Source organism: Equus przewalskii, chromosome 1 (genome assembly GCF_037783145.1).
Source record: "Equus przewalskii isolate Varuska chromosome 1, EquPr2, whole genome shotgun sequence".
NCBI classification, from domain to species: Eukaryota; Metazoa; Chordata; class Mammalia; order Perissodactyla; family Equidae; genus Equus; species Equus przewalskii.
In genome coordinates, this window is record NC_091831.1 from 15,782,468 (window position 1) to 16,026,260 (window position 243,793).

General features: G+C 43.4%; 1 protein-coding gene and 1 long non-coding RNA gene across 7 annotated transcripts; one reads left to right on the forward strand and one right to left on the reverse strand.

The window, feature by feature from the left end:
• Window positions 1–647: 647 nt before the first annotated feature.
• On the reverse strand, window positions 648–16,023 carry LOC139082599 (uncharacterized). The gene is made up of 3 exons (XR_011538920.1): window positions 15,229–16,023; window positions 5,750–5,896; window positions 648–866 (listed from the first exon to the last, which is right to left on the reverse strand). It is a non-coding gene; the product is annotated as an uncharacterized lncRNA (long non-coding RNA).
• Window positions 16,024–22,472: 6,449 nt separating this feature from the next.
• GFRA1 (GDNF family receptor alpha 1) lies at window positions 22,473–242,834 on the forward strand. 6 transcript variants are annotated; one of them, XM_008514539.2, is made up of 11 exons: window positions 22,489–23,041; window positions 23,897–24,190; window positions 25,026–25,319; window positions 26,526–26,609; window positions 83,694–83,708; window positions 174,772–175,108; window positions 203,167–203,276; window positions 205,909–206,043; window positions 209,815–209,996; window positions 233,748–233,801; window positions 234,965–237,158. In XM_008514539.2, exons 2-11 carry the CDS (start codon window positions 24,151–24,153, stop codon window positions 235,118–235,120), a joined length of 1,407 nt encoding a protein of 468 aa, XP_008512761.2. In that variant the 5' UTR covers window positions 22,489–23,041; window positions 23,897–24,150; the 3' UTR covers window positions 235,121–237,158. The 6 variants fall into 6 exon arrangements, with proteins under 6 accessions (XP_070450824.1, XP_008512761.2, XP_070450764.1 ...); XM_070594723.1 differs by lacking the exon at window positions 83,694–83,708 and having other exon boundaries at window positions 22,473–23,041; window positions 234,965–242,834; XM_070594663.1 differs by lacking the exon at window positions 83,694–83,708 and having other exon boundaries at window positions 22,526–22,940; window positions 234,965–242,834.
• The last annotated feature ends 959 nt before the right edge of the window (window positions 242,835–243,793 follow it).

Sequence of the window (243,793 nt, forward strand, 5' to 3'; positions counted from 1 at the left end):
GCTGCCTGAAAAAGTATTGTTTGATGTCTGTAAGCGCAGTCAGCAATCAATAATTTGAAATTTGTACCATTTGTACCTTTAAGTCCTGGCACATCATTTTTTTATTTCATTCAAACTGCTTACTGTTGAAGAAAAAGGATTTTGAACCACTGCCACAGAGCACATTTATGTGTGAAACAGGGTTCATTTATATGGTGGGAAGTACATCATTTTGACGTTTATTTGCAATATTAATTGTATATATTGATTCCATTTTTTCAGAAATTGTAAATTTATTATAAATATTACCACTGATGACCTTATTTTGGTGAGAATATTCTTCTGCAGAACTTGAAAACATTTTGGAGTCAAGTCATGGATTTTTAAATTCAGAAAGACAACATATGCTGTAATATTAAATTAAAATTCTATACTCAGTTGTTAGTTCAAGGACAAACTCGAGCAGGAAATGCATTTTTTTTTAAAAAAAGTTTTCTCTTAGCTGTTGGATTAAGAACGAATGACCTTTCACGATCAGCTCTTCTTTACTCATTTCTCATGTTTGATCTTAGCCCAAATATAAATGTAGTGTGGAAAGTTATCTTTAGCCATTTCTAAGTGTCACTGGTGTTTTCTGTTAGTAATCATAAGAATAACCTGTCTCAAAACCTTTTGCTGCCCTCCCCATCTATACCACCCTACACGCAAACACACAGGGGTAGGTGTGGGGTTTGAAATAACTGCATAATGACCCTTACAGAGATCACCCGAGTTCAGCAGGCCTGGGAAGAAGAGAAGTCAAAGAGCTGCCGCCCGAGAATCCCGGGAACGTCTTCAGAAAGAGAAGGAAGACTTCAGACTTTCACAAGGGATGAGATGCTCTTGACCTGTTAAAAGGGATACAGGATTTAGGCTGGGCAGGTAAGCTTATCCCTGGAGGATTGCCGCTGACAAGGGAGGAATCCTCTTCAGAGAGGATAACTACACTCTGGGAGAGAGAGTGATAATCTGGATTCTGTCCTTTCACTCACTCAAAAGTATAGGTCAGTTACTTTATTTTGTGGACATGATGATTAAAAATATTACGTCAAGCAATTTAGTGCTTGCATTCTTATCCAGCACCTCCTATGGGATGATGTGATAGGTCCTATGGAGGGGATGCGGGTGGGGGAGATGAAAGATGTGACCCTTGCAGCTAAGAGGCCTCTACCATGGTGGAATAAAAAGTAAATGCATAGAACTCTAAGACATTTGAGTTGAATCTTGAAGGGTGGGTAAAGGGAGATGGAGGGGAGAACATTAAGCAAAGGGAATCACATAAGCAAAAGGCAGGAAGATATATAGTTATAAATATATAACAACATTCAGGAAATGTTGTCCAATATATGCGGCATGTAAAATATAGAGAGTAGAGAAGTAGAAGACTAAAAAATGCAGATTGGAGCCAAACCGTGGCAGGGCAGGTCTCAAAGGACAAAAACAGAATTTGGACTTTCCTCTGCAGACACTGGGAGGCCACTAAATGTTCTAGGGTAGAAGAGCCAGATGCTCGTTAGAGTCTAGGAAGGTCATCCCAGCGTCATTCTTCTTGTGCATGAGGATTGGGACAGACTAGAGGAAGGTGTCCAGGAGGAAGGCAGAGAGGAGCTGATAGGGGTCAGGGCACTTGGAGTGGAGAGAAGAAGAGTAATAAAGGAGGCATGGCGGAGGTAACACTGTCAGTCTCAGCAACTGCCGAGCAAGAGACAGGGGAGGGTTGAGCCTGGGTAAGGAGAGGATGATGGGAGGTGATGAATTCAATTCCAGACGTGTTGACTTCAAGTTTCCCGTGTGAGATTTAGGAAAAGAGTCCAGCAGACAGCTGGAAATGTGGTCGGGAGAGAGGATGCAGCTAAGATAAAGATTTGGGAGTCAGCCACAGAGAGGTGAGAGTTGAAGTCCTGAGAATGGATGAGATCACCAAGAAAAAACCATATGGAGGGAGGACCAGGATGAGCACAAAGGAAACTGAAAATGAGAGGAAAAACAAAGTACTTTGGAAGACTGGCAAGAGCCAGGGAAATGCGATATAGTAATGAGGATGCATAGAATAAAAGGCTATTATCTGGAGCTGAAAGAGACCTTAGAGATCAGTCGAGCCAATCTTTTCATTTGACAGGAAGCAGAGGCTCAAAAAGGTTAAATTACAGCTGGCCAACAACTGTATTCTGGGCTCTACTTAGTCCAAATGGAGAAGTAGGTAGAGCTTGTCTCCCGTCCCCCCACCTCCCTTTCTCAGACTGTCCTTTCTTTCTTTATTATTTATAATAACATTCATAGTAGCAACAATTGTTAAGCTCTTTCTTGGGGACATGGTAGAGAGTCACGGTTACGGACTTTGGAGCAAGACTCCCTGGATTCCAAACTCGGCCCCTCTGCTTCCTAGTTGTGTGACTTTTAAACCAGCTACTTAAACTTTCCGAGCCTTGGTGTCCTCGGCTGTAATGGGGTAATAATAGTATCTGCCTTGCAGTTGATCCATGTAGAATACTTAGAACAGTACTTGACATCTAGGAATCACTAAGTGAGCATTAGCCGTTATTTTATGAAGTACTGTAAGTTGGGGCCACCATATAATTTATTGTTTGAGGTGGGATGCTTTTGAGCAGTGCCTTGCAGAGCCATAAGGGAGCCTGAGGGAAAAGGAAAAAAATCAGTAAGACTGATCCTTCTTTCATTTAAAATTTTGGTAATTTGTTAATCCAAAATTTGAATTTGTTTGGATTTTTTGCATTAATTTAGATTTTTGAAAATACTGCCTTAAGATATGATTTATCTTGATTACTGAGTTTTTGGGTGCCCCTTAACTTTTGCACCCTTGGCAAGGACTTCACTGACTTCATCTCCCTCCTTCTGGCTCTGCTGTTGAGGGTGATATGGGAAACTTAAAAATTACGACAGTGGGTCCTGCCTGGCAGCGCAATGGTTAAGTTCATGCACTTCACTTTGGCGGCCCAGGGTTTGCAGGTTTGGATCCTGGGCATGGACCTACACGCCACTTATCAAGCCATGCTGTGGCAGGCATCCCACGTATAAGGTAGGGGAAGATAGGCACAGATGTTAGCTCAGGGCCAATCTTCCTCAGCAAAAAGAGGAGGATTGGCGGTGGATGCTAACTCAGGGCTAATCTTCCTCAAGAAAAAAAAAATGTATGTCAGGACAGCAGGCATAAATCAGTATCAGGTACGATGGGACACGCAGTCCCCCTAGCTTTCAGTGCACCATCTGTAGAGCTCCTATTTCTAAGTGTGTGTGTGTGTGTGTGTGTGTGTGTGTGTGTGACTTGTTTCCCACCAGTGTATGTGCTGCTTTCCCAGGGCATAGCTCTGACCTCAGGACCAATTGGGAACCATATATGAAATCCAGGTGTGCTCGATGAAAGATCACCTGGAATTGGATCCTGGGCCCCAAGCGCCGGGCTCACTGCAGTTGTTTCCCTCTAGGGTTGTGGCCTCAACCTTCAATCCATATGGCCCTGCAAATATGCCACGAGGCCCGATGATAGGCTAATCTCACGAGGTGAAAGTAAGACAGCTTAATGTCTTACTATTTCTTGGAGTATTTACATAATTTAAGGGATAACATTAGAACTTACCTCATAAGATTAAGTGAAATAACGTATATAAACTACTTAGCAAAGTATATGTGGACATGGTAGGTGCTCAATAGGTGGTAGGAGCTGTTATTGCTATTTAATGACAAATAATTATACAGTACCTAAGTAGGTAGGTGTTGTTAATATAATTGAACTGTATGAAATTGTTGGTAGTCAACAACGTTTGACCTACAAAGTAGCAATCTCACGTGGTTCAACCTATTACTGCTGCTATTATGATAATTAGGTGGGACCATATGAACTGCCACTTGGGAGATCAAAGTGGTCAAGTGTTTGCAATTTCACGTGGCTCAACCTAATAAAAACAGTATATGCTTGGCAACATTGAATTAATCCAAAGGGCTGGGTGATTAACAGTTGTTATATTGGGTAATCACTCCACATGGGCAACTGCTTGCTTTATGAATTAGAAAGCTCTTCCTAATTATATGACGTATCATTACCTGCATAGTATCATTGCATACATTCCACAAACATTTATGGAGCTTCGACAACATGCCAAGTATTGAGAGATGACTAAAAGGACTGGATGCCAGCCACAGTGTAGATTTTTTCCAGAGCACAGTGTTCTGGAGACCGAGGTTGTATCTCAGATTGTGTCCTTTTAGAAGCTAGAAGTTACTGGGAGGAATTGTTGCACGTGGTCATTTTTCTATGTTGATAATTCCCAAATTTTCAAAAAAATTCACTTCTTTTTAGCAGAGCCAGTGAAGTTATCAGGAATAATATATGAGATGGTGTCAGATGGTGGAGGGAAGTTGTTGCATTTCCGGCTTTATTCCCAGTTCCCTAAGATACAGCCCAGAACAAGCAGAAAGGCAGCCTACACACTTGATTTTGATTTGCTGACGTACACTGTGGATGCCTCTGCCCAGACCCTAAGTCATCCCTATGAGAAGGCAGGATTTAAAAATGTATAAGCATTATACTCTCCGGAAACAACGTGGTTTAAGTTACAGAATGTCAGCCAGCATGACCTTTTCATTTTTGCATTTGGAGAGAACTGGAGAGATTTGCAAACTCTTCCCTCTGTCTTTCCAAGTCCTCTCTCTTGACTTCTTACATTCTGCCCCCAGTGTGCTAATTCAGCCTCCTCTCGCTCACGAAGAATTTGGCGTCAACTGAAGTTTATCTAAAAGTAACCGTTGTGGTTAAATGTGGGTAAAAAAACTGGGAATCCTTGGGCAGGCCAGTAAAATGTCTAGGAAGTCAGTTACTTAGATCTATAGAAATAAACTGATTCAAGATTTTTCTTGAATTCCTATGAAAACCAGTAACTGGGACACAAATAACTCTCAGAAATAGTGGATGGTAGATAAGCAGGAATATGTGAACTTCAACATAACTTTGATTGAAAAAATTTTCCCCCCAAAATGACCAAATATAAAAACAGTTTTTAGAGAAAATTATTTCAGAAAAAGAAGATGTTTCAAAGTCACTTAAAACAATATTGCGAGGTTCCATCTTTGTTTTACTGACTTAGTTATTAGCTATAATTTATCTTTCTTTTGTGTTAAGAACACTTAAGATCTACTCTTTTAGCAAACTTCAAGTATACAATACAGTATTAATAACTAGAGTCAAATGCTGTACATTAGCTCTCCAGAACTTCTTCATTATGCATAACTGAAACTTTATACCATTCGGCCAACGTCTCCCGGCTTCTTCCACTCGTCAGCCCCTGGTAACCACTATGTGACTCTCTGCTTCTATGAGTTAGATTTTTTTAGATTCCACAAATAAGTGAGAACATGCAGTAGTTGTCTTCCTGTGCCTGGCTTATTTCACTTAGCATAATACCTTCTAGGTCTATCCATTTGGTTGCAAATTATAGGATTTCTTCCTTTTTAAAGACTGAATAATATTCCATCATACATGACCTCTTTATTTAATTCTCTTTCTTTCTCTGGATTAGAGGGGAAAGCACCTTTCAAACTGCAAGTTAAAACGTCCTCTCTTTCCTTTCCCTCCACACTCCCTGTCCTCTACTTCTTTCTCTCTCTTTACTCTTTCCCTGGATAGGAGCACTGATCATGTGTCAGTCTGAGCCCCTGGATTCTGCAATGCACAGACTACAAAATATGTCTATTTGCTCTCTCAGATTCTATAACTTACTCTGAATAGTCCTTTTCTTCTAGGCAGCATGGGGTTCTCAACTTCTCTTTGTCTGACGTTGGTCTGGTTTGCCCTTCTGGAAAGAAGTAGTCCCACTTCTGAAAAGGGCACTTTTTAGATAAGGCACAAGCTTCTTGAGGTACCTTTCTTTAAAAAAAAAAAAAAAAAAGTGAAAGTTTTATTTGCCTCCTTTTGTTTTCATAATTGTTTTGCTGCCTACCTTCTCTAACACATAAATGTGTTAATTTTAAGCAAATGGTAACCCATTTTTGCTTCTTTCCAAATAGTTGTTCTGTGAATCATGTTCAATTATTTGTTCATTCACTGAATTTTTATTGAATCTCTATTTTATTAAGGAAGCATCCAGCACCTAATACACTGTGAGTTACTCAGTGCTGATGCTGAGAACTATTCAAAGATGACTAAGAAACAGTTCCCACCATCAAGAAATTTGCAATCTGGTAAGGTAAAATCATAAATATACATGATAACCTGTAATACAAGGTAGATTATAATAAATATCATCCAAGTTAAACGATTTAAGTATTTAGAAAATCATTCTCCTGAATTTCTATGGGACTCCTGCAGCCTAAAACCTTTATCTCTGACTCAAGCATTTAACAAATCATGTCCCACCAGGCACTTTTTCATAATATCAGATCTTTTAAAAGTAATTTAGCCATGAAAGGTTTCCTCTACTTTCCCTCTCAAAGAACCACAGCTTCCTAGTCAATGTGTCAAGATAACCCTTATATAGCATTGGTGAACTCTGGTAAATGTGAAAGTCATTCTTTTTTATTTTACTTATTTATTTTTGGTGAGTAAGATGGGCCCTGAGCTAATATCTGTTGCCAATCTTCCTCTTTTTGCTTGCGGAAGACTGTTTCTGAGCTAACAGCTGTGCCAATCTTCCTCTATTTTTTGTGTTTGGGATGCCACCACAACATGGCTTTGATGAGCAGCATGTAGGGCTGTGCCCCATATCTGAACCTGTGAACTCTGGGCCGCCAAAGCAGAGTGTGGGAACCCAACCACTATGCCACTGGGCTGGTCCCAAGTCATTCTTAAATGTGGAAGCCAAGAAATCAATGTCAATATTTCATCAATAACAAAAGGATGGATTAATGATGGAAAAAAAGACTGTCTCAAAAACTCGGAAGTCATCACTAGTGATACTTCCTTCATAGCTAAGGAAAAACATTGCTAATGTTGTCAACTCAGGTGCCTATAGATAGGTATTTAAGTATTAAATAATTCTTTGACAAACCCAGGGATCAGCATGGAGGGAAATTATTAATATTGATAAGTGGTATATGTGGATTTTGTGAAGCAATTAACAAAATTACATAGACAACAATTTCCTGTGATTTCCCAGCACCTGGCACAGTGCCTGGCCCATTGTACCTGAACAGATGAAGGAGCACATCATATTTCTCGTACCTAGTAAGGTGCCTGGCATACAGAAGGCACTTAACACATATTTCTTAAAGGAATGATTCATTAATAACTCTTGTTTTAGGTACTTAACTAAGTTATGACACCCATTTACAGTTCTCAGTGCTGATGAACGTTTCTGCGGCAATTCCAACATCTCAGTATTTCAGGTGAAGGTGAGAGAGCACACTTCCAGGCAATAGGGTCACTGCTGTTACCTCCCCTTCACCTGATATCTCTCATTCATCCTTTGAGACTCAATTTGAATGTCGGTTTCTCAGAGAGGCTTTTCCTGACCCCTGGACCAGCATTTATTGAAGTCTGGCTCATGACCCACCTGTATTAGATTCCCCTGGGTTATTGGTCAAAGTGCAGATTCCTACTCAAACACACACTTGTCCACCCATGTTTATTGCAGCATTATTCACAACAGCCAAAAGGTGGAAGCAACCGGAGTGTCCACCAAAGGATGAGTGGATAAACAAAATATGCTATATATATACAGTGGACTATTATTCAGCCTCAAAAAGGAAGGAGATTCTGATACATGCTACAACATGGATGAACCCTGAAGACATTGTGTTGCTGGGAGTAGAGGGGAATGAGGAGTTATTATATAAAGTTTCAGACTGGGAAGATGAAAAAAGTTCTGGAGATGGATTGTGCTCATGGTTGCACAACAATGTGAAGGTGCTCCTTCATTGAACTGTACACTTAAAAATGTCAAATCATAAAACGATAAATATTTTGTTATCTACTTTACCACAATAAAAAAAGATCAGATTTCTGGCTTCCACTCTGGCCTATTAAATAGGAAAATTGAGAGGAGAGGATGAATGCAGCAGGAACCTGCAAGCTTTCCAGGTGACTCTGATAAAAAAAATTTGAGAACACTGATACAGACCGTATTCCATCCCCCCGCTTCATACCTCCAGAGCAATCTCCACTTTCTCTTTGTGATCATGACTGTAGTTTGACTGTAAGCTCCATGAGGGCAGGAACTATGGTTATCTTGTGCAGCACTGCATCCCAAGCATTTAGTACAATATCTGGCTCAGAGTGGTACTGATTATATATTGATTGAATTGCTTTATTTGAACATGAGTTTCACATTCCTTGTTTGTAAAATAAGTATAATAATTATCTTGAGCGCCTGATATGAAGATTTGAGATAATACTCATAAAGGACCTCCCACCATGCCTGACTCACAGTATGTGTTCAATCACCAGAAGCTGCTTTATTATTATTACCAGGAGGAAGAAGAGTATAATTATTCAGGGTTTAGACCAGGAGTTACAGACTCAGATGCCACAGGCTCCAAGCAGGTAATGTAATTGCACTCAGCATGCTGTTTTAGTATTATCCGATAGGAAGTTCTCGGAACTGTGCTGAACTGAACCTGTATATGCTGTATAAAGGAGGTTACCACTACTTAGCTTTTGCCTATTGGTGCTATATGGGTACTCAGTCCCTGAGCTACCATATCTTTTGATTTTTCAAGAGAAGATAGAAATATGGATTTTCATCTGAAATTTGCCAATTTATAAAAGTCATCTAGTTATTTAAAGGTTTCTAAAGCTCTGTGCAAAACAAACAAAACACTTTTGACCATGGACCTTGAGTTTGTATGCCCTGATTCATCCCAAGGTCCAGGGTATCCCAGGTCCCAAGGAGAGCCCCTCCTTCTACTGAAATGGAACTGGAAGCATTCATCTTGATCCGGTTCACTGTGCTTCTGGGTTTAGGAGACCATCTACTTCAAACCAATGAAAACAATAGGTGGAAAGGGGTGACAGTGTCCCTACAATCGACCTTTCAAGAAGTTCAGGGGTGCGCAGGGCCAGGATAGATGTCCAGGGATGCTCACAGCAGTGTTGACATTACTACCAACCCAAATGGTAAACAAAAGTGGAGGATCACATTGCATGCTTTCACTTAATTCTTTTCCAGTAGGTTTCTTGGTGAACTACTTACTGCCTTTGCATTTAGGTTATTTATCTACACCGAGGAGGACAGAATTATTTCCAACAGCTAGGGGGCTCTAGCAGTCCACCTTTTAGACACAAATGGATTTGCTGTAACAGTTTCAAATCTAAAAATGGTTGACTCTTCATCGTCATCTCCAAATGTCAATAGATAAATGCTATCTTAGCATTATTTAATCCATATGCAAAATTATTGATATTCTTTGTCAAACATTATTTTTTTTTCACTTTTTTCTCCTATCCATTTAAATTTTTTTTCTATATGTAATTAAGCTTCTTGATTTTATGTTGACAGAGTTCTTCAAATTATCTAAATTAGAAAATAAATTTCTACTGATGTGATAAATTATTGAAATGCCTGGTAATCATACTAAGCATTTAGGCTGGTATATTTTAACTCAATTCTTGCCTAGCACATCTAGGGAAAAACTATATATTGATACTGATAGATAAGAAAAATAAATTCTCGCTCCACAAAAATTATATAATTTGACCATTTTAGAATCAAAACAACTTTTCAGCTTTTAGGGATGCTCCACAAAAGCAGATTTAAGTGGAGCATCTGAAGTTTTATCTGCTTGTCACTCCTGCTATTTTTTCTGACATTTCCACTATCGAGACACTTAAATGTACTAATTTAGCCTTAATTCCCAGTTTCTCTTTCTTGTGCCCTCCATTCTGCTCTAAAACATGTTTTAAAAGCACTTAGAGGCACTTAATGGACAGATTTAGCCAAATCTTCATCCTGTTTCGAAAGCTCAGTTGCATACAAAAGCCTGAATAAACACTTTCCTCCTTCTGCCTTCATCCCTTAAAAATATTGATTGTGGTCAAGGGGGGATGCAGAGGGAGAGTTCTCTTGTGTGAAAGCTACACAGAAAAAAATTCTTTTTTGAATTGGTTCTTTTCAGATGCTAAATGCCCACTTCCTCTTTCTTATCAGCCACTTTAGTGTACTACTGGAAATAACAGTACTTAAACAAGTACCCATACATATTTTCAGTTTCCTGAACATCTCAAACGTCACTGTTTCCCAAATATACTGACTTCAGGAAAATAGGAAATGCATTTTATTCCAGACCCTTCTTTCCAATTTGCAAACCCAGGAGAATTTAAGGGAAATGCAATCCACATGTTTCTGGCCATTTCTACTCAAATACATTCATCTAAAGGCTTCTATTTTTTTTCTTTATGGAAGTGATTTGATGTCTATGAAGCTTTTAAAATAAATCTTGGTGCTTTTTTCCCTAAGAGAGAGTGAGTTTTCTTTTTAGATAAGATTAAATTAATATAAACCCTTTAGGATTTGACTTTGGCTTCAAATTTAAAAGTCATTTCAGTAAGCATGAGTTCTAAACTCACTTCTAAGTGATCACATAATCTGGTCCCTCATCTATTTTTATCTTTTAAAAAATTATTTTTTTTATTTTTTGCTTGAGGAAGATTGGCCCTGGGTCAACACCTGTGCCAGTCTTCCTGTATTTTTTATGTGGGATGCCATGACAGCATGGGTTGACGAGTGGTATAGGTCTGTACCTGGGATCTGAACCCATGAACCCAGACCACCAAAGCGGAGCACGCAGAACTTAACCACTATGCCACTGGGCTGTTTCCTATCATTTCCTTTATTACATTGCTTCAAATCCTTTTCATACAGTAAATCATTCATTCACCCAACTTCTATTTAGAATGTCAACTTAGGCCAGGTCCTGTGCTAGGTGCTGGGGATATGGCAAGAACACATCAGATATGCTCCCTGCCCTCATGGAGCTTAGAGTCCAGCAGAAAAGAGAGAGATTGAACAAGAGGATTGCAGATCTGAGGAGAGAACACCCGGGGATAGCAGAGAAGGCTTCCCAGAGGAAGTGTCCTATAAGGAGAACTTCAGCTAAATAAAAGAGGGGCCAAGAGCCAGGCTGAGGGAACAGCATGTGCAAAACTCTGAGGTGGAAGAAAAAGAAGGTGAGTATGACTGGAGCTTGGGAAAGTGAGCGGGAGGAGTGCAGGATGAGGCTGGGGCAGCTCACGCAGGACCCTGGTTCCCCATCTGCCTCTTCGAATTCATGGCACAGTCACCGCCACTAATAGGGATAAAACAGCATCCTCCCAGCCTGACACATCTCCCAGATCAGCTGTCTGTGAGCTTTTCACCTGAGTGCCACCAGCCAGGCAGAGCAAAGCCTCAAAGGGCGAAGGTAACTCCTCTGAAATGCTTCATATATATACGTACATATATATAAAAATAATATAAATATCTAAATAATATATACAAATATATACGAATATATACATATGTATGCTTATTGATATAAGAATATATTTATGTATTTAAATATGAACAATATATTCATATATATATCTTTATATGTATACACATATATGTAAATATGAATGTGTAAGTGTGTCTTTTATATTTTACTGCCTTTTAAGTGGAGCCCTTTTCTCTTGGCACTGTGGCTGCCTTGGTTTGGGCTTCGTTTTCATCACTCTCCAAGACTTTGAAATAACCTCTTCAGTCTCACTGCCTCCAGCCTCTCCCCTTTCCAATCTCCCAGCTGCTGCCAGGTTTAATAATGTCACTTCCCTGGTTAGAAATCACTGAGAAGTCCTCGATGAACCTCTGATAAATCTGCTTTGCCAGAGTGCGGAATCCAGAGCAGTTTCTGGCCCCAATCTGCTTAAGCAGCCTGGCCTCCTGCCATTCCACCTTCACCCACATCCTCCCCTCCTCCCCCATACCACTCCCGCCCCCAGCATCCTACTCTGTAGCCATGCAGCCACACAGACGTTCCTTTCTTCATTGAATAGAGCATCTCTCAACTTATGTCATGTAACACTGGTTCCATGGGATGTTAATAGGAGTTAGGTCCTCAAATAGTTAAATATGTTGGGAAATGATGATGAAGTTTGCTATGAGTTGTATTGCGCCCCCCTTCCAAACTCATATGTTTAAGACCTAACCCCTAGTACCTCAGAATGTGATTTTATTTGGAAATAGGGTCTTTACAGAGGTCTCGAGTTAAAATGAAGTCATTAGGGTGAGCGCTAATCCATTATGATTGGTGTCCTTATAAAAAAGGACAAATTTGGGCACAGAGACACACACACAGGGAAAATCCCATGTGAACATGAAGGCAGAGATTGGAATAATATATCTACAAGTCAAGGAATGCCAAAGATTGCCTGCCAACCATTAGAAGAAGGAGAGAGGTGTGGAATAGATTCTCCTTCACAGCCCTCAGAAGGAACCAACCCAGCTGACACCTGGATCTAGACTTCCAGCCTGCACAACCACGAGACAATAAATTTCTGTTGTTTAATCCACCAGGTTTGTGGCACTTTGTTATGGCAGCCCTAGGAAACTGATATGCAGCGAAACAGCTTATTATAGTGCAAGATTTTTCAGAGTCCTTAATATGCTAACACACACCCTAAATCTCCAAGATGTTACAGAGCATCCCAAACTTGTTTGACAACAAAACTCGCCCCCGCGACACACCCGTGCGTCTTCTAGGAATCAGTATTCTGAAGAACTCACTTTGGGAAAAGCTGACCTAGGACCCTGAACTCAGCTAAAGGTTAAGGAGGATAAAATGCAAGAAGTGAATGAGTAAACAAATTCACCCTAAATTGTGAATAACTAATAGCCATTTAACATTCCTAACATAACCCCTGTGGAAGGCTGAGTGAAAAACTGCCAGGGTGAGAAAGTAAGCATGGGCAACAAGATGTCCATTCTCTTATCTCTAAGTATCATCTTAACCCTCGACCAGTTTTGTAATTTGCAGGGCCTAATGCAAAATGAAGATGCAGGATCGCCGTTCATAAATTATTAACTTCAAAATAGCTACAGCAGAGCATTAAACCAAGCTCTGCTGCCTTCTACGCATGGGGCACTGTGTTAATGCACAAGTCTCATGCTCGCAGAGACCACCGCCTTGACCGGTCCACCGTAATCCTTTAAAATCTTATTCTGCTATCTGTTCATTGGACGAATTACATTTAAAATATTTCTATGTTGAAGGTCCCTAAGACCACGCCCAGGTTTGATGATTGCCTTGGACGACTCACAGGACCCAGCATCTGGTTGTACGGCTATAATTTATTACAGTGAAAGGAGACAAAGCAAGATCAGAAAAGGAAAAGCCATGTGGGGCAAAATCCAGAGGAAACCAGGCGCAAGCTTCCAGGAGTTCTCTTCCAGAGGAGTCACACAGGATGCGCTTAATGCCCCCAGCAAGCAGTTGTGACAACACCTGAAATGTTGGCTACCAGGGAAGCTCATTAGAGACTTGGTACCCAAGGTTTCTACTAGGGGCTGGTCATATAACAACCCTCTTCCTAGCATGAATCAAAATTCTGGACTCCAAGAAGGAAAGTGAGTGTTTAGCATAAACCATAAGCCATATTGTTTTCACAAACTGATTAGGCAGAGTGAGCCATTCTTACCAGGAAATGAGGGGGACTCTTCTCAAATCCAAGTTACCAGACACCAGCCAACAGCCAACAGCCAGCCTTGTAAGCAGGCCTTTCTAAGAATAGCAATTTCAGGCCTGCTGTGTTAACTCTTTTCTGCACAGTTCCAAGGGTGTGTTTTCTAAAAGTCATTAGATTTTGCTAATAAGTGTTTACACTAACAGAAACTAGCAAATCAGGCACAGATCAGCTTCTCCGAACGCTCTTTCCTGCCCGTGCTGGGTGGATGCACTTGTCAATGAATTCAGATTTCTCCTGCCCAGCAATTTAAGATGACTCCTCTAAGAGGCCTGTAAAAGATGGCACACAGTGAGTCTCAGCTCTGGTGGAGAAACCTTCCTTCTACCTCTGCTTCTACAACTTGCTTAGGCATGAAGCGAAAGTGAGAGTTTATTGTACCGTTTTTAGAAGCATTACATTCAAGCATTTGGGTGTTGTTAGACACGGCTGAAGTCTTCCCTTGCACACCCACTCCAAGCCTAACCAGTTTCCAGAAATTGGTCTCTTTTTGGGAGCTGAGTCTGCTGCCAATCCTCCTCTTTTTGCTGAGGAAGACTGGCCCTGAGCTAACATCCGTGCCCATCTTCCTCTACTTTATATGTGGGATGCCTGCCACAACATGGCTTGACAAGCAGTGTGTGGGTTGGCACCTGGGATCCAAACTGGTGGACCTAGGGCCGCCGAAGTGGAACGTGCAAACTTAACCGCTGCACCACCGGGGTGGCCCCTGAAATTAATTTGATAGGACAGGGAGCTGTCCTGAAGCCCCTGAATGGACATTACACTCACTGTGGAATCGGTAGCATTCAACAGAAGTCTCAGTTTGCCCATTGAAAGGCTACTCTGACTTGACATTCTTAATGATTTCTTAGTCTTCACAGTAACTACTGTGAATGAGACTAACTCAGGTTCAGTCAACTGTCCTCTAATATTTTGGAAAGGCATATAGGAGAAGGGGTCTGGGGTAACTCTCCAAATTATCCAGATTTCTATTTATCCAGATTATGTTTGGTTCTGATCAATCCATATGAGGTTACTATCTTAGTATTTCATAAATGGAGCAATCAGACAATTCACTAATCATTTTCAAAGGTAAATTAGTATTTAACACTTGTCAATTCAATGTGCTATGGGATGTAGCATATGAAAATTTATTTTTTTGTCCCTTAGAATGAATCTTGGATAGGTAGTGCGGCGTACAGGAAGGACCACCAGACTTAGAACTTGGCTCCTGGACTAAGAAGCTGGGTGGCCTTGGGCAAGTCACTAGTTAGCTCTGAGCTTCAGTTTCCTCATCTGCTCAATGGAGAAAATAACACCCATCCTTCATCACAGAGCAGGTATAAGGATCAAATAACGTAATTGAATTCATGTGGAAGTGGTTGGTAACTATAAATCAAATTGTGTGTGCGTGTGTGTGTGCGTGTGTGTGTGCAAGGGCTGAAAGAATAAGGGAAAGTGATTGCATTTAAGAAAACTCTCACGTTTAATAAATGATGGCAATAACCCCAGCCCCATTATTGGGAGCAGTTACTGTCATCGTCTGCATCACTGATGGCACAATTAACTTAATTAACACATACCTCTGTGGCGAGTCTGCTGAAATAACAGTTTTCCTTTTACATGCCCCTGCCTTGCCAGCAAGGCATCTCCAAGTCGTCCATCTTCCAAGTAGGAAGGCCAGAGTGTTAAATGGCTTTGAGTTGGTATGCAGAAGACAGAATTCCAGAATATTCACATTTTTAGCAGCTCAAATTACCTAGAGAAATAATAGAAGCGTCATCAAAATCTTGTAGAATAGGGCAAAGATCAATGCATGCTAAAGTGGAGGTGTGTCTGGTTGGGGTAGCTATGACCCCATAAGGACGTTCTCATCAAATCCAGAATGACTTCCATAGGACAACATCCTGTTCCACATGAGGTTCTAACAAAGAGCCTTTGGCCTTTGGTCTGTCATGATGGTAACGAGGGTTTTTGACAAATAAGGCTGAGTCTGTGTCTCTATGAGGAGCAGGTCTGTGGATGGGAGGCTTTGTCATATCACGGACCCCTGCTGATAGCCTTGGTTGAGTGCTAGATAGGGCTGAACTGGAAGACCCGGGATAAAAGGACATATCACTACTATTTTGGAGGTCTTGAATTTCATTCCAGTTCTTCAGAGTAGTTGAAAACCTCTCAGGAATGTGCCTCCTACTCCATTACCCTCTTTTACCCTTCTCTCAATTCCATGGATCCATTCATTTTCTACCTTTCTGCCTATATCTTCTGACTCTGTAGAGCCTTATTTTTATTTCCATTCATGGTGACATTTCATCCTACACACTTTTACAATGGGATTTGATTATTTCAGATATGCAGTTCATCAATGAGATTACATTTTCCTTCAGAGCCAACGTTCTTCTGTATTTCCCACAGCAACCTAGCAGAGGGCTGGACCATGGCAGAATCTCAGTAAATAATTGTTGAATTGAATTGACTTTCCTTTCTTTCTCTCCTTCCATTAGCAGTTGGATGTACTAGCTCCACAAGATTGGCTGTATGTATTGGAGACCCACTGTAACTGTGGCTTCAATAAGACAAGTTTATTTGTCTCTCACATCATAGTATGGGGTGGAAGGTCCTGGATGGGCAAACAGCTTTGCTCCAGGAGGCCATCCTGGGACTCAGGTCCCTTCTATCTTGTTGCTCTACCATCTCTAGTTATTCAAGCTGCCTGGTTGAACGTAGCACAATGAGCAGCAGGATGGAGGACAATCGAAAAGTTTAGAGTAAGGGCACCTCTCAGAGATTCTTCACATCATTTAGGTCACATCTTATTTATCACATCCTGACCACATGACCACAACTGGCTGTGGTGGAGGCTGGGAAGTGTAGTCTTTCCTCTCATGGCCAGATGTCCAAATACAGAGTATTATTAACATAAAGATGTGGTTTTCAAAGTTGTTAATGATGATTCATCAATATGAAATACATTCTACATGACAATCCAATACAGGCACCATACACTTATAGAAATTAAGAGTTTTTGAAACAATAATTACCCCTGGTTTGTGTAATGCATTTTCGTATTTTTATATGATATAAAATAAATGTTTGTGACTAATGAATGGAGCATGGCCTGCAGTTTGAAAGGCACTACTATAGAAGGATGAGAGAAAAATCCTAGGGGGTAATTAGAGTGCCTACCATCAGGAAGGAAGCATTCAGATCTGACTTTAGGCAAGATCATTTACCTGCATTCTTTGTAGTGTACTTCACAGTACCAGCTACTGGATAGGTATGAGAAAATAAATAAATCAACCAAAGCAATCCATCCATGAATCAAGTAGTCGACGAAATCTGAGAGAGTACAGGTGGAGTCTCTACTGACACCTGAGACAAAATGTTAAAGGCTCGAGGGCCTTTGCACCATGAGATCCTCTAGGGACTGGAAAAGAAGAAAGTCTTTTTGTCTCTTAATATGGATTGTGTGTAGATAAAACACTCACACAAACATCCATCCCATTGATCCTTCTGTATTTTAAGCTTAAGAGATAATTCAGATCAAAACGAAATTGATCTCATTTTAATTCTTCATCATGGTCTCAAACTTATGAACTATGTCAAGGGCAACCTCATATATTCGTTGTGATAGTGTATCTTCTAGACTAGCCTAATTCACTTTTGTGCTAGAGTCATCTATATAACAGATTTGTCATTCCTTCTATACTTCAAATTTGAGGAAAACCTCATATCGTGTGATGTTTTTTTCCTTGACAGTTTCAACTGACTTTTGTCAGATTTTTGACAGGGGAAAATAAAGCCAACAACTCTAAGAACATTACATTGCATTTGTTTTCAGAGCAGCAGTTTTGGATGAGTTTGAAATGACTTTTAAATGATGTCACAATAGATGCTTTAAAACAGGCCCCAAATCCTTTGTGCTACAAGCACCGTTGGCTTAATTAGTTCTGGTGGGGGCATCATCGTTAACTGCAAGCTAATCGTGTTAGTGGGCGCATACTACAGTGCTGCCAGGGGTTTTGGTTTTGGTAAACAGTGCATTTCCATGGCATTTATTGAAAGACGCCTGGGTAAGTGGCATGACAAGGACATGCTGCACGACAGAGTCTGCCATTGTTGCAGCCAGGGCCTCTGAGCGTCTCACTCCCAAGTTTTTGGGAGTCTTTGCTGCTTTCCTGCTTCATCACTGCTGAGAGGCCCATCCTACCACTTCAGGCCTAATGAGCATCAGTAGAAATCAGAAGTTTTTACTCTCTTAAAGGCTGCTAAAAGGCTTCTGAAGAAATGAGTCAGTGTTTTCAGTCTTGTTTTCATTCTGCGTCCCAAAGCTCATCCGGATCGGCATCTGTGTTTGCTGCCTCTAGAGAGAGAGAGAGGCTAATTACTGGACAAAGCTGGGGATTAAGCTTCCCTCTCGCCCTTATGAAGGAACAGTCCCTCTGGAACAGGGTTGGGCTTATTAGGAAAGTGCTGGGGAGAAAGGTGTTTCTCAGTGCAGATGTTCCCATCCTTTGTGGATAAAGAGGACTGAAATGTACAGGGCTTTTAATACAGTACCTTTGGCAATCACTAAGAAAACCTTGCAAGTCCCCCGAAGATGGGGTGTCTTTTGCCATATATCGAAGCAATAAGACATGACAGGCACTTTATTTCATCGAGGCTACACACCTTGAATGCATTTTGTGGCATAAGGCCAAAGTACAAATGACTTCAACTCTCATGAAATGCAATATTCTTTCACAAATGCATTAAAACCTTTGCATTGGCTTATTGGTACTAAGAAATGAAAATTACTTGCAAACTAAGGAGGAAGAGAGGTTTCCTAAGACAGGTTCCTAGGGGTCAGGCTCCTTGACAGCCAATAAGAAGACGCCGTTTGCAAATAATGTTCAAAAGATGTATCTTAATATAGTCAGCCTGGAAAAGGGTTTTGAAATCTGAGAGCAACTGGCTCTTCCTGTATCACCGAAGGGCAAATGCTGAAGCACAGCCTTAGAAGGTGAGATCTGTGTCAGCATTATAGACCCTCCCACCAGCTTTCTGGGTTCGAATGATGACTATTTTCTCATTTTCCTAAAACATTGCACTAGGTCTTATGTGTTTATAAAAGTTTTTAACACTTTTGGGTCAATTCTGCTTTTAAAAATTTGCCTCCAAGGATGAGGGCTTCAGTGTAGTTGTAACCTGGGCCTTCTAAATCCTTCTCTCTCAGAGAGAGGCACATTTCTAGATGATTAGAGAACTTCAGGTGGAAACGTTACTCTGCCTCTGGCTTTATGCCTTAAAATATGACCTAAGGCAAGCTATCATTTCCCAGAAATGAAATATGTCATATGTTACTATTAAAGTGAACCAGAAAAAGAGCATTCTATTACAATAATGGGTTTTGTTAAAAAAAAAAAAAAAGTAAATGTCAAATCCCCAAAGGAATAATACATATTTGATACTATTATTGGAACAGCAATACCAGTAATTGCATGAGCTGCTCATATTTAGTATTGTTCATATAGTAAAGGGATTTTATGTAAACCTTTCAGTAGAATTATTGTGTCAGAGGAAAATGAGAAACAGCATCACTCTTTATTCACGCAATCAATATAGTACATTTATTGGGATGACTGTGTGTCAGTCATCAGTCTAAATGCTGGGGATGCAAAAAACAAGAATAGAGCATCTTCCTGCCTTCAGGGAACTCACATTCCAGTGGAGGAGACAGATATAGCAACTAACTACAATGCAATGTCACAACAGCTATAATAAAGATTCCAATGGGGCCATGGGAGTATGCTACAAAGAACTATTCATTATGGCTGAAGGAGTCCTTGCTATTCTTAGTGGCCTGTTAGAGCTAAGCCAGATCTTAAAATATCGCGATGAAGCACATATTAGGCAGATGCAACAGCATGGGTGAAAGTGTAACAGTAGAAAAAAAAAACCATGGTACATATATTTAGGAGATGGTGAGTGGTTTTGTGTAGCTACAGAGGTAGGTCTGCCAAACTGTCTAATGCCAAATACTTTGATGGATTAGTTTGAGTTAAAGAAACTTGAGTGATTTTTGAGCAGCACAATTTTACAAAATGAATGTATTTTACATTATACTCTATAGGGCCAAGGCAATGAGAGTAGGAGACAAAATACTGCATGGAAAACTGTCATTCTCACCATGACTCATCTGTTAACTTGAAAATACTCTTACATCAAGAAACGCAGGAAAATTGCTCACTTCACGTGCTTATGGGTGGATTGAAACTAATTTTCTAGCATTAAAACCAATTTCCCACTGAGAAAACATGTCACAGAGGATGGCATGAACCTTTATAATTATTAATAATATTTGATATTTCAATGTCACCTTTCATCCTGAGATCAGTCCCATACACATGGGAACATAAGCTCCAAGGAAACAGAGATAATATTAATACAGTAAGTCACACTACATTTTTATCTTTCATATTCCAAGGGCTTGCTGTGTGTTTCTCTCACTTTTAGAAGGTAGAGGATATAGCTGTAAGGCAGTGATTTTTTTTTTATTAGCTCCTATTACGGGAAGGCTTAGGATAGAGTCAGGGCCACAACTTTCCATACACAGTTCTCCTCACGAGACCAACTTTTGAGGTATCTAGTCCCCTTTCCTTGGCTTCTTTGCCTGCTGATCTCATTCTGAGTGGAGGACACACCAGCAGTGGGCTGTGTCTTCATGGATTCTTCAACTTCCTCAGCAGAGTAATAAGTCATTATCATCATCATCATCATCATCACAACAGCTACTACTACTGCTGCTCCTTATAAAGTACTCGCTTGATGTCTGCATTATTCTGCTACGTGAAGAACTTTATACGTACACCACGTTAACTAATTTCACACCAACATTGTAGGGTAGAGCTGTCCAACAGAACTTTCCGTGATGATGGAAATGTTCTATATCTGTGCTGTCCAATACGGTAGCCATTAGCCACAGTGGCTATTGAGCACTTGAAATGTAGCTAGCGTTGCTGAGGAGGTGCATTTTTCTTTTATTTAATTTTAATTAATTTTCATGGAAATAGCTGCATGGCTAGTGACTATTGTACCGGACAACACAGTCATGGTGGCTGATGGCTTATTTTTTTCTAAAAAAATAAAGCTCGGTTTTCATCATCAGTAAGAACTTGAGGTGTGAGTGCATGATTCTAAAATATTCTTGAATCTATAAATATTTTTAAAAGAAGCCCCGTATTCTACATTTGGAGAACTTTTATTCCACTCTTCCCCACCCTGCTAAAATTTGATTTAAAAGATGTCTGTGGAATATCAGGGTAAGGAGAGTCATTGCTAAACAAAGAACACTTACAAAAGATGTGGATGATGTCCTTAAATGAAATATCCTTGTCATTCAACCATCCCACGTGGTCAGCAATGATAGGCACTGGTCTATCCGTTGAGAATTGGAATTCCAATAACTGATTTTCCAAAGGGAGACATTCACCTCCGCTTGTAAAACGGAATGGTGAAAGAGGGTTTTATGTTTTGAGTGTCCACGAACATTTACATTTCAGTCCTTGTCTCACTTAAACCACCTCCCCAGGGTTTCTCCGGTTTGTGTGTGAAAATACGGAAATAAACTTCTTTAAATGAAGAAACTGACTGAAAGACATTACATTTCCGCTTAGTCCACCCTGTAACTTAGACTGTTACCACTGCTTGAGAAAGAGAACTTAAGTAGCCCTTGGTTTGAACCATCTGTCGCGAAAATGTGACATATGTTTGCTTTGTTTACTCAACAACCAAGTGTAAACTGATACACTGAACAAAATAATCCGTGTATGGTGTGACTGTGTGTGTGTGCGTGTTTAGGGGAGTGCCTGATGAGTGCGTTAATTTCCTCATAGCTGCCCCGGAGGAACACGTGCCCAGGAGCGCGGAGCAGTGGGATGTCCCTGGGGCTTGGGGCGCGCATCCAGGCGCAGACACACTCCAAACAATGCGCCGCACGCATTCGTGCCGCCGCCACAGCCGAGGGGCGCGCCTGGCTGATGAGCAGTTGAATAGAGAGCTACTCACCCCTCCTCTTTCCTCCTCCTCTTCTCCCCGCCCTTACACCCGGGCCTCAAACTTCAACCAAAGCCTGTGCCCTTTTCAATTAACCCCCCTCCATCAAAACGAGCTCTTCTTTCCTCTCTTCCTCGGCCCATTGTCTAGCGAGATGGGTTTACAGATTTGACAGCTGGGCTCACTCCTACTTGATTCAAACTCGGTTTCCCTGAGAGATGAACTTGGACAACAGGAAAGATCCCAAATACACGCCCTGAGCGGCCAGACCGCCATGCATTACAGCGGGCTCTTCACTAGACCCCTCTCTGGACCTAGCGTTGACTTGAGCGTCCCGGGCGCCCCCCGGCGTTCAGGGAAGGGATCGTGCGTTTGGGGCGGGGTATGGGGGTCTGCAGCACTGCTGAGAACGAGTGGTCCCAGAGACTGGGGTGAAGGGCTGTGTATGTGTTGGACTTTTAAATTTATTATTATTTTTAAATGTACTCTTGAACCAGCCAAGATGGAGGTCAGCTTATAAATTTTCCAAAGCCTGGTCTGATGCGGTTTAAAAGGCGTGGGCCGGGGGTTCCGCTTTTGTCTCCTTGTTCAAGCTTGAGGAGAGAGGTAGAGACTGCCTGTGCATGTCTGAGTGTGAGTGTGAGTGTGCGCGCGTCGGCGTGGATGAGTGGGTGGGCGCATCCCTCGATCGCAGCTCCGAAGGACTGGGTTTGAATGTGTCTTTAACGCGCCAAGTCTTGAGTCACATCAGCGAGTGACGTGGGGAAAAACTTTGTGTTTGGAAGAAGGGTCTGGTTCGATTGCCCTACAACAGAAGAAAGAAAGAGCTCTTGTTGCATTGTGCCCTTTTGTGTCTCTGACTGTGTGTGTTTGAGAGAGAGAGAGAGAGAGAGTCAGTGTGAGTCTGGCAGCGCTCGCGGCCGGCTGCATAGCGCTGCGTGTCCTGTGCGCGCGTGCGGGGTCCAGCCCCAGGCCCCACCGCCGGCTAGTGTGTTCATCTGCAGGGTCCGCGCCGGGGAGCATCGGGGAGGCAGGGGGAGGCTGGCGGTGTGTTGCGGGGTGGCGGGAGCCGGAGCAAGCCGAGGGTCCTCTGGCAAAGAAATCTGCTCTCCGAACCTGCTTATCCTTCGCGCAGCTCCCAGTAACCACTAACATCCCTAACGGCCATCAGAGCTGGGGGCTCTCTTTGGAAATCGTGCTGGCCCAGCTCGGTTCTCCCAGCTCGCGAAGATTACCGCATCTTTCTTCCTAGCGCAGAGAAGTGAGTCTGGGAAGGGAAAGAGGGGGCGGGGACACCCCCCAACATAAACAAACAAACAAACTGGCTTTTCGCTGCGGCTGGACACGGTCGATTGAGTCCAGGTTGGTGGGATTTGGAGAGTTTTCTCGTTCCGTCGGTTTGGGAACCTATTTCCGCTCTCCCACTCCCCGCTTCGCCTTTTGAAAACGCCCCTCAACTTTGGGGCCCAGGGGCGCGCGCGGCGCGGGGCTGCACCTGCCCTGGCGCTCTGGGGCTGCCGGCCAGCGCGCTCGTCCGGGGCTTTGGCATTGATGCGCCCGAGTCCTGAGCACTGGGCTAGCGCGTGTGCGTCGCGCACGCCAGGGAGGGAGCGGAGGACGCACGGCGGGTAGGGGCTCAGGAGCTGTGTTTCGGCCTCAGCCGGGACGCCGGTTCCCCCTCCCCGGCTGCCTCTGAAAGGAGACAGATCCGGGAGGAGGGGAGACGGCGACAGGGGGCAGCGATTGGTGGTTTGGGTGGGGAGGGCCGGCGGCTGGGAAATCGAGCTGGCGCGAGGAGGGGGCGGCGAACTTCCCGGGAGAAGGGGCTCTTTCCGCGCCAGGGCTGGCGAGAGAGCTGACGCCGCCGTGTGCTTCGACTCAGGGCAGCGGCCGTCTCCGCTCGCAGCGCTCGGAAAGTAACGTTATTTATTTATTTGCTCGCGTTCAGCCTCCTGGCTTGGACCCGATAGACACCCCCTTGGACTTTGGGAGTCTGCGTCCGACCTCTTCAGCCCCCACCCTGCCCGTGCGGGTGGCTCCCGGGAATACACGCACATGCACCTCCCGCACCGCCTCCCCGCGCCCCGACCCTGGTAGGGGTGGGCCCTCACCCGGGCGCTGGAAAGTCCCTCAAGGCGGGAACAAGGGTGGGTAGAGGGGAGGGGGGGAGGATCCAGTGCTCTCGGCTCTCATTTCAAAGCGCGCTCTCCCTTCCAGGTTGGATCGGACCTGAACCCCTAAAAGCGGAACCGCCTCCCGCCCTCGCGCCAGCCGCCCGCCCGGAGCTGAGTCGCCCGCGGCGGTGGCGGCGGACAGAGTTGAGAGTTTCCTCCCGCACTGGATGGAGCTGAACTTTGGGCGGCCAGAGCAGCGCGGCAGTCCGGGGATCGCTGCATGCTGAGCTCTCTTGGCGAGACCCAGCGGCGGCTCGGGAATTTTTGGGGGGCGGGGACCAGCTGCGCGCCGGCACCATGTTCCTGGTGACCCTGTACTTCGCGCTACCGCTCCTGGGTAAGTCGAGGCTGCCGCTAGCTTTCTTAACACGCTAAGTCTTTCCGAGGGGTACTCACTGCAGCCCCCTCAAAATTGCGGCACGGGTGCTCTGGGTGTGGGAGGGTGAAGTTTCATTTTGGGGAAGGGGATCGTGAATCGTCAGCACCCCGGGCCTGGGAGGCGGTGACGGCGCGGCACTTGCCCGCAGCTTTTCGTGGTTGTTTTTTATCTTCTGTGGTTTTTAATGGCCTAGCCTGGCAGGGATTTAAGGGGTCCGAGCTCTCCACCCCCGGGCGCGGCGCCCCTTGCGAGTCCCGGGGAGCTCGCGGAGGCGCGGCGGGCAGGTGGGGTGTGGGCGAGCACTGGGCTGGGAGAGCAAACTTCGAAGGGAAAACTTTTCCCCGAATAGCGTTTCGGCGCTCCCCGCCGGGCCGGCTGCGGACAGGGCGCCGGCGCCCCGCCTGCTGTCCTCTTCCGAAAGCCCGCGGGCTTCAGCCGGGCCCGGCGGAGCGAGTGGCTGGAGCTGGGGGCGGCGGGAGGGCAGCCCTGGAGACCAGGCAGCCTTTTGCGCACGGCTGCCCCGGGCGGCGGGGCCGGTGCGCGCAGTGGGCAGCGCACACTCCGGGGCAAACCGCGAATGGCCCCTCAAGCCTCACGGGCCTGGGGGTTGGGGTATGGGGGAGACCGAGGCCGCAGGAGGTCCCCGGGCGGGAAAATGGACCCTCGGGCGTAGAGGGGCGGGTCAGCTCGCTGCGCGGCGCGCCCCTGAAGCCAGGTCAAGCACCGCTCTCCCCCGGGCAGGGGCAGCGGGCGCTGCCCAACATTACTCACGCTCCCTCCCCTCCACCCGCAGACGTGCTCCTGGCGGCCGAGGTGAGCGGGGGGGACCGCCTGGATTGCGTGAAAGCCAGCGATCAGTGCCTGAAGGAGCAGAGCTGCAGCACCAAGTACCGCACGCTGAGGCAGTGCGTGGCGGGCAAGGAGACTAACTTCAGCCTGACATCCGGCCTGGAGGCCAAGGACGAGTGCCGCAGCGCCATGGAGGCCCTCAAGCAGAAGTCGCTCTACAACTGCCGCTGCAAGCGCGGTATGAAGAAGGAGAAGAACTGCCTGCGCATCTACTGGAGCATGTACCAGAGCCTGCAGGGTACGCGCGGACCGTCCTCGCCCCCCGTCCCCCCCAACCAAGCAGGCGGGCCCCTCAGCCCCCGGTCACGCTGACCTCATCCTCTACTCGCTTCTCCCCAGCTGCAGAATGAGGACCTTTCATTGGCCCCCAGGGACAGCGGCAGCTGGTGTTTGCTGCTTCCCGAGCAGCATTGTCAGGGCCTGGTTGTTGGAAAACCCATGAGGGTGTGGGGGACACCCCCGGGACCCCGCTGAGCTCTCTGAAACCTGGTCAGAGCACCGGAGTAGGAACCCATTAAAGGCCACGCGAGGACCCTGCAACTTCTCTCCAAGGAGAGCTGGCTTCAGAGAATAATAATACAAAGAATTGCCCTGCATCTTGGCTGCAGTTTTCCCCCTTTCTTCTTCCCTTCTGTCCATTCTGACATGAGATAAAGAATTAAGTATAAAAGGTCCGGTAGAATCCGTTCTGTCTTTACCCCTTTCAAACCCCATCAAAGACAGATGTGGGAAAAACCATTTGTCGTTTTAGATTAGCTGAGGCTTGAAGCAGCTGGTATGGTTCAACCTTGGTTAACAGAGAAGTGGCTTAGCTATAAAGGTCCACTTGTCACAACCATCCGTTCCAATGGGAATTCTTTGGTCCTTGTGTGCCAGAGGTGGCTCGTGTTTGTAAATCTAACACAAACATCCAGTGCATTCATTTTCCACTGAGACTCACACCAATAATTTGTAATAGCAGATTTGACCTCTCAGCTGCCATTTTCTCCAGAACCTATTAATGAAAACCTGTTTCAGAGGCTGACTGTTTAACAGCCTGGGTACTTGCTTTCTGACCCAATGCCATGTTTTGAGAGCAAAGAAATGGGAGCCTCTTTTGGGTCACCTTTCTTTCATTGGCTCCTGGAGGCAAGCTGGGCTTGTGACGTCACTGGGTTCTTCCTCTCTGATTTCATTCCTTTGCAAAGAGTGGGAGAGTTTTCTGGCAAGATCGGGCTGGGTCGCTCTCCAATGTTTTCATGGCACTCTGGGGAGAGCAAGGACAACAAAGGCAGAGGGAATGAAAAGAAATAACCATAGCCAAATAGATGCATTTGAAATCTTTGAAAGTTTCAGCATCTTTTTGTTACACAAGCATAACATAGTTAGAATTCAGTCAGTAACAAAAACTGCGTGAAATATGTCTGTTTTCCACATCTGAGCCCAATCTTTCTGTTGTTTTTAGGAAATGATCTGCTTGAAGATTCCCCATACGAACCAGTTAACAGCAGATTGTCTGATATATTCCGGGTGGTCCCATTCATACCAGGTAAGCAGATTTATACTTCCACTCTGCTGCCTTTGCCGGCTTGAAGTCTGTTGGCTTGCATTCTCTTTGGCTCTCAAATAGTGTATAAGTAGATAGTTGAATGGCGCAGTGTTTCTGGGAAATTAGAAATAGGATGATGATAATGAAGAGGCAAAATGCCTAGAGATGATTGTATGACTTGAAAGTAATTCTAAATGAAGTAATGTGCTATGGTGGTTTGAAAGAGGGTGGAGGGAGTGACTCGGTTGGATTTTTTTTCACATTAAAATATGATTGGCCAACTCTTGCAAAGGGAGGGCCACTTCTGTCTGTAGGTGGCAATCGTATTCTCTTTTTGCTTCTACATACCTTATACAGTGCCTCCCTGTAAATGGGATCTGTTCAAATGATGCCACTTACTTAACGAGACGTTTGAAGATAATCTTGGATTGTTGAAGAATTTTGGTTGGACTCACTTGTCTGCCTGTGATTTAAAGGATTCAGCTCTACCATTTGTGAATACTTCTTTTCTTTCTAAATTTTCCTGAGCAAGTATGCACGTATATAGGAGAATGTATTGCTGTCCCAATGGCCCTTCAAAAAGTATTCTCACTTCCCATGGTTGGTTTGGTCTCTCTCTGGAATTCTACATTTGGTTTAGAAGTGAACTTAGTTTTAGAATGAAGTTTTCCATAACATCTGCATTCAGAAACCCCATAAATAATGAGCAAAGCAGGAATTTCTCTTAATGACATACAGATTCCAGACTGGTGTTGTCTTTATTTGTTTACAGTTAAGAAATTTTCTCAAGTGTATACGGCCATTACAGATTATATGTTTCTCAGTGGTTAAACGTGGTGGTTAATGTTGAATTTGATTCTGTGGGATAACGGTTTGTTACTGGTGAGAGTGTTCTGGCTTTCTAAACATTTTCCTTCAGAAAGCGGTAGAACCAGGAGAGTATATAAACTACTGATGTTGTGTGTGGGTGTATTATATATACATTCATTCATTCACAAATATCCACTGAGCACCTACTAAGTTCTAGCTATTGGGATTTTGCAAGTCGGCCAGACAAATGTTGTCCCTACCTTCATGAATCTTAGTGGCAGCCAGCAACTGACGTTTATGAAGCTCTTTTTATGTGCCAGGCACTGTATCAAGAGCTTTCCATCATTAACTTATGTAATCATCATCAAGTGCTTCTTCAGTATTATTATTTCCATTTAGAGATGAGGTGATCGAGGCAGTGTGAAGTTAGGAAACCAGCCCAAGATCACAAAGCTCCTAATGGGCGGAATCAGAATTTAAACCCAGATTTGTTCTATTCCAAGCTTTTGTAACGCCTTCCCCTTGCTACCCAGAGTGTGGTCCTCAGACCAGCAGCATGGACTCACTTGGGAGTTAGAAGTACAGAATCTCAGGCTCCGTTGCAGACCTCCTGAATCAGAATTTTCAGTTTAAGATCCCTGGGCAGGGGGCTTCACATACACATGAAGCTGGAGAGGCACTCCTCTGCATTATTCTGTCTTTTGGTTTGAAGAAAAGTGTGGATTTTGTGTGTTGTGTGTGTGTGTGTGTGTTTGTTTCTGTTTTAGGATAAGATATTAGGGGGTGTGTATATGTGCACACACACACATATATATCAAAAGCATTCATACGTTATTCTGAATAATGCTGATAATTACTACTCCAGATCCCTACTAATGCTCTCTGTTCCCTTGGTCCGGACTGGATAGTGGCTGAAACAGTGGAGGAGAGATGCGCAGACAAATGTATGTGACCCTCTAGGCCCTCATGGGAGCAGGGCTGGAGGAACTAGGATGGGGTGTGGCACATGGGGTACCAGAAGTGAACCTGGCCTTCCCAGTGCTTTGGGGGGCAGCACCTCTTGCCTGCGGCCTGCCTCATGGAAGGGTTACTCCTTCGTCTTTGTACCGACGCCTGGAAGGATATGAACCTCCCCGTGGACAGTGAGAGTGAGGAAGCAGGCAAGGAAGAAGCTTCATTTGGGTTTTAATTTCAGAACTGCTATGAGCTGTGGGACTTTAACAGACTCATTTTCCCTCTCTGGGTGTCTCTTTTCTTAATATAATGAGGCCACTGGAGTACACAATCTTCAGTCCTAACAGCCCAGGATTCTGAGGGAAGATTGAGGTCACCTCCAGAATCCCTCCACTGTGCTCTTGCATTGCAATTTCAGTTCTTGCTTTCATGCTACACTTCAAGTGGCTTGGTCATCCTCGGATACCACTGGTTTTCTGAATTTCTTTTAGGAGTATTAGAAATTCTTCTGCATGAACAAAGTCTCACTCATTCACTTTTTGAATCCCTCTCTCAGCCAGGTTTCTTTTCATAGCAAATATGATCCTGAGTTTGTGAGACCAGTCCTGCTGAGAACCAAAAAGTCATAATGAATTAATCAGAGCCAGGAAGGCCTTGTCTTGAGCTTCACTTTATATCTCAAGGGCATTTGAATTTAGGTTCCAGCACTAATGAGCTTTGACCTCTGACAGTGACTGTGTTCCTTAAGTGGGTATAAGAAAGCCAAATGGAGCCTTGAGAGGTTTTAAGTCTTTGAATAATGCATATTATCCAGTTTGGCATTTGTAGAATGAAGAAGGACAGAGAAACAAGATGATAAACGTTGCTTTTCATGGTTTGAATTTGAGTTTCTAGAACATCTCTTCTGTCTTGAAAATCTCTCAGAAGAAACCAGGACAACAGGGCCTGTGCCTTTCACAGATATGGTAGCAATCAGTTTCCATATTTGGATTTCTCTGCCCAATGTTAAGGGAATGTTTATCTACATACATTAAGTGTGAGCTGAATCCTCTCACCGAGCAAGACATGTTTGACGTTCTTGCGTTTCCATTTTCTTTGGACTCCTCAAGCCCACAGCCATCTTTGCCATTGTTTACTTATGACCAGTGAAAAGGCCTTATTGAGGTATTATCTCTTGCCTGGTGGGAAAAAGGAAGGGAACAAAAATAAGGTAGAACCTAAAAACTGTCCTGTGTGTTCTGAAGCGGGAGCTGCAGAAGGGAAATGAAGCAGGCTAGTCAGGCGAGAATTACGGTGGGAGCGTGGAGGGACTATTCTTGTGGAAACTTGATAGCGGAAGCGTTTGGCCTCGAAGGTGCTTTTAAGGGCTCGAGAGGAGGTGCCTTTTCTGTGGGTTGATGCCGGTGTGGTTTTTAGGCGTCTTGAACATCAAGAATCAGGCTGTGAGTGGGAGTACACAAAGGAGAAAGCTAGCCCGTGCAAGAGGATGTCGAGGAGAAAACACACAAAAGTGTCTTGTGAGCCAAGAGGGCAGAGCTGTGTGGGGGCGCCGGAGGCCCAGAGGACCAGCCAGCGCGTGGCGTTTCACATCTGCGTCTCTCTGCCCTGTAACCTCCGTTCCTCCCTCGCCTTTTCTTCTTCATAAAAGTTCAAGAAGCAGCAAGAAGTAAATAGTGATTTGGAAGGAAGATGAACCTGTTGGCGATGTTTTTGGACTCTCTGGAGGGGGAGAACAAAGCAGAAATTTTGAAAATACAGTGGGTGCCAAGAAAAGCCTGAGGATGGGGGATCAGAGGGAGGATATAAGAACCTCTGTAGCAGCGAGAGAAAAAGAGGGCTCCAAGGTTTAGAAGTATTGATCGGGAGGTTGGATTTTGTAGAGAAGAGTCAAGTGATGCCAGGCCTTCCTCGAATATAGTCGAAGTTGGTGGTATTGCAAACGAGAATCAAGTGGAGAGATGGTAGGGAAAGAGTGGTGTTAGGATTTGAACATGCTAAATCGGATGTGCTGAAGGACCAAGTTCTAGCTCTGGCTCTGTCATCATTTCCTGCTAAGTCCCAGGAGTTGCTTAGACCTTCCCGGGAAGCCTTAGGATCTTGAGATTGGTTCCCAAGTAGTAGTTGGAAATGGTTTGCTCCAGGATGCCCCTCAAAAATGGGGATGGCCCCTATTTCTGAATGATGCTGTGAATAACTAGCCATGTCTAGCATTTCTGTTTTAATGTACCTTCATATTTATGGCACTGTTTAAAAAAGCTTTCTTAAAAATTTTACGTGTTGAAGGAGAGCCTTCTAAGGTCATCTGCTGTCTTGTCAAATTGTGATGAGAGAAGGGCTTGTAAATACCAGCTGCTAGGGTTGTATGGTCCTTTCCTTTGCAGTCAGCTGTCTAAAACAGCTCTCTAATCACGTTGTCCCAGAATTTGAGAACGCCGGTTAGTTCCTTGCTACCTTTTCTGGCATATGGTAAACTCCTTAGCAGGCCGGCTTGGCCCTGCCCTCCTTCTCCAAGCCTCCTCCCCATTACCTCCTCTCCACTCAGACTCCCTGAGCAATCCATTCCCCAGATGTTTCATATACCTTCACTTCCTTGCGCCTTTGCACATGGCTTTGCCTCTGTTTGGGAAGTTTCTATTAGTTCTTCAAGACGAAGATCAGACTGCATCTCTGAGGGCCATGCTGGAAATCCCCCAGCCAGGCACTTCCACTCAGAACTCTCAGGCTGCATTCTGCTCTTGCCTTTATGATAGCTGTTAATCACAGCATATCGAGAGGACTTATTTATGTGTCTGCCTTTCCCACTGCAAAGTCAGAGACTCGCTTGTTGTGCTGGGTGTCTGCTCAGCATGGAGCATCCTTCCTGGTCCTGAGTAGGCGTCCCGTTAACCATGGGGGTTGAATATCAGAGAATAAGGGCCTTACAGACTTAGTCTAACCCTCTGCTTTTACAGCATTGAAGCTCAGAGAGGGGACGTGGTTTGGCCGGGGCCACACTGCTTGAGGGTGGCTTCCAGGACCTTTGCCAGAACATGGCGCTGCCTTAGGAAAGGCCAGCGTCGGCTTCTTTCTGTTCTCTGTACCCTCTGGACAAACTTCATCCATTCCTAAGACCTCAGCTACCACTTACACCAGTGCCTCAGAGCCTTGCCTCCCACTCCAGCCACTCCTGAGCTCTAAACCAGTGTTTCCAGCTGAATCCTGGACAACTCCATCTGGATGTATCTCAGTTATTTAAAACTTGGAGCATTCAAAATGGATCTCATCCTCTCTCCCCTTTTCTCCTTACACCCTTCTCTTCTGGAGTCTCCTGTCCCACATGATGGCATGATCTGCTTAAGTGATAAGCTTCGAGGTCATCTCTACCCTCTCTGCCACCCTCACTCCTTTGGCTGGATCCATCATCAAGTCCTGCTGAAATTACATTCCATCTTTTGTGCTGCTCTCCTCTCTTCATTCCCTTCGTATTCTCATCTTATCTCTCACTTCAACTTTGCATTGGCCTTCTTACTGGCCTGCCTGTGTCTAGTTTCTCCCAATCCAACGTGGCCTCCTCATTGCCAAGTCTTACCTTAGCACCTTGGTGGCTTACAGAAACCATCTGGCTTCAGTCTTCATCCACAGATTCTTCTACTAATAGCTTTTCTGTCTCGCCCCAGTTGCCCCGTGTCCAGATAAGCTGGGTTGACTAAGTGCTGTCCCACCAGAGGTCTGGGCAGCTTTGTGCCTGCACATCTTTGTACGTGCTGGTGCTGGAGAAAGAACTCATGCTCTGGAGTTCCACCGACCTGCATCCTCGCTCTGCCTCTCACTTTGTCTTGGGCAGGTCATTTGAGTTCACTGTTCCTCAGGCTCCTTAGATGTAAAATGAGATGATGACAATGCCTACCTTATAGGTTCCTGCGAATTAAAGATGCTATATTTAAAGTACCTAGCATAGTGCCCGGAACATACTTGGTCCTCAATTAATCTCAGTCATTTTTAATGCTGTGCCAAGGTTCTGTTAGCTGTTGGCTTGCTCCTGACTCTAAGACTGGGACTCCTTGTAGCAGACCATATTCCCTGATCATGGAACAATGTTTGTACATCTTGAAAAGGATAGCAATCCGGAGACTTCAGAAAGGCTGCTCATAAACTACCTTGGACAAGAAATGAAAAATCTATCCTCTGTCTAATGGGCCCTGGAGGAAAGTCTTGTCTCTTAATAACCTGGTTTGAGTCTTACCTCCCCTTTGGGGAAGGTCTCCCTTATTCCTGCTCCGAACCCCCTGTTCCTGTGGGGCCTGATCCGTATGCTCTTTGGCCGGAGGTGAGTTTGCTGCAGCTGGTGGTCACCCGGGTGGGAGCTCTTCCTGTGCTTAAGGATTCTTGTGATCAGCCTTCCCTTCTCAGCTTGACTGACTCCCATTCTTCTCACCTTTTCCCATAAATCTTCTTTCCAGCGCCCCTCGTCGCAGGAAGAATTACTGCTCCCCGAGAAGGGCATGCCTTAAAGTTGGGAGATGCTTCTGTCTCCACAGGCTGTGCTAAGTACACTTACATTTCACTTTCACACACCACTACTTTTGGTTTTTATTCTCTCCCTCTCTGGCCCCTCCGCAATCCATTTTCTTTTTTTTTTTTTTTTTGTAGAACAATAAGGAATTCCAAACAGGTAAAGAAGGAAAATGAATTTAAATCACCCATAGTCTCAGCTCCCAATTATAACTACTGTAAACGTGTTGATATGAGACTTTAGATTTTTTCCCTACATATATGAATCTGCATATATATGTGTGTATGTTGTGTGTGTGTGTGTATATATATATCTTATTTTTTTGAAAAATGGAGTCATAGTCTACACATACTTTTTTTATTACCCTCCTGATGACCTGAGGAATCTGTGTCTTTTTGTGTCACTGACCACTTCCTAAAGGCAAATTTTATTATTTAGATTAACTGTCAACCTCAAGAAGTTTCATGAATAAACCAGCAGGTCATTCCAGTATCTAGATACTTATGGCAAAGGCCTGAATGTTCCAGTGAAGGCTGTGAAAGTAGAAGACAGTCAAATATTTTGCATAGAGTCACTGTAGGTGCTGTTACCAGAAGAGGGGAGATAAAACATCAGTGAGTGACAGGTAATTGGGTGAACTGAAGATTGTTACAAGGTGCGCAATTATTTATAGCCAATGTGTCTGTCCTCATTCCTTCTCCTTAGTCCTCTGAAGTATTTCTTTCTGCCGTCTCTTAATTTTTCTGCTGTCTTAGCTTGTTCTTTCCAAAGGATGTCCTGTTTTTGTTCTTCAGGATACAGTACTGAATTCTCAAGAGAAGGTATCACATCCAGATTGTTTGGTCCAAAGAGTACTGGTCCAGGAGTCAGGAGAATGGTGTTCTGCTTCCAGCTTTACTCCTAACTTGCCGAGTGACCTTGGGCAAGTGCTTCCCCTTCCTGAGAGTGATCTAGTCCTTTTGTAAAATGAGGGCAGGGGTCTAGGGTGATCTGTAACATATTTTCCTTCCTTCTCGAAGGGCTTGCCTGTTGAATCATGTATTATTTTGAGACTTAACTGTTTTTCTTTCTAGCGTTTTCTTCTTACCAAAGAAACTTGTGAACTTGCCATATATATTTTTCATATTAATAACATTTATAAAGCATGATTTATTCAATATACTCCTTACTTTGAACCAGAATGTATTTAAAGCACCTCATTTGAGTACATGGAAGAAGATAAAACAAAATAAGAAATAAGTGTAGAAAATAGGGATGGGGAGAAAATGAAGCCAGGAGGGAGTTCAGTAGACAAAAGGCATATCATAAGATTATATTTAAACAAATTAACAACAAATTTAAACAAATTATCGGAAGTGCTATGTTTGTTTTACAGGGGGATAAATAAAATCAGTGGACTGTCGATGCAGTCAGACTTTTAGAGGTCGTTCTAGTCCAATCCCCTTATTTTACTGATAAGAAACTGAGAGTTCCATAAATTTCTAGGACAGTAGAGCATAAATTGTGTAGGACAGTGATGACAAGTAAAATTAGGTGTGTGTTTGTTTTTAAATTGATATTGGAAACTCTCCCCATCCTGGCATTTCCCCGCCCTGTTTAAATTGTCCTTCACCTGGCCGGGTCTGTGCCCGTTAGCATGCCACTCTTTGTTTTTATGCAGTCAGGGTGAGAACCACAGCTTCGGTTAATGGGGGAGTTGTCCATTGTTTCGGGATTGTTGCGAAACAAGGGTTGATTAATAGGTGTCTGGCAACAAGAACCAGTGGCCGGAAGGTTAATTTTCATATCTTTTGGCCCCATCAGAGTTGTCTGCAGGGGAAAGTGAGAAATCGTTTGTTACTTTAAGCCCTCTCAGTCCTCGGATTAAAAAAAAAAAATTCATCTTTCATCTGGAATTTTTTGTTAAAGAAGGTAACCACTTCCCGTAATTTAGAGACTCAACTAGCTGGGTCAGTGATGGAAACGAATGGGTGATTTGCATAAGGGGCTAATTTATTATGTCCCCTGGGCATTTCTTTCATCTCTCTTTCCATTCTAATTAATGTTCTAAGAGGGTCTATCACCATATCAGAAATTAGGGGTGAAAGCAGCCATTGTTAACCTTTATTCTTCTGATTTTTTGTCTTCTGTGATCTTTTAACCATTTTCTTTTCATATCCAGGGATTTGCATAGATAAGGCTGGGAGTGTATGGAGAGGAGATTGTAGGGGTGTGCTCTTTGTTGATCTTTGTTCAAACAGTAGGTTGTTGTAAAAATAAAAATGACTCAGGATAGCTCTCCCACCGCGGAGGGATTCGCAAAGCATACGGAAGGGTACAACCGGGGTGCAGAATTGCTTCTAAATTCGAGCCCTCTGAAGCATCCATCTAAACTGCATACACACGCACAGATCTAGATATATTTGTGTGTCTGCCTGCTCACGTGTGTCTATTTATAGTGTGTGTGTGTGGACGTCTATATCATTAAAAATTTTGGCCCCAAAAACGTCTTCCTTGACATGTGTTTCAGTTGGTTCTGGCTGTGACAAAGGCAGCTGTGTGTGAGAGAGTGTGACACAGCTGAGGAAAGGCACGAGAACAAGCAATTTCTTCGGAAATCAATTGCAATTTACTCCTACTAAATTGGCCCAAGGTCCGCCCCGTCGAAGCATTAGCATATGACAGACTTTTAATCATTTGGTCAAATGGCCTATTTTTGACCAAACCACAGTTCCCTCTGGGACTCTGCCCATCAGTCCCAGAACTCTGTAATCTCTAAAGCTGCGCTCTTTTTAAAGGGAAGGTGAGTGTGGGGAGAGGAGTACCTCTGGGGGACCCTTGCTGAGTGCCCTGCATGGCACAGCCTGTTCATGGGCGTTATTTCCTTTTGGTCCCCACCATCCTAAAAGCCAGGTGTTATCTCTGATTTCTGAGGAGGAAACCTGGACTCAGAGAGATTAAGCAACTTTCCCAGGGCCACACAGCTGATAAGTAGAAGAGTTCAGATTCTCATCTTGTTCCCCATCTCCAAAGCCTGTGCTCTTTCTGCTGTTACGTGATGAAATTTTAAGCACAGACCTGAGTCCTTGATTAAGGAGAAGATATGTGGTCCCTTCTCTCCCTCAATTCCCAGTTTCTTCACCTCTGTCTTCCACCTTAAAACTGTTCAACAAAGGGCCTTCAAAGTTGAAATATAAGCCAATTTCTATTACTTTAATATTTATCCCTGCATTCTGTGGGTTCTTAATTGACAACCGAAATCCAGAACACGCGTACTATTAAAACCATTCCTGCGGAACTGCAGAAATATTAACTAAAGAAGCAATTTCTGGATTGTATCTTTTTTCATTTCAGTGGGAGATGGAAGGCTTCTAAAGTAGAGCAGAGTGCCTAGGGCCATTTTTTGTCATGTTGTCATATAAATAGCATTACACAGTGGTAAAGAAAGGAATACATAGTTTAGTCCCACTTTACGGTGACCTAATATGCTATTCATTTGTCTTCGCCATGCTGGTACCACTTTCCTTTACGTCCCTCTGAAGGGTCTAAGAAGCACCATGCCGACAGTTATTTCTCTTGCCCTCTGCACATTATCGTTTTGTATACAGTTAATAATGTATGAAAATAAGTATTGACTGCATTCTCTGTAGGAATAGGCCAGCAGGTTTCTTAAAGCCCATGTTTATGAAATGTTTCATTGATCCCTGTTACTACGAGTTTCAAGTAAACTCTTGATGAAGAAGATACCAGAGGATCCGTGAATTCCGGAGTGTCCTTGAGGGAACCACTATATTCTTGTACGCTTAGGAATAGCAGGAGGCACGTGAATGGGAAAAGAAGTGGCCAGGCTGAAACTCTAAACATATTCCCAATGGGAAATGATTACCCTTTCCATGAGACCTCAAGAGAAATAAAAGTAATAATTACAACGGCTGTGAGAGGCAATGAGCTAGGTGTTTCACAGGTAATAACTTCTGTCAACCTTGTTTAATAATGGGTACTCTTAGCCCCACTTGATGGGTAAGGAAACTGAGGTTGAAGTAAGAAACTTGTCTGAGGACACACACCTGAGAACTGATAGAGCCACAGTCTCATCTGGGAAGTCTGGCTCCAGAACCAGTGCTGTAACAACCATTTGCAGGAGAGAGAGTCTGGGAGGGTTATGTGCCCAAACTGCATGAAGGAGTATTAGGCATTTCAAACTGAGGGATATATATGTGAGTGTGTAAATAATATATATTTTATATAATACATGTAGTTACTTATTTATTTATTTTTTTGGTGAGGAAGATTGGCCCTGAGCTAACATCAGTTGCCAATCTTCTTCTTTTTGCTTGAGGAAGATTGTCGCTGAGCTAACATCTGTGCCAATCTTCCTCTACCTTGTATGTGGGATGCCCCCATAACATGGCTTGATGAATGGTGTGCAGGTCTGTACCTGGGATCTGAATCCGTGAACCTCGGCCACTGAAGCAGAGTGCTCGAACCTAACCACTATGCCACCATGCCGGACCCATGTGTTTATTTATTTTTGAATGAAGAGAAGAATTGGTCAGTTTCTGTAATCTTTGTCAGTGTTCAGTATTTCAGTGTGATGGAATGATGTTTTGTCAAATCCATTCATCAGATATTTACTGAGACCTTATTATGAGCCTAGTGTGAAGCCTGAGTGATTCAGAGGTAAATAGGACCCTGCCATTGCCTTCTAAGAATTCTCTTTTTTGGGGGGATAGGTATAAACAAAACAAATTATGATGCAAAGTGGTAAGTGAATGAGTACAACTCTGTACAAGGCTCAGATATAGCCCGAACGAGGGAGTAACTGACTAGATGGAGTTGTGGGTCAGAGAAGGCTTGCTGAAGGTGACTTTGAGCTGAGTTTTGAGGAATGGATAGGAGTGTTGTAGATAGAGATGGTTGGGGAGGGCGTTCCGGGCAAAGGCGACAGCATGGGCAAAGGCATGGAGTGTCCAGGGTGCTAGTAATGAGCCACTAGCTACGGCTGGAGCACCAGGTACAAGCCGTGGTGGGAGGAGAGCTGGGCAGAGAGGCAGACTTGCCATACTCGGGGGTTTGGCCTTTGTCTCAGCAGAACTGGGGAAGGAAGATGGCTAATTCACCTCAGCATTGCTGGAACTTTCAGGTTGAATCATATGAAATTGCCGTTTTTGTAGGTCAACATGGTAGAAAAGCAGAAATTTCATATAGTTCAACTTAATATGGTTTCGTGTCGTAAAAGCCTACCCAGGGCTCTGGATGCTCCTAGACTAGAGAATGACATAGGCCTGCTGTGGGTGAGAAACCCCTCATCACAGAGGGCACCCTTTGGGGAAGTGAAAAATGAGGCCAGGAGCACCGTGCTATTTGCCTCAGCTCCTGGTGGACACAGAGCAACTGTAGGTCAAGTTCAAGCTCCTCTCTCACAGCTTTGCCTTTTCCTTGTCGGGCAAAAGGTACACAAGGCTCCAGAATGCAAAGACCATGTGCACACAGCTCCCCATTTAGGTGCCAACAGTGGGCAGAGGAGCAGGAGTCAGTGGGGCTGCCTGGGCCTCATAGGGTGGTCCTGGGAAGGTGGGTGGGACACATATAGAACAGATGACAGCAGAGCAGACAGATGCCAGCAGGAGTGAGTGCAAGAAGCAGAGTGGTCTGGAGCTACGTCGTGAAAGGTCTTAATGCTTGTGGTAGGAGAGAGGTGTTCCTGAAAATTGTTCAGTGGGGCCCCTTGGGCACTGAGTGACCTGCCTGGTGAAAGAAGTCCTCCACGGATGGGCACTGGGTATGTGGACAGTCTTGGACCCCTGAGAGGACTGGCTCCCCACCTGCCTTTCTGCACCAGTCCAGTCCCCAACCCAGCGCTGCCCTCTGTCTCAGGCTCGGGATGGGCTTCTCCTTTTTCACTTGGGGCCAGTGGCTCAGGCATGGGCGTTTGGATCCCCAGGCCAGCACTGTCCTGCGGCTGGGAGGGCTGGCCCTGGCCAGCCTCTCTGTGGACCTTTGGAATCCTGACAGGGAGCACTTATTTGGAGGACTCGACATATGGGCTTGTTTTTTCATTTGTTTTCTATATGCTGTTTTATTTTCCTGGTTCTCCGGTCCTCTGTCTCGCTTGGCTGTTTTCTGTGCCAAATTCTCAACTGGCTTCAGAACATTTCGCAAGAGTGTGTCTGAATGAAAACTCAAAGATTCTAAATGCAGGGAGTTGTCTTAATTGAAAGAGATGCCCGCTAACCCCAGGGCGCGCCGGCGAGGGAAGGACCAGGAGGGAGGGCTCGTGGGATGGCAGCCAGTAATTACCGCAGCTCACAGAGCTGGTTCCTGAGAAGTTACTGAATCTCTCCTGTGTCCTTTCTTGAGCCCAGGGTGTGTTTATGACATTGTCTTCATGGTATCCTGGGGGTGGGAGTGGGGAGAGGTGGTATTCGGCGGCAGCTGATCCCTGGGTAGGAATGCACCCAGAGCTGGGCAGCGCTTTCATACCTCAAGAACCACCAGGCCAACCATCTGCGTTCATTCCAGAGATTAAGGTGGGGCTAGGGAGGGGCAGGGGATGAGGTCCTGATGATCCTAGGAAATTATGAAATGCAGAAGAGCATTGGGAAAGAGCAAAAGTCTTGGAGTTAAGCACACCCGGATTTGAGTCCCGCATTCCTGCCTTTACTGGCTGTGGGACCAGTTACTGACTGACTTAGTTACTTACTCCCTTCTCGGTCTTGATCTTAAATGGGCATAATCATAGTATCCAATTCATAAGATTATTGGAAGTAACACTTGGAAGGGACACTCAAAAGTGCTCAGTAAATGGTTAGTGAGTGACTGCCAGTCCCTTCCTTTTGTAGGCACCCTTCTACCTCCTCTGCCAACTTATTAGCACGAAACAGAAATAGTGGATTATTTGAGTGGATGTAGATCTCTTCCGCTCTGGAAAAAAAAAAAAACCCAGAATAGATACCAATAGTTATAACTGGAATGATCATCACCAATTCAATTCAGTCCAAAATGCTTTTTATCTACTAAAAAAATAACTAATTACATTCTTTGAGAACTTTCTCTGTGCCTGGCATTGTGCTGGTTGCTGGGGATATGGTGGAAAACCCAGAAAGAAAGTACAGAGCAGAGTGAAGTGCCATGGAGGGAGGGGGAGGAGAAGGAGAGAGGAAGGGAAGCAGGATGCAGGAAAGAATGCTCTGGAAGGAGGTGGCAGAGACTGGGGTGCAGGGATGTGGGGAGTGAATTCCGGGTGAGCCAGGGCACGTTGGTGGGAGAGGAAAGAGTGTTCACCCAGCATGGAAAATTAATATTGGATATGCTCGCCCTGTGATGAGCGGATATGAGAGAGCTGAAAACCTAGTGTTTTTTTTCCCTGATTATTCTCAAGACTGTTTAAAAAATGTAATGTTTGCAAACAAAGTGGAAACAGTCGAAGCATTGTTTTCTATTAGCAGGATAAGGTTCACTGGCTATGGGTATTTTTTCATTCTTGTCTTCCAAATTGTAATTTTAAAAGATGAAGCATTTCATATTCAAGAATTTCCTTTGTCTGAAATAAATTATTCATTTCTACCCAGTTTCAGAAACAATGAACATAATACTTAATGCATCACAATTAAGCGGGTGTAGCTTCATATAAAATTATGTTCCGTGCATTTTGGTGGCAAACAGAACAGTGTATCCTATATCTTGTCGACATTTGTTCCTCATAAGCAAAACATAAAGAAGTAGAGACTCAGAAATGCGTTTTCTTTCCTCTCCTGGTGGAGGAGGGGGAACTTCAGACCCAAGCGGCCTTGTTTTTGACATTCCACAGCTGTTGGTGGCTATGTCACTGCAGAGAAAGTGAAGTTACTGCTACTATATTGTGCATGGGGTCAGGTGAGGGTCAGAATTCTTGAGCACCACCATTCATCTCAGTCCCTTTGTCTGGGTTTGAGATCCCCTAGAATCCTGTCTTAGAAGGGCTGCGCCTGGAAATGACTTCCTTTTGGGTTTGGCGGCAGCTGCTTTGTGAATGCTGGCTGGTTGGTTGTGTGTGTACCTTTCCCAAGCCTCTGGCTCTTGGAAAACTCTTCTTGTGACAAGGTTCCTCCTCAGAAAATTGTCATTGCCAGCAAGGGTCGAGATTTCCATGGAAAGCCTCTTTAGGCTTGAAGGTTTAGCTGTGATGGTTCCCGGGAACTCAAGTCCCAGCCCTGAGGTCAGAGTCAAAGCTGGCTGTGATTGCCGGAGAGCAACTGTGAAAACATTAATTGTGAAATGCCCGCTGTGTGCCCAGCAGGAGGATATGAGATGCCTTCGTAGGTTATTTCATGTAATCCTCATAAAAGCCCTGAATGCTGGCCCAAAGTTGGGCTGGAGGGCATTGTTCACATTTTATATAAGAGGAAACCAAAACCCAGAGAAGGTGAGTGATGTGCCTTAGGACACACAGCTAGTTGGTGGAAGATCCTGAATCTGGGCCATGGGTGTCCAGCTCCAAAAGGCGTAGCTCCTGGCATGCTATTCTGCTTGTTGCCTTTTTAATCGTTAGGTCAAGAACAAAAGCAACTAAATGCAAGATGGATTCGCAGCTACCTCTGGCCTAAACAATATTTTGTATTTGAACAGTAAAAAAGAAAATAATTTCTAATTTTAGGGAGGCTTAGAAAGAAGACCCTGGACTTGGCCAGAAGTTTTCCCAGATGCTTCCCTGCCCTTGACCCTGGTTTAGTTCGTTGAGTGCCTGCCCTGGCTGGCTGGACTGCCTGTAGCCCTCCAGAGATGTGGGTGCTCCTCTGGTCTCTGCTTCGACCTGTGTGCCAATGTGTCACCTTTGGAGCTTCTGCCGAGTCCTCTACTCTGACCTATATTTCCTATGTGGGGTTCAGAGGACCCCTGGCAGCTCTGCACTCTCAGTTTGAGGGGCTCTCTTTTAGAATATATCCATCCGGCTGCCTCCTGGATAGTTCCACCAAGTTATCCTGGCCACAACTCAAGCATGTTCCATTTTGAATTTGCCTTCTCTCTTCAACATGGGGGATGAGGAAGAGGCATATTAGAATCTTAGGGAAGTGTTTTTCTGTTTTGGGGGAAGCAGGACTGTAGTGGAAAGAATGTGGATTTGGAGTCAGACCTGGGTTTGCATCCTGACTTCAACAGTTCATAACTTAGGCAAGTTATTCAGCTTCTTTAAGCCTCAGTTTCCTGATTTGTCAAATGTGGGTAATATCTACTCTGCAGGGGCATTGTGAGGATTGGCTCTGAGTTGGGAGACACTGTATTTAAGTGTATAACACACTGTCTAGAGGCCTCAAAATGATCGAAGTTCTAGTTTAAAAACAAGAACTTACTCGTTGGCCTCAAGACATTTCCCTGCACGGTGGTCCATGTGCTCATCCTTCTAGCTTCTCTCAGACTTCATGGCTGCTTCTGCAGACCTCTGCATGCATTTGTAGTTGCCATCTTGAGATGCACATTCACTGATCGCCTGGTTCAGCTATAAAACAGAGCGGCCACATCACGCACTATGCACCAGCTGTATACCTCCCTTGTTATAACCTGCAGGCCTGCCTTATGGTTTCTTAATTTTCTCAGACATTCTCGCAGCCTGGCAGAGCTGATGCAGTAGCACACTGAACATAGGGTCAGTCACTGACTTTTTCCTTCACCCCTCACCCTCAATTAAGAGAAAGTACAGCATACACAGATAGACCTTCCAGAAAGGGCTTTTATGCAGATCTGGCCGGCTGCTCATGTCGTGGGTGCACGTTGGAGACTGAGGGGAGGAGAGTGCTTGTGGTTCACACGCAGGGTGAGTATCCTGAGTTGAATGTAGAATTTTCCTATTATGAGCAGAACCAAACAGCTTTTTACATAAGCACTCTGGCGTGGGCCAGAAATGCTGGGCAAATATTTACCCTAGATGTAAAATGCTCACTCAGTTAAATGTTGTTGAGAAAACTCTAAAATAGAAAAAAATTATACTCAGGGTTTTATATTTGGTAATTATAAAAAAAGGCCTGCTGTTGTTTTCCATTTCCTCTTGAGATGCCTTTTACAACAGGGATGACAAAACGGTGGCCTGCCTGGCCTGCTCATTCCTGCACCTTCCCCCTCGCTCCCTCAGCCTTCATCCGGGTCCCCCTCTCACCCACATACCTTCCCCCCATCAGAGTGACTCTGGGGTTTTTGCTCTAGAAGCCCAGCACCATCTCACCTTGCCCACTTTATGGATCTCCATGAGCTGAGTGTGCGATGCTGGCATTGGCAGATTTTCCTCCCCACCAGCTGCCAGGAGTACAGAAATTCTATTGACAGAGATGTTTAAAAGCCTAGAGGACTGGCACTGGGGACTTGAGAAATTCTTTGCATGTGTCAGACACTTGGATTTGAGTCTCTGAACGTCCTATTAAATAAGTTACTTTCCTTTGCTAGACCCTTCTCTTCCTCTCTGGCAAAGCAGAATATGTGGGCCACAGTGGCTTTCACCAGCAGCGTCATACCTTTGGTGTGGTCATTGTCCCATGGGGGAGGTGTAGGATATTCTGATAGCTTTCCCCACCTCCACCCCAGATGTCCTGTCTTGGCTGAAAATTGTGCTACAACTGGATGATTTCTCCAGGGACTTTGCAGTTCTGACCCACCATGTGCTCTTTGTTGCTTTGTCAAGGATCTTAGGATGATTTCTTCCTTCAGTTCATCAACGGATATTTACCAAGCCAACCTTTTGTGGGCTGGACACTGTGGGGACATGGGCATGGACAGGACACATGAGGCCCCTGAATGCATGAAGCTCACGGTCTAGTGGAGGAAACATAATGAGTTGAAACAAACAAGTGGTTTTCAGTGACAGTAAGTACTCTGAAGAAGACAGACCAATGTGACAGCAAAGAGAGGGGAGAGGGAAATCCCATTACACAGGGAAGTCAGGAGGTACTGCTGAGGAGGTGACTTTGCCCTGAGACCTCAATGACAAGGAAGAACTGGCCATTCTGAGCACCAGCTGAAGTGCACTGTTAGCAGAGTGCAAAGGCCCCCAGGTGGGCAGAAGGCTGGCACACTCTCAGTGAACAGGGATGCCAGTGTGGTTGGAGACTTGGGACCTTTTTGCCAGTGATGATCTCCTGTTGCTTCCCTGGGCAGGGGGCCAGCAATGGGAGCAAGGCCACCACCAGGGGTCAAGAGGAAGCTGTAGCCGGGGGTCATGGGGGCACTAGGAGGCTTCAGGGCCATGGCGCCTGCTTTTGGGGGGCTCATGTACCTTATACAAGAAAACGTCTTTGGCTGCATTTCACCACTCTAGAATTCTGAGACGTGAGCAAAACAGCTGTCTGAATAGGAGACTTTGTGTTTGAGTGTGACCAGAGTGACCAACTTTGCCCTGTTGCACTTCCGATGTATGCTTCGAAAAGGAGCTTCTTTAGTGACAGTTCTCTGTTAGGGCTGGCTTCATATTTTCCATTGATTTATTTCTTTTTTAAAAGACAAAGGAAAATAATTATAGAACAAATTGGAGTTGAAAGAGTCTTTTATGATCCCCAAGTCCTGGCCCTTGGTTGATGGATGGATGACAGAACTGGAGACTAGAATGGTTAAGGGACTTGCCGGAAGACAGACTGGTCCTGGAGCTGCGTCCTCCTGGAGCTGCGTCCCACACGCTTCCCCCTCTCCTCAGCTGGCATATGCAGTGTGTCCAATTAAGGCAGGCCTGGAAGATGAGGAGACTCGAAGGCGACAACTCTGTCCCTGCAGGCATCTGGACTATCCTCGCAAGAAGAATTCTTAAATAATCAAGTCCCTTCCCACTTCTCTGGCCTCGTCTTGTTTCATTTCCCCCGGAAGGATCATAGACTCTAAGCCACTCTGCCTTTTTCCTGCCCCTCAAACACATCAAGCTTGTTCAGTCCTGGAGCCTTTGCTCTTGCTTCCCGCATTGTCTGGAATGTTCTTCTATGTCATGTTTGCTTGGCTGGCTCCTCCTGGTCATTTTTAATCCAGAAGTCTTCCATAACCACTTACCTAAGTATTTTCCCCTCCTCCCTCATTCTTTATTACATCTCACTATTTCATTATCTCCAAGGGACTTACCGCTATCAAAATTATTTTGTTGATTTACTCGTTTGTCCATTTCTCTCACTAGAATGTTAAGTTGCATAAAAGCAAGGACCTCATCTTGCTTGTTCACTTCTCTGTCCCAAATCCTGGAAAACCACAGAGTAGGCACTTGGCAAATATTTGTTGATGAATGAGTGAATGATGAATGAACGAACATGCAGTGAGTGTGAGCTGGGTAGGCAAAAACAAATAATTAAGTGCTTATTTGACTAGAACTTAGGTGAAGTAGGACAGAAATGTACAAAACCGTGCTGGTGCTGTGAGGGATCTTACAGTCTTGTTAGGGAGCTGTAGCTGGTAGGATTCTTTCTCTCATGAATGATGGAAAACTCACCTCTAACAGCCTTGGATGATAAAGAGAATTTGTTAGATCTTGGAATTTATTACATATCCAGGGGTAGGGCAGGTTTCCAGGACTGACACCGAGAACATGACTTCTTGACTTCCGGCTCTTGGATGTGCCCTTTGTGTTGAGACGTCATCTTCAGGGTCAATAGCGCGACATCTTCCAGCAGCTCCACACTCTTCCCTCATGGCCACAGAAGGGCCTCAGCCTTTCCGTCCATCTCAGCCTTGTACATGCCATCCCTGGCTAGGTACCTGGTGATACAATGGTGAACAAAGTCACAGTAACCCTGCCCTCATGGAGCTTCTAGTCTAGCAGGGGAGAGAGACACAGATACATAGAAAATTCCAAGTGTCAAAAAGTGCTGTCAAGGAGAAGCAGGTGGGGTACATGGGGCCTGTAATGCAGGTTAGACTTGGTCTGCGTGGGAACATCATCCAGGCAAAGAAAGGGAGAGACCATGTGGTGTGAGGAAGCAGGCGAGGAAGAAGGCCAGTGTGAGTGAGTCTGGAGAAGTCGGCTCAGGCTGGCTAGGACTCGGCGGGGGAGAAGCAGGGCTGCACACTGGGCCTGTGTGCCTAAACAGCGGAATGCAGTGTCTGTGGGGCCTGCATGGTTTTCTCAGCTCATTGTCGTCATTGTCACATTTGAGAAGGACTAACTACACCCATCTGGGAAAAGGAGGCCCCAGAGCACAAGTGCTGGCATACTAGGGATTTAAGTCACTTGCTTTTCAGAGAAAACTCTCATCTCTTAGGCCAGGCCCTTCACCCTCGCAGCCTCAGTGTCCTCAGCTGTGAACTGGGTCATATTCGTACCTGCCCTGGGTACTTTACAAACTTGTTGAGTAGACTCGCATTACATGACACATGGCAGAATGCTTTGTGAACTCCACAGTTCCAAACCAAGTTGCTTTCGGGTTCTTCGATCGTCCTTCAAATGTGGGAAAAAATACGGATTCAAGACAGTTTGAAACAACGAGTCCTAGAACTTTGGGACCAGAAGGAGCTGAGGGAGCTTTTGGTTAAGCTGTGGAAGGTGAGGTGTGAATTGCTGAGGCTGTCCACTGGTTGGGGCTTTGAGGTCATCTCAAGGTCAGCTACCTCTCCTCCCCTGTGAGCAGCACATCCCCTCCGTGCCCTGTAAGGCTCCCGGGGAAGGAACAGCCCTCCTCTTCCCACCTGATTGGAGCAAGGCTGGCGTGTTGTACGTGAAGCTCAGGCCTAGAGACTGTAGGTGACTCACCCCCACCCTCACAGGGAGAGAAAGGCAGAGCCCGGCGCCCTCCCAGTCTCCAGCTCTGTGGCTGCTCCTCTGCTCTCCCTGTACCCTTGGCTGACCCAGGCCACATTCTGGAAGGAAAACAAGACCACAGGTCTGTCTGATTCACCTGTGGAACACACAACTGGCTCCCCACTTTGCCTCATGTCTTTTAAAAGGAAACTATTATAGGTGAAGTTGAAGTTTCCGTAAAGCATCATTGAGTAATTGATAAATGCTACAGGTATTTTCTGAGTGCCTTTCTGGGCCCGGTGCTGTCCTGTATATTGAGGATACAGTGGGAACAAGCCAGAGAAAGGCCCTTCCCTCAAGGAGCCTACATTCTGTCTGGGGGGAGATAGACCATAAATAAACATATAAGGAAGACAAATCGAGGAGGGCAGGGATAGAGAGTAATAGGGGTGAGCATGTTTTAGGTAGAGGAAGCCCTCTCTGGTGACATATTTGACCAACAGTCACCATAAAACCTGGTAAAGAGTCTTTGAGGTTGAGGAACCAGCCTGTGCCCAGGCCCTGTGGTGGGAACAAGGTGACAAGTGAAAGTGCCATGTGCGGAGTGAGGGCGAGAGAGACAGCAAGGGGCCTGGTCACGTGATTGCAGGACCTTAGCAGCCACAATAAGCACTTTTGGCTTTGTTGCAGGTGTGATAAGAGGCTCTTGGAGGGATTGGAAGGTTTAGAAGAGAATAATGTCATGATTTATTTATGTTTTAGAAAAATTTCTAGAATGTAGAGGGGTAAGAGGAGAAGCAGAAAGCCAGTTAGAAGACTGATGTAGCATCAACTCCAGAGCTGACGGGGGCTCACACTGGGTTAGCGATAAGAAGCAGTTAGAGTCAAGGAATGCACCCAACTCACTGATGGATAGGTAAAGCGGGTGAGAGATAACGAGAACTCAGGAATGACTTCTAGGCGGTTTTGGTGTTGTCGTTTCCTGGGTGAATGATGGTGCCATTTTGTGAGACGGGAAAGACTGAGGGTGAGTGCTATTTTTGCTTTGGGAGATGAGGATTTAGAGTTCCATTTTGGACACGTTAACTTTGAAATGGCTTTTGCTGTTCTGAGCAGATGTTTTCCTCCTTGCCTCTTCAGAATTCAGTGTTCAGCTGTGGTTTATCCTGTCCATATTTTATGCTTTTCCGCCTGTATGTTTTTCCATGAACAATATTCCACTCTAGATCGGCATTCGGGTTAGTTCCTTGTTTTTGAGATTACAAATAATGCTGCTGTAATGTTCTTACTCTGGCTTCTCTGTGCACCAATGGGGGAATTTATACTTAGAAATGGAACTCCTGGGTTATGGGCCATGCATGTTTTTTGGGGAACAGCTTTGTTGAGATAAAATTCACATAGCCTACATGGGGACACACATTTTCACCTTATTTTTAAATCTTCCAAAACTAGTTTTTGTTTTTAAGTCGTCAGTACATCTTTCAATTTACTAACACATTTAACCACTTTCTCTGCTAACCTCTGCTGATGCTTATCTTTTCATAGCTATTTCATCAGGTGTCCTTGCATAATAGTCACTGCCTTTTCTTTTTTAATTTTTCTTTTTCTAATTAGTAGACTGTATTTTTTGGAACAGTTTTAGATCTACAGAAAAATTGGGCAGATAGTAGAGAATTCCACTATACCCTCCTCCCAATCCCCCACTCCCAGTTTCTCCTACTGTTAACATCTTGCATTAGTGTGGTGCATATGTTATAATTAATGAGCCAATATGATACATTATTATTACCTACAGTTCCCATTTTACATTGCTATTCCCTCTTTCTGTTATATAGTTCTGTGGGTTTTGACAGATTTATGATGTCCCATATCCACCATTACAGTATCAAACAGAGTAGTTTCACCAAGCTAAAAATCCCTTGTGCTCCACTTGATCATCTCTTCCCTGCCCCTGAGCCTTTGGCAACCACTGGTCTTTTTAATGCCTCCATGGTTTTGCCGTTTCCAGAAGGTCATATGGTTGGAATCATATGGCCTTTCAGACTGGCTTCTTTCACTTAGCGATTGCCCTTAAAGTTCCTCCCTGTGTTTTTGTGGCTTGATAGTTCGTTTCTTTTTATCACTGAATAATATACCATTGTCTGGATGTACCACAGTTTGGTTATCCATTTCCCTATTGAAGGAAATCTTCCTTCCAGCTTTGGTTGCTTTAGTTTTTAGAGATTATGAATAAAGCTGCTATAAACATTTGTGTTTCGATTTTTTGTGTGCATGTAAGTTTCCAACTAAATTGGGTAAATTGATTTCCTAGGAGTGCAATTGATAGATTATATTTTAGGTCTGTGTTTAGCTTTGTAAAAACTGCCAGACTGTCTTCCAAAGTGGCTGTATCATTTTTCAGTCCCACCAGCAATGAATGACAGCTCCTGTTGCTCTGCACCCTTGTGAGCATTTGGTATTGTCAGGTTTTTGGATTTTAGCCTCTCCAATAGGTGTATAGAGGTATCTCATGGTGGTTTTATTTACATTTGCAATTCCCTAATGGCATATGATGTTGAATATGTTTTCATATGCTTGTTTGCCATCTGTGTATCTTTTCTGAGATGTCTGTTCAGATATTTTACTCGTTTTTAAAATAGGATTGTTCTCTTCTTGTTGAATTTTAAGAGTTCTCTGTATATTTTGGATACAAATTCTTTGTTAGATATGTGTTTTTATGTTTGAAAATGTCTCTATTTAGTCTTAATTCTTGACTAATTTAGTTGGGTAGAATATTCTAGTTTGGCAATTATTTGCTTTTAGCACTTCTGCAATATTGTTCCACTGCCAGTTGGCAACTCTTGTTGCTGATGCAAAGTCTGTTGTCAGTCTAATTGTTGTTCCTTTGAGCTATCTTTTTATTTCTCTTTCTTTCTAGTAGTTTAAGATTTCCCTCTTGTTTTTTGCTCACTGATTTCACTGATATTTAGATATGGTTTGATTTTTAATTTGTCCTGTTTGGCATTAGGTTTTTTTTTTCTATCTGAATACTTTTGTCTATTTCTGGAAAATTCAATGATTATTTCTATCTAATACTTCTCTATTCTCTCAATTCTCTTTCTTTTGAGTTCTTCAGAGCTCTGATTCTTTCCTCCATTTCTCAGAACTTTGGGTTCATATTTTCGATTGATTTCTCTGAGGTATGCTCTGGGTCAGGTCTTCAGACTTGTCTTCCTGGTCATTAATTCTCTGTTTTGTGGTTCATTGAACCCATCTATTGAGTTTTTTGTTTCAATAGGTATATATTTTCATTTTAGAATTCCTATATGTTTTTTTCAATCTTTTTCTTCTTTTTTATGAGATGTGTTTTTGTAATTTCCATTTATTCCTCTATCTCACTGAACGTTTATATTTTTAAAGCCTTCTTTCAGATTGATCTGTTCTCTCATTGTCCCATTCGTGGCTCCTGTTTATTTTGTTGTATGTTTTAATATTTCACCTATAAGAAATTCATCTTTAGTGACAATGGCTTTCCCTAGGAGTCCTATGTAAGGTCTTGAAGGCAATGTAAGAGCATAGACTAGAATCAAGTCTGAAGTTTTGAAAGCCTATTTTGAAAATTTGACTAAAAACAGAGAATATTCTTTTTAAATCCATCCCCTATAAGAAGTCACTTAAGCAGATAATGCCAATTTGTCCCCCCAAAACTAATACATATACAATAAAACATGACCTTAAAACTGCCCTACTTTGATTCTTTCATTATTTGAGGAGAGAAGGTATCCACAAAAACAAAGTTTTTAATCACAAAAAAACCCTTCAAAAATTGCCCTCCTTTTGCTTCAGAAACCATACTCAAGATGATAGGATCTTGAAATAATCTATATTTGCTTGTCTGGGCCTTACAGGTTTCATGGATTATGGGCCATGTTTAAGTGAATTCCTTGGCTTGGAATCCACACATCGTGTGGAGCATGCCCTTGGGATGGCACACTCTTACGAGATTCAGGCTTCTTTCCGTGTCCTGTCCCTCTGCCAGTGAACAGAGATATTCTGGGCCTGTTTTCAAGATATAGACCTTTGGAGCTGCTGGTTTCATGCAGGAAGGTCTTTGAGAGTTTCCTGGTCAAGGCCTGTGACTGTGGTGGCTGCGTTCTCATGTCCCTGTCACAGTGGTTCTCAAGCTGGGCTGTACCATGGAATTACCTGGGAGCTCTAGGATCCTAATGCCTGGAGCTCACCCTCAGATTTTTTTTTAAACCCCTCAAATGATTGTGAATGTGCAGCCAAGTCAAAAATTATTGCCTTATAGGCATTTGCCCAGTTCCCCAGTTTTTTCTTGCTTTCCTTTTGTGTTGTTGTTGTTATGTTACATTTAGTATTTTATCTTTCTTTTTGGGGTGCATCTCTGTATCTGCATCGGTTCAGATTACTATACTGACCAGAAATGAGAATGACTAAAATTTTAATCAGATGATAAAATGATTCAGACAGAATATTTTAAGAGGCCTCATTGGCTTATTGAATTCTTCCTGCGATTTTTAATTTCTCTGTGAAAGATAACTCTTTTGCTGGTGCCCTCCACCCTTCATTTCTTTCAGCATGTGTGCTTATCACATATCTTTAATTAAAATGAATTTACAGTTTGGGGCTGAATTTGAGTTAGTAGCATTCTCTGCTTCTCCTTTGTAATACAAATGTTTCAACGTATTTTGTAGTTGGAGAAAGTATTCCAAAATAAGCTAAATTGGGGGTCATAAATGTAGTGAGATTTTAAATGTCAATTAAGAAATGATGAAAGTTGTTTTTTTGGGGGGTAGTGGAGAGAGTAGATTGTTCAAAAATCAAGGTGAGAAAAAGTGATATATAGAAGGGAGCTGTTTTTTCTAGTTGATTTAAGAAAATGTATTTGATATAAATGTGATTTCTGAGGCAAAAAGTGGGTAATTTTTGAAGATTTTTTTTGTTATTAAAAACTGTTTTCATGGATACCGTCTCTCCTCAAATAATTAAAAGATCAAAGTAGGGCAGTTTTAAGAACGTTTTATTGTATAAGGATTGTTTTTTGGGTACAAATTGTCATTATCTGCTTAAGTAACTTTTTATAGGGAGTGGAGTTTAAAAGGAATGATCTCTGTTTATAGTCAGATTTTCAAAATAGGCTTTCAAAACTTCAGACTTAACTCTGGTCTATGCTGAGTTGCGTCTGCACATGATTGTAACCATAGACACTTGTGTCCCTAAGTATGTACATCTGCAGATAATTTAATTTCAATTGCCAATGCACAGGACGAGTTTTAAGCTATGTCTAAATAAGAACGTTGTAGAGATAAAGCCATTATCTGGATAATTAAAGCCAAAACACAAGAATCTTGAATTATGTCTTCCATTTTCTGGATATTTCAGTTGAGGGGATGTTTTGATTGAAATCATCTGGGCAATTGCCTCAGTTTTCCACTTCACTTTGTATGTGTAAACACAGCTGTTGTATGATTGACATTTTTGGGTTTTTAAAAAAACCTCCTTTTGGAATCACTGTTTCTCAAGATCAAAACTCTTACTCAAGGATGGTGTACTTGAGCCCACCTTTAATATCTAGATCCTTGGATATTAGTCACGTCCAGTGAAAATGCCTTCCAGTGAAAATGGCTGGGTAGCAAGTTAATTTTCCTTATCCCGGTGTTGAAGAAACTTCTTTCTGAATCTAGTGGTATTTCTAGCTAGCCTCTAGAGAAAACAGACAGTAGTCTAGCCAGCGCTGTGAAATCCTGCGCATAAAAAAGGTTCAGTCTTCACCTGTATCTAACAGTCACAAAAAGCATGGCGAATATTCCCATGTTTAGAAAAAGATCTAATTTGACCATCCTGTCAGCTCCAGATGGTACCTGCTTCTGATGAGCCCCTGTTTACTGCCAAAGTGGAACCTCAGCCAGTGCATTTTAATTCCATTCCCAAACTCATCTGCATCATGTGGCAATGTGTATTAATACCCATTGAGCTGCTGCTTCCATCAGCTGAGGATGCTAACGTGGAGAAGGGAAGACAATGCTGAGACACTCAGCTGGGAGGCTTCGGAGACCTTCTGAGACTCTGCATTTTTGAATCCGAATGAAGGCTGTATAAGATCTGAGAAATTCTGTGGTTGAGATTTGTTTTGACAGATTTGGTTCTCCAAGGCCTCTCTGTTTTCTCAGTCTCTTCCAGGCAATTTGAAATGCTTGCAGGATAGTTGGATGGAAGCATGGGGACCGTGAACCTCTTGGTGACAGGTTCTTGGAAATGTGTGAATTGTTTTTTTCCCCCTGTTGTTAGTTTTAAAAGTTCTTTAAGTTCTTCTGGCAGAAGACACTCTGTCACTTCTATATCCGAGAGTATTGTTTTGCAGAACCACACATGTTTTAGAAATCCAGTGTATTATGAAATTATAAATTATCCATTATGGGAAAATAGGTGCATCTTAAGTCAGGGCTTGTTTTTGAGGATTGAGAGCCAGTTTGGTAATTTGGTTGAGAGCATAAGGTCTGAAGCAGATGGTTTGGTTTCAGATCCCAACTCCACAAGTCTAAGATGAGTAATTGTAACCTCTGTACACCTTAGTTTCATCATCTGTAATATGGGATGATCTTAACTGTCCCTACTTTATAGAACTGTCTTGAAGGTTGAAAGCTTAATGTCCTCTCTGACTCAGAATAAACACTCTGTCTGTTATCTGGTATTCTTTTGTTTATTCCTTTCAGTCTGTAGACATTTGTGTGGTGGGCCAGGTTGTAGAGACGGGTAAGATTTAGTCTCTCTCCTTTAGCAAGCAGTTCAGGGCCTAATGGGTTAGAAAAGTAGGCGAAAGTTACTGTGATACTCTGTGGTGAATGAAGAGTAGATAAATGTGCCCTTTCTAGTCCTTTGCCAACGTTCTGAGGGCCTCTTTCTGCCCTGCCCAGGTGTTATATTGGGTGGCCTTGAAGGGCAAAAGTTCAAAATGAGTCATTCACTCTTTTTTGTTTTGTTTGGTGAGGAAGATTGGCCCTGAGCTAATATCCGTTGCCAATCCTCCTCTTTTTTTGCTTGAGGAAGGTTGTCACTGAGCTAATATCTGTGCCAGTCTTACTCTATTTTGTGTGTGGGCTGCCACCACAGCATGACTTGATGAGTGGTGTGTAGGACCACGCCCAGGATCAGAACCCACGAACCCCTGGCCGGCCAAAGTGGAGCACTCAAACTTAACCACTATGCCCCTGGGCTGGCCCTCATTCACTCTTGAGGTGCTTTGATTTCTGACAGATGGGAAGACTTGATTCAGGAGGAGAAATCCACCTCTAGAAAATGCCTCTTTGTAAATGTGGTTTTGTTGCTGTTTATGAGAAAGAAAATAGTTCTTGAGTGCCAAGCATTCAGTCTTAATTTTCGCTGGGTGGGGAGATGGGTGGGGCATTATCTGAGGACTGGAAGGGTGATGCAAGGATGAAGTGGAGTAAGTGAGCCTGGGGTTGGGAGGTCTCACCATCCAGCAAAAACCGAGCTGAAGAGCATTTCGGTCACAACAATGGGAGTCAAAGGCGGGTGCATGAGGTCAGCCTGAGGCTGCACAGTGGGAGCTTTGTCCTGAAGACATAAGATTATGGCAGCTGCTTCCTCAGACTCAAAGTCACTTGGATGTTCTTGGTGGCTTGATGAACCAGATACAGAATGAAATGCAATGGCTTCCCATTTTTTATAATACACCATAGAGAAATCAGACGGACACCTGCTGTCGATGTCCTTTTCCCCTCTCTGAAGTGTTGTCACGTCCCGGGTGTAGTGAAGCTGTAAGGGATACATTGTGACGTTTTCGTCTGACGACCCTTTCCTCTGATTAGGAGCCGTACTAACAGGGCTCTATTGTGCAGCACTTTCAAAACTGCTTTCATAGTTTTGCTCAAATTTAACTCTTCGAAAATTTCGATAAATCCCAGGAGACTTGACTGTCAGCTTAAGGGTTTGTTATTGTTGTTAGAGTTTTTAAAAACTCAAGTATAAATTATCTTTTAATGAAGACCAGTAACCTTCTTTTGTTGAAGATGATACTTGTCTGTCACAAGATAAAGAATCACTTTAATTATTACTATGGCACGGGAAACTACTTTTTAAAAAGACTCTCATTCTAAATGTATGACAGACTAAATTAGTATTTAGGAAGTGCTGAAAGGAATTCATTGTTAAGTTACTTTTTATCTTACATCCTATCTGGCTTTCTTTCTTTAATTGAATGTTATTATTTTGGGCCTCATAATATTTGCTGTGGGTAAAATAACAATAAGTCATTAGATTCACTGCCTCTGCATGAGATCAATAATAAAATTTCCATTATTTATTTTCCCAGAAGACCTTTAGACGCTGAACTTCCAGCATGGTATAAAGGAAAGGGATTTTATAATGATTTACTTTTAAAAGATTTTCACCTCTGATATATATCCGAGAAAGCCCCACTAGAATTGCACTGTGATAATAATAATTATAAAACAAAAATGTCAAGAAATTGTTCCTTCGTGATCTGCATTTTGACTATACATGAAACCTAAGAAATACAAGGCATGCAAAGCATAACAGTGTTTAGGCACAGGCTTTATCTGAACAAAATTTATCAACATGATGTGTTAGGGAGAACTGTAAATATAAACATTTTTAATGGAAACCCACAAATGTGGATGAACATCTTTGTTGATTGATGGCTAGGTGATTTCTCTGTCTCCCTCCCTGGGCATCTTGGTAAAATACGTATTCCTATTTGTTTCTAATGTAGCTGGACATGGCTCATGATATTTCTGCTTTGAGATTTCTATTCCATATATTCCCATTGTGAGCCCAGATGAGGAAAATGAAAAACAAACATATAAGCTTTAAAAGTTTCTCACTTTAGGGGAATTGCAAATGCTAATCCTGTAGCTGGCAAGCTAGCCTTAAACACGGGCAAAAATTATAGATTTTTGTTTCTTTAGTAGGGCAGCCTTTAAAAGGAATCGGCATTTGTTTTGCATGTCAATAGTTTAAAATTAAATGTGGAGGAAGAGATTGAAATATTCTATCTCAGAAAAATCTGTAATGTCTCATAGACTTTAGATTAAATGGATTAGATTAGAATAAGTGTAGAGGACATTATTCTTTCACTGAGCAGATTATAACCAATTAAATCGTAATTCCGAACTCTTGTTAAATAAATATCTCTTATCATCAAACAGGACAGCAAAGTGTCAGAGAAAAGACGGGTGTGTGTTTTCTGAGGCAGTCACTCGCTTTGCAGAAATTCTACATTTTTATGGAATATACACAAAGAATGTGGACAGGGAATGGTGTGTGTCACATTCTGAGTGATCGTGAGTCTGGCCCTTCCGAAGGCTGGGTTCTGTATCTCGAGGGACTGGGAGGCTGCATGCAGATGGTGAAGTTTGCGCTGTTCTAACACTCCCCAGTCAGACAAGTAAACCGTTCTGATACCTTGCGAGGTCACAGGGAGGTCACCTTTCAGGCCAGCATCCTCCAGGACCTGTGATGTTGAAAGACACAGCTCTCCTGTCGTCAAATGCTGCACCTTCCCAGCAGCTGTGCCCAAAAGAGCCCGTGAAGAAATCAGCTGTGTTTGAATGCACTTAATGTTGTATATAATTCCGGTGTTAAATTTATTGGATGGCTGAGCCTAATGTAAAACATAGTGTAAAAACGAGGCTACATGTGTCAGCTTTATGGCACATTTGGAAGGAGCTGAAGGTTTTCAGGATGTCTGCCCCGTGGAGGAAAACCGGCTGTGACCGTGGCGAGCGAGGCGTGGAAGCTGGCGGTCAGATGGCTCTGACGCTTAGAGGTGTCCGTGTGATACCCTGGGATCTGGGCACAGATGCTCTCTGCCTCCAGAACTCTCTTCCGCTGCTGGCTTGTGACCTTGTTGAGCAGACCTTTGGGGCTTTTGGCCAGCAGAGGTGACACTTGCATCCATTCCAGGATGTCCTTTATCCAGGGATGGAGGAGGATTAAATAATGTGGGGGGACCAAGACCCAGGTTTTTGTAGGACCAAAGAATAGCTAAAAACCTCTTTGTTTACTACTCTGATAATATACAGGAGTGGATGAGCGTGGATGCGGGTCACTACAGAGTGAAAAAGAAGAGCAGTGGTGGCAGTGAAGGATGGAGGAAAGAGCAGAATTACTTCTCTTGCTATTTTTAAACTTTTTCTTTCACCATTTTTTGTTGGCTCATTAATCTGTTCACCAAGTATTTATTGAATATCTGGTTTATACCAGCATTGTGGCAGGCGGTAAATACAACAAGTTGCTTAAGGGCTTGGGTTTGATTCTAACCCATTTCAGCTTGAGTCCTTGCTCTGCCACATACCAGCTGTGTGACTTTGGATAAGTCTCTTAACCTCTCTGAGCCTCCGTTTTCTCATCTGTGAAATATAATAATGGAAGCATCCATCTATTCATCAATAGAAGTGTGGTTACATAGTTTATGCTTTAAACATAGAGTGGAATACTATACAGCTTTAAAAAAGGTATGAGACAGTTTTCTATGTAAGTATCTTCAAGACAAGTAAAAATTTCAAAGTATAGGGCAACTTGTACAATATGCTACCTTTTGTATAAAATGTGAGGCTTATATATACATACATAAGCTCTGGACTGATACACAAGATACTAATAATAGTAATAGTTATGTGTGAGGGGGGTGGGAACTTGACATATGGCAGACAGAACTTGGAGCGAGACTCTTCACTGTATACCTCTTTTTATGTTTTAATACTTTTTAACCAGATGAATATATTATCTCGTATAAAATGATAATAATACAGCTTAGTAAGTTTGTTGTGAGGGTTAAATGAGATAATGCACTTAAAGTTCTTATTCCAATGCCTGGCTCAAAATAGCCCTCAAGTTATGTCTTTCCTAACATTGTTGTGGTGGTAATGTTGAAACAAAGTTGCGTAGAAGAAGTAAACTTTTCCTGTTTAGTGGAGAAGACAGATAATCACAGGATATAACCAATGTGGCAGTGAGAGAAGGTGTAAAGTGTTCTGGAAGCACAGATGAGGTTGTACCTCAGTTTTTGGGGGGACATGGGGAGCCTCGCAGAGGTGGTCTGGATAGTAACTTCATTTTCCTCCTTCAACTCCTTTCTTGATTAACTAAATGTGTTATTTAGTGTAACAGCTGCCCCATTCCTCACGTAGGATACACATAGTGTATGTTTAATTTCTATATATATTGGGGATGAATTCAGTAGTTTTCATCAGTTGCCTCCTTTTAATCATTTTTTTTTCCTGGGTCTGTTTTTTCTCAGATCACCTGCCTCCTGGAAGGCAGGGACCATATTAATTTGACTTGTTTTCTTCATAGTGACTTGTTCTTACTTGGTAATTTTTATAAATAGGAAACACTGTGCACTTTTCTCCTTTTATATCTGAGAAGGTACTGACAACCTTCTTTTGGGAATGGAGAGGAAATTTCCCACCCTAGGCCCCTTTCACTGATGAAAGGGAATTGTTGTTCCCAGTTCTGTGGCTCCTGGCAAAGGCATTGACTTCTGGCCGCACCGGAAGTGATACGGGTGAGGCATCGGAGGGAGTGCCAGCGCCACGGATGTGGGACAGACCTCCCTTGGGGATTGTGGGCTGGGGTGGTTATCCTAACAGGGCACTAGGGGGCGCCCACGTTCATGGCCTGCTGGTCTGTGCTTGTAACAAATATCAGAGCAAAGGAAGATTCTGGTCGGAAGGTGAGCTTCCTTGCTCCCTTTCCGGGATTCCTCCTCTGTCAGTGTCCTGAAAGGCAGTGACAAAACTCACAGGGATGGATGGTGTCTCAGTCAGCTTGGGCTGCCATAACAAAACACTGTAGACCGGGAGGCTTAAACAACAGAAATCTATTTCTCACACTTCTGCAGGCCGCTGGTCCACGAGCAAGGTGCCAACAAGGTAGGTTTCATTCTGAGTCCGCTCTTCTTGGTTTGTAGGCAGCTGTGTGCTCGCATGACCTCTTCTTTGTGCGTGCTCAGAGAGCGTGCGAGTGAGCGAGCTCTCTGGTGTCTCCTCTTAGAAAAGTGCTGATCCCGTGATGAGACGCCTCACCTAAACCTAACCACCTCTCGGAGGTCCCATCTCCAAATACCATCGCGTTGGGGGGTAGGGCATCGACATAATGAATTTTGGGGGGATACGGGCATTCAGTCCGTAACAAGTGGAATGGACATTTGCCAGTTTTGGGGAGGGGTGGTTGCTGGAGCCACATTATGCTGGACTCCCCTCTCCCTCACCCAGCGTGGGGTACCGGCCGGATCTGCTTCCCTGGTTTGGATTCGGGTTCCAGGTACTGGGGGTGGGTCATGATAGGGGGCTGTTTCTCGGTGCTCAGAGGTGTAGTGACCTTTTGGATGGGACTTGAGCAGGACGTTTGGATATTCAATCAGATATTGATACCATTTTCCTCATTGTTAGGGAAAGAGAGAATGTGCGCTGCGAGATTCATTTCTTGTGAAAAGAAACTTGTGGATCAGAAAAAGAAGCTTTAATTTAACAGCCTGGGAATGCTCTGGCTAACCAGTAGTTTTCAGACAAGCTGTGGTGGCCTTTTTGGCTACATATCTCTTTTGCTTGACTGGCCTTGGCCAACCACCTCCAAGGGTAGGTTTGGTTTGGTTTTCTGCTTGCTGAGAGAGGTGAAGACGACCCTCACTCAGTGGGTCTCATGCTTGAATATTGAGGTGTTCCCAGTGCTACTCTGGGTTAGTGGCGTGGGTCCTCGTCCCACCCCAGGGCTTCACGGAGCGGTCCTGAGTAATACAGTTTTTGCATGTATGTAGTATAATTTACACTATAGAATGTTTCGTATACTAGGAGGGACATTAAGAGGCCAAATGTGTTGCCCAAGGGCCCTGAGAGATCTAATGGAGGGCACAACCAGGTGTACAGGCCCATGTCTTAGCTAAACTGGACCCAAATGAACAGACCTGCCTGAGTGAGGTCTCTTTTGCTGTTTGAGTTTAATCCTAAATTTAAGCTGTACTCTGAGGATTCAGAAACACCCATCCCAAGTGAAAAAGGCTGGCTAAATTTTAGGATTCAAGCCCCTTTTTTTCAGCACCAGCTGAAGCTGGTTTCTTCTGTATGCTTGTCCCTTCATTTCACTAGATCCTGAGATGCTGTGCAGTTAAAGGTTTGACCCTGGCCAGATGAGATTGAATGGATTCCCAAAGCTAGAAGTTCTTCCTTGCATCTTAAAAGTTACATTGGAAAGAGAAAAAAGGCAACTGGTTATAGACATTTTCCTTGAAAGGTAACCTATATATATATATATATATATATATATATATATATATATATATGTGACAGTAGGATAGTCAGAGCTCTGTTCTGGTTTAACACAAAAATCCTACATTCATCAGGGTTGTAAATATGAGTCCAGTGCTCCCTTCTCCCAAAGAGTAGGGAGATTGAAAATGCTCATTCCACCCAGGCGCTGAGGAAGGAGACAAAAGGAGCCGTATCCAAAAAGGGATCTATCCACAGCTGCCGGTTCTGTCATCCACGGCATGGAACATCGATTATAGTAAATGACAGACTCTTTCCCAAAGCCATGTTCAGTGAGGTCTGAGGAAAATAATTCCTTTTCTTCCTTTTTATGTAAGATGGGCCTTTATATGTAAATTGTGTTGGGGGAAAAATGAAAAATCAAATGTGTTTGTTAAAAGAAACCAGGCAAGGTATTTCGATGGTTCAGTTTTAAAGGAGGAAGCCAGTTGGGCAGGACAGATGCCCTTGAAGGAGGAAGATGGGGATTGGGAGCCCCTGATGGGTGGTGGCTCTTGGTGAGATGGTGAGAGAGGCCAGGTGACCAAGGGGAGCAGGCAGGCTGTGCCTCTGTGGAGCTTCTGGACTAACAGGGCAGAGTGAGAAGAGTGCCATGAGAGAGGACAGGGAGCCGTGGGTGCTTAAACCAAGGGACATCTGGGCTGGACCAGACCAGGCTGCAGCAGCATCTCCCCGGGTGTCTGTGGGGGGGGGGGGGGGAGTCATTAACTGGACAGCTCTGAGATCCTGGGAATGAATCCTGGGAACTCTCTAAGGCGGGGAATTCTCGTCTTTTAATATGCTTACACACTGTCAGGAGTACTCAGAAAGCTGACTAACTCAATTAAAAATAATTTTACTTTTAAATAATAACAAGAAGGAACTAAAGAGGGCTACTTAGAATCCTGGTTTAGGCCTGAACTTAAAATAACTTGCTCTTTGATCTTAGCTAGCAAACTATATTTAATTAAAGGTCAGAGATCTCTGTAGTCCCCTGCAGCAGGAAAACACATGAAAAGTGGGCTTTCCATCAGCTGCCTCTAGACGCGCTTATCAAAGAGGGGGCCTCAGACTGGTGACAGCCCCTAGTAGGAGGCCCTGGGAAGATCTGAGCCTTTTGCGCCCTGAAATTGAGGCCGTCCCATAACCCTCCTGATTACTTTTTAACACCTTGAGGAGTTTAATGATTAAAATGTGTTCCACTTCAGAAAACTTCAGAACAAGCTGTAAAAAGTAATTTGAAATTCTCCCTTTCTCCATATCTATGCCGATGTGATGTTTAATTACTCCATAATAGCTTTTTGTGCTGGTGATTTGTTACAAAAATAGACAAGTCCTTTATCATCATTGAACACCAGGATTAGTATTTTTTTTTTTAAATTAGGAATAGTTTAACTATCTTAAAAGGGTTGAAGAAGAATGGCAGAGAACTTTTTCTTGAGATATGAAATTTTAAACACAATGCCTTGATATTTACAATAAATGGATTCATTCAAATGGTATATATTTAAAGAGAAGTCAAGGCACCAAAATACTCATCTCTTTAAATCACCCAACAGCTTTTTAAGGCAAGATCCTGGACGGCTGCCAAATTACACTCTGTAATGTATATTCCCTGGGAGGATGAAATCGCTGGTGTTTTGCTCACGTGATTTCTGAATAGTATGGAATATGTTTAGTTTTTAACCTGTTTGTCTTAACAGGTTCCAGAGTCCAAGGGCAGGTTTGGTTAGTTTGACCTAAGGGGGCAGCACTCTTACTTGAAATTCCCACCAGTTTGAATCATTGGGTATTTGTCGGTGAGAAGAGAAAGTGAGCCATTAAGGAAGAAAGAGATCAATTTGCCTTCTCCTCTCTCTCTCTCCTCCTTGGCTGTCCTCTCCATACTGGGGTCCTGATTTGATCCCAGTAATAACATCTACTTGTCCACTGTAGACACAGCCACATATTAAAGCAAATCCTTCTGAAATGGTGCTGGTTGCCGAAGGAAGGAGAGTTGATTCACAACTTGGTTGAGTTAGTTTTAAATAAGCTTGTGTGCCCAGGTCTTGATTTAGGTGTTGTGGAAATATGAAGTAATGCCTGTCACAGAGCATTAGCTTTTATATTGTAGTTAGAATTTAAATTTATGGGTATATTCCAACAGATTATTTTTCTGCACTAAGCAGGTGAGTTGGGAAAAGGTTGGCAGCTGTTTTTAGTTAAGACAAAGGTCTAGAATTTGGAAAGGGAAAAGGGGAATACTTTCTAAGGCTGGGAAAGGAAAGCATTATTTAATCAAGGCAGCTTTCAGAACAAGAAGCTTTCACCTGGATTCACCTAACATATATACACTGAAAAAAAATACTTTGTATAAATTATATCATGTGAATCCACATTGAGATCCAAATATCTTAGGACTAGTTATCACCATGCTTTATATGATACAAAGGCATATTTGCTGTGGTGGGTACAGATTTATAACTTTGAATTATAACGTTTTAGAGGTAGGTGTGGTTGTAGCTATTATTTAGTTCAACCTCATCATTTAAGACATGAGGGGACTGAGGCTCAGAAAGTTTCAGTAACTTGACTCATGTCACAGAGCCAGCTAGTGAAAAAGCTGGGACTGGAAGTTGAGGCTGTCTGTCAGATTTCACTGGCTTTTGGAATAGCCTTGAGGACGGGTTCTGTGCCTGGTTGTCACCTTCTCTGGGACCCATCTACTGTTGCCAATCCCCATAACCGCTTTAAGGAATTCCCTAAAGCGCAGCTGTGGACATTCTACTTCCCTGCTCTGAAGTCTGCATGGCTCCCCTGGAATGAATTTAAAATGTGTATGTAAGAGTATTTTAAAATAGAAAATAAAGCCCAAACTTGCCTTAGCATCATCTTCAAAGTCTTTTCCAATCTGTAATCTACTCCTGCCCTACTTTCCAGCGTCGTCTAAGAAGTCTAAGATGCTCCATTCGTCCAGAGATGTTCTGTATTTCCGCTTCCCCATGTTTTCCTCTGCTTCTGCTTGGAGTGTACCTCCTCTCTGAAGCTTCCTGAATTAATTACTGGGCTGCTGCTTATTTCTGTAATGCTCTGCTAGCTGATAGCTTTGATGAGGTACTTCTCTTTCCCATATTGTAATTGTGTGTGTGTCCATGCCTGGTTTCTTTAGGAGAGGGTAGGGGCTCCCGGCCTCCTTATGCGCATTGCCTCTGTCTAGTAGTTTCTCAATAAATATTTCTAGAGTTGAAACAGGTCCTGTTTATGTCATCAAGAACTCCTCCCTGAACTAGTTAGAGAAGCTCAATTTCAACTGAGAATCGACATAAAGCAGCCTTTTGGTGTATGTCTTCATTGTGGCACTTTTCCGGTAACTTCTGGGGAACAGATAGTTTCCATCTTGGGAGGTCATGTGGCATAATGGAAGAACTTGGACTTAGGCATGAGAGAGACCTGGTTTTGAATCTGGTTCCTTCATTTACTGTCACTGTGACCTTGAGCAATTTATCAGTCTTAGTTTCCTCATCTCTAAAGTGGAATAATAATACTTATGTGTCAGGGATGCTGGAAAGTTCAAATCAGAAAATACATGTGAAGTGCTTGGAATGGTATAGACACTCAGGAAATGGCAGTAAGAATCATCGTGATGTGTCAGGAATCCTTTTGGTTAGGAACCGTACTGTAGCTGGGTTTGTAAGTCCTCCCTTACCCTACGTGCTGTTTGAAGATGCCCTTTGGGTTGATGAGATGAAACACTGACTGAAACCTCCAGGGAGTTGTCAACTGGGAGGCTGACTCCTCCTTTCGATGGATGGTTGGGTAAAGTACAAAATGACCAAAAGAAGCTCCTTGGAAATCTCAAGTCAAAGACAGAGCCAGGGATTTGCTGCTAGATTTCCAGGGTAATTTAGGGAAACGGCAGCCTCTCAAACCGTGCCAGTGGAGATATGTAACACTGTGGAACCGCGTCCTGTCTCACACAGATAGGTGCATCAGTGAGACCTGCTTAAGATGAACTACCATCTCATCCTTAAGGAAAAAGAAGAGGGAGAAGAACACCCATCAGTCCCTCCAGCCATCCAGTTCCCCGTCATGAGCTGTGCCCCAGCAGTGTCCAGGCACTAACGTATTTGCTTAAAACGCAAATCTGTATTAGGGAGAAGGGCAGTCCTACTGCTGGTTGTCTGTACAGAAGCTTCATAGGTCTATGTTTCAAGCCAGGAGAGGAGTCACCTCCTCACCTTCATGAGTCACTCCAAGTATTTATTCTGCATGGAACACATTATGCCGTAATTAAGGAGGTTTGGGGAGGGTCGAAGTCTTAGGAACCAAACTCTGGGAATCCTACCCTTCCTTTCCCTGATCTCCTTCCACATGAGAAGAGGTCTGTCTAATAGTGTTGTTGGTGCTGAGAAAGCTCCAGATGGACAAGAACTAAGGGCTCTATAGGGCCAGCAAAAGCATACAGAATCGGGACCAGAGCATTGGCTCCTTCTCTATGGCCCAGGGCTTTGATGCAATTTGTACTTGCAGTCCCGTCCTAGACTGGATCATTCCACAGAAATACTTGAGCTTTCTTTTGGACAAAATTGAGTAGTTGGTTAGACTGGCTGTTTTGACTGTGTGATCATTCCACTGGTCACTTGGCCTCATTGCCTGACCATCCCACTGTTTGGTTGTGTATAACCAGTGAATTCGTTTTCTATTGTGCTTAACAAATTGCCCCAAGCTTAGTGGCTTAACCAGTACAAATTTATTCCCTAGTTCCAAAGATCAGAAGTCCAGTATGGATCTTTCTGGGCTAAAATCAAGGTGTCAACAGGGCCATGTTCTTTCTGGACACTCTAAGGGAGAATTCATTTTTTGCCTTTTCCAATTTCTAGAAGCCACCTGCATTTCTTGGCCCATGGCTCCCTTCCTCCATCTTCAAAGTCAGCAAGATACCATCTCTCTGACACTTTTTTTGTTCCAACATCTCTCTAGTGACAGAGTCTCTACTTTTAGAGGTTTATGTGACTAGATTGGGCCCACCCAGAAAATCCACGACAGTCGCCTCATGTCAACATCCTTAATTTAATCACATCTGCAGAGGCCTTTTTGCCATGTATGGTAACATAGTCACAGGCTCCAAGGATTAGAATATGAACATCTCTGGGGGCCATTATTCTGCTCACCATAGCCAGAGACAGAGAAGGGCTGGTGCCCTTGATCATCCATTGGAGCCATCCTGGCTTCCTAGGAGTGCCCAGCTAGGAGATGATTGAGGAACCTTTAAATCTCCTCATCAGAGGCCTCCAGATTTTGGGGGGCCTGCCATGACTTTGCCTTCATAATTCCCTTAACTTTCCGAGTCACACCACTCAGGGCTTTCTAAGGCTGCCAGTTGCTTACTGACGCCAGGCCTGGGAGATAATGGGAGTGGTGGGAGGAGAGTGGAAAATGATGCCTCTGATTACCCAGACCCTGAAACAGTCCATCTAGAAATAGCCATGTTACAGCCAGTTCTTTTGAAACTCTAAGTCAGGTACATTTTGTAACAACTGGTATAATTTGAAGACGTCTTAAGCCACTAACTGGCTCCAGAAGTGAGCTTTGTTCTTTACGGCACACTTTGCCCCAAACACAGGCCCTGTAAAATAACTTGGAAGGCCCTTACTGAGGAACATCTTAGAGAGATTGCGGTATGTTCATCTTTGTTTATGCCCAGCCCTGAGCACGATGCATGGCCTGCCCTAGGTGCTAGATCAAGTGTAGTACGTGGTGTGCTCTTCCATTTATGAGCACATAGAAGAAATGGGTCTAGTGTGACAAGATGCAGAAGTAAGTGCTGTGTTTCCCCCTTCCACCCAGTGTGGGCCCAGAAGAAATGAAGGACCCTGAGATATTTTGTCTCTGCTTCTGTAATGCACAGAATGAAGGCAATTAAGCCAATGAAACTGTCTTCTATTTCAGTTTACTGGAGATTCGGAACAAAAGCAGGTGCAGGAATTTGAGTATCTCATTTGAGGAGGCAAAATTCTAGTTGGTACATCTTTTTTAAAAGGATCACCCTGACCTTCTGTTGCCACAGCATGCAGAGAGGAGTAGTGTTTGTGGAATGAAAGGATGGCTGTAGAGCTCAGTGCTTATTAAGAGCACTAACTTTGGAATTAGACAACCCCATGTTGGGATTGTGGCTGTGTTACTTACCAGCTCTGGCCACGTGACTTCAGCTCAAAACCTCTTAACTCCAGAGAGTGGGGAATGACACTGTCAGTTGACATAGTTCTTTGGGCATCAGCTGAGTAAGGAAGAAGCAAACAGATATGTTGGTAGTGGTCTCAGCTCTGCTGCTCTGTGATAACACCTTTATCACAAGAGTCTGCCACATCTGAGGTCCATTTCTGTTTCCTCTCTTGGGGCACAGAATAACTTTAGATTTTTTATGAAGTTTCAGCAGAGCCAGGAGTTCAGAGCTTGCCTCTGCCTCACGGGCCCTGTTCTCATTGCCCTGGACGTGTGGATCAAAGAGGAACCTGGAGAAGGAGAAGCAAAAAGCTTCCTAAACAATTGAGGGCTCACAAGTGAGGGGTGAAGGGGGAAACCCTCACAGATGACATGCAAAGCCCCTGTTAGATGAAACCCCTTTGAGAAGAAATTTTCTTCCTGTGAATAGGGGTCTATCATCTCAGTCTGAACTTTAATCGTTTTCATAAGGCAGCTCTTTGATCATGAATCTTAAAGAGTTCAGATGAAATTTTCTGGGCCTGCCTTATTTGGGAAACATTTGTGCTTTGTAAAGACTCGGGCACGCCAATATTTAAAAGGCCATGCCGAGCATCTTCAACTCTAGTCCAAGGGACCAATTGGCAGAGGGCAGCAAACAAGGAACCTTTTGTGCCTCCATGATTGCAGAGCAGCAGGCATTTTGTAACTGCTGGGTGGACTTCAAAGTTAATTACCATTTAGAAGTCTGCATAAGATAATCCTCCAAAACACTGGAGATCAGGAAAGTTTCAATGATTTGTTTACACTTAAAAACCTAAGCCAGTACTACCCAATAGAAATAAGAGTGTGAGCTACGTGTGTAATGTAAAATTTCCTAGTGCCACCTTCAAAAAATAAAAAAGTGCAGGTGAAATTAATCTTAACATTTGATTTCACCCAATTTATCTGAAATATCATTTCACCATGTAATTCAATATAGACAATTATTAATGAGCTATTTTACTTTTTTTGGCTGACCGAGGCTTTGAAATCCAGTGTCTGTTTTGTACACATCTCAATTCAGATTCACCACGTTCAAGTGCTCGGTAGCCACACATGGCTGGGTGAGGACTGAAATACCAGGCGGTGATCCCTTGAGAAGGGGGGGCGTTGTCTTCCATCTGCACATAGCTTTTTCAGTGCCCAGTGTGGTACCCAGTACCTGAGTGTCGTTCTTTAGATGTGTTCATAGGATGAAGAGCTGGATGCAGTTATGAGGATGGGCTTGCCCATCTGTGGCCCAGAGAGGCAGAGGTTGACGTTGCTAGTCATTAGAAATGTAGTCACAACTGAGGACTCTATTTTTTCTTCAAACAGCTTTATTGATATGTAAGTCACATACCATACAATTCACCCATTTAAAGTGTGCACGTCAGTGGTTTTTACTATATTCACAGAGTTGTGCATCCATCAGACAATCAATTTTAGGATGTTTTCATTACCCCAGAAGGAAACCTGGCACCTCTTAGCTGTCATCACCTCCCCATCCCCTCATCCCTTCCAGACCTAGGCAACTATTAATCTGTTTTCTGTCTCTAGATGTACCTTTCTGGACATTTCATATAAATAGAACTGAACAATATGTGGTCCCTTGTAATTGGCTTCTTTCACTTAGCATAATATTTTCAAAGTTCATTCATATTGTAGCACGTATTAGTGCTTCATTTCTTTTTATTGCCAAATAAGATCCCATTGTATGGATATGCCACATTTTATTTATAAATTCACCAGTTGATGGACATTTGGATTGTTTCCACTTTTTGGCTATTATGAATAATGCTTCTGTGAACATCTGTGTACAAGTTTTTATGTGAACATGTGTTTTCCTTTCTTTTGAGTATATGCCTAGGAGTGGAATTGCTGGATCATATGGTAAACTCTATATTTAACCATTTGAGGACCTGCCAGACTGTTTTCCAAAGTGGCTACACCATTTTACATTCCCACCAGCAGTGTGTGAGGGTTCCAGTTTCTCCAGATCTTCGCCAACACTTGTTATCTGTCTTTTTGATTATAGCCATCCTGGCGGGTGTGACGTGGTATCTCATTGTGATTTTGATTTGCATTTCCCTGATCTCTAATGATGTTGAGCATCTTTCCATGTGCTTATTGGCTATTTGCATGTCTTCTTTGGAGGAATGTCTATTCAGATTCTTTGCCCATTTTTTAATTTGGTTGTTTGTTTTTTTATGTTTGAGTTGTGATAGTTCTTTATAGAGTCCAGGTTCAAGTGCCTTATCGGATATATGATTTTCACTTATTTTCTATAATTCTGTAGGTTGTCTTTTCACCTTCTTAACGGTACCCTTTGAAGCACAAAATTTTTAATTTTGATTATGTCCAGTTTATCTATTTTTTTTGTTGCTTATACTTTTGATGTCATATTTAAGAAACTATTGCCTACTCCAAAGTCACGAAGATTTATACCTTTTTTTTCCTAAGAATTTTATAGTTTTAGTTCTTTGATCCATTTTGAGTTAATTTTTGTAGGTGGTGTGAGATAAGGGTTCGATTTAATTCTTTTGCACGTAGATGTCCAGTTGTCCCAGCATCGTTAGTTGAAAGATTATTTTTTCTCTATTGAATTGTCTTGTCAAAATTCAATTGGCCATAAATGTGAGAGTTTATTTCTGGACTCTCCATTCTGTTCCATTGATCTATATGTCTATCCTTTATACCCATACCTCATTGTCTTGATTACTGTAGCTTTGTAGTAAGCTTTCAAATCAGAAAGTGTGAGTCCTCCAACTTTGTTCTTTTTCAAGGTTGTTTTAGCTATTTGGTATCCCTTGAGATTCCATACAAATTTTAGGATCAACCTGCCAGTTTTTGGGAAAGAAGTTGGAATTTTGATAGGATTGTGTTGAATCTGTAGATTGGTTTGGGGAGTGTTGCCACTTTAACAAATGAAGTGTTCCGATCCATGAACAGGACTCTGGTCCCAATTTAGTGCCTTTTCTACCCTTCCACAGAGACACATCATTGTACTTTGTGAAACTCTGTAAAAGGACCTCGATCCCTGTCATTTACCTGATAATTCGGAGAATTGTAGATTGTTAGATCTAGGGGGAAAACGAGTAGAGTAGTTAAATCACCTTTGATGAGGCAGAAGAATCAGGTATGTGGGAAATATGTTCAGGAATCGTTACTTAAAATGCACAAATTTAAAGACTCCAATGATGTATTACACACAGAGTGTTTAGTACGATGTGTATCTTTGGCTACCATATATTATTAACATCCAATTCCATGAGCTCATTTTTCCAATATTTCACTATGACAAATTTCAACACAAGTTGAAAGAACTATACATTGAACACCTAAATACCTACAAGCTGAATTTTTCAATTAATATTTTACTATATTTACTTGACCACATCTCTGTCTCTTTCTTCATCTACCTATCCCTCTATCAATTCATGTTATTTTTGATTCCCTTCAAAGTAAGTTACTGGCATTAGTACACTTTATTCCTAAACACTTCAGCATGTATATCATCAATTAGAATTCAATATTTGTTTATATAGTTTACTTACAGTGAAATATACCATTTGTGAGTTTTGACAAATACGTATACTTGTGTTACCTAAATCTTTCTGAAGATACAGAATATTGCTGTCACCCTACAGAATTCCCTTTTTTCCCTTTTTAGTTAGCTTCAACCCCTTCTTCCAACCCCCACCCCCTCCACCGAGGCAACTAATGCTCTGTTTTTTTTTTCACCAGAGATTAATTTACTTGTTCTAGAATTTCATATAAATCAAACCACACAGTATATACTCTTTTGTGTAAGGCCTCTTTCGCTCAGTATAATATTAATAAGATTCCTTTATGTTGTGTTGATGTTACTATTTCTGTTCTTCTATATTGTTGAGTAATATTCTATTGTATGAATGTACTGAAGTTTGTTTATTCATTCTCCTGTTGATGGACACCTGGGATATTTCTAACTGTTATGAACGTTCATGTACAAGTTGTTCTTGTGGATTTATGTTTTCATTTCTCTTCAGTGAATACCTAGGAGCAGAGTTGCTGGATCATGGTATGGGTGTATGTTTAGTATTATAAGAAACTGCTAGACCTTCTCCTGAAGTCATGCCATTTTACACTACCACTAACAATGAAGGAGAGTTTTAGTTGTTATTTATCCTCACCAAAACTTGGTGTTATGAGTCTTTTTAATTTTAGCCATTCTGATGACTATATAGTGATATATCACTGTAGTTTTAATTTACATTTCCCTTATGACTAATGATATTGGACACTTTTATGTGCTTACTGGTCTTTTGTGTATCTTCTTCTATGAAGTGTCTGTTCACATATTTTATCCATTCAAAAAGTTGGGTTGTTTATGTTTTTATTAGTGAGCTTAGTGAGTTAAAGGAGTTCTTTACGTGTTCTGGATACTAGACTTTTGTTATATGTAGGTTTTGTGAGTATTTACTCCTGAAAATTGTTTATAGATTCACTTTCTTTCTTTTGTTTTTTTTGGTGAGGATGATTGTCCCTGAGCTAATGTCTGTTGCCAATCTTCCTTTTATTTTTCTCCCCAAAGCCTCAGTACATAGTTGTATATCCTAGTTGTAGGTCATTCTGGTTCTTCTATGTGGGATGCTGCCACAGCACGGCTTGATGAGTGGTGTGTAGGTCCACACCCAGGATCCAAACCGGTGAACCCTGGGCTGTCAAAGTGGAGCATGTGAACTTAACCACTCACCTATGGGGCCAGCCCCCTATGGATTCATTTTCTTAATGGAATTCTTTATTGAGAAAAAGTTTTAAATTTTGATGAAATTTAACTTATTTTTTTTCTTCTATTGCTCTTAGTTTACTGGCTAAGAAATCTTTACCTGTTCCTAAGTCACCAGGATATTTTCTTATGATTTTTCTAGAAGTGCTATAGTTTGAGCATTTATCAAAACCTTTTATTTGTCTCTTTCTCTATTTATCATTTATCTATGACTTATCATGAGTTAATTTTGTGTATGGTGTGAGGTAGGGCTCCAAGTTTGTTTTTCTCTATGTGGATGTTCCATTATCATTTGTTGAAGAGACTTGCCTCTCCCCACTGGCTTGTGTTTGCTCTTTTGTCAAAAATCAATGACTGTAAGGGGCTGGCCCCATGGCCGAGTGGTTAAGTTTGTGTGCTCCGCTGCAGGCAGCCGAGTGTTTCATCTGTTCGAATCCTGGGTGCGGACATGGCACTGCTCGTCGAGCCACACGGAGGCGGCATCCCACATACCACAACTAGAGGGACCCAAAACTAAGAATATACAACTGTGTACCAGGGTGCTTTGAGGAGAAAAAGGAAAAAAAATAAAATCTTAAAAAAAAACATCAATGACTGTAAGATCACAGGTCCACTTTTGGGCTTTCTGTTCTGCTCCACTGATCTACTTTTCTGTACTTACGCCAATAATACTCTGTCTTGATCACTGTAGCTTTATTGTCTTTCTTGAAGTCAGGTAGCATCAGTCCTCCAAATTTTCTCTTCTTTTTTCAAGATTACTTTGGATATTCTAGATTCTTTTTTTATAAATTTTAGATTTGGCTTATCATTTCCTACAAAACATCTGGTGGAATTGTTATTGTGATTGTGTTCAATCTCTAGATCAACTTGGGAGAGCCAATATCTTAACAATATTGAGTCTTCCAGTCTGTGAATACAGCATATACCTCCATCTGTTTAGGTCTTCATCAGTTTCCCATGAGCTCATTTTATTTTTTCTGACTCACTTGTCCTGTTGCTCCCTTTTCTCTCGTTTCCACCTTTTGAGTCCTACAGTGCAGTGGTGACAAGGGAGTGCCCTACAGTCAGATTGCCTGTGAGATCTTGGGCAAATTACCTTATTAGTAAATTGAAGATGAGAATGATATTTACCTCATAGCGTGTGAGGGAGCATTATATGAAATATTTAGGTAAAGCCCTTAAAAATGAGGGCTCACTAAATGTTGGCTTTATTTAGGACTGCTCTTCGTGATCCAGCTCAGACTGGACGTGGTCTGTGAAGCCTGCTTAGTTTCCCATCTCTGGAATTGCTCTCTTCCTCACTGTACTGTTTTCTTCTTTAGCAATTTAGCACTATTGCCTTGAGTATGTCTGACTCTCCTCTTTACTATAAGCTTTTTGACTGTTGGGTCAGGATTTTAGCTTGCTTTGGATCCATTACTTGCTCATTATCATGCATCAGCTCCAGTGGACAGTAAAAAGTATCAGAAATGTTCAGTTTATTTTATCTGAGCGCGAGCACGTCCACTATCTTATTTTTTCCTTGAAGAAGTAGTGAAGACAGGCTTTATCCTCAATTGTAGATGAAGAAACTGAGGTGCCCCAAGAGAGACTAAGCCACTGGCCATAACCAGTTAGGGACAGAGGTAGAACTAGAACCCAGCTCTCTGGACTTGAAAAATAATAACCATGATGCTTTAAAAAATATATGTGTAAAAGCGTAAAGCATGACTAAAATTTCTCAACCTCTATAAGATGCTGGAATCCTTTTTTTCAGTGCAAGCCAGTGGCACAAATGCTTCATGAAACTGACATTTACATTTCACAACTGTATTGAGCCAGTGAATGATATCATACAGATTTGAAAGATTCTTGGACTGCCAAATGAACGTCCCCTTCTTTTCTTGAAAAGGTGCTCAGTAGGCTATGATCTGTGGTAACCACATTTACTGTTTGCTGACTCTTCTTCACAGGGATGAAAATTTGCACTGCAGAGGTTGGTTGTAAAGTGTCCTCAGCTCCCTCGGTACTCCGCCTTTTGCAAATGCCCGCTTCACTGTAGAAGAGCCCAGCCCAGTGTGTGGTCCCTGCCATACACAGCCATGACGCAGGATGATGGAGAGAGAGGAGCCGGGTTAGCTACCGAGCCTGGGAGTAGGTGACTTTTAAAAATATTCTGCCTTCCAGAAGAAAGACCTGTGCTCTGAAAGATTCACAAAGTACCTGTAGTTCACATTTAATTACTTGCTCCTAACTACCTTTGAAAAATACTAGCACTTATGTGATATAGATTGTGGAGTAATACTTCTAGGGTTTAATGTTCGTTCATGCGATAAACATTGATCCTGCTTCCAAAGGAACAAATATGACTAGGAGAGAATGAATACTCCATTGCTAGAGGTGTTCTCTCATATCTTTTCCCTGGGCTGCATCATTTCACGCTGGAGACTGGTGGGCATGGGGAGTAGACTCTGGGATATTTCACTGGACTCCTCTGATTTTTTGGTTTTAGAAGCCATGCAAGTACATTTTATTTATCATGACAAGCATAGTTGCCAGGGTGCCAAAGAACTGTGTTGATCTTAATGATATCCTGAAACTTAATTTCCCACAGGTCTCTGTCCAAATTGCCTGCTTCCATTAATTGCCTTCTTTGTGCCAGGCACTGTGTTAAGTCTTTACGAGCTTGATATCCTTTAATCCTCACAACAGCCTCTGTAACTCCAAGTGTATCAGATGGAGATGCTGAGCCTCAGAGAGGGCATCTAACTTTGCCAGTGGCTGAGCCAGGATCAAAACTCAAGCTCTCTTGACTCCAGAGCCCGCATGTGTATTGCCTGCACTGGGTTACCTCTTACCCTGGGCCTTTCCCTCCCACAGCCTCTCATACCCTCCTTTTCATGAATCCTAGTGGGATGACAGCTGGATCAAGGGCAGCTGCACGGATTTTTGTAGCTCTGTCATGTGTCCTTGTATTGTATTGTTCTCTCTTTCCTTATCCTCTTCCCGGAATGCTCATTTTTCATCCAGCTCTACAGTCTTTCCCCATGTCCTTACTTACCTTAGCTGTTGCCATGAACCTACTGAGATAGTTGCATTTTTTCAAAAAGAAAATTTGTAATATTTTTAAAAAGTAAAGGAATGTCTAGGTGCTTTCTGCATTTGGACCCAAAATCCACAGATAATATAGGTACAGAAAAAGTGTGGTTGGAGTTCTAAAAATACAGGGAGTATGATATTAAAAATATTATGGGTATGGCTTGAGTTAACTCTCTGGGGTGTTTTGGAAGGAAGGAGGCATTTTTGCTTGATTATCCTTCCACACATCCATCTACTGGGCATTCATTGAGAGACAGTGTAGCATAGTGGTAAAGAGTTTGGGCTTTGAAGCCAAACTAATTGGGCTGAATCCACGATCACTTGCTTCCCTGTGACCTTCAGCAACTTAAGTTAACCTCTCTGGGCCTCTGTCTCCTTATCTGTGAAATGAGGATAATAAGGACAGCTACCTCTTAGGCAGTCTATGTAAAGTACTCAAAATAGTGCCTGATACAGGAAAAGCTCTGAAAACATTAGTTATTATTAATATTAATATGTGCCTACTATGCTCTAATATTCTGCCCTGGACTTTGGGACTACAATGGAGAAAACATCCCTGGCATCGGGGTGCTTTCAGCTTAGCTGGAGAGAAAGAGAGAGAGAAAATGACAAGTGTATATTAGTGCAAGTAATTTGGGAGCATATAGCAGAGGGTCCTAGTGGAAGACCCTGGTCACATTCATTATAGAACTCTAGAACTGGAAGAGATTGCAGAGGTTTTTGGGTCAAACCCCCTCTGGAACCCAGAGTGCTTAAATGGTTGTTCTCTGTTTATTCAGGGGATTTATCATAGGGCCAGGCCAGATCCTGTGCTTCTGAAACTCAAGTCAGGCCAGAGTGTATCATGTGGCCAAACCTCCTCCTTGAAGACTTGGGCCAATTTGCTGAAATGTATTTACTCACAAATTGTTCCAATTAGCAATGCTTGATGTTGGGGGCAGTTTCTCCAAACTCAGATTTTAATTGTCTCTGGCTCCTGGGAGTTCTTCTGATAGAATCTGTGCCAAGCCATCAGAATAATGATGATAGCCATTGTCTTACATTTAATGTAAAGTTGTCCATCCTGGTAATGATCACCTGGCAAAGAGAGCTTCATTCTGCAGGACGTTTGTAAATATTTAGGAGACTGGGTAACCCCATCTGATTAAAACCAGGATCTCACAGACCTACCTGAGGAATCCATACGTGATAAAACTAATCAGTTGACTTGGAAATGGAGATGGAAGAGCATCTTTCAGGAAGTGCATGTTGGGGGTGGGGGCGCAGATAGAAACTGATTCAAGAAGGCACTGTAACCTTAAAGGTTTCAGATGATTTATAATTTATCTGTAATGGGAAAAACACTTTACTACCGAGACACTATCTTGGGATAAGTTTGAAATCACTAGCCGTATTATGGATGTGTTTGTGGATGTATGTGAATTGCGAGGAATGAAATTTTTTTTCTGTGAATGTAATTTAGCGTGGATAAGATGACTAATAAGCTATATGCAGTAAGAACCCATTTAATATAGTGTGTGTAACTTTAAACTTAAAACCGTCATGTTGTAGAACTGGAAGGGACCTTAGAGATCATCTAGCACAAATCAGTTTTTGGATGGAGGAACTGAGTCCCAGAGAAGGCGAGTGGCTTTGCCTGCAGTGTGAACTAGAATCCAGATATTATTGGATTATTGGATTTGGAGACTTTTTAGAACATAAGTTTTGATATCCACAGCCTTACTTTTAGTATTTTACCACTAGTGGTTTTATGTCATTGCTAACCAGAGCCATAATCTGATTTCTTCTGGAAGATGGACCAACTCTTCAGGCCTTTGCATATGTGGCTGCTTAATAAAAATACTTTCTGTGACTCCTAATTGATACTCAATTGCATAAGTTTAGGGAAATTAGAACAATATTATTTGTCAACTGCTTCTTTTGTTTGAGCTATTAATGTGGTTTCTTGTGATTTCTCAGTTAGCTGATTTAAAAGAATTCAGAGAAAGTCGTGTATGTTGTTCTTTTCAAAGAAAAGTACTGGTTTCTAGAGGGATTGAGTTTAATGTAGTTTCATATCATTGAGGTTTTAATAATGCAGTCTGAAGTATTTGTATATGAATTCATTAAGCCCAGATTAGTCTTATTATAATTACTCAAAAAGTAATTCAATTTAAGAGAAAACATTTTAAATGGATATAAAATACACTGTTAGCTGGGAAGCCATACTGTTCTACTTTATCAGCTCCATAAAGTACTAGCAGATTTGAACATAACTTTCACAGTATACAGAATGCAATCATAAAAAGTATTATTCCTAAATCTATTTTTTTTATGTTCTTTCAGTAGTTAAGAGCTTTATCCCTCTGTGCTAGGAATGAGATATGCTAGGGATAGAATGTCATAAAAATGTTAGGGACTTACTAGCTTGTGTCCATTGCACTGCCTTCCCAAGTCACTGTAGGGTAATGGGTTACAAGCACGTGGCTAAGATTGATGTTGATAGCACATGCCATAGAAAATGTAGCAGGAAGATACTTCAGGGCTTTAAAAAAATTTTTTCTTACTCACAAATAAAAGACATTTACGTGTGCCTTCAGAGATACAACAATGACAGGCAAAGTGTTGGTCTTCATTTCGAACATGATAAAAGGTGAGAGGAGGCCAGGAGCAAGGAAAATGATAAAACTTTCCACAGTCCGCATAAAAAATGAAACAAAAGGAAAAGGAGCGAGAGATACAAGGCCTACGCACATTAAAGAGCGGGTTAGTTTTTGGCATCAAGGGCTAGAGTTTGAGTGAGGCCTTCCGGTTCGTCCTTAATAACCAAGACTCACCAGGGTCTGTTCAGTTTGAGCTGCCTGAATGTGCCTGGGAGAAGCAGGAGGGGCATGGATATTGGCTGTGTGGCCACATGGCTGCCCGAGCTGTCTGGCTTTGGAGACACAGAAAACTAATCATAGCCCCTATGTGGTGCCATTGAGGCCAAGCAGTGGCTCTGGAGGAGCCCTTGACTCTGGCTGTGCTCCAGGAGAGCACAGACCCACACCTGGACAGGAAGGGGCTCCACTTAAATGGTTTGTTGTGTTCCAACTTTAACAGATTTATTTAATAAAGCAGCAGAACCTTTTTCTCAGGCAAATTCTTCACAGAACCCCAGTGTACTGAGCAGAGTGGTTCTCAATTCACTTGTCCCCATGCACTCTCTCTCTCTCTTTTGAACCCTTGGCCTCCAGGGAGCATGGCTTGAAACACTGATCAAAGCCAATGGCAGGGCTGGGTGAGCCCCTTCCTTGGTAACCTTGAGAAATAATGATGGATCCAAAGGGGAGAGGCTGTGTCAGAGGGGCGAGTGGTGCTGAAAATAAAGGACAGGCCCTGGGTTTCTGGAACTTTTGGGTTCTAATCACAACTCCTTGGATCATTGGTGTTTGAAGATAGGATGTCATTGGACCTCTGATCTCAAAGATTAAAAATAATTCATTCATAAGGTCATATTTGAGAATTGCTTTGGAGTTTCTTAATGGCACATAGCTACATGATGACAAGAAGGAATTAAAACGATCATTTTATTTTAATGGATTTTCCTCTTGTGATACTTTTACAGTCCTATAAAAGTCACAAAGCTTTGTCAAATAGTAGGCAATCAGTAAAATGTTTGTTGACTAATCATGTTACAATTTATAGAAGTCTTTCTGAGTACCACTCCTTTTGCACCCTTATATGTATTACTTCATTTAACCTCCATAGCAATTTATAAGGTAACACAATAATTGGCAATTATTATCATCTGCATGTTGCTGCTGAGAAAAACAAGGCTTGGGGAGGTTGAGTAATGTGACCAAGATCACACAGCCAGAGACGTGGGACCAGCTCTGACTTCAAGACCTGAGCTCTTTGCTGCCCTGTTCTATTGCTTACTATCCTAATAACATTAACTTTTGCTTGTTGAACATGTACTCTAAACAAGCTACCATGTGCTAAGGATTTTACATACATGATCTGAGCTGTCTTCATGAATTCTGAAACATGTTTTATTTTCCCCCTTTACAAATGAAGAAACTGAGACTCTGAGGGGCTAAATAGCTAGCCCAATATGGCTATGGCTAGGATGGTGGTTTAACAAGGCTTTGAACCTGGTGTTATTTGACTCGAAAGTCCATGTGCTCTATGCTGATTAAATTCTCCGACTTGATCCTCGTGATATCCCTGTGATATGGAAAAGCTTCTTTCTACCATCCCCTTTTTATGGATGAGAACATAGGCTACAAGAGGTTGAGTGACCACTCCTGGTTTCCACCTGGTGAGGGCCTGGGACCCAATCCTAGGTCATTGGGATCCAGTGGCCACAATCGTGGTGACACGGCAGTGAAACATATTTGGGAGAGAAGGAGTTAACCCTGCCCTCCTTGGGAAGCCCACCTGCCATTTTTGGACCTATGCTTTGTCAATTTGAAGCTGAACTAGTCTGGAGTGCTGGTATTCCTTGAGAGGGGAGGCATTTGTGGGCCCCACTTTTCAACACAAAAAAGAAAGATTTACTTCATTCACAGAGATTTGGAGAAGTACACAGACTGAATTCAAGTTACTCTTCATATTCATACATAGAGCTTGCTGGTTTTTGAAATTTGGTGTGGGGGCAGCTCTGCTGATCATGAAATTGACTTCAGTTAATGGTGAACCTGACCCCATTCAAGGAAGCAGCGTTCATTGCATCTGTTCCCTCCATCCCTTCCTTTGCCCCTGGTTAGTTGGGTCCCAGTAAAATTTCCAGTCCTTTGCTGTAAAAGCACTTGTACTTGAAAGGAGAATTTTCTTTCTGTAGCTCAAACCACAGGAGGACTCACAAGACAGCTGTCTCCCCAGGTGTCACTTCTTAAATGGAGTTAAGTGCATGCATTTTCAAGAAACTAAACTCCCTTCATATATAATTTAACCTAGAAAAGAAAGCAAAATTGAGAGAGTAGTGTGATTACATTGTTTGAGAACTAGTAACTTTACCTCCCCTAGTCTTATGGAAGTCATGCACACTTTCACTGTTTGGCGTATCTTTAATGCTATGGGGTGTGGACTAAGTGTGATATTGTAATAATAGTGAGAGTTTCTCTAACCATAGCTGGGGACTGTGGATTGAAATAGTAAATTATGCCCAGCAGACTGAATGAGCAATAAGACTGCCATCCAGTTCTCCTCATAAAACAAAGTAATAGATAAATAAAGGAGAGCCAACTCACTTAACCTGTGTGGCTCTGTGGGCTGCTAATTATTAACCCAGGCGCAAGAGAGGGCTTCACCCAGAATGTAGTTAAATGATTTTTAATAGAGGTAAACACTAGCCGTGTGGATGAGTAGCACTCAAGAAAGTTTTTAATCAGCAACGTTTAGCAATCACCCAGCCTAATTGCCATAACTTATTAATAATAATAAATAATCTAGTCTTTTTATGGCCCCTGTCTCTGGAGGACTCAGTGCATTAAAGATCTCTGGGGTGTGAATCTCTCAGTAGCAATGTGGGAGAAGGACAAGTATTCTTGATGCTCACTCCTAATGGAAGAAACTGGACATTGAGGCTAAGAAAGGCAAATCTGAGTTCCTTCTTTCTTATTTTCTTCTTGCCACATCTGAATCACCAACCACACATGCCGTTTCATCTATCTATAGGACCAGAATGGCTCCAGGGGGTGGGAGTGAAGCCAGAGAATAGGCTTTCTTTGTTCCTGTGAATGACTGGGGTTGAGCTTTTCTCCCTTGGGAAGTGAGTATGAGCAGAGCTTTGTCTGAAGGAGTTCATTTCCTCTGCACAAGTGTCGCTGGCGTCCTTTGGGCTCAACCTGACTGTGGCTAGGGTGGGCAGTGGAAACTCCCAAATTGTGTGATTTCCAGTTCCTGGGAGAGCAGAAAAAATGGCACTGAGTCTTACTCTCAGGGTGATTCTCCACAGCAGCTGATGGGAAAATGTTTGCGTGAATTATCAAACTTAACCTCCCCAACACCATGATGTGGGTATTAAAACATCCCCAGGTCAGCAGCGAGGCAACTCAAGCTCAGAGAGTGCATGTGGTTGACTCCCAAATAATTCTTAGTGGTTGGTTGGGCTGAAAGGAAAATATCACGCATGAATTTGAAGCCCTTTGATTCTTATAAGTAACAAGTCCCTATGGTTTGGGAGTTGGGGTGGTGGACGTGAACAGGAGAGTAGAAGATGGTAAGAGTATTTCTATGGCTAATATTCCCTGAGGTCCACAATTTTGGGGGAGTAAAATGTAGCCAGACAGCATGGAATCTACCTTTTTCTCACTTGTTTTCCATTTTTCTGTCCATAAATCATCTGAGCCTGAGCTGGAATGACTTTTTCAGTCTGGAAAAGTGAAATTTTAAAGAAAGTACCCAAGGCGTTATTATACAGAGCAAAGAGCTAAATAATGCTAAGAACAGAATTATTTATGCCATAGACTAAAAAAGACATAAATTGAGTGTAAATTACAAGATAACTCCTGTGCAAAATTGTTGCAATATTTATGCTAGTGTTTATTAAAATTTACGTTTGAATAAAAATGTGCAAAATGTAAATGAAGCTGAAGAGGCTTTAAAAAAATCTAGAGTAGCTTATACAAAAATCACGAGAGTCTTTTGGAATAGAAACTATGCATAGTACTCTATGCAGATTTGTCTGCTAAAGCGTGAAATATACATTGGAATTGGGAGGAATAAGGTCAATAATTCCCTGCCCGAATTTCGTGCCTCCCTGCTCACTGATACTTTCCAGTGATTCAAATGAGTACTGAATTTCGAAGGAAGTGCTCCCTGACAAAAGCCTTGGAGAGCAGGTTGAGGATTCTGGACGGATGTCGAGACTGGATCGGTGTTTGAAAGACTAATCTTATTTCACTGATGTTTTCAAGGTTGGAAATTTTTGTCTGTATTCATTAGAGGAGGATGATAAATCTCTAATTTGTACTTTGCTAATAATAGGGATGAGCTTTTGCGCTTCATTAAGGTTAAAGGAATCTCATGTAGTCCTTGCTCAGCCATTAAAGCCGTGTGTGACCTTGGGAAAACTCTCTTATTTCTATGGGACTCAGTTTCCTCATCTGGACAATGAGGGGGTTGGACCAGATGAGTACTGAGACAGGCAGCTCTTTTTCCCTCTCTCCTGTGTGGGAGCATACCATGCCAGACAGTCAGGACCCCCAAAGGCGGTCAGGACACATAGCACTTGTCCTTAGGAGCTCATGGTCTACGTAAATAACTAATTATAATATGAGCTATAATTGCAACGTGCACAAGTTCCTCTAGGAGCACAGAGGCAGAAACAGTGACTTCTCTCTCAGTGGAGATAGGCTCTGAGAAACTTCCCACTGGCTGTGACATTTGAAGGCTGAGGAGGAGGACTCCTCCAGGTGTGTAGGCTGGTCAGAGGGTGGGTGGTTCAGACTGTGTGTTCCAGGCAGCAAATGCATGGGAAAGTGGTATATTCAGGGAGCTGCACATGGTCCTTCTCTCAGTCTCTGGACAGTGTCTGACACTGCCGTGTCAGAATTTGTACTAAGGATGAATTACTGAGAATGGAGTTAAAGTTGTCCTGTAATGGTACCAATATGGCCCATGTACATTCCAGTTGGCTTTTATAAGTCTGAGAGAAAGGGTAGTGTTTTAGCTAACTGCCTGGGAATTGTGAGCTTGCAATCTGCCTTACCTGGGCCACCTCCACTGGCCTGGGTGTGCCCTTGGGAGCATGTGTGTATTGCATGTGAATGACATCCCTCATGGGGGTCACATGTGCGCTAGTGGGATGAACACTGCCCCCACAGGCATTCTCTCCTTGTGGTCTGTTTCACCCACCGGGTGCGTGTTTCACCCACACCATTCTTGGGCTCTCGGCTCTTTGTGACCTTCTCGGATCTGATGTTTTAGTTGATGACTGACAACAAATTTAGATGTTGATGATATAGTTCTTATTTAGTTTTTAAGATGAAAATAACTTGTCTTAAAATTCAGATTATAAAGGTAAGTCATGTTCATTTAAATTTAATAAAGAAAGGCATACATAAGTTTAAAAAAAAAGAACCCAGGTTCCATCACCTGAAGATAAACATTTTGTGACGACCATCACAGATCGCACTTCACATAGACATACGCGCACAAGCAGTGGCTCAGGATACATGTTCCATGTTGCTGTCTGATTTTTTTCATTCAAAAGTAATCAAAGTCTATAAATAACCATTTTAAATGGCTGCACCATAATCCATTTGGTTAGATTATTTTTGGTTTGATTCCCTATTGACAAACAAATAAGCAATATCCGTTTTTTTGCCATTGTAAACAATGCTGTGATGAAGACCCTTGTAGACTTCTTTTGTACCTTTACTGATTTCATTAGATTAAATTCCGGAAAGTGGTATTGTTAGGTCAAGGAATGTATATTTAACATTTCTTTACATGTTGTCAAATTGCCTTCTAGAAGTTTTGTACCTTTTAAAACCCCACCAGCAGGGCAGGAACTGGCTCATATTTGGGTATTGCTGTCTGTATTCCTGCCAGCAATATCTTCCCTCTTTAAGTTACTGAATGAGAAAGGATGAGCAGATAAGAATACTTTTGGAGCCATTGGGAGATAGTAGAAGCAGGGCGAGCCAGTGTGCACATGATGGGTGTCAAAAAGTACCTGGTTTATGCACATATGCTCACCAAAAGAGATATACAAGAATATTCATCACAATTGTTAATTGCCAAATACTGAAAAAAATCCAAATATCCAGAACATTAAAATAGAGAAATAAATTATGATGTAATCACACAGTAGAATACTATACAGCAGTGAGAATGAATGATCTACTGCATGCTACAGCATGGATGACTCCCACAATCACTGTGGAGCAAAGAAGGCAGACAGAAAACATTCAAACTGTATCAGTCCATTTATATAAAGCCCAGAAACATGCAAGACAAATGTAAGGTGTTAGAAGTCATGCTGGTGGTTCCCCTCAGGCGGGTGTTAGTGACAGCTACTTCATTTATGCTCTTTGCTATATGTGTGTTTCCCGGTACCAGACAGTGCTTGGCATACAATAACCTCTCAAATATTTGTTGAAAAAATTTTTTTTCACCTTTTAATAGACTTTGACCTGGGATTTGTTATGAAGTCATGATGTTATTAGTTGGGAGTTATGATGTGGAGAATTCATACAAATGTTTTGTTTCTGTGATTTAAATATGGCATTTTAGTCTGTTCACAGGCCTTTCCTCTGTTTTACTTCTTGTGTGTCATTGTTGCTTTTGTTGTCATTTATAAACCTGTCAGGCAACTTAGCGGTGGGTAAGAAGATGCTTTTTGAAATCAGGCAGACTTGGGTTCAATCCTGAGCCCGTTGCTAGTAATCCTTCCTCTGTGGCCTTGGATAAGTTACTTACCCTTCCAGAGCCTCAGTTTCCCTATCTACAAAGCGAGGATGATAATACAACCTACTTTATAGGGTTGTTGTAAAAGTAATATTATTAATATTGATAATAGCTACCAAATTTTGTATGTTTATTATGTGCTGGGCACTGATCTAAGCTCTTAAAGCGTAGGGAGTAATTTATTTCATCTTCCCAATACTCCTATCTGTTTATGGTTTAGGGAACTGTAAGGCACAGAATTAGTAAGTGTTGAGTCAGGATTTAAACCCAGGCAGTTCATTCCAGAGTCTGAGCTCTTTAACCACTGCCTTCTCCGGGTTAAAGGAAATATTGTATGAAGTGCTTGGCAAAGTCAGCATATGTTAGCTATGACTACCATCATTGTCATTTTCAGCATCTTTACTAATATATTTTTCTCTTCTCTCTCCCCTCCCCCTCCATTATTCCTCACTCCTGGCAGATATTTTGCAGCAAGGTAAGCTCACTGTCTGCTTCCTGCTTTTCCATTGGCTGTGCCCTTTTGGGAATAAGAGTGGGGTCAGTGTGCAGAGTTGTGGGACTTTGCATTCTCTGTGGACATGTTTTGGGGGCTTTAGGAGGCTTCATGGAGACGGTGGCCTGAGGTGGCCTGAACACCGTCATCTTCCCTGGGCCTCTGCTGTCCAGCCTCTGCTTCTTCCTCTGGACCATGTTGTGGGTAGAGTGGAGAACTGGACATTTGGGGCAGGGACACTGGGGAGGAGTTCAAGGCTAGGCCCTGTCAGGGGCAGGCATGCTGTAGGACTTGTGAGACCGGAGAGGAGCAGGTGTCTCTGGAGGGGGTCAGGTGGAAGGCCCCTGTCCCTCAGGACTCCTGCATCAGGGCCGGCTGTTGCTTGGCCAAGGCTCCATATACCAGCTCCACATGGAAATTTCTTCACCAAGCAAATGTGTCGCTGTCCTGGAAGTGTGGGCAGGGCCATGGCTGGCTGGTTGCTTTGTGCCCTTCAACCCAGGGGTGCCTCACAACCCCTCCAACTGGGTCTGTGACCGAGACAGGGCCAGGTGAGGGTGTGCAGTGTTTTATCTGTTTTGCCAGCCAAAGGCAGGTGTTCTGGAGGAGCTGGACACAGAAAGCCTACCCCTAGACTCTGTCTTTTTGCATACGTCTTAGTCCTCGCTTAGGATGCACATCCACTGTGCTGTAGGAGACTCATGGGCATGGCCTTGTTGAACCTGCGAGACACATGGTAAGGGGGAACTGCCTCTTTCCCTTTTTTATCACAGTCTCAAACTCCCGGGTGAAAGCGACAGGGCGTACATAACTGTTTGTATTCAAGCTGGGAAAATATGTTTGCAGCACACTTCTGATACATCTTTCTTGAATCCAAACCTGGCTTAGAATAAAAGAGACTGGTTTAAAAATACATCCAGGCATTCCATAAATAGCTTCCAAATAATCTTACAGGCTCCATATTTTCACACCGATTATTTCACCCCAAACAGGCTGCATGTGTTATGGAGAATGTCTGTCTGCTCTCTCTGGTAGAAGCACAGTTGCGGGTACCAATGAAGGGACTGTGTGTTGTTTTTTAAGAGTCTGGAGTCATACACCTACTTTTATAAATAATTCATAAATCCCAACAAGCTATAAGTAATAAGTTCCATTTGGCTAGAGACTAAGAGATGAGCAAAATTGAAAAGGTGCCGGGACTGTTTGTGTAATAAAAATGCTGCCGTCAGGGCCCGTTGCTGCAGTGTTTTCTTCCTTGACAAATTGGGGGTTCAGTGGGATGCTCCTGGAGAGGAATATTTTTTTTTCTGTGGGCTAGAATGCAAGCACCACCCAATGCTGAGCCACATTTCTCCTTCTGAGACATAAACGCTGGAGTTTGGAAAGTCTTCCTGGTACATGTGTGCAGAGGCCTCTGGAGAATGGGGAGAGAAAAGGCTTGTATCAGATCCGGCTTTTCTCTAGACAACTGTGAGCATTCATGTTTGTTGTAGTGGGTATAAAAAATGGCTTATCAGACTGCCTATGTCAAATTTGCCTCCTTTTTTAATCAGTCACACCATTCGATTGATGGGATTTGCCTGTCAGTAACAATGATATGTGGAGCAAAAGTTATAATCATCTGCAAATCACTGGCTATCGAGACTTAATAGCATCTTCCAGAGATGGAAGCTGCTAGCTACCCATTGTCCTATGTGATGGTGGGTGGCAGTCCTTTATAAGATATTACTAGGATTTCAAATGGAGGGAACCGAACTCGATTTTGTGAATTATTAACATGGCTCTGGCCTTATCGGACCATTTTGTATGGAGAGATATTCTCTGAAATAGTGGCAAAAAGCTCACCAGTTGATACCCCCTCCTTACCTTCGCTTCTGGCCATTCTGCCTATGAAATTAATGCTCAGTAAAATGTGGCTGTAAAAATGTGCTGCTGACAGACACATCAGACCAAGACAAAAGGTTCTTTGTCTTACAGACAGAATCTAAAACATGACTCCACAACATCTAGTGTGCTTGAAATTCTGTTCCAGAATTGTGCCATTAAGTTGAAACATGGGGGGCTATGAATTGTGCTAGAAGTAAACAATCAAAAAACCGTGTGGCTTCGGATGAACAAAAGCCACTGGGTCGTCTCTGAAGCCCATCCATACACACAGTGGTAACTCTGAGTCGCTCTGACCTCCTGACCCACCATGGGCATCTAGGCCCTGCTTGTTTTAGTTTGGCCAAAGAGTCCCAGGCAGTTGAGGGAGATGCTACTTTGCAATGTGGGCTTCTGGCAGTGAGGGAGTGAGGCCTCTTTGCCCAGAAGAGTCCCTGCATATTTGGGCTGCTGTGCACGGTGGCAGGCAGAAGAGGGAAGCGGGCTTGCAAGTTGACGACATCAGACATTCTCAGAGGAAACCAAAGTTATTTCCTCTGGATTGCATTATCTTTTATTTCGCTGCAGATCAATCTTGTTATAGTAGGTGACAGCGCAGCAACTACTGCTGGGCCTTTCTCTGCTGTATCCATGGTGTGTGCGCGTGGGAGCGTTTTTCTCCTCTGCTCCTGTGCCATTTTATAGCTTGTTCAGTTCTTTCATCTGTAAATGCCACTTGCTGTGGTGTTGGACCTCATGGCATGAGGACTGTCAAGGACCAGTGGGCCCACAGCTGGACCTTTGGTATGTATGAGTTCCAGGGCCATGGGGCCACATTTTCAAAGAGCCTTAATTGACCCACATTCTCTGTCATCCACGGAGCTCATGAGCCGTTGGATGGCTCTCAGAAATTCCAAAGTGCCATAGAATTGCTCTTCACAACATCAGATGCAATTGAAGGTGCTGTGTGTGTACACGTGTCTAGAATCTCGAGTTTTAGAGCACTTTTATACCAATCGTTTAATAATGAAGTCAGAACCACACACGCGCACGCCTCATTTGAAGTTACTGAAGCACTGTTTGAATGCTCATCCATTAGGCTCAACCTTGATTCTGAAATCGAACAGAAACCAAGCAAGCGGCTTGGAAATCAGAGCGGTGCCACTCAGCAGGGCATTTGAAAGCATAAGTGGGCACAGTATAAGATTTCACCGTTGAGTTAATTCTCTGCTCTGAGCTATGAACTGAAGTTCCTTAAAGACTCCACCTGAAGAGGCATAGCCTTTCCTCCTCCTCAATTCTCACCTGGAGCTGGGATCTTGCTGTTGGAGAGATTTTTCTTCTAGCTCAAGTTATTTTTGATACCTCTCAAAATTGTTGTCTATTTTGCAACCAGTAAATATGTGCCAGACACTTTCTAGGCCATGAGGATAAGGGAGTGGACAAGATAGCAAAGGGCCCCGTTCTCATGGAACTTACAGTCTAGCTCAGGGGACATTGGTGCCAAGCATACAAATAAATAAACAATGTAAATCCTGGGAGGGATACATGCAGTGAAGAAAGTATCACAGGATGGTGTGCTAGTGGCTAGTAGGTGGGGTGGCCAGATTATGACAAGAAGGACCAGCTATTGGAGGATGTGTGAGACAGCAGGGGCACTTGCAAGGGAGAAGCTCATTAGGCAGGAACACCTCAATGTTCCAAGAAACTGGAGTGAAGGAGAGAGTTGTGTGCCATGAACAAGGAGAGGAGGGCAGGAGTGTAGTCTGGGGGTGGGAGGAAGGAAGTAGGTAGCGGGTTTTAAGCAGAAGAGTGGCATGGCCTTATTTACATTAAAAATCACTTCACTGGGGCTGGCCCCGTGGCCGAGTGGTTAAGTTCGCGCGCTCCGCTGCAGGCGGCCCAGTGTTTCGTCGGTTCGAATCCTGGGCGCGGACATGGCACTGCTCGTCAGACCACGCTGAGGCAGCGTCCCACATGCCACAACTAGAGGAACCCACAACGAAGAATACGCAACTATGTACCGGGGGGCTTTGGGGAGAAAAAGGAAAAAATAAAAGCTTTAAAAAAAAAAAAAAATCACTTCACTGGCTGCTGTGAAAATGCACAAGAACATCGTGTGAGAAGTTAAAACCAGAACTGGGACTGAGTGTTGAGCAGGCTCAGGCCAGGCTGAGATGGGGCCCTACCCACAGGCCCTAATTGCTTCCCTTAGTGGGTCTCTGCAATCCTGGGCAGTGGGAGGGGGCGGCCCCATTCCCAGCCAGCTGGCCTCTACTGAGTGTCCAATTTTCTGCTTGGTTTGCCTCTGGGGAGTCTTGTATCTATGACTTGCATCTCCTCTCCTTAAGGTTGGCAAATTATGCTCATCAAGAGCATCATTAAAATATTCCTATATGTGTCTTTAGATTTTAAAAAACCACTTTTCTCCAATATATACATACATGTGTATCATATATTTTATATATTAATCTATATGTTATTGTGCTTAAGGGACCTCAATTTGGCTCCCAGCAGGGTACTACCTTTGTAGGGGAGCTTGGGCCGAGTGCTTTGCCCTCTAGCCTCAGTTTTTCCATCTGTAAAATGAGAGAGTTGGAGAAATTCCTGACCCAACTTGGCTTCCTGCTGATGCTCTATCTTGAGAAGTTTTAAGCGGATTTGAGTTAATGGAGTACAGAAATAGCTAATGCTACAGATTTTGACTGTTCTCTAGAGAACTTGGGTGAAAGCAGAGGCTTCTCTAGTGGCTGAGAATTACGGTTGAAGGAATTGTGGTTTTAAAAGTGTAACCTACTCGCGTGGCCATTTTGAAACATAAACTCTTTCCCACATGGATTAGTACTGGAATTCTCAATGGATGGCATTGCTTTTACTAATTTGAAGAGGACAATAAATCATGGTTTGGTTTTTGGCAGCCTGGCTAAGCCTGTTAATTGTTGGGACAGACTTGTGGTGACAGGGACCACTGCCATTTATAATGTGCTTGACTTGAGCTCTTTTGCGTGTTTCAAACTTCTTGGTCGAATTGCTGGGGCTGGATCTTGGGTTTTCCACCCACTTCAGAAAACCCATTTATTATAAAGCTCTGACCCGTTAGCCATGAATTATGGTCCCCTTGGTAATGTTATACATTATGAAATATTGTTTTCTTTATGAGTGTGGGATTTGGGTGAATAAATTAAATCTATTGTTACTGTTTCCAGATAAAAATTCCAAGTTGTTGTATGATGTTAACTAGTAACTGAGAAAAATGCATTAATGTTTTTACGGTGGAAAGTGGTTGGCTCCCTGGTCACACTTCCTATATGCTAGTATTTACTATATACGTATATCATCCCCCGTTCTATCCAAAATCAGTAGAATATTCTGAGTCATGTACGAAATGCATCTGTCTTTCCAGCACAAAGTGAACAACATTACCATTTAATTTTACATAGATTCGCTTTGTGTGTGTGTGTGTGATGTATGAGGAAAATGATAACCATATTTAAATAATCACAGTCTCTGAGATGCTTTATCATATTCTGCGTAGGCTGTGCACAGCAGCCTCTTCCCTGCCAGGTGACCTTGGGGTGGGTTTTTCGTTGTAGCAAATTTGTTATGTGCCCACTCCAATCCCAGGGTATGAGTTTGGGATGAGGTTTCAGAGCCTCTTCTCCCAGTAACTTGAGTTTCAAAATTGCCAGATCAGTAAGGGGGAAAGCTTTTAGATTCTTCTGTTGGGATGGTTGCTAATAAGAAGAGTGGTTAATCTTTTTAAAATTTTGTTTTATTTGGATGATGATAATGATGATAATAATAATAATGTCAACATTTTCGTACTTCCTTCCTATATTCTAGGCATTAGGACAGGTGCTTTACACATATTCTCTCATTGAATCTGCCCATAAATTTTATGCAGTAGGTATTATCACTAATAATCCCACTTTACAGAGGAGAAAACTGAGGCACAGAGTAGAATCGACCTAGTGATGGTTATAAACTGGTGAGTGGTCAAGCCAAGCTTTTTTTTAATTGAGAGATTTTTTTCTATAGAACAGTTTTAGATTTTTAGAAAAATTGTGAAGATAGTACAGAGAGTTCCCATATACCCCATACCCTGTTTCCCCTATTACTAACATCTTACATTAGTATGGTACATTTGTTACAATTAATGACCCAGTATTGATCCATTATTAGTAACTAAAGTCCATAGCTTATTCAGATTCCCTTAGTTTTTACCTAATGTCCCTTTTCTGTTTTGGGATCCCGTCCAGGACACCACATTAGATTTAGTTGTGATGTCTCCTTAGGCTCCTCTTGGCTGTGACAGTTTCCAAGACTTCCCTTGTTTTTGATGACCTTGACAGTTTTGAGGAGTCCTGGTATTTTGAGGACTATATTGTAGGATGACCCTCTCTTGGAATTTGTCTGATGTTTTTCTCAGGATTTGACTGAGGTTATGGGTTTTGGGAAGATCACAGAGGCAAAGCACCATTTGCATCACATCGTATCAAAGGCACCTGCTATCAGCTTGATCTACGATTGTTGATGTTGATCTTTATCGCTTGGCTGAAGTAGTGTTGGTCAAGTTTCTCCACTGCAGAGTTACTTTTTCTCCTCCTCCTTTCCATACTGTACTCCTTGGAAAGAAATCTACACATAGCCTACTCCTAAGGAGTAGGGGTGGGGGGTTATGCTCCATCTCATTGAGGGGACAGTATCTACATAAACTATTTTGAATGGGAGACTTGGCTCTTATCCCTCATTTATTAATTTGTTCAATCATTTATTTAGATCAATAGAGACTCATGGATATTCACTTTATACCTTGGGTTATAATGCAGTACAATTTTATTTATTCTCTTGCTTTGGCCCCTGGGAGTTCTTTTCCAGCTTTGTTTCACCTTAGCCATCGGAGGCTCTTTCACTTGCTCCTCATGCCCCTTTGATATATCCCTGTCAATTTATTTGAGCACTTCTGTAGTCCTTACTGAGACTACAAGATGCTCCAGGGTCACCTTGTATATTTCCCACCTCTGTCCTAGATTCAACTGTTTCTCCAAGGAGCCCTTGTTCCTTTTATTGTAGAATGATATTAGAAACCAAGATCTGGGTGCTAGGTGTGCTTGTTGCTACTGGAGTTTTGTTTCTTTTAGGCCCTCTCAGCTGACAGAGCAAAGAAATTATGTGTCTATACAACCCATGTATATATATGCATATCTATTTCTATACGTAACTAGGTCTATCTATATTAAATTAAGTTGTGAGTTTTTACTGGCATCTCTAACTCTTATCCATTAGCAGTCATTCTAGCTCCTCCCTTGCTTATTTGTACATTCCCACTGCCAAGGTGAGACACCTAAGCTGGGATTTTTGACACCAGGTAGTGTAACTTCAGGTCCTACAATATGCTCGCCTAACTCCTAGAGGAGGGTTTTTGTCTCCTCCTTGTGGGACATAGTCACAGATCTTTGATCCTTCCCAAGGCCCAACATGACTGCCCAGGTACAGAATCATAAACTGGAGGGACTCAAACAACAAGCGTTTATTTCTCGTGTTCTGGAGGCTGGAAGTCCAAGATCAAGCTACTGGAAGTCCAAGATCAAGGTGTTGGCAGATTAGGTGTCTGCTGAGGACCATCTTCCTGGTTCATAGATATCTGTCTTCTCACTGTGAAGGGGCAAGGGAACTCTTTGGGGTCCCTTTTATAGGGGTATTAATCCCATTCATGAGGCCTCTACCTTCATGACCTAATCACCTCCCAAAGGCCCCATCTCCTAATAGCGTCACATTGGGGGTTAGGAGTTCAGCGTATGAATTTGTGGAGTACACAGACATTCAGTCCATCTCAGTGCCCCTCTGCTTCCACACCGGACCCAGGCTTGTTCTCATGACTCCTCAGCCAGTTCTAGCTCTGCAAGTTTCTGAGCGGATTTGCCTTATACAGAGCAGAGGCTGATTACTTAGTGCCTTGTTTCTGAGCAAAGGCATTTGCACTTTCTCCCATAGCCTGGGCAAGCCAGAGACAAAACAAATGGTCTGTTTATAATATTCCAGCTATTGAATGCTCAAAGCCCCCTGCACCTTCCTTAGATTGATTGCTGCTCATTGGGGACCAAGATAGACCCATCCTTTAAGTTCCTGAATTTGTCCTGGGGACAGGTTGTGAGGCTGTGAGTGTTTCCAGCTTGGGCAGGAGGGTGCATGGGAGGTTGAGCATGTTTATCTGTTTGGGCTGGCACTCACCTGCCAATTTCCCCCAGCTTCGTCTCTCTGACGCCCCTCCCCAGATGCTCCTGCTGGTGCATTGTCCCCTTCAGGCAGAGGGGATGTTCTCACATGGAAGCCTGCCTGTGAGGCTGCATTCATCACCTGGCTGACAGGTGCCTGTGGAGGTAGGTGGCGCCCATTTGACAGTGCCTTCTGCTACCTCTGGTGCACTTGGTCCCCTCGAGCCCAGCAGTCAGGGAGTGGGGGCTCTTGAATCCCATGATGTCAGGGAGCTCCACTCCTGTTGTTTTTGGAGTCTGGCTTGCTGGAAGCCACAGAACATTACAAACAAGTGCAGTTGATTCACTCAATTTTTTTGTTTGTAGCTGAAGCTGTCTTTTGGGAAGCATTTTGGGAGTTGATGGACATGTGTTCTTTAGACTTGACAGTGGGTTTGATGATGTGTTCCCAGGCTGATGGCAGGATGTGAGTGCTCATGGACAAGCAGCTTCTTCTAGGGGACACCAGGCCAGACCACCTCAAGCCCACCCTTCATTTCTGACACCCGTTCCCCATCTTGCCCCGTTCATCCCCCGAAAGCTCTACCAGGTTGATCCCTATTCTTCAGTGTTCGTTCACACCTCTGTGCCTTTCGATCTACTGATTGTTCTATTTGGAATGCGTTCTCCTCTTTTCAGCACACCTTGTCGTGTTCTGCACCTCACCCTCAGGAAAGTACCCAGGTTCTGCCATCATGGTGACTGGCCCAGGGGTGGGTGTGGGTCTGCAGCCTGATGATGATGCCTCCAATGTGTGTGAGAGGTGGATGCTAATTTTCACATGGTCCTCTAATGTGTTATTATTACAATATTCACAACCATTGTGACAACAGATTGAGCTCCTAGAGAGACAAGATTGTGTCTTTTATTTTGAATCCCTAGCACAAATGCAGTGCCTAGCACATAGTAGGTACTCAATAGATGTTTCTGCTTTTTGTCTTTGTTTTGCTGAGGAAGATTTGCCCTGCGCTAACATCTGTTGTCAATCTTCCTCTTTTTTTTATGTGAGCTGCCACAGCATGGCCACTGACAGATGAGTGGTGTGGTTCTGCACCCGGGAAGTGAACCTGGGCCGCCGAAGCAGAGTGCACTGAACTTAACCACTAGGCCACTCGGGATGGCCCTCAACAGATGTTTGATGAATGAAAGTGGAAATGAAATAACAAAGCTCAGCAGAATTGACATTTTTTGCATGGCTCTGTGCATGTGTGTGTGTGCAAGCATATGCATGTACATTTGCATCTTTTGTGTTTGACAGTCTAAGTTCTTTAATAAAGTTGAGGCAGAATGCTGGCAGTGTCATAGATGGTCATGTTGACCGCCAAGCCATATCATTTCCTATCCTTGAGGGCAAACATCTTTTTCTATTCTGTTCCTTCACCACCATTCTTTTTTGGCAGGGACAGTATTTGGACCTAGAATCAATCAGCAAGTATTTACCTGCTCAGGTTTGTGCAAGGCCTGAGCAAGGTATGAACATGGGGGATTTAGGAGACAGTGCCCCTGCCTTCCAAGAGCTGACGATTTCGCCAGAGACCTAAGGCTAGTCATTCTGTGGGCCAGTGGGTACTGTTCTCATCCAGTGCTGGAGGAAGTCAGGGAGGATGGGGGCCCTGGGAAAGGGGAGGCGCTGATGAAAGGGAGGTGCTGGAGAAGGTTTTGAAGGAAGCAGAGATCTGAGTGGGCAGGATAAGGGCAGGCCTGTCGGTGGATGGGGTGGTGGGAGGGCAGTGTGAATGGAGGCAGAGACAAAGACAAGCATGGTGTTGTGTCTATGGGATGTCGAGAGGGCAGTGAACCTGACAGGCTCTGGGCTGGGATTGGCTGGCACCAGTTACGGAGCCTTCACAACCTACTGACTGCCAAAACCACTTTGTTTCTCATGGCCCCCAACATTCCCAGTATGACCGAAAAGATTTTTGTCTACCTAATGAATAGTATTGGCTATTGATTTTTCCCATTTTTTTAACCCATTTTATTACTCCTTTTGCTATTTGAGAATTACGAATCAGCCAGTGTTCCTGGTTAGCACAGTGAGTGTTATGCCCATGAGCTGATGAAATTCCAGTCCATAAAAAGCCAGCTTGATAGTTTTTTTAGTACTGTAACATTGGTTTATAACATTATATAAATTTCCAGGTGTACATCATTATATTTCGATTTCTGTGTAGGTTACATCATGTTCACCACCAAAGACTAGTTACAATCCATCACCACACACACGTGCCTAATCACCCCTTTTGACCTCCTCCCTTCCCCCTTCCTCTCTAGTAACCAACAATCCAATCTCTGTCTCTATGTGATTGTTGTTGTTTTTATCTTCTACTTATGAGTGAGATCATATGCTATTTGACTTTCTCCCTCTGAGTTATTTCGCTTAGCATAATACCCTCAAGGTCCATCCATGTTGGTACAAATGGCCAGATTTCATCGTTTCTTATGGCTGAGTAGTATTCCATATATACCACATCTTCTTTATTCATTTGTCCCTTGATGGACACCTAGGTTGCTTCCAAGTCTTGGCTATTGTGAATAATGCTGCAATGAACATAGGAGTGCACGTATCTTTATGCATTTGTGTTTTCATGTTCTTTGGATAAATACCCAGCCGTGGAATAGCTGGATCATATGGTAGATCTATTCTTAATTTTCTGAGGAATCTCCATGCTGTTTTCCATAGTGGCTGCACCAGTTTGCACTCCCACCAGCAGTGTATCAGAGTTCCCTTCTCTCCACATCCTCTCCCATACTTGTTATCCTGCCATTCTGATGGAAGTGAGGTGGTATCTCATTGTAGTTTTGATTTGCATTTCCCTGATAGTTAATGATGTTGAACATCTTTTCATGTGCCTGTTGGCCATCTGTATATTTTCTTTGGAGAAATATCTGTTCAGGTCTTTTGCCCAGTTTTTTAATTGGGTTGTTCGTTTTTCTGTTGTTGATTTGTATGAGTTCTTTGTATATTTTGACTCTTAACCCCTTATCAATATATGGTTTGCAAATATCTTCTCTCTATTGTTAGGCTGTCTTTTTGTTTTGTTGATGGTTTCCTTTGCTGTGTAGAAGCTTTTTACTTTGGTGTAGACCAATTTGTTTATTTTTTCTATTGTTTCCCTTGCCTGGTCAGACAGGGTACTTGAAAATATGCTGCTAAGACTAATGTCAAAGAGCGTACTGCCTATGTTTTCTTCTAGAAGTTTTATGGTTTCAGGTCTTACATTCAAGTCTTTAATCCATTTTGAGTTAATTTTTGTGTATGGTGTAAGATAATAGTCCACTTTCATTCTTTTGCATGTGGCTGTCCAGTTTTCCCAACACCATGTATTGAAGAGACTTTCCTTTCTCCATTGTACCTTCTTAACTCTCTTGTCAAAAATTAGCTGTCCATGTGCTGGCCCCGTAGCCAAGTGGTTAAGTTCACGCGCTCTGCTTTGCCGGCCCAAGGTTTCACTGGTTCGAATCCTGGGCGTGGACATGGCACTGCTCGTCAAGCCATGCTGAGGAGGCATCCCGCATGCCACAACTAGAAGGACCCACAACTAAAAATGCACAATTATGTACCTGGGGGGGCTTTGGGGAGAAAAAAGAAAAATAAAATCTTTAAAGAAAAATTATCTGTCCACAGATGGTGTGGTTTTATTTCTGGGTGCTCAGTTCTGTTCCACTGATCTTTGTGTCTGTTTTTGCGCCAGTACCGTGCTGTTTTGGTTTCTATAGCTTTGTAGTATATTTTGAAATCAGGGAGTGTGATACCTCCTGCTTTGTTCTTTTTCCTCAGAATTGCTTTGGGTATTCGGGGTCTTTTGTTGTTCCATATAAATTTTAGGATTCTTTGTTCTATTTCTTTGAAAAATGTTGTTGGAATTTTGATAGGGATTGCATTGAATCTGTAGATTGCTTTAGGAAGTATGGACATTTTAACTATGTGAATTCTTTCGATACATGAGTATGGAATATTTTTCCATTTCTTTGTGTCTTCCTCAATTTCTTTCAACAATGTTTTATAGTTTTCAGTGTACAGATCTTTCACCTCTTTGGTTAAGTTTATTCCTAGGTATTTTATTCTTTTTGTTGCAGTTGTAAATGGGGTTGTATTCTTAATTTCTCTTTCTGCTATTTCATTGTTAGTGTATAGAAACACAACTGACTTTTGTATGTTGATTTTTTACCCTGCAACTTTATCGTATTCATTTATTGTTTCTAAAAGTTTTTAGTGGATTCTTTAGGGTTTTCTCTATATAAAATCATGTCTTCTGCAAATAGTGACAGTTTCACTTCTTCTTTTCCAATTTGGACTCCTTTTATTTCTTTTTCTTGCCTGATTCGTCTGACTAGGACTTCCAATACTATGTTAAATAAGAGTGGTGAAAGTGGACATCCTTGTCTGGTTCCTGTTCTTGGAGGGATGGCTTTCAGTCTTTCTCCACTGAGAATGATATTAGCTATGGGTTTGTCATATATGGCTTTATTTTGTTGAGCTACTTTCCTTTTATACTCATTTTATTCAGAGTTTTTATCATAAATGGATGCTGTATCTTGTTAAATGCTTTTTCTGCATCTATTGAGATGATCATGTGATTTTTATTCTTCATTTCGTTAATGTGGTATATCATGTTGATTGATTTGCAGGTATTGAACCATCCCTGCATCCCTGGAATAAATCCCACTTGATTACGGTGTATGAAGTTTTAAATGCATTGTTGTATTCAACTTGCTAGTATTTTGTTGAAGATTTTTGCATTGATGTTCATCAGTGATATTGACCTGTAATTTTCTTTTTTGTGTGTTGTCCTTGTCTGGTTTTGTTATCAGGGTAATATTGGCTTTGTAGAATGAGTTAGGAAGCTTCCTCTCCTCTTGAATTTTTTGGAGGAGTTTGAGAAGGATAGGTATTAAGTCTTCTTTGACTGTTTGGTAGAATTCACCAACAGGCCGTCTGGTCTTGGACTTTCATTTTTTGGGAGCTTTTTGATTACTGTTTCGATCTTATTGGTGACTGGTCTATTCAAATTCTCTATTTTTTCTTCATTCAGTTTTTGAAGGTTGTATGGGTCTAAGAATTCATCCATTTCTTCTAGATTATCCAATTTGTTGGCATATAGATTTTGTAGTATTCTCTTATAATCTTTTGTATTTCTGAGGTGTCTGTTGTACTTTCTCTCTTTATTTCTGATTTTATTTGTTTGAGCATTCTCTCTTTTTTTCTTGGTGAGTCTAGCTAAAGGTTTGTCAATTTTGTTTATCTTTTCAAAGAGCCAGCTCTTGGTTTCATTGATTTTTTTCTTTTTTTTTTTAGTCTCCATTTCATTTATTTCTGCTCTGATTTTTATTATTTCCTTTCTTCTACTGATTTTGGGCTTTTGTTTGTTCTTCCTTTTCCAGTTCCTTTAGGTACACTGTTAGATTGTTTATTTGAGATTTTTCTTGTTTGTTGAGGTAGGCCTGTATTGCTATAAACTTCCCTCTTAGAACTGCTTTTGCTGTATCCCATAAATTTTGGCATGTTGTATTTTCATTTTTATTTATCTCCAGGTATTTTTTGATTTATCCTTTGATTTCTTCATTGACCCAATTATTGTTCAGTAGTATTTTGTTTAATATCCACATATTTTTCACTTTTCTGATTTTCTTCCTGTAGTTGATTTCTAGTTTCATACCATTGTGCTCAGAAAACATGGTTGCTATTACTTCAATCTTCTTAAATTTATTGAGACTTTTTTTTGTGGCCTAATATGTGATCGATCCTGGAGAATATTCCATGTGTATTCGAAAAGAATGTGTATTCTGCAGTTTTTTGATGGAATGTTCTATATATATCTACTAAGTCCATCTGGTCTAATGTGTCATTTAAGGCCAATCTTTCCTTCTTGATATGCTGTTTGGATGATTTATCCATTGGTGTAACTGGAGTGTCAAAGTCCACTACTGTTATTGTGTTACTGTCTATTTCTCCTTATATGTCTGTTAATAATTGCTTTATATATTTAGGTGCTCCTATGTTGGGTGCATAGATATTTATAAGTGTTATATCTTCTTGTTGGATTGTTCCCTTTGTCATTGTGTGGTGCCCTTCTTTGTCTCTTGCTGTAGTTTTTGTCTTAAAGTCTATTTTGTCTGATGTAAGTATTGCTTCCACAGCTTTCTTTTCATTGCCATTTGCAGGGAGTGTCTCTTTCCATCCCTTCACTTTTGGGTTGTGAGTGTCTTTTGGTGTGAAGAGTGTAGGCAGCATATATATGTGTCTTGTCTTTTTATCCAATTGGCCACCCTATGCCTTTTGATTGGAGCATTTAGTGCATTGATATTTGAAGCAGCTATTGATAAGTATGTAGTTGTTGCCATTTCATTACTTTTTTCCTGGGTGTTTTAGTATTTCTTCTCTGTTCCTTTCTTCTTCTCTTGCTCTCTTCCCTTGTGGTGTGATGGCTTTCTTTAGTATTATGTTTGGGGTCCTTTCTCTTAATTTTTTGTGTATTTGTTATAGGTTTGTGGTTTGTGATTATCATGAGGTTCATATATAATAACCTACGTATATAGCAATCTATATTAAGTTGATGGTCTCTTTAGTTTGACCTCTTACTAAAAGCTCTACTCTTTTACTCCTTTCCTTCCACATTTTATATTTTTGATATCAGATCTAACCTCTTTGTGTATGTGTGTGTGTGTTATCCATTCCCCTCGTATCGTGGGGTAGATAATTTTAGAACTTTTGTCTTTTGGCCATCATATTATCTTCATAGGTGGTTGATCTGCTACTTTTACTGTATTTTTGCCTTTACCAGTGATTTTATTGCTTTTTTTTTCTTGAAAATTTTCTTATTCCTACTTATGGTCTTCTCTTTCCCACTTAAATAAGTCTCTTTAGCATTTCTTGTAAGACCGGCTTCTTGGTGATAAACTCCTTTAGTTTTTGCTTGTCTAGGAAACTCTTTATCGCTCCTTCCATTCTGAATGATAACTTTGCTGGATAGAGTATTCTTGGCTGTAGGTATTTTCCTTTTAGCATTTTAAATATATTGTGCCACTCCCTTTTAGCCTGTAAGATTTCTGATGAGAAGTCAGCTGATAGTCTTACAGGGTTTCCTTTGGATGTAACTTTTGCCTTTCTCTTGTGACTTTCAGGATTCTCTCTTTATCTTTAATTCTTGACATTTTAATTATAATGTGTCTTGGTGTGGGCCTTTTTGGGTTTTTCTTGTTTGGTGCTCTCTGTGCTTCCTGTACCTGGATGTCTGTTTCTTTTCTTAGGTTAGGAAAGTTTTCAGCTATTATTTCTTCAAATAGATTCTCTGCCACTTTCTCTCTCTCTTCTTCTTCTGGGACACCTATAATATGAATGTTAGTGTGCCTGATGTTGTCCCAGAGGTCCCTTAGACTGTTCTTGTTCATTTTTTCTTTTATCTGTTCAGCTTGGGTGAGTTCCTCTAGTCTTTCAGCCAGCTTGCTGATCCGTTCTTCTGTGTGATTTGTTCTGCTATTGAGTCCCTCTAGTGAATTTCTCATTTCCAGCATTGTATTCTTCATTTCTGATTGGTTCTTTTTTATATTTTCCAATTCTTTGTTGAATTTCAAACTGAGTTCATCCATTTTTCTCCCAAGATCAGTGAGCATCCTTATGACTTTTTGTTTGAACTCTTTGTCTGGTAGATTGTTTATTTCTGTTTTGTTTAGTTCTTTTTCTGGGGTTTGTCCTGTTCCTTTCCTTGGAATATATTCCTTTTCCTCCTCACTTTTCCTCTTTCTCTGTGCTTATATCTGTGTATTAGGTAGGTCAGCTACGTCTTCTGATCTTGGAGAGTTGGCCTTATGTAAGAGATGCCTTATCAGGCCCAGAAGTGTGCTTCCTTCTCATCACCAGTTCCAAATATTCCAGGGGTGTCCCCTGTGTGAGCTACATGTGTCTTTCTGTTGTGGCAGGGTTGCTCTTGCTGCAGGTGCCCAGCGAGGCTAGGCTGTCCCCCTGGCCAGCTGATTGTAATGCTCAACTGCGTGTGGCTGCTGTGGACTCTTCAGTCACTTTATTGGGCATGGGAAGCCCCAGCACAGATGGCTGCAAGGTCTAATATCACATTCCTCTTGCAGTTTTTCTGTTAAGTCAGTAGGCCCCCAGTGTGGCTGGTTGCTAGGCTCAGGGTCTGACAATTGTTGTAGGCCTCTGGCCACAAGGCCCTTGTCAGCTCCCTCAGGATGGCAGCTGCGTGGGGCTGGCCCCAGGCATGGGAGCATACAGTTGTTTCAGGCTTTGGAATGTGGGGCCAATCCCCTGTGTGGCTGTTTGAGAAGCACAAGTCTTCTGCAGCTAACAAGCCACACTTTCCACAGGGCCACACACACCATCAACACAGTCCTGCCCTAGGCGCAGGCCCCTACCACCTGAAGCAGACCCAGTTGCCCCACTGCAGAGGCCTCACACACTCCACCAATGCCCCACACACTGCATCCACTCTTCACACACACCCTGCCCCGCAGAGGTGGACTCAACTGCCTGGCTGTGGAGGTTCAAGGCACCCAGCCTATGCAGGCCCATAAGTTGCCTGAGGACTTGCTGTTGGGTGAGGCCAGTCCCTAGAGCAGGCTGCTTGCCCTTGCTGAGCTCGATTAAATCAGCATTCTAGTGGGTGGGGCAGACCTTGGGCTAACAGGTCAGTGGAGGAACTCCAATGGCATCTGCCAGTCTCTGTGTCAGCACACCTGTACAGGTCACAATAATGGCTGCCACCAATGTTTCAGTCCCTTGAGAGGTCTCACTTCTCACTGAGATGACCCATAGCTTATCAGGTGAGTCTCTTTTCACCAAAGGACTGTACATCTTTCTTTCTGGTGATTTTAGGTTGCTTTCTGACATGGGTGAATTTGTGCATGGACCCTTTAAGAGCTGACTTTTTTCCCCTGATGTCCAATAGCTGTTCTGGGGATATTCCCAGTTGTTAGTTGCCAGAAAAGCCAGATGTTATGACACTTGTCTCAGTTATGCTGAGTCCAAAAGATGCTTATAGTAGTAATGCTCCCCTGTTCAGGTCCTCCACTCTTCCAGGGAAGGCTGCATATTTTAGGATTGGTCCTGGCTGGCCATGAAGTGCCATGGATTGCTAAGGTGCTGTTTTTTTTTCTCTTCATAAAGGAATTTCTACCTCTGCTACCTTAGTCAGGACCATCCCTTGTTGTGGGGTTTCTTTTTATTCAGTTTTCAGTTCTCTCTCAGGAGTACTTCTTCCAAGAGTAGTTGTAAATTGGTTGCATCCATGGGAGGAGGTGAGTTCAGAGTCTTCTTATGCCACTATCTTGACACCAAACTTCCAGCTTGATATTTTAGATAGCTTGAGCAATGGTTTTCTTGGTTACTTTAATGTCTAGACAGCAAAATTTAGACTTGTTCTAGGAAGACCAAGAAAGCTATTGGAGCTTTTTAAACAGAGAAATAGCATTCACTGGGAACATGATAAAACTTCTCATGCTTTGTGTTGGGTGGCAGAGGATAAAGATGGTCTCTACTTACTTACTTAGTGTATACCAGGCACATCAACTGCTCTGTATATGTTAACTCACTTCTTCCCCAGAATAACCCTGTGAGGTTCACACATTCATTTATCTCCATTTTTCCCTCCTTTTTTAGATGCTGAAATAGATTCAAAATCTTAAGTAGTTCTACTTTGGGGAAGGTCCCACAGCTAGTAAAGCACTGAGTCTGAGTTCAGACCCAGGCAATCGGACTTAGTCTAAATTCTTTTTTTTTTTAATTATTTTATGGAGGTCATATTGGTTTATAACAATTTTATTTGTACATTTTCATATTTCAGCTTCTATATAGACTGCATTGTGTTCACCACCAATAGTCTAGTTTTTATCCATCAACCTACATATGTGCCCCATTGCCTCTTTCACCTTTTCTCCAGCCCCTTCTCCTCTGGCAGCCACCCATCTATGCTCCTTATCTATGTGTTTGTTTATCTACCCCATATGAGTGAAATCATAAGGTATTTGTCTTTCTCTGTCTCACTTATTCTGCTTAGCATGATAACCTCAAGATTCATCCATGTTGTCGCAAATGGCATGATTTTGTCTTTTTTTATGCCTGATTAGTATTCCATCGAATGTATATACCAGCTTCTTTGTCCAATCATCCATCAGTGGGCACTTGGATTACTTCCACATCTTTGCTATTGTGAATAATGCTGTGATAAACATAGGGATGCATAAATCTTTTTGAATTATTGGTTTCATGTTCTTTGGATAAATATCTGTGGTGGAATAGCTGGATCATATGGTATTTCTATTTTTAATTTTTTGAGAAGTGTCCAAAAAATGGGCAGAGGATATGAACAGACGTTTTTCCAAAGAAGATATACAGATGGCCAACAGGCACATGAAAAGATGTTCAACATCACTAATTATTAGGGTAATGCAAATCAAAACTATGATGAGATATCACCTCACACCCGTCAGAATGGCTATAATTAACTAGATAAGAAATAACAAGTGGTATAGAGGATGTGGAGAAAAGGGAACATTATAAGCTGCTAGTGGGAATGCAAACTGGTGTAGCCACTATGGAAAACAGTGTGAATTCTTAAGGACCACATCACGCAGTCATCTTGAAGGGACCAGGAGACTGAATTGGGCTCATTAATTGCTCAGCATAGATAGTGCCATGATCAGGAAAGAAGTCCCAGCCAAACCCCAGAGAAATGGATGCAATATGTCCAAGAAGAGGGCTCATGCATGAGTCTTCCTAGGAGTTTTATCTGTAATAGCCCAAAACTGGAGATAGCCCAGGTGTCTGTCAGTAAGAGAAAGGACCAATTGTACTACAGGCATACCTTGGAGATATTGTAGTTTCAGTTCCAGACCACCGCGATAAAGCGAATATGGCGATAAAGTGAATCACACAAATTTTTTGGTTTCCCAGTGCATATAAAAGTTATGTTTACACTATACTGTAGCCTATTAAGTGTGAAATAGCATTACCATCTAAAAAAACAATGTACATACCTTAATTAAAAAATTCTTTATTGCTAAAAATTGCTAATTGTCATCAGAGCCTTCAGCAAATCATAATGTTTTTGCTGGTCTTGGGGGCGGGGGGTCTTGTCTCAATGTTGATGGCTGCTGACTGATCAGGGCAGTGGTTACTGAAGGTCGGGGTGGCTATGGTAACATAACATAAGATGACAATGAAGTTTGTTCCATCAATTGACTTTTCCTTCCACAAATGCTTTCTCTGTAGGATGCCATGCTATTTGATAGCATTTTACCCACAATAGAGCTTCTTTCAAAATTGGAGTCAATCCTCTCAAACTCGGCAGCTGCTTTATCAACTAAGTTTATGTAATATTCCAAATCCTTTATTGTCATTTCAACAGTCTTTGCAGCATCCTCACCAGAAGTAGATTCCATCTCAGGAAACCACTTTCTTTGCTCATCCGTAAGAAGCAACTCCTCATCAGTTAAAGTTTGATCATGAGATTGCAGCAATTCAGTCACGTCGTCAGGCTCCATTTCTAATTCCAGTTCTCTTGCTATTTCCACCACATCTGCAGTTGCTTCCTCCACTGAAGTCTTGAACCCTCAGTCATCCATGCAGATTGGAACCAACTTCTTCCGAATTCCTGTTAATGTTGATATTCTGACCTCTTCCCATGAATCATGAATATGCTTAATGGCTTCTGGAATGGTGACTCCTTTCCAGAAGATTTTTTAATTTACTTTGCCCAGATCCATCAGAGGAATCACTATCTATGGCAGCTACAGCCTTACAAAATGTATTTCTTAAGTAATATGACTTGGAAGTCGAAATTACTTCTTGATCCATGGGCTGCAGAACGGATGTTTGTTAGCAGGCATGAAAAAACGTTAGTCTCATTGTACATCTCCATCAGAGCTCTTGAGTAACCGGGTGCATTGTCAATGGGCAGTAATATTTTGAAAGGAATCTTTTTTTTTAAGCAATAGATCTCAACAATGGGCTTAAAATATTCAGTAAACCATGTTGTAAACAGATGTGCTGTCACCTAGGCTTTGTAATTTTGTTTATAGAGCACAGGCAGAGTAGATTTAGCATAATTCTTTTTTTTTTTTTTTTTTTAAAGATTTTATTTTTTCCTTTTTCTCTCCAAAGCCCCCCAGTACATAGTTGTGTATTCTTCGTTGTGGGTTCTTCTAGTTGTGGCATGTGGGACGCTGCCTCAGCGTGGTCTGATGAGCAGTGCCATGTCCGCGCCCAGGATTCGAACTAACGAAACACTGGGCCGCCTGCAGCGAAGCGCACGAACTTAACCACTCGGCCACGGGGCCAGCCCCTATTTAGCATAATTCTTAAGGGCCCTGGGACTTTCAGAATGGTAAATGAGCACTGGCTTCAACTTAAAGTCACCAGCTACATTAGCCCCTAACAAGAGAGTCAGCCTGACCTTTGAAGCTTTGAAGCCAGGCATTGACTTCTCCTCTCTAGCTATAAAAGTCCTAGATGGCATCTTCATCTACACTGAACACCTGTTGTTTGTGTGACCTTCATTAATTACCTTAGCTAGATCTTCTGGATGACTTGCCGTAGCTTCTGCTTCAGCACTTGCTCCTTCACCTTGTCCTTTTATGTTACGCAGAGAGCTTCTTTCCTTAAACTTCAAGAACCAACCTTAACTAGCTTCAAATTTTTCCTCTTCAGCTTCCTAAACTCTCTCAGCTTTCGTAGAACTGAAGAGAGTGAGGGCCTTGCTCTGGATTAGGCTTGGGCTTAAGGAATGTTGTGGCTGGTTTGATCCTCTGTCCAGACCACTAAAACTTGCTCCGTGTCAGCAATAAAGCTGTTTCACTTTCTGATCACTCGTGTGTTCACTGGAGTAGCACATTTAATTTCCTTCAAGAACTTTTCCTTTGTATTCACAGCTTGGCTAATTGTTTGGTGCAAGAGGCCTAGCTTTCGACCTATTTCAGCTTTCAACTGCCTTCCTCACTAAGCTTAATCATTTCTAACTTTTAACTTAAAGTGAGAGATAGGCGACTCTTCCTTTCACTTGAACAGTTAGAGGCCGTCATAGGGTTGTTAATTGGCCTAATTTTGATATTGCTGTTTCTGAGGGAATACGGAGGCTGGAGAAGAGGGAGAGAGGGACATGGAACGGCTGGTTGGTGGAGCAGTTAGAACACGTGCATTTGTCAAGTTCGCCATCTTTTATGGCCGTGGTTCGTGGAGCCCAAAACAAGTACAATAGTAACGTCAAAGATCACTGATCACAGACCACCATAACAAATATAGTAGTAATTAAAAAGTTTGAAATATTGCAAGAATTAGGAAAATGTGACATAGGGACACAAAGTGAGCAAATGCTGTCAGAAAAATGGCGCCCATAGACTTGTTCAGTGCGGGATTGCCACAAACCTTCAATTTGTAAAAAACACGATATCTGCAAAGTGCAATAAAGTGAGGCGCAATAAAATGAGGTATGCCTGCATACACATAGAAAGGAATACTCCTCAAAAATAAAAAGGAGCAAAATGTTGATATACACATCAACATGGATGACTCTCAAAAACATCGTGCTGAGTGAAAGAAGCCTTTCACAAACCAAGGACACTCTGTATGGATTTTCATTGTAAATTCTTTCAACTTTGCTATATGTTTGAAAACTTCATAATAACATGTTGAGAAAAAAAGGGAGACCTCAGTTGGGGTCTTTTAGATACATAGGGATCATGTGACCTCAGTAGACACCAATGCAGAGATCAGGCAGAGGTTGGACACCCCACAGGAGGAGGCAAGGCCTGGGGTTTGGCTGTAGAGCTTCATGGGAAGAGGAGGCTCCAGGCTAGTGATGGGTGGAGAGCAGGCTCTGGACACTCCGCTGCTTTCCTGGGGCTGCTGTAACAAAGTACTGCAAATGTGCTAGCTTAAAACAACGAATAGGTTTGGAGGCCAGGAGTCTGAAGTTCAGGCGTTGGCAGAGCCCTGCTCTCTCTGAAGCCGCTGGGGGAGGAGCCTTCCTTGCGTCTTGCAGCTTCTGGACGTTCCCAGCAATCCTTGGTATTCCTGGCCTGTAGCTGCATCGCTCCCATTTCTCCCTGCATCATCGCTTGGCCTTTTCTCTGTGTGTCTCTGTGTGTCCTCTCCTCATCTTCTGAGGGCACCAGTCACTGGATTTAGGGCCCACCCGAGTCCAGTATGACCTCATCTTAACTTAATGACATCTGCACAGACCCTATTTCCATGTCACATGATGAGTGAGGCTCAGGGTGGACATGACTTGTGGTGGGACACTATTCAGCCATGACAGGTGACCAACCAACCTGGGGAGCCCAAAATGAGGAGAGAGCATTATGGGAGAACAGGGGCAGAAAAGAGAGTAAAGGGCTGGAAGCTAGGGAGGAAATCTTGAGGAGAGTGGAGAAGGAAATCAGAGTAAATTTGGCAAGAGGAAGAAACAAGGGCCCAGGAGTGAAGAAGACAAGGCAAGAATCTGGTTTTTGAGGAAAGGACCAGGCCTGAACCTTAGGCCTCTCTATCCATTTATCTCCTGAATATCTTAAAGAATTAAAATGTAAATCTCAGAAATTAAATCCACGGGCAGAGTTGGTAAACAGAGGAGGTTTTTGCAGAACAGACAAAGCTGTTCTTTTTCCTTGTTAAACAGCCATGATGGGAAACCACGTCTGTATGCACAGGTTTTATTTGAGATGGATTAAGATTCATGATGAGTGAATCTCTGAAGGATTGGAGGTGCAGTTCTCATAAGCCCGCAAAAAGTTCAGCTCCTTATCTGAGGCTTATCCAAACCTGAGGAAACCTTTTAGGCCAGCGTGGAGGTTAGGGACCTCCAGCAGCTGAAAGCTAATATCCTGCATTAGGAAACCACCTGCACTGTGAGGGGGAGTTGGAGAGAGAGGCCTATAAATTAATGCGCTCTCTCTCTCAGAACACAGGCCTGCTGTGGTTTGGGGCTTCCTGAGCTTGGACCACCCACTTTCTTTGGTGGGCGGATTACAAGTTCCGCCCTTTAGCCCTGTTGGAGAAGGAGGCAATGCACACTAGTTCTTGAGATCTTTTACTCACGTTCAGTTCTCAGCTCACGTAATCTGGCCCCAGGCACCTCGCTCTGTTGTCTCCCCTCACCTTGCTCAGTCACCTCCTCGGGCCTCCATTTGGACTCGTGTACTCATTGTCTGAGCTCACTCGTGCCTCAGGGCCCTAGAATATTCTTCCTGTAGCTGCTCCTCCTTGTTGGGCGATCACCTCCTTAGAGGTGCCTTCCGTGGGCCTCCTAACTGAAGTTTCTCTCCCAGACACTCTCCCTCATTTCCTCATTTAATCTCTTTTGATAGCACTTATATAAAATGGGTAGCGGGTTAAAGAGTGTGACCCCCAAATTCATGTCCCTCTGGAACCTCAGAATGTGAGCTTATTTAGACATAGTGTTAGTTAAGGATCTTGAGATGAAATCATCCTGGATTTAGGGTGGGCCCTAAATTCAATGACTAGTTGTCCTTAGAAGAAGAAGAGCGGACCCAGAAAGATTCAGAGAGAAGGCCACATAAAGGCTGAGACAGAGATGGGAGTGATGCTGCCGCAAGCCAAGGAACACCTAGAGCCACCAGCATCTGGAAGAGTCAAAGAAGGATTCTTCCCTAGTACCTTCAGAGGGAACATGGGCCTATGGAAACCTTAATTTTGACCTCTGGCCTCCAGAACTGTGAGAAAATACGTTTTTGATATTTTAAGCCACTAACCTTGGGTAATTTGTTGCAGCAGCCCTGGGAAACTAATACAGCACTCAACACTGTCTGAAATTATTTTGTTCATTTTTTTGCTTACTTGTTCCTTGCCTGGCTCTCCAGCTAGAAGATAAACCACATGACTGCAGGGGCCTTGCTGTGTTATTCATCCCTACATCCCAGTGTCTAGAACAGAGCCTGGCATATCATAAGTGCTCACTAAGTATTTGTCAAATGAACCCTGTGCGATAGGAATTGTTGTCTGGACCTCTGGTTGATGAAAGTGACACCTAGAGAGGTTAATGCACTTGCCCAAAGTCACGTGTTTGGAAGAGTCAGGATTCAAATTCAGGCCTTCTAGTCCTCAAGGTCAGGTTTATTTTACCACATCATAGCAGCTTTGTAGTTATTTTTTAAAAATAATAAATTTAGTATCTTTACAATTTATTTTGAAATGGATCCAAAAAAATTAGTATGGTTTTATAGTATATAGTATAGTTTCACAAAGCTGGAGCTGGAACTTTCTCCAAGAGGTTTTGGGTATGAGCCTGCCATGGAGGGGAAGGAAGTCCATGCAAGCACAGAAACATGCAGCTTGCTCACATACACAGCAGAGCGAAGACTGCAGTCTCCTGAGGTTTGACAGTTCATGAGGGAACAAAATGCTGTTCCCACCTTGACTGGATGGGTGTGCATTTCACACAGACTGGGAAGGACTTAACACTTAGATGGATTGTAACTCTGATGGTCACTGCTGCTTTCCTTTCCCCACAAAAGGAAAAAAAAAAAACTGGATTTGATTATTTTTTTCCTGGTAACTTGAGCACATCTAGATCGTCCATTAGATTTTGTCTGGGACCAGAAGTTCAGCTTTGGGATTGATCGCCTTGTGGATTTGACTCCTGATGAAGCCCTTGCTGCCTACCCTTTACTCTCTCCTCTGGGTCTCAACATCAGCAAATCCAAATCAGTCCTCTTGTTTTGCTCCGGTGGAGCTGTTTCGTACCTGCATCTTTACGAGTCCCATCCACCAGCTTTACTCTCTGACACACACACCCACAAGTTTAATTTGTTTTTTCCTTTTCTTTTTTTTTTATAAATAATGTACATACTGTCAATTTTTAATTCAAAGAAATACGATTTGATGTGCTGGCATAACTGCTTTTGTGTACCCTAGTACCATGTGGCTTCAGATTTAGCACCTGTGAACAGATGTGCAAGACCTTTTTTACACTTTTTACCAAAGGGAGTTACCGTTGTAGTACTTTTGTGTAAAACTTGTCTTCCCCCAACTTTTTTTTATTGTAAATAAATAAGACTTGGTTCTTACTTAAGGGGAAAAAATAGTACATAGTATAGGTTTTCTAATATCCTCTCCTAGTGCATGTCTTGGTTATGTGAGGATAAATCTGGCTTTCAGAAATAAGTTAAAGCTCTTTCAAAGTTCATTTTGCTAAATATAGTGAGCAAATCATCAGACGTGGTACTGCCAATCTAGGACAGAATTAGGATGTGGCTTTAGGGATAGCAGAATGGTTTTCCTGTGCTCACCCCACTGGACTACAAGCTTCTCATAGGGGAGACCTATCTTAGTCATCTTTTTATCTCCAGGCCCTGGAACGCAATATGTATTTAATGGATATTTGAATGATTGGATGGATGGATGAATGGATGGATGGCTTACAGGTTTACAGTGAGGGCAATTCGGAAAAAGAACTTGCTGTGGAATTTAGAAAAATGATTACGTATGTGGCCACTCTGAAAGTATATCAGCGTTCTAGTCTGTCAGAGGAGGCCCCTGGCTGTATATGGTCATGGCTTACATGTTTGAGTGGATCAACAGTGTATTAAATCCTTGTCTTTTCTTATGTTTTCCATAGCCACTAAACTGTGGTTGTTCTAAAATCTAGAAAAAGTATAGATTACAAAGTGGAAAATTCATGTCATAGTAGACTGGCATTCAGAAGGTATGGAGACTTTTTGGCACCATTGCCTAACTACTGTTTGATATCAGGCAAGTCAGTTTTGATGCTTGAATTTTCTTATGTGTAAAATGAGAGAATTCGACCTCACTTGAAGACTACCCTGTATGGTCTATTATTGTATGAAATGATTATTTCCAATCACTTTTGTAATGATACTCTAAACTGTTTTACCTGTATCTTTCCCCTCATTTGTATCTTTCCTTCTTCCCTAGGTTATAAGCCTGTCCTCCATCACTGCAGCCCCAGTGATGGAGTTAGCTGAGGATGGCATGTGTTTTTAACCTCACTCTGGATGAAGTGTTAGTCACCCTGAGACTGCCACGGTTTTTGGAACAGCTCAGGACTGTGTAATTTCTTTGAACTTGCTTCTTGTTTAAAATGATGATATACAGATTTCTGAAAAGTCAATCAGGATTTGGGGGGAGATTTTGAAGGCTTACTTGAAAGATTTCTAAGCCAAGAATGCTGATCCAAGCTCTTCTTTGTGTCTTGGGGGATTCCCAATGGGGAGAGGCTCAGCTGACGGCATACCTCTCCTTAGAAACTTGAATGCCTGTCTCTTTGTTTCCACTGCCTCCGATCTCTTAGACTTTAAAGATAGTGTGGTAGACAGAACAATGGCTCACCAGAGATGTTTGCATCCTAATTACTGAAACTTGAGAACATGTTATGTTGCATGGGAAACAGGACTTTGCAGATGTGAGTAAATTAAGGATCTTGATGTGAGGAGGTTATCCTAGGTTATCTGAGTGGGCCCAGTGCAATCACAAAGGTCATTCTAAGGGGGAGTCAGAAGGATCAGGGTCAGAGAAAGAGATGTGATGATGGAAGAAGAGGTGAGAAAGAGAAATTTGAAGATGCTGTGCTGCTGGCATTGAACATTGAGGAAGGAGCCATAAGCCAAAGAATATAGGTGGCTTCTAGAAGCTGGAAAAGACAAGGAAAAGGATTTTCTCTGAGAAAATCTAGAAAGAATACAGCCCAGCTGACACCTTGGTTTTAGGACTTCTGAACTTTAAAACTGTAAGATAATAAATTTGTGTGATTTTAAACTGCTAAGTTCATGGTAATTTGTTATGGCAGCAATAAGAAACTAACACAGATAGGGAGGCCTGTACTATGAGATTAAAAATACTAAGGGAAGAAGAGCTACTTGGCCGAGATGATTCTATATTCTTTCACCCAATTAACATTTGTGGGGCATCTATTATGTGCCAGGCACTGTGTGAGGCACAAAGTGGGTGTGCTGGATTGAAACAAAACAAAACAAAACAAAACAAACAGACATAGATCTAGCCCTCAAGGATTTTACAGTTCTATGAGGAAGATAAGACATGTATAAGAATAATACCACAAGGCTGAAAATGGTTTGTATTTAAATGATGGGTGGGCTAGCCAAGCAGCTGCTTAGGGTATCCATCTATAAGTGGGGGCTAAAACATATCAAATATGGCTTAGAAAAGACTGTTCAGACTCTTCTCAAAAAGAGTATGGGATGTGTATGGAAGACATTATTTGATAAGTAGTTTGAGATAAGAAGTAGAACCTCAAGGAACCCTCTTTGGTGGTGAAGCTTAGGTTTCCCTGAGTTGGATTTGCAAGTTTGGGTCAGAGCTGAATTGCTGGGAACTGGGTAGGGGAGTCTGAGTGCACCCCTGAGGGGTCTCTCTTATTCTCCCCTAACATAGCGCTCAGTCTGCTCTCTAAAAGAATGCTAAGCTGCTATTTAAAAGCTATCAGTTTGGAGAGCACAAAGTTAACAGTCTGCCTGGCATGCCGTGCATCTCAGTCTTACTGTGAAAGTATAACAAAAACAGACAGAACTAAATCAATAGGATAATTTCAAGTAGCGAAAGAGTTCTCCCAGAAGACACTAAAGAAGGCTCAGTGGGGAGGTGTTTTCTAAACTTGGCCATGAAGGGAAAGAAAATATTATTTTAGTGCAGAGATTGACAGACCATGTCCTGCCAGTTGGCTGTTTATTTTTGTAAATAACGTTGTATTGGAACACGGTCACACCCATTCATTTAAATATTGTTTATGGCTGCTTTTGCGCCACGGTGGCAGAGTTGAACGGTTTCCACGAAGACTGTATGATCTGCAAACTGAAAACATTTGTTATCTGGTCCTTTACAGGAAGAGCTTGCTGAGCCCTGCTTTCCTCCACAGTATGTATTTGGTCAGCAGCTGTAATGAATCAGAAGTTTCAGAAATGGTTCTCAGTCTGTTTGGGGAATTAAAATGAAGATATTGACAGAGTGATGAAATGAGCCCACCAGTGGCTCAGAGGGGCTCCTAAATGCTGAAGTATCTTCTTAATTCAGTCATATAGCAAACAATTATTGATGCCCTGCTGTGTGTGAATTAATAGGCTAAGGGTTGAATCATAAAAAGAAAGAAAGAAAGAAAGTTTCTCAGTGGTTTTGTTTGTATTCTAATTATTGAACATTGATAATCCATGGCTATAGAGTAATTCTGTATCAACCAGAATACTTAATTATCCAGAAACCTAGTCCTTGATCCAGCTAAACATTGTGTACCTACTTAGATATTGACAAGAGGTACACCAGAAATTTTAATTAACCTTTCAAATTCCCTTTCGATTTCTTCAGGATAAATTAGAGAGCTTAGAGTGTCTACCGGGTTCATCCACAGTGAGGGGTAGTTTAAAGTTGACCCAGAAAGATGAGCTGGGTCAGGAATGATTCATTGGAAATGGCTTTGTTTTCCTGACTTTCCGGTGGGAAAGAATTCATGTGGTTATTTTTGGGTATTCTATTCTCATTTATCAGTCACCTTTGGCAACATTGATTTACCTAACAGACCCAATTTGTAAATAGTAAAACAAATTCGTGGGAATATTTAGAAACTACTTTCTGCATGTAGATACAGGAAATTATTAGTAACTCACTACCCATCCTAAGGCTCCTCATTTAAGGTTCTATATTGAGCCCGCTTTTTATAGATTGTTGACTGTGGTTGGCTTTGGGACAGGGCTGGCATGGTAAATGAGGAGAGGGGAAGGGCTACCTGGAAGCAGGTCCAAATGCAAGAGTGCCCCACCAGGGTTGGCTCAGAGACTATCTGCACCCGTCTGCCTATCTTCTCAGGTAGCAGAGCACAGAATTTTCCCAGCAAAAGCAGGATTTGTGTCTCTTAGGAGAGTGGTCCTTCTCTGCTGGCTACATCAGAAAATATAAAACAGATAAGATTGATGGTGAGCGATTGGTGACATTTCTGTGAATTTGGGACTTAATGAAACCCTTTATCTTTTATCCCTAACGTGTAGGGGTTTTTTGCCTCATCTCCCCACAGTGTGTTTGGTTTTATTTTCCTTTGAATGGTAAAGAATACGTTAATAGATTTTTAAGAATCAACTCAAAAAACCCCCAAAGTCTTAAAAATCCTTTCTGTTTCCTTCCCCTCCGCAAACTTTAATAGCCTGTGGAGTGGGTGTGGAGGTGGCAGGAGTCCTTTGTACTCTCCAAACCTGCTGTTTGCACAAGTGGCTGTTATGACTGCAGCAACATAATTGCTCTTAAAATGCCTCGATAATAAAAAAAAAAAAATCTATTTTTATTTCGTAATCTTGAGGCTCCTTGGCTCCCATTTTTCCAGGCCACTTCAGTAACTCCTGAAAATTAGCCTGATGAATATAGTTTCCCAGCTTGATCAAAGAACAGCTCTTTGTCATGGGGCTTGGCTGTGTGTGTGAACTGGGGAGAGACGGAGCGGGTGGAGTTGTAAAATGGTGTAGAGATTTGATTCTAAGACGGCAGCTGTTTCTGCCTTCTCTTGACCACTTAAAAGAAAGCATAAAGATAGAAAATGCACTTTCCAACACTCCCCTGGGACTGCCTCTGTTTCCCCAGGCTTGGTCGAGAATGAGCGGGAAGCATCTCTCATTCCTTGTCTGTTCTTTTCGCCCATAACTGTTTGCTGGGCTTGCCAATTTGGATCTTCAGCACTGTGGAGGGTCCAGCCACACTCAAGTGGAGTTTTCTATGTTTTTCTGAACCATGCTTCTAAGAGGATGTACTCAGGCTGAGGCTGGATGGATGAGAGCTTTTTAGCTTTGAGAGAGAGGATTCCTCCTGGGGTGAAGGTGTACTTGGCAGCCTTTTCTGATTTGACTCTGGATTCAGCCTCCAAACAGAGCCAGCTCTGTGTTTGCCTTGGACCCCTCATTCACCCTTCACTGGTGTTGGTCTCATTTGGGATACCCTGGAGGTAAGGGCTCTTGGGGGGAGAACCATCTCAGATGGTCATCTTAGTGGTGGTCAGGGCAGGTCATAGAATGGTGGCTCCTGGGCAGGCCTACCCCTGACTTCTGGGGGCCCAGAGCAGGCAGCCAAGCAGAGGCCGACCCCAGCCACTTTCACAGGCAAGCAGCCTTAGGACACCCAAGCTGTAAACCCAAACTCCTGGTCTGTAGTAGGAATGAGGATTTATTTGCTGCCTTAAGATAGATATTTCTGGCCCCAGGGGACAAGGAATGAGGGGCCCATTCAGAGCAAGGGCATTTTGTCTCAGGGCAGGCAAAAAAGCCCCAAACCACTAAGAAATGAAACTATTCCTTAAATCAAAGTGAAGAACAAAAAGAAGAATTCACTGGGACTCTGCGGCGCTAGCCCGGCAGCTCCTAACCTCCTGTTGACTGCAGACTAACTCGGATTTGTTCACACTGCCCTGATCACTGAAATACCAGGCCTTTATTTTTCTTTTAAAAGCTTTAGCTCACTTTAAAATGTTTTCAGGTATTTGGAGACTTGAGGAGACAGTCTAGTAAAACCTAGTAATTTCCCCCTGGCGATGTGTAGGTCGCCCCTTCTTGTGGGGTGAAAGGTATAGTTAAAATGAAGTCGGGCTGTAGGATGCTGTACCATTTAGAACGTCAGTTCCTCATGACGCGGCTGCTAAGTTTATTGCCTTGTGCCAAAAAAAGTCATTCTGATTTCATTTTTGAAAGTTGAATTTAAAACTCAGAATATACTTTCTTTATAATTATGCTTCTTATTTGGCAACATATGGTGAAAATTTATACGGCCTATCAATGTAAAAGAACAGAGCCGAGGCTCCAGGCTTTTATGGTGATTACATCTACCTGTATGGGGGCTTTATGTGCTTACAATTTGAATCATTTATAGATGCACACTCAACAGAGTTCTAGCATAACTAGTACTGTGGGGTTTTTTTGCTGACTAAATGATAGGCAAAGCAATTTTCAACAAATGTCTCCCAGTAGGCTGTCATCATAGAAGGCTTGTAATATTGCTTTTTAACCTTAGCGCTGGCAGCTATCCAGAAATTATTGCATTGATACCAAACTGCCTTGCACCAGGCAGTTGCCCTTTTCTCCATGGGAACCCGGTGAACTCTCAAGTAGGTGCCTGCTCCCCACCTTGGACTCCCTGGTTTTTATTTCCGGGAGATCTTTTACCTGTTCTTGTTCAGCTGTAGGTAGCCAGGCACGCTGGAAGTTTAGAAATACAGCAAAACAATTCTGTGGATTGCGTTATTATGCCTTTAATGCATTTAATTAACATTCAGAGCTTTGTCACCAAATAAATGACGTGCACATCAGTGGCACAAAGGAGAAGGAAAGGAAAGGCTTTGTGGATTTTTTTTTCCCTTAGGCATCGTCGGATCCAGCTTCCTTCCTTCTCTCTTCCTTCTCTCCCCCCTCCTCTTCTTTCTTTCACTTTCAGAACCTCTTGTAAATGGCTTTTGGGAATCGGTAGATCATGATTCTGTGTTTGGGGAGGGATTTGCTGAGACTTCTGGGAAAGGGCTGAATGGAACACACATCCTGCAGTTTCCCCGCATAGGGGGTGGAGCAGAGGGTGGGATCCTGGCAGACAGCATTCTTCAGGCCTCTGCAGGAGCTTTGGCTTCTGGTTCTGCACCTCTATGGGGACTCTGGAGAAGGGTGTGAATCCAGCTTCCTTGCATCTCCTGCTTGCAGAGCACTGCCTTGGGAAGGACCTGACTTCCTAGGAGCCCACCGCTCCTCTTGAACTCCAGCAAGAGGGGTGTGCTGCTTCTCTCTCCTGTCTAGGTCAAGAAAGGAGCAGTCTGGTGGTGATTTAGTTCTAGAGGTTTAATTTCAAGCACCCATCAAATTTTGAGTACACCTGTTCTGTGTCCCGACAGGCACTGAGCTCTTCACAGAGAAGAAGCTCAGTCATCGTTTTGAAAGAATGGTTCTTCTCTCTTTCCGCGGGAGTACGCTGTTGTGTTCATGTGCCCAGCTTGCTCTGGGCCTGACTCACACGTGCTTCCCAGCTGCATCTAGGTTGCTCCACTGTGGTGCCCTCCCCGAGCTCTGGTCCTCCTCTCTGCCTTGCCTGGGGCTCTCATCAGGCTTGAAATGTCTCCCTGGGGGGCATTTGTCTTCTCATAGAGCGCTATACCTATCTTCGCCTTCATCAGGAAAAAAGACCTTAAAAAAACCTCTGGCCTAATGCATTTGCCTTGACCTTCTAAAATGAGGAGTGCTATAAATGGAGAAATAGATAACTATTATATATCTATGATTCATAGAAAATTCTGTCTTTGGCTTGGAAAAAAGCATTGTACTGGATAAAATTAGAAATGTAAACTATAATAGAAAATCAAACTCAAAGCGTTGAATAAAATTGTGGAAGTCAATGGTTTTTGAACTACTTTCCTTATTTCCAGTGCCTATGGAGATGTTTCATTCAGTAAGTATCAATGAATGAATGAATGAATGAATTTCAGAACCTGTGTATGTAATAATTCTGCTATGATTAACACCGAAAGAGAATTGAACTTAAGATAGTTGATGAATCTAGTTGCAGATGTAAATGTTGCCCCAAAGGGTAAAGCATGCTTGGAGTGTAGCTGGAGTGGGTGGGGAGAGAAAAGGAGAGGGGAATGAGGGTTGCTCTCTAACACAGATAACGTGTAAATAGATGCACCGAAGAGCATGCTGGGCCCGAGGGGATGCTAGTCCTTTGGTAGACCAGATATGTTAATCAAGGAAACTCCTTGAAGGAACTGTTTCCTAAGCTACGATCTGGAGGAACAGAAACTCCGACCGAAGCTCCTGTGCCAGGGGCTTCCTGATGACACTCACCCACTGAAACAGTTGCCCTTTCTGGAGGAAGAATGGTTATTCCACTTTTAAGTCAGTAAAAAGAGGCAGGACCAAGTCTCTGCCTGCAGGTGGATTCATTAAATGCCTCAGGGAGCATGCTGAATGATTAAAAATGCCCAATTGCTTACCCACCTCATTTTTTTAAATTGTGGTAATATATGCATAACGTAAAATTTACCACTTTTGTCTTTCTTTCTTCTTCTTCTTTTTTTCTTTTTGCTGAGGAAGATTCACCCTGAGCTAACATCCATGCCAGTCTTCCTCTTATTTTGTATGTGGGTCACCGCCACAGCATGGCCACCTACGAGTGGTGTAGGTCTGTACCCGGAAACCAAACCTGGGTGGCTGAAGTAGAGAGTGCTGAACTAACCACAAGGCCATGGGGCCAGCCCCCATTTTCATCATTTTTGAGTGTACAATTCAGTGGCATTAAGTACATTCACACTGTTCTGCAGCCATCACCACTATCCATCTCCAGAACTTTTTCATCTTCTCAGACTGAAACTCGGTACCCATTAAATAGTAACTCCTCAATCCTCCTCCCCACAGGTCCTGGTAACCACCCTTCTACCTTCTATCTCCATGAATTGGACTATTCTAGGCAGCTCATATAAATGGAATCATACAACATTTGTCCTTTTGTGTCTGGCTTCTTTCACTGTCGCCTCTCTTTTTGAAGACTGGTTGATCATAGCCAGGAGCCTGTGCAGGAGGACTGCTGGTGTTCATTCTTCTGAACCTCAGCTCCTCTGGGTACCTCTGCATATGGCTGGACCCCTCACCCTGCAAATCTCAGCTTAAATGGTTTTGTCTCAAAGAAGCCCCCATCCCAACCATTCTCTCTTAATAGATCCCCTCTCCCTTTCCTTTCCCTCCACGTATTCTGCTGGTTGTCCTTATTTCTCTTCTTTGTGTGTAATTATATATTGATTTATGATTTCCTCCTTGCTGGTTGACTGGTCCCCACCAGATTTGAAGATCTGAGAGGGCTGGGACATCTATTGTCTAGATTTATATCTGGAGCAGCATAACCCACTGCATATTCACATAGTAGGTGCTCAGTAAGCACTTGGAGGGTAGAGGAAGGGGTGAAAGGATGCATCTCTGTCTCTAGCCTTGGCCGAGAACGCTCGTGAAATCATACATGTGACTGTGTTTGGAGCGCCTTACAGATAAATGGTAACTTAATGCTACCATTCTTATTAGAGTCCTCACTGCCTTCCCATAATTTTTCCATGACAAATGTTTCGATTTCCAGCTGCTCCCCTCTCATAGCCTGATAAGGTTCTCGACTGCTTTGCTCTAGTCCCTCCACGGATGTGTGCTCAGAGAAGGTAAACACATTTTAATATCAACTTAAATAAAACACAATTAAAAGCTAAAACCTGCTACAGAAAAGTCAGTCCCTGCATGCTTGTGCCAGATAAATTGCCTTCTGGATGAGCTCCTTCATTGGATTATTCAAGCCACTAACTCCTAGATTATTATGTTAATTAGACTTTATTAATATTAAAAATAAGACAGCAGTTTTCAGGCCTGGAGAATTAGGACATAACTCCTTGAATAAGACTGAAGTCTTAGAGGGGCCTCACTGAGCGCCTAGTCCAACTTCCTCATTGTTTGAAGGAGAAAATTGAAGGCAGGTGACATCAGGGGGCCACCCAGAGTTCTTCAGAAATGCTGGCCAAGCAAGCCCTGGAACCCAGGGCTCTGGTCTCATGACCCCAGAGGGCGTTTTTAAATGAAAAAATAAAGTACAAATATTGAATATTCATAGAATATTTGCATTCAGGAAGAGTTAGGTCTTTTTCTAGAATACTTGGTGCTATTATTAACCCATGAAAGTTTTGCATTTGTCACTTTTTATACCTCGTTGCCTTGAAAACCCCATCTTTCATTCAAATGCAATGCTTTGATCGTTTAAATGGCACAGTTATCTGAACACACCTGTGAAAAACCTAGTTACTTCCTCATTGAGTTCTAACATTAAAGTTCCCAGGAGCAATCCGGGTTCTTGAGAACGGACTCAGACGTGACCCTCTGTGAACTGGTCATCTTGCAGCTTTCCGGGTACAGCTTTGAGGGCTCTTAGCTTGAGTCTGGCGAGGGGAAGAAGTACTTGAAGTTTGCTTAAAGCTTACAGGGGCTTGAGACGTGAATTGCAGTTAGAATTGTTCTGTCTCTTTGGGGGAAAAGTCATTTTCCTTATAAATACAGTACTTTCATTTGCCAAGAAAATTTCATTTCTTTTATGTTCTGTTCACCTGAAATGCAAATAGGAGTTTACTTGTGATTAATTAAGCAGATGATAGATGGCACTTAGAATGAACATTCAGCATTTTCTCCTGTCTGTATACAGAGTACAGAGATAATTGGATTGGAAACAATATGGCATTTAAATGTGGATTTTTTTTAAAGAGCCTTTCCTCTTTGACTTATATACATAAAGAGAAATTGGCCTTTCGATGTGTAATGTCACAGACATATGTGTAAACCAATCAGTTGTGCCACATGCCCTCATTTTGTAAGTGCACCCGCTCATTTGGCTGTTGGCAAGACTTTGCTTAGTGGTGCATCAGTAATTAGGAACGGCCGTCACCTCTGCGTGAAGTAATGTGACTTTTTTCTCTTGTCACGTAGTTCCTTGGGGGTTGTGGGGGAGTGAGATTTCATCACTGGTAAAATACAAGCTTATTTGGAAAATGGCAAGGGGGTCCACGACTGTTTTAACTGCATTTGGACCCTCAGAAGTAGCTCTTTCCCGGACAGTCCCTGGTACACTAGTGTCCACTGCCATCTCCAGGTAGCACAAGAGGCTTTCATGCCTATGGTGCCATTTCTGGGTCCTGTGCTGAGAGCCTAGTCAAACCACAGAATAGCTGCTGCTGGCTGACCCCGTGTTCTAAGGCCCTAGGAAGAAATTCCCCTTGGAACATCCTTCCTCTCTCAACCCCTCCCCCCCCAAAAAAGTATAAAGTAAAATAAAATAAAACGGATCAAAACTGCAGCTTTCCTGGAGGTACACAGAGTCCATGCCTAGATATCAACTGAGGGAATCCAGTCCTGTGGGACATTGTGAAGGGCACAATAATAGTTAAAATAGCAAGAGTATCCGTGGTGCCTAGGCTTTATTGTCCTGCTGGTGTTCAGCAGTCTTGGATGTGAGAATGCGTATGCAAATGATTTCTTAAGGAAGCGTTCCCTGAAGACACTGGTGAGGGAGCCAGGGATGCAGGACAGAGAAGTCTAAGAAGCCAATGCAAATTCAGATGGAGGCCTCTTGTGGGCATATGTGGACTCCCAGTGAAAGACGTGTCTCACCAAGGAGGCTCTCTGCTTTGGTCCTGGCTCCAGGGGCAAGAGGCTTCTGGTTCCTGATGGCCAGGGCTCTGGTTAAATAGCCAGGAACCCGAGATGACTGACATGACCAGTTCTCCCTGGGCCTCCTGCTTTGAGAACTTGATCCAACTTCACGTTAGGGCAGGGAAGATGCGCTGAGGGGCCTCTTGTCTCTGTGGTGACCTCTGAGGAGACATTTCAATTAGAGCTGGAGCAGCCAGCCAGGGAGCTCAGCTGCGGCGCCACCTCCTCTTGGAGATCAGGGCCTGGCAAGAGAGATGGCCTTCTCTGGTGGCCAGAAGCCACCCCGAGCCTGTTGCGGGGTTGATGTGGGGCTGTAGCTGGGAGCTGCAGGTCCCTGCCAGGGCCAGTAAAGGAGCACACAATGCTCTTCTGGGGAAATGCTGTCATTCATTGTCAACTTGGTGAATGAGGGCATTTCTGAGAACTGGGGAAGCTGATGGATGCTGGCATGTGGGCCCAGAGAGAAGCCTACCATCCATCCTCAAGCTGTGTGGACCTCTCCACTAACAGCCAGCCAGGCGGTGCCTGGTCCTGGCAGCCCATGATTTTCAGGGGCTCCCCAAAGCCATCTGGGGGCTTTGGCAGGGAGCTCTTCTGTACACCTGGAGATTCCATGAACTTGTTACTAGAAGATCGGGGAAGCTGCTCTTCTGGGCCTATTTTTACAGCATAGGGAGGATCAAAGGGTCTGTTAACAGTGTGCATTTCATGAACAATTGGGCTTATACAAAAGCAAATGACTTTCTTAGATGGCTTCCAGGTGGGATGGGTACCACATTTTGTGAAAATGTTCCATGTAACCTCAGGAAGCACTTTTAGTATCCAGGACCCTGGAGTACTCCCAAGCACTGGCTGAGGCAGTGATCTTCACTCTAGTAAATTTCCCAGGGGAGGCAGTGGGACGATGCGAAGAGCATTCACCTGGAGATCTGGTGATCTGTCCCAGGCCCTGATAGTGAAATTGGAGTATGTCCCTGGGGATGCTGAGATGAAGCAAACCCTCTCCCAGCCTTCAGGGAGCTTGAACAGAAATTGGACTGATAGGTGGGCAGTGATGCTCATATCAGCAGCCCTGGTTTGCTGCCAAGCACAGAGGAGCCTGGCACCAAGATGCTGGGTCAAGCAGCATCAGCTTCTGTTGCCCTCTCTGAATAAGAGACTCGGTGGATGTAGAGAAAGAGTAAGTGAATTAGCAAGGGCCGGAGGAGGGAAGGGATGAAAGAAGAGGGAAGACCAAAAGCTGGACATCTCATCCCAGCCTGCAAGAGCCCTGGGCCTTTCCCGGAGAGGAGGCAGCTGGGATAAGGGAGAGCCCAGTGGTGCTGTTCTCTACCCACCCCTCATGCCCCTATGAGTTAACAGCATATGAGCACCTTGCATATGATCATCCATTGGGCTCTGCCTGCTCGGTGCTGAAAGTGGGGCAAAAGAGCATGATTTCAGACTGAACCAAAGTTCACCAATCCACCCTCTTTATCTTGAGCAAGTTAACTCCTCCGAGCCTGAGAACCCCCATGGAATGGGTATAATAAAGGGAAGCTCATGGGGCTATTGAGACAATTACGTGACATAATGCATTTAAAGTCCTTGGTAGACATTGGCAAGTGGCAGTCAACATTCAGTGAGTATGAGCTCTTAGAACTGGGTCCGACCCACTAGGGTGCTCCCTGAATGGTGGTAACCTCCCAGTGTATGGTGCTGTCCTCGCCCACTAAGCCTTAGCTGACCTGAGGGCATCAGCCTGAACCCCAGGCCCAGTGAGCAAAGCTTCCTTCTTCATCTTTCTAGAGTGCACTGATGAGATGTTTTGAAATGGGGAAAGAAAAGGAAATTGATCAACAAATGCCATGCTTATTTTCCCAGGGGAAAAGAATGCATTTTTCCCTTCAATACTCAACACTTGGGAAAAGTCAGGAAGGTAAGGAAAAATGAAGAGGGCAAAATGTGTCCAGCCAGACATTTGGGAAAGCCCTTGGGTGACCTTGATTCCAAAAGATAAATTACACAGTTGGGTCATGACAAACCACCGGGCTGTGTTTGGCTGAAAGCATGGGAAAACCAGGATCTCAAGATACTTGTGGAATGTCTTGCTGGAGCGCTCAGCTCTGGGTGAGAAGTGAAGTTGGACATCGTTACCTGATATCTTAGTGACTACAACCTTCAGACTGAGGCATCACTGGCTTCCTGTTCCCCTCTAAACATGGGCCCGGACATCTGGCAGGGCTGGCAGATGACCGGCCTTGGCATTTCTTTCATTTTGTGATCCTTGGGACTGGGATGAGTGGGGTATCCGGTGCTCCCAGAAAATAGACATGCGGCAAATGGTGGTTTGTTGACTCCTGAGTCATTGAGCTGCTTCTGGGTTATCTCCAACTTAGAAGATGGGAAACAGCTTGATCTGTTTTGGAACTGGCCTTGGCACCTAGGGAGTTCCCGACTATAGTTCAGTGAGTGTTACTGCCACAGAATCAAGAGCTCTCCAGATCTGCTCACTCAGCGACTTTCCAAAGTGTTTGTTTAATTAGCCTTTTGACTTCTGGGGGTTGCAGGTAGAGGAGAGATTACAGATAGAGCAATGTTTAGTTCAAAACATGTTTTCTCTTTAACTAAACACTTAAGACATGTTTTCTTTTATGGTTCCTAAGTAAAATACAGAGCCAGCAAGAAAGTTATTGTTGTGTTATTATTATTATTACTATTATTTTATTATTAATAGTGTCATTAGGTCACTCAGTCACTCTCCTTGATTTATGGAATACTGTCATCATTGCATCATCCCCCCTCTTTGGTTGATCTAGGTTTTCCCCACTCCATTCCCCATCTCTGCCCTCCTCCTCACCCCTGACCCCTACTCACATATGTTTAATCTGTGCTCTTGAATATGTGTATGTTTTTGAATATGTGTGTATCCTTGAACAAGATGTTTTCCATTTTGTCCAACAAACAAGATGTGTCCATTTTGTTTGTTTTTTAATACAAATGATGTTGCACTACAGAGCTTGCTCAGTTTCTTACTGTTTTCACTCAAAACTTTCAAAGATCAATCCATGTTTTTGTACATATAGCTAGTTCATAGCTTCTGCTACGGGGGCTTTTTAATGAATTCTTGAGAAAAATGAAAAAATGAACCAATAGTTCAGGGAAGTGTTATTATGGCTGTTTTACAGATAGCTAAACTAAGACTTCCAGCCCGAAGACATATGTTATGTTGCATGGCAGAACTAGGCCTTACTCTTAACTCCCGGCCCAATGCACTTTCCACTACTGGGCCAGTGGCTTCAGTTTTCTTAAGCCCCTTCATGACTTGAGTCCGTACACCAGTCTGGTCTTGGTTGTCTTGGTGGTTGCATCCTCATCAATCCCAGTGAAGTTGTACCTCATTCTCTTATTCTGCACTTATGACTGTGCTCACAGACCATTTCTACCTATGTTTCCGGCTCTTTGCTACTCAACGAGAGATAGCAGTGCCTCCCACACACTAGAGCAAAGGTAATATTGTAGGCATATTATTATTCTTACAGGCATAAGAATAATAGCATCTTTGTTCCTAGGTTCTCACAAATGGAGTCCAATAGGCTTATTTCACTTCATTATTATCATCCACCTCAAGAGCTTCATCAGAATCGGCTTTCTACCAGGAAACACATTATTTACAGACGATAGTAGATGTGAGTGGTGATTTAGAAAGAGGGGAGAGATTGCGTTTCTGAACTCAAAGCCCTTCCTTGCTAAAATTGTGGATCTGTAAAAGGCTTATAAATACTATATTCAGAAATGGAACAAAGATCTTAGAAAAAGGATGATTTCTCGAAAGAAACTAAAGATGCAGTTTACAGAAAGGTCTAGAAAGAACTTTATTTGGAGGGGGTGATGGTGGGTTGTGGAAGCCCAAAAGGGATGGAGCTTCCAATTGAAACAAAAAAAGAAGCTCTGATGCCAGAATTCAAAACCAAAACAGAGCAGTTAGAAAGAGATCTTAAAGGAAGAGGCTAGAAGGAGCCGAAAAGCAGACAAAAAGAGGCCAATGATTGGCCATTGTTGGGTGTAGAAGCTACAAAGTAAGGATGAGATAATTAGTTTTCTTGGGAGAAAAAGTTAAGAAGTTGGCGACAAAATTTAGTGACTGAATATTGAATCAAAGTTGATACATAACTTTAATTATATCATTCTGTTATTTGTTACTCTATTATTACCGTCTTTTTTATTTAGTAACTGAATAATGAGAGAGAGAGTTGATATTGATGAAGACCTTGAAGTCGAAATATTTATCATGGGACCCAACTTTCTTGGAATATGTGTCAGGGAGCATAGATTCACAAAAGAAAATTTCATATTTGTGAGGACAGTATAAGTATTTGGCTTTTATTTATGTTCTCACACACTACACAAATAGGTTTTCTGTCCAGTGTGCTGGAATTTATGCTGCAGAGTCTTATTACAATATTGTAAATTGAACTATGTATGAATTTTCCTTTGGAAGTGCCATTATTTTTCTTGAATGTTCACCTCAGCCAGGCACTTTAAACCCTTTGAGTCAAAAAGGTGTTGTCTGAATTAATTATGTATTTGTTCATAAAGAAATATTTGCTGACTGGCATGGATTGGAATAATGATTATTAAGGAATCTAATTCATTTGACAAATTGTGGATTGCCAGATTTACAAGATTTGCAGTGTAGGAAACAAAATGTCTCCTTTGCAAGGTTGGCTTGGTGGGTGACACCTAGAACCAGTGTTTCCTCTCTAAGGGACAGTGCACAGGGCCAGTCTCTCTGGGCTGACAACCCCTGGAACACTAGATTCTGCACCCTGCCTTGCTGTAGCCACAAAACATGCCCCTCTGTATACAGTGTCTACTCACTTCCAAACCCTTGCGGCTCTTCAAAGCCTTCAGGAGTGGGACAGGTCGTCTCCAGCTGCCATTTAGAGGCAGCCTTTTGGTCTCTGCCCAGTGTATGATTCAACCTTCTTTCCCACTGACACTCTCCATGTTCCCAACGCTCCAGCCAAGCAAGTTTACTCATGGTCCCCTCTGTGTACTTTCCTGGCTCTCCTTCTGACGTCTCTTCTGCATGAAGCGACTGTTCCTAGCCCTCTCTTCCTATCTAAATCCCATTCGTTATTCTAAGCCCAAGGCACACGTCTCTGTCTCAGATCATTATCTCAGACCACTTGAACCAAAGGGCCTGCCATATCTTCTGTCTCCATCATCCAACTCTGGTGTCTGTATGAGTAAAAGGCAGTGTATTGTGATGGTGAAGAGCATGGGTTCAAATCCTGGCTCTACCACTTACCTGTCACATGACTACTTGCTAGGCACTTAATCTCTGTGCATCAGTTTCCTTATTGGTAAATGGTGATGAAAGCAGTTACCTCATAGGGTTTTTATGGGGAGTTAGTTAATTACCATTTGTAAAGTGCTTAGACCAGTACCTGATATACAGCAGGCTTAATATGTTAAATCAAATAAAACCCTGAGAATATAGCCACTTGGTACTGAGGGCATAGTTGGTTAGTTTGGGATTGTATTTGGTCTTCTCATCTGGACTGTAAGCTGTTTGGGGACTGGCCAACCTGGTGCTTCTTGTGTAACTCCCTCTGCATCTAACACTGCACCATGCTCACCAGCCATTGTTAAGGGAGGGAGCAGTTGGAGAGCAGGGCCCTGGCTGTGGAGAGCTCTGGCTACTGCAAACAGGTGTGCTCTGCCTACATACATCGAGCTCCAGTGCACACAGGGGCTTCAAAGGATGGACCCCAGGTTCTCCTCTCAGTGACCAGAGGATGACCCTATTGGAGAAGAACCTTAGAAAAAAATGGGAGAGAAAGCCCTCAGTCTGCACAAGAGATAGGATGATGAGTTTCTATTTGTACATCTCTCTTCCTTTTGGAACAGTGTTTCTTTGGGCCCACTCAGGGCTCCTTTGGTTTGAGTTTATTTATTGACTCTTGCAAAGACACATACCTTGGGGGATCAGAGGTCGTACCACCCAGTCAGATCAGAGGTGGGAATTAATCTCTGCCCTCTTCTGGGCGTCCACTGTACACTGTTTCTACCTCTTTTAGAACTTCGTTCAGTTACTCATAGGATATGAATCTGCCTTCTGCACCCAATTTTGAAACATTGGATTGCTTCCCTAAACCACTGAGTTAGATTCTTGAAATGGTGTAGTCATTGAGTACCTGTTTTGTAACACACAGAACAGTGTAACTCAGCTCATTCTCAAGAAGCCTGACATCTGGCTAAATGACAATTAAATAATAATAAATCAAGAAGTAGTCAATTAACAGTACCAGACAGTAAAGACAATGTATATTGTATGAGTTTAGGGGGAGAGAAAGTCCCCCCTCCCAACCCTTTGTGGGCTGGAGTGCTCCAGGGAAGGGCTCCTGGCACAGAGAAGATTCTTGTGTTTATAATTTGGCTTTATTTAAAAACTTCACGATTTACCAGTTGGGAAGAAGCCAAGCCCAAACCAAATCTATATGCAATTCAACCTCAGGTTTACTTCAGGCAGAACTATCGCTGCTTGAAAGTGTGCATTAAGTCAGTCTAACGTGCAGGTTTATAAAGAGGTATGGAAGTACAGATTTTGAAAATGCAGTTGTGGCGGTAGCTATTGGATCCCATCATTAGTGGACGTGGCGGAATAGGCTGCCATGAGCCTGGCCTCTTTGGTGGATGCTGTTTCATGGCATGTTCCCATTGCAGTTCAGGAGGTGGGACATTTGGCTTTGTCCTCTGTGCTCCCAGAAGTGCAAGTGTGCATACTTATTTGTGGATAGAAAGAAATAGCAGGGGGTGGGTAGAGGTGTTCTTTGTTAATCTATAGTGCTACCACTCAGATATTCAGGAAATATTCAATTTTATTGTTTCTTTTGCATGTGATTCATTTTCCAGCTAAATTACCATCTCCTTGATGGTACCTCATGTTCCTGTGGAAAATGGGAGTGAATGCTTGGTGCCTCCTTTTTCTCCTTCTGTATACTCTTATATACTCCCTTGGTGTCAATTACCCACCTGTATTCTGACAACTGCCAACTCTAGCCCAGATCCTCCTCCCAGCTCCAGATTCTTATTTCTGACACTTCTCCCTTGGCCTCCTCAGGCTCATCATTGCCCCAACCCCAGACCTGCCCGCCTCCTGTGTTTGCTATCACAGATAGCTGCACTGCCTTGGCCCCAAGCCTGTGGTCAGCCTGTTTACCTCCTGCTCCTCCCCTCCTCCTCTCAGCACATAGATATTCATGAAGACCTGGGTTCATCTCAAATCCTTCCCCGCATTTCCATTCCTGTGTGCTTAGCCTGTGCCTTCATTATTTTGCCCACACCATTGCACAAGCCTCTCAATGGGCCAGTCTCTCTCTGCCCTCCACACTCACTAGGGTCACCATCATAACACTTAGATATGCTGCTATAATCGTCTAGTTTGAGCACTGTGGATGACTCCTCATTGCTGGAGGCAGAAGGCTATGGTACTCTTAGGTCTGCCTCGACCTTTCTTTCCAGCTTCATCTTCTCTAGAATCCTTTATGTTCTAGGCACACTTGGCTTTTTACGTTTTCCTAGATGAGCCAGATACGTTACAGTCTCTGTGCTTTTGTTCATGCTGTCCATTGGGCTCTGTTTACGTTGTTTCTCTAGTGAATGACAGCTCACCTTTCAAGACCCAGCTGTGAAGCTGTGTTCCTGGACCACAACTCCACTATAGCACCTGCCACACTGCATGGAAATCACCTGCTTGTCTATTGGCTTGTTAGTGGAAGTTAACTTCCTGAAGGCTGGCACTGAGTCTTATCTTTGTATCTCCAGTGCCTGGTCCATGGTAAGCCCAATATTATTGATTGTGAGAATGGTTGGAAGGACAGAAGGACAGATAAGAGAATCAGTAGAAGGAAAGAAGGAAGAAAGGAAGGGGAAACAGGGGGAAAGATGGAAGAAAGGAATGGATGAATTCTACTTAGAATCCTAAAGTATTCTCCATGCAGGCACTTCTGTCCTGTGCCCCTCATGCCTAAGGATGTCATGTACTTCTTGTTTCCCACACCAAATCTAACCAGGAGCACTGCCATGTAGTAGGCTCTTAGTAAATATTTGCAGATTGACATATGTTTGCAGAAAATGTCCTTTAAAATTCTCAGGTTGTAATAAATAGGCAACTCGTTGATATTCTGTATGCTTGTAAATTAAAGATTTTGCTTGTCCTCTTTTAAGAAAATAGTGTATTTGCTGGGTTATTTGTGGTGGAAACAGTCTTTCTGCATCAGACATTTGTAGCCCCGTCCCCCCCTTAAAAAAAAAATCCACTTAGGAAGAAGCTAAAGGAAGGTCATTTGGTAACCAGCTGGGAGCTCCACTTCACATAGGGGCCTGCTTTTTGACTTAATGCTTAGCCCTTGCAAAGTTGAAATGGGCAGGTCCCTTTGGAAAATAAGGCAATGAACATGAAAAGAGAAAAACCAAGACTTTCATTTCCTCTTGACTTTGAAAAGCAGAGCAACTGAATGCTTTGTTTGCTTTTATTACCATATTGATGTTTACATTCTGTAACTATGGTAATGGAGCAGTCCCACTGTGAAAGATGAGGGGTAAATGTTTCCCTATGGTAGGACAATGGCAAAATAAAGGGACCCTGAGGACGGCAGAGGTCTGGGCCAGGTACCTTTACTGATTTTTCTGAAGCTTCTAATTTAGCTCATAAAGCAAAGCTAGGAAGGAGATTCTGGATGCAGTTCCCAGGCGAGGATTGTAACGAGCATAAAATCAACCAGCATTAATCTCACCCTTTAATGATCTATGCATGGTAATCTAACATTGCATTTTTTTGTTTCTTCTTCTGTCCTTGGCGGAAGGCAGCCTGCTGGGCTCCCGCTTGCTCAGGCTTTCTGATAAATGTCAAGCCATCTTTTGGAGTTGGCACGTACTTAGACAGCTAAGAAGTCACATATTTCCTTCAAGTCATCCTCTTTCCCAAGGATATGGCTCCATGTTGAGGATAAAGCCCAGTGCACATTCTGCACCAGGCACAGAACAAACGCTATTAACCTGGAGGGAAGCTGACATTTCTGCAGGCTGCCGCAGTGTTGGTATTTTATTTGCTTCCCTTGGGGCCTGACCGTATCCTGCCTCCTCCCCGTGATGTGCTCAGGTGAAGCCTGAATGCCATGTACAGTTTTTCTAACAGGTTACAGAAGAAAGAGATTTCATTTAGAGTCCTAGTATAGAGGGAGCCAGGAGCACCTGCCACCTTAAATTGATTAGGACAGTGCATTTGCAGGCAGGCCTCACGGTTGGGGCTTTCTCATCAGTTATGGGAAATGGTCGTGCAGATCTTTTGGAAAAAAATACAATAAATCCATAGCTCTCTCAGAGCCATTTATATATTATATTTTGCTTTCAACATTGAGAGAGAAAAATCATGTTTTAATGCTTATTAAAATGTTACCCATATAGATAGTTTTAAAAGATAATTTATATTAGCACTGGTGCATAACCTTTTAAATTAATAATTCAGAACTGTGACTAGAGGTTTCAGTAATCTCTAGTAGTATATTATCTGCCTGTTCCACTGAGAAATTAGCACTTATGGACTACGGTATAAAATTGAAAAATCTAACCCATTTGGTAGTCTGTTCTCAGTTAGGAGAGCCCTGTTAAATGAAAGCCGATTAGTGTGAGAATTCTGATTTCTAGAATCAAATCTGTTTTAAGTCATTACGGAGTTTTATAAAGAAAGGCCTCTGGTGCCTAACAACACGTTGAAGTCTTAAAAGTAGGCAGACTATTGATTTTTAGCAAGAGTTTTACTGCCCCAGACACTGAAGAATGATTCTCATGACTAAAATTTATAGGTTATTAAGGAGAAGAATGCAGGGAAAAAGGCTAGTTGGAAGATTCACAGAATTAGCTCATTTTGTTCGTTAGAATTCACTTAGCACTCTTTCCTGAAATATAGATATATCTGAGTCTGAAAAGGACTTCTTGGTTACCTGGTAAATTTATATAGATCAGAAATATACTGGAATCATATTTTAGCCCACAAGGACACAATCACTTTTTGGAGGTTTGCAAAGAAAAAGCAAAGCGATTTTTTTGAGAAGCCTAATTTGTCGAAAAGATCAAGGTTGGCAGATCTGGCCACTGGCTGGCTTGTTTCACCTGGGAAAAAACCCATTCACCTCAAACCAACCAGACAGATTACAGAAAGCTTTCTCTACTTAAGGTTGGTATTTAACACAATGTTTTGTTTTTAAAAAATCGGATCCTGTGCCTCAGTTTAGAATAGAGGAACCTTTCTGAATTCCTTGGGGGTGATAGTTTATCGTTTGCCCTTCAGAGGGAATGTGTAGAGTTATTGGAAAGGTGGTTCTGTGAAAGTAGTAGATATACTCTTCATCATATATGGGTTAACATATAAAATGTGCCTTATACCGGAGGCAGTGCAGTACGGGAGAAACCACTGCGCTAGGAAGATTAGAAGGAGGCATCTGGTCTCAGCTCCATCACTGAGCTAATGTGACACTGGACACTGTCAGCCTCAGTTTCTTCATCTGTAAAATGGGAGCCATAACACCCATCAAACCCCCATCAAACACAGCCTCAGAACTGTAATCCAGCCTCTCCTCTACCGGAATCAAAGAAGGCATGGCTCAGCAACTGGGAAAAGCACCAGCCCCGTAGCACCCATCCCCAGGAACTGAGGTGTGCCTGGTACCCGGGGCTTCAGGGGTGAGGATGAGATGGAATAGTTTATATGGAAGTGCTTGTAAAAGTATATTGCTGTAAGGAACTGGGCACGTAACAATTTCCAATTTTAAAAATGGATGTTTGTATTCAATACCACACACACAGAATGTATTCCACAAGTGTTTTTGTGTGAGTGAATGAATTTATATATTAAAATTATAATTGTCTTCTTCAAAGTATATCCCTGAAAAGTGCTGCTCACAGCCCACTGAAGAAGTTTTCATATCGGTATTTTGTCCTCAAACCTCCTAGTGACTGTAACGGCTAACCAGGGGGCTCTTGGCTGTTGAATGTGCCTTTTCTTAAGACTGTCTCCTCACAGCTGCCAGAGAGATCTTCCTCAAGTGCAAATCTGAGCCACTGTGTCAGCTCCAGCCAGGAAAAGGTGAGGGGTGCGGGGGTGTGTCTTGAAACTTGGATGGTGATTGCCCAGCCCTGACGGAATAAGGTCCCCACTCCTTGGCCTGGGACACACGGCCCTGTATTTTCTGACTCCTGCCAACTCTACACCCTTCTCCTCATGTATACTCTTCCTTCCAGGCCAGCTGGAACTACTTGAATTTCCCAACAGTGCCAGTCCCTCGGTGGCTGCCTGCTTTCACACCTGCTGTCCTTTCTGCCTGGCATGCCCTCTCTGAACCTAGCCTTCCTTCAAGATGGGACTCAAGTGTCATTTCCTCTTGAAAACCTTTGCCTCCCCTCTTCCAACTAAGTCTGGGGTTCTTCCTGTTTGCCACTGACAGCCTTACCGTGTTGAACTGTAACTTTTGGTCTCCATATCTACCTTCCTTACTGGACTCTGAATTTATTGAGAGTGGGGTTACTGGGCCTTCATTTCTCCCCCAAACCACATCAGCGGGAAACACATCCCAGGCTCCCAGTAACCGCTGGTTGGGTGGGTGGATGGATGAATGAGTAGACATACATAAGCTCCCATGTCTTACCTTCTAACTTCTGGTGTGTCAATTGTCAGGAGTGAAGAGCGCTGCAAAGGGATTAGGGGCTGCATATTCTGTTAAGATTTGTGAGTAATTCTGGATTCTTTCTGCTAATTTTCCAGCGAAATTCTGAAGACTTTGTAAAGATGACTGAATCTGGCTCAGGAACATTTAACCTGGTCCCATCTTCCAAGGGGTTCTCAGGACTGAGGATAGACAAGGCTAAAGTCTTGAAGTGTCTCCTCAGGAGAGGGAAGGCATTCATAATAGAGCAGTTGGGGATCCCAGTGGATACAGGCGAAGGGAAGAGGAGAAACTCCCAAACCAGGGCATACAACAATTGTAGGTGGGCTAATCTGAGTGTTATTTCCTAGCCACACCTCCCTCTGCCTATTTCCACACTGATCCTGCCCATTGATCCTTGTTGAGGACTCCTCTTTAATAGTGAGCAGGAGGCAGTCAGTAGGCAGGGGCCCTCAGACCTTCACAGACCTGGGGAGAGGGCACATGAGTTTGATGAATCCTTGGTCCAAGTGGCAGGGAAGTTCAAGGAAAGCCACCGCCAAGATGTGCTTGGGGTTAGCATCTGCCAACAGTCACCATCATTCCAGCTGTGTGTGTGTTGCTTCAGGAAGCCTCATCAATCTGGTGATTTAATTACACTAAATTACTTAATCAGAGAACTTTTTATGTTACAAATTATTACTTTAATAAGCCAGAGAGAATAAAGAAAAATTTCTTGAATATCTTTGCCAAATCAGTCTAGGCATCCATTTTCAATTTAATAACTAATAGCAGAGGAGATTGAAATAGATGTTATTACAGATTTTTACAAGGCAAAATATATTTAAGCAGGATCATAAGGTTAATTAAAATTATAGTTGGGTCTTGTCAGTACCCAGCCACTCTTTTTCTTCTGCACTGTTACTCCGAGTTTAGCGTTTTTTTGATAAAAATCCTTAAAATGGAATCCTCATTTAAAAGAGAATTAGACTCGGTATTATTCCTGAGCCTGATCTCATGTACCTACGTCGGAAATAAATGCATAATTAACCCTTTTTCATGATAAATTAACATTCATTTTCCTAGGATTAGTAGGAAATAGCATAATACAGGGCAGGGTTTGCCTTCATTGGAACAGTCCCGTGGGACCTCTAACACTCTTAAAGGATTAGTGAAGCCTGTGATTCATTGTGTGTCTATGTACATGAAAATAGGATGTAGTTCCTGACTGTCAGAGAGGGAGATTTTCCTAATTGACAGCTTTTACAACTAAACGTAGAAAGATTAGCCTGCAAATATTGTGAGGATGACTTTGGAGCCCTGGCCAGGGTATGTTAGCAAAAGGAAGTGTCCTGTGAATATTTAAAATTTAAAATGAATTCTTCCAGGACGTTTAGACATCAGGTTACAGCAGCTGTTGAAATGAAGGTCCCCGGAGAACAGATAAGCTTTCAGGAGAAGCTCTTTGTCTGGTTCCTTCTCGTCTAAACTCTTGGGGGTTTTCTTGCTTGTCTGAGCCCAGTTTTATCAACTGATAGGTTTAAATTTACATAAACAGTATAGTTTGTTTCATTTGATTTATTAAGATCAGATTGGAAAAAGCAGGGGCCTATTGGAGAATAGAATTCTGAGCCTCTTATAGTCTTTAACTCAAAATTCCCAAAGCCTCGATGAACATGAATAAGTTGCCATCAAATATGTATTGAGCACCCAAAAGTCATGAGGTGGGGAGCCTGCATTTTAAATGTTTAAGGGCAAGGGGTGAGGAGAAGAGAGGATTAAAGACTTCTGCTACTGCAGTCAGTAACAAATAGGGTATGGGTTTGTTTGATTTGGTCCAAAAGACAGGAGTTTGGAAGGGCGAGTGGGGCCACCATCTCTTGAGGGGCTGTGATGTCCGGGTTGTACTCCAGGCATTTAATGTGAATTATCTCAATAGAGAAATTGAAAGAAAGGGTGAGACAGTTGTGAGCCGTGTAACCCAGCCCGAGGATGAGCTTGGCCTTTCCTCCTCCTTTTCAATGCCACACACCTAAGTAGATGCTAGAAAAGTAGTTAAGGATCCTCCCTGATTTGTCCTCTGTACTTAGTGGAATCCGTATCAAGATAGGCTTGGAGCCATGTGTAGATAACCCTGGTGACTTTCTTTCTGGTCGTAACCTTCAAGTGAGCTCATTGGAGGCCTTTGATTAGCAGGTCATTAGGATCAGCTTTAGGAGAAGGAGCTTTTTATTTCACTTTTTAAAGTTTAGGATCCAGGCCAGCCTTTGAAACTTAAAGAATGAACTATACCGGTTAGGCCAAGGAAAATCTTGATTTCAGGGCACTGGGTGAGTCTGACAGTGGCCCTGAAGCTGGTCCTGTGTTCTGAAGTTGGAGCCAGAACTCTGTGGTGGCAAGAGCAACCAGCGCAGGGAATGGGTGCGAGTTGGCCAAGGGAAGGAGGCCATGGCATCTGTGGCCATGAAACCACACTCATTTCCCAGGAGTGAGGTACATTTAACTGCCGCATCTGGAACCCGCCTCTAAACACCACTTAGGGTTTTGTTTTCAAAGGGAAGCTATTGAAATACTCTGAAGGACTGAGAGCTTGTTTACATAGCAGAGTCATTGCGGGTTTTATTTTTGAAAGAAAATCTGGTAGGCATGTAATCTGCATGCTGGATGTGGATGGCTTCAAGACACAGTTGGATCAAATAAAAGTAATGATGAATAAAACAACTCGAGCAGCAGCCAATACACATGAAAGATTCAGCACCAGCCCCACAGCCTCTGCCTGACAAACAGCAGAAGGGAGGCTCTCTGGGGACCTTAGGAAAATTCCTTACCCAGCCCCCGCAGGCTTGCCCTGCCTCACCACTGGCCATAGTTGCCCTGAAGGGGCTTGAGTATTTACTTCTCCTTCTGTCAGAGGCCAGATGAGCAGGCAGAGCGAGGCCAAGACCAAGGATGACACAACAGCAGGTAGACATTTGGGAAGCAAAACAGATGACCAAGAAGAACACTGGGCCAGGGCCACCCCATGTGGGATCTGGTTAAACATGCTATGGAAACACTTGTGTTTCAACCCTATTGAAAACTTCAGGAGCCGGTTTTTCCCTGCCTTGTCCTCAGTCCTCTTTTGAGACTTACGTAAATGGTAACATGGTGGAGGCTGCACTGGCACTCAGGCTCCTCCAGAAGTCAAGCCTCAGGGGAGCAGGGATTTTTGCTCTGTTTAACTCACAGCCATATTCCAAGAGCCTAGAACAGTTCCTTGCACTTAGTAGGCCCTCAATAAATAATGGTTTATTGACATCACACTTGCCTATCTCACCTACAAAAAAGTCCATGAGGTTTTTGGCCATTAACTCTTAATAAGAGTTAAGCATTTCATGAATCAGGACTGAATTTTGTACCCGACCTGAAGGTTAACTCTCATGGATATTTCTTAGCAGTGGTTATATGGGGATTATGGATATAAAACAGCCTTCCTCAAAGCTTGGCCTGATCGCTTGGAGTGCTTGATAAAAATGCAGATTCTTGGGATCCACCCTAGACCCACTGCTTCAGATTTGCTGAGGGTGGAGCCCAGGGATCTCCATTTTAAACCCAGGCTCTCTGGATTATTCTGCACAGTAAAGACTGACAGCTTTGGTCTTACGGTGGTGCCAAATGAAAGTCTAACAAAGAAACTGGGAAGGAAAAACAATGACTTTGATTGCAGCTAATTTTGAAAATGAACTCATCCGGCATTCAGCAGAGTGAGGCAATGGGCCAAATGCACAGAGATTTTAAGAGGATTGAGACAGTGTCCACCTGCAACAAGTAGAGGATCTGGCCAGCGGAGATAATGGGGATACAGACAACCATGAAGTAGAGCGTAAGAGGGCTGCATCAGAGAAAGTGTTCCGCTTGTTCAGGGAAGAGGAAGATGGAGGGAAGCAAGGGGCAGGTCTCATGAAGCTGGACTTGTGATGATGGCGGAGAGGACAAGTTCAAGTCCAGGAATTTCTTAGCCAAAGTATTAATATGAGAAAGGCTTGCAGAGCAGTTGGCAAATTGGGAAAACCTTGAGGGTCTGATGTCAAGGGAGAAAAGTCCATGAAGAAGTGGACAATTGACAGTCTTCTGCTATTTAAAGGTGAAAGAAAAAATGTCGGAGAAAAAGCTGTTGGATTTGAGATTAAGGAGGTTGTGGGGATCCTTCAAGGGAGGACATTCCATGGCAGGGTTTGGCTGAAATTGGAGTTTAAGGAATGAGAGGAACTGGCTGGTGAGGAAAGGAGACTGAAGTATAAGCTCCTATCTTCCTGACTCCGGGGCGTGATAGTGGGTAGTTAGGAGTTAGGTGGCAATTTGAGGAGCTGAGAGAATGTGTTTTTAGGAGGGAAGATCTGAATGTGTTTATGCACAGAAGAGGACTTTGTGGAGAGAGAATTTATTGAAGATGCAAGAGAGAAGTGAAGTGATCCCACAGAATAAGTATAGATCTGGGAGCATTAGTGTAGTGGGTTTAAATAGCCACGAGGTCCTGTTTCTCTCTCCCTCATATGTGTGGTGTCTATGTGTGTGTATGTGTGTGTGTAAAAGGTGGGGAGAGACCAAGACCAAAGCAGTAATTGGAAACCTCACACATGCACAGTGAGTTCCAGAATTGTTTCACGAGCTGGGAGAGTAACAATAATCCACCAGACTTATCCTGGTTAGAAGTGATTTCAGAGACCAAGGAAAATGCGGTTAATGGCCGTGGTTGGATAGCTGATCTGAATTACCAGTTGAGAGAGCAGAGAGTACAATTTCGTGAGAGTTACAGCCTGCCACTGTGATTGAGTAAGTTTTTTCCTCTTGGGATATCCTCGGTGTCATAAGGAGAAAAATGGACCAAACAGTTTAGGAATATTTAAAGTAATTTCTTATTATTTACAATAAGAAAAGGATAGTTGAGTGATAAAAATAAAATATTGCAACACAGAATCTCCCTATGTCTGCTATTTTGGGCATTCCTAGATATTTTTGAGGACTAGGATGTATTGAAGGCAGGCCAAGATATTAAGATAGAACCACTGAAGAAAGTTAGACTCTAGTTTATTCAAAACTCACCTCAGACTCAGAGATTTCAGGACCAAAAGCTCTTATAAGCTCCGTGTTTCCAGAGAATACGAAGTCTGAAGGACAGTTGTAAAATTTAATAACATGTTATTAAGAACTGTCTGTCCCGTGCAAGGTAGAATGAGAAAACACAATATTGGTAAGTAGTGTTGGTTACATACTTAAAAAGAACAATAGTTTTTAAAAGAAACTTACAAATATTTTGTTTAAATGGTTTCACGGATGAGGAGCAAAATGTCTGTGGTACTTTTAAATGACCTCTCCGGACAGTGGTCACTGGGAAGAAAATGAGGGCTCATTTTGGATGGATGACAAGGTCTGATCTGGCTTAAACTCTGCTAAAGGCAACACTGGGTTGTTGCTGTTTGAAAGTGAAGTAAAGATCTTATTTTTCAAGTGCAAATCGCATTTGACTTTAATAGTATGAATTCTGTCAAGTAGTTCATGGAATAAATTTGCACACAGTTTAACATAACACAAGTACATTAAATAGGATTTGGCATTAAAAGACCCAACACTGAATGGGAATCCGAAAATAAATGCCCACATTCTCCCCAGAAGACCATTCACCCTGAGGCCTTGGGCATTAATTTAACTGAATGAGGAAGCCACTGGGGCAGCTGTCGGGAGCTTATTTGATTTGTGAATAAACAATGCCTTCATTTTAAATGCTGTTCACTCTTACCCAAACCAAAGCAGGACTCAGAGCACAAAAGAGACTAATTGGTTACACAAAAACTACTGAAAAACAAAACAATCTGAGATTTTTTTGGGTGAGCGTTGCATTTTTTTTTAAAGGAAAATGCAGAACTCGAGAAGTGCTGCTAATTTTTAAGCCCAGTAAATAGTACTAAGCCCCAGGTTGTGTCTTGCTGTTAAGTGATACAGAGCATTCAGACATCCAGTAATGAGGAGTTAAGGTATGACAGGCCATCCTGTAGAGTCTAATCCGTGGGCTTGTCAGCCCGAATTAGCCAGCATTCTGTCTGTGGCAAATAGGACTGGTGTGACAAGGAGAAGGGCTGAGAAGAGTGGCTGCCCTTTGTTGATGCCTTCAAAGGCAGGGAGAAGCCAGGGTCTCCTGCCCTAGTGCTGTGATAGACCTCTTTAGGAGTAGGAATGGTGTCCACTGAAAAGAAGCATCAAGGAGTTCAGTGGGAGCATTTCTGGCGTGTCTACAGCAAGGACTTCTTGACATTGCACAAGGTCTGGTGGCATTTGAAGTCTAACATCTCCCTGGTGCTGGAGAGACAGATTAAACTTGAAGACACCGACTTTTGAGAGTTCACTTGAATTAGAATCCCTAGATGAGGAGGGCCACTTGAAGGAAATCTGTGGCCAACGTTTGAGAAGAGTGTGACATTATGGCTCATCTAGGTCCCCCTCCCTACATCACTAACAAATTTTCCATATGCATTCTAGTCTGAAAAGGGAAGGTAGAAGAGCCAGGACATCCAAGTGGGGGCAATGTGCTGGGTTCTGTGGACCTGCCGCAGGCCATCTGATACTGGGGGAGTGAGGCAGCCTAGCCTGGGGGGAGGGAGGCTTCACGGGACAGGCGAAAGCATGTATCCAAGGAGCAAATTGTATTTATTCATGAATTCACATGATTTTCAAGATGCTGCTTGGCATTTGCACTTAGCAACTGACAACCCAAGATGAAATGGGCCTTGAAGGCACCATAGTGACGCTGGAAATCTAGGTCTGTAAATAGATTGTTTTCCAACAACGTCTTCACTGTGTTGAGAACAAATAGGCTTGTCTGTGGTATTGGGCTGTGCTTTGGCCTCTGTTGTTTCTCAAGCAACTACCTGGCATGTGAGTGCTTAGCGAATGCCGGATCCAACTGAGGAAGAAAACATTAGCATGAGTGTCCATGAGTCCTTTTCCTCCTCAAATCACATGTGTTAATGGAGCATGGGGTTATGCCCTACTCATAGATTTTTATGGTATTTTCTTTCCTAAAGAGCCAGCGAATAACCAGAGGTGTTTAGTGACCTTCTTTATGAGCTGGTTCCTCTTGTGGGTCATTACATTGATTTTCCTCATCCAGCCCTGGGGAGATTAAGAGCGGGGCACTTGGCCTTTCCCACACTGTGGACCAGGAGTTGTCTGCCAGCGGCAGCATGTGACATTAGAATGATCAGCTGCCTTGTGACCATTACGATGAGGACGTAGCTTCTTCCCATCTTGTTCCACATGCAGGTATATCTGGCCTTTTGTAAGACAGGAGATCCAGATCCCAAATCTGTCTTTGTGAATCTAGTCACATTGTCCATCCACCAAAGGCACGCGCAGCCCTCGCAAGGAAATCTTTTCTAAGTCAGTCTGTTTTTAAACAATTGAGATATAATTTACATACCACAGACTTCACCCTTTAAAGTGCTTTTTAGTATATTCACAAGCTTGTGCAACCATCACAACCCAGAGTCCTTTGAACAATGGAATAATCATCTTTTTGAAAATCTATTTTGATAGGTGAAAGTTTTCAACATGAGATTTTTGCTCTCTTGTGAGCTTTTTCTGTTAAATGAAGTGCCCATGTTTGTGTGTGTGTGTCTGCGTGCATGCACATTCTCTAGAGCCGCTGCAGATGAACTTCTTTGGAATGGACTGTGAAGCCTGACCACGTGAGCTTGGTGAAAGGGACCTGGAGCCAACTGAGCTTGGGAAGTCCTGCCCAGGAAGCCAGCATTGCTGGGAGGCCATCATGGCTGCCTCAGCCGCGCAGCCACCTCCGATTAGTGCAGTGCTCAAGCTGGTGGAGAAATACATGCCCTGAACTCTGAGACTAGAGTTAATGCTGCTCTCATAGGATCTCTGATCTCCAGCCTCTCTGTATCTAGACCTTGGGTCCCTACTTTTCTCTCACTCGACCCCCTCCTGCTTAGGTCCACGATATGGGTCAGACCAGGCCTGGCTACATAGACTCCAGGTCCAGCTACTAGTAGTTATCCCAGTTTTGGCACCTTCTAGATTCTGGGAGACCTGATAAAACATAACGTGGTCAACACTTGGGATAATCCCAGAAAACAAAGTAAAGAAGATAATCCTGCTCAGAAACCTTGAGTTTGAGAAAAAAGCGGTAATCAGGAAACAGCCTGGAAAACTAGCCCCAGGTGTTATTATCTGATGTGGTGGCTTAAAGTGATGCTAAGTGTTTTAAATGACCCTAAATGCTGCTTCTTGTTCTAACAAGGCCAAGAGATCCATTTGCAGGGTAGCCTACAATCTTTTTGCACAATAGTAGTAAAAGTGTATATAGGTTGTATATTTTCATGGCATAGTTGTAATCAACTTCCTTCTTGACATAAGAAGTTTCCAGGCTTTATTACAGAAATGCCATTGTTTCCAAATTAGTTCTTGTAGAACATGGTGGGATTCATCATAAATAAGAATCTGCATGTTTGGGAGTTGGAAGGTGAGGGTCTTGGATTCAGAACCAGCAGGAAAAACAGCACATCAAATGCTGTGAGTCAGGGTGGAAGCATCGGGCTGGAGGACTGACCTTCCAGTGACCATTCTAGGAAAACCTAGAGTTCCAGAAGATCATGGATAGTGCATTTCCCAGTTGAAATTTTCCCAGACTGTGCTTAAAGATGTGTATCCCACATTCCCCTCCATCTGCTTAGTCTCATGGAGGTAGCACGCAGCACCAGGGCTCACCTCTCAGCTCCCAGTTGGCATCACAGCTCCTATGCCTCTCCTCAGTTCTGCTTCCCAGTCCCATCCTCCAGGCTGGAAACCAGCCTGTCTCTCCTGAGAAGGAGACACGAGTCCTGGTGTCCACTCTTGCATGGATTTCCTATGAGGAGGTGAGCAATAAATTAAGATCCTGTAAACAAAGAATTAATAATTCATTGTTGTTATTGACAGGTGTCCTCCTTTCTACATGGTTCAGGAACCCACACTGGCTTGTATAGAATTGAATGTGGCATGTGAGTGGATATTCAGATCTATTCATGGCTGTGTGCCTGGTGGTCCCCGCCACTTGAGGGTTGTCTAAATGCATGATTTGTTAAAGGCAATACATCCTTTTGTGAAACTTATATTGCCCATTAATTGGTCATTGATCTCCAGCCCATTTAGGACGGCTATTCTTACAGATAATTGTATGCCTTTGTCATGTTGTATAACACTGGATCTTAGTTTATTGCTTGTGGATTATGGTTTCATCCCAGGCACTTGAATGATGTCTAATGATTTCTTACTGACATTCATCCAGCAAATATTCCTTGAGCATCTACTGTGAGTGAGATGAAACGCCAAGTGCGTGATGCACAGAGATGGATAAGTGATGTTTGCTGCCTTCTAGGCATTTTCCGACTGGTTGTGGAAATAAGACATATACCCAAATAACTATTATGGGAAAGTGCTAAGCACCCATCTTCTATAGTGGTGGTCAGAATGTAAAATGGTTGCAATAGTTTGGGAGAGTAATTTGAAAATATCTTTTAAAATTAAAAATATCTTTTCCTTTGACTCTGCAATCCTCTTTCTAAAAATTTAGTGCCCAAATGTGGTACATAAAGACATAAACTCCAGAATGTTTACTGCAACATTATGTGTAACAACAAATAATAAAAGCCCAAAGACAAAAACCAAAGCCTTTGACGTCCAGCAATAGAGGCCTGGGAAGTAACTGACGGTTCTTACAAGGAAGTAGAGTGAAGTTAATCGCATGGACAGGGCAGTTCCATGTGTTGGCCAGGAAAGTTGTCTCTAATAGTTTGGTTAGTGATAAAAAGTAAATTTCACATGCTTCTGGTTTTGCAAAGAAAAAAATTTTTTACATTGAAATCTTTATGGTTTGCTTATCGATGGGAGGCGGGATTAATTACTAACTTATATGATTTCTAAATTTTGGAATTATTGATGGACTTCACTTATTGTTTTCTGAACCCACCTAAGAGCAGCTCTGGTGGCTGGGAGGAGTGGGGAGGGTGTGCTATCCCTCTGGCCCTCTGTCTGGTCACCTGTGGCCCGTGTGCTGTAGGGGTCACCTGTGATCAACAGAGCAGGTTTTTGCCCCAGGCTCCCCCACAGCCATAGTCTCTCACTTTACTTGTCTGTGGAGAGTGTGAACCAAACAAGAGCAGTGCAGCATATAGTGCAAGTTCAGAGTGCTCACTTCTGGCCAGCCCTTGACATCCACAGCCAGACCTAGGGCCCAAGCAACATGGACCTTTATACCCTGAAAGGAGCGCCTTCATGTGGGGAAGGTTCCTGTGACACAAAACTCTGCCCATCCCCTGTTCTGTGACCCACTCTATGAAGTAAGGTCGGAAATACAGCATAGTACTTAGTGTCACCTGCTTAAGGGTCCACCATATGGTAGCATATGTAAAGGCTCTGACAAGTTCTGCAATGCTGAAATGTGCTAAGCGGGGAGGGACTGGGTGTGGGAGATGGGATGAGGGGGACAAATGAAGGAAAGAAAAAAAGAGAAATGTGCCAACATCTTTTAAACCAGGATGGCCCAAGTTTATTTGACTGGGGAAAACTCCATATGATCCTTTCATCCAGTTCTGAGGAACACATTTGGGGAGTACTGGATTAGAAGATTCCTGAGACTAGAATGAGTTGGGCCCGAGGGGGTTCCTGATTACTCTGCCATCTGCAGAGAGGCAAGATCAGAAGGTAACCTGGGACCCTGATTTTAGGGACTTTGAGGTTGTGATAGAGGCTGGTTTGTTCTTCCTTTGCCATTTTGGTCTGTACTTAGTGATTTTGGTCCATAGCTGCGTGGTCCATGTTGAACACAGCCAGGATAGATGTTGGCTTTTTTTTTTTTTTTTAAATGTAGTTGTATCACACCTCCATAGCTGAGGTTATGACAATGCACTGTTTCCTTCACATGCAATGTTCTCAGGGCGAGGATGGGAAGCCCCTGTGTTTGGTGTCACTGAAGGGTCCAGTGTGTGTGCAAGGTTGGAAGGACCACACACACTGCTGTCGAGGGCTGAGTCTGGGCATCAATGTTAAGCCTTTAGCACTGCTGTAGAGCTTCGGGCTCCCTGTGCCCCAGTGAGCTTGCCCCTGGGCACCCACTGCCTTTGAATGAAGGGTAGCTCCCTGGGCTCTGGGCTCTAACTTTCTGTGGAAGACCTCACTGTTTTGTTCTCCCTGAGTGCCCCTTGGGGTAGTGGGGACAGATCTCCCTGACTTCCTTGTTTGGGGTGGCCACAGCATTTTACTGAGCAGTGGCTGGACACTGCTGTCCCTGTGCTCACACTGTCCTCCCAGCACTGCTGGCTTCTCCTCTGGAATAGTGGTCTCCCTTCTGGTGGACTAGCCTCACTCCAGGACCTTAAGCCCCGCTCCTCCCTTCCATGGGGCCTGAAGTTCAACTCAAGCTTGTGTAGAGCAACCTCTTTGGGCCTGCAGAGTCTTCTCATGAATGAAACAGAGAGAAAATCACCTTCTTTGCCCACCTCCCAAGGGTTTTGCCTGAATCGTTCATTCATTCAATGAGTATCTTTCGAGACTGACACTATGGCCGTCCTTGGTCCTAGCCCTCATGGAGCTTGCAGCCTAGCAATCTGTTCATGTCATTTCTGAATGCACTTGGCGATCACTGTCACAAGGAGATCTTCAGTCATTTGGTCACTCTCTCTACATTGCTTTCTGGGCAGCACAGACCAGGAATAGTGACAGCACCTTCTAGCCCCATGGCTCTTTACTCTTTGCAGAGTACATCTTACTGTCTCCACTGGTTGGGGGAGTGGTTCATCATTCACTCATTCATTCGTCAGGCTGTCATCCATTGTATGTAGTGCTGGGGACAGAAAACTTGCTAAGGTAGTTCTGTAGCAGGGAACTCCCCATTTAGCAGAACAGACAGACACGTGAACAGATACAGTGACAAGTGTCATTGGTTCTGTGAGGGTGTGGCAGGGCCAGGAGGAGGAGGAGCCTCACTGGAGGAGAGGGCAGGGTGGTGAGACTCAGCAGGCAAGGCCTTTTCTTTAAGGACAAGTAATAAATCACCAGGAGGACAAGCAAGTGCTCAAGGTGTAGGGACAGCATGTTGAGTAGAATGAAGGCTTGCGCAAGTAGAACTCTAGCTTGTGGGAGAGTGACGCATAGGCTGTTGCCTCCCACTGCCAATGGTCACCAGAATGCAAGTGTGCTGGGTTTTTCCCAGGTGGCTAGTTCAGAGAAGTGCAAGAAACAGTGTGTCTGCCCTGCCTGGACATTTGATACCCCGATCTAGCAGCTTTAGAGTATTGGACCCTCAGAAGAAGTCACTAAAACCCTGTTTTGGAATCCACATGGAGAATAGTTCGCATTCAGGTCAGCTAGCAGCATATTTTCAATAAACTACTTCCAAATATTCTTCCAGATTTCACTGTCCACTCACAAATGACACCCAGGGAGCTAATGCCGGAGGAAATGTTTGGATTAACCTTTCCTTTAAATTTTTAATGTTTAAAAGCACCTTTTCCCTGAGTTCCCACCTTATCCATTCTAGCTGGGAGAGCAACACGGGTTGCAATTGAGTCCCTTGTTGTCTGATGGTTTGAAGGCCGTTCTGCCCCTAAACTCTGCAAAGGAGTCATTCGGCTGTCGAGAGGAGCTGGTTCTAATTAGCAGCGTTGGCCAGGCTACATTTATAAATGAGGGCGCCCTGTGCAACACGTTGGAGGTGGAGATAATGAACCCTCCCCTAGTTTGCTAACACAATGGGTACAACTCAAATTAAAGAACAAAAGGGAAACAGTGTAAAGCCGGCAATGAAATATCATCTCTAATTGGGTTTTCCTTCCACAATAGCACAGATTAAATGCAGAGTATCAACTTAACCTTTTCATTTGCCGCCTTTGTCAGCCAAAGACAGATGGTTAACCTGATTTATATTTTTGTTCTTATTGTAGTTCTTAGCCGTTTAATTGGAATCAGATTATCAAACTGTTTTGTAAACAACCCTGAATTGAGGTGTTTGTTTTATCATTGAATAAAATAAATAAAGAATAGGTAGGGATGGAATACATGTTCCATTGAACCAGAAAAACCTGCGTGGGAGAAATGTGGGGCAAGACAGATTTTTGAAACGGTTTTAGTTGTAGTCCAACATTCGGGTCTCCACACAGTTCTTTGCACGTGAATGGTTTGTGAAATCATGTAAATATTATCTATCGTCTGAATGAAACATGCAAAATAAAATTCTGGGTAAATTCTTCAGAAAACTGAAGAAAATCATTTAAACCCATAACTTAATTTGAAATTACTCCTAATGACCTGTAATTTCCTCCTTTTGAAATGGTCCCATTACATTAATCAGATTGGTGTAGTGGTGATAGATTATTCTCATTAAAATGAATATTCTTTTGTTGTCCTTGCCGATCTACCATCTAGGATCTCAAACCAGGGACAGTTCAGACAGCTATGGCTCCGTTCCTTGTTTTGAGCGGCACACTTCATCTGGCTTGATTTGAGGTGGGGCCCTGCGTTGCTTGCTTTGGTGGCTAAAGAGACCCATTTGTGAATGGAAATAGTCTCATTCCGTGTCTGCTTCACATGAAACCGATTCTCCTGGGCCACTCAGGCCTGCATGGTCCTTCTTTATTTTCTGGTATTTTCTTTCAGGGTGCCTGCTGGAGAGCTTGTTCCCTTTCCAACTGGCCAGATTTGTAAACCAGAGTTGGTCTTTACAACCATCTATTCGTTACCAAGTCCATAAACCTCTATGGCTCTGGCAGTGCTGGTGGTTCCAGCATGCATCGAGCGTGATGATTTGGTGGCACAGAAGCAGGGCCATTTTACACCCTGACAGCTAAGCCTTCAATTTTTCATGAGATGCTAGAGGAATAATTGTGCTTTCCCGCATTTTCCTCAGCACATTCCTTTCAGAGCTTTTCCTTTGTTAACCGTGTTTCTCTGAACCTGACGTGCTTGAAGGATAAAACTTGCTCAACAAATCAGTGAATTTTGGGGGGGGAAATACAAAATCAGATTTTATAGTTTTGTATTCCATTAATGTTTTCTCAGTGTCTGGACTCTGGAAGAAAGGCCTTTGTTTTCACTGGAGCCTTCTCTAGATGTTTGCTGGTGACTTGGAGCAAGTCACTCTCATCTTGGGGCTGCCTTTCACTACCCATGAGTGAAAGGCAGGTGACGGGTGGCATCTGCTGCTTGCCTCTTCCCTCCATCCACTAGAGGGTGGAAGGTTTAGAGGGAGACTGTGTCACTGTGTTTGGGACAGTACCACCCATTCTTAAAGGGCATGAGTGCACAAGAACTTGCATTTAATCCATTTTGCTCTGCCAGTCACCAGCTTTGTGACCCTGGGCAAGTTACTTCACTTGCTTTAAATCTATTTCTGTATTTTTAATATGGAAATAATAGTACATACCTCATAGGATTGTCGTGAGCATTAAATGACATAGGCTTCTTGACACTTAAGAGTTCTGAGAAGCTATTAACAATAGTATGACTTTAAAATGGGCCTGAAAATGACCCATGTTTTCAGCTTTACTATATCTGGTATATAAATACCCATTCTAGAAAACAGGCAAGGTCCTGGACAGTTGTATTTCTCAGGATGATGCTTTCTTCTGAAGAACTGGCAGAGGTACTTTGAGTAGGTCTCCCCTGATTAGTCTCTATTTGATAGTCTCTATTGATTTAATAGTTTCTATTGATTAGTCAGCAGCAGCCAAGGGGGAGAGGCCTAGGGACTTCAAAGATGGGGGGCCACTCAGATGGGGACCTGGTCTTCTGCATGGGCAGACCCCTTCCCCTCTGCCTCAGCCTGGGACCTGGTATATTGCAAGTGCTCAATAAGTATTTGTGATGAAGGTGTTAGTAGTCACTATTTTTAGAGTTAACTTTTTATTGAAGTTAAAAGAATAGTGATGCAGTACTACTGGATACAATTTTCCAAAGTGAACACAGTCATGTAAGCACCACCCAAGAGAGAAATAGAACATTGCCAGGATCCAGAGTCCCCATCCTGACCCCTCCGAGTCACCATCCCCACAAAGATAGCCACCATTCTACCTCCTTCCAGCATGGATTAGGTTTACCCATTTGAACATTGCATAAATGGAATGGTATAATATGTATTTTTGAGACCAGCTTCTTTTGCCCCACATTATTAAGTCCATGAGATCCATCCATGTTATTGCATATAGTGCCAGTTCATTTTCATTGCTGTATAGTATTCCATCATACAACTACATCACAATTTATCTGTCCTACAGTAGTTAGACATTTGGTCTTTCCCAGTTTGGGCCTATGAATAACACTGCAATGAAAATTCTTGTATGTTTCTTTTGGTGAATATGTATGCACATTTCTGTTGAATGAAATTGCTAGGTCATAAGACAATGCTTATGTTTATCTTTAGTACTACCAGTTTATTTTTCCAAAGTGGTTGTACCAGTTGACAGTCCTACCAGCAGACTAGAAGAGTACTGGAGGCCTCATATTCTCACTCATGGTTTGTTTTTTTTTAATTTTGTCCCTTCATTCTAGCCATCTTGGTGGATGTGTAGTGATATCTTGTTGTGGTTTTATTTTGCATTTGTCTGATGATTAATGATGTTAAACACCTTTCCATATGTATATTTGGCCACTCGAATGTTCTGTGTTGTGAAATACATGTTTGAGTGCTTCTACTACGTTGTCTATCTTTTTGTGGTTGATTTGCAGAGAGCTTATAAAATCTGGATATAAATCCTTTGTGAGATAAATGTATTGCAAATATCTCCTCCCACACTGTAGATTGCCTTTCGCTTTTGAAATGGTATTATTTGATGACCAGAAGTTTGTTTATTTAATGTAGTACAACTTATCAGTTTTCCATTATGGTAAGTGCTCTTTGTGTTTTGTTTAAGAAATCTTTGCCTGTCCCAGGTCTTTAATATGTTTTTCTACTTTCTAGAAGCTTTGTTATTTTCTTTCACAGTTAGCAGAGTCACTAGTTTTTAAATAACTCTCAAATAAATGGAAAACTATCCAAAGTGATGTCTTCCGGTGATGGATCTTTAATTTCCAAAGCAGCAGATAACACCCAACCTGGCAGGAACTCTAGCATTGTTTAGGTGGGATGTATTTGACAAAGTCCTGTTGCTCTGCAAAGGGCCTGACCCTGACCAGGTAGCCATAGGAGAGTCCTCACTTTTCACGTGTGTCCTAATCCTCATCTGTACAGACTCGTTCCTGCTCTAGGAATTCCAGAAAGATGCATGAAAGGAGGGAGCATGGGGAAATAGTAGCCCCAGGGGCTCTGGGAAAAGCTTCATCCTTGGTTCAGCACATCCCTTGCTCATTGTCTCTGTATCTTTTGAAAACCTTTGTGTCCAACTTCTACACCTGCTCTCCGGGCTCAGTAGCTCCATAGATTACTGGCTTTGTGGTGTTAAATTATTCACTTAACTGTCTTGTGTCTGTTTCTTGATCTGTAAAATTGGAACAATAAAGAGGACCACTTAGAGTCCTTATTTGTTGGACAGATGGATGGATGGTGGGATGGATGGATGGATGGATGAGTGGGTGGTTGATCAATTGTGCCGACCATTAAATACGATTAGGTTTATAAAGTACTCAGTCCAGTGTTGACACGCAGTTCACTGCTCAGTAAAAGGACTTGTCTTCTATTCCCTTCCTAACAAACGATAATTACTTGCTGAATAATAAAATGTCACCAGTTTAGCAAATCTAGTGCAGCGGATATTAAAATAAGCCTAAATTATGTTAAGAATTCCATAGTACAGCTTTGCCTTATGATTGTGGTAGCAAATGTGTGTGATTTTGAAACATCACCAAAATAAATAAATACATAAAAGACACTGCCTTAAAATGTTTAAATTGGAGTATACCTGACTGCAGCTGAGTGAAGAGCAGTGCTTTTTTTTTTCCCTAAAGATTGGCACCTGAGCTAACATCTGTTCCCGCCTTTTTTTTTCCCCTTCTTCTTCTTTTTCTCCCCAAACCCCCCAGTAAATAGTTGTATATTCTGGTTGTGAGTGCCTCTGGCTGTGCTATGCGGGACGCCGCCTCAGCATAGCCTCACGAACGGCGCCATGTCCGCACCCAGGATCAGAACCAGCGAAACCCTGGGCAGTCGAAGTGGAGCACGCGAACTTAACCACTCGGCCCCGGGGCCGGCCCCAAGAGCAGTGCCTTTTGGTAAACATTTTTAAATGGTAGTTGTGCACATGATGTTGTGTGATTACACAGTGTAGGGTAATGCATTATTGCAATAGCCTCCCAACTGGTATTCCTGCTTCCTCTCTGGTCCACCTTATACCACCATGCGCATCCATTCTTCACCCAGCAGGCATGAATTTGGATCATGTCATTTCCCGCTCAGAGCCCTTCAACGATTTTTGCATTGTACTTAGAATAATATCCAGACTTTTCCCATGTTTATGAGTCTGTGCATACCCTGATCTTTGCCAACTTTTCTGTCCTCATTTTCTACCACTCCCACTTCTCACACCACACTCCAGACACAAAAGTCTCCTTACTGGTGTCTCCAAATCACCAGGCTTTTCCCTGTCCCAGGACTCGGCTCAACCTTCATCTTCTGGGAGAGGTCTTTTTTGACTTCTTTTCCTAAAGTTGAGTGGTCGAGTTGACTCCTCATCTTACCATGGCCTTGTTCTCTCTGTAATACACATCTTATTTATATGTGTTTGTCTGCCTTGCTTCTCTCCCCCACTGGAATCTAAACTGCGGTTCACTTCTGGAACACAGTAGATGCCCAATAACCAATTAAATAAATGAATGACCATTTGTTACCAGCCTCTCCCCAGCCTGGATTTTAAGACCACCAACCTGCCAGGTCTTCATTATGTATATATCATGCCTCTTTCCCTAACTAACCACCAGGCCTGCTCTCTGCCCCCTTGATTGTCATTCACAAATTCCAGATGGGCCCTCTTCCTTCCATCTTGCCATAAGAGCTTGCAGCCCCTCACCTCTCTAGCAGATCCATTGTTTCCATTCAAGTCTTTCCTTAAATCCCATTTTATCCAGTGACAAAAGTTACCGCTTCAGTCCAGTACTAAGGATCATTGGCTGTCTCTCCCCAAGAGAAGAGTCAGTGGTTGTGACATAATGGATGCCCCCTCCCTGTCTGGCCTCGTAGCAGGTGTGGGTGTTCCCAGCATCCTTGCCAAGGGAGGGGCTTCCTACTGTCATCAGTTCAGTACATAAGCTGCCAAGGCTCCCCTTTGGGATGTTTCTTAGTCAATGGTCTCTTGGTTGGGATAACAGAAACCAACTCAACTTGCTTAATGCACAGAGGGGAATAAGAACCCAGGCATGTCTTATGGAAACCTAGGAACAGAAAACATGTCCTGGGCTTGCGAGGGGCCTTGCCTTGATATCCATTCTTGGTTTAAGCAGTCAGCAGAGAGTACCAACACTAGATTTCTGGGAGACAGTATTTTGCTGATCCAGGTAGTGACCACCCCTGGGTTTAACCAGATGTGGCTAGGGTCGAGGGACCACCAGCGTGTGAAAACAGTTCTTAGAGAGATGTGGACTGTGTAGACACCCAAGGGTCACCTACTGTAGAACCCCTCAGAGGCATTTCCTTGTCCCTTGCCTAGGAGGTCACATATTGGGCAGGAATATCAGTAGGAAAGGCTGGCCAGCCCTCATCTGGGAACGTTCCTGAAGGAAGTGCAGTATGGCCAGGCTTTTTCTTTAATGATGAGCAGTGGGACAGCTGAGGAGGTTAGAGGAAGCACATTCACCAGGATGGAAGGAGGAGGAGCCATGCAGACTCTGAATACCACTACTGAGAAGACTTGGAATCTGATGGGCTGGGATGGGGGAGCAAGTGGAGAGAGGAGAAGTAATTGGCCCTCAGGAATGCGGCAGACCCAGAGATTAGACATCTGCCTGAATTCAAATCCCACCTCACCACTTAGCCTTTCTGGGCCTCTGTTTCCTCATCTTTAAAATGGGGAGAACACAGTAAGATAATGTGTGTAGGGTGCTTAATTGGTACCACATATAAAACCTCAGTAAATATTAACAAATATAACCATTAATCTCTAGAAGGTTCTAACTGCATCTGCCCCCAGTGAGGTCATTCTTGAAGTGCTTGGAACACATTAAGAAGGAAAAGTTCTGTGTGAGACTCTCTTGGCCCCTGGAACCCTGATTTCAACCTTTAAAATGATAGTGATTTTGTTTTTAAGGATAAGGAAGAATGGTTTGATGAAGTCAACCACACTCATATCCTACTTAACCTGGGAAATAAAGGACTGATTCTTATCTTTACATAACTAGATGTGTAAATAAGGGGGAAAGGCCTAAATCAATTCCTTCATTGATGTCCTCAATTAAGATGTTGAACCGTGTGACATTAGGATGGACGGAGTCCATTAGGGGAATCAGCAGGTGAATCTACCTGAACCAATTTGACATGCTCGGAAATTGTTAAGCACCAATGATGTACCAAAGAAAGAATACATTTTCTACTTCTCAAATGGCAGGTGTCTTCCTGCAGAAGGGAAATATGTTTTCTTCCTCAGCGAGTAGGGAAGAGTTTGTGTGCTTACAGCTTAACACCCCTTCAGCTATGCATTCCCTTTGATCCCGAGCTTATTAAAAAATGCAAATCTAAATTGTATCTTATTAATGTGATCCTTTGTATTAAAGCGGTGGGGGGTTAAAAATCCCAGTTTCTCTAACATATTTGGATTTTTAATGTGCAACGTGTGACGAGAGCCTCATTTTCCGCAGGCCAAATTTTCTAATCAACTGTTATGAAATATTTTTTCATTGTGTTACTATGTTTTGCGTTCTTGGGATTCCTGGAGATAAAGAGTAATGATTTCATTGTTGTACCCACGTATTCTCAAGCATGTGCAGATTCTTATTAATTTGCTATAACTTCAACATGACAGTGGCTCTGTCTTACAGGAACATCCTGGAAGCACATTTTAAAGATGTGCATAATCTTGGAGGTAGTTGATCCATATAATTTGCTGGTGATCCCCCTAGGCTTGTGGGGAGCTTGTGTGGTGACAGTGACAGCCAGTCCCTTGTCCGACGTGTGCAGCAGTTCTTGTTGTTAGAACATTTCTTTCTCTTAAAAAATAATGCGTTTGAAATTTAATTGGAATCAAGTTAAAAACTGATCCCGTTAGCGTACAGAGGCATTTTTCTCACTTGTCTCATTTCTAGTGCTCCCAACTCCTCATTCTCTCGTCCTTCCTCTCTTTTCTCCATTCCCTGGAATAAGCTGCATCCTCGTGTTTAATGATTTTTTTTTTCTTAAGATCAAAGCCAATTATTTTGCAGAAGTCATCATATGGAAATGATCATTTTCTATTTACTAGGCTGTCAGTATGTACCCCCAGTAAACCTCTTTCTGAAACAATGCCTGGAGAGTAGAGCCCTAACAGTGTGGAAGAAGTAAGTGAACTGGCTAATGATAAAACTAAGGCAATCAAGACTGCCAGCACTTGTGTTGTGCTATGCGTGTACCATCCCATTTAACCCTCACAACTCTATGCGGTTCATGCTATTACTCCTATATCCCCATTGAACAGATGAAGAAATGGAAGAATAAAGGTGAAGTAATTTGCCCAAATTTTCCCCATGCTCATGGGGGTCTGGTTTGAGTGTCTGTGCCCATAACCACTGTGCACACTCCTGTTTCCTCGCTGTGGGAAGATTGGGTTCTCCTCCTGGCTCTGCCCTTAGCTGGCTGTGTCGCTTCAGACGGGTTGCTAGTTTCTCTCACCTTTCTCTAATTTAATTTAAATTAAAATCTCAGACTAGATTATCTCTTGAGGTCACATTAGATCCTAAAGTTTTATAATTCTTGGCGATTATCTTAAAGTGTTCTGAGGTTAAGCCAGAAGACAAATGGCAAAATTCTCAAAACACCTCCCCCCCAAATAATTTTTCCTGTGATCACTCTTGATGGAAGCACAAAAGAAAGAATCCTAACCATCGCATCCTAGGATAGCCTTCATTTTAGGCAGAAATTGTTACAGCTTGTATTCCAAAAAAGCCTCTGTGTTGGCTTTTTGACACCTCCACTGGGTCCGCAGGAAACGGATATCTGGGGAAGGAATGTTCGTGGGTGGGAGGAATGGAGGGTCTATTTTTAACTTGAGACCTTTTACAGAGTTGCTTCCTCCTCTCTTGTCTCCAGTTCTAGGAAATGAGATTTCACCTCGCTCTCATTCACAGAGATGGCATCGTGGTTCATAAAGGAAATTTTCTCTTGGTTGCTGTTGAAGTGTTTTACAAAAAGAAGTTTGATAAGCTCTGGGAGGGGATGGCAGGTGGCAGCTTTTTGTGTCATTCTTTGACATGTGCCAGCTGATGTGAAGTGACATGTGGTGACAGAGTCACGCTTAGCACTAGTGATTTCTTCTTTCCTGATAAAACAGGTAGCCCTTTCTGTGGGGAGTCAGGAGTCGGGGGCACAAGCTGGGCTCTTCTGGAAAAAAACGATACATCACCACATGCATTTTTAGATGCAATAGTGTGGTGTGAACCACCAGCTCCAACCAGTAGTGCAGGTGAGCTTGACCATTGGTGACTGACAGCTGTCATAAGAGCTGTCAGGCTGCCCCTCCCCCAGGGTCGAGCAGCTCTCTCACAGCCACTTCTGCAGAACTCTCCCCCGCTGTTCCCCGAGAGACTTCAGGATGCAGGCTCGCTCAGCGTGTTCTGTCTCTATCTCTTAATGGAACATTTCAAATATACAAACAAATGTAAACAGTACTATAAATGTACATACAAGTACCCACCACCGCAGCTTTATCAAATCTTGAAATGTTGCCATATTTGTATCTGATCTTTCTTTGTCTCTGTCTGTCTGTCTGTCTCTCTCTCTCTCACACACATACACACACACACACACACACACTCTCTCAGATAAATAAATCATTACAGATTCCTTCATCATCCCCAGATCCCCGGGGGTGGATTTATGGTGAAGCTAATGAAACTTCAGATGCTGTCCCCTTCTTTCCATAAGCCCGAGCAATGTGTTTACATGACTATACGCTTTTGTAAAAATTTGCGAAAGTAGGAGATTTTAGCTGCAATTGGTGAAGATCACTGTCTCTTTCCACTCTGACCTTTCCTCCATCACACATTCCCTCCTGTGTCCAGCAGAATTGGACAGGTCTGAGACACTTGAGCATCTGGCTAAGGGGAAGTTGACATTGGGGATGCGTTTAGTTTGGGTTTAGCAGGATATGTTTATGTGGGTCCCACTTAATTCCATGTGTTGTTAAGTTATTGCTGGACGTCCCAGTGGAGGAATGGTGGCTTCCAGGAATACATCCACCTCTCACTGTTCCCACTCACCAGCAACATGACACAAAGGCACAGGACCAGAGAGTGACACGAATGTGTCATGTGGTGCCCATACCTGATGTTTGTGGGTAGTAGAGGAGAAACAAAGTATGACATGTATAGAGCCAGAAGCTAGTCAGGGAAAAAATGTCAAATCATTAAACATGCAAATTATAAGCAAATGATTCTATTCTTATCAACACCTGCTCAAGTCGGAAGTGTTCTCCTATCAGGGATATATGCTTGATAACATAGCGTATGCAAAGATAACACATCATATTTTTCTTTTCAAAACTCTATTCTTTTTCTTAAAGATAGTAGTCTCCTAAATTGTACATGCTGTGTCCCCACAAAATCTGGGGTCCACTCAGATACTGGATTCTGTTCCTCTCTTGATTTGGTGTTTATCATTCTCTTGCATGCTTTATTTTTATCTTCACTACATATATAAATATATACATATACGTGAGTGTTGTGTGTGTTTGTGTGTATCTGTACACATTTGTTTTCTAGGTTTTTGTTCTTTATATAAGTGTAACTATTCAGTACATATACGTCTGCAACTTGCCTCATTTTCAAACACTGTTTTGAGATTTATTCATCTTGATACATGTAGCTCTTGTTTATTCATATTCACTGCCATTTACAGTATTTTATTGTGTGAATATATCATAATTTATTTGTCCTATCTTCTGTTAATGGGCATTTGGCTTATAATAATGACTAATTGGAAGTAAATAACATACAATGAAAATCTTATATTTATTTGTATGTGTGAGAGGTTCTTCATAGCTGTGGGCCTTCAACTGTTTTGCTCAAATATTCTCTGAAAGAATTTTGGAAAACTGTGTGCCTCCTCATACATTTTTAAATAGACATCTAAAATATTTCAGTCTAAGTTTAAAGAGTTGGAAAGAATTTAATCTGCATAATATTGTAATATAGATATTTAAAGATAAAACTAAAGATCATTTTTTTCAAAGAATTCAATGAAATGAAAATAGTGTAATGATTTGACTCTCACTAGCATCCATTTAAATCTTATACTACTAAGACTTTTTAATAGTTTGAAAGTTTATATCACTCTCTTTGCCCTTTGAACTTGAAATTCCATTCGTTTCCATACTCAGAATCTCATCTTAATGCAATGTATTTTTATGCTTGACAATCTTTTATTAATCACCTTATCATATTTCTTTCATGTTGATTCATAGGAGTTCTATGTGATTTTGGGGTGTCATTCTTTTCTCATTTTGTGAGTTTAAATCTTTTCCTAGTCTGTGGCTTATCTCTGTACTTTGTTTTTGGAACTTTTTGGTTGGTACTGAGTTTTTGATTTTAATGTAGTCAATTTATTAGTCTTTTCTTTATGGTTTGGGGATATGTGTGTCTTATTTAAGAAGTTTTTTTCCTACCCCAAAGTCATAAAGACAATCTCCTCTGTTTTTCTAAAAGTTTTAAAGTTTTGTTTTTCACATTTAATTCTTTCATCCATTTAGAATTTATTTTTCTGTATGGATGCCTTAGAAATCTAATTTTATCTTTTTCCAAGGGGATACCCTGTTGTTATAGGGCTGTTTTTAAGCAGTCATCCTTTGACAACTGATAGTTTCTGTCAAATTCCCATATATATCCAGCACTGTTTTATCCCTTTAGTGTATTTGCTCCTTGAGTTTTTAACAAAAAGGGGCTTTTTTTGGTTTAGCTGACATTACATTGTCTTCCTCACAGGTAACCAGCACATTCACACCATGCCATTTGTTTAGTTAATACTCACTGACTTGAACAGAATGTGAATGGGTAGATTGGTCTTGGAATAATAAGGGCACAGTTTGTGTTTGTTAGCCTGATAGTAACTGCTATGAATGAATGAAATTATTAAAGCATACTTGTTATAGCTTAGATTATATTGGTTTATTTTATACTCTGGGGTGCAGGAAATTCATCTCATTAATGGACTAAGCTTTCTAGGAAGCCATTTTCCTTTAGTTCTGCAGTATTTCTCAAAACGTGGTCCAGCAGAATCACATGGAAGTGTGTTAAAATGCAGGATCGCATCCTAGATCCACTGAATCAGACTGTGGGAGTGGGATCCAAACTCTCCAGGAGATTCTTATGCTCAAAAAAATTTGAGTCACTGCTTTAATAAAATGTCTTTCATAGCTCCCATTCAGATGTTCTACTGAAAAGAGGAGTGGCATTTAGGCCAGCACACCTCTTTTAACAAAGCCATCAGACTTGCAGGTTATAACACATTAGAATAGAAAGAACATTGGCCTGGGATCAAAATCCTGGAGTCTTATATTCCAGTCCTCTTCTGAGAGCACTGATAGCTTATCCTGCGACCTCCCTGTGCATGTTCCTCAGTTTTCTGTGTGTTAATTTCCATCTGTGGCTCTTCCAGCTTGTTGGAGAGTTACAGTTAAATTGGCCATGTTCCTTGTAGGGGAGAGAGAGAATTAAACTAGGACAAGGAGCCCTGCCAGCTGCTATCTTTTTCTCTCTCCATAAATCTAAATAACTTTCAGGTAGCAGTTGCAATGTTTTTTGTCAGCAGCTCAGAGCAAAGTGACCCTTTCAAAAATTTGGCTTGGGGTCTCGGCATGGAAAGTGCCATCACTGCCATATTTGTAGGTTGTCTTGGCCACTCAAACGATTATTTATGCAGACCACCTGAACATTAGTGGGCCCATCATGGTATGCTAAAGACACCCTAAGAATTTCTTTCAAACCAACCTCTTTAGTAGACTCATTAGGCCTTCTGGGTATTAAAAAAAAAAAAAAAAAAACAGCTGACAGTTTCCATTTGTTTGAGAAGTGCTTTACCCAGTGTCCTAAAACCCAGCCTCAGGAACTGGTTCACCACAAGTCTCCAGAATACTCCAGCTTTTCCTCTTTGCAGTAATTCAATTTGAATGAACCATACACTCAAAGTATATGAACCGTACAACTGGTTTTAAGCAGGGATAAAGTTGGGCTCATCCCCACCTCCATCCTGATGGTACAATCATTTTTTATTTCATTCTGCTCGGCAGTGGCAGCAATTAAAGCTCCCAAAGTATGAAATGTTTTCACCAAGTAAGGCATTAAAAATATTGGCCTGTCAGAGGGAAAGTGGACCTGGGCTTTACTGCGGCTATTCTTCAGCGGCACTAGGGCATGAAGTGGTGAAAAGCATTCATTTCATGCAGTGGAAAAATAAGGCCAACTTCAGCTTTAATCTCTATCATGAGGAGTCTAGTCCCTGTTGGAATGTAATGAGTGGATGCACCCCATTTAGCTTAAAGTAACAGATCTATATGGAGTTGTTAATTTGTAGATAAATATGGGTTTTCTACTATTGATGTTTCTTGATCCACACAAAGTGGTTATATTAATACTGAAACATTATTAATCAATAGTTTGCTCTTTAAAAATACATCAGTAGGACTACTCAATTACCTTTAAGTATATATCAAAGGGCAGAAAGCAATCTGACGAATACTCAAGTCCATTAGAAGCCACCAGGCATATTAATTAAAATTTCTAGTTACAATGAACTTTACAATGTGGGTGAAGACGTCTGTTTTTGGTAACAAACTATTGCTGGCTAACTGAAAGCTGAAACTTGCAAATCCATTTTGGGATGCGGGAGGGCTTGGGGATTTTGGCCTTAATGAAACCCAGGGTGACTTCATTTTACTTGAATCCGACTGTGAAATGAAAGATGCAGAGGACTTCACTCCTGTGTGTTGAAGGGCCGGGACGCAGTCTCATACTTTGAAATGTAGGCATTACTGAGGTGGTGGTGGATTACAGGCAGTGCAGGTAAAACCTCACTGGAGATGAAAAACAAAACAAAACACTGAGATGTGTGTAACGCAGCCCTTTCTCGGTCCTGCTGTGTGGCCGGGTGTTGTTGAACTTGATTGATCTGGTCGTAGCAAATGCCCACATGAATAATCCTGCACTGTGTGGTCGCTGCCCCTTCAGCACCCATTCATACTAGTGGAAGGCCCTGAATTTGTGCTGAGAGGTAAATGGTCTTTTGTTTTGTCATCTAGCGGCAGCAATAAGCTTTCCTTTCAAACTTCGGTTCTTGCTGCCAACAGCCCAGCCACATCTCTTGTCCAAGACGACCTCCTTAACCAAACTATTCACCAGATTGGCACCCAGAACTCACAGATGGTCCAGGAGCTTTAAGGAAAAAAAAAGAGGAGAGAAGAGCAAGTCATGGGAATGCTGCCCCCTCCCCAAAGCCCACCACTGTTGGGTTCTGCGCATCTGGTTACTCGCTGCGAGGAGAGAGACAGGGCATCAGCTCTTACGGTCCAGGAATGTGATATGCTCACTCAGAAAAACTCAACAACGAAGACCTGGGTGCCCTGGGGAACTTGCAGGACTCTCCAGCCTCGTACATTTCTAATCACTTTGTCAGAAAGTGGCAGCCTCGTCACATCCAGAGGAGGTGGCCAAGACGAAAGATACCTGAGATCCACATTTAAACGTTGCATACCTGCATCTCTTGTTTGGGGATATACTCTCACCCCACTCCTTTGGCGTCTGTCCCTGGGCCATTATCCAGCACAAACCATCCACTGAGACTAGTGTCAGGTGTAACTGATTGCCATTCAACGCAAGTGAAATCTTTAGGTGAACATTAGTCACTGTTTTAGACATGTTAGCTTCAAGTGGAAGCGGTCAATTATAGACCAGAGGTTTTATGGCTACATTATTACCATCATACTATTAGGTTTTCAGCAGTAGCATTCTGTTTGATCGATCTGTGCCAGGACATTGATGGATAGCTTTGTTCTTCAAATGTCAAATATGTGGGACTTCTGTACTTTATGTATTTACTGACACACTAATCTCCCGTGGATACCTTTTCCCCTCTGCGGTGTTCAGGTTTAGCAGACGATTGTGATCTCTCTCTTTGGAAGACCATGTGGAGTTTGTAGTCCCATTTATGATTTCCTTCCTATTCTCTCTCAAATGCAGAAGTACTTCTGAGTTATTAGTACTTTAAAGAATTCTTCACCACGTTAAGAGGACCTCTCATTGGTGTCAAGAAATAGATTTAGACAGTTGCTTTTTGTTCCTAACATGCAAACACCATACTAGAAATGAATTCCCCAATTCAGGGTGTGGGTTAGATTTCCAAAACTTTGTTTCTCTGTTTTTATGTTATTGACCTATCTTTCTTAAAGTTACATTTAATTTTTGCTTCTTAAATTTTTTTTCTACAAATGTATTCCTAAGCCAATCTCTGAACTGCATAAACACCACTACCACCCCCAGACGTCACTAAGTATGGTCCCACTTATAATATCGAACAGAACTTCTCATGTGAAATCCTTGAAGGGCTCATAGAAGACTCTAGGGGATAGATCTTTAAAACTAACAGCTCTTAAATCTAGCATTCAAGATGATCTGTCCCACACAATAAATAAAATAGAAAGTGGGAAAGCCTGATTCCCCACCAAAAAGCCAACTGGACCTTCGATTTGTTTTTGCAAGAACTCCTTGGAGGACCCTCCATGGTCCTGGGAATGCAGCTTGCTTACTGAATCAGACCAGCCCTCATTTCCACCTTCATGCTTCTTTCTACCTTGGAAAGCCTAGTTCTACCATCTTTTCCACCTTAGGAGCTCTCTAAGCTCTCTTGGGTCAGTTCACTAGCTAATGCCACAAGAGGAGACTGTCCAGTTTTTCCTGGTGATGGAGGCAGCTCTAGACACATCAGGGGAAATTCCCGGGAGCCATTCATTATTCATTTTTTAAGGCCAAAGGGCAAAAAGCTAATGCCTGTGTTTGGTAATATGGTAAGAAGTCTAAATGTGGTAAGGAGATAGACAGACTGGCTTTGTGTGGTTCTCTCGTGTCTTAAAACAGGATTTTCTGCAACCCAGAGCCTCTTCGATTAGTGCAGGGCTGTTCGGGGACCCAGGCTTGTCCTCCTATGGGGCAGAAATTCCCTGCTGCTTTGCATCCCTCCATCCCTTCTGCACCGAAGGGCAGCATGCCTGCCATTCTGAGGCTGGCCTTCCTCACTTCTTCTGTCGTCCCTGATTGCCCTAGCGAAAGGGTGACCCCGTACCTCTGGCATGTCCAGGGGTGCTGAGAGCAGCATTAGCAGCTGGCCTGCACCCCGGCACTTGTGCTGAATGTCGTTCTGATCTCTCTAGGCGTAAAGCTGATGGAATCATCTTGACCCCAATACTCACATCCAGCTTTAGCCTCGCCCAGGGTTAAATGTGACCGTTCAAGTGGGCATTTCTCACAAAAACACCAGCTATATGCAAGTCCAGATCTCTATCAGAAAAGGCACGCTTTGAAGCTTGAAGGAGTTTTGGGTAGAACACACGCATTTTGCCTAAACTATACCTGTTTTTACTAAGCCAATAGCTAAGTGGCGATATCAGGCTCTAGGAGCTGGGATTGTTCTCAGTTGGCCCAGGTTCTTAATTTACATGTACATCAGGGACTCTACATGTACATTAGGAACACAGCAACTCCATAGCTGACATGCTTGTGTGAGAAACTGAGGAAAGTTCCAGAAGCAGCCTGAGAGTGCTGGTCACCCACTTGCCTCAGCTTGCCTCCATACACTCTCAGCATCCCGTGGACAGGAGCCAGGTGGCAGAACACCTCCCGGGGAGAGGTGGCTTGGTGCCCACCAAGCACCATGCAGATATAGCTGTATTTCCTCTGCAATTCCAGCGGGAGACAGAGCTGCCAATGAAGTTGCAGAGACACAATGCAGGTCCTGCCTAAGGAATTTTAATGTAAAAATTCCGGAGTGTCAACCTAATCCTTGAGCTAACCAGTGTAGCCCTTCAAATGGGGATCTAACAAGAGTTATCCTGGGGCTCAGAAGGGTAAATGTGTGAATGCATTTGGAACCAATTTAAAGCTGGAAATGAAATGAGTGGGAACGCTTGCCAACACACCATTAAAATCAAACACAGAGTTCACTGAGGCATGTAGATGGGCACACACACGCCCGTTCTGCTGTCGGCTTCCTCCACAGCTCACAGGGGGGCCATGGGGATTGGTGGGGGGGCTTTGTCTTGGCGCATCTTCGAAGTATCTGTGTCCTTAGCCCACCTGAGAAGTATCTGTTCTAGGGCCACGTGATAAACATAGTCTGGGCTTAATTCTGAAGTTACACTGGGAATACAGGCAAAGAATGTCCTCTCGTTAGTTAACAAGATCTTCATGGAATGAGGCTTGAATGTGCTGTCCACTACAAGGCATCTCTTAGGGGCCACGTTCCTGAAAATGTGACCAGAACTAACCTGAGAGCCAGGATGTATTAGGAAAATAAGTGGAGGTGCAGGTGGGGAGTGAAAAGGAACGGTTTGACTTACTGAAGATCAGCAAATTCCAAGTCAAACCATCAGAAAAGTACCTGGGAACTTTGTCAAAATACACATTCTCCGAAGGTGGGACAGGACCCAGGAATCTGTGGTTTTTGTTTTTTAAAGTTTCTTCTCCCAGGCCTCCTGATGCCCCCGAGGTTTAGTCACTGCTTGAATGAACCAACTTTTCAAATGCTTAACACCTGTTTGCATAAAAGAGAAATAATATGCTAATCTTCATTAAAATGGGTCACCGAAGAACCCTTAACCAAACGAAATTTTATTAACCCAAATTGACATGAAACACCTTCTTGGATGAAACAAAACGTCATTAAAAAATATTTGTATGTATAATCCGGATTCACAAATCTGACTAATTAAGATGGACATTCCTTCTCCCATAATCCTCTGGAACATGGCTACACTTATCTCTAGACTTTCTGCCCAGCTAGTGGCTTCTCTCCCTGAAACCAGCCTGAGCTTATGGCTACTGTCCTTCAAGAATGCACACCCTATAAACGGAAAGCCTGCTATTATTATTCATGCAGCTTTTGTTTCTCTTCCCAAAAGAAACAATTGAGCTGTAGCAGATGAGTGATGCTTGCAGGACCGTGGCGAAGGTAAAGCCACTGCAGGTGGAGTGGCTTAATGGGGTATTAATTGGGAAGCAGGTGAAGGCAAATGGGTAGCACAGCAGGTATGTAAATAGGCTCGTGGGAGGAAAGGTATTGAATTTTATGCTCTTTAACTAAAAATAAAGACCTGATATTTAGCTTATCTTTGCTGAAATCCTGCACTGTGAGGGCCCTGACAACCGCCAACATCATCCATGATTCATTATTATCTCAGCATCATCCAGGCTACTTAATAGGATCTTCAGCCTCTTCATTTTTCATTGTTTCAGCTGATCCTTTGGCTTTAGACGCATACTTTTTCTTCTCTCTTTGTAAATCAGAAGCCAGAACAATTTTTGTAGGTTGTGTAGAAGTGACATTCAGGCCCCTAGCCTGCCTTCTGGTGGCATCCTTTTGCTCTAGCTCACTGGAGAAACACAGCAAATGTACAGTATGACTGAGGATTATGAGCCTACCAAGAACTCATACATCCAAATGAGTATTGTCCTTCAAAGTAGTCACCTTGAGAAGCAAAACGTTTATTCCAGTCATCATTGGCTTAAAACCTTTCCAGGAAAGCCACTTCACTGGTTAATTTCAGAGCCAATTTGTTAGTCACCCATGTGAAAAAATCCTTACATGTATTCATCACTTATTTTCCACCCTTAAGCTTTGCCCAACATCATCACCTATTTCATCACTGCATTTAGTGCTAAATGAAGTTTGGCTTTTAAAATCCATCCCTAATGCAGATTTGCTGTTGCTCAGAGTATTCCAAAGAACGTGCCTCAGGCTCCTAAGGAAGAGTTCCGTGAAATGTCTGGAGTGCTGGCAGCCTCCTTGGGATAAGTGTCCAGCTTCCCAGAGTGATGACTTCGCATGGCACACACTTGGAAATTTCTAAATTTGGCTCTGCTAGTTTAAAAGTTCAGGCACATTATTTTAAGGTACCTTTTTATTTAATAGTAACTTAGAAGATTATTAAAAACAAACCACTCCATATTTCCCTTCCAGTTAGTCCTCTCTGTGGTGATACAGTGATGGAAAAATAAAGGGGCACTTGGATTCATTGTTACGTCATTGACCCGAATTTGGTGTTTTCTCTAGAGAAGCTGCATTGGTTTTGAAGACATGTTTAGCCCTTTACTGTTGAAATGGCTAAATATCATTGAAGCTTAAGCAGGCTAAATATTAGTGGAGCTACAGTTTGTACCCCATAAAATGAATTAGGTTTACATTATCATGCAGATCTTTTCCTGTAGTTGGAGTACTCATTAATTTTACTGCTAATGAGATGTTAGCAATTAAATACCTTTAATTAATGAAAATCAGACAAAAGCAAGGGCTGCTTTCTGTGTCTTCATCAAAATAGGGATGATGTTTGTAGATCTCATTGTAACTTTTGTCTGTAGAAAGACAACAAATCTGAGCTACTTGGGATCAAGCGTTCTGGCCCAGAGAAAGTCATTAAAAGATTTTGCTTTTAGAAAATTAAAGGAGTAGCCATTTTGGATGTTATAAATATTGTCTGAGATTGGGAAAAAAATTCTCATAACTGAGAGCCAGGGCTACATGTAATAGCAAATTCCATGGTTGGAAATGCAACAGGATTGAGTACAATTAATAGTTCTGAAGCAGGCGTTGAGTTCTGGGGTAGGCCCCGAACACATAATTAGATTATTAAAAATGGCCTGTCTTAGGCCGACTATTACTAAATTGAAATCCAATTATGGCTTTATGATTTTGCTGAAAAATACTTAGCTGTTTTGCTTGAGTCCTCGTAGAAGATCATTTCCTCTTTGCATTAGCGTTTGCACATGTCTCAATACATTTTCCAAACAAATCTGACCTCAATTATCTCAGAATCCATCTTACATTAGATAGAATATATTTTAATGAGTGTTTTTATGTCTAAATATCATAATTGTGCCTCTCCATACTTGAGGGATTAAAAGATGGCGATAGAAGACTTTGCAAAATATCTTTTTAATGAGAGGCATGCATATTTCAGAAATAACTAAATTGTGCCATCTTAATACACAGAAAGGCATTATGCTCAAATATGTGCCTGAGTGAGCTGTAAGACAAACTTGGTTCAGTTTTCAGTAATTGGCATTGGAACTGTAATAAAGCAGTTGTTTGCAAAGAGATGGGCTCAGAAATTTCGTGCACTCCTGCAGTGTGGATTTAAATGCTAAGTTAAATATTTATGAACCCGAGATTTTTATAATTGATCATTGTATGATTTATACACAGTAATTATAATTAGGTTGAAAGAGATTTTCAAAAGCCAGTTTCCTGGTAGCCAAGGCCATTAAAAAAAGCTAAGCTGCCAAAACAAAAATTAGGTGGGAACCCAGCCACCAAGTTCTGAGCGCCTGTCCCTGTATCCCATGTACAATAAGGCACCGCACCTCACCAGGCATCTCACCTGGGCACCAGCTCCTGCATCACCTGCTATCATTTTTCATGCCTTTGTTTCAAACCTAGTTGAACACAAACAAGTAGGAAACTTCAGAGATCCAATGTATAACAAAAGGAAAAGGTGGAGGAGGTTGGAAAGGTTAATTAAAAATGTAATGATCCCATTTGCTGAGACAGCACTATTAATCATTTTGCAGCAGCAAGCATGTGGCTTGCACACCACTTATAGGAGGCATCTAATTTTTTAAGGTATGGGGGGCACAGTGTGTGCATTATGGAACTGGAAGCTCTCATGGGTGAGCTTAGGGGTGAGCCCATGACTTGTGGTTAACGTTGGCACTGTCTTCACCAGACAGAAGAATTATTTCCAAATTCATAGGTATTCAGAATAATTCAGTCACTGTGAATTCCAGAGAAAACTTGGGTATGGCTTGAGGCTTAATGTAGTTGTATCAGGTCTGAAAAAACAGAACAAGGAGGAAGTTTATCATCGTGTAATACAATATATCTGAAACGATGTATGAATGACAAAATGGGCTCCGAAGAGCCAACATGTGCTTTTTAAATGTAATTTTTAGCACCCCAGCTGCAAAAGGCCAAGCTCTTGAAGGATCGATTACAAGGGTCAAAACCTGTATGATCAGATTTGCCATCTGAGCCACATGGAAATCAAAAGACCAGACTGTAAATGTGGGCTTCCAAAAAAGCCTGCCTTACGCCTGTGAAGATCCTGGAGCCTTTCGCCTATTTTCTATTTGCTGGGACAACATGTTAGAGGGAGCCTATTAGAAGAAGAACAGTAGTTACGTTAACATGGTAATTAATCAAGTCAGAAAGAAAGAGGAAACCAGTTGTGAATTCAATTCTGTAGCCCTAAAGAAGAAAGGCAGAAAGATACCCGGAAATTGGCAAGCGTTTGTAAACACCCTCTCACTGTGTCTTGTGAACTTTCTGCCTAATGAATCACATCTTCATGTGGGCCATGCAAATTTTAATATATTTACTGTTTTATTCCACCTCATAATCTATAGAAATGGATTTCTAGTTGCTTGCATCTGTGTTTCGTCCTGAATCATTCTGACTGGTTAGCTGGCCCCGGCATTTGCCAATAATGGTGGCATTTTCTAAGTGTAAATAATGAGAGGCTGCTGGCCACACCGATAGCCTCTTTGATTTGGGACAGTGTGAGGATTGTACTTGGAGAAAGGCAGTTCCTTGCTCCAGAGGAATTTAGAATATGAAAGCTTCTCCCAGTGCATAAATCATCCCTGACACCTTCACATCTCGCTATGTTGGAGGGATCTTTTACATTTGTTCTGCCTGTAGGTCAGGGTTGAAATCGTTGGTCCATGTACTCTTTGATGCCGCAAACAGCTGAGAGGCTAGCGCCTTCGAGTGCTGGGGTTTTCCATTCTGTCCTTGATTGTCAAGTTTTATCGTAAATATTTGAAGTTATAATCAGAAAGCCAATTTGTATTATAATCATCAAATCAAAGAACTTTGAGGGTTGAAGGGACCTTGGATATATCGTCTCACAAATGGGGAAACTGAGGCCCACTTGTACAAAAGCACTCAGATGATTGGACCACATTTAAACTCCCTGACTCCTAATTCATTGCTCCTTCAGCAGCACCTGACCCTTTTCATTCTATGATCTGGGAGTTGACCCTCAAGTCGCTATGAATGTTATACCCCCCCAGAAAACAGGAAACAAATCACGTCAGGTGTGATCACAGCCTAAGAGACTTAGAATGACAATAGAGAGAACAATATGTAACCTGCAAAGTAACAACATGATTATGTCTAACTTTGAAAGGAGAAGCTGGTTAAATGGCGTTCTCTGTAAGACAGCGATGGGCCGATGCTGGAGAGCAGCTCATTATCCAGCACAACCCACACGCATATGCCCTCCCCCAAGAAGAAGGGATTTCTAGTAAACAGCCTTCATTCTGAGAATACTTCCCATTCAGACAGCATCCTAGACGTTCTACTGAGTTAAAGAATGAATAACAGCAGATGGAGGGAGAGATTAGAGGTGGAGGGGCGGGGGAGGAAGCAACGTTTTAATGCTGAGCTCTAAAATGAGCTGTGGAGAGAATGGCACTCAGAGTTATGGTAAAGCTGTTCAGTAGCCTTCCCACGCAACCGAGAAGGCTCGTGTGCCCAGACCGTAAAACAGAGACGTGTGCCTGCTCCTCCGTCGGGGTGGGAGTTGATGGAGAACTGGATGTGACTCGAGTGGCCTCAACTGAATCATTCTGCTCGTTCCTCCCCCTGCCCTCAAGTCGCTGAGGTAGCACTTTTGTGCACTGGGGGACCCATTTAATAGATATGGGGGAATCAATCTTCTTACCAAGTGAAAACTCGACTCTAATTTATAAATGTCTTGTGATTTCAGGAGTGTTTATTTTGAGCTTCATTGCAGTGGGATACACAACATTAAGGCCTGAGAGGGAATTGGAGGTGCACTTGTGAAGTGACTAAGAAGGGAGGCGAACGGGGATGCGAGGAGGTCTTTTCCATATTCTGTGCGTGTGAAACTTTTTGAAAAAGAATAGAGTATACATGAATCTATTTTTTCAATATTTTATTCGAACATTTTCAAACATAAAGTGAAAAAAATTTTACAGTCAACCCACCGCCTAGGTTCTACGATTAAATTAGAAGGTAATTGCTTTGTAAGTATCTTCTCTCCATCCTTGTGTCCATCTATCAATCCAGCTTAGTTTTTAAAATGCACGTATCAATATACTTCCCCTAAATGCTTCAGCATGCATATCATTAACCAGTTTTCATTATTGGTTTAGGTATTTTGCCCCTTTGAGGTAGCTCTATATATGCACAAACCTCAAGTGTAGTTTTGACCCAAACTTCTATCAAGAACATTACCAGCATGCCAGAAAGTTCCCTCTTGCTCCTTCCCAGCCAATACTTACCTCCATCCCATAGAAGCAACCACTCTTCTACTTTCTTTTATAATAAATTAGTTTTGCCTATTCTAGAACTTCTCGTAGATAGAATAATACAGTGTGTACATTTGTGTGTAAGACTTTTTTTTCACCTGGCAGAGTTTTTTGGAGAGTCATCCATGCTATTGTGTGTATCAGCAGTTTATCTGTTCTTGTTTCTGAGTAGTGTTCCATTGGGTGAATAGACCACAGTTTGTTTAGCCATTTTCCTATTGATAGGTACATGAGCTGCTTCTAGTTTTTGGTTATTATCAATATAGTGTTATTCTATATGTTATATATTATAACACATATAGTGTTATATGATATTCTTGTATGTCTTTTTGTGGACATATGTTCTCATTTCTCTTGGATAAATATGTAGATGTGGAATTGCTGGGGTTTTGGATAGGCATATGTTTAGTTTTATAAAAAAGCTGCCCAACATTTTCCCAAAGTGGTTGGACCGTTTTACATTCCCACCAACAACATAGGGGATTCCAGGAGCTCGATATCTTTGACAACATTTGAGGTTGTCAGATTTTAATTTCAACCACTGTGGTGGGTGTATAGTATATCTCATTGTGGTTTTGATTTGCATTTTTCTGATAATTACTCATGTTGAACACTTTCCATGTGCTTATTAGTCATTCATATATCTTCCTTTGTGAAGTATCTGTTCAAATATTTGGCTCATTTTTCAATTGGCTTGTTTTCTTTTTCATTATTCAGTTTTAGGCATTCTTAATATATTTTAGATACTGGTCCTTTGTCAGATTTTTTTTTTTTTTGAGGAAGATTAGCCCTGAGCTAACTACTGCCAATCCCCCCCTGTTTTTGCTGAGGAAGACTGGCCCTGAGCTAACATCCGTGTCCATCTTCCTCTACTTTATACGTGGGATGCCTACCACAGCGTGGCTTTTTGCCAAGCGGTGACATGTCCACACCTGGGATCTGAACTGGGAACCCCAGGCTGCTGAGAAGCAGAACGTGCAAACTTAACCGCTGCACCACCGGGCCGGCCCCTATCAGATTTTTGTTTTGGAAATATTTTCTTCTAGTCTGTGATTTGTCTGTTCATTTTCTTAATTTCTTAACAGTGTCTTTTGATGGGCAGAAATTTTAATTTTGATAAAATTCAGCTTACCAATTTTTTCTTTTATGGTTATTGCTTTCTGTTGTCCTAAGAAACCTTTGTCTATGTCCAAGATTATCTTATGTTTTCTTCTGAAAGCTTTATGATTTTAGCTTCTATGTTTAAGTCTGTGATCTGTCTTTTATTAATTTTTACTTATGTTGTGAAGGCGGGGTTGAGGTGTTTTTGGTGTTGTTGTTTACATTGATTTTCGGTTATTCTAGTACCATTTATTGAAAAACTTTCTCTGTTGTATTTCTTTAGTGACTTTGTCAAAAATCAAATGACTATAGATGTGTGGGTGTATTTAATCTGAGCTCCATTTTCTGTTCCATTGTTTGATTTGTCTATGCCTATGCTGTACCACACTCTCCTGATAACTCTAGCTTTATGGTGAATCTAGAAGTCGGTGTAAAGTGACTTAAACTTTGTTGTCCTTTTTCGATTGCTTTGGCTTTGTTATGTCCTTTGCATTTTCCTATAAATTTTAGAATCTGCTTGCCAATTTCAAAATATGTGATTTGGGGATAATTGACATCTCAACAATACTGAGCCCTCTGATTTATGAACATGGTATATATTTCCATTTATTTAGATCTTCTTTAATTTTCTCAGTAATGTTTTTTAGTTTTCAGGGTAGAGGTATTGCATGTGTTTTGTTAAATTCATTCCTAAATGCCTTTTTGGGGTGCTATTATAAAGGAATTATGTTTTCAAATTTTGTTTCTCAATATTTTTGCTGGTAGCTTATAAAAATACCATTGGTTTTTGTGTATTAACTTTCTATCCTTTGACTTTGATAAATTCACTTGTTAGCTCTAGTAGCTATTTTGTAGATTCTTTAGGATTTTCCAAGTCGTCTGCAAATAGAGATGTCTTCCTTTCCAATCTGCATACCTTTTATTTCTTTTCATTGCTTTACTGCAATGGCTAGGACCTTCAGTACAACATTGACTATAAGTGTTAAGAATGGGCACCCTTCGTTTGTCCCTGATTTTAGGGGGGAAACAGTAAATATTTCACTATTAAATATGACTTTAGCTGTGGGTTTTTCATAGATGCCCTTTATCAGATTAAGAAGGTTCTCCACTATTCTTATATGGCTGAGCATTTGTTATTATGGAATGAGTGTTGAAATTTGTTGAATGCTTTTTCTTTGTCTATTGAAATAACCATACGTTTGTCTTCCTGCCCTTCCTGTCTGTTAATGTGGTGAATTACATTGACTTTTAAATATTAAACCAACTTTGGGGCTGGCCCCGTGGCCGAGCGGTTAAGTTCGCGGGCTCCGCTGCAGGCGGCCCAGTGTTTCGTTGGTTCGAATCCTGGGCGGGGACATGACACTGCTCATCAAACCACGCTGAGGCAGTGTCCCACATGCCACAACTAGAAGGACCCACAACAAAGAATATACAACTATGTACCGGAGGGCTTTGGGGAGAAAAAGGAAAAAATAAAATCTTTAAAAAAAAAAAATATTAAACCAACTTTGCATTTTGGGATAAACCCTAGTTGGTCATGGTGCATTATCCTTTTAATATATTGCTAAATACTATTTACTAAACTTGAATATATATCTGTAAGGAATATTATCCTTTTAACGTATTGCTAAATACTATTTACTAAACTTTTTGAATATCTATCTGTAAGGAATATTAGTCTGTAATTTTCTTCTTTTGTCTTTGTCAGGTTCTGTTACTTGGGTAGTTCTGGCTTCGTATATCAAGTGGGGAAGGGTTATGAGAATGTTTTCTGTGAATGAGAATTAGAAACACAAAGAAAGTCACACATTGATCTGTGAGCTGGAAATCAATTAGTAGTTTTTTGCTTCTCCTAATGTGCCAGGTTGTGCATTCTGGAATTTGTCAAAGGCTATGAAATAACGGTAGGGAGATGTGCTCTGGCAGAGTTATATATTGATGAAAACAGAATCAGCTGAAAGTGAGGCTGAGTCACGCCAATAGCTTTGAAATATTGCTTTTCTTTTTTGATAACATTAAGAAGAAAAAATTAGTAGTTTATGTAGTTTTAACAACTTTAAAAAGGAAGCTAAATTATAACAAAGCAAGCAACACTAGGCCACTTTTTTTTTCATTTTTCTTGAGATAAAATTGACATACAGCACTGTATAAGTTTAAGGTGTATAACACAATGACCTGACACATACATTGCAGAACGATTGCCACAGTTAGTTTAGTTAACATCCATCACCTCATACAGACACCAAAAAAGAAGAGGAAAAAAATGTTTTTTCCTTGTGATGAGCACTTTTAGGACTTCGTCTTAGTGGCTTTCAAATGTACTGTACAGCAGTGTTAACTATAGTCACCATGTTGTACATTGCATCCTCTGTACTTATTTATCTTATAACGGGAAGTTTGTACCTTTTGACCTACCTTCATCCAATTCCCTCACCCCCTCCCCCTGCCTCTGGTAACCACAAATCTGATTTTTTTTCCTTATGAGTTTATTTTTTTAGATTCCACATATAAGTGATATCATATAGTATTTGTCTTTGTCTGACATTTCACTTAGCATAATGCCCTCAAGGTCCATTCGTGTTGTCACAAATGGCAGAATTTCCTTCTTTGTTATGGCTGAATAATATTCCACTGTATATGTATAACCACGTTTTCTTTACCCCTTCATCCATCAATGGACAATTAGGTTATTTTCATATCTTAGCTATTGTAAATAATGCTGCAATGAACATGGGTGCAGATATCTCTTTGAATTAGTGTTTTTGTTTTCTTTGGATAAATACCTAGAAGTGGAATTGCTGGATCATTTGGCAGGTCTATTTTTAATTTTTCAAAGAGCCTCTATAGCTGCACCAATTTACAATCCCATCAACAGTGCACAAGCGTTCCTGTTTCTCCACAGCCACACCAGCCTTTGTTATCGCTTGTCTTTTTGATAATAGCCATTCTAACAGGCCTGAGGTGATAGCTCAATGTGGTTCTGATTTGCATTTCCCTAATGATTAGTGATGCTGAGCACCTTTTCATGTACCTGTTGGTCATTTGAATGTCTTCTTTGGAAAAATGTCTATTCAGGTCTTTTGCCCACTTTTTAAAGGAATTATTTGTGTTTTTGCTTTTGAGTTGTAGGTGTTCTTTGTATATTTTGGATATTAACCTCATATCAAATATGTGATTTGCAAATGTTTTCTCCCATTCCATAGGTTGCCTTTTCATTTTGTTGGTAGGTTCCTTTGCTTTGCAGAAACTTTTTATGATGTAACCCACTTGTTTATTTTTTATTTTGTTACTTGTATCATATCCAAAAAATCATTGCCAAGACCTATGTCAAGGAACTTTTTTCCAGGACAATTTTTTAAAACTTGTGTATAATATGGACTACTTTCAGAGAGAAAGAAATTTTCTGGACCTTGTATGTTGAGTTTTATTATTTTTATTATAATTTTATTTGAAATTTATAAACATAAAACTATCAGCTCTTAATCTTTACTTTTACACAATTATAAAAGCAATACACAAATTAAGTATGAATAAAACTTTGAAAACAATGGAATCCAAGTTAATAACATTAATTTAATGTAAGGGATGATATTGTTTTGCTGAATCTCAGTTGGTGCTGACCATCGGAATGTAGTTCTCTGCTTCACTGTGAGTTGTTTTGAGTTTGTCAGGCCTATATTGCTGGGTACCATGTGAGGCCTTAATTCTTCTGCTATTTTTCTCCATTTGAACTTATATGAACTATTTGTTCGTGTATCACTGGCTACATCATTTAAGCATTAGGTCCACCTCTGTGCCTCTATTCTTTCCTTTTTAGCCAGAGATCCTAAATTACCATTCAACACTGATGAAGGTGCAGATGCAGGCAGTGAAATTGTGTACCAATATCCAGCCTTGAGGGCCTAATCCAGATGATCCAGAATATGGTCATATTAATTTATTTTAGATTATCATTAAAAAAAGCATAATTTAGAAATCTCCAAACCCACCATAGACCTTCAAGAATATAAATCACTGTTGCCTATGGGCCCAACAGCACAACATTAGAAGTCTCAAAAGAGGAAAAGGCTAGAAGTATTCCCAAGGCCTGGAGGCCCTGGTGATCCTGTCAGGGCACGTGGTGAATATTTCGCTCCTTGAGTCCTGAGGAGGCTGTGTATGAAAATAGAGGAGCCTGAGAGAAGCTGGTTCAGGAAGGTCATGATGGAGAAAATGCACCAGCTGTGCTTGTTACACCAGCGGGGATGTGTGTGTGCAGCTGCTGGCTTCCTGCACTGCTCACTCAAGAAGGGCTGAATGTCTTGTTGATTGCCTTTCCCAGCAAATTGTTAGACTCAGATGTCGTAGGCAGAAACATGAACCTGGGGCACAGTAAAATACTGCTCATGGTGCAGGGTGTAATTTTGTGATTTCCGATGTTTGCATATTGGGTTTTCTTAGAGCGAGGCACATCATGCGTAGGACAGGGAGAGTTGTTTCCCTGAAATGGTGGACTTGCTTCATGTGCCCTGTACTTATTTTTTATCTTATTGGAGTAAGAACATTTAACATGAGATTTACCCTCTTAACAGACTTTTAAGTGAATAATTCAGTATTGTTAACTTTAGACACGATGTTGTGCGGCAGATCTCCAGAACTTATTCATCTTGCACAACTGAAACTTTATACCTCTTGAATAACAGCTCCCCATCCCCCCTCCCCCAGCCTCTGGCCACTGCCATTCAACTCTCTGCTTCTGTTAGTCGGACTGTTTCAGATACCTCATATAGGTGGAATCATAGAGTATTTGTCCTCCTGTGACTGGCTTATTTCACTTAGCGCAATGACCTTAAGGCTCATCCATGTTGTCACATACGGCAGGATTTCCTTGTTTTTTTAAGGTTGAATAATATTCCTTGTGCCCTTTATTAATTTATTAGCATATAGACTAAATGCTCTGCCCTGTCTTTCAGGGTAACCCACCCGTACTCTCTCCTCTCCTGTCAGTTCTCTTGTCTCTTGTAATTTCCCAAATGCCTTTATGGTCCCGGTCCACTGGGGGCATCAAGAGAATGAAAGATGGTTCCGGAACCCAAGAAGGGGTGGCCTAAACAGGAACTTGCTGAGGATCCAACCTCTCAGTTGTATGGCACTTGTCTGCCACCTCCCTGCTGTCTCTGGGGGGTGGGTCACTGCTACACCTAATTATCAATTTTCCATGGACCGTCTTATAACTTGGCTCTGGAGGGTTTTTCCATCACTTCCCCTCCCTGTGGAAAATACCTGTATCATGGGGACTGAGTTTAATTTCTCTTGGTCGTTCATCTTTTAACTTTGCCCATTGGGCTTGGCCCTGGACAGCTCATGCAGCCACTCCAGTAGGCCCTGCCTCTACCATGCTCTCCCTCCAGGCCACACAGTGGGCAGCCTGGCAGTGGACAGCCCTGGTTTTTCTGACAGCATGAGCACAGAGGGCTTAGGCAGAAGGCAGCGTATGTTTTGTGAGATTCCTAAGGCCTATGGTTTGTAAGCCCATTGAAATTCTAACCAAAATTCTAGCTGAATTTTTCTAATCTGCAACCTCAATACTCATAGATCCCACATTTTGTATGTGGTAAGTTAAATGGTAATTGAGGTTTGCAAATTTTTATGTAATTTATTCTGGTTTTCTTCCAGTGGGCTGTGAGGTGGAACTTAAATACAGCATCACTGTAGTTACTTCTTCCTGTTTAGAGAGCCTAGCATAATATTTTGTCTTCTGGGCTCAAATAACCATGTAATTACTCTGTAATCATATAGTAATTAGCATGTACTATATGCATTTATTACATAATTATATTCCTGGAGGATTGCATGGTAATTATACTTACATTCAGCATATCATTTTATATACTGTATAATGAACAAGTATATAATTTGTTGCTTTTTTCTTTTATCCTAATTTCAGTTTACCAACCAGGAGCTGGAGACTTATTCTCCTGTTGCCTTGTTTATACATAGTTGGGCAGGTGCCTGAGCTCCTTTGGCCCACTCAATACCTCCTAATTATATATCTAAGAGAGTGCTAGGAGCTTGTGGGCTGCCGTGGGCTCCCAGCCTTTGCACTCCTAATACTTCCTCCTTGTCATGAACTCATTAAGTTATTAGCTTCGAAACAGAGCTCCCAGCACTGCCAGGTAAATGGCCAGATCGCAATTAAAACAGACAAGATGTGAGCAGCCCAGGTGCCAGCACCATGATCACACCTGCCTTTCTCTCCTTTTGCAGTGGAGCACATCCCCAAAGGGAACAACTGCCTTGATGCCGCCAAGGCCTGCAACCTTGACGACACCTGCAAGAAGTACAGGTCCGCGTACATCACCCCATGTACCACCAGCATGTCCAACGAAGTCTGCAACCGGCGCAAGTGCCACAAGGCCCTCCGGCAGTTCTTTGACAAGGTTCCGGCCAAGCACAGCTACGGAATGCTCTTCTGCTCCTGCCAGGACATTGCCTGCACTGAGCGGAGGCGGCAGACCATCGTGCCTGTGTGCTCCTATGAGGAGAGGGAGAAACCCAACTGTTTGAATTTGCAGGATTCCTGCAAGACGAATTACATCTGCAGGTAGGTGTGCCGCAGCCGGGTGATTGATGAGGCAGCAGGGAGAACCTTTGCGGCTGCTTCAGCGGCCAAGCTCCCGTTTTCTGTGTTTTTATGGACGGCAGGAGGGAGAAGAGGGCAGTCATTGGAATGGATCGGCCAGAAACTGACCTCTGCATCTGACACACGGTTCTTCAGAAGCTGGTCAGGCTCTCATGCTGGGGAAGGTTCCTATCTTTAACCTGGGCAAGCTTGGAGAGGTGCTAGAATGAGATAAATGTGTCTGCTCTTAGTAAGCACAGAGGGTCACCTGAGGCCAGGTGAACTTGAAGGCATCTGCCTACCTGGCAAGCCTGAGCCATTGCCAGGGATCACAAGGGGTTAAGTAAGTCAGGGGACGGTTGGACTGGAAATATGGAGGCTTTTGACTGTCAAGGTCAGAAAACTGGAAGAGACCAGTGAGAGGGATTGAGCTGTGTCCAACCCTGCAGAGGAGAACTTCCAGAATGCCTGGGTCTGTTCTGGGCCATTCAGTCATCTATGTGGGCAGGAAGAGTGGGCATCTTCCTTGTCAGCTGTGCTTCCAGGTCTCAGACACCCTGTCGAGTCTGGGCTGTGATGTTGAAAACAGTTGCTTCCTTTTCCTTTTGCTATGTATTAATTCATTTTAACATTGGAAAGAACTCATGAACACATTCTATGTGTTTTAAAAAAAGAAGCAATGTAAAATTAGGTAGTGGGAAAGAGAAAGTTTGCTTTTGCTCTGCTCTCGCTCGCTTCCGACCGTCCCTGTCAACAATGTGATATGTGTCCTTCCAGAACTTTGGGTTGAATTCAGTTGCTGATTGAAGCAAGTAGATTTTGATAAGCAGAGCTTGAGTCTTTGCAGCCTGAGGCGATGCTGGTGCTGCATTCAGATGTGCAGAATGGATCCTGGGCTAGAGATTCAGATGGGGCATCATATTGGACAACACCTGTACTTTATCCCCAGGGTAGAGCCAGGGGGCTTCAAATGCCATCTCTGACAAAATTCTGTGCACTCAATAAATGTTCACAGGTAGACAAGTAGGTGAGGATGTGGCTATGTGCTTGTTTTCTTATAGGCTTCCTATTTCTAAAAAGTAGAGAGCAGGAAAAAATGTGTTTGATATTTTGAGGAGTCTGGTGAGCTGAATTTCTGGTCAATTTAAGTTTTATTATGGTAGAATGGGATCTCATTCTTTCCTTAAACTAGCTGTAATAGTGAGTAAAGAAAAATAAAAGTTCTCAGGGCCGGCCTGGTGGCATAGTGGTTAAGTTCACATGCTCCACTTCGGCTGCCAGAGTTTGCAGTCTCAGATCCCAGGCACAGACCTACAGACCCCTCAGCAAGCCGTGCTATGGGGATGTCCCACATACAAGATAGAGGAAGATTGGCACAGACATTAGCTCCGGGACAATCTTCCTCACCTCCCACCCCCTCACCCAAGAAAGTTCTCATTATCTGTAGAACCCTCTCATGCTGAAGATTTTCTGGGAGTAATGACCCTCCACTTTTTTTTTAAGTTGAAAGTAGGTGACCTACTGTATGAGGAAGTACTCAGATGACCAACTGTGTCTTGGGAGGAGTCAGGTGATCCTGAAATGCAACTTCATCAAGGACTCTTTCTCACTTCCATGCCCCTGTTCCATGGAGACCCTCTTAACTGCAGACTAGGATTAGGGTTTGCTGTGCTAGAAGGTCTCTGCATAGTCATGACCTGGGGAAGCCAATCAACCAGGGAGTCAAAGAACCCCCTGCTACAGTTGAATGTGCCTGAGGAGCAGGACACAAGGGAGAAGCTGTAGGAGCTTTGCTCAGGGTGTAGGGTGGGAAGGAGCAGAGATTCTGAAGACCCCTGGATCTGAAACCCACATCATTGAGTAGAAGGGATCCCTCTGCTAGGAGCAGGACTGGGTTCCAGGGTCGTCTTTGGCTTAAAGGCAGACAGCTACAGCTCCTCACTGTCCCTACAGTAAGGCATTATCCTGTCCACTGATGAGTCCAAGCCAGGAGGCCTGGAGACGGGAAGCAGTTCGGGGAGGGAGTAGAGCAATGGGTGAGCCCTTCTCCATTGGGCATTAGCTGGGAAGTGGGGGAGGGTGTGGTGATGAAGCCTTTTCTTTCTCTTCTCATGAGGTTCATCTTGCACGTGAGGTCCAGAGGAGGTCCGTGACATCTCCCATACAGGCTGAAAGCCCACCCTGAGTGATTCATTTGCATTACCTGGCCTTCTCTTCTAAAACAGAGACTCCTTGGAGGGTTGGTGTGAATTAGTCAAATCAGATTGCTTTCCTGCTGAGCTCTAGTGAGAAATAGCTGAGTATGGGAACTTGGCGTGTTCTGGGGGAGGTGGCAGGAGGAACCCACAGATAACAGGATGGTTTGGGTTCTGTTTGGGGCTCAGACTGAACTGGCAGGAAGGTTCCAAGAATCATTTGTGTTGAGACAGTAGCATAAAGTGGCCTCACCTAATGGGGCAGAAATCAACAAGAGGCAGTGGGATGGCCCTTGCCTAATAACTGACTGCACCTGGTCATATCAAGGTCGGGATGTGGTGACAACAGCCACCATGCAGTGGGGTGAAGGTGTGCTGGACTGGAAGGTGCAACTGGAGGCAGCCTTTGTGCTACTGACACATTTCTAGCTCTGGGAAGAACTCGGAGGCTGTTCGGGAATCCAGATCCTAGACTATCCAGGGGCTCTACCAAGTGATGTTTGTCTCAGCGTGATTGATGGGTTTTATACCCTGTCTTGAGTCTTCCCTGGGAAGGTGAACCAGTGACTTCCTCTGGTGTTAGCTGTCGTTAAGTTAGTTAGCCCATAATTTCTTTCCAAAGCCTGGACTTATTACTCATGATTACCCCCTCACTGTCAGATGTGGGAAATGTAATTTAAGGTGCAATGTAGGCAGCTAGGTGTTTTCTTCCATCAGATTTTGTTAATCTTCTCTTTAACTTTATGCCTTTTATTCCATCCCTTCTCTATCCATCTCAGGGAGGCCGTTGAAGTTACTACTACCCAGAGCAACAGCTAGTACTCACTGGAGCTGGGGCTTCTGGGGAGTTTCACATTATGACCCATCCTCATCCAGAGAGAGGGAGGTACCGCTGATGAGAAGACTTAAGGCTTAATTTGAATATCCCCAAAGCAAAGGGATAGCAAGAGGGAAAATCGCTTCTTAAAAACCATATTCTTCGAAAGCTCACATTTTCAAATGCTCCATTTCCATCTCAACATCAGCGACTATCAAAGAGCTGCTCAAGCTCATTAAAACTTCCCTGCACTTAATGTTTTCCAACTTGCAGCACATAGATTTCCTTCCCCCAGGGTCCAACAGTGCCTCTGTGCAAAACCTGTCTTTCTCCTGCCTTGTGCCTTCAAACAGAGGAGATGCAACTTCAGCTTTCCCTTTTGACTTTGTTTTCTTTTTCCCTTTTCCCTTTTAGGGAAGCTGACAGGTTCCTTTCCTCTCGGGGTGGTTGGGGAGAGGCGAGAGCTTGACTGTTCGGGCCTTCAAGCTTGTCTACAGAAAAGCGAACGTGGAGGTATTATTAGAAGGGTGTGATGAAATTTAAAAGCCTCCCATTCTTCCCCTGAAGCACAGCGTCTCCCTTGCCAGTTTTCCTCTGGTTGCTTTCCTTAGTGCCTGGAAGGATGTCAGGACTGAGTTTGGCCTTAAAGGAAGCATATTCCTTTATTCCTGATGCAAGTTGTTATATATGCAGAATTTAAACTTGTGCCTTACTTCCTTTCTCCCAAACTCTGATCTCCAAAATCAGCTCAGCACTTGAGCACTGGTTCAGGGTGCTACAAATATGTTCATATCTCTTTTATTTTTCTGATTAATCACTCAGACACCTCAGCTATTCTTTATCACCAAGAGGTCTAGCATCTTCCTCTTGAGCATGTCCCCACCTATTTTCATATTCCAAAGCCCGTTCTGCCTGCAATGCCAAACAAAGAGGGAGCTTGAGGTTACCGACCAGCTAACCTGCCTTGTGACTATAGCTGCTGCCACACCACGTCACTGTTGTGAACAGCCTGGAGGATGCTTGGTGATTCAGTGGCTCTATCCCTCTTGGTCATTCTGCACGTGCAGCAGAGGTGCTGCATCCTTGGGTACTAGAGTCACAACTCTTAGTTCATACTCAGTATGCGGCCACTAGTTCCCAAGCACCACATTTTGCCCAGGGGGCTCGGTTCTAAGGGGTTCCAGCCACAGCCAGCCCTCCAACTGAACACATAGTATCCCAGACTCTCCCTTTCCTGGCAGTGCATCGTAGGTGGAATTGAGTGTTGTATTTGCTTGCTTGCTTTTTAAAATTTTATTGTAGTAAGAACACTTAACATGATAACTACCCTGTTTGCAGATTTTTCAGTGTGCAATACCCTATCATTATCTATAAGCACAATATTATACAGTAGATCTCTAGAACTTATTCATCTTGTGTAACTGAAATTTTATACCCATTGATCAGCAACTCCCTGCTTTCCCCCCTCCCCCAGCCTCTGGCAACCACAATCCTATTCTTTGCTTCCATGAGTTTGATGGTTTTAGATGCCTCATCTAAGTGGAATCGTGCAGTATTTGTCCTTCTGTTTCTGGTTTATTTTGTCACCAATTTTGCTTCCCCCTGTTGGGACTTGAACCCACAATCATAGGGGACCCAAGAAAGGGCCCAGGGCCGGTGGGCCTCAAATCCACAATCAGCCCTTTTCTTCTTCAGAGGATTGTTTTCCATTTGGTGTCACAGATTTGAAATGAAACTGAAGCTGAGCATTCAACGGCACAAGCTTCATTCAATGGCCAAAGAGAATGGAGAAGTGGGCTATGTTCATGAATCAACTTCTCAGCTCTTGGGGCGATTCAGCAGCTGTTATAAGGGGTCAAAGTAATGAAGGGGAGGAATATTCATAGGTATTCGGGGAACTGGGCAGGCTTTTTGGGGAAACAAACATGCCACCTCTTTTCTTTCCTTATGTGGTTTATATCTTACCATTGCCATGGCAGTTGTGAACTGTCATGGCGACAATGGGTTTGTTCCATAATATGGTAATGTATTACAATGAACATATAATGAGCTGCGGTGTCTATGTCAGGTCAAGTCTCACTGCCATGTTGCCTTCAACCAGTTTTAACTGGTTTCGACTATATGTCTCAGCCATCTTCTCCTTCCTCTCTTTGTGGTTTCCTGTAAGCTAAAAAGAATGTGTTAGGTTTGTTCTGACCAGGGTTATGGTAAATGTCTTATGGGGCCAGGGCCAGGGTAACAATTTCACTTAGCAGAGAGCCCTCCAGGTTCCTCCAATGTTGTCACATACTGCTTTTTTAAGGCTGAAATAGTACTTGGTCAAGGATATCTCATTCCTTTTAGAAAGATTCTGATAATGCTGAACCTCAAAAGGGAAGGGATCAGGGCCTTTGTGCCCTCTGTCTCCAAGGCTTTCTTGGCCCCACTGGAGATATACTTGCTCCTCCAGGTGCCCAGCTTCTGTGTCCCCATAGTTTCCAAGAATGGTGGCTTTGATCAAGTCACCAATTATATGGTTCTACCTTTCCCCAGCGACTGAGGATCCTGTCATTGTATCCTGCAGACCTGGGGGATTTTTAGCAAAGCCAAGAAGATCTCCTGGGGTACAGTTCCAGAAAAACAGCATATGTAATTTTTCAAAATTCTGCCCTAGACAGCTCCACATTTTCCACACTAGGGCTGACCCTGTTATACTTAGAGGAAATGTGTTGTTGTTAATTTGTTAGCTGGGACAATTGGGGAAACATGTCACAAAACCATGCAGCAAATTTCTGCTCTGGTAACTTATCTGGTCTGACAGTGTTAGTGCTCCTTTAAAAGGTGAGGAATGTGTTTCATTTTCCTGGACTCAGACCCCTTTCGCACAGTAAACTGTGGGTCTTAGAGATCAAGGATGTCCTCCACTGTTTGGGCTGAGTTCCTGTTTTGAAAACTGGATTCTACATCACTATATGTGGGCTTGTCTTGACATGCGGCAAGTGCAGGAGAAAATGGCTCAGAGGATAATTAATGCCTAAAACTAGATGGATAGATTAATTTGGCACTTAATTTTATTTTACACTGATTCATTCACAAATGGAAATCAGCAATTAGACAATGCAAACTTTTGAACCATGGAAAGAAAGGTTCAAGAATGTGAGAAAATACAAGTAAAACATTTTCCAGTTCATTTGAGCAGTTTTCATTTCAAATGATTACACGAGTGTCTTTAGCAACGGATTCAGAGTGCCGAGCGGCTCGTTTTTAATGCACTGCACCTGCACGAGCTGCCTGCTACCCCGTGTCTGCCCCGGAAGCCCCCCGGACTCATGCCGGGAGGCTCCTGCCTGTGTGCAGCAGGTTCGTCAAGATCCTGAGAGAAGGGCAAGGATATCCTCCGACATCTGCTGCCACCTCTTTGCCTTTGACTCCAGCAGGCAGGGAGGAGCATGGTTCTTGTTGGATCTCCCAGCCCTCCGCCCCCAGCCTGTGTGTCCAGACGTGTGGCTGTTCAGCACCAGCTGAGCAGTGTCAAAACTCGCCATTCTCCCTGGCTCACAGGGGTAACTCGAGTTGTGAATCAGGCGGGAGCCTGCTACAACTTGCTCTATCTTATCGCCTCGTATCTCTTTCTGTATCTCTCCTTTGGCAGAGGCGGGTGTGAAGCCATTTGTCTGTTCCTGCTGGAGCCTGTCGCTAAAAACGCCTGTCCAGATTTACTCCGTAGTCTCTCGCTTCAGCCAGCCCCTTCCCTGCACTTGCCCAAGCTCAGTGTCTGCCTCGTTTTCCTCACCCCTTCCTTCGCCTGCTCTCGTCCACACCAAGGTCATTTTTGCTACTCTTGGCCTTGAGACAGAAAGAATCAGAGACTCCTTGTCTTTACATCTTGCACATTCTGTTGGTTATTAGATCCTTGTGGACAGATGGAGTCTTGGCACCAGAACTGTCATTTACTGTCTTTGAGTGTGAACGTGGATGGAAAAGGAACGGAATTGAGTCTGTCCAGGAAGCCCAAAGAGGAAGCCCCACATTTCTTTGGGGGAGAAAGTGTCATAGTGGAGGATCTTAGGAGCCATATTCAAACCAGGCGTCAGTGGCTGAGAAGGAAGGAAAGTCAAGCAGAAGAAAGACAGCTTAGTTTCAAGGGGGATGCAGTGGTGGGTGGGAGGTAGGGGCCTGGGGACTGTCCTAGAGGCAGAGAGAGAAAAATCAGTGTGATATAAAGGTAAGGTGTTAGGGGTCTCCAGTGCCGTGTTGAAGTATTGGATTTTATCCATCAAAGGTTTATGAGGATGAGAGACATGATCAGCCGGGCTTCAGAGAGCTCTCAGATGGCAGTGCAGAGGGAGGATCAGAGCAAGGGGAGGCCAGGAGACCAGGTAGGAGGATCTTACAGTGGACCAGATGATAGGTGGCCAGAAGAACAGGTGAGAAGTTGGGAAACTTGATAGGCACCATGGAGGGGAGGACTTGGTGATTTATTGAACACCCAGCATAGACAGAGGATGATGTGGGCCTCCACAGCCTGGTGATGGGGCAGTGATGGCGTTAGTAGCTAGGATGGGGAACAAAGGAAAGAGGGCAGACTTGTCTCTTGGGTTGGAGGCAGGGGAAGAAGACGATGAATTGTTTTGGCCATGCTGCATTTGTGGAGTGTGTTTATCAGAACTCTTTTGATCCACAATAGAAACCCAGCTTAAGCTTGCTAGGACTAAAGAGGGGGTTTGTATTAATTCATAGGACTGGAGGGGAGAGTAGTTGGACACAGTCAGGACGGAGGGCTCAGTGCCACCGTGAGCTACACTCTCAACTCTCTGTTCTCCTCCACTTGTCTGCTTCAGTCTCTTGTATTATTTCTCTGAGTGCAGCCACCAGCAGCTCCACACATTTAACCTGTCACCTCATGATCACAGAGATAGAGACCCTATCCTCCAAATCCTGTTAAAAAAAATCCCAGGTGAGAACTTTGATTGGCCATGCTTAGATGGTGTACCCATCCTTGGACCAGCCACTGCGGCCAAAGGGAAAGTATGCTGTGGCCCAGTCGAAGCCAGGGTCAGCAGAGACTACTACCAGAAGGTGGGGAAGGAGTACTGGGCTCAGAAAACCAAGACCACGTCCACAGGGCACAAGGATGTCCACATGGAGATGGAAGGCTCATATAGCCAGGCACTTGGAGTCAAAGGCAGGGTCCTTTCAATGGCCCCAAAGCCCCACATGGACTGTCCTCCTGCCCTTCACCCATCTTGTTTTCTCTGATTGTCCTGCCTCTGCTCCCTTTGCTTCAGCCACACTTGTCTCCTTGCTGGTCCTTGAATGACCAGGCATGTCCCACCTCTAGGTCTTTGCTCTAGCTGTTCTCTCTGCCAGGACCATTCTTTCCCCAGATGCTCCCAGGCAAACTCCCTCACCCCCAATCTGCTTAAATCTCTTCTTAATGAGGCTTACACTGGCCACCCTATTTAATACTGCAAGCCCCTGCACATTCCCAATTCTCCTATCTTGCTCTCATTTTTTTTCCCCAAAACACTTATCACCTTCTAACACACTATATAATTTACTTATTTATTTTGATTATTATTTACTCTTTCTTCACTAGAATATAAGATCCACCATCAGGGCTCTATCTGGTATATATCCCAAGTGCCTAAAACTATACCTGAACAATATTCTGTGCTTACAAATATTTGCTGAATGAGTCAATGAATGAATAAATGTAAAACATCCATCCATCCATTCATCCATCCATCCATCTGTCCGTCCATCCATCCATCCATATATTCATTCATCCATTCATCTATTTGTCCATCCATCCATCTGTCCACCCATCTATCTGTCCATCCACTTACCCATTCATCTACCCATCCATCCGTCCATCCTGTAGTTATTGTGCCAGGAGTAAAGATCAGGCTTCTCACCTATAGTGCAGAGAGGAAGGCAGGCACACATACCATCATTGCAGCCTAGCATGGTAGTCTGTGGTCAGAAAGGTAAGAAGTGCTACGGGAGAATAGAAGTGAGAATGGCCAGCCCATCTTGGCAGGTCAGCAAGGCTTCCGGGAGAAGCGGCCATCTGAGCTGGCCTGGAAGGATGAGCAGCATGCAAGAGAGTAGCCTTAGGAGTAACAGACAGGGGCCTAGGGCTGTGGGTTTGAAGAAGTCCTGGGAGGCAAAACAACCACCTGTTTACTGGGTTTTGATCATGAGCAGCACTGGGCACACACCTTGCAAATGTGATCTTTAATTAGCCCAGCTGCCCCACGGGGGAATGACCAGTGGAGCTGCCCAGCTCCAATGTAGAGGAGTTGGAATCAGCCTGGTCTTTCTAACTCCAAAACCTGGTTTCTGTCACTATTTCCAAATGGTTCTCTTTCATGACAAGAATACAATGTTCTTACACTGTTCAGCCTTACTACCTTTAGTTCCAGACAGGCAGAGTGATAACTCCGGCCAGCCTCTGAATCTAGACACTCTTTATGGCTCAGTAACTAAGACAGCATCAGTTTTAAAGACAGTTTTCACAGAGAGTTAGGACATAATGTCCATCACAGCCTCTTAGCATCATTTAAAAAAATTTTTAAAAAGCTACTCTGGTAATGCATGCTCAGTAAGTTCTTACTTTATCTAATTTCCTTTTGAGCACTCATTGCTTATTACAGAGTGGTTTCTCTGTGACAGCTTACTGATTGCAAGAGTCGTTTCTACAAATAAGAAAAAAATCCTCTCAGACCACACTGGTTTTCTGGTTATTATTATTAACTCAATAATTCACTTCGGGCACGTTTATTGAGCAAAGTCTTCTTGACCTTGAGGGTCCTAGAAATGGAAGTCATGTGCCCATCTCCCAGGAGCTCCCACTTGCCTGGTTGGACTCCATAACTCTCTGCTGAACTGTCATAGGAGTTCAGAGTCTTCAACCCTCACCTACTCCGAGGCAGCTGATATCAGGGACCTGGCTGTGTATCTCACCGGAGGTGAATTCTTTGCTGTCACAGGGTGACAACTAGCTCTAAATAATCCATGGTTGTGTCACCGTGTTGGGGTCATCCAGTTGTTTGCCTTCTTACCTTCTCTCTCCCCTGTGCCCATTCCATTAATCACAGGAAAACCTCCTGGTAAAAGATGTGGTGGGTGAGAGACCTGGAATAATTTCCAGAAGTGCTGAAATGGGAGTGGATGGGGAACTTGAAGGGGGTCTGTGGGACTCTAGATTTCAGACCACCTTGTCCAAGACTGCAGGCAGCTGAGAGACACCCCAATTGATGTCCTCTGCTTCTCTATGCATCTTGTTCCTCTTCAAAGGGGACCCTTCTGTTCTGCCCAGCAGCTGTTCACAAATAGGACCCATGCAGTTCACAGGCAAACTAGCTTGCCCCTCAAGCCAGACCTAAGCGCAGCCAGACAGATTTTGTGATCTCTTTTTTTCCTAATTCCAAGGGCAGGGCATGCTTCCATTTCATACAGCTCTTTTTTTCGAATGTGTTTTATCCACTGAGCAAGGAATGGGGTCAACAGAATGGAAGAATAGGAGACCTCAGTATTCCTAGGGAGCTGCCCCCTCATCCAGACCAACAGCCTGCAAGGTCCCAGGGCATCCCATGCTGGCTGGCATGCTAGTCCCGTAAACTGCGGCTGTGACCTCCCTATCCTGGTCCCCACAGGAGATAAGAGTTCTTCTGTCGGTCGTACATGGTTTGCAGTTGACATAAGCACCCATAACCTGTGACCCAGAGCAGTCTCATTTTTGGGTGGGAAATCCGCCCCCTCAGTCACCAGCTGACTGTCATGTGTAATTAGCACCCGAGTCTCAAAGCCAGGCTTGGAGTCCCGCTACACCCAGAGAGACCCCAGAACGTCCCCCCAAGCTGTTACTCCCAGTTAGGGATCCTGCAGTCACGTTGGCACTTACATTTCTACTGGGCATTTCCAATTCAGTGAATGGGAAATTGCTCCGTAATTTCCAAAAGCAATTAATTATGCAGAAAATTTTGCATCCAAGAAAAACAAGAATTTAAAAGAACCGTCAATGTGAAAAATTCCACTCTAAGAAGGAGTTGGGACTCTTTTTTTTTTTTTTTTGCCTTCCTCAGTTGCTGTCAATGTGTTTGTGAGTGAGGCGCACCTGGGCTTCTATCCTCGTTCTGCTAGTTCTGGGACGTGGGCAGCTCGAGACCTCAGTTTTGCATCAATAAATGGAGGTAATGACTCCGTCTTCACAGGGCAGCTGTGAGGATTAAATGAGGTAGCTCTGCAGATGCATGAGCACAGTGCCTGCCACCTACCCCAGGAAACACTCAATAAATATGGCTCTCTTTCTCCCTCACTCTTTCCACAAGTTTGTATCATAGAGGACAAAGAAAGCTTATGATTCCAAATGTAACATTTCCCCTCCCCCAATAGCAGACAGAGACCTTTAAACTAGGATTCGTGGGTGGAGGGGGTAGATTCTTACTGCTTTACACTTGCACACACCCACAGCACTAAGCCGCATGTGAAAATGCCAACGCCGTTATGTGAGGCCGTGTTGCTAAGCTTTATACATCACCATCTTTTCAGTTTTGTACCATTAGGGAAAACTAGGGGGGCAGAGGCGGGAGTAGACAAAGTCCCGAGGTGTTTGGAGTATGTGTCATTTCAAGAACATTCCTGTCCAGAATAGACAATTATTGACATACAAAGAGACACAGTAAGACGTGAACAGAGCTGGCCACGAGATTGTTGGGCCTAGAGTGGTAGATACGCCATTGTTTAAACTGAATAGGCAGTGGGGGGACCACTGGCAGCCTCTTGGGGCACGTGCTGCTTCAGTGACCCAGAGTAACTGCGAATAAAGGGTTCTTAGAGGTGCTTGTGTCTGAGTCAGTGATGCGAGCGATCCAGCAAAGGGCAATCACTGACTCAGTGCCACTGAATCTGAACGTTCCTCTCCTCTGGGTGGTTCTGTGCTGTGAATCATGCCATCATCCTGTTAAGAAGCAAGCCACAACCGGGGGCAGCGTGGCTTGTTGTACAGGACTCAGGAGCCCAGAATCTGCAGAGCCAGGGACATCATTGTAGGAACGTGTGGACGACAGTGATGGTGATGAGGGTGATGATGAAGAGAGCAACATTTATTTGCCATTTACTGTGTGTAGGCACTCTGCTGAGCACTTCACCACAGCCCCAAAAGTGTGGGCTGTCATAGTCATCCCCATGTCACGGAGGAGGTGGTGTGGTCTTGAGCAGCTTCTGCAGTCGCCCAAGTGGTGCTACTGCAACAAAAGCCCAGAGGGTCTGTCGGCTGCAGAGCCGGGGGGCCGTATGCAGTGCTGTCTGCTTCTGCATGAAGTGAAGTGTGCGTACCTTGCAGACTGCCCGCATAATTTTGCTATGACTCTCAGGGTGTGTGGCATTGGATACTAGAGGTGACTTTGTTTTCTCTTTTTATTTATTCATTTTAAAACAAAAAATTTAAATAGGAGCTCTTTGGATCTTGTCAAGATACAGCCTGAGTGCCCTTTACCAAACATATTTCACTTCTCGTTAAAACTGGTTTTCGAACTTTTTTGGTTTCAGGACTCCTTTACAATCTTAAAAATTACTGAGAATCCCAAAGTTTGCATGGGTTAAATATATCAATACTTATCCTACTGGGAATCAAAGGTGAAGAAATGTTTGTGTAGTTATTACTTCTTTTAAAAATAACCCCAAGAGGGGCCAGCCCCGTGGCCGAGCAGCTAAGTTTATGCTCTCCACTTAACTGGTTCAGATCCTGGTCTCGGACATGCACACCATTCATCAAGCCATGCTGAGGCGGTGTCCGACATGGAAGACCTAGAATGACTTGCAACTAGGATATACAACTATGTACTGGGACTTTGGGGAGAAAAAAAAGATTGGCAACAGATGTTATCTCAGAGCCAATCTTTAAAAAATAATAAAATAACCCCAAGAAGCTGGTCCGGTGGCGTTGTGGTTTGGTTCACATGCTCTGCTTCAGCAGCCCATGGTTCATAGGTTCAGATCCCTGGTGAGACCTGGCACCGCTTATCAAGCCATGATGTGGTGGTGTCCCACATACAGAATAGAGGAAGATTACTACAGGTGTTAGCTCAGCAACAGTCTTCCTCAGGAAAAAAAGAGGAAGATTGGCAACAGATGTTAGCTCAGGGCCAATCTTTCTCACCAAAAAAAAATAATAATAATAACTCCAAGAAGCCCATTACATGATACCATAAATAGCAGAACATATTTTTATTAAAATCACGATATTGTCCAAAACAAAATAATTTAGGGAGAAGTGTGGCATTGTTTTATTCTTTTACACATCTAGTGTCTGATCGGAAGATTCTTGGATTCTTATACATATCTGTTTGGGCATTCAGTCTCTTGCAGTATTGCATGTCATGTGGTCTGTGGAAAAACTCCATCAGTGCTCTTAAGAGAGCATGAGAGTGAGAAAGGTTCTCACTTACCTTTCTATGGCTAGGAAGACACTTTTGACCTCATGGACTCTAAAAGACTCTCTGAGATTGCCAGGGTTCCTGGACCTCACTTTGAGAACTGCTGCACTAGAAGGACCAGAATAATTTTGGACTAGAAGACATGTGTACACAAACATTACCTGGGTGTACGCACCTGCTTTATGCCCAACCCTTTCAGCTCCAGCAGGTTAGGATGGTGAGCCTGGGGGACATGTGTGGGAGCCCTTCTGGGTTGAAATGGGTACCTGTAACTGGAGAACTGCTGAGCTTCCCATCAGCCATCACTCCAGGACTGTGTGGCAGGCTGGTGAGCCCGACCCAGCTCGGTTTCTTGCTCTGAGAGATGCTCTCCCGAAAGACAGCACCTGTCTTCTCTTTTCTAGCACACCAAAGGGTTTCCAAATTGTTTTCAGCTCAGTCAGGCAGAACTCCAGGCTGATGTGTAAAAAACCCTCTGTGTCCAGAAAGACTCAGTGGCGCTTCTCTCTTCGGTAGCAGCTTGGGAGAATGTCGCAGGTAAGCCTCTGCTCCTTGCAGTGCTGGATGGGGTGGTGCACCTGGCTTCAGGCCATCTCAGGTGCAGCTCCTCTCTGCTCTTCCTGCTCCATGATCATTTGCCATGGCGAGAGCTAAAGGATTATAATGACATGGAGCCTGGGATAACGCTGAGAATTGGAAATGCCTGGAAGCTGGAAGTTTTAGATTCCTTGTCAGCACCCAGCAGTTGGAATTCCTATTGGAGAATCAGCTGACTCCATCTAACAGCTTTGAACTTTTCAGGATGGGGGTCTGGAGAGAGAGAATGCCATCTCTCCAAGAATGTTCACTCCAGCAAAGGGTATTGACACTGTCCTGCTAGAAAACCTTTCTGTGGAAACAGACAAAAACAAGTGAGAATCACTTCTTCCTTGTTCCAGGTTCAAAAATTCAAGTTGAAACATTTTTAGATACAAATAACCCATGTGGTTTGCAAAAGTTTGCTTTTTGCCTAGTGTACTGGCTGGTGGCGGGCTCATTCACTGGTTCGGCAGGACGGGAGTGCCAGGTGCTCTGCCAGGCCTGGGGGGTCAGAGACCAGTGAGCTGTCCACACAGAGTGTCCATGCACACCTGAGGGAGGAGGAGTGGCCTCAGGGACTTCTCCCAGATGCCATTCCTCTGGAGCAGTGGTTCCCCAACTTTAGCCTGCATCGGGATCAGTTTCTGATTCCTGAGGTCTGGGTGGGGCTTGATAATTTACATTTCTAGAGCATTCCCATTGATGCTGCTGCTGATCTGGAGTCCACACTTGGAGAGCCACTGCCTTAAGGGATGTTGACCAGGTGACCTAGGCTGATAGGCCTCCCTCTGCTCTAAAAGGGGTCTGCAATGGTGAGGATGAGGAGGAGTGGGCAGCCAGAAACTTATGAGGGGATGTGGGAGATAGGCAGCACAGCTGTGGCTGGGGGTGGGCTGTCAGCCCAGTGTAGGGGGTTGAGGGATACCACACTTGGAAAGTTTCTTTGCTGTACTAAGATCTGGAAGGCTGTAGGGATCCACTATGAAATCTGTAATGCCAGCCCGGGTGATAGCTCCTTCAGGAACAGGATCCGGAGATGTAGCTAATGTGCATCTATTTAGTTACTGCCTGAGCCGGCCCCAGTGCAAGGTGGGAACTTACCCTCATTGCACAGGGGAAGGAGATAGACTGTTGTCCGTAGGCTGAGCTTGGCCTGAGACTGGAATTCATTTGGGTGAGTTATGACTGAAAAATGCAAAGCAAAACAGAGGGTTTAAGGCAATTATTTGAAAAGCAATCTTCCTTCCAAAATGACCTTCAGAGCAGTCTTTGACCTGAGCTATTCAAATAAGGAAAGCTGACATGCTTTACTCTGCTCTTCTTGTCACTTTTTCCAAGCGGAAGCATCTTTGATTGTCAGGAGGGAACAGAGGATGGGCAGTGCCTATGGTGGAACTATGAAGCGGGTTACTCAAATACACATGCATGTCTGAGATTCAAAAGTGCTATGATTCCGTGAGCCAAGGTCACCATGAACCTTGACCCGTACAAATAAATATTCAGTGCTGTCTCACCTCTCGCTCACTGCTGGTTATACAAGTGGGAAGGCGGTGTATGAAGATGGCGGGAGGTAGGATGCAGTATTCCAAAGGGATTGTATCTCCTTCATCTTTGTCCCTGTCCCCCATAGCCACCACCTCACACAGCATCTTGCAGTGTAGGTGCTTAGTGACCTGAGGGAGGTTGTCATGGGAAGGTTGGTGCCTTTGTTGAACCCTCTGTAGTCTGTGCCAGGCACTGTGCCAGCCACTGGGCTACAAAGCTGAATATACGCACTCTGTCCTAGGTGCCTGGATGCTGAGGTACCTCTATGAGTCTGAGAAAACCTCAGGCCCAGGGCTCTTTCTAAGCTGCTCCCCAGCATCTCCAGGCTCAGAGAATGCGGGAAGGGGTGTTTTTTGGCTGTATAAGAGGTGCCACCAAATACTGCCTGTCCACAGGACTCTGGTTCGACCTGAGTGGGAGAGCGCCCTCTTGAGGGAGCCAGGCCAAGTGTTCCTTGTCCACATGCAGGCAGGGTGTACTGGCCTCAGGTGCCTCCAGAACCCAGCTGCTGTTGTGTTCCCATGCTGGGTCTGGCCCTCCCTGGCTGAGGATCCTGGAGAATCCATTTGATTCCTCTATACCTGTCCCTTCACGTGAAGGAGGAGCAGCACCTGCCCCATTATCTGCCTCACGGGGCTGTGACTGGAGAGAGAGAGCTAGTGTTGAAAGCACCTTGAGAGTAGTAACAGCAACATTCATATCCAGCCCCTTGCTGAGCACTGACCTCTATGCCGGGCACCTAGTTTCAGGCCTTAATCCTCCCCACAGCCCTGTGAAAGAGGTACTGTTGGTGCCTGCATTTTTTACATGGGGAGCTGCAGAGATGAAACCCAGCAGCAGGGGCAGTTGGGATTTGAACCTATGGTCTGACTGCATGGCCCATGCCCTTTCTCACTAAGCCCATCACCCACCAGCTCTGGGAAGGGTCCACACATGTGTTTGCTCTTCCCAGAGAGGCACCCAAGAAGTGATCTCTGCCAGGTGTCTCCTGTCTCCAGCCTCAGGGGTAATGTAGTCAGGAAAGGGCTGGTTGGAGGCCTTCTGGCTTCTCCCAGTGGGCCTGGGTGGCCCCCACTTTTTGCACCCCTCACTTCTTGACTTCTGTGGCATCTTCTAGGGGTGACTGTGTAGACAGCCTGGGGAGTTGGGGTGCTCACTGGGCAAGGCCTGGGCCAAGATGACTTCTCCACACAGCTGTGTTGTGGATTGCATTTGAGCCCTACTGAACAGTAACAACAGATATTATTTTTTTATGTTTTTAAACTGCAAGCACTATTAAATAAAAATAATGCCCACTAATTCTGTCATTACACTTTATTGGGCCTAGTAAAGATCACTTATATCCACCTAAATCAGATTTCGGCTCTTCGAGCACACAATTCACATCAAAATGGCGGCAGAAGTCCAAGAACTAAAATTAGAAGATGGACCATTAATTCTTATTTCAGTGCTATGGGGGTGAGTGTGAGCTTGAGTATCTGTGACCTTCTTTTCAAAATCTGGCTCTAACTTTTACCAGCTCCATGACTTTGGCTAGATGTTGACCTTTCTGGACCCAGTGCCCTCTACTGTAAAATAAGGCTAACCTGGCTGGTGAGGTTATTGGGTGTTAAATGACACAGGCTTCTGAAGCATTGGGCACAGTGACTCACTCTAAATAAATGTACTTGTTGCTAGTGCAGTGTCTGGAGCAATTAGCAGTTAGCTGGGCTGCTGTTCTCCTCACCTCTGCCAACACTGTAGCTCTAAGATGTCTGTGATGAGTACTGATCTGTAGGTGATTGGAGCCATAGTATATGGCACTTGGATTCATTCATTCATTCATTCATTGACTCACTCATTCATTCAACAAATATTTACTGAACATCTACTTTATGCTGGGCACAATCCTAAGTGTTCACCTTCTTATTGTGGAGGCAAGGCTATCAATAAAGTTAAGACAGAAAGTAGGAGTGAAGGAGAGGAGGTGTGAGCAGGAAGGCTGAAGCTGGTGCCCTCCTCGGGGCTCTGAGCCCTCAAGGAGAGTTGGTGGGAGGGCTCAGAGGAGCCCCTTGCGATCGCTGCGATCGGGTCAAAAAACCCTTAAGATCACCTGGTTGGGTGGAGTGGTTGAGGGGACAGTTTATTAGAAAATGGCTTATGTGGACCATGGAAATCAGCTCCTCACCCTGAAGAAAAAAGGGAGGAAGTAGTTTTAAATTCAGCTGAGAGCTAAGTGTGGGATTGGGGGGTTTGCTGTATGATGTATGGTGAAAATGAGAGTACGATGAAAATGAGAATGGATTACTAAGAAGAGTTATGAGTTTTCTGAAAAGGGGGGAAATTGTCATCTGATGGCAATGGAATAAGTGATTTATTCTGTTGATGTCTAACACCACAATTCCCTGTCTCCTGAGCAATGCCCCTTCTAGGAAGGAAGATATTGGGACTAGTTGTTTGCAGAACTAAAGTCTCTGTTGACCTTAAAACAATTTGCTTGCAAGAAAAATGACCTAGTGTATATTTACTATTGAACATAATTTTCCTTAGGAAGTCTGCAACTCTACTAAAGATTAATAGGGGGACTTATTTTCATATGTTTCTGCTTAAAGTATGTTTGTGCAAGTGTAAGCTGTTAGCCATTGAGACATGCCTTTGCCTTCGCGCTTCCCCACCCGCTCCCAGGGCACGCAGAAACTAGGCTCGTTTAATGTGAGGAAGATCAATTACCATTCCCTTCAGCAGAGCTTGGAGCCTGGGGTTCAGGTACCACAAGAGGTGTTTAGTGCTTGTCCTTTGGGGGTGGGGGCAAGGGGAGGAGTTCTGCAAATTAGTAAAGTCAAGAGAGCCTGTGTAATTTTAATTTTTCATCTTCTGGGAATCCCCAAAGAAGCAAGGTTTGACTGAAGGAGGCCAGGCAGCATTTGGGATAATTTCTAGAATTTATCTGTTTCCCTAAAGTAATTAGAATTCAGTTTCTCTGGATATAAACATCATGATGTGACACTTGTTAGGGTGCAGACAGCACCTCTTTAAATTTACGCAGGCCTGGTGCCAGCTAAGCCAGCAGAGGGCGGCATATAGGGGCCACATGTAGTGACCTGTGGAATTGACCTGTTTCCTTGGGTGTGATTCCATTGGCCTGTAAAACATATTTCTTTGCTTGAAGGTGTGGAGGACTCATGGGAGAAATGTCTCCTTGGGCTTAGTGGTAGGAATAATAAGCCTGATGTTAATCGTGACTTTATTGAGCACATACAGACCTTGAACAAGTGGATTAGTGACCTCAGGATAAAGAGTTTCATATGGGAAGTTATTAGGAGATGAATTCTAAATATCAGTGTGGTCATCTCTACCCTAGGGCTTCATGGAAGTCTCGAGGTCAGAGTGGACCTCCTGGGCTGATCCAGAGCAGAACAGAAGACACCAGTGCTGATGAGTCCTGTCCTCATTTAGGAATCCAGCCATAAATGGGTGCTAGGTGCCAGGTATACCTAGTTCTCCAGTAATGCCTTGAAGGACTTACTGTCATTCAACTGGAGTAAATTAAGCTTCAGAGAAGTTAAGGTAGTTGCCCAAAATGTCACGGTTAGTAAGTGGTTGAATTGAAATTAAAATTCTGGTCCATTTTCAAATTCTATATTCAAAACTACTGTGTACCTCTGTTTAGTAGTGTTTTAATTTTCTGTTGCTGCTGTAACAAATTACCACAAATGTGGTGGCTTTAAACAACACAAATTTATTTTCTTCTGCTTCTGGAGGTCGGAAGTCCTACACAGATCTCACTGGCTGAAATCAAGGGGTCCGGTGGACTGAGTTCCTTCTGGAGACTCTAGGAGTGAACCCGTTTTCTTGCCTTTTCGCCCTGATGACCCTTTTACCATGTCATGAAACATGTTCTCAGGTTCCAGGGGTTACAGCATAGACATCTTTGCGGGGGAGCATTATTCTGCCTACCACAAGTAGTGTTTCTTCCAAGTATCTATCTTGTTTTTCATTTTTGTTATATCATGAATTGTGGAACTGGTTACTTCTCCCCTCTTCCCAGTGGTTTCTAGAAAGCATGCAGTCAAATACATAGCTTTCATCTCACCAAAGGTATGTGTGCTGTCTCACTACCTCTACCTTACCTTTCTGTGGCCCCCAGTTCTCTCACTGATTTTTACATTTATTCTGTTGCATCGAAGCTACATCTGAATGCACCTCAAAATTCTCTCTGAATCAAGAGTGGGCATAAATAATTAAATGAACCATAGCGGGTGACCTTTGCTACCCAGGGTTCCTAAGCAAGTGGCTTGGAGCTTAGGTTCCAGGAAGAATGTGCGGCCACCTCTGGAATTCACTCCTGAAGATGAGGGTGCCGCAGAAATCTACATGAAGTAAATTCACACCATGTTGGTGTGGAGTTTTAAGGTGTAGTTCTACCAGAGAGAGACTAATTGAAACATCTAGATTTCTATGTCTCTTTCTGGCCAGAAGTCACAACACTGTTTTCTAAAGTTTCCCTGCAGATATGTAAAAGACTTGTTGGATAAGATTTACTCCTAAAGAATTTTAGCATATTTGTCACCTGCCATTATCCCAGCAGATAGCTACTGGATATCTGAGAGCTTTATGATAATTTCATCATTCAGAAACTTCCACTTTCTTTTCTCCCTCAATTTCTTTCCATAAAAGCAGGTGCTGCCAAAGCTAGCTTTTCTGCACTAATGGACGTGTTGTAGCATGCATGATACAAAACAACTTTATTGACTTGGCAGTGCATCATAGGGTTGTCTGCAGTCTCTCTGTGCTCCTGTTACCTCTCACAGTCTGCTTGTACCGTGCTCATCAGTGTGTGCATTGGAGAAATTGGCTGAGGGGGTGGAGGGAGGAGTCCCGGCCCAAGGGCAGCTTTGGGGCATCTGAGCAGAGGCTGCCGAGAGCCCCTTCTAGGTTGGAATGGATTCTCTTGCCAACCACCATAACTTGCTTTTCAAATTTGCCACGTAGAGATTAGCTGTCAAGCCCTGTCAGCCACTCTGTGGATATTGATTGATGGCTGTCAGTGTTCATGCAAGGTGGCTTCGTGAGGGATGCTGAGATTGATCAGATGCTGACCTGGACTTCCCTCAGGGGGCCGCTGCAGTGGGATGTGATCAGAAAGGCTGAGGAAGCGTCGTGTCTCTGTCCTGCAGCCTGTATTCATGAGCCCTCACGCTGGAGAGACACCCCAAGCAGGATACGTAGACTAGAATGATGTGTGGTTCCACCTGTGTTCCCTGCATTCCTTCCTCCATAGGTGAGGCTTTGTCACAGCCCTATGGGTCAAGCTAGGAGGGCAGTGACCACAGCCTCCTGTAACTCACATGCTGGGCCAGGAGCTCCAAGCAGCTGGATGAACAGCCATGATCAGGGCCTCCCCAGGGTGAGTGGGGGGCAGGAGGGTTGTTAAATGGCTTGTAGCCTCCTGAGTGTCAGGGTGAAGCTGAGCAGGGATTTGGGGCAAACAGGCGTTGCTCCCTACTTGGCCACAGAGGCCACATTGTCCCAGGAAACGGAGGCAGTAGGCAAGTCATGAAGGCTTCTTGGACCTCATAGCGCCCTTTCCCAACAACATGTGGCTGCAATCTGGCTTCAGTCACCGAGAAACACATCAATTGGCCAAGGCTTTAATCGTCTCACCGGGAGTGGGAAACCCATGTTAAGAGCTGAGGAACACAAGTGTATGGAGCTTTGGGTGTCTGTGCCTGGGGCGTGCCCAAGGCCTTTGCTCCAGAGTGGCCACGCTCACTCCCAGGCAGGGGGAGGACCCAGGCTTTCTGAAGGGCCCCTGAGCCCCCCAGCTCCACAGCCTGCCCCCGGGCAAACACTGGGCCTTTGCTTCAGGAAGCCAGCACACCCAGCACAAAGTGGGGAACAGTAAGGCAAGAAAATGCCGCCAGCAAAATGTATTTAATATAGGCTGTGACTTGCTGAAGGATGCTTTCCAGATGTGCTCTCCAGTAGGGTGCTGGAGAAGAAGGGCTAAGGTAATTTTCTAAAAACAGAAAGAGAAAAATCTGTTTTGTGTCACTGTACCAGAAAATTGCCATCAGTGCTCTTGCTTTGCCGTCCCAGGTCTAATATTAGCAGCATGTTTTTCAAATTATTTTTATTCTGCATAAGAGATTAGCAGTATTAACAAACTTACTGATATTTACTTGTTTGAAAAAATATGCCATTTTCCCCTAAACCCCTGGGAAAAAGTAGCTTTTCTTCAAATGCCGTTGTCCTACGAACTCATATGACCGAGAGGTTTTAAGCAACGCCGCAGGGTTCCTGGCTTCAGACGTCTCAAATTTGTTTTGGTCAAAGTTGCTACCTTCAATTCCATAAATGTAGCCTGTTCTAAGTAGGTAATCCAAGGGCCAGCAGAAGATAGACTGAGATAAGTGTTTCTCTGTCTTGAGCTTGCTGTGTGTTTTTGCTGCAAGGGCTTAATGTTGGCACGGACCAGGAATTGGGGAGAGATGAAGGGACGGGAAGTAAAAATTTATTGGGCAACGTATATTCTGGGTTCGGGGTGAGGCACTTTATATAATTGTCATTTAGGTCTCACAGCAGCCATTTAAAGTGACTGTAGATAGCATTGGACCCATTTCCCAGTTGAGGAAACTGAGGATGGGAGAAGTGAAACAACTTGCTAAGATGTAAGAGTGTAAAAGGTGGGGCTGGGATTAGAAACAGATGCGTGTCATGCCCATGCCTGTCGTATTTGTTTCCCCTGACCCATTGAGAAGGCTTTCAGAAACTAAATGGCTCGAACTAAACACCAAGACTGTAAAGCCCTAATGTTCACATTGGGTTCAGAGATACATGTTAGTGGTTTCTTACACAAGCAGATTAATAAAGGGATCCTGTCTCCAGGTTCTGGATTTCTACTGGGTAGTCAAGACTTGCAGTCCTGTATGGGCACTGGTGCGGTCCCAAAGACCCTCTTAATGAAGGGAAGCCTACTTCATTGATAGACTCACCACCCTCTTAGGCAGAGGTCTGTCTGCGTCCTCGGGCCCCTGCTGTACTCCTGCAGTGCATTCAGAGTGTTCTCTGAGGCTAAGTCAGTGGAACACTAGGAAGACGGCTCTGAAGAACAATCTGGTGCAATGGTGGCAGGAGGACAGCAATTATACACTTGATGACTTCCAATAAAATCCTGGGCTGTTACAGGCAGTTGCCAGTTCCTCTTCCAGTGAAGGCCAGCTACCACCACCCACGATGTCTGTGACTCTGAGCAGGAGCTTAACCTCTGTGACCCTCAGCTTTCTTGTATGTGAGATGAGGGATCCACTAGAAAAATCTTGGTCTCTGTACACAAAGGAAATCACATGCCTTGACACTAAAATCACGTGTAATGGCAGAATGGAACCATGAGTAAGAGTAATAATAATGCCTTGAAAACGAGTGTTTTTCCCCAAGTAGCTTCGAGTGCCTCATCGACTGCGTTTCTGAAGTGGAAGGGAAATCCAAGAGCTTAAGTTGTTAAGCAACATATTCAGGAACTCTGGTTAATTAGTGTCAGAGCCTGGATCCCATTCAAGATCTCACAATTCGTAGTCCAGGGCTCAATTCCACCAACCACACAGCTTGTGTCCAAGTATGGGATTTATCCTGGAAAAGCCTTTAAAGAATCAGGCTTATTCAGAATGAGTGAAATTGGGCATTTCTAGTATGTTTTTAACCTGTTGACCGGAACACTGTTTTCCTAAAAGTGTTACAGAAAACATAGGTAAATGATTTTTCCCCCACTGTCAAAAAACCATCTGCTGTTTGAGAAGACTGTCCTAGATTTTATCATTATCATTTTTCTATTTCCAGTTAGCATGCCTCCTTTAATACGATATTTTCTGCATAAACCACTGTTTTCTCCTCTGCAGATTTCCTAAGGCCCACTTGGCATTTGCTTTGGTTTCCTTTCTCTTAAGGGTGGGAAATTTTCTCTTTTGGAGGAAGATACGTTTCTGCTTTAGCATCTATTCATTTCATTTCGTTTTCTCAGAGAAAAACAATCAGGTTCATCACTGCTGTAGTCATGGAGATTTCATGTCTCCAGAAGAAATCCAGTTGTGGAATTTCTTTGTTAATCCTACTTTGGATGTTTAAGCTTTCTTGTCTGGGTCACTGCAGCCCAGGCAGGGAAGCCCCCGAAACAGGTTACAGTGTGATTCTTAACCTGGGGGGCAGGGGGAAGCATCTGAGGGGCTGTCCTGGGATGCTGGGATGGATAGCAGGTGCTCAGGCCATGGTTGGACAGATGAAGATCTGGGGTTCTAACAACCTGCTAGACGCTTGGCTCCCCTCAGTGCCATGAACTCAGCACAGCCACAATCCACCTCCCTGTCTTCCTTGCAGACCTGTCCTCCCCTGGGTTCCCCCCAACCACGGCACCAGTGTCTGCTGAGTTGTCCATGCCTCGCTTCCGCCTCCTCTCTGCAGTCTTGACTTCCCTCCTAGCGATACCCGCCTCAGTGTATCCTCTTTTCTTCCTCTCCTTCCGGCCCTCAGTTTTTTCCTCTGCTTCACTGCTAGCTGCAGTCTCGTAAGTAACCGTCCCTCCTCCCACCTTTTCCTGTTTCCTGTCCCCTCTGCTGCTAGGACAGTGAGGGCACAGAGTAGATCTCAAGAAAATCTTGGCTAACAACTGAGAGACCCAAGAGTCTTCCCACTACACAGATCTGATCGTGTTACTTCTCTGTTTAAAATCCTTCAGTGGATCCCGCTGCTTTTAAGACAAAATCCAAACCCCTGGGTCATTCAGGGCTCTTTGTGACCTTGCTAGCACCACCTCTCATGCTGTGGTCCAGCCATCCCAACTGAACCACTAATCAGTTTCTGGATGACGCATGTGTTAAGTGTAGTGGTTGTGAATAATCTCTGTTCCTGGAGTCAGATTGAGTGTGACCACATTCTAGCTCCACCACAAGCTCTACAACCTGGAGGGAATTACTTAGGCTCTCTTTGCCTCAGTTTTTCCCTCTGTAAAATGGGACTGATGGCATCACCTACTAAGGTTGTTGTGAGAATTAAATGCGTGAATACATGTCGAGCACCTAGATCAGCGCCTGGCACAAACAAACACTCCATTGTCGTTACCCTGGAATTACGCTGCTTCCTTCTGCCTGGAATACCCTCCTCCCTTTACCTGACAGATCCTCCCCGTCCTCCAGGTCTCAGTCCAATATCATGGCCTCTCTGAAACCAGCTTCTGTAGCTGGGTAGTGTTTGCTAAAAGCTTACGTTGTGGGATCAGAATGTGTGCTTTGAAATCCTGCTTCTCCAGCTCACTGTTTGACTCCGGTCTAAACTTGCTAAGCCGTGGTTTCCTCCTCTGTGACAGGAGGATGATAAAATAATAGTCTCTACCTTGTTCCAGTTGTCAGGAAGAAATATAAAGTGTGTAAAGACATAGCGACCATAGACTTAAGTCCTCTGTTCGTGTTAGGTGTTATTTTTATTAGCAGCCTTTCTTTCCTTTTATCAAGAACTAGCCACTGTGTTATTATAATCTTTCTACTTGTTTCTCTCTGCTGCTAGACTGTGAGTTATTTGAGTTGAGGGACAGGGAACTTATTCGTCATTCTATCACAGGCACTTGACACATCAGTCAGTCGATGGAATGCACAAGAATTCAGCTGCTTTCATCCACACATGTAGCCATTTGCACACCCTGCTTTAAGAGATTTCAGAGGACCGTGTTGGTAAGAGAAGATGTTGAGAAGGAAAAATCTTTGGGGGATAACTGTTTTCATTTTTTGGAAGGTATTGAAGACTGGAGGTTAATTGGTACTGCACCATTTCATTTGGCCCAATGGTGACTGGGGAGGGAAGAGGAAGCTTATCCTGGAGAACGGCTGGGACTTGACTCCCAAAACACAACACGTGCTGTATCGGTGGGATTCGGCACATCATACCTGTTTTTAAACAGAGTTTTGCTGTAAATATTTAACAACTGGCTCTCTAAGAACAACACATGGCCCTGATTTGTAGTGTTCGCTGATTACTGTAGTGTAAACACTCCCACCAAGGCTGCTTTCGAGCTCCACTGTGATGTTAACTAACTTGCAAAATTCCTGAAAATCTACCAGTCATCCAGTAATGAGCTGGCTCCAGCACATCGCTATATTAACTTCTTCTTCCGTGTGTTTTTCTATCTGTAAAGTCTGAATCCTGAAATGTGACCATCCTGACTCCAAGTATAAATGTCAGGGGGAGGTGGGTCAAATGTGATAGAATCGTGGAAATGTTAGTGTCTTAGCAGTACTACATGCACTCACAATTATTTTGAAACGCTCTTTTCTATCCACCGGCTGGGTTCGTCCTAGGGCCTGGATGTATGCTAATGATCTTCTCTCAAAAAACAGCCTGTCCGGGGTTCTGCTCAGAGCAGTATATCTAGTTTTATCCTCCCAATCAGGGCTATGCTCTCTGCAGCAGACTGACTCAATTAGCCTTTCATTCCAGAGTCCAATTGTGAGTCAATTCTGAGGTTGTTAAGCAAAATGAGTCTGGTGGCATTAGCCTCGCGCTGAAGGACAGTAATCCACATGACGGTGCTGTTCAGTTAATAGTCTGCTCGAGAGACTAGGAGAAACAGGAGACAAGAAGTCAGAGCGACCTTTCACCCATCTCTGGGGGACAGACCAGGAGCACAGGGCTGCCAGGTCAGAGAGCTGTTCAGGGTTGTGTGCAGAACTGGAACCCCAGCTGCCTACACCGCAATTGGCCTCTGCAAAGTTAGAAGCCCCAGTACCACTTTCATGACCAGGAAAATTCTTCTGAAATTAACACTCAATCCAAGCTGGATGCCATTCGAGCCAGTTGAGTAAGCCTGAGTCACCTTTAGGGATTTCCTCTGAAAAATAAATCCTTTAACCAGGCTACAGAAAGTGGCCAGGTTTTATGCCCTTCACTGTGTTCAATTATAGTCAAAAAACATCAACTAGGTTCAGACTGTGGGAGAGATCCAGGCGCACACACAGGCACATGCGCAGCCTCATTTGCAGGATTTTGCCAAGCCACTTAGCTTCAGCACATGGCCCTGCTTGGGCAGCGTTATAAAGGGCCTCTCTGAGGAGCGTCAGGTGCTGTGCAAAGAAAATAAAGCAGAGCTCCAGCACTTGCCCCGGGAATCACAGAGATGGAACCAGGCACAGGACTCAGATCGTGCAGATAAGGGAGCTCAGACACACCTTGTTTACAAGGGTCCAGGGAGAAAACGATCCCATAGGAACACCATGCAGCCTTGTGCCGTGAATTCAGATAATTTCATCAGGCCTTTTAATCCCCTTCTAGTTAAAGTGGTAGGAAAGGGACACATCTGTGCTTCCTCCAGGCCTTTCACAAACCTTTGTGATCTCCACACATCCTACCTTGCTCTGCCCCACCAATGCAAGCTTGTTTATATCCTAAAGCATGCTAAGTAAATACCGTCCCTTGAGTGCAAAGAATTAAAAACCAGCGCTGAGTGTGCTGGCTGCCAACTCGGGTGAGCTAAAGAGAAGAAAGCTGAGACAGCCCTCCATTGTCTCCCATAATTGCCAGATCACTTAAATTCTCTTGAAGTCCATTGTGTTCTTCACATAGAAACAGAGCTGTTGTCTGCTGAGATGACCTCAGAGGTGGCCCAGCTTTCATTCAGAATTTCTCCAACAATATCCTCTTCAGATTGAGAAACAGCCAGTTGGCCACAAAGAACCCTCCTTCTCCCCAGACCAGCATGTCTGCAGCCCCTCTCCACTTCTGGGTCTCTGCAGCTTCACCACCCCGCAGGGCTTCTGGGTGTACTGTGTTGGCTCCTAGAGAGTTCCCAAACTGCAGACAGATGCGGCACTTAGATCAGTGGATCCTCCGGGCACCAGCTCCAACCACAGGCCCACCGCACCCAGTGAAAGACAGTGAAACCGTTGCCAAATGAGCCTCACCTGTCCCTCTTGCCTTTCCCTTCAGTTCCAGAAAGGCCAGCTCCTCCTCCGTGTCACTTGGCTGGAATAAATCACTGCCCCCAAGGCTGGTGGATGAGAGATGACTTACGAGACAGATACACGTATTTTTAAAGCCAGTAGGAATTACGAGAGCAGATGGGCTGTAGGATCCTATTTGGATGCCAGGGACATGTTTCTGTATAAAGTAAATATTTTCCCAGTGTGGATCTCCGGTGAGTACGTAGAGAAGCGTGTTTCCTAAAGATGCAAATAAGTCTAGTCAGAAATAAATATTGAATGGAAACTTCAAAGTATCTAGATTTCTATAGTTATAGGCCCTGAAGACTTCTCTGCAAATGAGCAGACACACAGGTGGGCGAGGGCTCGGGGAGGGAGGAGACGGTTGGGGGGTTGTATAAGAGAGGATGCTAACATTTTAAGAGTTTATGTTTTCTATATTTTGGGGGGTGGAAAAAGGCATATCCACAAAGAAATAAAGAAAAGTTATGTCTGTCCGGAGGTTTAGGGTATTTTAAAGCACACCCCCCCTTTCTTCCTATTGCAGATCTCGCCTTGCGGATTTTTTTACCAACTGCCAGCCGGAGTCAAGGTCCGTCAGCAGCTGTCTAAAGGAAAACTATGCTGACTGCCTCCTTGCCTACTCAGGCCTCATTGGTAAGAACAGGGAGAAGCGGGATGGGAGAAAAGTCTGGTTTACAGATACTCACAGACTCTTTCCATTGTAGCCCGCTGCTATCTGTGAGAGTAAAAACCTCCCAGTAACCCTCTGGACTAGGGGTTTGATAGTAGGCCCTTTACGACTCGCCTGTAAAAAAAAGGGAAAAAGAGGATAATGGAGGCACAAAGGCAAAGGCAGGAAGCAGGGATTATTAAAGAGCAGGAAGGTGGCAAGGGTGAAGACCTGTGAAGTGTCTCCGGTGGAGAACTGACTGCGCAGAGCAAAAGTAGGAGAGAAGCATAGTGTGGAAGAGGGAGCGAGTCAGACCAAATTAACTGAATCAGAGGACTTTGGAGAAAGGGAATGTGGAAGTCATTCAGTCTGGGGAAATCAAAAAGGCTGTTTCCCAGAAACGGCCTGTTGGAAAGAAAACCCCTTAATACTGGGGTCCTTCTCAGCATTAATATTCTTGGTAAGTCAGCTCCTTGTGTGCAGGCTTTAGAAGAACCAGGTTGTCAGCATTCAGGAGAACAGTGCAATTCAACAAGGCACTGGTGAGTTGGAAGAGAGCCAGAGGTGAAGAACATTTGTGCCCATGGATAAACAGGGCAGGCAGGAGGCGAGGTGGGTGCTCCAGGTACCAGGGACTGCAGAGGCCTTGGTGGCAGGGTTCTGTCACAATTGACATTTGAGAACAAACGCATAGCGAAGGCTGTGGAGGGATGAGGGAAATCATGGTTGTCAGAAGCTGACGGCTCAGCCAGGGTGTGAGTTCCTGCCAGGATCACACAAGTCACCAGGCAGGAAGAACTTCCCCCCAAGAATGACGGCACAGACTGATTTCCTTGTAACCAGAGTGTCTTCGGCCAGAACCACTGGGAAAATCAATGACGGTACTTAAGGCAAGGATATTACAGGTGCCTGCACACTCCTCCCAACTGTTTTTTGAAAGGATACCTGTGCTCTCTTGGGAAATACCTTTCAGCAGTTATTGACCATTCTTATGGATATGTCAAATGAATGCATCTTCCTTAAGTCAGTATTCCAAATTTGCATGTAGTCTCTCCTCTCCTTAAATAAGTTAGTCCCTAGTAGAGATGACTTAACGACTATGGAATTACAGGTTTAAGAAATAACAGAAGTAATTAAGACATGCTCTTTGTAAGAAGTTAAAAAAATACAGAGAAACACAAAGGAGACAGTGTTCCAGATCTACAGCTCCTCTGCCAGATGTACTCACTGTTAACACCTTAGTGCCTATCCTTCTAGGCATACATCTTCATTAAATCCTCCAGGAGTGGCCAAGGTGCAGTGCTGCCAGGCATTTCTGGCTTGGCAAACTGTTACGTGCCCGAGGGGGATGAAATCCTCATCACTGAAGGGAATAACTGGTTGAGGCAATGCATTCTGTGGACCAAAATTTATTTCTCTCTTGGGCCCAGATCTCTCCCTCTGCACTAGTCTTTGGGTTCTAACTTCTTTCAGGACAAAGCTTGTTCCTGCTTCTTCCTTGTGTTGGAGGTCCACTGTGGCATCAGGCATACTGTGGGTGCTTAGCAGACATACTTTAACCTCTTCACTAAGTGTTTGGGGTAGCTGTTTCTTTCTCGCCCAAAGTTGGGAGCTCCCTATCTGCCATGGGGTGAAGTTCTCATTCTGAGGTGTAACAGGATATTATTTAGTTCAAGTCAGTAAGGAATGTAGGGCAAAGAGGATGTGCTGTTGACCCAGAAGAGCTTACAAAGAAATTCTTTTTCTGTTTCTGAACCAAATATATCCTGTGGATCACTGACCACCTATTACATCTTACTTCCAAAAACATATAAAAACAGAAGACTTCTTGGCATGAGTAGGCCTTGCCTGGTGCGAGCCACCCAGAGAAGACATTTGGGTTGTGTTAAGTATAAATGTGTTGTTTATTTGTGCCAGTACAGAACTCATCAGGAAAACATGAATACAGGGAGATATACGCCAGAGAGACCACCCAGCATTTCTGTGAGGACTTTTGAGGACTTCTGAGACAAATACTCTAGGAGCCATTTGCTTAGAGAATTTCCACTGTTTGTTTCCAATTCCTTCACAGCTTGAAAGAGTTTAAATCAGTTGAGGCTAGTGAGCAGAGGCCTTGTTACATACATTCAGGATGCGGGGTGACCCATAAGGATTGCTTCTAAGCTTCCCTGTGTTTCTCTGAAGAAGCCATTTGCTTCTGAGGGAAGTGGATTCAAAGTCCTAAAAGGAGTTTTAAGATACGTAAAACCAGTTCTATCCATTTGTGAAGATTAATGACATTTTCAAGAAAGTGCAAGGGATTTGGCAACTCATGCATTCTAAGTTAATTCTTTCCTGCTCCATGACATCCATACCATTTGTGCAGAAAAAAAATTTCCTAAGTGCAGCTCAAGGAGTTTTGTTATAATTTTTTAAGTAAATGTGTAAATTATTTTATGTGCTCAAGATAAATTGCCAAGAAAATGCACTGCTTAACATAATTTCCCACTCAGCAAACACAATGTTTGTAATTATCCATGATGCATCCACCATCAGAGGAACACTTGTTTCTTTTTAGGCTATAGAAAAGTCTGTATCATCACACAAGAATAAAACACCTTGTTTTTACTCTTTTAGGTACAGTCATGACCCCCAACTACATAGACTCCAGTAGCCTCAGCGTGGCCCCGTGGTGTGACTGCAGCAACAGTGGGAATGACCTGGAAGAGTGCTCGAAATTTTTGAATTTCTTCAAGGACAATACATGTCTTAGTGAGTTTAAAAAAAATCAGAAACACACAGACGTTTTCCTCTCCAAGCTCAAGCGCTACCTTTGTGTTTCTTGTGTCTGCCTTCTCTATCTCCCTCTGTGTCTCTTTTCCTGATCACTGATGGTGAACCCAACTCCTTTTGGCCACACTGGGTGATGCAGCAGGAACAAAGCAAGTGATGGACTGGGCCCTGCCAAGACTGTGAATCCAAGGACCTGAGAGAGCAAGAGATTCAAATAACTGAGGGTACATTGTGTGGGAAAGAACATTGCTACCCACAGATCAAATTTTGATCTTGGCAACCAGCACAAAGTCTCTTCCAAAGGTTCTTAAAACCTGGGCAGAATATACAATGTGAAAAGCTCAGACAAATTAGGTGGGGGTAGGCCTCCAAGGGCTCTCGGAGAAAAATTAGAATGTTAACGTCAGTACCCCCCCTGGATGTTCAGGGTTGGCTCAGAGGAGAAGCAATTCTTGAGTGGGATAAGCTGCTGATGTAGCCAGGAGCCTCAGGATGTTGGTTATCTCAGGAGATGAAAAAAGCATTGGGGCAGAGGCAGGGTGGGGGCTCCTTGGGAACAGTATCAGTTATTATTGCAGTGTCCTTTAGGCAATTTGGAAACTTGTTTCCCAAAGGGAGAGGGATAGAGAGAAATGTACTGATGTGAGCAATGACATTTATCAGAAGAACTCCAAAAGCACCATGCTAGGTCTCCCTTCTATCCACTGAGACATGCACGCTTGAGGTGACGGTCCAGCTGAGATGCTTGAGTACCTCACTAACATTTTGTGACAGCCACCATTAATTTGTTTGGTGCCTTCTATGTGTGCAAACAAACTCTGTAGGGAGTGTAGTATATACATTATCTTGTTTACTGTAATCTGCACAAGAATCCTAGGACATGTAAGTTTTGTGTTATCTCCATTTCACAGTTGAGTGAATGGCTGGTGTTCACATGGCCCACCTATGCCAGAGATGGGATCCAAAGCCTGAGTTCCTTCTTCTGCAGCCCCCCATCCCGGAGGGCTTTTGGGTCATGCCTGATACTGACAGGCCCACTGGACAAGAACATATGCCTGGACATCAGGGACCAGGTGTGACTTCCTGGTGAGAGGCGTGGACCACATTTCTAGGAACCAAGGTTCAGCCACTCCTCTGAGAGCCATGTCCTCAAGTGACAATTTCTCCATGATACTCTGCTGTATGGTAACTGATTTCTTGAAGAATTAGCTAGCAACTTACCATGTGCACATGAAATGCTTTTAAGTGTTTCTTCAAAAACCTCTTAATTGTTTCCTTTGTTGAAAAGACAAATCTGAGTGATTTGCTCACTAGGTACTTGAGTAATGTGGCTATAACTACATGCTTTGATCATCTTAAAACTAAAAGATGCTTTTGGACACTTGAAATTCAAGCCCGCAAAGCTAGTCTCAAGTATAGAGACATTTGCTAAGACATTGGGCATACCATGGAACTACACGTTGGACCTCTTGTTTGGTCTTGACTTAAAAAAATAATAATTATATATATATTCTTTTTCACATCCTGCATGCTCTTCTGGCAGAATACATGTTTTAATGAAGATAAAGCAATGACAATAGAGATCAGTATGAAAAAAGATTATACTCATCATGCTGGCTGGAAAACCACTCCCTCACAGAGAAATTAAAGTTGTCCCTGCTTAATAATATTTTCGTGAAGGGAGAATAGTCTGGTATCTTATTGCTAATGACTGTTCAATAAAAATAAGTACATTTGATCTTCAACAGGGACTAAAGCCAGCCAGAATTTTTCAGAGTCATTCCATTTATACTTTGATTAGAAGAGGCACAGCATACCAAAGACACAGGGCTGTAGCTTCAGTCTCTTGCAGAACGCCCTAGAATAGAAGGAATTGGAATTTGTAGATTCCAACCCAAATGCAGTAACCTAATTCTGCTCCCTTTAGATTAACAAAAACATCTCCCAGATTCCTCAATCATGAACACAGCTTCCACCTGTTGGTTACTTCTGGTTATTGGGGAGGAAACAGTTGTTTTTAAGCCAAGAGCGTGGCAGACGTGAGGGGAAAAGAGAAGGAGGAGGTAGAGATCGAGGTGAGATATCAGTTACTGTCACTCAAGTCTTTGTTCAGAATGCCACCTTCGCCTCCCTGGACCACTTCATCTAAACTGCAGCTCCCTACTCCCACCCCAGTGCCCTCTGTACCCCACCTCTGCTTCATTTTTCTCCAAGCATTTCTCACCGCCTAATGTGTTGTATCTTCTACTTCTTTGTCTCTCCAAGTAGAATGTGACCTCTGTGAGGTCAGGGACTTTTGTCTGTTTTTGCTGTCATTGCTCTTCACTGCTGCATCCCCAGCACAGAGCAGTGCTTGGCACTTACTGGATGTTCCATTGACATTTGAATGAATGAATGAGCAAGTGAACAGACTCCCCAAGTGGCAAAGCAAACTCGCGGGAAAGCGCAAGTAGTTTCAGTCAATGGCAAGGGCCTCCTGAATCTACATGTCTTAACGAGAAAAGGGAAGATTTTATTTGTTGTTGTTGTTCTGGGTCATTCAAGGAAACCAGTCCCTCATGTGCCTCTTTCTTTATATGCCACCCACCCATTAAACCATGTAATATGGCTAGGAGCATAAAAAGCATTTATATTAATTTGAAGCTGTTTCTCACAGCCTAAAAGGTGTAAAGTTCTAGAAAACAAGCTTCCAATTTGCTGAACTTAAAGGATAACAACTTTAGAACAAAATGTCACTTCTAAGAGGAAGATTAGGCTTAAATTATTCTGTCTTGTGTATCGAAAAATGCCAGCTAAGAGACATATATTAACAATTTGCACATTCAGGTCCCAAATGGAGGAGTTTGATTTCTTATACAATGAATATGAAATAAAAAATTCCTAAATCCAGACCAAATCCCTGAAGACCTGATTAAAAACTGTTTTTTATTCATTTGGGGGAGGGGAACAACACACAACCAATTTACTCTTGCCATAAAAACAATCTAATCCCATGAAATTGTAATAAGCTTTTAAAGTTTTACGTTTTAAACTTTTCATTTAAGCAAGGCTGCTCCTACCTAATTATGTAGATTTTGTTTGGAAGACTGGGAGCAGAAAGGGAAAAAAATAATCTTACTTAAATTTTCACTATATATTGATGAGGTTTGGGGTAGATTTTTCTCTTAAAGAAACTGGTTGCATTTTGCTTTGAACAATGCCTGGCTCATAGTAGGTGCTTGTGGTAGTGAATCACGTTTTTTGCTGTTTCATTTTACTGCCTGTTAAATTAGTGTGAATGCCATCAAGTCGCCTCAGTCTCATAATTAAGAATGTTGTCCTTTAAAAAAAAAGCATTAGTTAGTTTGCTTTTTGTATAGAATCTTGATAGAGCACAAGGATTTTCTTGGAAGATGGGACAGTGACTATGATCCCAAATAACAGGTCCAAGGCTGGGTTTCAGAGGGCTCAACTGATGAGTATTTTAGGGCAAGAATCTTGCTTACCACCTGCAACATAAATATGAGCGCAATAAATATTTGTTGCACTTGGAGCATAGCTAAGTGTCCAGCTCAGTGTCTAATGAATGAATTGATTTTTGAGCCAATGGCCAGCTCTCAGCTCATGTAGGGTGGATGGATGGATGGGTTTTGTTCAGAGAAGTCCAGTGCTGCAATCAGAATTCCTAGTGAGCCTCTCTGGCTTCATGTATCCTGTCTGTTACATTTGCTGCTTGACTTTGAAATTGGATTTCCTCCTGTTTTACTGCAGAAAATGCAATTCAAGCCTTTGGCAATGGCTCCGATGTGACAGTGTGGCAGCCAGCCCTCCCTGTTCAGACCACCACTGCCACCACCACCACAGCCTTCCGGGTCAAGAACAAGCCCCTGGGGCCAGCAGGGTCTGAGAATGAAATCCCCACTCATGTTTTACCACCTTGTGCAAATTTACAGGTAAGGGTGGGGGCCGAACTCCCTGTTGGAACTCACTTCTCGGGGGAACACAGACTCGTTTTCTGAGATGCGTTTAGAAGTAGATAGCAGATGCTACTCAGGTTTGAATCTTCAAAGTGCATTTTAACCGTGATAAATGGAGATTGGGAAGTGCCGTAGAGTGGAGAGAAAGAAGGGTTCTGGAAGTGATTCTGCCATTTACTTGGGGTGTGGCTTTGGTTAAGGCCCTTGTGTCTGGCCTTGGTGTCTTTACCGATAAAGTGAGGAGGCTGGACAGGTGAATCCTTAAGCTTTCTGCTTGTGGAGGGGTAGAGTTGAGTTGGCTATTTATTTATTTACTGTGCTTATTCTGTGTTTTCTAGAAGCGGCATATTGAAAAGAAAGGAACTCTTGGGTTTGTTGACATCACTGACATATAACTTAACATGGAGCATTTAACTCTATCTAAAGGTGAACCAGACACAGTGTTACTAGTGAAGGGTTAACTCAAATGTAGAGTCTGGTATGGGTTCATTCTTCAGGAACAGAAGAAAATGCTCTTCCGCAGCAAGAGGAGCTGTGAGGAGCTGCCCTGCAAACTCCTCAGGTGGCTGAACCCAGTGACAATGGCCAAGAGACTTTGGGGTTAATCCAGTTCTCCAAGGCCAGAACCACAATGACACACTAATGGCGGCTTCCTGACTTTAATCAAAGCAGAGTGTTTATTCTGCCTTTTTATTGATTTTTTTATAGTAATGAGTATTCAGCTATTTGGCAAGATATTACATATTAATATGTTCACAAGGTATTTTCACCCACTTTACCTCTTTGGATGTTATCCTCCTGACAGCTGCAGGAGAGATGCCGTTATTATAGTATTAGCAGCTTGTTCTTTCGTTTGGGGACACGGGGGCTCTTCGAAGTCGCACTTTTGCTGGAGCCTGCAGAGCTAGTGAGGCACAGAACCAGCGCTGGGAATCTAGGAGCCTCATGTTCTTTTCATGATTCCTTCTGTGTTTGGGGGGTAGCAGTGACCACATGGTGACTTCTGCCTCCTGCCATGCTAGGGAAAGGGATGTTTGCCAGGAACCGTGATGTCACTTCACACTTGTCACTGGAATACATCATCCCTTCTCTCCCCCCACCATCCAAGGATCAGCCTCGCCAGAATGCTCACCAGAAACCTTCTTTTGCCAACTATCTGCTTGATTCACAGCCTACTTTGTTCCTTAGAAAGTATTGGGGCAGTTTTTCCACTTCTGATGCGCTTGCTATCTTCTTGTCCCTAATGTCTCCCCTCTTTCTCCTGGATATCCTACATGCCATTCATCTGAGCTTTGGTGTCTGTCCTCTGTCTTTCGTTGTCTCCACTGCCCAACACACACCGTTAGACACGCTCACACACACAACACTAAGGAGAAGGCAGGTAGGGAAGCCACACTGCCTAGGGTGAACCAGATGTTCTTCATACTTCTAAAGCATTTCCAAAGCACTTCCCATCTCCAAAGCGCTATGCAGAAGATGCTGGAACTCAGAGGAGGCTTGGGGAATACTATAGCATTTAACTGCTACACCCTACCGCAGAGCCCTGAGGTTCAGGGAGGGGAAGTGACTTGTACAAAGTCCCCCAGCTGGTTAGGGGTGGGTTTAGAGCTAGACTTAGCAGCGAAGAAACAGGGTCTCTTCTTTATCTCTGGTCAGTGCTCAGCATCCTGCTTCCTCCTAGGTCAGCCTTCTGCTCTTGTTGGGTCCACGCAGATTCTAGCATCAGTAAAGACACGTAGCCAGATGAGGGATAAGACCTTGTTATCATAAGGTTGTAACAGTGGGCCCGAGGTGGTTCCTGACCAGTAGAAGAAGCAACAGGGCTGCAGTAAAACCAGATTCTTCTCTGCACGTGTCTCATTGCAGCGAGCATGACTGCAGAGGCAGTGTTCATCCTGTTTATGAAGCCCCTTCTGTGTTTTGGAAAGTTCATGGAGATGGGATTCAAAAATGATTGTTGTTCTCAGGGAATTTACAAATAGGGGGAAGATGCAGCTTGTCCACATCTTTGGAAGGTCAGGTGATAGATGACGTCTCAGAAGAGTAGTCATCACTGGAAACTCCATGAAATTAGTTTCCCCCATGAGAGAGGAGTCTGTCAGCCATAAGGGGGTGTTCTCCCCACCTCCCTGCCCCCCGCCCCCACATCACAGCACCTGACTTTGGCTTCCTGTGATGCAGTGCATGCACCTTGGCCACACAGTATTTTGCCTCCAACACAGACCTGCCCAACCACCCCTCCCTGCAAGGAGGACTCTGTACCGCTGCTGTAGGGTTCCCTGGCAACATCAGGGGACCCATGAGCTCTCTTCCCATGAAACAGCGCCATTCCTTCCCCTGTATTAGTGATAGGAACTCTGCTTCATAAATACAGGGGCAAAGTAAAACTAAAGGATGGTGTTTATCTCAGGGCTGCCATTTAACTTCTCAGCAGAGGGAGAAATGGAGGTGTGGGACTACCAAGGAACGAGGGGGCAACCCCACCTCTCTTCGCTGTGACACAGAATCCACATATCTTGGAGCTAAACAGCATTTCATTTCCAGGGAGCCCTTAAGGGTTCCACAAAACCTCACCTTTCCTCCTAAGATGACTACCTGCTTGAGCCCATTTTTGCACACATGAGGCAGGAGACAAGGGTGTGGACTCTGCAGCCCAGCATGTGTTCAGACATGACTCTCGTCTTCACCAGCAACTTGTCCTGTCCAAGCCTCAGCTTCCACATCTACAAAACACAAGGATGGTCCAGCTGCTAGAGTTGAGAGGACTGAATGGGGGTAATGCTTCAGTGCTTGGTGAACGCTCCAGAATGGTGCTTTGAAAATGTCTCATTTGATGCCTGATCCCAAGTCAGTTGGCCACTTGGTCTCTTTGCAACAGATGGATGGTGGTGTTGTGCCTTGCTTGCTTGGGAACATTGGTGTGAGTTTGCACTAACAGGCGTATGGTATATTTTACTTTTCAAAACACTTCGCATGCTTTGTGCCCGTTACACCTCACAGTAGCCCATGAATCAGGTATGGCAGAGGCGTCCTTCCCTTTTACAAATGAGGCACCTGAGGCAGGGAGAGGCAAATGACTTAACTGAGATCACACAGCAACTCCCTGGCAGGGCTGGAATTTCTGGCTCTGAGGCCAGTCTACTTTTGCCTTGTTCCATGACCTTGGACAACTTGGGCTCTTTCTTTGAATTAAGAATGGACAGAGAGGATGAAGTAAAAAATAGAAAAGGAGGTCATGCAGTATTTTTCTTTCTGTGTCTGGCTTATTTCTCTTACATAATGTCCTCTAGGTTCATGATCTTATTTATATGTGGAATCTTAAAAGGTCAAGCTCTTGGAAGCAAAGAGTAGAATGGTGGTCACCGGAAACTAGGGCATGAGGGAAATGGAGAGATGTTGGTCAAAGGGTGCAAAGTTTCGGATATGCAGGTTGAATAAGATCTGAAGATCTAATATACAGCATGGTGACCATAGTTAACAATACTATATTGTATACTTGAAATTTGCCAAGAGAGTAGATCTTAATTATTCTCACCCCCTAAAAAACAGTAACTATGTGAGGTGATGGATAATAGGTTAATTAGCTTGATTGTGGCCAACCTTTCACAGTGTATGCATATATCAAAACATCATGTTGTACACCTTAAGCATATACAATTTTTATTTGTCAGTTGTACCTTGTAAAGCTGGAAGTAGAAAAGAATAGAAAAGGAGGAAAGGAGAAGCTGGTTCTCAGACGCTGTATACTCCACTTGTTCCTTGAAGGCAGCGATTTGAATGATGGGAAAACACAAAGCTCAGACTTTAGGCTGGGTTACTTCATGCCACAGTTCCAGGAGACAGGGCATAGGAGAAGGACTGAAAGTTTGCCCACAGAACTCTTTGCAGCTTGATCATCTCTTTAGGATGACCTCTGTAAAGAATGGTTGAAAGAATCCTTGGAGGCCAGAGGATCGGGGGGCTGAGTGAGTGATGAGAGATGGGCCTTAGCCTGTGAGAACGTGGTCTCTGGTGCTGATTTAGGACTCTTGCTTCGGCGTAGGGCTCCCAGGAGACTCATTCTTCCCATCTGTCCTTCCTTTGCCTGCCTGGCTGTCTCCAGATAAATTACCATTTGCCAGGGGGTCCTAGAAATATCTTAGAATGGCGTTTGTCCCAGCCGCATGTGTCATTACTCAGAATAGAACTGACTTAAACCAGCTTCGGATCCATTGGTAACAGATTTGGAGAAAGTCAACTATCTTTGGCAGCTCTAAAGTTCACTTCCCTTGAGAAGCACCCTCTTGTAATATTTTAAAATATACAATAATATGAGAAAACTCTCAGGGACTTGAGTTTCTGTCTTAACATTTGTGATAGATTTCCCGCTTGGAAAGGAAGAAGTAAGAATAAACATTTTCAGAAGTCAGCTTCGAAGTGTAATTATCAATAAACCAAACACAATTCTGTTTGAGGAAATGGGTGGCCTTGGGTGTGGGGCATATAGGACTCATCTACGCTTGCTATGAAAGGCTCAGCTTTAAAAAAGGAAAGTTGATTGATTAGTCTAAAATGTCATAGAAATGTCCAAGTGCTGACTCCCCGAGGTGATAAAATACCAGGTTTTGGGTAACCCGCCAAGCTTCCATGTCAGGATTAATTGGCAGTCATATTAGTAACAAGTGTGACGCAGGCTGTGGTATTGTTGGCATATCCCTTTGACTTGTACAAAATGGTCACACAAGAAACAAAGAAACATTAAAAATTCTACCAATTATTTCATCTTCTGTGCACTTGAGTGGTCTGGTAGCTGGGAAAAGCTCAGGATATTTAAACCAAATGGATCATACTTGTCGCTTATTTAAAGTAAATATCTTTCGGAGGTGTAAGTGTTGGAAAAATCTCTATTTTGCATCATTGTGCACTGCTTCACTCTGATGGCATGGAAGTGAAGACCTCTTAAAGTGACATTTGTAAGCTCCTGATTTCCATGGTTAAATAGGATTACAGAGACTGAGGAATATAGCCTTGGGACTAGAGCTGAAGACCCCTGAGAAAGTTTTGCTGCCTCTGCCCCTTTTCCAAAAAGAGATGTGATGGATGATTGAGAGGAGAAAGTCTGATAGATCAGGGCACATGCTAAAGGCAGGATGGATATAGGATAGTTAAGGGGAAGTGGGTAGGAGCTCTAGTGAACAGTGTAAGCCATATTCAAAGTCAGCTTTTTGTGAGCCAAATAAAACATATCTGTGGGTGAGGCATGAAGGGCCAGCAGTTGCACATCTCAAGATCAAGTTTCCTCTCTTCATCCCAAGGGGACTTCTAAGGCAGAATTCTAGAAATGAACCCACAAAGTAGTTTTCTCAATCTTAAGAGATGTGAGCAGGATCCAAATGGATAGCCTTTGCAAGAATGTTTACTACTAAAATCAGCAGTGCAGACGCCACCTGTCCCTTTCTCCCTCAACAATTTCATCATCTGCTTTGGTGGTTAGATCATGCTGGCCCTAAGGGTCTCACAGTGGGGACACTGCTGGCGCTCTGTGAGCTGTGGGCTTGGACATCTTCCCTGGAGCAGAGAACCTGCAACATCCACTGGATTTCAGTCTAGGTCCACACCTCTGGCCGCCTGAGAAAGGCTCAGTCTAGTCCCTTCTCTTTGAAGAATACAATTGGAAGCTTGCAGGATATAGTTCAACATTTACAGATTGGTAGGAGGGGCAGGGGGCGGGCAGGATTTGCCCATCTTTTACACAATCCATTTAATTTCTACATCTTAGAGTACTGTTCCCATATTGAATTTGAATATTGAATATTAGAATACTGTGTTAGAATACTGAAAATAATCTGTATCTGAGACAAGACCTTCCATCCCAGAAGAACACTACATCCTCCACTGCCCCAGTACCTCATGAGATCTAAACGAAGTCCGTTTGTACCGGACAGGCCCAGACAAGACCAGAAGTGATTCTGAAACTCTTCCCTGGGCCAAACCCCAAAAGTCTCTATGTGGCAGGTGGGCAATTATCCAAACCTGCTAAATACTCAGGACTCCTCTGGCTGTGACCAAGAGAAAATTTTAAGTGTTGAGTTTTTAAAAGGAAAGTTGCCAATGGGTGTTCTGTAAATCATTTGTGCCAGCAGACTGACCCCATTATGTCAGCTAATCCTGGAAATACAGGAGGTAAATTTAAATCTTCTAGCATGAAGCACTTAATCAATATTCTAAATGTTTTCCTTGCAATTTATGCTAGCAGAGCAATGGGGTGCTTTGGCATCCCGTTAATCTTCCACTGGAGGAGAGGCGCTTGAGAGCAAGGCCAGGGTGGTGGGATTTTGTACAGGATGACTGGTAGGAGGGCAGGGAGCTGGAAGGGGAGAGAGAGGTGCTTATTTCCACACCAGGCCTGAGCATACTCATCCCCTGTACTCACTCCACCCTTTCAGTGGGCAGAGCTACCCTGTGGGCACCTCCTCGGCACTTTCTTTTCAACCTGTGGTTGACAGCCTAGGAGTCGGTTAGCTGGAAAGAACATGAGCTTTAGAGTTGGTTGGACCTGAGTGAGAATCTCAGCTCACTTCCTATTGCTCTGGGACCTGGGGAATGTTTCTTACCCTCTCTGAATGTCTGCTGTAAAATATTACCCACCTCTTGGGTTTGTTATGAGGATTAAAGAACTAGTGCCAGTGTGCAAAGGGCCCAGCAAGACTGGCCAACCCTCTTCACTTGGTAAGTGGCCACCACTCTTATCACGATTGATGAGATATGTTGGAGCTTTAACTCTGGACACTGGGGCTATAAAGGATGGGCTGGTCCCAGGGACTGGGGCCAGAGAGGGAAAAAGACGGAGCTCTTTAGATTTTGCTTTCTTAATTTGTAGGAAGGATTTGAACCAAGAAATATTATGCCAGTTCTAAGATGTAGTCCTTGTAGAAAGTCCCAAGGAAGGAGGGGAAGGGGTGGCATGTTCTTTGGAGACCCGGCCAACAAGGAAGGGAAACAAAAAATGCAACAAAGAAAGGAGCCAGTCTTTGAGGGGTTAGAACTGGTCCAAATTCCATCTCTCCATGCCCAGAAGGAGTCTTCTGGAATCCTCATCCTAACGACCAGCTTCTTGGTGCCGTGACTTGGAGCTGCGACGATAGTCAGATCTTAGTCCAACCTGGGCTCCAGAGTGGGCCTGTCTGCCAGGGGCTGTTGCCGCATCTCTTTAACCAGTGCTGACATTGGGAAGAGGTGACACAACTATAAACAGGAAATACTCTTAGTTGCGGAAAAGATGGTGTTTGAGAACTAGCCCTGCCTCTTAGCCTCAAAGAAGAGGATTTTGCAGCCTTTCCCATATCTGCATTCCTCTGGTACTATTATTTGCTTAATATTTATCTTTAAACTCAATTACTAGATATACTTATTTATATACACACTACTGTTTTTAGACTCATCCGAAGCTGTTAATAACATATATGAAACATATGTGAGTCAATGTGCTAGCTCTCTATAAGTTACATCAATATATAAATATTAAAATTAAAGCAATAAAAAATGTTTGTATGCCGCCTAAATAATGTCATATACACCAGTAGTCCCCAAACCTCACTTTGGGAAACATTATAAACAATCTGATCATATGACAGATCCCAGAACTATTTGCTCTGATAATTTGCATCACCTCTGCTTTTTATGTTTTGGTATTAATAAAGCAAATGTGCACATAGCACTTCCCATGAGTCGAGTACTGTTTAAAGCACATTGATGTGTGTGTATATATATATATTAACTCATTTAATCCTCACAGTAACCTCATGAGGTCAGTACTGTTATTATTCCCATTTTTCAGACAATAGTCCTGAAACACAGGGAGGCTTCATCAAGAGAGGAGAAATAGAAAAGTAGCAATTTTCCCCTCTGTGCCTTGTAAATGGCTACCCTGTATTAGCTAAATGAGAGCACTTTACCTTTTGTTTCTAGATAACATTATTCATTCAATATGGGTTAAATCAGTCCCTAAATTCTTGTTGAACATCTGGCGGGTTGAGGTGCCAGACTGGTTCATAAACTAGCATAAAGAAAGGTAATGATACCTATTCTGACACCAACTGGTGCCCTGCAATACAACTCAATTCTGATGCTAGCCCCCCTGGAGTTGGCACAGACTCCACAGGTTAAGGACCCGGTCTTCTGCAAGACTGCCCCTACTTCAGATGCCAGCCACACTTCAGAGGTCCCCAGGCCACCTGTACTTCTGACCAATCAGCTACAAATTCAGCGCTTCCCCTGACCCCCTCAGATGCAGTTTGCCAGAACAACTCAGAACTCAAGAAAGCACTGTGCTTAGGATTACGGTTTTATTATGAAGGATACAAATCAAGACTAGCCAAATGGAGAGATACTTAGGCTGAGGTCTGGAGGCTCTCCAGTGGAGACCTTCTGTGCCCTCTCCCTACAGAATCAAGGCACATCATCCTCCCTGCACATTGATGTGTTCACCAACCAGGAAGCTCCACCGAGCTCTGTAACCAGAGTTTTAACTCGAGTTTCATTACATAGGCATGATTGAGCCCTTGGGCACGTGATTTAACACAATCTTCCATCCCTCCCTGCTCCCTGGAGGTCAGGAGGTTGGGCTCACAGCCCCAACCCCTTGACCCATGGTTGGTCTTTCTGATGACCAGCCCCCATCCTGAGTCATCTCATTACCATAAACTTAGGTATGATCCAAGAGCTCATGACTAACGAAACACTCCTGTTACTCAAGAACTTACAAGGATTTACAGAACCAGGAACAAAAGCTAGTCAAATTCTAATTTTAATTCTAAGGACAAACCATGAAACTTCTCATCAGGAAGCTGGGGTTGAAATTTTGAGCATGGGCTCACTTCACCACTCACCAGCCATGAAACCTTGGGCAACTTAGTTATCCTCTCTGCCTCAATTTCCTCGTCCATGAAATGAGAATGACAGTAGGAGAGCCTCCTGGGTGTTATGAGGATTAAATGTGATCCTGCGTGTAAAGTATGCTGGGGGTAGCACCCAGCTCAGAGATGGTACTATGTAAGTTTTTATTATTTGTAAGTTTCATGGGGCTTTTGGCACTCAGATATCACTGGCCCTGGGTCCCGTTTTCCAGTGGCTTTTCTAGTCTTGGTAGCCCGTGGGGCTTTGCACCTGTAGAGTGGATTTGTTATGGATAAGAAAAGATGAGGCCTTGTCAGAGGGGAGGTTTTGAAATGTAATTTAGAGTCCAGTGCTTTTCCATCTGAAGTCACTTGCTTCCCTGGCATTTTTTGCAGAAGGTGGGCTGCTCACCTCTATGCGAATCTTGGAAATTTCAAAAAGGATTGTTCAGTGACCTCTTGGCTATGAATTGAACAGTTCCTCCAGGTCAAGCTTGCTTAACCTAGGCCCTCTCTGTGGTGGGGGCTGTCCTGTGTGCTGTGGGATGTGTAGCAGCACCCCTGGCCTCTACCCATTAGATGCCAGTAGCATCTTTCCCCGGTTGTGACAACCAAAAATGTCCCCAGACTGTCCCCTGGTGGGAAAAGTCGCCCCTAGTTGAGGATCACTGCCCAGGAAATGAGGGCTGCCTCAAAGACCCCCTTTCCTTCCTACTAACAAGGGAAATAGAGGCCTTAGAGAGTCTTTTCAGGTTTTCTCCTCCTTACATGGTAAGGAGCTTAAGGAAATGTAAGAACAGACTGGTCCGTTGGACCAAATCTTTCCTAGGTAGTGCAGGCAAGAACAGTGAAAAGGGCTGCAGTTACCACCAAATGCCCATTTTGAGACAGTTAATTTCCCCAAGGCCACACTCCCCCTTTAGTGGGACCTGTGGATAGTATCCCAAGTGTGTTAACTGAGGTTCTTTCCTGGTTCTCATCATCCAGAGGCCTGCAGGAGTCTGCGGGCTTCAGGGCCTCACACCCTCACCTTCTTCTGAGTGATGCCTTTACCTGTCCAGCACCCTGGACAGTACCCTACAGGTGACATTTCAAAGAAGACTTGCGTCACCACCAGAGTTGAGGGAAGTGTTTATACCAACACACAGTCAGGTTTCTCACGCATGGGCTCTGAGGATGGAGGAGTTTTAGGAGGGCTGGGGATTGAGTGGGAATGTATGGCTAGTGCCAGACATGTCAACACTGAGCCCTCAGCACATGCGCTGAATCTAAATGACTGTGGCAACGCAGATGCCATTTCCTGAGCCTTTTGTTTAAGAAAACAGTCTTGGTGCTGCATGTTATTTGTGGTATTTGGTTTATGGTCTTTTTGAGGTTTCCATCATTTCTGTGTATCCTATGATGTATTCCATCATTTCTGTGTATTTTCTAGCACCCACTGTTGTTTTGGTCTCATAAAAAAGAAAAATCCAAATCTTGGCTACACCTAGCATTTCCTTTGCATAATGGTGTACTACTCATTGTGAGCTTATTTACCCATTCTGGGAGAAATGAGCTGTGGGGGCGTCTTCCTTGGTAGAAGTGCTAAGCTGCAGGGCCCCCCACCCAGGCTGCTTCTGGGCTCCCCTGGAAAACTCACTACTGCGCTCTGGACCAGGCTGCCAGGCGGTCCCGGGGCCCTGTGGGATGGGCCTGGCTACTCCCAGCGTGGAGAGGCTGCCGGAGGCCTCCTGGGACTTAATCTTCCCGACTCCAGGTGCCAGCAGATGAGCTCAGAGGGAAGCTGCATCCCAGAATCCACCCACGTTAGCTCTGGGAGGAAAGAGGCTGTTGTAAAAACACTTTTTGAAATAACTGCTTGTGGAGCGTTTTCAAAGCCCTTCATCCAGGAGAGTGTTTGAATTCAGAGCTCGAAATTGGATATTACTCTGTTAAGTTTGCCATACAATCCAGAATGCCGAAATGCATTTTCAAGTGCATTCAAACCCTACTGGAAATGGAAGCTTTCAGAGTATAACCAGTACCAAAAAATAGTAATTTTATCCTGGGGGCCAGGCTTCATGGTAGGTGGGTATGCATATCACCCTATATCACAGAGCGCGGTGTTGTACGGTGTGTCTGCTCGGGCTGCCATAACAAAATACCACAGGAAGGGGGCTTAAGCAACAGAAATTTACTTCTCACCGTTCTGGAGGCTGGAAGTCCAAGACCAAGGTGTTGGCAGGTTTGGTTTCTCCTGAGGCCTCTCTCCCTGGCTTGCACGTGGCTGCCTTGTCTCTGTGTCCTCACATGGCCTTTCCTCTTTGTGCACCCCTGGGGCCTCTCTGTGTGTCCACATTTCCTCTTCTTATAAGGACACCGGTCAGATTGGATTAGGGCCCACCCTACCGGCCTCATTTTAACTTAATCACCTCTTTAAAGGCCGTATCTCCAAATATGGTCATTCTGAGGTACCGGGGTTAGGGCTGCCACATGTGAATTTTGGAGAGACACAATTCAGCCCATAACATGTGGAAGGGGCAGGTCCTCAGTAACTAAACATTTGACATTTTAAAAATCTCACTTATGGGGCGACTTTAAGGGGAAAAAATTGCTATTACCACAAGCCTGTCCTCAATCCCCAGGGTTCTGCCAAGCATCCCTTGGGGAGCCTCTAAACATGTGAGGCTCTGACTCTTGCCTAGTCCTGAGGCAGAAGGAACATGGGGAAAGACACCTCCCTTGGGGAACGAGCTGTGTGTCCGCCCCCCCCCCCCCCGCCTCCCCCCCACAAACATCAGGTGCTCTCTGCCTGGCTGAATCAGATGCTATCAGATTTCAGGCTTCTGCAAACTTAATTCAGCTAATGATTTCTTTGTGATTGGCATGTTTGCATTGTAGCAAACTTTGGTTCAACGTATTGTTAGAATACACAATACTGTAATTTAAGATTATTTTATCAGCAGTAAAGGGTTTTATAATTCATTTCAAAAGTTGTAATGGGCTTGAGCATCTTCAGTATAGTTTAATAATATAGCATTTTATAGCTGGCTGTAAAATTTCAGATTACGGTTTTAGCAATTGTGCAATTCTATTTTATAGTTTAATAATTGTTCAAATGAAGGAGAGTATAAAGTTCCCAAAAACCAATTTAATGACTTAGAAAAATAGCCTTTATCAAAATCTATTGCGCACCTTTAATGAACCCAGATGTTACCTTTTCAACAAAGGCAGATCATGGCGTCTATTTTTCTCAACCACAAAGCCCTCCAAATTAAGCACACAGAGTGCAGTATCTCTGAATTATAATTTTTCTCTTTTTTTTCCTCTTGTATCCCTAATCTCTTATAGCTGGAATAAGCCTATTTGCCAAGCACAAGGTGAATACCAGTTAGGCCAGAAAAACTTTAACAAGAACAGAGAGTAGGTTGGGTCTCTGTTGAGAAGGTTCCTCATTTTACAGATGGCCCCTTATCATATGGCTTCAACTCCACCTCCTAAGTCTAATAAAGTCTCTTATTAATGTCTCCAGATAACCCATATTTCATCATTCTGTGAAGTGAGTGGCAAAACGAGGAGCCCTACATTCTAACATAATTGTGTACTATCATTACAAGTAATGAAAATGTTAGCATAGGGCAGTGGGGAGACGGCACTATCTCACATTGTCATTGGAATTAGAGTCCTTGTTATTGAATTTCTGGGATTTTCCAGGAGTGTGTTGTAAGACGACTGAGATCAAAAAAAGAGGAGGCCCTAGGCCAGGTACACAGACATGGTTACCAAGGTGCCCATGCAGCACACCTTGGGAAGACAGTCCCAGGACCCTTGGGTGCAGGATGATTCTTGGGCAGACCAGCTCTGGCTCGGAGCCTTGTTTCTGTTCCACAGAAATGACAACAGTCAGGGGAAGTCCTATATGGCTGGGCTCCTTCCTCTCTGGGGTGCAGCCGAGGGACTTGGGGCTCACAGCTCATTTCCACTCTGTGTTATAAACAGTGGTGCCCTTTGTGTGAATGGTAGGGAGGCTGACCCAGAACTACTGACCTGGTAAATAATCCAGGGGGAGAGGTCACCTGCAGCAGCTAGAACCCCTCTCTTGGGTCACCCTGAAATGATCTGAGCCTCCTTTCCTCCGCCTCTCACTCGGTTCCCTAGTTGCCTCCCCTTCTTCATCAGCTCTAAAGTATTTCTGGTTGAAATTTGGTGTTGCTTGGAAACAACTTAAGGCTGTCTGTCCCTACCACATCGGGGTATCTTCTGCCAGGTCACAGTCTTCACAGCAATCATGCCACAGCTGGAAGCCAATTTTGCTGCCTGGGAACACGCGTTTGCTCCAGGCTTCAGCTGTTGTACCCCTGTTCCCTGCCCAGCACGTGACACCTTCTACATTATAATGGGGATGGGGGGATGGCTCTTAGTGATTCTTAGGTCCTATGGAGCATGGAGGCAACACTAGCATTTGTTTTACTCCAAAACCAAGCTCACTTTAAGATAATACAGCTTGAACTGTGCCAATGCTCAACAGGGGATCATGCAGACAGTTGGCCAACAGCTGCATGGTTAGTTCTCAACGTTGCTTTTTTCAGAAAAAGAGGCTGTTGTGCTTAAGAGTAGAGAATACTGAAGGGCCAGGCTTCTTGCCACAATAAAATCAAACCTTCCTGTGGACTACAGTGGAGAATAGTTTAATCTTCTTAGTCCCTGGATTCATCATCTGTAATATGGGAATAATGAGCACTAGTACCTAGGAGGGCTGTGATAATTAAACAAATTAAAATTCCTCAGCACAGTCACTGAGCCTCCAGCACAGCAATTATTTTTATCATTACTTTATCTTCTTGGTTCGTCTGTGTTGACCATGAGACAGAAGGAGCCTGTATTGAGGGGGCGTTTGGTGACCTTTACCCAAAAATTCATCCAGGAAATGAACTTGGGCATGGTACAGGGTGTGGACCCTGAAGAAGTGGGCCTTAGGTTGCGCCAGTTTTTTATGATCATCTATTTGTGATGTCTTCTCCTAAACATCCTTTTTTTTTTTTTTTAACCACTTTTCTCAAAAAATGAGAATAACAACTTAGGATGGGGATGGGAAGAACAGACCCCCTCCATACATTCTGTGAAGAGCCATTAGGCCACCTGCACCTGTGGTCCAGAGGGCAGTGAGGCTGACCCATCAGAGGAACAGTAATTCAGCAGTTGGACAATTGCTTAATCTAATTGCTGGGTAATAAACATGCTTAATAAAAAGGAATAGGATGTCTGCACCATCTTGGCTATAAATATGCTCTCTTGTTCTGGGTAACCTACGTGAATACCTCTGAGCACACTTAGATCACATACTATAAATACATCCAATTTCTTGTATCCCCTACTGACCTTTTATCCTTAGGATTTCTAACCAACCATGCCTCCCTGAATAATAGGCGCTACTTTGTACTTGAGCCACGGGCTCCTGTTCTCTTGGGGGTGAGGTTCAACAAAGGGCTCCCCTCCCCTGTACCCCTCATATTTGAAGCCCAAGAGGAGTCATCATGGACAAGACTGTCTAGAGAGGAAGCTCAGGATGGTGGGCACGGGGGAAGCGTTGTAGGAGTTTTCTCCAGAGTGGCTACAGGGACCTTAGGTATGACATGAGATGTGCTCACCTCTGAGGCTTGTGGTGGAATAAGAATCACCAGGGCTGGCTTGACCTGTGATCTTGGGCAGAAGCCACATTTGCGCAAGTTGCTCTGGTTTCCGGGTGAGTCTTAGGAGGACCCCCTACTGCTGTGTACCCCTTGTCAGCCGCTCAGTTGACTTTAGGCTACCTGAGCTGGCTCTGTCCTTGCTGCCTGTCTGACCCCCAGCTTATTACTCCCCACTCAGAACCTTCCTCAGCAGTTAGCAGGAGAACAAGAACTATTTCCAAGGGTTGATGTAGGGATTATGGGACGTGACGTGTACTGTGTCTGGCACGGAGTCAACATGCATGGGTTTTGGCATCGAAAAAGACCAGGTTCAAATCTCAGCACAACCACCCCAAGCTGTGGAAACCTGGGCAAGTCCCAGCCTTTCAGAGCCCCCGTTTCCTGATCTGTACAAAAGGGGAGTACCGCCTTCAGAAAGTCCTTTGAGTCCTTGGAAGTCTTCAGTAAAATGCAGATGGGATCATTATCAATGGAGGCTGTTATCAATGGTAATCCTCACAGCCTTCATCACTATTCGTCTACGTGGTTTTCCTCTATTTTCTAGACTATTCTTCTCTGTCTACTAAAAGCACATTTTTAAAAAAAGTTTATAAACTTTTTGCTTTCATCTTGTTTTTCATAGCACCAAGAGTGCTCCATCTTCTGAACAGAGGGCGAACAAAAGCCCTGGGTCCATGATGTCTCCAGACCACAGGGTTTTATATCAAACCTTAGTTACCACCATAAGTCACAGAGCCGTTACAGGGCCGCACTCAGATGCACATAAATGCACAGGAGAATGAGAGGCTTAATAAATATTATCTGATGGTGATGAGGATGCGTGTCTGATGCGATAGGCTTCATGCGCTTCTCATCAGGGACCACAATGAATCTTTTCTGGTGCTCCTGCACATTTGCATTTCTGACTGCACAGTTTGAGAAAACAAATGTTTCATTTTGGGGCCATCCCCCTTGTTGCCTTTACACCATTATCGCAAAATGTTGGCTCTACAAAACTCCCCCACCCCAAACCAAAACGTCTTTCACACATTGTTTGGCATAATCTTACTGTTAATTGGGTGTAATTTTCTAAAATACAGCTCATAATTGCTTCTTGTCTGAATATTTTACTAATCAAGCCAGTTAACCATGAACGAAAACACACAGTTCTCTGATGTAGTTGGCAACCTGTGTTTGCCCCAACTTGGAGAAAAGCAAAATAGATGTAAGATGATCCTGTGAAGTTATGGAAAGAAGCAAGGCCAGCTCGAGTGCGGTGTTAAGCTCCCTGCTGTAGACAGTGTCTGCACACAGCTCTCCTTGCCATCCTGCCATTAGTGTTAAATTACAAGTGCAGGGCTGCGGGCATCCTTTCTGTGGTGTGCTGGAGACTGACAGGCAAGCCCCCGGGGGACTGCTTAGCTAATGGAGGACTGTTGATATATCTTACTGGACTGTATCTCTTTCATTGCATTCATTTTTAAATCTAAGGAACCCCATGAGCCAGTTCTAATCAATATCATATTCACAAGCCAAATTGAGCTTTCCCATTTTCCCCACCTCTACCCCCATCGGAGGACGACCAGCATAGGGACCACAGAGAGGCTTAGAGATCAACAGCAACTTGGATTTTAAAAGGACTTCCTCCCAGAGTATCCCATTTGATTCTCACAACTCTGTGAGGTAAGCAGGAGGGCACAGATTATTATAATTATAGCTGATGGTTGAAAAGCCAGGACCAGGACCCTCCTAACCTGTGTTCTTTTTACCATCCCATATCAATCAAGCCAGTGCCAGGAGTAAGTGCTAAACCTTAGTAGCAGCTCTCTGAACTGACCCTCCTTTAACCAACTCACCACGGAAGCCAGCCTCTCCGTTCCCCTGTAAGTGTCTAACACCCAAGGCAGGCCGAATGCCCCAGGCTAGTGGGCCTCTCCCCTGCTCACCTGGGCCTCGGCTCTCTCTGGTTGAGACGCAGGCTTAAAAGAGTCAGGTATGTTTGTTCTCAGACTTTTTTGTCCTGTTGTGTTTGGTGTTTGCTTACATCATTTAATTAAATATTACATGAATGATTGAAATAGGAGCACAGAAGAAAGCATAGTTGTTTCAATAAAAACTAAGTTGACTATATTGGAAAAGGCGAATTCCTAAAAAAAGAAATGCCTTCAGATTAGGTGTGGGTGGACAACTGTAAAAGACAGAAAAATTATAAAAACTTCGAAAGATTCAGCACTGAGATTCCTCTGCGGGTATCAAACAAATGTCACTCCTGTTTTACAGAAGCTAAAACTGGAAATTGTAGACTAATAATTCTCTGTAATTGTGAATTATAAGTGTAGCTTACGCAGGACGTAAGCCAGGGAAGTCCGATCAGCAAACTCTTTCTTTAACAAACTTATTTTAAGAAGGTAGCCTTGGTCATGTGTCCAGAAATCAGTAAATGAATGACATTCAGAGTTTCAGTTAAAATATTTGATGCAATACATACAGTGGAATATTATTCAACCTTAAAAAAGAAGGAAGTCCTGCAATGTGCAACACCATGAATGAATCTGAAGGACATTGTATTAAGTGACATAGGCCAGTCACAGAAGGACAAATACTGCATGATTCCACCTACATGAGGTATCTAAAATAGTCAAACTCATGGAAGCAGAGAATAGAATTGTGGTTGTCAGGGGCTGAGGGAAGGGGAAATGGAGATTATTGATCAAGAGGTAGAAAGTTCCAGTTGTGCAAGATAAGTTTGTTCCAGAGATCTGCTGTACAACGTTGTGCCTATAGTTAACAATGCTGCATTGTACACTTAAAAATTTGTTAAGAGAATAGATCTCGTGCTAAGTGTTCTTACTATAGTAACAAAAAAAAAGAAGCTTTGAAATAATAAAAAGTTTGATACAGATGTATAATTTTTAAGGGATTTAGTGGTTTTACCTTTTAACTTAACTTCTGATGAATAACCAGAGGTCCACGTCCCCAGGTCTGTCCGGTAAGAGGGTTTCTACTCTAAGGCTTGGCTCTAAGCTCAACCTAAATTGCACAGTTAAACTTGGAACACCCCACAGATGCCAGGAATCCAAGACCTTCCAGCTGTAGACCATGAATCCACGTCATCTTCGAGGCTATGACCACCACACGCACACACACACAAAATCTGGTTTCATGTCTGTTCTCTGCTCTCATGATGTTGGAGGCCTCTTCTACACAGCCCAACCGGGATCTGAGCCTGCACTTCCTCCGGGTAAGGAAGCATGACTTCAGGCCTCCCGAACTTTCCCCACCCCTGTCTCATGACCAGACACAACCTCCTCAGAGCCTGCCAGACTAAATAAACTTGGCACCCAGTGGGCCCTCCTAAACCTGTGCTGAGTGAAATATCTTTATAAGGCCTTCTTAGAGCTTAATGTAATGAAAGCCTTTTGGCTGAGGTTCAGACAGTCTGTAGACACAGTGTCTTGGAGGGAGCAGGTAGAAGGATGTGGTAGAAAAGCTGCCAAGGATTATCCCCACCCTCTGCTCAGAAGGATACTTGTCTCCTCTCACCTTCTCTCTCCTCACAGCCCCTCGGCCCCTCCTTGGCCTGTCCCAGGGCCCGTGGGCTGACAGAGATCAGCTTGGAGGAAATAGATCCCTTCCCTGCTGAGCAGTCTCTAAAAAACAAACACCGAGCCCAGGGGCTCAGAGCAGTTTTATTTATGTGTCCACTTGTTTTACGCAGCTGACTTTACCGCACATTATTCAGACCACTGGTTGCAAGTGGTTGTTACCAAGTTTGTAGGAAAAGCAAATCACCAGGAAGGTGAGTTGCAAAATAGACAGTGGCAGGGATTTTAGAAAGGCCGGCCAACTGCTTGTGACCAGACCAGCAAGAAAACCTCCCCTGGCTCTCTCAAATCCAAGAGGCAAAATCCGAAAAGCTGGAGGGAGTGTCAGACTAGAGAACCCTGGGCAGACCACCGTTACTTAGCTTGGATTCACTAGCAGGCAGCTTCTTTTCTCCATCTTTTTTTTAATATGTCAAAATTAATTTGGGCAAATACATATCGAGTACACAATAGAATTGTTATATAGTAAGTTCTACCCGTAAAATTCCATAATCAGGTGAGTCAATTTTATTAAAATGCAGTGTGAAAAATGCAAACTCTGAAGCAGATTATTCTGCTCAGTTATCCTTCAGAATTTAGTGCACAGCTTTCTTCCTATGTTTTGTCTTACGAGAAAACGTAAGATGTGTAGATTTCCATTGAGAAATGGTTTTCAGTTCTGAACTATTTCGGGAAGAACTCACACAATGGTTTTCCCTAGCAGAGGTCCAATTTATGCTGCAGAAGAGACTCAGATGCTAATAAACTGGTATTGACAAGTGTGATAGATGCAGCTAGGTACTTAGTGAGTGCTGGAGAGCAAAGTTGATTGCATTTTACAGTCTGTGTATTTCTCTGTTTATTGCTTGTATTCTGTCATTAAGCAAACAGGTTCCTAATATAGCAAATCTGTCTAATCAGTAAAGCAAGGGAGAAAAGAACCAGAAGCATCATTAATTATGACCATTTGGCTGCAGCCTGGACAGTCTGTTGCTATTGGATTGGGAAACTTCCTCTGGTTTTATTTTCTGGAGGTAGAGCAGAAACTGGCCTTTCTTGAGCATGGAGGAGAGTAGAGAAATGTTCCATGCCCTGCTGGCTGACAGCTGCCTAAAAACCAGAGATTAAACACGGGCTTCTCTACAGAAATGGAGTCCTCAGGCAGCAGAGGCTAGGCTCTGAGTGGGTGCGCTTTGAAGTCTCCAATTCCATAAACAGGGCAAGCATGCTGCTCCAAAGCCTGACCCATCCCCGAGTAGGGGAGAGCCTACTGTGGGCAGAGCTCATGTTTGCATGCGGTGGCCGATGAGTGGGCTTGACCGAGAGCTGTGAATTATGTGTGTCTGTGCATTCTGTACAGGAAAGCCATTGGCACCATGGCAGGCTTTCCAAATGCTAATCAGAGGAGTAAAAGGCGGGAGAGTCATCATTCTGACTCCAGATAACGGAGGTTAACAGCATCTAATGCATTTATTAACCCTCTAATGTCAGGGACTGGCGAGGTCTGGCCCCGCAATTACAGTGCCCTGGAAATTCTATTACGTGATATTACATCTATTGTGGGTGACCACCAGTGACAATTGTATAACACTGCTGGAGAGACAAGGCTTATGAAGTTCCTAAAGAATAATTTCCCTGCTTTTCCAGAATGACAGCAAGGCTTTTGGTTTGGGAATAGGTTTCTCTAGTATCCTTTTCATGTCCCTATTCTCGAGATGAAAACCTCGTGCTACTGCGTTTTTTGATGGTAGTATTTCCACCAACTTGGAATCAGACAGCTTCCCCCATAACCACATAACTAGGAATTAGTGGTTATGAAACACTCTTTTATAAAAGAGATTAAATAATCATTTTTCAACATGCTGTAACAATGGTTAAAATTGACTTTTAGAAAAATGAAATCCATTCTCTTCTCTTCTTCTTTATCGCTCTCTCTTTTCAAACAGATATCTTACTCTAGAGCCACTAAGTGTAAGGTGTGATGTCTAGATAGATCTGGGCTGGCCAAGCTCTATGTTGGGTCCCTGCATATCCTATTAATGAGCAGGGCTGCAGGGCTCGCAGACAGGACCTTGAGCGCTGTGCCAGCTCTTCCATAATCACATTCTTGTTTTTACGGGTTTAGGACTCAGCAATAAAAGGTGCTCTTCCAGTTTCTAACTTACCTTATACCTTACAAGGTCTCAGAATTTTTTTTTAAATTTTCCTGGGACCATCCCAATTTTCATCAACTGGGACAACATTTAAAGCATGTAAGTACTCTTTGCAATAGTTGAAAGTGGGGGACGCCCTGTAATTTTATCTGTTTTCATTTATCATACCTGACTAGCAAGACAGTGATAGCTTGATGATATTTTCAAAAATGCTCAGGATAAAAGCCTTTAAAATGTGGAAATAACAGGTTGTTCAGGCTTCTAAAATAGGCTTTAAGAGCCAGATTTTCTTAAGTGGACTCTGGCTCTGCATAGGTAGATTTCTGACCCTCAGTGGTCACTGGAGGGGTTCAGACAGCATACAGGACTTACAAGCATTTAACCAGGTAGACATACACAGGTCTAAATTCCAAGGCTCTGCCCCTCCATCTGTAGCTTACAAACTCTTGGAGGCACGGGACAGCCAATGTGACAATGCTCCACCTGTAGATGACACCGTTCAGTCTAGGCAGCAGACCCACTGCCTCTCATTTCGTAATATGCAACACAGATTTGGTGTGGGATTTCCAAAGATCTCATGTCTATGTGCAGTCTTTTGATTCTGTTACCCAGGTGCCACCTGCCATTCCAATGGCAGACAGGTAACATTTGCCCTTTGCCTTCTACTCAGACTCACAGACCTTACTGAGGTCTGTACTAGGTTCAAGTGGAATTCCATGACGGCTCTGCTCCACCTCTGCAGTTATGGGCATTTCTACCAGCACACAGACCTCTTGATGGGAAGCTGAGTTAATAAACTATGTAAACAGAGTATTTGAAGGCCTGTGTTCGTGGACTGCTAAGCCTCTGGAGTTCCAAGTGCTTCCGTGGGTGGGGAAGGTGTTTAACAGAAGTTAACATCGTCTCAGAGCATCTGCAGGGGCCTGGCTGCACAGTATTACTTTTACCTAGCAGCTCATCCAGTTATGCCAACCAGAATGGTCCTCAAGGTAAGAGGAGCTTGGAGCTGCTGCCTCTAGTTTTAGTGAAGCCAGTGGGGCTACAGGGAGACAAGGCCAGAAATTGACCATTTCCTTTATCTAGAGGCCAAGAAGATGCCCGCTTTAGGGGAAGACGAACCCAGAGCCTTCACAGACTCGAAGCCGGTATAAATTCATTTTCTTGTGTGATTAAACAGTTATCCCAGCCATTCTCAGATGGAAGGAAAGAGCCTGGGAATTTAGACCCATGCCTATATTCCTGGTTGTACACCTGTAATCCCGTACACAGCTGAACTCTCAGTGACAAGGGAGGACCAGAAATCTACCTCTACACATCCAGACTCCACTTAAGAAAAACTGTGAAGATAGAGGTCTTTTCTAGTCTATTGGTGGAAGCCCCTTTATAGTCATTTAACAATAGTGGGCATCGTACTAGTACTTAGGTTCCTGAAGGCACTAAGAGCCATGGCTGGTGCATGTTGCAGATCGTGTGAGGGAAGCACGGCACGCTGGCTGGTGCCAATCACACAGAACAGGTCGGAAGGAGGCTCACTCAGCCCTTAGAGCTCTTAGAGGCCACTGTAGTCTAGGACACTGAGCGCTTAGTTGTGACCACAAGAACAACTTGAAGGCGTAACGTGTCCTGGACAAGACATTTCAGTGAACTTCTTAGTTATGCAAACGTCCTTAGCGAGAGTTTTTGTGGATTATGGCCTAGAAAAGAATAGACAGAATGTGATGTTTTAGGGCCATTTTGGTGTCTGGGCACAATTCCAGTCTTGAACAGAAATAAGACATGTAAAGTTCTACACACTATTCTCTGCAGATAACAATGCAATGGACCAGATTTGCTATTAATATAGAATAAAAGTAGGCTCTTGAGTAAGGTTCAATTCCTCTTCCAGTTTCCCCTCAGATCTTCTTATCCATAACATTTAGTGACCTTTGAACAGCCTGGGGATGCTTCACAGTGTCTTATTCTTGATGCTTGTTTAAAGGTTTCTATTTCATATTCACAGCTGACATATGCAAATATAGGTAAAGATTATGATGCCTCCCAAGTAGCATTATGGTCAATGAATTACTCCTTGGGTGAACATGCTGTCATTGCAGCCTGGCATGTCTTCAGCAAGTTGCAAAATTCTTCTCGCGACAGGCATCCTGCCGGTGCCATTCCCACACAGCTGCCTGGCCAGACAATCCTTGATTCAGGCATGATGGTTAACCAGGATCGTCTCATTGGCAAGCGAGCTCTCTGTCTTTCAACGCCAATGGGCTTCTATTTTGGTGGGGGGGGGGTGCGGGGGGGAGGGCGGGCAGGAGTCCTGGGAGGGGTTCTCTGTGTGGATTTTGGGATGGGTAGAGCCCGAAGAGTCAAGCATGCCAGGATTGTCTGGAAGAAACACTGTAATGCCGTGAAGAGCACATTTTCATTCAAGAGTTTTTGCATCCTGTCTAAATCCTGATTCTACAAGTAAATTGCTGTATGACCTCGGATAAGTCAATTAGCTTCTCTGCACACTAATTGTTTTCTTTTACAAAACAAGAGGGCTGTACTGGGTCAGCAGTTTCATCGTAATTGTTTGAGCAATAGAACCTTTCCTTCAACTCGATTCTCAGGTAGAAGCCCGATGGAAACTCGTGCCAGTTGCAAAGAAATAGGGAGCTTAAAGCCTTCACAGCTCAGCCCCCTTGTTACTGGCCTAGAAGCAGCTTTAAGATTGCTGAATCGGAGATCTGTAACGCCCTGCGTGATTCTCAAGGGCACTGTCTGCAAGAGTCCCTGCCCTGTGCCTTAGCCCCCAAGCCGTGAGAGGTTTGCTCACTCAACGGCAGCCCCCTGAGCCCAGGGACCACATTCTTTTTGTCATATCACCATATGCCCAGCATGGGAAAATAGCTTGGTAAGTGTTCGTTGACTGGGGCGACTAATAAATAAACAAATACACAAACAAGCTTCAGGAAGACCAAACTATATTACTAATAAATGGGATTTTTATTGCAACATTTTTACCTAGAAGGCACTTCCTCAAAATTAACATAAAAAAATATAAATGAATTCAAAATGCAAATAACTTCACAACTTTTTTTTTAGGTAACCTAGTCCCATGCTACCCCTACTAGCCGCAGGCAGCTATTAAGCCTTTGAAATGGGGCAGGTCCTAATTGAGATATGCTGTGTCAAAAACACTAAATTTTGAAGATAAAAAAAAGAAAAAAGGGAATGTAAAGTATCTCATTAATAATTTTTTGTATTGATTATATGTTGAAATGATATGTTAAAATATGATCAAAATTATCTTCACCTGTTATCTCCTTACTTATGTGGTTACTAGAGAATTTAAAATTACATATGGGGCTCATAGTTGTGGCTCACGTATTGCTATCAATGACACTGCCCTAGACAGTTGGTTAATGGATCGGTAGTTACTCTTCCATTTTATGTGTCAGTGATTTTGTGTGTGTGGTGTGTTTTTGTCTTTTCCCAGGCACAGAAGCTGAAATCCAATGTGTCGGGCAGTACACACCTCTGTCTTTCTGATGTAAGTTGTATTTCCTTCTGGGTCTCCCTGCATTTATAGAGACAGAGCCTTTGGGCCCTGGGGCAGGGTACGATGTGAAGGATTCAAAGGCAGCAAACTTTCAGGTCCAGCAAAAAATCTAAGGCAACCTGGAGGCTCCTCTGCCGTTTGAGCAAGATGCAATCCTGAGTTCTAGTGCACAAAGTTAGAACTAAGCGTGGGACCTGGGATCCTCATCTCAGAACTGGACCCAGCATGAATACCATTGTCCCAATGCCATGAAGAGTCCCTGTGATCGTGGTCAGGTAAAATCACCTGGCGCAGAGAAGATACATGACAGCTCTCATTGCTTACCAGATGCCTTCTATCTACAGTTCCTTTGACCTACATAGCAACCCAGAGGTAGCTAGGGCAGGCCACATTACTCTCCCCAATTTACAGGGGAGGAGATGGATGATTCTGTCACGATCATAGCTCATTGTGACAGGATGTGGCATTAGGTGATTGAGTGTTACTAGGGGGTGGGGATGGAAGAATCCATCCTTGGGGGAAGGACAGGTGTTCTGACTGGGAGTCTGGAAGCCTGGGTTCTGGTCTGGGCTCTCCAACTTACAAGCAAGGGCAGGCTCCTTCATCTGTAAAATCTAGGATTGATCTGGCTGATGGAGGGAAAGGCTACTGCCTGCTCTAGCACGATTTGTGACCCATCTCCACATGAATCGGTCCTTGCCTGAGCAAGTTTTCTGAGCTGATTCTTCCTGCCCTCCTTCCATGATGAGGAGAGACAGTAGCATTCCTCCTCAGTCAGTGGTACCCAGAAAGAGAAGGATTCCATGTTGCACAGCTCCTGGGAGATCTGGGGAGTGGGCGTGAAGAATGGCAGGGCTGTCTGGGCTCAATCTCTTCTCACAAGTGGATTTTAATAATCCATAACAGAGGTGAAAGAAGTAAGTGTGAGCCAGACAGTTTATCAGAAGTATCCAGTTCTCATCTAGATTCGTGATTCCTTCCCATAAAACTACGAGTCAGTGAATCGCAGTCTCAGTGATAAAATATTGGGTTAGCTTTGGTGAGCGGTATAGCTAGTTGGGGTGGGGGTGTGAGAGAGAAAGAGTGTGGTTAAAATGCATTGAGACAGAATGAATACCTGCAGTGGGTGATAATGAAAACATTCTTTCTTACAGCGTGATTTTGAAAAGGATGGTCTCGCTGGTGCTTCCAGCCACATAACCACAAAATCAATGGCTGCTCCTCCAAGCTGCGGTCTGAGCCCACTGCTGGTTCTGGTGGTAACCGCCCTGTCCACCCTATTATCTTTATCTTTGGCAGAAACATCGTAGCTGCATTTAAAAAACGATATGGACATGTAAAAAGACAAAAACCAAGTTATCCGTTTCCTGTCCTCTTGTATATCTGAAATTCCAGTTTTAGGAGCTCAGCTGAGACACTACTAAAACAGTTTTATCCAACTGGAACTTTTTTCTTTTTTTTTTTTCTTTTTTTTAAGAAAGCTTCTTGTGATCCTTAGGGCTTCTGTGGAATACCCAATGCAGTGCTACATTCCAAACTCAAAAGGCTTTGGGGCATGCTGTATTGTAAAGGGACAGTTTGTAAATTTAGCTGTAAAGCAAACTGGGGCCATGTTTTTCATGATGATGATGATAATTTTAACAACTTAACTCTGGCCTTCACTATCTAGAGGAGTTAGTATTTCTCAAAGATCTTGCATATCTCATGTAATGGCTTTGATTTCTGATGACGTAACAGCCGCCTAACATAGATGCCAGCTTTTTTGTCACAAAGTGAAGATTCTCATCAACAGAATCTTGGTAGACTCTGTGCAGACAAGCTTGCACCAATGTTCACCTTTCTATACGTACTAGCATTTTCTTCGCTAATGTTTATGTATTGTGAACAGTTCTGCTCTCTCCTCCAAAAGAAAAAACACCCGTCATATCCAAATGTAGTGTCTGTCTTCTAGTCAAAAGAGAGAGTGAGAGTGGATGTGCAACTTGACAGTACCTTGATCATTGGAGGACACTCTCCTAAGCCTTACCTGAGTTAGAAGCCCTTAAACTAACAAGAGTCCAGTATAGCTGAAGCATTGCTCTAATACTCTTTACACGTATGAGGTTATATGTAGAAAAAAAAGATTTTACTACTAAATGATTTCAACTATTGGCTTTCTATATTTTGAAAGTAATGATATTGTCTTCATTTTTTACTGATGGTTTAATACGAAATATATGGAGCTTGTTCTCCTCTCCTAAGTAGTGTTAGCTCCAATATTAACTTCACAAATACAGCTCTTCAAAAGCAGACTCTGAGGAGCCTCATCCTTTAGCAGAAAGCTCTGCATCACGTTACTGTGGACAGGCGGGAGAAACAGAGCAGCCAAGCATTGTCTTTTATCATTTCTTGAAATGCAAGCGTGCGTACCCGTGAGAAAGCCGGTGGCCACTTGTAAATGTTCTGCAATGTCTAATGGCACCCTTGCCAGCTGACACAGTCCAGTACCTTGGTTTTCATGTTCCCTAACAAGGGCAGCTTTGATTGGGACAGGGGCTGGGGACGTGCTGCCCTCTTTTCTGAAGCAGATCCATGCCAGGGTACACAGCTTTTTTCTAAGGATTGTCTTTGCTCCCAGCAGTGAAATGTTGGTCACCGTTTAGAGCAGTTTGGTCTGAAATTCATCAGAAATCTGCTTGCATCTTGTTCTGTGTTCTCCGTGACAGACTGTGACTGATTATGTGAAAAAGAAAGAAGGTTTGTGGATCAAGAGGATCAACATTAGGTCTGTGGAGATGAGTTGATGGGCACAGATACACAGAACAGAACAGGACTCGACATAAGCATCTGGCTTGTTAACTGCACATCACCTTCCATCATTCTCCTCCTTAAACCCATAGACCCTAAAGTGCACTTGTGAAGTCTGGCTGAAATGGCAAGATTCAGAATCTACAATGATCAAGTCCTAGTGGCCGTGGTTCTCCAAAACTGAGTAGAGAAGAGGAGATTCCTTAACAGAGTGCTGGGAGCATTGACTTGCTTCCAGCATCAGTAGAGGGGCTGGCGGAGGAAACCCATGGTGCACGTTTCATACTGACCCCCTTTGCCCGCTGATATTTGCCTTGTAAGAATTAATCAAATTACTGGGGTGGGAAATCTATTAAATCCAAGATAAAGGCATAGTCTTTTAGCTCTATTGGTGTTTGAAGTACATTTATGTCCAAATGTTAATAAACATAAATGTATAATACTAAGTACTGACTTTTTTCACTTCAAAATGTTTTCAAGAGAAATTCGTCAAACAAATTTGATTAGTGAAAGGTTTCGTGAAGACTCTTACTTTGAATAAACACATTAAATGTGTTGAAATATTTGGAATTCCAGTCATCTATGAAAGCTTCTCTCTCAAGGAGCATATTTTGTTTTAATTAAGGTATCTCTATGTATCTACATTGGACTAATTGCATATGGGTCGGATTCTATGTGATCTACTGTAGAAAGCTATTGATTACTTCTGCAGTGAACAGCAGCTCTAATTAGCTTCAGATGACCAAAGAGGAAATGGGAGTTACCAGAGCTAACAAGGGTAGCTTCAGTGAAGAACGCGTGGATGTGCAACACATAAATTAAATTTTGAAAAGCCTCATCTATCACCAATAAAGATCTCATTTTTCTTCAGAGATAGAAGCAAATTAGAGTTACCCAATCCTCAATTTGAAAATAAATTGCTGATTAAATAAACAGGGGGAAGGATGTTCAGTGACAACACATTGGAGAGATTCTTATAAAATCATGCCGAGCCTTTCTGCCATTCAGTGTGATCTCAGTTTAACATGGTGGCCCTGAAACACCGTCATTTGCCCCAGGACTGGAGCAGGCAAGTGACAAATCCTTTACCTATCTGACTTCCTCACTTCCTTGACTATCTCACTTCCTTGCAGTGCTGAAACTAAAAATGATTCACTGCTTCCTCTCCTTCAGCTCCTGGGTTTAGGGACAGGGGCTCTTTGTTGGGGTTTGCACCTCCTGCAGAAAGCATTTCATTGCACTTGATTTTGATGAAACAAAACAGTAATTCATGTCTGTGTAGACCATGACTCCCAGATCAAGTCTAGCCACGCCCTACTCATTTCAGAGAAAAAAAAAGGCAAGACTGCCAAACTAATTAGAAGCACATTCATTCCACTTTGATATTGACTCTCTTTGACCAATAGATGTTTGAGTATCTTTTTAATAGAGCACACGAAGGAAAAAGTGCACAATAAAGAGAGGGAATTCAGAATGCCACCTGAATATTTATTTTTCCATATCTGATTTTCTTCAAGCCTCTAGTAAAGAAAAATGTAAGTTGAAAATTATGTAGGTTATTTTTCATTATGTGTAGCAAACTGTAGTCAAAGTGTGATAGGAGGTTCCGTTAAAAAAATTTTTAACAATTCTTTATCCTGTAGTAAAAAATTTCTTAGAAGCTGTGTCTTTTTGTTCATCAAATATAGGACAGGGCTCCTCCAGAGCTGCTGTGGCCTTTGACTTGGTCTATATTAAGACTGTTCCTGTCTTGCATACACTCCGAGGATGGGTTGTCTCCAGCTGCATCCATTTCCCCACCTGCCTCAGTACTCTAAGTCAGACACTCCCAAACACTCCATCTGCTGAACTAGGAAAGTGGGAGAGCGGAAGCAGTTTGGAGTCAGTGTAAAGTGCTTGGGAAAAGAGATGTAAGAGCAGTGGGAGTTTATATAATTAGCAAATTCTTTTCTTAGAATCCAGCAAAACTGTATTTCTGTTGTTATTATTTACAAAATAGTGGCCTCAGAGGAGCTATCTTTGGGAAAAATAAGTTTTCATTCCTGTAGTCAGACATGCATGACTTATCTGAGTCAATAAACTGTGGGCCAGAAAAAGAGGTGCTTACATGAATTCACATTTTCTCATTCTCAACGCTGTTCCTGGTCTCCTGGATTCATACCCCCGTGATCTCTGTGGTTTCTGCTCTTTGATAAAGCAGATGAGACCATGTGAGACCCATCTTTGCAAGAAAGACCGAAAAGCAATGGCAACAGATGGGAGTGAATTACCAACGGCCCGGGCACCGTGATGGCAGAAGGGCCTGTCTGCACTGAGCGTGGGGAGTTTGGCGAGATGGAGCAAAATCAAGGAGCAGTAAGAGGCCGCGTGCCGTGGGTGCCTGGATCATGCAGTCTGATCTAAACGGGAACCTTGTTCTAGCGAAACAGCCAGAGTTCCCTGACTTAGACAGCGGTGCCTTTGCAAGAAGCAAGCCAGAGTGAATATCTGGAAGACAGAGGGAGGAATGTTTTTTCAGAAATTCTAAAACAGCTGGGATTGTGGTTAGATACCCTTAGAAGCTATGTTTTTCTCTTACCCCTAAGATAGGCATCTCATGTATAGACCTGACACCTCTTGACTTTGACACAGCTTTTACTCTCAAGTGACCATTTGTTTTAAGTCTGTTATCTAGAATTCTTCATGAGGACTTTACCTCTAAAACATATTCTCACTGCAGAGGCCTTAAATCTGTGAGTTTTGCCGCTGCCTCCATCCTGGGATGTATTTGGTGGGACATTTCATTTCGCAAGGAGAGTTGTCTTAAGATACTGGCTGATTCCGTTCTCATTGATATTGATTACCAATGCCCACAGCCCCCACCCTTGTTTTTTATTGCCTAGGTGTTTAACAGGGTCCCTTCCCATCAAGTCTTCATCCTAATCACTCAAAATTCAGTCCTACCCAAATTAATTCTGGTCCCGTCAGATGCCCATTTTACATCATGGCTTTTTGAAGATGGAGAAGCCTCTCTCAGGAGCCGGGCAATCTGAAGATGATGCTAATTCCCCAAGTAGGAAGTTCGTCTATCCAACCCTCCCCTGCGCCCCGTCTTCTTAGCTTTGGGATTGTCTTGTCAGCTCCATCCTCACCAGGCACGCCTTTGTTGCTCCAGGGATCTCTGATGAGCTTCTCCTCCCTCCCAGAGATGGCACGGAGCACGGGTTGTTCAGCAGGATGCGCCACCTGCACTTCTGATTGCTCTGAGACCCAGCCCAGAGGGGTGGAGAAGGCACACAAACCCTGTTTCAATAAACTGCCTGCAGAGAACAGCAGACTGCTAGCAGAACTCGAGGTCCCAGCCCCCGAGGTCTCCAGGCTCATTTGACCAGCACAGCTGTGACTTCGGCTGTCTGCCTCTGGCAGGTGCCAATATCGGCATCTTGTCCCACTGCCACGGGAAGTTTATTTTTGCTCAAGGGCAGCTGCCAAGCCCAGCACCAGCATCAATAGAAGGTTTTCTCTGATTTTCTTCTCTTCATCCCAGGCCGGGCTTTCTTACCAATCCCTATTTTCATTTGTAGAAAGTGCCAAGAAACTAGCCAGAGACTATCAGCCCCTTCCTTCGTTTTAACATCTCTTCTCACTCCCTCAGCCTTCCTAGCAGGAAGCATGACCCAAAGTAGGTACTTAAACAACACTGGGTGCCTGAAAAACTTGGGACATTGAAGGGCTTCAACATTCTGTAATACAGCAGCAAGAACTGGAACATCTTGCCAGTACTTGGCTGTTATACATCGACACTGAAGGTGTCCTCCTGAGCTTGTTGAAGGTGACCTGGAAGAAGGGGTCTAGGAAAGCATTCAAATCAAAGCAGCTTTAAATCTGCCCGCTGTGTTCCCTGCTGAGAGATGAAAAACTAGCATTTGTCCCCAGGAGGAGCTGAGCGTGACCAGCCAGTCCCAGCAGGTTGACTACATACACCAAGAAGGACAGGACCCAAAATAGGATTGACTTTGGGGGAAATTAGCCAGTGAGTCTGCTGTTATTTTAATCTGCCTCATGTGCAGGACGCTGGAAAGAAAGATGCACCACTCCACCAGTCCCAGACCAAGCCCGGGGATGCAGCCTCTGCCGGCATCCTGAGAAGCAAACTCAGGTACTTGACAATTTAGCACAGTTGTTGAACATCTACGCTAATTGAATGAACCATCATTTGGAGCTGAAGCCCCACCAAGAGTAACTCAAGAATATAGGGCCCGGGGCTGGTCTGGTGGTGCAGCGGTTAAGTTCGCACATTCCGCTTCAGCGGCCCGGGGCTCACCGGTTCGGATCCTGGGTGTGGACATGGCACCGCTTGGCAAGCCATGCAGTGGCAGACGTCCCACATAGAAAGTATAGGGAGATGGGCACAGATGTTAGCTCAGGGCCAGTCTTCCTCAGCAAAAAGGAGGATTGGCGGCAGATGTTAGCTCAGGGCTAATCTTCCTCAAAAAAAAAAACAAAGAATATAGGGCCCTCTGACAGCAGTTTAGGGAAACACCCATCTTTTCCAGATTGGCAGAATCCTTCACTTGACATCTTTCAGAGAATCTAAATTCTCTTTATAAATAGTCCATGAAGCTGTTTTTCAGACTTGATCTCTGGAGGTAAGTCCCAGTCCATGTGGATACAACAGCCCACCCAGCTCACTCCGTATGGAGAAGACAGCACACCCACCCTCAGCCTGAGCCCCAAAAGCTACCTCACAGAACCAAGTAGGGTCACCCTCTGAGCCTCAGAGGGCTGTGAGCCTGGCCGGGTAGGCATGCCAGTGGAGCTGTCCCAGCTGTGAGGGCCCAGCCGTGGTACAGTGGGAATAGGAGACACCAGAGGCGCTTCAGCCGAGGAAGGCACTCAGCAGTTCTCATTCAATATGGCGAAACTTTGTGCACAATGACCCCTGATGCCTGCCAAACATGGTGTATATCCTAAGACTTGAGTAGAGTAGGATGGAGGATTGAACAACCAGTGGATACCCTGGGTACAGGAAACGCAGGGCTGTGACAGGTGGGTAAAGGTCTGTCATCTGTCGCTGGGGCTGCGCAGGGCATCTGTCACAGGTACAGGTGAAGGTTCTCTGGGTCTTCTTGGCACACTGGCTCTTAAGGCCCCATTGATAAAGCTGCCCGTCCCTCTCTGAGTCACAACTGCTGCAAGGCTGTATGATCCAGCGTTATCTTCCTGGCATGCAGAGCGTGCTTGATCTGGAATTTGTGTTTTTATTGTTTAGCTTTAGCTGAAGGCGTTTCTGAAATGTGGGGAAAAAAAGAAGAATGGAAACCATAGAACCAAATCTCAGATTGCCCTGCCTTTTTTGGCTGGGGTCTTAGAGTCATCAGACATTTCTAATGTGCTTTTCTGGATTCAGAAATAGCTGATTGTCCTCAGAGGGTTGAAGAAATGGCTTCAGAAACCTGAAATCCAGGGCCTTATATTTCTCCTAATTATCTTTTCTCTTCTTCTCTCTTTCTCCCCCAAGGGAGGGGGAAAACACTTCACCACAGAGTTTGCTTTGAAGAGTTTTCTCATCCTCTGTGATTACCCCTTGATGTTGAAATTATGTTCTCTTGTTTAATCCAGCTCCTGCTGAGAAGTTGTGTGAGATTTAGGATGTGGGATTCTTTACTTGTTCTCTTCTGGATGGCGTTGCATTTTCACTCTTAACCCGAGGGTATGTCTCTGTTTATGTTCCTTCTATTTCATGCAGGTTAACAATCCAGGTGGAATAGAATGAGGGTTCTGGTTTGGGGGATAGTTTTAGAGCCCTGTCCTGGGAGCTGGATTCAGACACCCAGCCTCATCAGACCGGAGTGAGGGGTCAAGTGAGCTTCATTGAAGCCTCCAGTCAGGAGAGGATACAGATGAGTGACTTTCCGTTAGTCTCCATTTTATATTGTGTCTTTCCTGAGTTTCCCACTTGTAGAAGACAACACGTCTAGCTCATTGTGTATCTGCTTTCCTGAGGAGCCCGTGCGTCCTCCTGAGGTCCTTCCCACATGGCTTCCTCACACAGCTGTTTTGCCGACGCCCACAGAAGAACGTCTACATGTAGAAGGACCAATTTTGCTCTTTGAACTTTGGAAGTGGTTTTGTGATGTTTGAATTTTCTGTTAGCGTATTGCTCAAGCCCTGCAGAATGTACGTATGTAGTTCCTCCAGCCAGTCCCCCACCGCAGAATATCCTAATAAATATTGTTTTCTTTTTATTAAAAAAAATGTAGTGGTGTCTTTTTCTTTTCTCTTAATTCATTGGAAAGTGATCTCAAAATCCCGAATGTCAAGATATCTGGGTTTTTGACAGCAGAGGAGGTAAGATTCCCAAGGGTTGAGTGTGGTTGACACAGATGCTTTTAGCTAATTCTTTGTTGCAGGGGTGGGAGGGGTGTCTGGACCTTTGCACCGTAGGATGCTTAGCAGCATCCCTGGCTTCTACCCACGAAATGTCAGTAGCAACCTCCATCCTCCTGCAAGACATAGCTCACATATGGGTACCAAAAAGAACCAGGTTCTAGTGTAGGGTCACCCCTGAGACTTATTTTATTTTTTCAATATGTGGTTTTATGTGAGAGGATAGGGTTGGTGGGTTCTCTGCTTACTATCATATATATATTGAAGTATTTGTATAATCTTACAAGTAGTAAGTATTTTGATAAAAAAGAAAGACAGTGGGCCATTTTCCTTATTTCCAGCATCTAGCTCAGTGCCTGGCAGAGAAGAATCACTCCATGTCGCATGAGGCCAGATTTTATCCCTCGGCGTTAGCATCACGATCGTGGTTGCTCCAAATATGATGACTCCCCTACTTCTCTGGGGAACTTATCGTCTCTGGCACCTTATCACCACTTGAACTTTTTAAGGCAAAATATTTAAACCGAAAACATAATAATTAATTCGACTGCTGTTGTTTGCTTCATTCTGCAATTTGTGGTCCACTACACAGCAAGAAGACCTTGCTGCTTCTAGGACAGAAGCCTGTGCTTCACTTGGGATTCTGCAGGACACATTTTTCTTCTTTGTGATTTTTCCATCTACTGGATTTTCCTACTCCCCTGCTTTCTGGGCTGCTTTCAAATCACCAAGTTTAGCATGATTTCCGGCAGACTCCACGGTGTGGATACAAAGTTGGTGAGCATTTGGATCTGGGCCTTTTAGGTATCTTTTAGAGATACCACAAA

What these genes read in the sequence shown, in the direction of transcription:
- GFRA1 (XM_008514539.2), top strand. Translation starts at nt 24,151, where the DNA reads ATGTTCCTGGTGACCCTGTACTTCGCGCTACCGCTCCTGG. An exon ending in TGCCTACTCAGGCCTCATTG is followed by an intron (nt 203,277 to 205,908) that starts GTAAGAACAGGG and finishes TTACTCTTTTAG; the next exon opens with GTACAGTCATGACCCCCAAC. An exon ending in CACACCTCTGTCTTTCTGAT is followed by an intron (nt 233,802 to 234,964) that starts GTAAGTTGTATT and finishes TCTTTCTTACAG; the next exon opens with CGTGATTTTGAAAAGGATGG.